This window comes from Phoca vitulina, unplaced genomic scaffold (genome assembly GCF_004348235.1).
Source record: "Phoca vitulina isolate PV1807 unplaced genomic scaffold, GSC_HSeal_1.0 scaffold1, whole genome shotgun sequence".
Taxonomy (NCBI): domain Eukaryota; kingdom Metazoa; phylum Chordata; class Mammalia; order Carnivora; family Phocidae; genus Phoca; species Phoca vitulina.
Window position 1 is genome coordinate 80,434,044 of NW_022589704.1, and position 224,352 is coordinate 80,658,395.

Sequence of the window (224,352 nt, forward strand, 5' to 3'; positions counted from 1 at the left end):
ACTTTCTTCTCTTTCAGCTTCCTGTTTTAATCCAAGTGGCAAATATAAACAGACCAGGAGGCACCTCAGTCCTAGATATACCACTTGCTATATGATCTTGGATAAACTATTTACCTTTTCTGGCATGGATCTCTATTTCTTCATCAATAAAACCTCTTAAGAGGTTGAAAATTATATGATTTTATTATCATCTAGAAATATCTGTCACACAAGTCAAGTCATATATCCATTCTCTAAGTACCTGAAAGACCTGTTTACTCTTTGTAATGTTGATCACTCTTAAGTGCCATGGTCCCCGCCTGTCTTATTTATTGCTGAATAACTGATGTATAGCAAATATTATCTGTAGAACAAGTAACTGAATGAATGAATATTTATGCTTCTCTATACCACTATGAAAATCCTAAGATTGTTTCTTGAGTCCTAGGTCTCTCTTTACCTAACTACATATATAATAAGTATAAGCACAACAATGTATGCTTTCTTTCAGAAAAATTCCTGCTTTTGAAAATATTACTGCTCCCTTGAGTCAGGATTTGATGTCCCTTAGCAGCTGATGTTAGCCTCAATAACCTAAAAGGTCCACAACAATCTCATTTAAAGAGAATAATTCTTTTCACAAGCCAGAACTTAAAAAAAGACTTTAAACATAACTTGATATTTTTTTTTTAGCAGAAACTTAAAAGTGTCACATCAGGATTTACAAAATAATTTGAGTTTTCAGACTAGGTTATCAGGTGACAGGATCCCTGAGTCTATGCCCCCAATCAGCAGAATGAACATATCAAAATACCAGAGAGAGAGAGAGAATGAGAGAGAGAAACATTTTGTAGAACTTGTTTACAACATTTGAACATTATTTCATGTGGAAGGTAGCAAGGCCATTATGCCTCTGAGTTAATATCTTGCTATTTTAGACACATATGGAATTATCTTTGTTTAATTTTCTATAATGTAAGTGGCATTTAGGTAAAAATGCCCATAAATGTTTGCAAATTATTAGACTGGAATACTAAATTTTAAGTTTTGCTATTTTTAAAAAGAAAATTCATAATAAATTATTTTACATAATAATCCTACCTCCTAAGCAACTATGAACCGTAAGTACAAATTTGAAATTCCTCTTCTATTACTTATTTGTCTACAAATCATTTACAATTCTCTCTCAAAGAGATAGTTCTGAGTCTTTTTGGTCATCATCAGTTATTTTTTGGATCCCAACCAAACTATTTATTACTTTCTTAAATTGATGAATTGTAGACACTACAAAAGATTTTAAACAAGAAAAAACTTTTTAATGTTCCTCTAATGTATCTTTATAGAAATATGCTGTTCTTATAATCCTAGTGCTTTTTAAAAGTTAACTGTAAAATAATAATTTATTCTCTGAAACTTGGAATTGTTTTTCATAGAAACTAAATATGAACAATGATGGTTATGTTTCTAGGATGGCTTGGAAAAGCACATTGAACCTGTAATATATAGTACGAGAACACTGATAATACGAGAAATAGGGAAGGAGTTCTTGAACTAGTTCATGGGGGTGGGGTGAGAAGCCACTGATAACTTAAAAAAAAAATAGTCAATCCTTAAATATCCAAAGAGATAGCTTTAATTAATCTAATCCCATTTAAAACAATTTTTCAGTGAATCAAACTTAAGAGGACACATCCAAAGGAAACACAAGCCAATAAAATTTTTGAAAAACAGAATAACATAACTTTAACATTTATTTTATTCATTTTGCCAACTAATAGGTTTGCTGTTTGACTACTTAACAAGGAGCAGCATAGCTTAGCTCAACATACTGGCACATGAAATATTCTGAATTCTAATTTAGTCTTTATACTGACTTTTCTACTGCCATGCTTTAAAAGGTCTGATCTTTCTGTATTTCTGTTTCTTTATGGGAAAGAATGGGGATTTTTTCCCATATCTTTCAATAATAAGATCAAAAATCTAAAAGTAATGTAAAGAATTTGGAAAATACAAAATAAAAGTCTGACATAATTTTCAAGGAACCACAAATTAAACTGAATGTTTTATTCTGCCGAGAAACTACTAAGTTAGACACTCACCACAACATTTAAGACACCAATTTTTGAATATTACAACTAATTACAGACAATACATATAATCACTAGAACAGTTAATACTTTTGAAAGCATGTGTCAGGCAATCTTAAAGGAGCATATACACATACATATGTACACACACACACATATATATGTGTATATATATCTCTCTTATCAAATAGCCCTGAGGTGAACACAATTATTACACCTATTTTACTAAGGGGGAAATTAATGTCATACAGATAGGCAATGGTAGAATAAGGATTTGAATCCAGACAGCCAGGCTCTACAGCCCAGACTCTTAACTTTTTTTTAATACTGCCTATTTAATGTGGGGAAACTAGACAAAGAAAATTAACTTATTTACATTTTATTTCACTCAATAAGAATTACCAAAAGCACTGCTGTAAGGTAGGAGTAGAATATTTAAATTAACAAAGTGTGACCATTTATTCAAATTTCTCTAATATCTGAGTTCCACAATATTTATAGGTGCCCATTTTATTAGCTAAATGCAGGAAAGCAAAAAGGTAAGAGTAGATCAGGTCCATGTGTAAAATTTCAGAGAAAGTGTTAAAATATTTTTAGGAGTAATGGATAATTTTATTTTTTAAAAAAGGGGAAAAATTTAAATTTAATTCATACAAAGATTCTGAAACATGGTTATTACTAATAATAGAAGCAGAGAAAGGAAAGGAAATTAAATTTTAGTGAATGTCCACAACATGCTAGGAATTCATATGCACTCTTTAATAGTCTCAACTCTTTGAGAAATGAGTCACTACACAAATTTTACAGATAATCCCAAATTCAGAACCTTAACAGCTCACCAAAGGTTGCATACTATACACTCAGAGCCAGTATTCAAATTCAGGACTGTCTCTGAACCTCTAAAAGTTGTTCCCTATTAATAAAAAAAGTATGGTTATCATTGATCATCTGTGAATACTCTAGTTATACTACAGCTTTGTAGTATATCTTAAATTCTGGAATTGTGATACCTCCAGCTTTGTTTTTCTTTCTCAAGATTGCTTTCACTATTTAGGTGGTTTATTTTTGTGAAACCATATAAATTTTAGTAATATTTGTTCTAGTTCTGGAAAAATGCTGTTGGTATTTTGACAGAGATTGACCTGAATCTGTAAATTGCTTTGGGTAGTATGGACACTTTAACAATATTAATTCTCCAATCCATGAGCATGGGTTATCTTTCCATTTGTTTGTGTCATCTTCAATTTCTTTCATCAGTGTTTTATAGTTCTCAGAGTACAGGTGTTTCACCTACTTGGTTAAGTGTATCCCTAGGTATTTTATTCTTTCTGGTGCAATTGTAAATGAAATTGTTTTCTTAATTTCTCTTTCTGCTACTTCATTATTAGTATACAGAAATCCAACCAATTTCCAGTTATGGGATGAGTAAGTCACGGAATGACAGGTAAAGCAGAGGGAATATAGTCGATGGTATTGTAATAGCACTGCATGGTGACAGATGGTAGCTACACTTGCAGTGAGCATAACATATAGAGTTGTTGAATCAATACATTACATACCTGAAACTAACATAATGTGTGTCAACTACACTCAGATAAAAAATTAAATAGTTCACTCCAAATATAAAAAATATATAGAAATATACTATTAAATTCAATATTTAATTTTAAGCATAAATTTCATAATCTTTCTTTTCCAACGTTATAAGGTCATAACAGTTTAAAATGGTATTTGTCTCACTTTTGCATTCTTAACAGAATTTTTTGCATTGGTGCTTATAAGCAATGACATTATATGAAGAATATACTTCTGAATTTTTTTTTGGTTGTTAAGAGGATTAAATAAGATAATGTATGTAAAACGCTTAGCAAAGTGAGTGGCAAAAAGTAAGCACTCAATACATGTTAGTGATTACTACTGCAGTAAAAAATCCTATCTAGCATTCTTTAATCATAATTGTTATCTTCCAAACTTTATTTGATAAAGGAACTTTAGTGGGGTATGTCTCATACCTATTAGCTTATCACAGAACTAGGGATCTCTGGAATACACTTCGACAGAAAGACAAGTTAGGAAGGTGTAAAACAAGGAACACATCAATCCCTAAACAATTCCTAAGTGATTTTTCATTTCTGTTTAAAAGGTATCCTGACCCCTTAGAGTTATTAAATAAATTTAGTAAACCATCTTTTCAACACTAACAAGCTTCCCAAACACTTACGTTCTATGAATGAAATCATAAGTGTTCTGCTAGACACTGTATGAAAAATAAACCAATGCTAGTGATACTGTTTCATTAAGAATGTTCTATAAATTAGTAAAAAAGCAAGTGAATAAAGAAGCACTAAACTCAATTCTGTAGTTTTTAATTTTAGATGTTAACCTCTTTAGAAGCATGGTCTGCCATTTCTGAGAATGCCAGAAAGTTCAATTCAAGATCAACTGATGGATGACGCACTGGCAGAATTCATCAACCAACAGTAATGTGATGCAATCTTGTCTATTCAATGAATGCTTGCATATATATTTACGTCATCCTTGGTTGTCTTTGCGACATTTTGGTCTTAATAAAATTCAAGTGACTTAATCCACTTTTTGTAATGCTCTTTGTATTTGGGGCGTTTCTTGAACTTTTGGTTATTAATTAGATTATTACTTAACACAGAAACTGGTGTTCAAAGAGGCTTAAAACTTAAAAGATTAACATGAATATATTTTATCAACAATATACGTTTAATGGAAAATAACAATTAAAATTAAATTTCTTCAACTTTGTCTTTAAAACTACTATTCCAATTGAGATACATCATATTTTCAAGGCTAATATTGAGGGCTGAAATAGTTAATGCAACTTAACAATTTATAATTAATTCTGACTATATAAATTAATCTAAAAATAACCAAAATAAAGTTGGCATTGTATTGTGATTAGTTTGTAATTCTGCTTTTCTTAAAGGAATTAAAAAAAAATTTATATTCTAATAACATCAACACAAATATGCTCTAGATTCAGAACATTCAATTTGTGAATATTGTCTTCTACTCTGTCTGTCTTGATTTGCTCTAGATATCACAATGTGATATATCCAGGTGCCAGTTAAAGGTCTTTTCAAGTTGTCCCACTGAATGTATCCCTTAAGATCATTTGCTATGATATCCTACACCAGCCTAGCACACTTGCAGGCTTTTTCTTTTTCTTCATTATTTACAACTCAATCACACCCAGGATATTCTCTTGAATACATACATTCATTTTAATTCCCTTTCTTGCTTTTCTTTCCTAACCTCTACCTACTTATGTTTAAGGCACAATGTTATGGTCACTACTTTCCACTGTTTTCTGTGTTAAAGGGGTTTCATACGACCTGACCACCATAACCATGATTCCATGGGATAAAGTACTATGAGTTTTAAAGTGAAATAAAAATGAACTCTTATAGCACAACCCTTTTATAAGTAGTAGTAAGTTTTTGCACTGAGTATAAAGAATATTAGTCTAAGTATAAATATTAATCATAAGGATAAAGAAAGCATTGGCCTACAACATATTGTAGCTTGATTCCTACATAAATCTCTAGCATTACCTTTTACCATGCACTTTCTAGTTCTTAAAATTTCTGTCATTCTGTCATTTAATGTTAGGTACTATGCTCTCTCCTCCTTAGTACCTTTGTACATACTATTCCTTCCTTCTAGAAAACTTTTCTCCCTTTTGATTAAGTTAACTAATATCAAGATTTCAGCTAACTAAACACTTCCCCCCCAAAAAAAACAAAAACAAACTTCCCTTGATCCCACTGATTGGTTAAATTATTCTTCTTAAAGCCCTTATAGTAAGTACCATGTACCTCTCTACAGCAATTGGAATAGTTCCAACTTTGCATGTATTTATATGATTATTTAATTAATATCCATATCTCTAGGATAAGTCCAGAACAGCAAGATCCATGTCTATTTTTGGTCACTATTCCAGTGAGCACATAATAGGTTTCATCACATATTTGTTGGAAAAAAGACATTGGCAATCCCACTGGTAAAAAAAAGAGAGAGAGAGCGAGAGATAATGAATACGGAGTCAATGACCCCTACATAAGAGAAAAATCACTGATTTTTCAAGTGGAAACAACACAGAGCCATATTTGATAAACTCTTTAAAACTGACATTTTTCCGGAAAAAAAAAAGTTCAATTTGTGATGGTAGGAATAGGTAGAATGGTAATTGACATGATGGGGCCAGGTGGAAATAAATTATGCCAGATGCAAATAAAACTTGATAAGTAAATGGAGAAAACATAAGCTATTCCTTTGTTATTTTTAGAATTTCTATATAAGATTCATAGTTTTAACTGTATACTATTTCCTATTGATCCTAGGGACCAACTTGGGTATTAATTTTAATTATAAAAGGAAAAAGAACCTCAGTTAGTATCCTTGGATAAAATTTTCCTGTTTTAACTACATAGTGTTTCATTTCCAACTCATTCAGAATATACTTGCTTTAGACTCTTGACAATTTTCCAGTTACAATTGCAAAGAACTATCCACTTCCCTATGTTTTATGCAAGCTATTTTTTCCCTATTTCTTTTCTGACCTGCATTCTTGGAAATAAAGTGTTAAAAACATAAATGCAAGGTATATTTTTTCTAACCCCTTTCTTAATTTACCAGGTTATTTTGAATTTTAATCGTAGCTTCAAACTATTAAAAATAAGCTCCCCCATCCTCTCTCTGCATTGGAAGCTTTGTCTTAACTTGAATTACTCTCTCCTGAGCCAACCTACGATTTCTCCTCTACCTAAACTCTGATTAACTCATGTCCTCCCAAGAAGCCCATTGTGATTAACTCTACAGAATTCTAATTGCTTCTTTACTCTGCATATTTTCATACTCAGTTTGATGTTATTTTACAAAAGCTCCTGAAGTGTTTTTCAAGTACATGTTTGAGACAATTTTAAAAAAAGACTTAATCTTAAAAACTTGCTTTATCTTTGTCTTCTATTCAAACCACTACCTGAATACAGAAAAATTATAAAAATGTTAAGTGACTATGCCATCTGTATTTTGAGTGAGCATATAATCTGGAACACTGATTAAAATAATAAAAGTCTATCTTAGGTCCAACATATATCTTATCTCAGACTAAAACTCTTTTTGTCACCACTTTATGACTGACATTCTTCACCACCAGTTCCCTAGTCAATATTTTCCCAGGTAAGTGACAAATGCATTTTGCAATAAGAAGCAAAGTATTTCAAAGTCAGGATAGATTATATCCATTGTTCCTCCCTCAATTGACTATGTTTTCACCCTGTTAGATAAGATTAGATCAGTCTAACAGACTTTATTCTGTATCAAGCTATGATGATTGTTAGCCAATACTCAATTCTCTTCAAGGTATTCAAGGGATATATTCATGTGACAATTAGGGGATAGGACTGCAATTTTCCTGGATCATTCGTTTTCTCATTCTTTTAATACATAAGTATATTTTTCCATTATAAAATTACTACATGAATATAAACTTATTGTTAAAAATAAATCCAAGTAATGCTAAAGCATAAAAACCATAAGAGTTCTTAATCTTCCAGCATCCCACTTACACACTTTCTATAAACCAAGGATATAATTTGCTACATATTTTCCAGACTTTTTCTTAATGTATTTACATAAACATAAGGCATATATCTTATACAACTTTTTATTTTATAAATATATGTGCACATGGTATAACATATGTATTATATGTACATAAGTATATATTCTTATATAGTACATGCATATTATTCTCTGTGTGCATTTTTTTACATAAATGGGATCATAGTGTACATATTTTTTGTGACATGTTTTCAGTTTAGCTTATCTTAGAGATCTTTCCATGTTTTTTAACTTACAAATCCAAATTTTGCATGGTTGTGATTAGTTCTTATTCTCAGAGACCATAGGTAGAATTCTCTTTCTTACAAAATTTCAAAATAAATGAATCATTTCTTTCAGTGTCCAGGAAAATGAGTAGTGTAGATTTTTCCATTATAATATATTTTAATTAAAAGCACTTTAGCAAGTAATCATTGAATTTAATATGATTTTTCATCTTTCCCTAAATGTTTAAACCTCCTATAAACTTGTATTTTAATAAAAAGTATATGTATGTAAAGAATGTACACATTTAGTAATCAAGGTCCAAAATTAGTAAAAAGTAAAATTTAGTTTTATAAAAAGAGAAAGCAATATAATATAGCAAATTTGCCTACTCATTAGAAAAATTAAACACATACACATATAACTCATTTTCTAAATCAATGAGGTAGATTGCACAAAAACAGTGAAGCTGCTGAAGAAATGTTTTTAAAGAATTCTTAACAGCTACAAAAAGAAAAAAAACTTTTAAAATAGTTTACCAACATACTTAGAACATAGAAACCACAAACAGCAGGAGCAGAAGACCAGAAAAGCAACATAAGATTAAATTAAAATCTGTATTATGTAGGTCTAGTCTCCTCCCATTCATGTAACACTGGAGTAATGTGATTGTTACTTTTGTTTTCTAATAGGCAACATATTGCTATGCTCTTCAAACTGGAAACTGGAGTTGAATCAATTAGCTAACAAACAAATCTACTATAGAATTTACTAATTAAAAAAAAACTAAAGTGGGCCATTTAAATAAGATATGTAATAATATAAGCTGTTAGGTTTTATTATCAAAAGAAACTGCTGAAGGAAATGCTATACTACTTCTGGTAGAAAATAAGCTTCATTTTTAGACTTCTATGAAAGAATTAATGTTAATACCGCCTAAATGAAAAAAGTATTCATAAGGAATGGCATGATTTAGGAAAGCCTATGGCTACACAAAATCATTGCCATCATTACTGCTGATATTTGTAGCTGGTATAAAGCTTTCTGATATATAGTGAACTGAACACTGCAGCTTTAATTGAAGTTTGAATGTTATAAACAGTTAGATGTCTGGCTCTGGCTTGCATTCTAATACCATCAGCAGAACAGAGATGGGAAGTATAAACAAACCTTTTAACTAGATTACAGTCTCTAAAATGGCCAAGAAATCCTTCAGCACAAACTCCTGTGCGACAAATGTGGGAGAAGGAAAATGATTTTGGAATAATGCTAAAAAATAGCCTCTACATTTCTGTCATCACTGGAACATGTATTTGACTTTCTAAATATCGGCTTAATATTCGTTAATGATAAACTTTACATTTAACTTTCCAAATAAGTAAAAATCCTTTTGATCTTATACAGCAGCTGTTTTTTTATATCAGTATATCCCAAGTAAAGAAGCTTTTTAAAAATCAATACTTTTCTTTTGTTGAATGTGGAATACTTGCCTCCAACATTAGTGACTGTATGTATACAGCCAAGATTATTTTTAGATAGTAGTAATATTAAGAATGTATGTATGGATTAAGTTAATCATTGGCCAACAGATCAGTAGACATTTCTGGACTCAAGGTATATAGAAAACAAGAGCTTTGGATACAATGATGAATGTTAATATAATTTAGTATTCAATCAACCTTAAGAAACATTTTAGTTTTAGGTTTACTTCCAACTTTCAAGATATAGACTTGAAATTTAAAAAAGGGGAGCACAATAATGTAAATTTTAACACTAGCACCATACAGAAATTTTTCCTCTAATTGCCTGAATCTTGGTTGGTTGGCAAAGAACTCAGTGAAGCGTGGATGTGCAAAAATTTTCACCATTGCAAGGTGGGTGACTGATTTATAGAATTCATTTTCATCTTTTAAAACAATATGTTCTAATAAATTACTCAATAACACAGATTTTAATTACAAGTTCTCTAAGAAAAGGTTATATAGGTCAACTGAAACAGGACTCAAATTAGAATGTCACATACAACTCTGAATGAAGTATATGCTTTTCACCAGGTATGATTATCATTAGTGATTTTCTTTTCCATCATGTACAGCTACATTAGAAGATATACCTTAATATATGTTAAGCCTAGTTCTCACCTTGGCTCTCTGAAAAATTATACTGAGTCATTCCAACTTCTGAAATCTTACCTGATATTACAGAAATACTTCAAACAGAAACAATGATGAGTTAGAATCTTTACTTTCAACCTTTATCTTTAGGTATTGCCTTTGCCTATTAGGAATTACCTTCAGGTTATCTAAGGAAGTTGTTTGAGACCATAGACTTATTCTATCCCACCGATTACTGAGATTATTCGTTAAAGCAATAAAACCAATTTGTTATAAAGTTTCCTCTCTGAAATATAATAATTACAGAGAATAGTTCTTTACATTTAAAAATATATCCAAATTCTACAGGTCATAATGCATCGGCATATTATTTATAGAATAACGTAGTCAATTTATGCATATAGGATGAATGTGTATTTACTTAGGATGCATATGAAAATTACTTAACAACATAGAATTTAAAAAAAATTACTCTTTTCTCCTAGAAGCAAATAATGTAAAAGCAAATCTGGTTAGCTGGGTCAAAATGTATTTTAATTCAGTAGCTGCTTTAAAGAATAACTATATAATAAATCAGTGCCCGGCTAGCTCACTCGGTAGAGCATGAGACTCTTAACTACATAATAATTTAGGCATCTAGAGAATCCAACGTGTTGTCCATTCTCATACTAAAAATATTTCTGACTTTAAGTAGTACTAAAGAGTACACTAAACCTAATTCTATATGTGTAATGTAGTAATTATGAAAATTTTGTAAGATACAGGGTCTAGAAGATATGTATATATACATACCCAACCACTAGGCAATATATGTCCCCTCTGTGTAAAGGTTTTCCATTAAAACATTTACATTAAAATGTTTACAGTAAATATTCATTGGGTTACAAATTGTTAGAACCTTCAAACTTCACCTAACAAAATGCTAAATGTAACCCATGCAAGAGAAAGGAAGTTCAATATGTAGAAAGCCTAAATGTAATTTTTGCCATACAGAGAGAAGACTGACTTTATGTATACAGCTGACCCTTGAACAATGAGAGTGCTGACCTCTGGGCAGTTGAAAATCCCATATAACTTCTGACTCCCCTAAAACTTCATTACTAAAAGCCTAGTGTTGGCCAGAAGCCTTACTGATAACGTAAGTCAATTTACATGTATTTTGTATGTTACGTGTATTAAATATTGTATTCTTACAATAAGCTAGAGGAAAAAAAAGTGTTAAGAAAATCCTAAAGAAGAAAAAGTATACTTACAGTACCGTAACAATTCTGCATATAAGTGGACCTGCAGTTCAAACCTGTGTTGTTCAAGGGTCAAGTGTATTTTATTTCAAGTTGCACACTGGTCTGGATCTATGTTCCTTATAAAGAACTGGGTTTGTTGATTGTTTTTCTGTCCTTATAAACTTTTAGAAATTTTCCAACACTCTATTAATAAGCCACTAGAGCCATGATTTTACTAATGTTTACGACTACTTACTGACTGGTAAAAGCTATAGTGACCATGTTTTAAATTTAAAAAGTGTTATGAATTTACTGTGATTATTTTGCTGCTATATGTAAAATGCTGTTTTGTCACAATAGGTTTCCCCATTTGTAACATGGGAACAATGTTCAAAGTTCACAGGACCAGTAAATATATATATTTATCACAGTGTTAAGCACTTATAATAAATGGTAACTATAATTATTACTAGAATAAAAAGTTAAGAATGAGTTTGAAAGAGATCAGAATTGACCTTCAGAAGTCTATGTACCTTCACAAGATACTGTACCAGCAAGAGAGTCCCTCCTTTCAAATTGTAAATCAATATTATTCTAAAAAGTACAGTTTAAGGGGGACAAAGAAAATCCAGGAAATTTCTCTCTAATATTTTTAAATTATATATGAAGGCCATGATAGGAACCAAGATAGTATCCTTTGGTTTTGAAACATCCATACCTAAGAAATTTCCAAATCATTTTACTGAAGTTGTATCACATAATCAAGATTAAAAATTGCAACTAACCAGTTTAGAGCTAGAACTGGAAAGTTTCTAATGAGGATCTTGGAGGAATTTATCTAGTGCATACTGAAAATTCCAAAACTCCTAAGTAGTATATACTGTAATTATTCCATGATAATTAAATTATTCTGTTAACTTAAACTATAGAAATTAACTAAATGATCAAAATGATGTTCCATGTCTTCCAAAGAACCATGAAAGATAGCCTGTTATATGAAATGTAAAAAGAAAAGTTACGTTTGAGAAAAAAAAAAACAACTTTAAGTTTGGAGAGTTTGGGTTTGGTTTTTTGGGGGGAATAATTTAATGAGATACTTCAATGAACAATGTTGATAATCTTCAAATAAAAGTATATATCAATAAAATACTAGCAATGATAGCCACATAGACTAATTTTATGGTCTAAAATTAATGAATTATATATAGAATAGAAATCCCCAGAATACAGTATTAAGTGGAAAATTTTTCTTTATATTTTTCTATTTTAATAAAATACAACAAAATCCTTCTTAAACATGCATTTTTCCACCTAACAGTATCCATTTAGTTAATATAAAATTTATTTAGGAAAAAACATCAAAATAAAGTTATAACCAATATACTTGTGGAATACAATTAAAATATCTCTTCACATTAAACTGTAGGGACCATCCTTGTTTCTCAGATGCCTAGCACAATGCCTGAAAGACAGTAGATGCTCAGTAGATGTTTAATGAATACCTAAGTACAATCTGTTTTGCACATACATTCAAAATCCAGACAAGTCTGCAAAGGTACATAAGTTGGACATAGGCTTTCTGGCTGACTTCATGGGGTCCCAGTGATGACTAGGAGTAAATCTTCATATCCATAGAAAACTGGAAAGTTGATAAGTGTCTGGGTAAGGACCAAAAAAACAAAGTCAGGGAAACATGTCACCTAAGTAAAGTTGCTTTATAGAGCTGGTAAAAGTGGCCTAATCATTCCAATAACCTATTGTACTAGTCACTCAATGAAATGAAATTTAAGTGTATCTTGAACATTTGCTAGTATATTTTAATTGGAATTTTTTTGAAATCTCTTATTAAAAATAAATTACTTTTGTTAAATTGCATCCTGTACAAGGATTAAAGGGAATATGTTTTTACTTTCTATAAGTACTATATTGTTAATGGGATTTAATTTGGCTAACAGAAAAAGTGAGAGCTACAGTAAAAATAAATTTAAAAATTCACGGTAGTGGAGAAATTGTAGCAGGGAGGCAAGGAAAGGAAAAAGGAAGAAAGGAAAAGAATCCTACATATGGGAGTAAAGAAATTCAAATATGCCTAACTCTATTATCAATTATGACAAGCAACCAGTAGGGCCTCCTATGCACCAGACACTGCTATGAGGGACACTGACACTGCTATGAGGGATATAAATTGTTAACAAGACAAAAATCCTTAGTCTTAAGTGGTTCACAGAACAAGACTAATAGGTAAACATTTATAATACAATATGCATCATATATATATATATATATATCTTTAATCAAAGAGTAAGAAGTATATTTACTGATTAATTAGAAGTACAGAGAAAAAATAAGCATCCGGGAAAGCTGAAATAATTCTCAAAATAGTAACTATCCAGAATGAGAGAAATCAGTACCTCTTAAAATAACAACAAATAACTGAATTATAAATAGACAAAATTTTGGCTTAAAGCGATTTACCTAAATATTCTTAAAACAATATGCCTCCATATAAAATCCCTAAGTGCTATACACAAAACTGTGAATGACAGTTTCATTTCTGACAAAAGAAAATGAGGTGGTATAGCATAGAGAATGTTAAGAGAGCTAAGTTCTCTGGTCCACGCTCTGCTCACTTAGAGGCCTTGGAAACTAGGCAAGTTCCTCAAGCTCTCTGAAATTCACCATTATGTTAAATGAAGAGCTGGATAAAGTGACCTCCAAGATATCACACAGATGAAAATTACAATCCTAAAATGTATTAATATTTAAAAAATAAGCCATAATAAAAAAGGTTTTCTAAATATAAATCATTATCCAACTTAGAAGAAGTCTGGAATTCTCAAACCATACAGAGTTACCCTAGGAGTGGTGGGATAAAGGAATGTTTTCAAAAGAAAAGCAGACATAAATTGAGTAAAGGTATTATACTCAAGGCTGTAAATTTTCACTCAGCTGCCGACGGGCAACTACCATGCAATTATATACACAATTTGCTTTCCTTAAAATTGATTTCTTCACTAAGTTCTACTTTCTCCCTCTTATGTTAATGTTGCTGAGGAATTAGGGTGAGGACAAGAAATCCTAGGTAGACCTGAAATAGTAGTATTGATGTTGGGAGAAAAACTTGAACTTGACACAGATTTCTGCTGAAGTGCACCAATTACACCTCAGAGAAAGGTAAGGAACTGTTCAAACTGATGACAGAAAGGAGGGAAACAAGACCATATTGTTTACTGCTACACAGCTTTTTCCCCGTGTCTAAATGTCTACTTTTGCACACATTAACGAAAATTTTACAGAACAAGTTTCTACATTTGCAGTGCGTTTCTGCCACTAAAATAGAAGCATATTATGTTTTGGCTTTACCATCAAGAAAATAAAAAATTAAAAGTATTACCATGTTTTAATATTTATGTCAATTATCCATCTAGATTTATGTTTCTTCAATCCTTTCTATTTGATCAAATTGCTGTTTTCATACTACCAGTCTGATCATAAAATTGCTGCTTTACAGAAGAATATTTTTTGCTGACATAAATTATGGGATCAGAGATACCAATGCAGTTACAAAAAAGGGTGTGTGTGTGTGTGAGAGAGAGAGAGAGAGAGAGAGAGAGAGTGTGGTGTGTGTGAGAGAGTGTATATATGAATGTGTGCATCCATCTTCAAGGAAAGGATAAAGAAATGTATGTATGAAACAAAATGCCACTTTCCAATGTAAGCCCTAGTAAAAGGCCTACATTGGAAACATACTTTCTAGCATTTGTGAAATAAAATACAGCACTGAATTTGAAAGCCATAGTGATTTTTATGAAGACTGTTATTCTATAAACCTAAACCTGGATTTATCTTTCAATTTATGTCTAACTACAATGAATGTACTAACTACGACTTCATGATTTGACTCATGAAAATATATTTTAGAAATCTGTCTCCTTTTACGTACAGTGAGCAATTTGGTTCAGTACCCCAAGAGATGAAAAACTCATCTCAATTTACAACACTAAATAAATAATTCAGTTAAAACTGAAAGTGGTACCAATCCAGCAAACTATTGATGGAGAGGTTTGGCCTTCCATGAAGCCAGAACAACATAAAGTTTTCAATGGGGATTACTTGTTCAGACAAGTTACAAAGGTTAGAAAAATACCCAGATTAATTAGAAAATAGCTAATATTCTCGTCTTATGGAAAATAAATATCAAGAACGTATGTAGGAAGAGATAATACCGGTGGTATTTAAACTTTGAGCATTTTAAGCTTTGAACTTTACATGCTGATATATGAAACAAACATTTAACAAAACAAGCAGTAATACAAGTCAAAACCTAACCAAAGGCCTCTATCAACTAAAAATTTGAAATCTCCCATGCAAGTTAGACACAACAACAACAACAAAAAAGGAAAATTAAACCCAGAAAGCAAAAACCAATCAAGTCTGTTCCAACACTGAAGTCAATTTCCAAATCACATACAGAACCAAAAAGGGGAAAACACTCAGGTCTACAAATGGATAAGCAGTTCCAATACAATCCAGATCCCGACATTTTCCCACTCAGAAACAAATGCAGTGGAGCTTTTCCTGGGGAAAAAGGAAAAAAGCTCTCCAAACGAATTTTTTCAAGTGACATCTAGAAAGTGTGCCTCTCTCTGTCTCTTTCCCTGGCGCCTCATTGGAGGAAGGAGGGGGTTGTTTTTGTATTCTCCCCCACTGGAGCAAGACACAATCAGATGTTAGCTGGAGAAGAGAAACCACTTTTGACAACAGCAAATAAAAATAAAAGTGCCCTTCCTCCTCTGACAGGATGGGCACCCACCTCACACACCCCTCCCCACTCCAACCCCCCCTTCCCCCCCCCCCCCCCACCCCAGCACCACCCCCTCCTCACCCCGGAGCTCCACTGCGTATGTGGTTTGGTGCTACTGCTGCCCCGGAGTTAAAGTCAGAGCCAGAGGAAGGCAATGAAGCCCCCACAGACACACTTACCTTTCCTGCCCCCCACTTTTGAGTGCCTTCCCTGGAGCTGTGGAGGATGACACAAAGGGTAATAAAGGGGGGGGAGTGGAGGAGGAGGAGGCGAAGGAGGAGGAGAGCTGGGGAAGTGGCTGCTCCTGGGTGTAGTGAGATGTCTCCAGCCAGGGCCAAGCAGCAGCAGCAGCAGTAGCAGCGGCAGCAGCAGCAGCAGAGAAGGGTCTGTGTTGCTAAGAGGCTTTTGGTCTCTTTCTCTCCTCCTCTCACGGCCAAAGAGGAGGAGGGTGGAGGGGGCTCGGGAGGGAGGCTAGTGGAGGGGTGAGGGGGTAGGAGTCGTGGATGGGGGTTTTCGAAGAAGAAGAAACTCCTTCTTCTTCTCTCTCAGGCTCAATCCCCCTCTCAGGTCTCAGGGCTGGAGGGTGGGGGAAGGAACTCAGCCGCCTTCCCCCCACCCCCCTCAATTCAAGGTTGAAGTGGGGTAAAATTAGTGTCCTGTCCCTTTAAAAATAGAAATAAAAGGTGCCCCCCCTCTGCCACTGCCTCTCTCTTCATCATCAGCTGCTGCTGCTGCTGGGGTCTCTCTGCTGGGGGGGGGGAGGGGGGGTTCGGGTAGAAGAGACGGGAGGCACTCACTGCGCATGCCCCTCCCTGACGGGAGGCTGGTTGGTTGAAGGCAGGAGGAGGGGGAGGGGAGGAAATGATACGGTTTCCCAGAAGGCTCCGAGGCACTTGCGACCCGGAAGACATTGTGGCAGGGGGTAGAGGGGCGGGGGCGGGGAGTAGGAGGAAGTCGCTACTCTTTAACACCCCCTGCCCCCGCCTCTTTCCTAAGGGAAAGTGGATGAACGGAAGTGGGCGGGGACGGAGACGCAAGTAGGTCACGTGTTGGGGCGGGAGTGGGGCGGGGTGGGAGACGCGGTGCGTGCGCGGGGAATGTCGGGAGTAGTGGTGTACCGTTGGCAGTAGCAGGTGAAGCTGAGCAGACTACGCGGCGAGCGGCGCCTGTGAAGCGATTCCTGTGGTCGCCAAATTCCTGTTCTGCCCTGGTAAGGGCAGACTTTTCTGTGAGAGGTAACATGGGGTAGGCTGGCCTCAAAACGAAGGCCAAGGTCGCCAGGGCGAAAGGCGAATCGAAAAGAATGAGGACGGAAGGTTGCGGAGACTGGGAATGCGGGAAGAGGGCAGGCTTGTCTAGGCCAGGCAGGCCCCTTATGTCTCGTGGTCTTCCTGTGAGGCTGCCAACAAATCCCTGAAGTCTGCAGGGATTCCTCAAGAGAGTAGATCTCTGGTGGGGTGTTGACTGCACCCGGTGGTGGTGAGGAATTTGATGATCCTGCTTCTAAAGAGAAATGGGATCAGAGATGACTCTGTTGACTGTTCAGCTCAGAGCAGGGGGAGAGAAAAGCTCCATGTGTGAATTTTGACAACTTCTGGCATTGGATGCATTACTTGCATTGGGTATTATGACCATCATGCCTTACTTTGCTATGCTCCCTGGAATTCTGGAGTGGTTTTGGGGAGGAGGGAGCAAGCTGAGAAGTCTTGAATGGAATTTGCCTCCCATATCTTGGCGTTGTTGATGCAACACAACGCCTAGGCTTGTTCTCAGAAAGGGATATGGGATTGTGTAGTCCTTGATGTTGTACGGTTTATAGAGAAGGGACATAAAATTTTCCTTTTCTGTAGTGTAGATTAGAGATTTTTAAATGGATATTTTGTTTTAAGTTTCTTTGGTTACTAGTCTCGGATTTAGAGCCTTTGGTTTCTCAATTAAATACCAACTATGTTTGCTGGAAATGTTTCCCTCGTAAGGTAATAATTCAAACTATTGAAGAATTCATGAATTTACATTAGTAAGGCTTTTTTAGTAAAATATCACCATTTCTTTTTCATATTCATTTCATACAATCTTAACTAGAACCATTGCGATCTTTCAGCTACCTTCTTTGGTAAAAGTACTTTGAAAGATTATCACCCTTTATGGTTTCTTTTAAGACCAATAATCTAAAATTCCTCATGTTTGTTGTATTGGTATTATTTAATTCTGTAATGAGTTCTTTAGGATACACTATCAGAGTTGCTACTTTTCTACATTTTACTTCTTATGTTTTGGCAATGGACCCTATTTATACATCATTGCCTAGTGCTGCTTTCTCTGTGTGTAATAGTCTTTTGTCAAACGGAATAAAAACTAGACTCCTGTACCTTAAAATTTTGTTCGTATTGCAGCTAAACATTTACCACTTTATAAAAGAAAAAAAGTTATAGCAAAGCAATTTAAGTGCCTTCGGTAACAAATTTTTTTATGTTAAGATACTAAATATGTAAAAAATGCACAAATCATAGGTATGCAGTATAATGAATAATTACTAAGTGAACCCTCTGGTGATCGCTACCAAAGTCAAGAACTAAAACACTCTTGGCACTGGAGACCTACTCCTCCCCCCATCCATTCCTGAATATTCTCCTGCTCACCACTTCCAGAGGTTAACACTAACTGAATTTTTAGGTAATTATTTCCTATTTTTATTTCAAGTATTTTCTTAACCACCAATGTTGGCATGCCTACACGATGTAGATGAATTTTGCCTGTGTTTTACCTATACGAAAAGAATTACAGGGGCGCTTGGGTGGCTCAGTCGTTAAGCGTCTGCCTTTGGCTTAGGTCATGATCCCAGGGTCCTGGGATGGAGCCCCGCATCCAGGGCTCTCTACTCCTCAGGAAGCCTGCTTCTCCCTCTCCCACTCCCCCTGCTTGTGTTCCCTCTCTTGCTGTCTCTCTGTCAAATAAATAAAATCTTTAAAAAAAAATTAGAAAAGAATTACACATTATGTGTTAGTTTCCTCTGTGGTCACAATATTTTTTTTAACCCTGTTAGTAGATTTAGCTGTAGTACATGTTTTTTCATTTTTGTATAGTAATGTCAATAGTAAATGGTGTAGTAAGTTCTTTTATGAATAAACCAACCACAATTAATTTAATTTACTCTAAGATTAATGGACATTTGGATTGTGCCCAGTTTTTAGCAGTTAAAAGCAATGCTACTATGAATGTTCTTATGCATGTATTTTATGCACATAGCATGCATTTTTGGAGAGTGTAGATTATGCCAAACTTTTCCAAAATAGGTATATCAATTTATACTCCTACCAGCAGTGTATGATACATAACTTTTTTCTAATGTCTCACCAAAAACAATGATGGTTTTCATTTTTGCCAACGTGATGAATGTGGCTTTATGTTAATGTTTTAATTTACAGTGCTCTGGTTATTAATGACTTGGAGCATTTTGTAAAAAATTTATTGGCTATTTCAATTTCTTGTTTGAAATGTCTTTTCCTATTCACAATGTTTCTGTTGGGTTGTCTGTGTTTTACTTAAAGATTAGACCAGTGTGGCAAATATTTTCTCTGTGCTTGGAGCATTTCTTGCATCCTCAATGATTTTATCTTCATTTCATTCCTTACTGGCTTATATGCTATTAGTATTATTTTAAATCTATTTGTAATTTTAACTCAAAGGAAGAGGTTCTGTACTTGTGCTACCCACTACTGTTAGCCCGCTTGTGGCTGGCCATGGACCACTTGAAATGTGCTTAGTGTTGCTGAGGAACTGAATTTTTAGTTTTATGTAGTGTTAATTTAAATTTGAAAATTGATACTTGATTCAGTTGTTGAAAAACCCTTAAGTATGTCTGGAACAACTTGGGTATGTAAATGTACTTTTCAGCTTGAAACTAAAAATAAAGATCAAGTATTTCTGATGACGATTTAGCATCTGAATTGTCATGTTCTGTAAATGTCAAATACCAGATTTCTAAGACTTAGTATGAAACCAATGTGAAGTAATTCAGCTTTTTATTATGATTGCATGTTGAAATTATAATAAATTAATTTTACCTTTTTTTAATGTGGGTACTAGAAAATTTTAAATTATATGTATATATGAGTGGTATTGTATTTCACTTGAACAGTACTGTTCTTACCATCAATGTTCAGTTACATATTCCTATATTTTTACCATTTGCAGTGTTCATTAATTTTTGCATCTCTGAATTTTCTTTAAAGATCTTTTTATAGAATTTTTTTAAAGATCTTTTAATATACTGTTTAGAATATCTTTAATACAGATGTACTGACGATCAGTTTCTTAATTTTTTGCTTACCTTACAGTGTCTTGTTTCATCTTCAATCTTGAAGAATGTTTTGGGTCTTTTAAATTGTAGATTGTGATTGTTTTTCGGAATCTTAAAGATAATGTTCCACTGTGGGTTTTTTGCTTTTAGATTTTTTTGGCTTCCGTTAGTGATTTTGAGAAGTCAGCTGTCAATCTAATACTTGCTGCTTTGAAAGCAATCTCTAAAAAAATGTTTTCTTTGTCTTAAGTTTTCTGCTACTTCTTTATGATGTTTTGTATAGAATTCTTTTTCCTGTTTTGGGTAAATTGAGATGCTTGAATCTCTGGATCAGTGTGTTTTTAAGAAGTAAATCACCCAAATTCTTACTGTTTGTAGCTACTTGGTAAAAAATTACAGTTATGGCTTTTATTTTTATTATTCATAATTTGTTTGTGACTGATCATTTCAGTCTCTTAATTTTTTAAGGGTCTGTTTCTGCTGGTTCATGATTTTTTTCTTGTGTGCCTACGTGCTAGTTATTGGATTTGAAAAATTATAGGATTATTTAAGTCTTAGGATAATGGTATATTTTTCAGAAGCCATTGTTTCCTAGGAAAGATGATTAACCATGCCAACAGTCCCAAGTCACTTAGTTCATGTTCAAGACTTCAGATTACTTGTTTTATATATATATAAATCTATAAAACATATATATTTATACTTATACACACACACACACACACACACACACACACACACACATATACACATACACATGACATTAAGCAGGGCTACAAGTCATGAGTTGTATGAGTTCTATTTTACATCCAGTTCTCCCTGACCTGATGATGTTGCCCTTAGGATCTCAACTTAATTTGGGTGATGATTTATTTGCATCCCACTTTGGGGGGATCCTGTGCTTTGATTTTTTCCCTCATAGTCCAAGAAATCTACCAGCAGCTCAGCCTTTCTTCTATTTTCTCAGCTTTTTCTTCTGGATAGGTAAAAGGCCTCAGGAAGAAGTAACTGAGTATGGGGTTTATTTTTCTGGTTTACTTTCTAGATTTTGGTTTGTAATTTCATACTGCTTTATTTATTTGATTTCTATTGTGAAGAATTTTCTGTTGGTTTCAGTGGGATTGATCTGATCCGCCATTACCATAAATAGAACCCTTATCCTCTTTTTTTCTTTTTAAAAAATTTTTGAAAATTGATTTCAAGATCTTTCTGCTTCCAACCAAACTTGTGTGTTTTAACTTAAGTCGTACATTAGTTTAAAAAATTTTAAATCACATAAGGCTCTATAGCATAATAATCCAAGTTAATTAGAATTTATTTTTTTGAAGATTTTTTATATATTTATTTTAGAGAGAGAGTGCATGTGCATGCAAATGGGGGGAGGGGCAGAGGGAGAGAGAAATTCAAGCATACTCCCTGCTTGTGGGGAGCCCTAGGCAGGGCTCGATCTAACAACCCTGAGATCATGACCTGAGCTGAAATCCAGAATCAGCCACTTAACCAGCTGAGCCACCCAGGCACCCCTGATTTTTTTTTTTTATGATACCCTCATTTTCTGCTGTGCATGGTATTCCCCAATGTAGAGTTCTTCTGTGTTACTCTGTAGAACCTTGTCTTCTGATGGAGTGGGATAGAGGCCTCCATTTAATTTTAACTATTTTAGCACTTCAGTTTTTTGAAGATGAATTTTAGCCCAAATTAAAATACTGGTTATTAAGTGACCTTGTTGTTACGTGTTTATCCTATCTGAACAGGATTGGCCGATGAGACTACATTTTACAAAATGCTTAAATTGGAAAATGAGATATAAGTTGAACATTATAAATTAGGAGGTAGATGAAACCTGGAATTGACAGTTTTTCCCCTTCTTCTATTTCAGTCTTATTCCCCCTCTTCACTCCAAATTCTTTCCTAGGTGCTTATCCTCAAAGAAGCATCTGTTGGGGTTGCTAGTTTTTCCTCTTTTTTTCCCCTTAGTATCACATTCTTTTCTCAATGGCCCTTCTCATCTTCAGTAAAAACACAATAAAATCTAAGATATTTTACTGCTTCTTTGATTAACATGGCAATAAAATTCCTATGAAGTTTTGACCAAAAGATTGAGATCAGATTTGACAATATTAAAGGTCTAAGTGTGTTAGCTTTTCTTTTGGTGCACATGTACATTTTCACTTTTCTCCCATATGCTTTCATCTTGACACCATTATAAGAATATACATTTTTTATATAGATGACCTAGAAATGTCAACTTATATTGTTTTCTTAAAATAATCACTTCTAGGTTTGTGTATGTCTTAGTTACTTTACAATGAGTAAAAACCAAAAATATTTCCTCTAAAAGCTGTGTTGGAACTAATAGCCATTAGACCTCTATTGTTTGAATCATGTCTAATGTGATATATATAGCACCATTCTGATTGTGGGCATCATGTATTAAAAATTTATATTGAAACAAATTTTGTATGTGACATATGTTTAGAAGCTAAAATACAATGTTTAGTATCACAGCACTGATAACTTTATATAGTCAAATTATATATTAGTTATGTTCCTGAATACTGCCATGATCAGTGTTGACAAGAATGAATAAAATACAAAAATTTTGCTTATTTTCATACATAAATATTCTTACTTTCATATGTAAATATTCTATTCTTCTGATTTCTTTAAGAACAAAAACAGATGAATTAGTTTTAAAATATTTTTAAAGTAGTTAATATTTTCTTTGAATTACCATTATTGTTTTGCAAACATTCTCACAGGGTCATATTCTCCCAAAGCAGATTTTGCCCATAAATTGTATTTTACAGAGATTTTTACTTCACTTTGTAGGTTGCTTGTTTTACTGACTTGAAAGTGACTGCCTTTTGTACTTAACATTTCATTTTCACAAATCTTCCATAAGTTTGTGTTCCCACCTGGATTTTTCACAAATTGTCATTAAAAAGAGTAAAGAGTTTTTGGGTCTATAATTTCCCATGTGTTTTGGGATCACCATAGTTGACGGCAGAGAAAAGTGAAGATTGTGACTTCGCACTTTGCTCCATCCTTTTTTTTTTTTCCTTTTTGGATTTTTAAGTTAATGGACTCATTTTTTAGAGCAGTTTTAGGTTTTACAGAAAAATTGATGTGATAATACAACAAATTCCCATATATTCCTACTGGCTTAGCTCCTCTACTATTAACCTAGTTTACCTTATTGTTAACATTTGCGTGGAGTGGTATATTTGTTGCAGTTGATAAACCAGTATTGATACATTATCATTAAGGAAAATTCATAGTTCTTTGTATGTTTTGGATAGCAGTCTATTATATATGTGTTTTGCAAATATTTTTTTCTGTCTGTGGCTTGTCTTCTCTTAACAGTATCTTATGCAGGGCAAAAGTTTTTAATTTAAATAAAATTCAGTTTATCAATGTTTTCTTTCCTGGATTGTGCTTTTGATGTTGTATCTAAAAATTCATTGCCAGGGACACCTGGGTGGCTCAGTCAGTTAAGCTTCTGATTCAATTTCACCTCAGGTCTTGATCTCAAGGTCATGAGTTCAAGCCCCGCATTGGAGCCCAGCCTGGAGCCTACTTAAAAAAAGAATAAAAAAATCATTGCCAAACCCAAAGTAACATAGATTTTTTTTCTATATTCCTTTTTAGAAGTTATACAGCTTTACACTTAATGTATAGGTCTATTATCCATTTAGTGTTAATTTTTGTGAAAGTTTTAAGTTCTTTGTCAACTCAGTTTTTTGCCCGCATGTGTTCACTTCTTCCACTACCATTGGACTTTATTTGTTGAATTATCATTTCTTCTTTGTCAAAGATATTTATGTGAGTCTATATCTGGCTTTCTATTATGTTCCATTTATTTATTTTTCTATTCTTTCACCATTGCCACACTATGCAGTTGACCCTTGAACAAGCCAGGTTGCAACCCCCTGTACAGTTCAAAATGAGTGTATAACCTTTAATCCACCCCCCCTCAGACTTAACTACTAATAGCCTGCTGTTGACTGGAAACCTTACCTATAACATAAGCAGTTGCTAACACATATTTTGTAATATATGCTGTATTCTTAAAGTAATCAAGAGAAAAGAAAGTGTTATTAAGAAAATCATAAGGAAGAAAAAATACATTTACAGTACTATACTGTATTTATATATATAAAAAAAGTGTGTATAAATGGACCCACACAGTTCAAACTCTTTTTGTTCAAAGGTCAGTTGTATATATTAGCCCAGCTTTATAGTAAGTCTTGTAGTGGGATAGTTTCCAACCTCAAATTTTGTTCTGGTTCAATATTGTGTTGGCTGTTGAGTGTCTTTTTCCTTTCCATGTAAACCTTAAATCAGTTTATCATATCCACAGAATAACTTTAGGATTTTGATTTGGATTTCATTGAGTTTATAGATCAAGATTGGAAGAACTGACATAACAATACTGAGTCTTCTTATGCATGTACATGGAATATTTGTGCATTTATTTAGATCCTCTTTGATTTTCTTTTATCAGAGTTTTATAGTTTTCCTTATGTAGATCTTGTATGTTGTTAGATTTATATGTAAGTTTTTTGTGGGGTTTTCTTTTTTGGTACTAATATAAATGGTACTGTGTTTTTAATTTCAAATTCCAGTTCATTATTGGTGTGTAGGAAAGCAGTTGACTTTGGTATATTAACTTTGTATCTTGCAACTTTGCTTCAATAGTTTGTGTGTATGTATTCTTTGGGATTTTCTACATACATGATCTTGTCATCTGCAAACAGTTTTGTTTCTTTCTCCCTATCTATATACCTTTTATTTCCTTTTCTTGTTTTACTGCATTAGCTAAGGGTTCAAGTAACATTTTGAATACCAGTGGTGATCCTTGTTCTTGATCTGAGTGGGAAAGTAGTTTTTCACTATTAAAAGTGGTGTTAGCTGAAAAAAAAAAAAAAAGTGGTGTTAGCTGTAGATTTTTTTTTTAGATGTTTTTTCCATTGAAGAAATTCCCTTCTATTCCTAGTGTTTTTTTGTTTTTGTTTTTGTTTTTTTGTTTTTGAGAGAGACAGATACCGTGCACAAGCGTGCACGCCATGTGTGCACGAGCAGAGGGAGGGGCAGAGGAAGAAAGAGAGAGAGAATCTTCAGCAGGCTTCACTTCCAGCGTAAAGCCAGATGCTGGGCTCAATCTCATAACCCTTAGATCATGACCTGAGCTGAAATCAAGAGTTGGATGCTTACCTGACTGAGCCATCCAGGTGCCCCAATTCCTAGTATAGTTTTGAATGGGTGTTGGATTTTGTGAAGTGTTTTTTCTGCATCTCTTGATAAAATATTATTATTCTTTTATCTTGTTGCTGTTACAGATTATATCACTTGCTTTAGGAATGGTCAATGAGCCTTGCATACCTGGAATGAATCCCACTTATTTTTTTGTGTATAATTATTTTTGTATATTGTGTGATTGAATTTGTTAATTTTTTGTTGAGAATTCTTGCATCTGTATTTATGAAAGATATTGGTATATAGTTTTCCTTTCTTGTAATGTCATTGTCTGGTTTTCTTATTAGGGTAATGCTTAGCTCATGCAATGAATTAGAATGTATTCCTTCATCCTTATTTCCTGAAAGAGACTTGGTATCATTTGTAAAGAATCGATATCATGTCTTCCTTAAATGTTTGGTAGAGTTTACCAGTGGACCTGTCTGGGCCTGATGATTTCTGTTTTGGAAGGTTATTTACTGATTCACTTTCTTTAATACTTATAAATGTATTCAGATTATCTGTTTTTTTTCTTGTATATATTTTGTTAGATTGCATCTTTCAAAGAATAGGTCCATTTAATTGTGGTATCAAATTTGTGGGCATAGTTCATAATTTTCTCTTATCATCATCTTCATGTTTATAGGGTCAGTACTGATGGTGTTGCTTTCATTTCTGATATTAGTAATTTGTGTCTTTTTAAAATCTTTTGTTCTTAGCCTGGCAAGATGTTAATAAATTTTAAATTTAAACTGGGCCAGGTACATTGTTGATTTTCCTGATTGATTTCTACTCTAATTTGTATTATTTCTTTTGCATAGTTTGGATTGAATTTGCTTTTCTTTTTCTAGTTTCCTAAGGTAGAAACTTAGATTACTGATTTTTTTAGGTGTTTTTTCTATTCTAATAACATGTGTTCAGTGCTATAAGATGTCCTCTAAGGACTGCTTTTGCTGCATCTCTTATATTTGGTTGAGTTCTGTATGCATTTTCATTTCCTTCCTAGTTTTTATTTTTCTTGATTTTTCTTCTTTGGCCCTTGTGTTATTTAGAAGTGTGTTGTTTAGTCTCTGTGTTATGGGATTTTTTGGTATCTTTCTATTATTTGTTTCTAGTTTAATTTCATCATAATGTTAGAGCATACTTTATATGATTTCTATTCTTTCAAATGTGAGGTGTATTTTATGGTTCAGAATGTGGTCTTCATTGGTGAATGTGCCATGTGAGCTTGAGAGGAATGTATATTCTGTTCTTGTTGAATGCAATATTCTATAAATATCAATTAGATCCATTAGACTGATGGTCCTGTCCAATTCAGGTGTGTCTTTCCTGATTTTCTATCGATTACCAATAGAGGGATATTGATGTCTCCAAGTATAAGAGTAATTCATCAATTTCTTCTTGCATTTCTATCACTTTTTTATTTCGTGTGTTTTAACCCTCTGTTAGGCATGCACACATTAAGTATTGTTATATCTTGTGGGAGAATTAACTCCTTTATCCTTTACCCTTTATTTTTGATATGTCTGCCTGCTTTGAAATTTGTTCTATCCAAAATTAGTGTAGCTTCTTCAGCTTTCTTTTGATTAGTGTATATCTTTATCTGTCTCTGTATTTTCATCTGTTTTGTTATATTTAAAGTAGGTTTCTTGGAGACTACATATAATTGGGTCTTGTTTTTTTTTTTTTTGCCCACTCTGACAGTCTCTTTTTTGTTGTATTTACTTTGACCAGTGATATTTAAAGTCCTTACTGACATGGTTGGATTAATAGCTACCAGATTTATTGCTGTTTTCCCTTTGTTGCCCTTATTCTTTCTTTTTTTGTCCTCCACTCTTTTTCTGCCTTCTCTTGTTTTGAGCATTTTACATTATTCAGGGCTTTTCTCTCTCTCTCTTTCTCAGGCTAAAAATTATACTTTTTTATTTCTCTCAGTGGTTGTTGTAGAGTTTGCAGTGTACATGTATGAGCAATCCAAACCCATTTTCAAAAAACACTACACCATTTAATGGTTAGTACAAGTACCATGTAACAGGGTATTTGTAATTTCTTACTCCTATTCCTTATGACATTTTTTTCCTTAGTCATTTCTATACTGTTAAGCATATCAAAACATCTTTATTTCTCTTTTAGTGTTTTTTATTTTTGGTATTTCCTTTTGATTCATTCTTAGAAATTCTACTTTGCTTAAAATGTCCATCTGTAATTGCAGGTTACCTGCTTCTTCCATTAAAGTCCTTAACAGATTAGTCATAGTTGTTTTATACTCCCAGTCTGTTAATTCCAAAATCTTTGTCACATCTGAGTCTCATTCTGTCTCTTCAAACCATGTTTGTTTTTTTTTTCTTTTAGTATGTCTTGTAACATTATGTTGAAAGCCAGAAATGATGTACTGTATATAAAGAACTGAGGTAAATGTGAGATTTTTGTGTTTATTCAGCTTAAAGGTAGGCTGTGTTTATTGTTTTCTGTACCCGTAGGTGTCAGAAGCTAAAATTTCCTCTTGTGTTTTTGTTTTTGTCTCTATCGTTTTCTTTGGAATTCCCTAGAGATTTCATAAACAGGATCTGAGAATTGTTCTTTCACTTGTAAACTGCTGCTTTAATACAGGAGCCCTATTAATGTGGTAGTAAGATGTTGGGGGAAGGGAAGCATTATAAATTCCGATAATTATGTCTCAGTTTTGTTTTATGTGTTAGAGAGTCTGTGCCCCTGGACTATGACCTTTACAGTACTTCTCAGCTCCCCCCTCACCATAAATACACATTACCCCTTTTAGGTGAGTCAGGAAGGCAAGAAGGGGCTGCAGTTGGGTATTTCCCTTCCCCAGGTCAGTTTGGCTCTGGTAAAATAGCTTGCTTTGTGGGCAAGCCTTGTTAAGGAGAACAGAATGCTCTAGATATATTTCAGTATGACTGTTTTTCCCTTATCCCTGTTGAAACAGGAGGGAATTTTTTTTTTTATCCTTGTTGCAAACCTAGTAGGGTTCCTGGAGGTAAAACTCAGAAAAATGTGGAGTCTTCCCTGAGACTGGGCCCTCCTGGAGTTTTTAACTCACTCTTAATCAACATTGAGCCTCCAGCAATTTGTCTGTTGCATTTTAAGTTTTCGTGCTTTGAAACTGCCTCCAGTGCAGTATCTGTTCCTGGGCTTCTGCTCCAATAGGCTGTGATTCTCTCTGTGTGCCTTTGTATGTCTAATATTGGAAGAAACAGTTTGCCCTATGACCTTATTCTTACAGATCTAAGAAGAGTTGTTTTTTCAGTTCATTCAGGTTTTTTCTTGCTGTGAGGACAGGAGGAGTTTCAACCTCCAAGCTCCTGAAATGCTGGACAGAAAGCCTTGATCCTTTTTGAACAAAAGTCCTGTTTTTGTTGTTGTTGTTGTTGTTATTTTAAAATCAAATTAGTCAAGATTATAGCTGAAGAGTAATTCTCTTTCATTGTGTGTGTATCGTAACATAGTTAGCCTCCTACCACTGGATATTTAATTTTCCTTTTTATAATCAAAGATACATTAAACATTTTTATAGCTAGATATTTGTGTATGTCTGTAACTATTTCTTTTGAGTAAATTCCTGGAAGTGGAATTGCAGGATTGAAGTCTGTATAAAATTGACCTTTCTAATAGTATGTGTTTGTACTGTCATTCTGTGTTGCTTCCATTATCCACAACCTCACCAATACAGACTATTGTCTTAACTCAAACATTTTAATTTTCTATGCCAAAAATGATATCATTTGATCTTTTTAAATTTAGTTTGAATGAGAAAGAATTACATTTTAAAGATTAAATTTACTTTGTTCTCTTCCTAAGGTTTTTTTCAAGTATAATTAACATATAGTTAGTACTTTCAGGTGTGTAACATGATTCAGCACTGTACCTTTCTCATTGCTCATCAAGATAAGTATAGTCTTAATCTCCTTTATTTTACCTATCCCCCAACCCACTACTCTCTGGCAACCACCAGTTTGTTCTTTGTACTTAAGAGTTTGGCTTTTTGTCTCTTTTTTTCTTTGTTTTGTTTCTTAAATTCCACATATGAGTGAGGTCTTAATGGTATTTGTCTTTTTCTGATTGACTTAATTTCACTTAGTGTTACATCTTCTAGGTTTATCCACGTTGTTGCAAATGACAAGATCTCACTTTTTCTTCATGGCTGAGTGATGTTCCATTATATATGTATATATATTCCCATTTATATGTCCACCACATCTTCTCTATCCATTCGTCTGTGGATGGACTGTTGGATTGCTTCCATATGTCAGCTATTGTAAATAATGCTGCAGTAAACATAGGGATACATGTATTAGTGGTTTTGTATTTGGGTCAATACCTAGTTGTGCAATTACTGGATCATTTGATAATTGTATTTTTAATTTTTTGAAGAATCTCCATACTGTTTCCACAGTGGCTGCTCCAGTTTGCATTCCCACCAGCAGTGCATGAGAGTTCCTTTTTCTCCATAACTTCTCCAATACTTGTTGTTTCTTGTGTTTTTGATTTAAGCCATTTTGACAGGTATAAAGTGAGAACGAATTGTGATTTTAATTTACATTTCCCTGATGATTAGTGATACTGAGCATCTTTTCAGTGTGTGTTGGCCATTTGTATGCCTTTGGAAAAATGACTACTCAGGTCCTCTGCCTACTTTTTAATTGGATTGTGTTTTTTTGGTGTTGAGTTGTGTAAGTTCTTTATATATTTTGGATATTAATCCTTTATCAGATATATCATTTGTAAATATCTTTTCCCATTTAGTAGGTTGTTGTTTAATTTTGTTGATGGTTTTCTTTGCTGTGCAAGAGCTTTTTATTTTGGTGTAGTCCCACTAGTTTAATTTTGCTTTTGTTTCCCTTGCCAGAGAAGACATGTCTAAAAAAATGTTTCTATGGCCAATGTCAAAGAAATTACTGCTGCGTTTCCTCCTAGGAATTTATGGTTTCGGGTCTCCCATTTAGATCTTTAATGCATTTTTATCTTATTTTTGTATATTGGTGTAAAAAAGTGATCCAGTTTCATTCTTTTACATGTAGCTGTCCAGTTTCCCCAGCACTATTTGTTGAAGAGACTGTCTTTTCCCCATTGTATATTCCTGCTTCCTTTGTCATAGATTAATTCGCTCTAAAAGCATAGGTTTATTTCTAGACTTTCTATTTTGTTCTCTTGATCTTTTGTCTATGTTTGTGCAGTATTGTTCTGGATTACTGCAGCTTTGTAGTATACCTTGAAATCTGGGAATGTAATATCTCCAGCTTTGTTCTTCTTTCTCAAAATTGATTTGGCTATTCAGGATCTTTTTGTGATTCCATACAAATTTTAGTATTCTAGTTTTGTGAACAATGCTATTGGTATTTTGATAGGGATTTTCAGTCTGTAGAGTGCTTTGGGTAGTACGCACACTTTAACAATATTAGTTCTTCCAGTTTGTGGGCATGAAATATCTTTTAATTGGTGTTGTTTTCAATTTCTTTCATCAGTATGTTACGGTTTTCATCATAACACACTTTAACTTATTCCCAGGTGTTTTATTTATCCTGGTGTTTGTAAATAGGATTGTTTTCCTAATTTCTCTTTCTGCTGCTTCATTATTAGTGTATAGAAATGCAACAGATTTTTGTATGTTGATTTTGTATTTTCTGACTTCACTGGATTCATTTATCAGTTCCAGTATTTTGGTGGAGTCTTTAGGGTTTTCTATATGTAATATCATGTCATCTGCAAATAGTGAAAGTTTTACTTCTTCTTTAACAATTTGGATACCTTTTATTTATTTTCCTCATCTGAAATAGTGAAAGTTTTACTTCTTCTTTAACAGTTTGGATACCTTTTTATTTATTTTCCTCATCTGATTACTGTGGCTAGGACTTCCAGCACTATGTTGAATAAGATTGGTGAGAGTGGACATCCTTGTCTTGTTCCTGACCTTAAAGGGAGGGCTCTCAGTTTTTCCCCATTGAGTATGTTAGGTGTGGGTTTTTCATATATGGCTTTTATTATGTCGAGATGTGTTTCATTAAAACCTATTTTGTTGAGAGTTTTTGTCATGACTAGATGTACTTTGTTAAGTGCTTTCTCTGCATCTACTGAGATGATCATATGGTTTATATCCTTTCTCTTGTTAATACGAAGTATTATGTTGATTGATTTGCAAATACTGAACCACCTTTGCATCCCTGAAATAAATCCCACCTGGTCATAGTGAATGATTTTTTTTTTAATGTATTGTTGGATTTGTTTTGCTATTATTTTGTTGTGGTTTTTTGTTACTGTGTCCATCAGAGAGATCAACTTGTAATTTTTTTTTTGTAGTGTCTTTATTTGGTTATCCTCCTTTTTGGAATAGTTTGAGAAAAATAGTATTAACTCTTCTTTAAATGTTTGGTATGATTCACCTCTGAAGTGGTCTCTTGGACTTTTTTTTTCTTTAAGAATTTATTTACTTTAGAGAGAGAGAGCACATGCATGCGAGCAGGAGGAGGGGCAGAGGGAGAGAGAATCCCAAGCAACTCTGCCCTTGAGTGGGGAGCCTGACACGGGACTCCATCTCATGACCCTGAGATCATGACCTGAGTCAAAAGCAAGAGTTTGATGCTCCACCGACTGAGCCATCCAGGCGTGTGTCCCTGGGTTTGGACTTTTGTTTGTTGGGATTTTTTTGGTTACTAATTCAATTTCATTGCTGGTAATTGATCTGTTTAGATTGTCTTTCTTCCTCATTCAGTTTTGGTAGATTATATGTTTCTAGGAATTTATCCATTTCTTTCAGGTTTGTTGGCATATAATTTTCCGTAATCTTTTATAATCCTTTGTATATCTGTGATGTCAGTTATTACTTCTTCATTTCTGATTTTGAGTCCTCTCCTTCTTTTTGATGAGTCTGGCTAAAGGTTTGTCAATATTATTGATCGTTTCAAAGAACCACCTCCTGGCTTCATTGATCTGTTCTGTTGTGTTTTTAGTCTCTATTTCCATTATTTAATTCTAATCCTTATTATTTCTTTCCTTCTACTGACTTTGGGCTTTGTTCATTCTTCATCTAGCTCTTTTAAGTGTAAGGTTAGATTGCTTAAGATTTTTCTTGCTTCTTGAGATAGGCCTTTATTGCCATAAACTTCCCTCTTAGAACAGTTTTTGCTGCATCCCAAAGGTATGGATGTTGTGTTTTCAATTTCATTTCTCTCCATGTATTATTTTTCTCTTTGATTTCTTGGTTTAACCATTCATTGTTTAGTAGCATGTTATTTTGCTTCCATGTATTCGTATTCTCAAGATTTTTTTCTTCTGATTGATTTCTTTTTCATATTGTTGTGGTTGGAAAAGATGCATGATATGATTTTAATCTTTGAATTGAGACTTGTCTTGTAGCCTAACATGGGATCTGTTTTGGAGAAAAGTCCATATGCACTTGAAAATAATGTGTATTCTGCTGGTTTTGATTGGAATGTTCTGTATATATCTGTGAGGTCCATCTAGTCTTAGTCCTGTTAATTTCTTCTTCATGTCTGTTATTAGTTTATGTACTTAGATTCTCCTGTATTGGGTGCATAAATATTTAAAGTTATTATATCCTCCTGTTGGATTGTTCCTTTTATCATTATCTAAGTGATTTTGTATTAACTTTAGAATATCACTTAATAATTTTTCCATTTATGGTAGTTAATAAGGCAGTGGGATGTTAAATAATGGAACTTTTTAGTTCACTGTATTAATACAGATACGGGGTGCCACAATCAGTCACTGAAATAAGCTCATTACAGATTCTTGACAAAATCATCTCTGATTAAGAAATATGTATATTTTCATCAGTAAGCATTTGTAGTTTAACAAAGTGTAGGTAGACACATTGTTTCAATGGTTAAAATGGGGTACTAAATTTTAGCATTTTGCAGGTTGAAGGAATCTTGCAGTTTAACTTTTTTTGTGTTGAAGAAAAGTAGAGTTTAAACTCCTTTAATATATAGGAACCACATAAAATTGTACTAGTGGGATTTTTGTTGTTGTTGTTACTTGATTTCTCTAGAATAATATTAGTTATTACTAGTAATAGCAGATATATTGTTCATGGTTTTATTTGTAGCGCTATTTATGGTGGGTTTTTGAGACCTATCCTATTATAAATTAAAGAACCAGATTTTTAGCTTTCTAAAAGATACTATATTTTATTTATTAGGCTTTTATCTAGTAAATATTTGATCCAGAATCCATGATTCTGTTTATGAATTCTGTGTGAGCCATATATCTCTAATGATTTTTTCCCCCCCTTTGGTTTTATTAACAAAGGTTATATCAGGTACATAGAATAAAGTCCAAAGGCTTGTATTTATTTTTTATATATATTGGAATTGTTTAAATCCCTTTCAACTTCTTTTTTGAATGTTTGGTTAAAAATTAAATTTCAAAACTCCTTGGTGCTATGGTTATTTTTTGGTATATTTTTGAGCACACTTCCCATTTCTTTTGTGATCACTATTTTTTTTTTAATGTTTTCTGCCTTTACTTTTCTTACTGTTTGTCTTATTAATAATTATTTTGTCATTTTTCTGCTTTTAGTTTTCATCATACACAATTTCATTTTAATTCTGTTTTTAGTTTTCTAAGTTACATGTTGCAAATTGCATATTTAATTTCTTTAATAATAAATTTGTAAGTCTGTTTAATACCAAGTAGTTCTGTACCCAATTCCAGCAAAAGTGTTGGAGGGAGTGTTCCCTACACCACCACCACCATGCAATTCTCAGACAGTAGCTGGATGTCCTACAGTTCACCTGAATTCTGACATTGTTTACCTGGAGATTGCATCAGATTCCATAGGTTAAGGGCTCAGTCCTACAAAACTCCCCTGCCCTCACCACTTCAGGTGCYAGTTCACAGGTTGGGGTTGTCACCTGTTCTTCTGACCAACCTGCTATAGATCAGAGGTTCCAACAATCCCCTCCTTTTGAGTGCCTCACAAAACGCAGAGAATCATTTTACTTATTAGATTACCACTTTATTATAAAAGGATGTATATAACTCAGAAGCAGCCAGATGGAAGAGATGCACAGGGCAAGGAATGTTGGAAGGGGTATAGAATTTCATGTCTTCTCTGAGCGTGCCACTCTCCCTAAATCTCCATGTATTCACCAATCCAGAAATTCTTTGAAATTCGTACTTTTGGGATTTTTGTGGAAGCTTTATCACATAAGCATGATCTATCATCATTTCCATTTCCAGTTCTTCTCCCTTCTCAAGAGAATGGGATTGGGGCTGAAAATTCCAAGCTTCTAATCATAGCTTACTCTTCTGGTAACCAGCCCTTACCCAGGACCTATCCAAGAGTCCACTAAGAGTTGCCTCATTAGAACAAAAGACACTCCTATCAACCAGGAAATTACAAGGATTTCAGGAGCCCTATGTAGCAACCAGAGTCAGAGATCAAATATTTGAACAAAAAGTGCATCTGGTGCTCTTCACACTGAGGAAATTACAAGAGTTTCAGGAGTAATATGTGCCAGGAACCAGGGCTAGAAACTAATCTCACAAATATTCCTAGATTTTCCTCTAAATTTTACCTTGGTCCCATTCTCTAGATTTTGTGATTTTTTTTCTTTATGGTAGAGAAAATTTACAATATTTATGATTAGTTCTCAACATTAATAATTGGATTATCAGTACTATTAGTGGGTTTTTTTTTTTAATATAAATTTTAAAGCAGGATTTATTGGTTATCTCTTGCCATGTAGAAAACTATTCCAGAACAATTGCAACCAGTAGGGGTTTAAAACAACAAGCATTTATTTTCTCACAGGGTTTCTGTGGGTCATGAATTCAGGAGCAGCTTAGATGAGATGGTTGTGGTTCTTCGGCTTTCATGAGGTTATAGTCAAGATGTTAGTTGGGTCCCAGTCATCTGAAAGCTTGACAGTAGCTGGAGAAGCTGCATCTAAAATAGTTCACTCAGGTGGTTGGCAAGTTACTACTGACTCTTGGTAAGAGGCCTCGGTTCCTTACCACATGAACCTCTTCATAGAGTTTCCTGACTGTCTTCATTACATGCAGGTGGCTTCCCTCAGAACAGGTGGTCTCAGTGAAATCAAGGCCTATCCTCAGAAGTCACACTCCATTACTTTCACAACATCCTCTTGTTTACACTGGCCAGCTCTGTAACGTGGTAGGGGATTACTTAAAGATATAAATACTAGAAGGTAAGAACCACTGAGGGCCATTTTGGAAGCTAGTTAAAATAGAGATTACCAAGTTTTCTTTTAGGGTGTAAGGAAAACTTTGAATTTTGAGTATGAGACCTCCTCTTATTAGTGCCAGAAAGTTACCTGGGGTACCATTTCCCCTTCTCAAGCCTCAGTGCCTATTCCAGGTGTCTTCAGAAGAAGCTGTCCCTTTATGTAGAGAACTATAGTTGTGGCCTTCAGTTGGGATAAATGGAACTGTTGCTGAGTATCCAAAATTAGAGATTGGCAAACTCCTTTACCATTCATGTTCCTCATCTCTTTTATGATTGTTGTCCTGCTTTAGATCTTATGGTTATTCTGGAGTTCTGAGAAAACTTATGTGTTACAGAAGTCTTTTGCAAATACTGGGTTATAATATCCTTTGTGTAGTCAGTGTGCTTTGTATCTTATAAAAGTTTTTCAACATTTTGGTTATCTCATCTTTTTATCTTTGCTGATGGCATAGATTTGTTCTTTTTATTGTTTTTTTCTGTAACGTCGGTGACATTTTTGAAGGAAGTCAAGGTAAACTGGTGTGTCAGCTTTCTTAAACAGGAGCCTAATGGTTTGTCTCACAGTTACGCAGTGTGGTCTGCCTCCAAAAGGAGAAAAGACTAGTCCTCCATGTGCTTTCTTGTGTGTTTACTTAGAAAAGACCATTTTTTTTTTTTTATTAAATAGATTGCACCACAGATTTAGTTTTGGACATTCTTTGTTTGTTTACCTGCTGCCTTTTCAAGGAAATAATGTGGGTATATTGAGCTAGCTTTATTTTATTTAAGAATTAGGAAAGAAAGTGGCTGGATGTATTTGAACTTTTTTCATGTAGAAGAGTGAGTGAGTTCTCCTTTACCCAGTTAATTAGACTGGTGCTTTTGTTTATTGTTGGGAGTTTTGTTTCAGTGAGGGTGGTTTTTATTGTTGTTTTCCTTACCTCAGTGATTAAAGAACAGCAGTTTTTTCAGAACAGAGAATGGTATTTACGTAAGAGGTGTATAAAGAATGACATCAGTATAGAAACAGTATATTTGAACCTGTCTGTTCACAATTGATCATCAGTTAACCTTCGTTGGATGGGGGTGGGTTGCAGAGAAGGGTAGATATATTGCACCTGAGTGCTTAATCTGACTCTGACTGTAACTGGATCTCTGAGTAAATTTGTGTCTCAATGTTTTCATATGTGAAAATGAGGGAGTTATGTTTGATGATCTTGCTAAAAATAAATGAGTCTATAACTTTTATGAAGACACTTTGGGTATTTTATTGTCTTAAAGTCATCATGATGAACAACTCTTCTGCAGTACAAGAAATAATGTAAGTTACTGAAAATTCTGGTTTGGAGTCTCAAAAAAATAGTTATCCTGTGTATTGTACAACATTGTGTAAGAAAAAATTCTAAGCTGTCTTTTTAAAGCAAAAAACGTTTTTGGTAATCTCTCCCTTTTAAAAAATCTTATTACAGTATAAATGTTTAAACTGAGATTTTTCAACTGTCATGACAAAGTTATCTAAGCATGTTGATGGAGAGGTAGGGAGTGTGTATGCATTAGTATTCATTAGTAGACAAAATGGGAGAATATAATCTCGGCCCTCGTACTCAGATTGTAGGGATTTGGTCTCCTTATGTTTCCTGTATAAGCTGAAGAGTCTCATTAGAAACAACAAACTGTTCTTAAAGTTTCTAGGGTAAATTATAAGATTTCGGGTTTACACGGGATAATTTCTAGAAATTCTCAAGTGGTTTCTATCTAAGGCAGTATTTTCAGTTTTTTCCTTCTAAAAGTAGTTTAATTAACATTTGCTAATTGATTCACTGGGGTTGTAGAATATAATATTTACATTTACATGGTTCAACTGTGAGTATGTCAAAAGGAAGAAACTAAATAGTGGGGAGGATTCTATTCATCATTCTTCTTAAATGAACATATGCCCTGGAGTAATTGCTCTTATAAGTACAATACGGTATAATATATTTTATGAGTACAAAGTATACTCATATATTTTTCAAAAACAAATCTCTATATATGTGCTCTCTTCTTACTCACTCACTTTAGTGCCCAGGTCTTAAATATTGGGTCCGACGTATGATACCTTCCTCCATCCAAAAAAATGATATTTTCATTGATTCAAATCTTTGTTGCCTTTATACTGTTTATCCATCCAAGTAAACACATTAGCTTTGAATCACAGCCTTCATTCCTCTTCCTGTTCCGCATATTTCTAGTCAAATACCATGTGCTCAGAGAATATAGAGTATTGTTGGCTAGTATGACATTTAAGATGTAGTTAAGAGATAAACCAGTGCCAGTAAAATGATGTGATACATTTCAAAAGCTGAAAGGATTTCTAGATTATTTGCAAATGTGTTGTCTCTTTCATTAGCCTATATAATTCATAAGTGAATAAATTTTAATGTGTATTTTAAAGAACTTCAATTTTTTTATTGTTTTACACTAGTACAAAATTGATAGTTATGAGATACATCATGGGATGTTCCATGGTCAATAGTCATAAATATTGTAATAACTTATAAACAAGTGCCTTTTTTACCTGAAGATTTTGTGTCATTAAACTTAACGATTTTTTTTAAGATTTTATTTATTTATTTGAGAGAGAGCGAGAGCATAAGCAGGGGGAGGGGTAGGCAGAGGGAGAGGGAGAAGCAGGCTCCCCATTGAGCAGGGAGCCCGATGTGGGGCTTGATGTGGGGCTCAATCCCAGACCCTGGGTTCATGACTGAGCTGAAGGCAGTTGCTTAAGTGACTGAGCCACCCAGGCGCCCCAAACTTAACGATTTTCCCACTGAGATTGTTTACTTATTTTGTTGACTACTGATCCACCAGTGTTATTAAAAACAACTCTGGGTGCATATTCATTAATGTCAGGACTCTACTAGGTACTTTACAAAGTAAATACATTTACTAAAAGATACGTATGTGTATATATCTCTGCACATGTGTGTATGTGCATATACATGTATATACACTTGTACATGTGTGGGTATGTCGCCATGTGTATATGTGGTTCCAGGCACATTGCTCTGTAGTATTGAAAACTAAGATGTAAGAGAGAACATGGCTCTTCTGGAGAATTACAAATTTTTCAGTGTGAATTATTTGGTCGGTTTTGAGTATTAGACATTATAAATTCTATAAAATATTAGAGATTTATAAAATAACAGTGAAGAAAATAGCATGTCATTATGTAAGTAAACTAAAGATGCTAAAACTTTGGATTCATTTGATCTGAGTAAGTTTCTAAGTAAATTGTGTTCCCTCTGTATTCACTGGGAAGAAACAGAGGAGAAAAAAAGATTTTATAAAGTTGTCAGGAGTTACTAGTTATTCCACTGTGGACAAGTTTATCTAGAAATCATATACAAAAAAGCAATTATTTGGGATTACTCTTCAGCTCTGGGGAGCTCAAGGAAACATCTCACCAGAGACTCTGCGCCAAGTTGACTTAACTAAATCCACATAATTTTATAGACAACATTTCCACCTGATCTTTCTAGAAGGTACTAAGAATATGTTTGCTTGTCTATAAACCTGGAGTTTATACCTATTTTGTCCCTTATTTGTCCCCCTTCAGCCTTTCTTTTAATACTCTTTCCCTTGCTCTAAACACTCCAGCTGACAAGAAGTAAGTGTGGAAACTAATTCTAACTGTCTGAAAAACAGCTTAAATATATTCTTACCTCAGTTTCATCTCAAAGAACAATAACGAAACATGGAAACCACCCACAGATTTCTCCTAAAATATCTTTCGTTTTACATTTTATTTGACTGTTTATCCGATCAAGATCATTTTTCTAACCGAAGAGAGGCAGAGTTCTAACGTTTTGTCCATTCTTATTGTTCTTTGAAAAATGTCAGACATACTGAGTTAGACACTAAGTAAACAGTAGTAGACTTTGTATTATCACTTTTACCTAATTTAAACAAAGGTTGATAGTATATAGCATATATTCTTTTCTTTAGTCATCATCAGAGGGAGTTTTTTATTTTTATTTTACCAGGAGTTCTTGTCACAAAGTCATACTCCTCTGTGCTGGAACTTCAGGGTTTTGTCCAAAAGAGGGCTGTTGAAAAAAATAAAGATAATTTGTATGTATGTTTTTCATTTTCAATCTCATCCACCAATTTTACACAGATTTTGTAGGAATTCTCTTAGTAAATTTCATCTTTTCTCATGTAAATTGTTTTTCCAAAATGATTGGAAAGTTGTTTTTATATTTTTAACAAATGGACATAATAAAGCCTATTCATGCTTTTTGTGGGAATATATGTTAGAAAGTCCTCTTTATAAGTGGTTTTAAGTGCCTGTGTATGAGAATTTTTTTATAGGTAATACATCATTTTCAGCCACAAAATCAGAGATAAAAACGTTTTCAAAATGCTCTCTCCCTAGCACAAGTTTCTTTCAAAAATCAGTTTCTTTCATAACTTTATTTTAAAGTTCTACATAAAGTATTTTTTTTCTTTCTTTTTTTTTTTTTATAAGCAGTATGCTTTGGACAGGCAGCCACTTTTCATTCCAGGAAAGATCCACAGGTTTTTTTGGAATGTCTGAATTATATCACTTTCATTTAAAACATCATAATACCTTTAAGTTGAAGTTAGCTGAATTCATTAATTCCACCCAACTGGGCGCATATACCTGTGTTGTATAGTAATAAGCTGAACATGAATAAACATATGGTGGTACCGCTTGTAACTCCTATCGTTTCCTTACCTTCCACTCTTTCCTTAGGGCTCCTAGATTGCTGTTAGTGAGATGACATGACTTGCTAATGAAGAGATCAAGTGAAGATATTGTCAATGTATATATTAAATATTATCTAAGTTTAATGTAATTCTAATTTTTTAGGTAAATATTTTAAGGAAAAGCCTTTAAATACTTGTTTTACCTGAGAGGATTATTTTGCACCAGCTAGTTTGGAGCTTATTCATCTGCAGGATAGGAAAAATTCTTTGTGGTATCTTTGACCTACTTGGACAACGTTAAAACTGAGTAAATAGGACATATTCTCACCTGTTTTCTCTTGTAAATGCTTTCTTTGGTTTACAGTTACAGTTTCTGTTCACGGTTACTAGTATAGGCTTCATTAATTTTTTTTCTCCTTACATTGTCACTTTGCAGACTCTATTCCCTTGAAATAGAAGTGTTGGCCCTTGAGCAACATGAGGATTAGGGGCATACTTTTTTCTTTTTTTTTTTTTTGGTATTCTTGATATTTTCTATTTAAAAACTGTCATTTGAAACTAATAATTTAGTAGCTCTGAAAGTCAGATTTCCCCATTATGCAGGGTTTGCTGCTTTTTTGTCTTTATTACTTTACTTTTTTAATTGTTGTAGTGAGTCGGTGCCAAAGATCAGCTTGAGGTATAAAATTAAGGTCTCTCAGGTGTCTGTGAGCCTGTACCTTCCCCTGGGCGTGCATCATGACTTTTTAGTTACCCTAATTTTATTCAGTTTCTTTTGAATATCCTAGTCTGTAATCTTTGGCTCCCAAAAAGAGAAAGAGTAGGGGCGCCTGGGTAGCTCAGTCGGTTAAGCGTCAAACTCTTGGTTTAGGCTCAGGTCATGATCTCAAGATTGTGAGATCAAGCCCCATGTAGGATTCAGCACTGGGCTCAGCACTAGGCATGGAACCTGCATAAGATTCTTCCTCCCTCTGACCTCTTTACCACCCAGCCCCCTGCCCCTGCACACCCAAAAGCACTCTATCTCAAAAAAAAAAAAAAAAAAAAAAAAGAGGGAAGACTGAAGGGAGGGAAAAGGGGCACTGGCCTTTTAAATCCCATGGAAGTTATGTCTCAGGAGGAAGAGGGACTTAGAACAATAAGAGGAAATGGAATAACAATGGCAATCTGTCTATGTTTCTCTGAGATGAGACGCCACCATCAGCACAAATCCCTGACATTTGGGCAACAGGATCCCTTTTATCCATTCTGTCACCACAGGCAGTGTGCAAGATCCTGTAGTAACTGGTTTATAGCTGCCTCCCATTGGGCTCAGTTGTGGGGGATGGGTAGCTGCTACTGAACAAAGAGCTGAAATTAACCAAAATTAATGGCAGTTTGCTTTCCAAGCCTTCCTCTGCATATTACAAACCTTAAATAGACTCTAGAGTTCCAAAATGGTTATATCACATTCTGTCCTGTACAGTTGCTTTCTAGTGGAGATAGATTCCTGGTGCTTCCTACTTTCCATAATCCGTCTTCCCATAATCCCCCTAGAACATTTCTTTTTAATTATTTGTTTTGTTAGATATTGCAAGGACAGGGATTCTCTGATTTCATTTTGCTTAATGATCCTTATCCACATGACTCCTTATCGGCTTTCCAGAGTTCATATGATAAACACATATTACTTTATAATGTTAAAAAAAAGTGTATTTTAAAAATACAGATATTTATTAACGTAAATTGTACAGGTACACATTTGGAAAAAAACTGGATTGTCAGTCTTCAACATCTGGGAAACTAACAATTTTCTTTCAGAATGCATTCTTCTGGTATGTTTATTCCTTTAAAGAAAAGCCCAGTGATGATTTTGATGGCTCTTTTTAATGTTTACAGAGTTTTTTTTTGTTTTATTTTTTTCATGTCACTTCAGACTAACAGAACACTGCATTGGGTGTCACTAGAGGTAACAGCTGCTGCTTATATGTAAGTTGTATGATCTTGGCAGGTTTTAAAAAGTCTTTCTGCCCAATTTCTCCTCTTATGAAAAGCAGCCTCTATGTTCTTTAAGGCCCCTTTCTTTACTAAATCCGTGAGTTTAGCTCTTGTTTTGTACTTATACTGCGTTTTCCACTTTTATATTCATTTATCTTATTCCCGATCAGACTTAGCTTTTGAGGATAGAGACCAACTTTAATACTCATCTTTCCCATAGTGATTTTCCCAGGGCCTTGTAATAAGTACTGATTAGCTAAATATTTGTTTATTGAGTTGATTGAGAATCCTTGTTATCAGCTTTGTGCTCCTTGGTTTTCTCATTAACTATCATACAGGGAGGCATTTATACATTTATTTTATATAAATAAATATTTACTTAATCTTTTTTTAGATTGCATTTGTCTTCTGTTTTATTTGTTATGTCATTCCCAGTAACAATTTGTGTTTAATGGGGTGAAAATATTCCTTTAAGCAGTGTCTGAAACTGAAGCCATAAACTCACTTATATGTATACACAGACACACACATATATGTGTCACCCATACACATAGACATACAGAAATTCACACATATACACATGGAAATTGGAAAATATTCCAAATATATATTGTATAGCTATCTTAGTAATTTATTGGGCCAAATTAGTCATGAAATGTTATCACCATATAATATCACCAAAAATTTATATTAAATTTTTACACAGCTGACAAATTGAGTGCCTAAAATTTGTGGCATGGAGGGACTTACAAGTGACTTAAAACAACAGTATTATTTTGGTAAAGCAGTATGTTTTTTACTTTAAAATATTTATTAAATTCATTAAATCAGTTCAGTAATTTATTGAGCAGCTTATTCTCAGACATAGCTGGTGGTTATCCACAGCAAATATCGGGGCACCTGGGTGGCTCAGTCAGTTAAGTGTCTGCCTTCAGCTCAGGTCATGATCCCAGGGTCCTGGGATCGAGCCCCATGTTGGGCTCCCTGTTCAGTAGGGAGCCTGCTTCTCCCTCTCCCTCTGCCCACCAGTCATGCTTGCATGCTCTCTCTCTCTAGTGCTCTCTCTCTGAAATAAAATAAAAATCTTTTTAAAATTAAAAAAAAACAAAGCTAGTGTTATAATCTGTGCCTTTGTAAGATTTGATAATTCTAGGTTTTTTAAGGTTCTTTAAGACAGTGATATTCAAAGTCAGGTTTTATCTTATAATGCAGATGTTGTATGCTATTGCTAATAAGCAAGCTGAGAGTTATTTTGTCAATTGCTAGACTTAAAAAAATATCTGACTTTTTTGTTCAGATTAGTGGTATATATACAATGGAATATTACTCAGCCATAAAAACAAATGAGATCTTGTTATTTGCAACAACATATATAGACCTACAGGGCATTATACTAAGTGAAATCCAAGAAAGACAAATACCAAATGATTTCCCTTATATGTAGAATCTAAAAAACAAAACAAATAAACCACAACAACAACAAAAACAGAAAGACTGAGAAATATGGAAAACAAACTGATGGTTGCCAAAAGGGAAGGGTGTGGGAGGATGGACAAAATGGGTGAAGGGGAGTAGGAGGTATAGGCTTCCAGTTATGGAATGTATACGTCACGGAGGTGAAAGGTACAGCATAGAGAATATTATATAGTCAGTGGTTTTGTAGTAGTTTTTTTTTTTTTTTGAAAGATTTTATTTATTTATTTGAGACAGAGAGAATGAGAGAGAGAGAGCACATGAGAGGTGGGAGGGTCAGAGGGAGAAGCAGGCTCCCTGCCGAGCAGGGAGCCCAATGCGGGACTCGATCCAGGGACTCCAGGATCATGACCTGAGCCAAAGGCAGTCGCTTAACCAACTGAGCCACCCAGGTGCCCATTTGTAGTAGTTTTGTATGGTGACAGATGTTAACTACACTTGTGGTGAGCAAAGCATAATGTATAGACTTACTGAATCACTATATTTTACACTTGGAACTAATGTAACATAAGGTACCAACTATAGTTCAATTAAAAAAAAAATCTGATTTGAGGGGCTGTCCCAGGAGTCTATTCACGTTGATTGTCCCTGGATGTAGCTTCCAATGAAAATAAAATATTTTGATAGTATAGCCAGGAAGCCTTTCAGTTTAGTGCCTTAGATCTGGACATTTAAGAACATCTAGAAGAAAGACCATTAATGAAAAAAATTATATCCATTGTATATATATGTAAGTTTAAATATTCATTGAATGATGTGCTTTACTTGGCTGTTGTATGAATGAATATATTGGCTTGGGTAGTTTCATATTTATGCATGGGTAAAATGGCATTGTTTATTTTTAGTTATTTGGTTAAGAGTGAATGTCTCCAAATGTGTAGTTTTTTTGTTTTGTTTTTTTTTTAAGATTTATTTATTTATTTTAGAGCGTGCATGTGAATGGGGTGGGGAGGGAAGGGCAGAAGGAGAGGGGGAACGAGTTAAAGAAGCCAACTCCCCAGTGAGCACAGAGCCCAACTGAACACAGAGCCCAGCGTGGAGCTAGATCTCATGACCCTGAGATCATGACCTGAGCTGAGATCAAGAGTCAGATGCTCAACCGGCTGAGCCACCCAGGCACCCCAAATGTGAAATTTTGTTTTTTTTTTTTTTTTAAATAGTCATTGCCATATTTGTATTCTGAACCATTTGGTTTGGTAATATATAGAGAAAAGGTTATATAATTCGGAGTCAACTTTAACTCTCACATAAACATACACAATAAATAAGGGCAGGTAATTTACTAGGTTAAATATGTATTCACCAAGACCAGTACATTGAAACATTAAGTAAATAAGAAGAAAAGGTATGGTTTTTGTTTTATTTTTTCCTTCTTTACTGCTCTTAACAGGATACCTATGACTGTCTACCTGGATTTTGGGTGCAGTCATCTCATTCTGGGCAGTGTTTAAAGCCCTTGGCCTTTGGCAAAGAAAAGTATCTTCTTTCTGTGGATATTAGCAATCAATTTCTCTATAATATTTTCTCTACAGTTATGATAATCTCATATGTGACACTTAACTGCTCAAGAGACCAATGTCCAGGGAAGTGGGCAAACTGACACAGACCTAAGTTGCTCAGGTTTTATAAAAAGAACCATTTTGTCATTTACCAGGAACTCTGTAGGCATGTTGTATGAGACTAATCCAATTTTTTTTCCAACTCTGCATATTAGAATAATAATTTGTAGCGGAGGGGGTTTCTACCCCTAAAGATTCAGGTCTGTTGCCCTGGGATTTATTTTTTTTTTTTTTAATGAGCATTAACCCATTTTGCTCATGTCTTCCTAAATACTACTTGTTCTTTGCCACTGACCACCCGCTTGGCATCACAGTAACTGACACAGCCTGTCCAACAGTGCCATACCATTAGTGCTTTTCTCTTATAATTGGAACTGTGAGACTGTAATCTTTGGTTAGCACTATTATTTAGCTGGCTTTATCAGAGCAAATGTTTGTCCTCATCTATTGAATCAAACACATCTTTTTTCTTTTTGTATTAGGCGCCCTTCATGTTGTTTGATACCAGTCTGAGATAACTATTTTCTAAAGTTGATAACTATTTTCTAAAGTATTTTTTAAGTACTAATTTTTGCTTTTGCTTAATTTTTTTAGTTCAGGGATTTTAATTTTTCCTAAGAAAATATTGATGAATCAAAAACTATTTGTAAAAACATTGTCTTTTATGCTGTTAAAACATGTATGTCAAAACAATTTAATAATCTTGCAGGAAAGAAGGTTTTTTGGTTTTGTTTTGTTTTTGATCAGGGGATGACATATAAATATACAACATCCAGGCAAGTGTTTCTATATTTCACTCTTTTGTTTACAGAATTTTTTTTTTATTTTTTTTTGAAGATTTTATCAGAGCGAGAGACACAAGCAGGGGGGAGCAGCAGAGGGAGAGGGAGAAGCAGGCTCCCCGCTGAGCAGGGAGCCCCATGTGGGGCTCCAACCCCAGACCCAGGATCATGACCTGAGCCGAAGGCGGATGCTTAACCAACTGAGTCAACCAAGATGCCCGTTTAAAGTTTATGTGAATATCCTCTGAAGGCTCTCTGAATCATCAGATGATAGGACAAAACGTTTATTACTTTTCAATAACTGGAGGAAAGAAAAACTTTTCTGACTTTTTTATTCCACTTGTGGCTTATGCTCTGTGAACTGTTTTTATATTAGGGAGCCTTCTAGCTTATTTTATTTACCATGATGAAAGTCCCTTGGCTTCCTGTTGTCTTTCCTATTCCAAATTCTCCTGTTCTGATGATCCTTAGGTACTGTTTACCTCAGTATGATCTCTACATACTGTTTACTTTTAGGCTTAATTTGGTTTGAAGAGATGCCATCTATACCCATGGATTTCTTTATCTTCTGTGGTATCTTATCAGTTTTATCAGGTTTGGTGTGGAATGAAAAGAAATCCTCAATTTTCTCAGTAACTCCTGAAGTATGGTTCTGGGACTGGCAATAGGAGCATCATCTGGGAACTTATCAGAAATGCAAATTCTCAAGTGCTACCCTAAGCCTACTAAATCAGAAACTCTGGGTATGCTGCCCAGCAGTCATCATCTCTTCCAGGTGTTGAATGGCTTCTTATCATTAGTGATTTGAGGTCTTTGAGATCCATGTGACTGTAGATTGATCCACCCATCATTTCTTTTTACTACCAGTATTCAAAACTGTATTTTTTTATATTGAGAAAAACTCAGTGAATGTATACCATTGAAGTATTCTCTCATAATTCTGAAGTACTTTAGTTGAACTTGCACTTGATATTTATTGCATTGTCAAAGAAGTACTGTCAAAGAAATAGTTTAGAACAAGATTCTGTGCTTTTGCTTCCCTCCCTTCCTCATCCTCCTCTTGGTTCTTCTCTCCAATGTAATGTGATAATTTAGAAAGGGTACTGTATTACTGTACATGGGATTTGACAGCATTGCATATCAGGTAAACCATTTAATTTAACCCCCACAATTCCCTGTGAATTAGATAATAGTTTTTCCTCAAATTTTGCAGAGAAGAAAACTGGGGCTTAGGAAAGTTAATTTGTGAAGGTGACACCACAAAACAACCCAAATCTAGGCCTTGCTAGTAACAAAGCTCTTAAGGACATAGTATTACCATTAATTGCATTTCTCTAGTTGTGCTTTTCCTTACTCTTTAAGAATTTGCATTTATCTTAAATTTGATATACAATTTTTTTTTTTTCTGGACTTCTCACGGTTCTGATTTGAATAATGTATTTTTTTAAATTTCATCACTTATGACTTTCTAAGAAACACTAAAAATTTCTAGAAAAAATTTGGTGTCTTCATCTTCACTTCCTTTGCTTTTACTTTTTTCTGGTTTAATTTTAAAAATGAAAACCTTTTCATATATTCAGTAGAAGATTTAGAGTCTATATTGCCAGATTTTTAGACATGCTAAAATGCATCTAGTAACTTCAAGTTTGAAATAAGTAGGAAGACTATTCCAATCATGGCAAAATTGTTAGAAGTGGAAGTGTAGATATTGACTAGTAATTTTAATCTTCATTTGAAATATTCCTCTTAAACCCCAAGTCTTAATTGAAGGCGGCAAATAAAAGATGAAATAGACCACTTTAATTCCGGAAAGGAGAATATATTACTAATCGTTTTTTTAATGTGTTACTAGCAAGCTGTCAGTCGATTATAAAAAGATACAAATGCTTGATGCTCTTTGTCTAGCAGTAATTGACTTTTTGTGAGTTCAGATGTTGATTTATAGACCTTTTTCACAGTTAGGAGTATTTTAAGCCACAGTGAAGATATCTTTTCGTGTTGATAAAAGGATTTCCCCGCCACATACAGTTCTTATTTAAGAGAAAAAAATAATAAAATAAGTAGAATAAAGTAAAAATTGTTAATGTAAAGATTCTTGAAGTGCCTTGCATAGACATTAGGCTGCTAGAAGGTGCCCTAGGGCAGCTGAGAAGACCGCTTTTCTCTTAAGAAAAAATATTCTTAAGGGATAAGACAATTGAGTACTCTGTTCTTGAGTTTCCAATTTGGGATCTAGGAGCCAGAAGCTCTTTGGACAGGCCCTGGCTACATGGCTTATACATAAGGGGGAGACAGATTTGCTTGCTATCAGTCTGTCAAAGCCTTGCCCAGATTATCCTGTTAGCATTTCCAGAGAAGAATAAAACAGCATTCCAAGGGTTGGCGTCTAATTGTCAGTATGTAAAATTAATAAATATGAGTTAATGAGTTATTAAATGAGTTAAATACAAAGTGCTTGTAACAGTTCCTGGTATATAAGAAAACACTGCTTAAGTTCTTATTACCAGACTAGTAAAAGATTGCTATTGGAAAACAGTGCTAAGAAAATTAGATCTTTTAGCCAAAGGTATTTATCTGTGACTGTGTTGCCCTGAGGAAGAATTTTTAAAAAGTTTTCTTTTTTTTATTAGTATATATATTTTCCATTCACATTATCACTGCCAATTTTATTTTGGATATTGTGCTAAAATGCTTGGAATTTTAAAACATGCTGTTTTGGGATACTGGCAGTTAAGTGGACAATCTTTTTAACTATAATTTAATTATGGATGAAGAGAAATAAAGGCAATTATCAATGTTCACAGAAGAGGCATTTTACCTACCCTCTAATGATTGTGTATGTATGATGAGTAGAGCAAGAAAGCGAAGGCATTCTGGAAGGTGATGATCCTGTGGGATGGATGGGGAGGGAAACATTCTGTATAAAGGAATCATATAGATTAAAAAAGAAAAAAAGTTAAGGAAGGGAATGCAAACAGTAGATTCAAGGGAAAGGTAGGAGTTAGTTGTCTGTAAGAACCATATACCGTGTGGTATGAGAATTGGAATAAGCCTGTACTTAGACAAAGAACTGTTGAGATTTTTTTCAGTTTATTGAAAAATAATTGACATATATTAATGTATAAGTTGAAGGTATACCGCATGACAGTTTGATTTACATATATTAAGAAATGAAACACAAGAGATTCAGCTGAGAGTTTTTAAAGTTTGAGAAATTGGGACATTTTCATGTTTTAAAACTTGTGTTTATTTTGATTCTGTAATAGTAAATTCTTAAAGAATCTCTTCAAGCCAGTAATGTTTTGTATTCATGCTTTTTTTGTTTTTAAGGATTTCAGTTTGTTAAAATGAGCAGTCGTAAATCAAAGAGTAACAACTTAATACATGCAGAGTACCTGTCACAGGTTAGTATATATTTTCATTAACCTCAAAGTTTGTTACCATGCAAAGCTGATCAGAGAAATAGTAATCTTCTTAATTTGAATTCTCCCCTTAACACTTATGAAGAATCACCCTTTCCATTCTCAAGGAGAGACTGTCTTACACTACTTTCATCCTTTGTAAGTCTTTAGATAGTTGGAATCCTAACTTTACTCCTGTCTTCCCAAATGTGTCCTAATTTCAGTTTAATTAAGAATTCTGTACTTCATTTGTTAAATTTATTCCTATTTTATTTCTTGTGATGCTGTTATAAATGGAATTGTTTTCTTAATTTTTTTATTTGTTCATTGCATGTGTATCTAAATGCAGTTGATTTTTATATGTAATCTTGTATCCTGCAGCCTTGCCACACTTACTAGTTCTAATAGTTTTTAGTTTATTCTTTAGTTTTTTAATAAGATAATGCCATCTACAAATACAGTTAACCTTTTCAATCTGATTGACTTTATTTATTTTTTTATTGTCTAATTTCCCTGGCTAGAATTTTCAGTACAATATTGAGTAAACAACAACAAAAACAGACATTCTTGTTTTGTTTTTGATTTTGAGGAAATACATTCAGTCTTTCACCATTGATGTGATGTTAGCTATAGGTTTTTATAGATGCCCTTTATCGGGTTGAAGATGTTGTCCTTTTTTCCTAGTATATTGAGTGTTTTTATCATGAACATTTAATATTATCTTAAGTACATACTGTATTCCAAGTGTTGAGCATATATCTATGTGTCTGTCTCTTAAGAAATATAGTAGGGAATAGGTATAATAACTCCGTCCTGGCATTTCTGTTTATCTCACTTGACCAGAACTATAGTTTTTTCTAATCAAAACTAAATGTATGTTATTGGCATCCCTCATGTAAGACCTTAACTTTTTTTTGGAAGGAAGATGTTTAACTCTGTTTTATGAAAAATTTTTAGCTGAAGTATAATTTACATATCCTAGTAAAGTGCACAAATCTTCCACTTACAGCTTAATTTCTATACACGTGTACACCTGTTTAACCTTCATCTCAGATCACTTTCAGATTTTTGAACCTTTCACTGTTCACTACAGCTTCACTTCACTTTATCCCTTAGATTTTATACATAGTTGTTGCCTCTCATTAGACTTTAATGAAATTTGGAAAAGCAAAGGATGAGGTTTATCTTTTGATTTCTAATGATCTTATCTAGGTAGAGGAATATACAATATGATTAGTATTATGATTATATATGCTCATTTAAGTGTTTTATAGGTATCAGCTATTACCTATACAATACTTATATTACAGACAAGACTGCCTTATTTAATCTTGAGAACAGGCCTGCCAGAAAACTATTATTGTTCCATTTTATAGACTAAAAAAATTAAGATTTAGAAAAGTGTAACTTTAAAATCCACATAATTGGCTCTTTTGGCATCACTCCTCTTATTCTTTCCCCTTCTTATATAATGATAATTAGGATTATTTTATTACCACTGAGTAATTTGCTTTGCTTAGCCTCTGGTACATATAAACAGAACTCAGATTTTATCTTTTGGTACATGAAGAATCAGTCCCATGCTGTCAGTCTGAGAGAAGCAAATAATCTTGGAAGCTTCTTGTTTCTGATGATGGGACCAAATCTGAAATAGCCTCCTAAGGTTTTTGTCTTTGAAAGATTTCTGTATTAGCAGCAGATGCAGAAAAGGAATCCTTTAATGGTCTGTCTTTTTAAAGAATGTGCTAGATTATCTGACATAATTTTTCACAACTCAGTCTAAGCCCTTTATTCTAAGGCAAACTGAAAATTTAGGTCCTTACAAGAATTTTTTTTCTTCATTCATTCTAGTGATTCCTCATTTTATAGGTATAGATGAATCTAATTTCTTCCGTGTAATTGAGCATTTCCTTATATGCTGAATTACTACTTTTTTCAGTGTGTCATTTCTTTCCAGTTTATTTGCACTGTTTCTTTAGGCATGGATCATGCTCTTTTAGTAGTAGCATGCTCTGCTTCTAATAGGTCCTATAGGTCCAGTAGCTATATGAGCCTTTAAACTTCTTTTATTTTCTCAGAATCCTGACTTTTATGACAGGTGCAAATGGATAGGGCTTGGGTTAAGCCAGTTCAGATTTGTTTGGTCTCTAAAGATTGAGGTGTGGTTCAGAAGCATTATTAGGTGAGATTACATTATTAGATTCTCTCCTGTCTTTTTTCCTTGGCTGATATGTTACATACAAAGTGAAGTATTCATTTATTCACACGCAATAAAGCAGCCCTCAAATTGCTGATGTGGCTAAAGTAAGTAATTCTTTTCTCTTGTTGAACCTCACAAGTAAATTCTCATCCTTCCTCTGGGACTTGAGATAGGTGAAAAGAACCGTTCATTTTACAACTCATGGAAATGGTACCAGAACTCTTGAAGACAAGTTCTTTGGGGAGGGTTGAATAGATTCATTAATACCTAATTCTGACTGCTGTAAATGTATATTCTCATTCATTTTTTATTTTGTGTGTAACATTTTCATTTATATTTATTCACTTTGTTTTTATAAGGTACAAAGAATTTTACGGGAAAGATTTTGTCATCAGAGCCCACATAGTAACTTATTTGGAGTACAAGTACAATACAAGTAAGTTTAGCTATCCCTTTGTCTGCTATAAACCTACTTAAAGATGCCCTTAGGTTTTGCAAAAATTATCTTACACAGATTTTATCTTGAATAAGGCTGACAGATACTTTTGTAGAGATAAAAAAATTATTCTTTTATAGAAACACTGAATATTATAAAGCAAGAGCAGATATAAAATATTTCCATAATGAGAAAGCTCCTTACCTTTCAATCTTGTGTTGCTTCTGCCATCTGGTATTACGGAGAGAATTCTGAGCTTTTTGCACCTAAATACTCGACAGCCAGTTGTGGAGTGAAAGCTCCCAAGATTTGCCACTGTCGTCCCTTGTCCCATACCATCAGAAAGCCAAGATATTTCAAACTTACTTGGTTTCCTCTTGAGGTTTCCAGAGAATCCATATTGACCTACCCTCTCTTCTGTGTTTTTCTTTGTAGGACTATATAGAGCATAAGTCCAGTGCCCAGAGAGAGAGAAAAAGGGAATGCTTATTTTCTGTGCATATTCAAATTCAACTTTTAAATAGTATTACCTAGCAAATTATTCCAGCTTCCTTTTTAAATTTTGGCTTATTTATGTCATTTCAGACACTTAATTGAGCTGCTGAAAAGAACTGCTATCCATGGAGAAAGTAACTCTGTTCTCATTATTGGACCCCGAGGATCAGGAAAGACCATGGTAAAACTATTGATTTCTGGTATTTTCTTGTTTATGTAGGCATGTGATGATTCTTATAGACAGTACTGAAAATATTTTTTATTATTTTCATTATCTTATTTCCTTTTTTTTTTTTTCTTTAAATCATAGACATACAAAGACATGCAAAGCCTTAAAAATTAGAGTGGTATATTTGAGTTGAGCGTATTGTTTTTACCTTATTTTTCTCCACAGTAACAAATTTTCAATTGATACTTTTTCCATCATGGCCTTTTGTCTGTGAAGAATTTGTGATTGCCAGTAGAAAAAACAAATTAGCATTTATTGAGCATGTTTCTTGTGCCTTTTATCTATGTTCTATACCTTATCTTATACTTTTTATCTGTGTTATCATTTATTCTTTACACCAACCCTGCAAGGTAGGTGTTTCTGTTTATAAATTAGGTAACTGTCATAACATGCATTCTTTTTTCCCCTATTGTTTATTGTTTAACCCTACCTCAAGTAATTTTTTTCATATGTACAGTCACGTCTTCTAGAATTCTTTTCTACTTTCTGTCTTTATCTTATTTGCTTTGTTACCTCAAGAAGATTCTCTTGCTTTTTCCCCTCATTTTTTCTTATCACATTTTTATTCAATGTATGAGACAAATTATGACTGTTACATTGAATATATTACTATTAAGTTTCAGTACTTGGGCTATATGAAAGCTCTTTTCTGCTATATTCCATGCAGTGAATTTAGATTTCTCAGTAACATGCTTTTTTTATTATGTATAGAAGTAAAATTATGTATTAAGTAAAGTTATATAAATTAGAAGTAAGATTGTTTTTAAAGCAATAAATGTTGACTGTATATTAGGTAAGGTGAGGAAATAAGGACTTTACAGTTTTACTGTAATCACCCATTTCCCGTGGGGATATAAATCTAGGTAATTTCTTTTCTTTTTTAATCTTTGAAGAATTTTTCACATTTATTATAATATTTACAATAATTTTTTAGTTTTGACTATAATTTGATTCAGTCCTATGCTCAGTCATTTTATACAACCATTATTTCTTTATTCTTGAGTTCTTCAGTATGATTTTCCTTTGTGTTTGACTTCAGTACTGTTTGGGTGGTTTTGACAGGAAAACCATGTGACTGGTATGCCTTTGAGCTATTAGAATATTTAAAATTTTTAACAATAATATTATTAGCAATAGAAACACTGTGCAAAGGATATGCACAGAAAGGTCACAGAAAATTAAATACAAATTTGTCTTAAACTTATAAACTTATTCAATTTTACTTTTAACTAAAAATATTAGCAATTTTTTCTACCAGGTTGACAAACCTGTAAAATTGATAACACTAAAGTTGTGAACTTAGAGGGAAATAGACAAGTGTTCTGCTGGTAGTATAAATTGACATAACTAGAATAATAGACAGCATCTGACCACATTACAAAGTCATATGCCCTTTGACTCCAACAATATTTCTAGGAATTTACACTTGTGAAATGATGTATATACAGTTACTCATTGCAACACCATTTGTTAATAGTAAAAGATGAAAAACAACATACATGTCCATCAACAGAGTACTGGTTAATAAATGCTAGTACGTCCATCCATATAATAGATTATTATGCATCAGTGAAAAGAAGCATTTGTCTGTAGTCCAGAAAAAAAGGGAAGAGAAAAAAAAAAACATTTTTATTGGTTTGTACAGGCATGCTTCGTTTTGCTTTGCTTTGTTGCACTTTGCAGATAATTGCATTTTTTACAAATTAAAGGTTTTTGGCAACCCTTTATTGAGCAAGTATGCAGGCACTGTTTTTCCAACAGCATTTGCTTGTATTATCTCTTTGTCACATTTTGGTAATTCTCACAATATTTCAAACATTTTCATTATTATATTTGTCATGGTGATCTGTGATCAGTGATCTTTGATGTTACTATTATAATTGTTTTGGGGTGCCAGGAGCCATGCCTGTATAAGATGGCAAACTTAATGGATAAATGTGTTGGTTCTGACTGCTCCACTCACTGTCCACTCTCCCATCTCTCTCCCTCTCCTTGGGCCTGCGTATTCCCTGAGTCACAACAATACTGACATTAAACCAATTAATAACACTATAATGGCCTCTACGTGTTCAAGTAAAAGGGAGAGTCACACATCTCTTACTTTAAATCAAAAGCTAGAAATGATTGAGTTTAGTGAGGAAGTCATGTCAAAAGCCAAGATAGGCTGAAAGCTAGGCCTCTTACACCAAATAGCCAAGCTGTGAATGTAAAGGAAAAGTTTTTGAAGGAAATTAAAAGTGCTACTCCAGTGAACCCACCAAAGATAAGAAAGTGAAACAACCTTATTGCTGATATGGAGAAAGTTTTAGTGGCTTACACATTCCCTTACACCAAAGCCTAATCCAGAGGAAGGTCCTAACTCTGTTCAATTCTGTGAAGACTGAGAGAGATGAGGAAGCTACAGAAGAAAAGTTTGAGCTAGCAGTAGTTGGTTCATGAAGTTTAAGGAAAGTAACCAACTCTAAAACATAAAATTGCAAGGTAAAGCTGCTGGTAATGTAGGAAAATGGAACGTGATGAATCAAGGACACACACTCTTTTTAGAGTTCCTACTCAGAGGTGATACAGAGCACATCTCCTCACAGTTAACTGGCCAAAGTGTCATATGGTCGCACCTCATTTCAAGAGAGTAAAGAAGTACATTCCGCCTAGGTGACTAGAAGGGAAGTTAACAGAAGTATTTGGTGAATATCACTGATGACCACGACAGCTTGTTTTGAGTTTGTGTGTGTGTGTGATTTTTCCCTGTCTAGATACTTAACAGAATTTCTTTATCTTAGCAGTATGAAAATTTCAGACCAATATCTAAGCTTCGGTCATAAAAGCTGATACTCTGTAAACTCCCTTAATATGAATTTAGGTCTTTTTTCAGTACAGGATAATTTTTTTTTCAGTCTTCATTGTTTTATTATATTTGGAAAATACATCATCATACAGATGTTTGAAAAACACTTTTAGATACTAGTACTTTAATTCTTCAAGAAGCTCATAGTGATACTCTGAGAAAATGAGATCTAGGGAGTCAGTACATTAGACCTATTATTCCATCCTAAACTATGCTTCTTGAAACAAAGTGGCATTACAACAGAGAAGTTGAATCTCAGTGATGTTTACATCAAAGTGTCAGGCCTAAAAATATAACTTGAGCAGCTAATGCCTGAATTTATTCTGAACTTGGAAGTTTGTCCCTAAAAGCATGGAGAAGTTTCAGAAAAAAAGGAAATAGAGTTAGTAAACACTTATAAAGGTGCTTAAATATAAATTAAAACTATACTCCATTTCATTAGTAAATTGGCTAAAATAGATCTATTTTTTACCAGGAAAATTAAGCATAAAAGAGAGTTCCCCTATTATAACCACCTCCCCATGCACATACATACAACTTCCCCTATTATTAACATCTTCCCTTAGTATGGTACGTTTGTTGAATTTGATGAACCAATATTAATATGTTATTATTAACTTAAGTCCCATAGTTTTCATTAAGGTTCACTCTTTGTAATGAACAATTCTGTGGATTTTAATAAATCCATACTGTCACGTATCCACCATTACAGTGTCGTACAAAATAATTCCACCACCCTAAAAATCCCCTGTGCATTACCTACTCATCCTCCCATCCCCAACCCTTGGCAATCCCTAATCTTTTTATTGCCCTCCATAGTTTTGCCTTCTCCAGAATGTCACATAGTTGGAATCATAAAATATATAGCCTTTTCAGATTCACTTCTTCCACTTACCAATATGAGTTTAAGATTCTTCCATGTCATTTCATGGCTTGACAGTCCATTTCTTTTATTTGCTTAATAATATTATATTGTTTGAATGTGCCACTATTTATCCATTCACCTATTAAAGGAAATCTTGGTTGGCTCCAATTTTTGGCAGTTCTGAATAAAGCTATTATAAACACTTGTATATGTAGACAGAGTCTTCAACTTAATTGGGTAAATACTTAGGAACACCAATTGCTAAGACCATGGTTAGCTTCCTAAGAAGCTACTAAGCTGTCTTCCAAAGTAACTACCATTTTGCTTTTTTTCACTAGTGGTGAATAAGAGTTTCTGTTGTTATGCATCCTCATTAGCATTTGGTATTGTCAGTGTTTTTAATTTTAGCTATTCTAGTAGATAGGTAGTGGTATCTCAATGCTGTTTTTATTTGCAATCCTCTAATTATGTATGATGTTAAGTATCTTTTCATATGCTTATTTTTCATCTATCTTTGGCAAGGTATTTTATGACCATTTTTGAACTGGGTTGATTGGTTTCTTATTGATATGTTTTAAGAGTTATTTGTATATTTTGGATATGTGTTTTGCAAGTACTTTCTCCAAATCTGTGGTTTATCTTTTAATTCTATTATTAGTTTCCTTGGCAAGCAGTTTTTTCATTTATTTTTAAGATTTTATTTATTTGAGAGAGAGAGCACACAAAAGCAGGGGGAGGGGCCGAGGGAGAGGGAAAAACAGACTCCCCACTGAGCAGGAAGCCCTACGCAGGGCTCAATCCCAGAACCCTGAGATCATGACCTGAGCCAAACACAGACGCTTATTGAATTGAGCCACCCAGGCACCCCCAGTTTTTTCATTTTAAAAAAAGTTCAATTTATCAGCTGTTTCTTTCATGAATTGTGACTTTGGTGTTATATCTAAACTTCATCACCGGGACACCTGGGTGGCTCAATTGGTTAAGCGTCTGCCTTCGGCTCAGGTCATGATCCCAGGTTCCTGGGATCGAGTCTCTCATCGGGCTCCTTGCTCAGCTGGGAGCCTGCTTCTCCCTCTGCCTCCACTTCCCCTACTTGTGCTCTCTCTCTTGCTCTCTTGCCCTCTCTGACAAGTAAATAAAATCTTTAAAAATAAATAAATAAGTAGACTTCATCACCAAACCCAAGATCTTCTAGGTTTTCTCCTATGTTTCCTTCTAGAAGTTTTATAGTTCTTAGTGTTTTACATTTGGTTTGGTGATTCATTTTGAGTTAATTTCTTTGAAACCTATAAGGTCTGTATCTAGATTCTTTTTCTTTCTTTTGGCATATAAATGTTTAAATTGTGTCAGCATTTGTTGATAAGGCTATCTTTTCCTCACTGAATTACCTTTGCTTCTTTTTCAAAGGTCAGTTAATTGTATTTGTGTCAGTCTATTTCGACCTGTCTTAATTACTGTAGCTTTAAAATAAGCCTTAAAGTTGGACAGTGTCAGTTTTCTAACTGTGTGTTTCTTCAATATTGTTTTGGCTATTCTGAGTACTTTGCCTTTTTATATTATATTAACTTTATAATTAATATTAATTTCCAACTACTGGGAATTTTAGAGTTCAGTTGTAGTTTCAACTATAGATCACATTAGAAAAATTGGTGTCTTAACTATATTGAATTTTCACATTTATGAACATGGAATATCTTTCCATTTATCTTTCTTGGGTCTTTCATTGAGTTTTGTGGTTTTCCTTATATAAGTCTTACATATATTTCATTAGGTTTATACCTAAGTTTTTAAATATTTTTGATGCTAATGCGAATAGTATTATATTTTTAATTTCAGATTCCAAGTGTTCATTGCTGATATAGCGGGAAGCAAATGACCTTTGTGTGTTATCTTGTATCCTGCAATCTTGCTAGAATTGATCATTGGTTCCAAAAATTTGTCAGTTCTTGGGGATTTTCTACAGACAATTATGTCATCTGCAAATAGAAGAAAGTTTTATTTCTTCCATTCCTGTTTCTTTTTATACCTTTCATTTTCTTCTCTTGTCTTACTGCATTTGTTATTCACAAGCTATGTTTAAGCATTGATCATAAAATTAACTGATATTATACAAACCCTCTTAATATGAATTTAGGTCTGTTTTCTCTAAAGAATAATTTTATTTCGAGTATTTCCTCTCTTTCATTTCTTCTTGTCCTTTCTTAGGATTAAAGTATCCTGTTATTAAGCCTTTATTCTCATTTCTCTGTCTTATTTCTCCATGTTTCTTTCTTTTCTTCCTCTCCCTCAGCATTCTGCCATATCATCAGTGTGATTTTCTTCACCATTTGTTCTATCTTTTGCTTCTTCTAATGTGATATACTGCATTTTAGTTTCTAACAATCCTTCCTTCTTGTCTTCCTCCTTGTCATGCACCTTCTTAGTCTGTTGTTTTGTGTTTATCTAAGTCTGGCTTAAATGGCTCAAAGTATTTATTTTCTAAAATACACATTTTCAGTAGTAATTAATCTTTTTCATCAGCTTACTGTTTCCTTTCTTTCATGTTACATCGTCTTTATATAAACTCCTATGTCAGTTTTTTCTATTTCTTCAGGACTTAAGAAGATGATAGCCATTAACAGAGAGTATTTATCAGTTAATAAAACAGATAGATTGTTCTTGGTATGCTGACAGTATGCTGCACTCCAATATTGGGAGGTCAAAGAGCTGAGGAGCACTATTTACTTTGGTCACTTTTGTAATTTGTTGTGTGTGGAGTATCTTGAGACATAAAATAGATTGTTTTAGACAAGAATTCTCATGTAAATTTTAATATAAGAAATAAGATTACAATATATTTATAACACTACCTTGTACAAGCTATTTGAAGTACAAAAATTTGGAATCCACAGTTAATTGATAAAGATAACAGTTAGTGTGGCTTATTGTATTTCAGACATTTTATTAAAAAAAATAGATGCAGTTCCAAATGACAGATTGTACCCTGGAAATTACTCTTCTATATAGAAATTATTGTAGACAAAGAAACAAGTATTTGGAAATAGTAAGAGTAGATAAACATAAAAATCCCTGATTGCTGGCAAGTCTAAATAAACTATGCCGGTATGTTTGTAAAATTGTTAGCTACAAAAACTGTGGAAATGGAGTAGCGATATTGGTTGTCTTGCTTGGTGTAACATCAAATAACCAACTAAATTTTTTTACTATATAATGTAATTTAAAATATTTGGAAAGATACTGTGTTTGTGAAAAATACTGAAATTATATAATTCACTACCTAGGTAGTTACACACAGAGTAAGTTTTAGCAATATCCACATTGGAACTAAAATTATTATTTGGAGACATATATGCTAATACATTTAAGTTATCATTTCAGACCATACAAACACATCATGAAAAAGTTGTGAGCTGATCTAGGCAAATCATAATAACTTGTTTGAAATAAAGTCAATGGAAAGAGTGCTATAAACTTGTTTCAACTCTCTTTTAAGTTTTTATTTTAATCACCCGGTGCTCATCATAACAGGTGCACTCCTTAATCCCCATCACCTGTTTCACCCGTTTCCCCCATCCACCTCCCCTCTGGTAACCATCAGTTTTTTCTCTGTAGTTAAGAGTCTGTTTCTTAGTTTGCCTCTCTCTCTCTCTCTTTCCCTTTGCTAGTTTGTTTTGTTTCCTAAATTCCCCATTAGAGTAAAATCATATGGTATTTGTCTTTCTCTGACTGACTGACTTCGCTTAGCATTATACTCTCTACCTCCATCCATGTCATTGCAAATGGCAAGATTTCATTCTTTTTTATGGCTGAATAATATTCCTGTGTGTGTGTGTGTGTGTGTGTACACATACATACTGTCTCTTCTTTAACCATTCATCTATTGATGGATACTTGGGCTGCTTCCATAATTTGGCTATTGTAAGCATGTATCCCTTTGGATTAGTGCAAGATGGTTTGTTTTTTCTTCACATCCTTGCCAACACCTGTTGTTTCGTGTGTTTTTTATTTTAGCCATTCTGACAGGTGTAACATGGTATCTCATTGTGGTTTTAATTTGCATTTCCCTGATGATGAGTGATGTTGAGTATCTTTTCATGTGTCTATTGGCCATCTGTATGTCTTCTTTGAGAAATGTCTGTTCCTGTCTTCAGCCCATTTTTAAGTCAGATTATTTGTTTTTTGGGTGTTGAGTTGTGTCAGTTTTTTTTTTTTTAGTTTTATTTTATTATGTTATGTTAGTCACCATTCATTACATCATTAGCTTTTGATGTAGTGTTCCATGATTCATTGTTTGCGTGTAACACCCAGTGCTCCATTCAAAACGTGCCCTCCTTAATACCCATCACTGGGCTAACCCATCCCCCCACTCGCCCCTCCCCTCTAAAACCCTCAGTTTGTTTCTCAGAGTCCATAGTCTCTCATGGTTCGTCTCCCCCTCCGATTCCCCCCCTACATTTTTCCTTTCCTACTATCTTTTTTTTTTTTTTTAACATATAATGTATTATTGTTTCAGAGGTACAGGTCTGTGATTCATCAGTCTTACACAATTCACAGCGCTCACCATAGCACATACCCTCCCCAGTGTCTACCACCCAGCCACCCCATCCCTCCCACCCCTCACCACTCCAGCAAACCTCAGTTTGTTTCCTGAGGTTAAGAATTCCTCATATCAGCGAGATCATATGATACTTGTCTTTCTCTGATTGGAGTTGTGTCAGTTCTTTATACATTTTTGCATACTAACCCTTTATTAGATATGTCATTTGCAAATATCTTTTCCCATTCAGTAGGTTGCCTTTTAGTTTTTTTGGTTGTTTCCTTCGCTGTGCAGAACTTTTTATTTTGGTGTAATCACAATAGTTTATTCTTGCTTTTGTTTCCCTCACTTCGGGGGCCTGTCTAAAATGAAGTTACTATGGCCTGTGTCTGAGAAATTACTGCCTATGTTCCATTGTAGGATATTTATGGTTTTAGGTCTCACATTTAGGTCTTTGATCAATTTTGAGTTTATTTTTCTGTATGGTGTAAGAAAGTGTCCCAGTTTCATTCTCTTGCATGTTGCTCTCCAGTTTTCCCAGCACCAGTTGTTTGTTTTCCTGTTGGATATTCTTTCCTGCTTTGTTGTGGGTTCGTTTCTGGGTTTTCTATTCTTTTCCATTGATCTAATGGTCTATTTTTTTACCATTATCATAATGTTTTGATTAATACAGCTTTGTAATATAACTTGAAGTCTCAAATTGTGATGCTTCCAGCTTTCCTTTTCTTTTTCAAGATTGTTTTGGCTGTCTGGGGTCTTTTGTGGTTCCATAGAAATTTTGGGGTTGTTTGTTGTAGCTCTGTGAAAAATGCTGTTGGTATTGACAGGGATTACATTAAATTTGTAGATTGCTTTGGATAGTGTAGACATTTTAGCAATATTTGTTCTTCCAGTACATCAACATGGAATTTCTTTCCATTTCTTTGTGTTGTCTTCAATTTCTTTCATTAGTTTTTTATAGTTTTCAAAGTATAGGTCTTTCACCTTCTTAGTTGTATTTATTCCTAGATATCTTATTATTTTTGGTGCAATTGTAAATTTTGGTACAAATTACAAAAAATTGTAAATTTTTCATGTATTGTTTTCTTAATTTCTCTTTCTACTGCTTCGTTATTGGTGTTTAGAAATGCAACAGATTTCTCTACATTGATTTTTGTATCCTGCAACTTTACTGACTTCATTTATTAGTTTTAGCAGTTTTTTGTTGCAGTCTTTTGGGTTTTCTATATATAGTATCATGTCATCTGCAAATAGTGAAAAGTTTTACAGCTTCCTCACCTATTTGGATGTCTTTTATTTCCTTTTGTTTTCTAATTGCTGTGGCTAAGACTTCGCAGTAGTATGTTGAATAAAAGTGGTGAGAGTGAGGGGTGGCTGTGTTAATTAAGCATCTGCCTTTGGCTCGGGTCATGATCCCAGGGTCCTGGGTTCAAGCCCCACATGGGGCTCCTTGCTTAGCAGGGAGCCTGCTTCTCCCTCTCCCTCTGCCACTCACCTTGCTTATGCTCTCTCGCTCTCTCATATCCATAAGTAAATGGGTAAAATCTTAAAAAAAAAAAAAAAAAGTGGTGAGAATGGGCATCCTTATCTTTTTCCTCACTTTGGGGAAAAGGCTCTCAGTTTTTCCCCCATTGAGGATGGTGTTAGCTGTTGGTTTTTCATATATGGCTTTTTTTATATTCAGGTATATTCCCTCTAAACCTACTTTGTTGAGAGTTTTTATATTGAATGGATGTTGTCCTTTGTCAAATGCTTTTTCTGCATCTACTGACATGATCATATAGTTCTTATCCTTTCTCTTACTATGTGTTGTATCACGTTGATTGATTTGCAAATATTGAACCACCCTTGCAACCCAGGAATAAATCCCACTTGATCATGGTGAATTTTTTTTTTTTTTTAATGTATTGTTGGATTCGGTTTGCTAGTATTTTGTTGAGGATTTTTGCATCTAGGTTCATCAGAAATCTTGGCCTGTAGTTCTTTCTCTGTGGTGTCCTTATCTGGTTTTGGTATCAGGGTAATGCTGCCCTCATAGAATGAATTTGAAGCTTTCTTTCCTTTTCTATTTTTTTTGAATATTTTGAGAAGCATAGGTATTAACTGTTCTTTAAATGTTTGGTAGAATTTGCCCAAGAAGCCATCTGGCCCTGGACTTTCGTTTGTTGGGAGTTTTTTGATTACTGATTCAGTTTTCTTGCTGGCAATCGGACTTTTCTAATTTTCTATTTCTTCCTTTTTCAGTTTTGGTAGGTTTCTAGGAATTTATCCGTATTTTCTAGGTTGTCCAGTGTTGGCATATAGTTTTTTGTAATATTCTTCTATAATTGCTTGTAGTTTTTGGTGTTTGTTATTTCTCCTCTCTCATTTGTGATTTTTGTTTATTTGGGTCTTTTCTATATTTTTCTTGAAAGTCTGGCTAGAGGTGTATCAGTTTTATTGATTTTTTTTTTTTTCCCCCAAAGAACCAGCTCCCAGTATCATTGATCTGTTCTATTGGGGTGTTTTTTTGTTTGTTTGTTTCTATTGCATTTATTTCTGCTCTAATCTTTATTATTTCCTTACTTCTGCTGGTTTTAGGGTTTTTTTGTTCTTTTTCTAATTCCATTAGGTATAAGCTTATGTTGTTTACTTGAGATTTTTCTTGCTTCTTGAGGTAGGCCGGTATTGCTATAGGCCCTCTTAAAACCGCTTTTACTGCATCCCAAAGGTTTTTAAACTCTTGTGTGTTTCATATTCATTTGTTTCCATGTACTTTTTTCTGTCTTCTTTGATTTCCTGGTAGACCCTTTCATTGTTTAGTAGCATGTTATTTAACCTCTGTGTATTTGTGGTTTTTTGAGATTTTTCCTTGTGGTTGACTTCTAGTTTCATAGTGTTGTCATCATAAAAGTTGCATGGTATGACTTTGATTTTTTTTTTAAATTTGTTGAGGCTTGTTTTATGGCCTAATATGTGATCTATTGTGGAGAATGTTCCATGTGCACTTGAGAAGAATGTGTATTCTGTTGTTTTAGGATGGAATGTTCTGACTTAATCCTTCTGGTCCAGTGTGTTATTCAAAGCCATTGTGTCCTTGTTGGTTTTCTGTTTAGATGATTTGTCCATTGATGTAAGTGGGGTGTTAAAGTCCCCTACTATTATATTATTATTGATTATTTCCTTTATATTTCTTAACTATTTTATGTATTGACATGCTCCCATGTGGGTGTATAAATATTTATTATTGTTATAACTTGCTGGATTGTCCCCTTTATTATTATATAGTGTCCTTCTTAGTCTCTTGTTACAATCTTTGTTTTAAAGTTTATTTTTTCTAATAAAAGTATTGCTACACTGGCTTTCTTTTGACATCTATTTGCATCATAAATGTTTCTCCACCCCCTCACTTTCAATTTTCAGGTATCTTTAGGTCTAAAGTGTAAGCTGCTCTTGTAAGCAGCGTATGGATGGGTCTTGTTTTTCTGTCCATCTGTTACCCTACGTCTTTTGATTGGAGCGTTTAGTCCATTTGCGTTCGGAGTAGTTATTGATAGATATGTATTTAGTCCTATTTTATTACTTACTTTGTGCTTGTTTCTGAAGATTTTCTCTTATCCTTTCTTATCTTTCTCTCTTTCATGGTTTGCTGGTTTTCTTTAGTGATAGATTTGGATTTCTTTCTCTTTATTCTTTGCATATTTATTAGTGGTTTTGATTTGTGGTTACCATTACATTTGTATGTAACATCTTCTGCATATAGCAGTCTATATTAAGTTGATGGTTCAAGTTTGAACCCATTCTTTATTCCTCTCCTCCCTGCATCTTAGGTTTATGGTGTCATATTTTACATCCTTTTATTTTGTGAATCCCTTGACTGATTTTTTACAGGAATATTCATTTTACTGGGTTTGTGATCCCTACCTTTGTCCTGTCACTTTTGGTCTCTTCTTTCCACTCAAAGAGACCCCTTTAATATCTCCTGCAGGGCTCGTTTAGTGGTCATGAGCTCCTTTAGTTTTTATTTGGGAAACTCTTTATTTCTTCTTCTATTGTGAATGATAGCCCTGCTGGAAAGAGTATTTTTGGCTGCATATTTTTCCCATTCAGCACTTTGCATATAACATGACACTCCTTTCTGGCTTGGAAAGTTTCTGCTGAAAAATTCACTGATGGCTTTATGGTATTTCCTTTGTGTGTAACTGTCTTTTTGTTTGTTTGTCGTGCTGCTTTTAATATTTTTTCTTTATCATATTTTCCCATTTTAATTGTATGTATCTTGGTGTGGATCTACTTTTGTTGATTTTTGTTGGGGGTTCTTTGTGTATCCTGGATCTGGATATTTATTTCCTTCTCCTAATTTGGGAACTTTTCAGCTGTTTTTTGAAATAAATTCTTTGCCCCCTTTCCTCTACTCTTTTTCTGGTACTCCTATAATATGAATTTACTATGTTGCATGGGGACACTGAAGTTCCCTAAGTATATTCTCATTTTGTATAATTCTTTTTTCTCTCTTTTGTTCAGTCTGATTATTTCCCATTACTTTGTCCATTAGGCTGTTAGTTTGTTCCTCTGCTTCTTCCAGCCTGCTATTCATTCCATCAAGCATGTTTCTCATTTCATTTATTGAGCCCTTTATTTCTGCTATGTTATTCCTTATCTCTGTGTTAATGGTCTCATTGATGTGCTCCACTCTTTTCTCAAGTCCAGTGATTATACATATAATCATTGCTTTAAATTCTCCATCACATATGTTACTTATATCTCTTTCATTTCGATCTCTGGCCATGGCCTTGTCCTGTTCTTTCATTTGGGACAAATTCCTCTGTCTTCTCATTTTGTCTAAGTCTCTGTATCTGTTTCTGTGTGTTAGGAAAGTCAACTACATCTCATGTTTTTGAGGGCAGTGGCTTTTATAAAAATTATTTATTTAAATTCAATTTAACTAACATATACTGTATTATTAGTTTCAGAGGTAGAATTAAGTAATTCATCAGTTGTATACAACACCCAGTGCTCATTACTTCAAGTGCCCTTCTTAATGCCCATCATGCAGTTACCCATCCCCCCCCACCTACTTCCCCTTAGTTTGTTCCCTATATTAAGAGTCTCTTGTGGTTTGCTTCCCTGTTTTTTCTCTTATTTTATTTTCCCTTCACTTTCCCTATGTTCATCTGTTTAGTTTCTTAAATTCCACATATGAATGAACTCATATGGTATTTGTCTTTGTCTGACTGACTTATTTCACATAGCATAATATCCTCCAATTCCATCCACATCATTGGAAATGGCAAGATTTCATTCTTTTTGATGGCTGAATAATATTCTGTTGTCTATATATACCACGTCTTCTTTATCCATTCATCTGTCGTTGGACATCTGGGCTCTTTCCATGCTTTGGCAACTGTAGACATTGCTGCTATAAACAGGGTACATGTACCCTGTGAATCAATATGTTTGTGTCCTTTGGATAAATACCTAGTAGTGCAGTTGCTGGGTTGTAGGGTAGCTCTCTTTTTAACTTTTTGAGGAACCTCCGTACTGTTTCCCAGAGTGGCCGTACCAGTTTGCATTCCCACCAACAGTGTAAGAGGGTTCCCCTTTCTGCACATCGTTGCCAATATCTGTTTCTGTTGTTTCCTGAGTTGTTAATTTTAACCATTCTGACTGGTGTGAGGTGGTATCTCATTGTGGTTTTGATTTGTATTTCCCTGATGGAGGGCAATGGTTTTATGAATAAGAGATTCTATAGTGCCCTGCAGTGTAGTGTCTCCTCTTCCCCAGGGCCTGGCACCTCCGGGAGTGTCTCCAGTTTGTGCTACATGTGCTCTGCTATTGTGTTGTCCTGGCTGCTTTATCCTTCATGGCAGTCATCTACTACAGATGCTCTTTGCCTCTTGTGGGCAGTGTTTGGTCCCTGACCTGAATGTGGTGCATTTTAACTAGACGTGGTGTGGTCTGCTTGTGAAATGATACCTTTCACCACCACCACCTGAACCAAGTGTGGGGAGACATCATATTGGCAGGGGGTTTGAGCCAGTATTGTGAGGGAGGGGGCCCATGTGCTGGGACTGAGGAATGAGTGACTGGAAAAGGCAATTCCACCACAGCACAGGGCATGGGGCAGGGCTTGGTATAAGCAAGTTTGGTAGCAAATGTGGGTGTGAGGCTGTTTTCTGGGCAGCTCTATTTATACTGATGAGCATTAGAGCTAAATGGTACCTGCCAGTTCATTTTTTCCCCAGAGGTCTCTCTCTGTGAATACCCTCTCTCTGGGACACTCTTGGAGATGAGCAACTAACCTCCCCGCTGTGTGTCCCAGGCACTTTTCAGATTGCTGTATGTCCACAGACTGTTTACCCTGCCTTCTCTCCAAGTGCATCCCCAGTGTCCTTCAAGCTCTCCCAGAACCACGCATACTGACCTCTACAACTCCAGGCTTTAAGCCTCCTTGGTTGCAAGAACGCAAGAAATTGAGGCCCTCTAGCTTTCCAGACCAATCCTATGAGGATTCATTTCCTGTGTACTCCCCTGTACTTTAGTCTCTCTTTCCCACTTCTCTGGGACTGTGACTTCCTCCCCACTGCATTGGCTATGATCCATTTCTCTCCCAAGCCAAGACACTCCGCACTTCCTACTGTCTTTGATGTGTCCTCTGTCCTCTTCTCTACCCTTAATTGTGGAGCTTTTTCTGCCATTCTTCAGGTTGATTTCTGGGTTATTTAGGATGATTTAATAGGTATCTTTTTGCATTCGTGGGAGCAGGTGAACCTAGGATCCTCCTACTCTGCTGCCGTCTTCCTTCCTTATTATAAGTCTCTATATGTGTATGTAAAATGAAGGTATTATTTCCCCCATTTCATTATGCGAATAATTTAAAACAGTTTTCAACAATTTACCAAACATAAAATACTTTAAAACATATAATCAGAGCCAGGGAAATAGAAATATTATTTAAGTAAGATACCAGTTGGTGGGAGGAAGAACATTGCAGATTACTAAGAAGCTATTGCAAAGGCCACATTTTGAGATACCACATTTGTATCATCTGGGAACAAAGTCTTGTGATAGATTCATACTTGCTTAAAGGCCAAGAAGTACCACTTCATTTTTGGACAGTTCTCTGTAAAGAATGTCACTTCTTAGTTGGGCTTTATTTCATAGTATGACAATTGGTATTTTGAGATTTCCCTTTTTAAGAGGACTTAGATTACCTATGATCTGAGGTAGAATTCCATTTTTTTAGGCTTATTTATTTTGAGAGAGAGCGCACATGCACATGAGAGGACGCATCGGGGGAGGGGCAGAGGCAGAGGGAGAGAGAATCTTAAGCAGGCTCTGTGCTCAGCAAGAAGCCAGACGCGGGGCTGGATCTCACCACCCTGAGATCATGACGTGAGCTGAAATCTAGAGTAAGAGGCTTAACCAGCTGAACCACCCAGGCGCCCCAAAATTCCATTTGTTTTAAAAACAATACAGATATACCGGAATAGTTAGTATGTTTGATACCCTATTGTGAAACATAGTAATTTAAAATACTTGCTTCTTCCTGTTTCACAAAAATGTTGCAATGACAAATGGAAATATGATATTGCAAATACAAATAGTATTTTGTTTTTCAAAATGGTTTACCAGTTGTTCTAGTGCCTTTTTTGAATATCATTTTTGTCCTTACTAAATTTTGATGCCATCTTTCCTAATTTTTTTTTTTTTTTTTGTATACACAGTCTATTTTGAGGGACCATTTATTTTCTAATGATAGGAGTGGTTTTAGTATTTGTAGTCCTTTATCATTGTTCTTCCTCTTAAAATCTTTTTGGCTTTTCTTAGTTCTCATTTTTAAGTTTTTAAAAATGTATGTGCCATATTAATGTGAAGAGATGTATATTATATTGCAATATAATTGTAATAAGATGTCACAAGTCAAAAAATAGAGAATAGGAAGTATTTGGCATGGGAATCTATAGTTACAAAAATCTGAAACTTTATAATTCAACAGTTTAAGGTGGTGTAACACCTTGTTCAGTGTATTCTTAGTAGTAATTATATTATTAGTAATTTTTTTTCATTGCAAGCTCTGCATTTCTTTGATAAGGTCTTTCTCTATATACAGTAGCCCCCCCCTCAGCCATGGGACATACATTCCAAGACCTCAGTGAATGCCTAAAACCATGGATAGTACCAAAACCTATATGTACTGTTTTTTCCATTCATATATACCTATGATAGAGTTTAATGTATAAATTAGGCACAGTAAGAGATTAAAAATAATAACTAATAATAAAATAGAACAGTTATAACAAATATAATAAAAGTTATGTGAGTGTGGTGTCTCTGTCTCTCAAAATGTTATATTGTACTATATTCACCCTTCTTGTGATGATGTGAAATGATAAGATGCCTACATGATGAGATGAAGTTAGGTGAATGATGTAGGCATTATTATGTAACATTAGGCTACTATCGATCTTCTGCCCATAATGTCAAAAGGAGGATTCATCTGCTTCCACACCACAGGTAATTGAAACTGTGGATAAGGAGTGGCTATTATACCTAGCAACTCATAGAGGAAACATCTCTTTTTCAACTTAACCCTTGGTATTTCTTACTTTTTCAATTTTTTATTTCATGATGACATACAGAGTAGTTAATAGTATTTCATAGAAATTGGTATATTGACTGGTGTAGACTTTTTACAGTCATTTAACATTGTTGTAGTACATGTTTTTCAATAGCTTTTAAGTGATTTCAAAAATATTTAATAGAATAAATGTTAGAGATAAATAATGAACTGACTCAGACATGAAGCTCTTAAGTGGCTGTAGTTTTATGTGACTTATAGAGAAATTTGTCTTTGAAAACTTGAGGGTTGTTTCTAAACATTTATTAGTTTGGGAAAATGATTGAGAGAACATGACATCAGTCCTGGCTTTGGCATCTTGAGTCAGACATTAGATGTTCTACTTAAACCTTTCTGTTATCTGTGAATAATGTGCAAATTTATTTGTTAGTTTAAAATGGCAATCGTTTTATTATATTCTGTTCCCGTTATTCATAGTTTAAAAAAGAATATGGGCTTATATTTTTATCTATTATTAAATATTCCATAAACTTTTTAACACCATTTAGTTAATAAACCATGCTTTGAAAGAACTAATGGAAGTAGAAGAAGTGAGTGAAAATGTATTACAAGTTCACCTAAATGGTAAGTATGTCATCATTTTGCCATTGGAAATGATATAAGCCATAGAAGCTTTTTATAATATAAAGTTTAATTTACTGGTATGTTTTAAAGGTGGGTAATAGTTGTAATTTAAGAACTTGATCCATGTTTAACAACTTTTACTTTAATGTACACAATATTTTTAGAAATTAAAAAAAAATAATAATAAATGAGGTATGTAACGACTCTTGGTTTTTTGTCTTTCTTTTCTTTTTTTAAAATAAAAGAACCCCAAGGAAGATAGTTCTTTGAGTCTACCAAATGTCTTCATTGCTGAGTTTCAAAAAGGAAGTAATGTTATAACAGACTTTTCACTTTTTTCTTTCTAGTTAAATTTAAAAACCATTAGAAAGCTTACTTGACTGCAAAATAATCTGCACTGTATCAAATATTTCATTTTAATTAAATACTTTTAAATGGGCTTTATTTCAGGACTACTGCAGATCAATGATAAAATTGCCCTAAAGGAAATCACAAGGCAGTTAAATCTGGAAAATGTAGTTGGAGATAAAGTTTTTGTAAGTATCATTTATGTTCTTCTATTAAACAGGGTTTAACGTTTATATGCTATATTTTCCTATTTTTGGAAGGCTAGGGAGGGTTCAGAGATTCTAAATTGAAATGTGAAAGATTCTTATAAAAAAGTATAATGTACTAGGATGCATTTATTCATCATATCTTTATGTTAAGACTTTTTTGAAGTAGATGATACTAACTATAAAATAGCCAAGAAATCCATGTTTATGTAGATATTATCTGAGTTTCTTTATCTGTGAGATAAATACTTTGGTTCCCTATCTTTGGAGATAATTTAATATATTTTTTAAAGTACTACACTCACCCTATTTTTAGTCTTCTGAGACTTGGGTAGCTGGGAGTAATGGAAAATGTGCTGAATTTAAAGCTGCAAAAGGTGGATTTGAGTCTTGTCTTAAAACCATTTCCTACTTGATAATCATGGCTAATGAGTATTTCAGAAGTTCAAATTTCTCATCTGTGTTAAATGTGCATTATCTTTATTATACTTCACAGATTTAGTCTAAAGACAAAAGGAAGCATTGAACATAATTTAAGTTTAAAAAATGCTGGATTGGTAATGTACTATACAAATGTCAGTTGTCTCTTATTAAAATGTTTTCAGAAACTTAATTCATGTCTCATTATTGTAACAGCTTGGAACCTTAGGATAGTGAAATCAGTAATGTAAATGAAACTGATTAGAAATGTTCTGGAACTTTCATTAAACTTTTTACCCTATCACTTGATTTAAAGGGTTGAAAAGAAATATGATTAATTTACAGCTACTTTATTTTTCATAATGAAATGACTTAACCTCATATTGCTTATTCAGTTGAAGTCAGAGTTGTGTACATCCCACGTTCATTTTCTGCTCATTGGTGGTCATACAGTGTTATCACTCTACAGTGTCTACTCCATTCTGCAATGACACAGCCATTGTCGTGTAAGCCTCTTAGCATTTAGTAATTTCATTCTTTAGTAATTACCTATAAAAAGGTAAACCAGTCATGTGTTACCCTTCCACACTGTCTGCAGGTTCAAAATGCCCCTTCTGTAAGTCTGACCTTCTTCCTCCTCTTTAGAATGTAATGTTGAATACAGTGGCTTGCTTGGTCAAGGACACTTACTATTATGTAGGCTCAGTTTGGCTTTTGGTTTGCAACTGGTGTAGACTGGGGTTTCTAACTTTCCTAATTGGACCTATTCTTATTGGATTCATAGGAAATCATAAAAGGCACAATTGTTTATTATTCTAGTCATTACTGTTATCTTAATCATCACATATAGTGATTATTAGTTTAACTTCTACATTATATAGATAAGTCACCTGAGGCTCAGAGAGCATAATTAGTTTGCCTAATTTTCTTTGAAGGTCATAAAATGGATATTAGGATATTAAGAATCTAAGTCACTTAACCCAGAGCCTTTCTCTTTTGATATACTTATAGCAAATTTGTATATTCCTATACATATATACATACATGTATTTATATATAAATATACATGTATATTAATTAAGGATATTCTTCTAATACGTGCATATGTATTTATATAATTACATACAGTAAAGGTCAGGTGTAACTGTCTTTAAAAAAAAAGCAAAAGACAAGCAACCTTTGAATAACTTTGACCACTGATTCACCCACAGATTGCCTCTGAGCTTTTGTTTATATTATGGTAAATGCCTCTTGCCCTAACTACCTTGAAAATAATGTTGATTTGACAACATACAGTTATTATAAAATATGTGGAAGTTCTTAAAAACCTATTAGGCTATTTTATATCACTTCTCTCAATTGCAAAACAAACAAGTGGGTTTCTTTTGTCCTGTACATCTTCACAAATTTAAAGTTGGCTATTTCTTTTTTTTTTTTTTTTTTTAAAGATTTTATTTATTTATTTGACAGAGAGAGACACAGCGAGAGAGGGAACACAAGCAGGGGGAGTGGGAGAGGGAGAAGCAGGCTCCCCACAGAGCAGGGAGCCCGATGCGGGACTCGATCCCAGGACCCTGGGATCATGACCTGAGCCGAAGGCAGTCGCTTAACCGACTGAGCCACCCAGGCGCCCCAAAAGTTGGCTATTTCTTTAAATTAAAAAATCTAAATGAAGTAAAAATTAATGACTTAAATGAAAAAAATATTTTAACAGAGCCCTTATCCACAAGTTGGAACATCTGGATAATGCATCTGCTACTCTGTTAATTCCCATGTAGAATATTTAAGTTGTATCCAAAAATGTTTTGGCTGTGTTCCAAGTAAACATAGCCAAATTTGATATGATATATACAAATTCTGTAGTATGCTCTTGAATAGGGAAAAACTATTGTAGTATGTAATAATTGAGGCAAATTTCTTCTCCCATTTCCTTTTGGATCTCACTTAAGTTTGTGCTCATTTTTTTTTAATAGTATGTTTTATTTTTTTGTTGTTGGTATTTAAATTTTAGTTAACATATAGTGTAATACTAGTTTCAGGAGTAGAATTTAGTGGTTCATCACTTATATATAACACCCAGTGCTCCTTAATACCCATCACCCATTTAGTCCATCCCCTGCCCACCCTCCCCTCCATTAACCCTCAGTTTGTTCCCTGTTGTTAAGAGTCTCTTATGGTTTGCCTCCCCCTCTTTTTCCCCTTTCCCTGTGTTCATTTGTTCTATTTCTTAAATGTCACTTATGAGTGAAATCATATGGTCATTTTTTTTAGTGGTACAAATTAATCTGAGACTTGAAAGAGCTTAATCTATTTGAAGATACAAAGTGCAATGATTTCTGGTTCTCTGTGTTTAGAATACAGCAAGTCTTAAAAACTACCTTTAAATTAAAGTTAACATCTTTACAGACTTTATCCAGAAAATAAAAAATTTTGAGCATGACAAGGTAATGCCATTTTCAATACTATGCCATCTCTCCTTTTATATTGAAGTTTTTAATGGTGCACATGGAAGTATCCAGCTCAGAATCTGGCCACTGACTAGGAAAAAGTAGATACATAGTGTCTATATAATGTCTAAGAATCAGATAGTCCTCTTTTATTCTTTATTTCATTAAACTTTTAGCTATGGTGTCTTTTTTGTTATTCAGGGAAGTTTTGCTGAAAACCTTTCATTTCTTCTGGAAGCTTTAAAAAAAGGTAAATATTAACATAATTAATACCACCAAAAGGTATCTTTTAGCTTTATTTTTCCCCTGATTATAAAGGTGTTACATATTTTTACAAAAAGCAAAAATGTAAAAAACCATAATAAAGTGATCACTGTAATGCCACAACTGTTACAGTGACTATCCCAATTATTATTATTTTTTAAGAAGTCTCCACGTCAAAAGTGGGGCTTGAACTCATGACCCTGAGATCAAGACTGAGCCGAGATCAAGAGTCGGACATGTGACTGAGCTGCTCACGCAGCCACCCCATGATTATCCCAGTTAACATTTGGTTTCATGTCTTTATTCACCTGCAGTGAATGTGATGCACATGGGCATAATTTTTTATAAGAATAAAATGATTTTCTATATTGTATAATGTATATCTTGTTCACTTATGTAACAGGATGTAGTGAGCACCTGTGTCAGTAAATAGTGAGCTACACCATCATTTTTATGGTTCTCATATATTCTATTTTATAAATTAGCTATACTTAAAATGTAATAAATTAGAAGTTACTAATCACCAGTTATGAATTTTGATTTCTAACTTTGTATAATTAGGAAGAAATGCTTAGGTGATTATTTAGATATTTCCTAGGGTAAATTTTAATGAGTAGAATTCTGGATTAAACAGTACCACATTTAAAAGAAAAATTATAGGGGTGCCTGGGGTGGCTTATTCTGTTAAGCTTCTGCCTTTGGCTCAAGTCATAATCCCAGGGTCCTGGATTCGAGCCCTGCATCGGGCTCCCTACTCAGCAGGGAGCCTGCTTCTCTCTCTCCCTCTGCCTGCCGCTCCATCTGCTTGTGCTCTGTCAAATAAATAAATAAAATCTTTAAATAAAAATAATTAAAAAAATAATACTTATAGGGGCACCTGGGTGGCTCAGTTGTTAAGCGTCTGCCTTCGGCTCAGGTTATGATCCCAGGAACCTGGGATTGAGTCCCGGGAAGGCTCCTTGCTCAGCGGGGAGTCTGCTTCTCCCTGTCCCTCTGCCCCTCCCCTTGCTCATGCTCTCTCTGTCTCTCTCTCTCTCAAATAAATAAATAAATCTCAGGAAGGAAGGAAGGGGACAAAGGGGGAAAGAAAGAAAGGGGGAAAGGGAAAAAAGGAAGAATAGAACCAAACTACCCTAGAAATTCAATTTTAAATCTAAACATATTTAAGAGTACCTTTTCCTTTTCAACTTTTATTCACAATTATTAATTTTCATGTCTGCCTAAGAGAAAAAAATATATCTCTTAGTTTGATATGCATTATTGTGCTGTTGATGCTCATCACTTCATATTTTTATTAAACACTGATATTTCCTGGTTTATGTATTTCTTCTTGATTCTTTGCCTTATTTTGGTGGTGTTTATCCCATACTCATTTATGGGAATTCTTTTTGGACTTCTGTGCTGAAAAGAAATTTTAAATTTTTTGTATCATCAGTATTTTTCTCCAGATTTTGAAGGCATTGACTTCTGTTTTCATCTAATACATATATTTCATAATTTGGCGGGAGTTTATTTTGATAAGGTGTGAAGTGGAGAACTAATCTTGTATAAGCCACTTTTCCCCATTGATTTATAATGGTATATTTTATCAAATACTACATTTCTTTTTTTTTAAGATTTTATTTATTTGTCAGAGGGAGAAAGACTGCACAAGCAGGGTGAGCAGCGGGCAGAGGGAGAAGCAGGCTCCCCATTGAGCAAGGAGCCCGATGCAGGACTCCAACCCTGGGCCCTGGGGTCATGACCTGAGCTGAAGGCAGACGCTTAACCAACTGAGCCACCCAGGCATCCCTCAAATGCTACATTTCTATATTATATAGTTCTGTTTATAGACTCTTTGAGTAGTCCTTGTGGTTTTCATGACATATAGGTTACTGTATGTTTTGTTATCTGTTAAGTGTTCCCTTATCAGATTTTCTTTTAACTTGTTTATGTGAATATAAAGCCTTAAACCTTAAGGTAATAGTGATTCTTCTGCCCTTGTAGTTTCTCCCGTTGTAATGAGAAAAATGAATTCACAGAGTCATGTTGAACTTTCCCCTGTTGTTGAAATATTAAAACTTTGTTGGGGTGCCTTAAAAAAAACTGTGGTTAGAAGGAGTTAAAAGTGGCTTTGGTTGAATTTCCTAGTTTAATGATTATTTATAAAAATTATAAATACTTGGGAAGATAGTTTGCATTTCTGCTAACTAAACAAGTCTCTTTTGAAGCAAAAGTTTTGTTCATAAGTTAGTGACTCCCTTTATTATTAATCCCAAAGTGTTTTGGTCTGTTTAGGTGTTAAGAGATCCTTGTCAATTTTATGATGACAGAAGATTATATTTACATACTTTTAAAAACAACAGTCTTGTCATTTAAATAATGTTCTTAATTTTTCATCAGTAAACTATAGGGTCACGTAATTAGACTGTGAACTACTTGAGGGCAGTAAGGGCTATCTTGTCCTGTGAATAATTTTTTTGTTGTTGAATAAATGTATAGGCATTGCTAAGTATCCTATGCAAAGTAGGTTTTCAATATATGTTTGTTGAATTGAGTTTTAACAACTAAAGTGTAGTAAATAATTTGGAAACTTAAGAAAGGTTGATATAGTTGCCTCTTAATATATAAAACTCTTATTTTATCTTAGGTGACCGGTCTAGTAGTTGCCCAGTGATCTTCATATTAGATGAATTTGATCTTTTTGCTCATCATAAAAACCAAACACTCCTCTATAATCTGTTTGACATTTCTCAGTCTGCACAGACTCCACTAGCAGTTATTGGTCTTACATGTAGATTGGTAAGTTTTTCTTTCTATTAAAAAATTGATTATCATATTTAGAAAATTAAAGCTTAATTACTGATATCATCACTTATGTAGGTTATTATATCAGGCATTTTTTCAAATGTGTTGCACTAGTGCCTGTTGCATTTATCCTACTTTTTTTTTTAAATTTTATTTTATTATGTTAATCACCATACATTACATTAGTTTTTGATGTAGTGTTCCATGATTCATTGTTTGCGTATAACACCCAGTGTTCCATGCAATATGTGCCCTACTTAATATCCATCACTGGGCTAACCCATCCCCCCACCTCCCTCCCCTCTAAAACCTTCAGTTTGTTTCTCAGAGTCCATAGTCACTCATGGTGCATCTCCCCCTCCAATTCCCCCCCTTCATTTTTCCTTCCTATCTTCTTTTTATATATATATAAAAAGAAGATATATATTGCATTAAATGTGTATATATATATATATATAGTGTTATTTGTTTCAGAGGTACAGGTCTTACACAATTCACAGCCCGCACCATAGCACATACTCTCCCCAGTGTCCATCACCCAGCCACCCCATTTATCCCATCCCCCACCACTCCAGCAACCCTCCGTTTGTTTCCTGAGAGTAAGAATTCCTCATATCAGTGAGATCATATGATACTTGTCTTTCTCTCTGATTGACTTATTTTCTTAGCGTAATACCCTCTAGTTCTGTCCACGTCATTGCAAATGGCAAGAGTTCGTTTTTTTTGATGGCTGCATAATATTCCATTGTATATATACACCACATCTTTATCCATTCATCTGTTGATGGACGTCTTGGCTCTTTCCATAGTTTGGCTATTGTGGACATTGCTGCTATAAACATTGGGGTGCACGTACCCCTTCAGATCTCTACATTTGTATCTTTGGGGTAAATACCCAGTAGTGCAATTGCTGGGTCGTACGGTAGCTCTATTTTCAAATTTTTGAGGAACCTCCATACTGTTTTCCAGAGTTGGTTGCACCAGCTTGCATTCCCACCAACAGTGTAGGAGGGTTCCCCTTTCTCCACATCCTCACCAACATCTGTCGTTTCCTGACTTGTTAATTTTAGCCATTCTGACTGGTGTGAGGTGGTATCTCATTGAGGTTTTGATTTGGATTTCCCTGATTCCGAGTGATGTTGAGCACATTTTCATGTGTCTGTTAGCCATTTGGATATCTTCTTTGGAAAAATGTCTGTTCATGTCCTCTGGCCATTTCTTGATTGGATTATTTGTTCTTCGGGTGTTGAGTTTGATAAGTTCTTTATAGATTTTGGATACTCGCCCTTTATCTGATATGTCATTTGCAAATATTTTCTCCCATTCTGTCAGTTGTCTTGGTTTTGTTGACTGTTTCCTTTGCTGTGCAAGAGCTTTTTATTTTGATGAAGTCCCAATAGTTCATCTTTGTCCTTGCTTCCCTTGCCTTTGGCGATGTTTCTAGGAAGAAGTTGCTGCGGCTGACGTCAAAGAGGTTGCTGCCTTTGTTCTCCTCTAGGATTTTGATGGATTCCTGTCTCACATTTAGGTCTTTCATCCATTTTGAGTCTATTTTTGTGTGTGGTATAAGGAAATGGTCCAGTTTCATTCTCCTGCATGTGGCTGTCCAATTTTCCCAACACCATTTGTGAGGAAACTGTCTTTTTTCCATTGGACATTCTTTCCTGCTTTGTTGGAGATGAGTTGAGGGTCCATTTCTGGGCTCTCTGTTCTGTTCCATTGATCTATGTGTCTGTTTTTGTGCCAGTACCATACTGTCTTGATGATTACAGCTTTGTAATAGGGCTTGAAGTCCGGAATTGTGATGCCACCAGGTTTGCTTTTCTTTTTCAACATTCCTCTGGCTATTCAGGGTCTTTTCTGGTTCCATACAAATTTTAGGATTATTTGTTCCATTTCTTTGAAAAAAGTGGATGGTATTTTGATAGGGATTGCATTAAATGTGTAGATTGCTCTAGGTAGCATTGACATCTTCACAATATTTGTTCTTGAATCCATGAGCATGGAACTTTTTTCCATTTCTTTGTGTCTTCGTCAATTTCTTTCATGAGTATTTTATAGTTTTCTGAGTACAGATTCTTTGCCTCTTTGGTTAGATTTATTCCTAGGTATCTTACGGTTTTGGGTGCAATTGTAAATGGGATCCACTCCTAAATTTCTCTTCTGTCTTATTGTTGGTGTATAGAAATGCAATTGATTTCTGTACTTGATGTTATATCCTGCCACTTTACTGAATTCCTGTATGAGTTCTAGCAGTTTTGGGGTAGAGTCTTTTGGGTTTTCCACATAAAGTATCATATCATCTGCAAGGAGTGAGAGTTTGACTTCTTTGCCGATTCGGATGCCTTTTATTTCTTTTTGTTGTCTAACTGCTGTGGTTAGGAATTCTAGTACTATGTTGAAGAGTAGTGGTGATAGTGGACATCCCTGCCGTGTTCCTGACCTTGGGGGAAAAGCTCTCAGTTTTTCCCCATTAAGAATGATACTCGCTATGGGTTTTTCATATATGGCTTTTATGATATTGAGGTATGTACCCTCTGTCCCTACACTCTGAAGAGTTTTAATCAAGAAAGGATGCTCTACTTTGTCAAATGCTTTTTCTGCATCTATTGAGAGGATCATATGGTTCTTGTTCTTTCTTTTATTAATGTATTGTATTACATTGATTGATTTGCGGATGTTGAACCAACCTTGCAGCCCAGGAATAAATCCCGCTTGGTCGTGGTGAATAATTCTTTTAATGTACTGTTGGATCCTACTGACTAGTATTTTGGTGAGAATTTTTGCATCCATGCTCATCAGGGATATTGGTCTGTAATTCTCCTTTTTGATGGGGTCTTTATCTGATTTTGGGATCAAGGTAATGCTGGCCTCATAAAATGAGTTTGGAAGTTTTTCTTCCGTTTCTATTTTTTGGAACAGTTTCAGAAGAATAGGGATTAATTCTTCTTTAAATGTTTGGTAGAATTCCCCTGGGAAGCCATCTGGCCCTGAGCTCTTGTTTGTTGGGAGATTTTTGATGACTGCTTCAATTTCCTTAGTGGTTATGGGTCTGTTCAGGTTTTCTATTTCTTCCTGGTTCAGTTTTGGTGGTTTATACATCTCTAGGAATGCATCCATTTCTTCCAGATTATCTAATTTGCTGGCCTATAGTTGCTCATAATATGATCTTATAATTGTTTTTATTTCTTTGGTGTTGGTTGTGATCTCTCCTCTTTCATTCATGATTTTATTTGGGTCTTTCTTTTGTCCTTTTGATAAGTCTGGCCAGGGGTCTATCAATCTTATTAATTCTTTCAAAGAACCAGCTCCTAGTTTCGTAGATCTCTTCTACTGTTCTTTTGGTTTCTGTTTCATTGATTTCTGCTCTGATCTTCATTATTGCTCTTCTCCTGCTGTGTTTTGGCTTTATTTGCTGTTCTTTCTCCAGCTCCTTTAGGTGTAGGGTTAGGTTGTGTATTTGAGACCTTTCTTGTTTCTTGAAGGACCGCCTTGCTGCATCCCAAAGATTTTGAACAGTTGTGTTTTCATTTTCATTTGTTTCCATGAATTTTTTAAATTCTTTAATTTCCTGGTTGACCCATTCATTCTTTAGTAGGATGCTCTTTAGACTCCATCTATTTGAGTTCTTTCCGACTTTCCTCTTGTGATTGAGTCTAGTTTCAAAGCATTGTGGTCCGAAAATAGGCAGGGAATGAGCCCAGTCAGTTGAGACCTGATTCGTGACCTAGGATGTGATCTATTCTGGAGAATGTTCCATTGGCACTAGAGAAGAATGTGTATTCTGTTGCTTTGGGATGGAATGTTCTTAATATATCTGTGAAGTCCATTTATTCCAGTGTGTCATTTAAAGCCTTTATTTCCTTGTTGATCTTTTGCTTAGATGATCTGTCCATTTCAGTGAGGGGGGTGATAAAGTCCTCTACTATTATTGTATTGTTGTCGATGTGTTTCTTTGATTTTGTTATTAATTGGCTTACATAATTGGCTGCTGCCATGTTAGGGGCATAGATATTTACAATTGTTAGATTTTCTTTTTGGATAAACCCCTTAAGTAGGATATAGTATCCTTCCTCATCTCTTATTATTGTCTTTGGTTTAAAATCTAATTTGTTGGGGGCGCCTGGGTGGCTCAGTTGTTAAGCGTCTGCCTTCTGCTCAGGTCATGGTCCCAGGGTCCTGGAATTGAGCCCCACATCGGGCTCCCTGCTTGCGCAGAAAGCCTGCTTCTCTCCCACTCCCCCTGCTTGTGTTCCCTCTTGTGCTGTGTCTCTCTCTGTCAAATAAGTAAAATCTTTAAAAAATAATAATAAAATAAAATCTAATTTGTCTGATATAAGGATTGCCACCCCAGCTTTCTTTTGATGTCTGTTAACATGGTAAATGGTTTTCCACCCCCTCACTTTCAATCTGGAGGTGTCTTTGGGTCTAAAATGAGTCTCTTGCAGACAGCATATTGAAGGGTCTTGTTTTTTTATCCAGTCTGATACCCTTTGTCTTTTGATTAGGGCATTTAGCCCATTTACATTCAGGGTAACTATTGAAAGATATGAATTTAGTGCCATTGTATTGCCTGTAAGGTGACTGTTACTGTATATTGTCTCTATTCCTTTCTGGTCTATGTTACTTTTAGGCTCTCTCTCTTTGCTTAGAGGACCCCTTTCAATATTTCTTGTAGGGCTGGTTTGGTGTTTGCAAATTCTTTTAGTTCTTGTTTGTCCTGAAAGCTTTTTATCTCTCCTTCTACTTTCAATGACAGCCTAGCTGGATATAGTATTCTTGGCTGCATATTTTACTTGTTTAGTGCTGTGAATATATCATGCTAGTCCTTTCTGGCCTGCCAGGTCTCTGTGGCTAGGTCTGCTGTCAATCTAATATTTCTGCCATTGTAGGTTACAGACCTCTTGTCCCCAGCTGCTTTCAGGATTTTCTCTTTTATTGTGAGACTTGTAAGTTTTACCATTAGATATTGAGGTGTTGACCAATTTTTATTGATTTTGAGGGGGTTCTCTGTGTCTCCTGGATTTTGATGCCTGTTTCCTTCCCCAAATTAGGGAATTTCTCTGCTATAATTTCCTCCAATATACCTTCTGCCCCTCTCTCTCTTTCTTCTTCTTCTGGGATCCCAATTATTCTAATATTGTTTCTTCTTGTGGTATCACTTATCTCTCGAATTCTGCCCTCGTGATCCAGTAGTTGTTTATCTCTCCTTTTCTCAGCTTCTTTATTCTCCATCATTGGTCTTCTATATCAGTAATTCTTTCTTCTGCCTCATTTATCCTAGCAGTTAGAACCTCCATTTTTGATTGCACCTCATTAATAGCCTTTTTGATTTTGACTTGGTTAGATTTTAGTTTTATTTCTCCAGAAAGGGATTCTGTAGTATCTTCCATGCTTTTTTCAAGCCCAGCTAGTATCTTTATAATCGTCACTCTCAACTCTAGTTCCGACATCTTACTAATGTCCGTATTGATTAGGTCCCTGGCAGTTGGTACTGCTTCTTGTTCTTTTTTTTGAGGTGAGTTTTTCCGTCTTGTCATTTTGTCCAGAGGAGAATAGATGAATGATAGAACAAAATGCTAACAGGGTAACAACAACCCCAGAAAAATATACACTAAACCAATCAGAAGAGACCCAAACCCGGGGGGGAAAGAAACGGAAAAAAAACAGTGGGGGGGAAATGTGATCAGGCTGGTGAATAGATCAGAGCCACACACTAGATTTTGGGCATATTTTGGTCTGTTAGAAGAAACTTCCTCCCAAAATTTTAAAGAAAGAAAAACATATATGTACAAAAAGAAGGGTAAATACGATGAAGGGATGGAATATGACTGTAAAGATGAAAATTATAAAAGATTTTATAAAAGGAATTGATAAGAAGTTGGTTGAAAAAAGAAAGAAGAGAAATTTTTTAAAAAATTAAAAAAAAAAAAGGGAATGTGATCAGGCAGGAGACCAGAACAAAGCCATACACTAGAGATTTGGGGTATATTTTGGTCTGTTAGAAGAAACTGTATCCCAAAATTTTAAAGGGAGAACAACTTATATATATACAAAAAATAAGGTTAACTACAGTGAAGGGTTAGAATATGATTCTAAAAATGAAAATTAAAAAAGATTTTTATAAAAGGGATTGATAAGATGTTGGTTGAAAAAGGGAAAAAGACAAATGTGAAAACAATAGAAAAAGAAAAAAATAAAGATAATTTTAAAAATTAACTTTGAAAGACTAAAGAATCATGGGGAAACAAGCCATGAATTCTGTGTTCTGTACTCCCCTAGTGCTGGAGTTCTGCTGTTCTCATTGATCAGTAAACTTGGTCTTGGCTGGCTGTTCTTGCTGATCTTCTGGGGGAGGGGCCTGTTGCAGTGATTCTCAAATGTCTTTGCCCGAGGCAGAATTGCCCTGTCCTTGCCAGGGGCAGGCCGAGTAATCTGCTCCAGTTTGCTCTCGGTAGCTTTTGTTCCCTGCAAGCTTTCCCTACAGCTCTGGAGGACGAGAGTGAAAATGGCGGCCTCCCAATCTCTGCCCAGGAGGAGCCAAGAGCTCCGGGCCCCACTCCTCAGTGAGCCCGCAGAGAAAAGCAGTCAATCACTCCTGTCTCCCCGGTCTCTGGCCACCTTCATGCTCACCCGGCCTGTGACCCAGCGCCTCTGTCTCTGGCACACGACCGCGTTTGGAGTCTCCAAACCCAGCAGATTCCTGCAGTGCGCTCCTGTGCCGCTCCTCCTGGGGGAGGAAGGGGACTCTCCCCAGATCCGCCGCTTGTCGGGTCCCTGCTGAAGGAGTAGTGGCCTGACTGTGCCGTGGGTCATGGTTAATTGTAGCCCCTAGCTGAGAGCCCACTCCTAGGCTCCGTCTCTGCAGCCGGCTTCCTGCTCCGATACCTGGGAGCTCTGCCGTGCTCAGGCACCCCCCAGTCTTTCTGGGACCCTGAGGGTCCTGAGACCACACTGTCCCAACGAAGGTTCCACCCCGTGCTTAGCTACTGGAGTGACGTCCCTCGGCGGAGCTGACTTCTAAAAGTTCTGATTTTGTGCTCCGCTGCTCTATCACTTGCCGGTAGCTGGCTGGCGGAGGCTCCCTCCCCACCCCAGATCTGTCTTCCTGAATATCGCCTCGGATTCACTTCTCCGCACGGTCTCCCTTCCAGAAAGTGGTTGCTTTTCTGTTTGGAGAGTTGCTGCTATTCTTTTCTTCAATCTTCTGTTGAGTTTGTAGGTGTTCAGAATGGTTTGATCCCTATCTAGCTGAATTCCTGGGACCAGATGAAATTTAGGTCTCCTACTCCTTTGCCATCTTGCTTCACCTCTCCGCATTTATCCCACTTTTCAACTCAGATTGAAGAAAATAAGAAAACGTTTATCATACATGCTCATAAACTAATACCTCCCTCCCTCCAGTGGAATCACTGAATAAAAAAAATGTGATGTCAGATTATGCTAGTATAATATCTACATTAGCAAGTAAAGAGAAAATTAATTGTACCACTATTTTATTAAAACTGTTAATAGTCTCTACTTTTATATTTAAGATTGTTTCTTTTTTTTGAAAATGCTTAGAATTGAGTAAAAATGATAGTATCCCATCTTTGTAAGTATTCATCTCCAGAAATGGAAGGGATTACTTCTGTCAAGCTGTCACAGTAGATAGTGGCTTATTTGCTTCTTGGGGGTGATTTTAGAATGATTTTAACCATAGTCTCAATGTCACTATCACATTACTTTATGAAGACTCTCTACATGTTGAACCTTGTATACTTCAGATGGCTACATAGGCCTTTTTTTGTTTATATTCTTTTACATCATAAACTTTCTTACTGAATTCAGGTAAAATTGGTATTTAAGAGTCATCTCTTCTCATACTGTGCCTGCCATGGGTCTATTGTTTTCATTCTTCTTTTTCCTATTTCATTCTTGGCAGGTTTGTGGTCAGACCCATTTACTTCTGTTCCTTTCCTACAGCTGTTTCCTTAGAAAAGTGAAATGCTTTACTGAGTCATCTTTCAACAGTCTTCCTTCCAGTGTTGTTTTCCTGTGGAGTGTCTTTCTCTGTCCTCTTTCCCCAGTGCTTTAGAGTTTATGATATATGCCTTCATAATAAGTCTCCCTCATAGAACCTCTGCCTGGTTCTTCACATATCTTTATTCCTCTTTGTCAAAAGCAGCAGTCGTACCACAGGAGTTCAGGAAGCATCTTCCTTCTTGCTAAAAAAAAAATCTTTGGGTAGAAGTAGCAGTGGCAGATGTTACTGACCCATTGAAGGACCAGATAAAGAATCAGCTGCTCTTTAGCAGTGTTATCATAGGCCTTTAAAAATTCTATATGTATAATTCTCCCAACTATACTGTTCAAGTCTATTGTATGTCTGTGTTTATAGGGGAAAAGCAAAAGGATAGATGGATTCGTGACTACTAGCAAACAGCCTCTTCTCTGTGGAAGTAGTTCTTTTTTTTTTTTTTTTTTTTACTATTCCTTTTATTCCCACATTGCCAAACTTCAGTCATTTCTGTCCACCACTAAAATACCTTTTACTTCCACCTTTCTTTCCATTCCCAAGTTCAAGCTCTTAATTACTGCTGGCATAGAGTGTTGTTTGCACTACCTTTCAGCCACCTACCTACATGGGTGTTCTAGAACTGCTCATTAATAGAAAATTTATAATATTGCTGTCTCTGAACATAACTTCATTCTCTTTTCATTGTGCTTGCACTGTATTTTTCTTTGAGCTATAAAAACATTCCAGGTTTTTCATTCACTTTCTCCCTACTAACCCCAAGGTATTAATCTTTCCTGTCTTCTTTTCCAGACTACCCATGATCCCATTTTGATCACTTGAATTCTTTCCTCTATATGATTGGTTTCTTAACCTAGCTATTATGAAAATCATCTGGGTAGATTTAAAAATCCATATATTAGGTCCTCACCACAGCTTTTTTTTTTTAAGTTCTTTTATAGAAAAATGACAATAAACTTGATTCCTAACTTCTGAAGGAAAAATAGCACAAACGCAAGTAGTTTCTAAAATATCACTGTAAAAAAGCCAAAAGACAGACTAACTTACCAGTGTCATGCTGTTTTCCTGCAAGTTTCCTCTCCTATTGTTTGTTCCTTCATTTCACCATGGCTTCAGCTTGAATTTATAGGTAGTTTAATGAACTGAATTTTTCTCCATTACATATGCTACTTCTTGAGTCGTCGTTACATAAAACAATGAAGATGTTTAAATTTTCAGGAATGTAATAAGTCTTACTATATTTTGCTGTTTTTTTTAATCTGAATTCTTCACATATCTTTATTCCTCTTTGTCAATGTATGAAATTCCTTATTGAAATTCTTGGTGTTATTGTGGCAGAGAACTATTCAATAATAGTTAGAATTTTTTTGCAATTATTGTTGGTCTTGGAATGTTAAAGATTAACTGAGAATAGCATAGTAGGAAAGAGGCATGACATCACCAGGCCTACACATGCTTAGAAGGGGATTATTAAAAGTGGCTTGTATAACTGTAAGGATATCAAGGGAATGATTTTAGTTTTCGGAGGCTTGCATAAAATGCTTAATTGTGTTTTATAGAGTAAGCATTGTTAATTAATAGTGGTAGTTCAAATATGTATACCTCTAATATTGGTATGTTTTTTCTTTTTAAACATGCATCTTATATGGATTTTTCTTTGTTTTTAAGGATATTTTGGAACTCTTAGAAAAAAGAGTGAAGTCACGGTTTTCTCACCGGCAGATACATTTAATGAATTCATTTGGTTTTCCACAGTATCTTAAAATATTTAAAGAACAATTATCTCTACCTGCAGAATTTCCAGACAAGATCTTCACTGAGAAGTGGAATGAGAATGTTCAGGTAACTTGGAACAGAGGCAATAATCTTTAAATAATTTTTGTGCCTTGCTATACCACTGAAAGCTTATAAAAACCTACAAATTTAAACAAATTTGTAAATTAGCACAAAGTTTCTAATGTTATTGTAGCATAAAACTGCATTAATACAAATTACACACTTTTTTGTGTTATTTTCTTTTAAAAGACATTTGAAATGTCATATCCTAAATTTTTTCTCTCAAAAGAACTTTAATGAGATTTTTGTTCTGTTTCGATCTGGCTTATATTTTAGGTTATTCTGTTAATATTTAGAATATTATAAAAATATTATTTTCATTATTTACAAGTTTAGCAGTATTTTAGCTCGGTGGTTCGTACCTAACAGTCCAGTATGGATTTTTTCCCCCTCTAATTCTCCTACAATTTCAGCTTTTATCTCATTGGGTCTTTTAAGTCAAACTAGGCTTGGCACCTCTGGTTGTATTGTCTAAATTGGTGAATCTCATCTTGTAGTCTCTGGAGCCCTCAGGGTCTTCTACCCCAGCACACTCGCATGTTGATTTAAAGGTTTACTAAACCTTGTGGACTCTGTAAATTTATCTATGCTTAAATTGAATAGCCTAACATATATAGGCTATTATCATACCAACTCAACATACTAGCATCAGTTTATCTTATGCTGTCAAGAATTTTCAGTTGGCAGGGAGAAGGGAGAGAGTATATGTGTGGGAGTGTGTTTAATAGCACAATTGAAAAACAGTGTTGTTGAATAAATCCCACATGGTAGAATCTTTCAGAAATATGGGTCTTCTGAAAGTAGAAAATAATTTAGAGTCCTTGATTTTGAAAGAATTGGGAAAAACTGGTCTATGATATTAAATACTGATGAGGATGATTAGATCTTTGGATAATTAAAGTTGCAAAGTCTATATTCACTGGCTCTAAGAATGTTGTTTTATGTCAAAGCAATAATTATTTTATTAATTTTTTTTGTAGTTTCAAGTTTTTATTTAAATTCTAGTTGGTTAATATACAATGTAATATTAATTTTAGGTGTCGTATCCAGCAGTTCATCACTAACATACAACTCATGGTGCTCATCACAAGTGCCTTCCTTAATATCCATCACCCATTTAACCCAACCCCTTCCTACCTCCCCTCCAGCAACCCTCAGTTTGTTCTCTATAGTTAAGAGTCTGGAGGCACCTGGGTGCCTGAGTTGGTTAAGTGTCCAACTTGGTTTTGGCGTAGGTCATGATCTTGCAGTCATGAGATCGATTCCTGCATCAGGTTCTGTGCTCAGCACAGAGTCTGTTTCATATTCTCTCTGCCTCTCCTCCCTCCCTCCCACTCACTCTCTCTCTCTCTTTCTCAGATAAATAAAATCTTAAAAAAAAAAAAAAAGAGTCTTTCCTGGTTTGCCTCTCTTTTTTTACCCCATGTTCATCTGTTTCATTTAAATTCCACTTAGTGAAATAGTATGGTATTTGTCTTTCTCTGACTGCCTTATTTCGCTTAGCATAATACTCTCTAGTTCCATCCACGTCATTGCAAATGGCAGTATTTCATTCTTTTTTATGGCTAATTAATATTCTGTTGTATATACATACCATGACTTCTTTATCCATTTATCTGTTGATGGACATTTGGGCTCTTTCTGTTATTTGGCTTATGTTAATAATGAATTCAAAAAATGGATAAAAGACCTAACTGTGAGACAGGAAATCATCAGAATCCTACAGGAGAACACGGGCAGCAACCTCTTTGACCTTGGCCATAGCAACTTCTTACTAGATAAATCTCCTGAGGCAAGGGAAACAAAAGCAAAAATGAACTATTGGGACTTCATCAAGATAAAAAGCTTCAGGCGCCTGGAGGGCTCAGTTGGTTAAGCGACTGCCTTCGGCTCAGGTCATGATTCTGGAGTACCAGGATCGAGTCCTGCATCGGGCTCCCTGCTTAGCAGGGAGTGTCCTTCTCCCCTCCCCCCTCTCATGCTCTCTATCTCATTCTCTCTCTCAAATAAATAAATAAAATCTTAAAAGAAAAAAATTGGTTAAAATAAAAAGCTTCTGCACAGCAAGGGGAACAGTCAACAAAACTAAAAGGCAACCTTCAGAATAGAAGAAGATATTTGCAAATGACATATCTGATAAAGGGTTAGTATCCAAAATATATTAAGAACTTACCAAACTCAACACCCAAGAAACAAATAATCCAGTTAAAAAAGGGGCAGAAGACATGAATAGACATTTTTCCAAAGAAGATACACAGATGGCTAATGGACACATGAAAAGATGCTCAACATCACTTATCATCAGGGAAATACAAATCACAACTACAATGAGATATCACATCACACCTGTCAGAATGGCTAAAATTAACACAGGAAACAGCAGATGTTGGTGAGGATGTGGAGAAAGGGGAACCCTCCTACACTGTTGGTGGGAATTGAAACTGGTACAGCCACTGTGGAAAACAGTATGGAGGTTCCTCACAAAGTTAAAAATAGAACTACCCTACAATCCAGCAACTGTACTAGTAGGTATTTACCCAAAGGATATACAAATACTGATTCGAAAAGCAGTCATGATTTTAATCTTAAATATCAATACCAAATTAAAAGTGAGAACTTTGCATTTATTTTGTTCTTAAACAATTTTTTATTTTTTCCCAGCTTTGTTGAGGTATAATTGACAAAAATTATATATGGTTCAGGTGTACAACTTGATGTTTTGATATACATGTACATCATGAAATACCACAATGAAGCTATTCAACTCATCCATCACCTCAGTAGTTACCATTTTCTTTCTTGTTTTTCTTTTTTCTTTTGTGGGAAGAGGTGAGATCTCTTGTTTTTCTCTTTTTCTTCTGTGGGAAGAGGTGAGAATACTTATGAGCTGTCTTCTGAGCAAATTTCAAGTGTACAATACTGTATTGTTAACCATAGTCACATTTTTACTGTTGTTATACTCCAAAATTTACTCATCTTGCATAACTAAAACTTGATTCTTGTTTTGATTATAAAATATAGTCTGCTCATCTAAGCACTATTAATTTTGTCACTTTTCATTTTTTTAAATTAAAAGTTCACTGAACAAGGGAACACCTGGCTGGCTTAGTCGGAAGAGCATGCAACTCTTGATCTTGGCGTTGTGGTTTCAAGCCTCACATTGAGTGTAGAGATTACTAAAAGTTCACTGATCAGAATTTAATCAGTGCATAAGAATACATGGTAAAACGTACAAGTTTCCCTTATATCCATGCCCATTCTACTTCCTTATACTACATTACAGAGTAATTATTTGATTTATAGCATTTCAAACATATATATACTGAAGTTGTTTTTACATAAAGAGTTCAAACTTTGCATAGTTCTGATTGACAATTTTGTATTATTTTTTGTAGTGTAACTATACAGAATTGAATGGAAAAATGGTTATCTTTATCCTTAAAATTCAGAGATTGTGCTCTGATACAATTAGGTGTGGGTTTTTCCTTTTCCCCTTCTCCCCAGATTAATCCTGTCTGGGACTCAGATATTTGTTAGCCCAGGGAGGTTTTTTTGATACTCCATCTTATTATAAGATTCCTTTAAGAAACCTTTATATTTGGTACTCCCACATTGTCCCTTTTCTTACCTAGGTCTGGGGTGGAACGAGCTCTGCATCTTTGGCCTCTGAATCCACTTTTCAGTGCCTTACAGACTTTTACCTTCTACAGTTCCTGAACTGATTATCTTGTTACAACAGTATTTTTTTTCTGACTTCTTTAGAGATTCAAATGCAGTCTTTCATAGTATTTAAATGTCTTTGCTTTGCCAGGACTCTTATTTCTGTCCCTGCTCCCTTTCTTTTCCTAAGATGACTACATAGCCCAGGTTGTACAGTGCTGGTACCCATCTTTCTGTCCTTCACAGAATATTGCATTCTGTGCATCCAAGTGGGTATATAAAGGAATTAGATGAAAGGGATTGCTGGTGAAGCATAATTCTGGATGACTTGGAAAATGGTAACCGTTCAGCAGGAGGGTGGCTAGCCCTTAGGTTTTTGGTCCTTTTTTGCTGATCCTGTATCACTGAATTTAGGGGCAGATGGTAGAAATGAATGTGAGCACTATCCTTTTGTTTTTTGGGGTTTTTTGTTTGTTTGTTTCTTTGTTTTACAATCTTGCAGTTCTTTTATAATGTAGAAGTAATACCACTGGAGTTTGTGTCTTAGTTCTAGTATTTTGTTCCCTGTATCATCATCCTCATTTGCCACTTCCCTTTGGTATACTAATGGATGTGCTTCACTTGGAATATATGTCAGCACCATGGCCAGAAGCCTTGCCCAGGAAAGTGGGGGTTGCATTGAGGGAGCTATCCTTTCTCTCAGTACTGACTACCCAGCAAGTTTTCTGATCCCAGGTTTAAAAAAGCAAACAAACAAAAAACAATGGTATAGATAACAGGTCGCCTATGGAATCTCATCCAAGAAGTATCTTCAGGATATGGTTGAACCTGGACATCCTGTCTAACTTGAATGTTTTAGCCATACCCCAAATGAGTCAAGTAAGTTAAGCAGAGTAAACACCATCCCAGCATGGCAGTATAAGGAGAAATCCCTGAATGAAAGAGCATTTTAAAGGATCATAACTAATTCTCCTCAAAGGAAATTCTCCCAAAGTACTATAGCTAAGTTCAAGGAACATTTACCTACTGTCATAACCTTCCCTTTAGTTAACAGAAGGTGAGAAGATTCAGCAGGAACTGACTAGGAGATTTAGTACATATACTGCTGCCACTGAGTTATCCCTGGAGCATCATGAGTTCTGAGGTACCAGTGAAACTCTGTTACATTCTGCTTAGAATCTACCTGTGAAGAGGGCACCAGCCAAGCAAACTGTACAATTAGTACAATAAGAACTTGTTTCTGCAGCTGCTACTCATGTGTTCATCAGTGAAAAGTTAATGTTTCAGCTTCCTTGAATAACAGGGGAGGTCTGCTTTGTTTCTGGGTATTTCCCCATGTTCCTATAAGGGGTGATGTCAGTCAGTGATTCTGTGTGTTTATTTCCCTTGCATCATTTCCTGAGCCAACTATAAGGGAGCTTTCAATACAGAGAAATAAGAAATTCATTAGTGTTTCAAAACCCAAGATCTAATATCTTCAATGACTTATCATAGTTAAATATAATAGACATCCAAAGAGTTGTTTTCTTTTTTTTTTTATAATAGCCTTATATCTCCAAGTAGTTTATAGTGTTGGAATCAAGGTGAAAGTGTATTAAGAGATTTTTTTTAATGGCTCACATACAGATCTTCTAGACTTCTTTTTAAAGCACATTAAGTAATTATGGAAGCAAGAAGGTGATAGCTTTCAGAAATACGGGGAGTTGGATTCAGACCTCTAAAAATACAAGAAGAAAGACAGTATAGGTTAACCCTTTGAAGCATCGTGTAGAAGAAAAGCAATTAACTAACTGTTCTTAAAAAATAATTGAATTCTGGGGCGCCTGGGTGGCTCAGTTGGTTAAGCGACTGCCTTCGGCTCAGGTCATGATCCTGGAGTCCCGGGATCGAGTCCCGCATCGGGCTCCCTGCTTGGCAGGGAGTCTGCTTCTCCCTCTGACCCTCCTCCCTCTCATGCTCTCTGTCTCTCATTCTCTCTCTCAAATAAATAAATAAAATCTTTAAAAAAAAAAAAAAATTGAATTCTTAGGGAGAAAATTTCTTTTATCAATATTTTTGTTCCAGGTGATTTTTTTTTATAGTTTTAGTTTTAACAGGACTACAGTTAACTCCCAGAAGTTTTTTATGTGTACTACTTTGCTTTATTATTTTGTGTACTCTCAATAGTAACAGCAAGCAAATTGTTAAAGTCAAAGAGAATACTGAAAATAATGACAAGGGAATAGGGACTATAACTAGGATAATGTATTTACTGAAAGCATAAAACTTTATTCCATTATACTGAACTTATTCTTGAATCTGGATCTACTTACAGTAGAGGTATGAGATATAACAGTTTTACCTCTAGAAAATAAGGTTTCCTGGGTTTTTTGTTTGTTTTAAAAAAAGAATCCTTATTCCTTACAGATGATTTTTGAAACTTTATGTCAATCTTGCCGAGGCTGTTTTTGGCTCTGCCAGCTGTGAGTTTACTCTCCTTACATCTAATTTTTTCTTTAATGCCAAATGTACCTTACTTTTCATTAATTCTAATTCACTACAGTCACAATTGCTTTTTCAAAGGACCTTATTGATCTCCACATTTCCAAAGTGATTAGTTTCTTCTCAAAATATATTTTAGTTTAATTATACTAAATAATTTACATTGTTGATCACTACTTCCTTCTTAAAGTTTTCTTCCCTTGGTTTAATTGCTCTCTCTTGGATTATTTTCCAGTCTTCAGTATCTTTCTCAGTCTCTTTGCTCTTTTTCCATTTAGTTCTTAAATACTGATAACCAAGTTTCACTTCTTGACCACATTTCACTCTTCATTCATCCTGGGATGTTCTGTCCCCAAAATATCATTTCTGATTTTTTTCTTCCCTCTCTCAAGCCCTTGCTTCTCCACACATCACCATTTGACTCTCCATCAGACCATGTCTTCTATAAATGTCTTAATTCTCTATTCACACTATTAATTCAGACCCTTTTTGTCTCTAATATGGACAATTGCAATGGCCCACAATTAGGTTTTTCTGTCCTTGTCCTTCCATGAAATCGCTTTGCCAATAACTGAAACTCAGGGTTACATGACTACTCATTTTCTGTCAGTATGCCACGATCTTCCTTCATTGCTCCTGCTGTTCCCTATAACTGAAATACTCTTTCTTTTTACCTTATTGACTCATATAGTTTAAGCATTCTTTGTATTGCTTTACCTTGTGTTCCCCGATATAGTAACTCTTACTCTCTGTTGTGTTTTGTGCTGAGTTTTGATCATCCCACTGGTATGACTGTATAGTTTCCCTTTTTAGATCAGAAAGTTTGGGGTAGCAGGTATTATGTTTTGTTTTTGTGTATTTTAATTAACATAAAGGGATAAGAAGAAAATTAATAGACTGGAAATTTCATTTTGATTTTTGTATTCTACAAAATAAAACCAACACCTATTTAATAATGAATGAATATCAGAGTTAATGAGGTACACCAACTAGTGAGGCACATTGTAGTTTTTAAACTGCCTTGTTCCTTATCTGTTTTGATTTTTTTTTTTCTCTAGTGTCTCACAGAAGATAGAAGTGTGCGCGAAGTACTACAAAAGCATTTCAATGTCAGCAAAAACCTGCGGTCATTACACATGCTATTGGTTTGTATTCGTTTTATTTTTACACTCATTTTATTTCACCAGGTAATTGTATTTTGATAGGAATTGATTAAACTTACAGATAAATTTTGGGAGAATTAACATGATTACTACATCGAATCTTCCAATCTGGAATAAGGTACATTTCTCCTTTTATTTAGTTTTTCTTTGATTTGTTTAATCATCATTTTATAATTTTTACCACACAGATTTTGTGTATGTTTAAAGTGTATACCTAAGTATTTAATTTTCTTTGGAACTGATACTTTCTAAATATCATATTTAAATGACATCTTGTTTTTAATTATGTTTTCAACATGCTCATTGTTAGTATATAGAAATTTGTTTATTTCTAATGGTAAGTTTATGTCTAATGGTATAGTAAATGTCTGCGACTATTAAAATTTATGGCTGCTAGTAGTGTAAATATGTCTAGGTACTGTGGCAAATTAGATTTCTAGAGAAACTCAGATGCACAAGAAGACATGTACAAGATTATTTGCAGCAGCCTTGTTTATAATTGCCAAAAAAGGGAAATGACAGATATCGATCAATAAGGGAAAGAATAATTAAGTTGTGAGTATACATAAAGGAATATAATACAATAGAAAAAATGAATGAACTAGAAGTGATACCTCAATATGATAAATTCTCAGAATACATGTTCAGTGAAGAGAGAGTTGTAGAAGTACGATATGGTATTTATATAAAATTTGGAAATTACTCTCTGTTGTCTAGGAATATATGCATATGTAGTAGAAGTATAACAACATGGCTTTTTGTATGAAGAAGAGTAGAGAATCCAACTAGGGGAAGAAATAGATCCTATAAGATTATATTTTGTAAGCTGAGGAAGTAGTCGTAGATATCCAGTACAGCATTATCTTGCCTTTTTATGTAAGAAGCATTTTACAGTAAAAGGAAAGAGTAAGAGAAGGAGTTACTGTGTATCAGGTCTCTCCCAGTAGGGGAATGAAGGAAAAGGATTTCCAAACTCTTCTGTTCAACTCAGGACCCTGGGCCCTGGTTTACCTGGGAGATTTATACCTAGTATAAATATTTCTTCAATTTTACATGGTACTTAATTACACCTAAGAAATTCCTCATTTTTAAGCTGGAATTCAAATTTAACCAAATATCATACATTTTCATCTGCTAACTCTGCTTACCCTATTTAATGACTAAATTTAAGTGTTACGAAAATTACACTTAAAGAAATCTTCAAATTGTTGGAAAGGCAACTAGCTACATGAGGTATAATTTGGTTTTTAATTTTTTTCTATTATGTACAGTTGAACATAAAGTAGGTAACTTCTGTCACTTAACACTAACCTGAACTGGTTAATTGTTCAGTAACAATTAGTAAAAAAGCTTATACAAGTCACAGGTCTGCCTTTTTGGTTTGGTCTAGGGCTTTGAATAATAGTGTTTTTGTTTTATTAATTGAAGTACAGTTGACATACAATATATGTTAGTTTCAGTCATACCGGCATAGTGACTTGACATTTTTATACATTACAAAATGATCACCACGATAAGTATAGTCACCATATGTCACCTTACAAAGTTATTTCAGTGTAATTGACTATATTCTCTCTGCTATACTTTACATCCCTGAGACTGACCTATTTTATAACTGGAAGTTTGTATTTCTTGATCCCCTTCACCTATTTCACCCATCTCTTTACCTCTCTCCCCTCTGGCAACCATGAGTTTGTTCTCTGTGTTTACAAATCCGTTTTTGTTTTATTTTTAGATTCCACATGTAAGTAAAATCATATGGTATTTGTCATTTTCTGTCAGACTTACTTCACTTAGCATGATACCCTCTCGGTCCATCCATGTTGTCATGGATGGCAAGATTTTCTTTTTTTTATGGCTGAGTAATACTCCATTGTGTATGTATGTGTGTATTATCTTCTTTATCCATTCACCTATTGATGGACAAGTAGATTGCTTCCATATCTTGGCTGTTGTAAATTTTACGCTGTAATGAACATAAAGGTACAAATATCTTTTTGAGTTAGTGTTTTTGTTTTCTACGAGTAAATACCCAGAAATGGAATTGCTGGGTTGTACAGTAGTTCCATTTTTAGCTTTTTGAGTAATCTCCATACTATTTTCCATACTGGCTGTACCAATTTATATTTCCAAAACAGCAGGAGGGTTCCTTTTTCTCCACATCCTCATAACACTTGTGTTTACCTTTTTTGATACTAGCCATTCTGACAGGTGTGAGGTAATCTAATTATGATTTTGATTTGCCTTACCCTGATGATGAGTGATGTTGAACATTTTTTCATGTGTCTGTTGGCCATCTGTATGTCTTTGGAAGTGCCTGTTCAGCTCCTTGCCCATTTTTTAATCCAACTGTTTCAGGTTTTGATAATGAGTTCTATGAGTTCTTTATATATTTTGGATATTAATCTCAATCAGATATATTTGCAAATATGGGAGAAGTCATTAGATTGACTTTTTGTTTTGTTGATGGTTCCCTTTACTGTGCAAAAGTATTTTAGTTTTATGTAGTCTCAATTGTTTATTTTTTGTTGTCCTCACGTGTAGAGACAGTTACAAAAAAATATTGCTGAGACAGATATCCAAGAGTTTACTGACCAGTGTTTTGTTTTTGCTTAAAGAGTTTTATGGTTTCAGGCCTTAATTTAGGTCGTTAATCCATTTGGGGTTTGTTTTTATATATGGTATAAGAAAGTGGTCCAGTGTCATTCTTCAGCATATAGCTGTCCAGTTTTCCCAACACCATTTATTGAAGACTATGTTTTCCCCATTATATATTCTTGCCTTTTTTGTCATAGATTAATTGACCATAAATGTGTGGCTTTATTTTTGGTTTCACTCTTCTATTCCATTGATCTATGTGTCTATTTCCATGCCATAACATACTGTTTTGATTGCTATAGCTTTGTAGTATAGATAATCTGGGAATGTGCTACTTCCAGCTTCGTTCTTCTTTCTGAAGATCACTTTGGCTTTTCCAGGGTCCTTTGTGGTTTCATACAAATTTTAGGATTATTTGTTCTAGTTCTGTGGAAAATGCTGCATTTAATTTATAGATTACGTGGGTAGAACAGACTTAAACAATGTTAGTTCTTCCAGTCCATAAGCATGGTATATATTTTTTTTTTTTTTAAAGATTTGATTTTATTTATTTATTCATGAGAGACAGAGAGAGAGAGAGGCAGAGGGAGAAGCAGGCTCCCCGCCGAGCAGGGAGCCCGATGCAGGACTTGATCCCAGGACCCTGGGATCATGACCTGAGCCGAAGGCAGACGCTTAACCATCTGAGCCACCCAGGCGCCCAAGCATGGTATATTTTTCCATTTATTTGTGTCACCCTCAATTTCTTTAATCAGTGTTTTAATAGGTCTTAGAGGAAAGGTTTTTCACCTCATTGGTTGGTTAAATTTATTTCTAGGGATTTTATTCTTTTTGATGCAGTTGTAAATAGGATTGTTTTCTTAATTTCTCTTTCTGCTAGTTTATTAATATACAGAAACACAGCAGGTTTCTATATATTAACTTTGTGTCCTGCAACTTTACCTGAAGTATTTGTTAGTTCTAATGATTTTTTGGTGAAGTCTTTAGGATTTCCTATCCTAATATTATGTCATCTGCAAATAGTGACAGTTTTACCTCTTCCTTAACCACTTTGGGTGCCTTTTATTTCTTGTCTGATTGCTGCAGTTAGGACTTCCAGTAGCATGCTGATTAAAAGTGTGAGAGTCGGCATCCTTGTCTTGTTCCTGATCTTTAAGGAAAAGTTTTCAGCTTTTATGATGTTGGCTGGGGGTTTTCATGTATGGATGGCCTTTATTGTATTGAGGTATGTTCCCTCTATATAACTTTGTTAAGTGCTTTTATCATGAGTGGATACTGAATTTTGCCAAGCTCTTCTGCATCTATTGTGATGATTATATGATTTTTATGCTTCAATTTGTTAATGTGGTGCATCATACTGATTGATTTGTGGATGTTGAACCATCGTTGCATCCCTGGAATAAATCCTGCTTGATCATGATGAATGATCCTTTTAATGTATTGTATTCAGTTTGATTGGGAATACTGGCCTGTAATTTTCTGTTTTTGTAGTGGTTTTGGTATCAGGCTAATGCTGGCCTCGTAGCCATTCCTTCCTCTTCAGTTTTTTGGAATTGTTTGAGAAGTATAGGTATTAACTCTTGGAATGTTTGGGAGAATTCACCTGTGAAGCCATCTGGTTCTAGAATTTTATTTCTTGGGAGTTTTTATTTTTATTATTTTTTAAAGATTTATTTGTTTGAGAGAGAGAGGGTACAAGCACGAATGGGAGGGGCAGAGGGAGAGAGGATCTCAAGCGGACTCCGTGTGGGTGGGGAGCACGACACGGGGCTTGATCTCAGGACCTTAAGATCACAACCGGAGTGGAAACCAAGAGTAGGACAGACGCTTAATCCACTACACCGCCCAGGCACCCTGTGGGAGTTTTTAAGTTATTGTTTTAATTTTGTTACTAGTATCTGGATTTTCTGTTTCTTCCTGATTCAGTCTTGGAAGATTGTATATTTCTAGGAATTTATCCATTTCTTCTAGGTTGTCCAATTTGTTGGTATATAAATTTTCATAGTAGTCTCTTATATCTTATAATCCTTTGTATTTCTGTTGTGTCAATTGTAACTTCTCTTTTATTTCTGATTTTGAGTCCTGTTTTTATCTCGATGAATCTGTCTAAAGGTTTGTCAGGTTTGTTTATCTTTTCAAACAACCAGCTCTCAGTTTCACTGATGTTTTTTCTGATTTTGTTTTTTTTTTTTAAATCTCTCTTTCATTTGTTTTCACTCTGATCTTTACTACTTCCTCCCTTGTACTGGCTTTAGGCTTTGTTCTTCTTTTTCTAGTTCTTCTGAATGTAACATTAGATTCTTACCTTGAGATTTTTCTTATGTCTTGAGGTAGGCCTGTATTACTATAAACTTCCCTCTTCAAACTGCTTTTGCTCTATCCCAGAGATTTTGGAACACTGTATTAACATTCTCATTTGCCTCCATGTAGTTTTCTATTATCTCTTTGATTTCTTTGTTGACTCATTATGTTGTTTAGTCTCCATGTGTTTGGGGTTTTTTCCAGTTTTCTTTTCTTGTGAATAATTTCCTGTTTCATACTATTGTGCTCAGAAAAGATGCTTGATACAATTTCAGTCTTACTAAATTTATTGAGACTTGTTTTCTGGCCCAACATGTAACCTGTCCTGGAGAATGTTCCACATACACTTGACAAGAATGTGTTTGGTGCTGTTTTTGAATGGAATGATCTGTATATATCTGCTGAATCCATTTGTCTAGTCTGTTAAGGCCAGTGTTTCCTTACTGATTTTCTGACTGGATGATCTGTCCATTGATGTAAGAGTTGTTAAATTATAACATGTAATTATAATTATAAAATTACGGTATTACGGTGAATTTCTCCCTTTGTGTCTGTTAATATTTGCTTTATATATTTAGGTGCTTCTGTGTTGGGTGCATTATATTTACAGTTGTTATATTCTCTTATTGGATTGATCCCTTTATCATTGTATGATCTTCTTGTGTCTTATCACAGTCCTTGTCTTTTTTTTTCTTTTCATTTTTTAAAAAATTTTATTTTATGTTATGTTAATTACCATACATTACATCATTAGTTTTTGATGTAGTGTTCCATGATTCATTGTTTGCGTATAACACCCAGTGCTCCATTCAATACATGCCCTCTTTAATACCCATCACCAGGCTAACCCGTCCCCCCCAGCCCCCTCCCCTCTAGAACCCTCAGTCCTTGTCTTTTTTAAGGTGTGTTTTGTCTATATACATTACTACCCTGGCCTTCCCCCCTCTCCATTTGCATGGAATATCTTTTTCCATCCCTTCACTTTCAGTGTGTATATATCCTTAGGTCTGAAGTGAGTCTTGTGTAGGCTGCATATAGATGGGTCTTGTTTTTTTAATCTTTTCAGTAACCCTATGCCTTTTGATTGGAGCACTTAGTCCATTGACATTAAAAGTGGTTATTGTTAGGTATGTACTTACTGCGCTTTCATTGTTTTCTGGTTGTTTTTATAGTTCTTTTCTGTTCCTTTCTTCTCTTGCTCTCTTCCCTTGTGACTTTATTTAGTATTATGTTTGGATTCCTTTCTCTTTATTTTTTGTGTATCTGTTTTAAGTTGTTGGTTTGTGATTACCGTGAGGTTTATATATATAACACTGTATGTTAGCAGTCTATTTTAAGTTGGTAGTTGCTTAAATTCAAAAGCATTTTAGGGGCGCCTGGGTGGCTCAGTCCAGGGTCCCAACTCTTGATCCTGTCTCAGGTCTCAATCTCAGGGTTGTGACTTCAGACCCCACATATGGATCCTACATAAGAAACAAACAAACAAAAAAAGCATTTTAAAAGCACTAATGTTTACTCTCCTCCCACTCTCACATTTTATGTATTAGATTGCATGTTTTACATATTTTTATTTAGTATATGCCTTAACTAATCATAGATACAGTTGATTTTATTACTCTTTAATCTTCCTACAAGCTTTATAATTGATTGCTCTCCTCCCTTTACTATATGTTTGCTTTTACCAGTGAAACTGTTTCTTTCATAATTTTTTAATTTCCTCTTAGGGCCTTTTCTTTTTTGCTTAAAGAGTTCTTTTAACATTTCTTGTAAGGCTGGTTCAGTGGTAATGAATTCCTTTATCTTAGAAACTTTTTCTCTCTCCTTCAATTCTGAATGATAATTTTGCTTTGTAGAATATTCTTGGTTGTAGGTTTTTTCCTTTCAGCACTTTGAATATTTTGTCTTGTTGTAGACCTCTTTGGATTCATCTTCTTTGGGGTTTTCTGTACTTCCTTTCCTGGACCTCGATGTCTGTTTCCTTCCCCAGGTTAGGGAAATTTTCAGCTATCATTTCTTCAAATAAGTTTTCTGCCCCTTACTCTCTTTCTTCTTCTTCTGGGACCCCTTATATAATGTGAATGTCAGTATGCTTGATGTTGTCCTAGTGGTCCCTTAACATATCCTCACTTTTTAAAATTCTTTTTCCTATTTGCTATACAGCTTGGGTCCTTTCCATTACCTTGTCTTCCAGATTGCTGATCATTCTTCTGCATCTTTTAATCTGTTCATTTCAGTTATTGTATTCTTCAGCTATGATTGATTCTTTTTTCTATTTCTTGTCTCTTTTTTGAAGTCCTTACTAAGTTCATCCACACGTCTCCCAAGTGGTGATTTGATGATTATCTTTATGACAGTTATTTTGACATCTTTATCAGGCAGATTGTTTAAATAACTCCATTGTTTAGTTCTTTTTCTGAAGTTTTGTCTTTTTTCATTTGGAACATACTCTTCTGTCTCCTTATTTTGTCTGACTTTGTGTTTGTTTATATTAGGTAGCTCCGTCTCCTGGTCTTGAAAGTAGCGGCCTTATGTAGAGGGCATCCTCTGGAGCCCAGAAGTACAATCTTTCAGGTCACTAGAACCTGGAGCTTCAGGGCTGTTTCATGTGGGCTGCTTGCACCTCTCTTTTGTCACTGGGCCACTACTGCTGAAGTTACACTTGTCAGGGCTGGTTCCTGGCCCAAATGGTGGCAATGCCTCACCACAACTACTGCAGACACCAGTATGTGGAGCTGGCCCAGCCCAGGTGGCTGAGAAGCCCAGCTGTGGCTGCTGAGGGCAGGTGGGTGGAGCAGTCCCTCTGGCTCATTGTGAGATCCCACCATGACTCTTGTGTGCTTGCTGGTGGGTGGGGTTGGCCCCCCTTTCCTTGGGTAGGACTTATTTGGAAGGGGTACCTAGGATTCGTATGGTGCAGTTCCACAGGGGAATGCCCCTGGTGTGGATAGTGGTGCTAACAAGGTAGATGGATAGTGTCACAACTGGCTCTTCCAAGCATCTAACTAGCTTGGCTGAAGGAAAACAAGAAGAATATTGCTGCCAGTACTTCCATTCCCAAAGAAATCTCCTACAGATCCCTGTCCCTCCAGCACTATGTATACCTTAAATTAGTCAGTATACTTTATGTATGGCCCAGGTGTTTTTGAAACTTCTGCCTCTGAGCAATTGAAATTTTGTGTGGGCCCATAAGAATGGAGTCTCCATTTCCTGTAGTCCCTCTGGCTCTCCCAGATTCAAGCCCCACTGATTTTCAAAGCCAGACATTATGGGGGCTCGTCTTCCTGGTGCAGATACCCAAGGCAGAGGGTTCCCAATGTAGGGTTTGAACCCCTCACTCCTCAGGAAGAACCGCCACACCTCCTGCTGTGGGTCGCTGCACTGGGTGTTTGGTTCCTACCCTAGCCACACATCTCTGTCTCTTTTTACCCTTCTCAGTGTAGCTTTTTAAAATACCTTCAGCTGTGCGTGCGTGCACGAGCAAACACACACACACACACACACAATCCTCAGCTGCTGGTTTTCAGAGCGTTCTCAGAGTTGCTTTATATGTAGTTTCAATCTTGTGTCCATGGGAGGAAGTGAGCTCAGGTACTTCCCTACTCCATTTTCCCATGAAATCAAAATAACCTTTGAATAGCATTCTTACCTATTTTGGATCTCTTCTTGCTCTACTCCTTTTTAAGTGTTTTTCTTTTGAGGAATTGCAAATAAGATGTGCAGGTGGGAAGAGGTAGAGAGAACAGCAAGAACTTTTTTTTTTTATGCTTTACATTTATAGAGTTACATAGCATATGTATTGAAATACTATATTTTAATAGAGCCAAGTATGAGAATACCTTTCCCAAGTATTAATATTAACTCTTCCATAAGAATAGACTCCAAATGAAGAAATTTTGTTCAGTAATATCTCCAGAATGCCTAAGTAAACATGTAAATGTTTTTCTAATCCGTATTTCCCTAGATGCTTGCTTTAAATCGTGTAACAACATCACACCCGTTTATGACTGCAGCAGATGTGATAGAGGCAAACCAGTTGTGTAGCATGGACTCTAAAGCAAATATTGTACATGGTGAGAAGCCTGCTTAATTAGTTTTTTATAAGTTTAAGTTAATATAATGGAATTCTTTCAAAATTATACTTAACATTGGGTATAACACAGAATACTTTTATATCCATACATCCTTTAACTAAGCCCTGCAAAAGGTATTATCACTCCCATTTAAAGTGAAAGAATCTCAATGCTCTCCCTCCCTTGCTACATTGGAAATCCAGCTAAGACTTATATTGCAGGCATTCACATTGCATCAAGTGCTACTAAAGAGCCTTGGCATTGAAGGTTCACTATCCCTTTTAAGAAGTTAATGAATTTTCTTCTCTCCAGGAAAAAAAAAAAAAAATAGATACAATTTCCAGGTGTTTAGGGTTTCTCTGAATAATCAAGGACCCTACGTGATTTAAAGTACATAATTGCAGGGGCACCTGGGTGGCTCAGTCTGAACGTCTGCTTTTGGCTCAGGTCATGATCTCAGGGTCCTGGGATCGAGCCCTGGGTCAGGCTCCCTGCTCAGTGGAGGGTCTGCACCTCTCCCCCCCTCAAATAAATAAAATTTTAATAAATAAATAAAGTACACAATTGCAGTGTCAGTTTATGTTTATTATGGGCCATGTGATAAGTGCTTGATAGTATTCTCTCTAATCCTTATAACATCTCTGTAAGCTTAAGAAGATTCTTAGTTTGCTTATATGAAAGCTAAGCCCAGGAAGGTGGAGCAGTTTGCTTAGGATTGTATAAGTAATAGTGACTGAAACACATTTGAACCTGGGGGAGGCCTTGATCTCCTGCCACCCCTCAAAACCATGGTCTTTCACTTTATTATTCTATTTGGAGGACAGTTACTTCAATCTTATGGATCAGTAAGTTAACAGACAACTCATAATTCGTTTTCCTTTTACTATAGGTCTGTCAGTCTTGGAAATCTGTCTTATAATAGCAATGAAACATTTAAATGACATCTATGAAGAGGAGCCCTTTAACTTTCAAATGGTCTATAATGGTGAGATGAGACTTTGGTTTCTTTCTGACTCTGCCTCACTGCTTATTTGAGGGTGTTAATGTTGTTATTGCTTTCTGTCCAGAGTTTCAGAAGTTTGTTCAAAGGAAGGCCCATTCTGTTTATAATTTTGAGAAACCTGTTGTCATGAAGGTAAGATTTAAGTTCACTGTTATTTTTCTGCATACAGGTATGTTTTTACATCCAGTTTGATTGTATATATCATAGTTGAACTCTAATTTTGATACATTAGGTATTTATCATAGAATTTTTTTTTGCATAACAGACAAATTATCTCAAAATGAAACGTTTGAATAATTCTAAAGCAGTCAGGTATTTCCCAGTTTGTGGAAGTATACTGCCCTCTACTGTCTGTTTCTAGCACTGCATTGTGCAAAGAACTATACATTACAGTTTATCAATAAAATTCTGTCCCTGTACAACCCAAAGGTTGGCTTTATAATCTTAGCAGTAAAAAGATAAAAATGACAATATTAGCCATTAATAAAAACTAAAGGATAAAATATGGGCTAGTGAGGACATACAAAGTTTTATTAGGGATTGGTTAAGTCATGAGTTTTAAAACTTGAAGAACTTCATTAGAGTGTACCATTGTCCTTTAGAAATATGTGAGCCACATAGTGTAATACTGGATTTTCTAGTAGCAACAAAAAGTTAAAAAGGTGAAATTAACTTTAATGATAAATTTTATTTAACCTAATACACCAAAAACATTTTAGTCTATAATCAATACAGAAAATTATTGTGATATACTTTATTTTGTTTTGTATTAAGTTTTTGAAATTTCATGTGTGTTTACACTTAAAGCGATCTTAATTCACTAAATATTCATTGGAAATACTTGTTCTTTAGATTTCATAAAATTTGTAGCTGAAGTAGATTTACATTCTGAATTATTCCAAACGAACTTAAAATTTTCTCATTGACTTGAGTATCAAATTTTACATTAAATTTAATAATTAATAAAATTAAAAATCAAGTTCCACGAATAGCAGTAGCCCTCTGTGGTCACCTTACTGGACAGCGCAGCTCTAGAGGACTTTATGGGGAAAAGCATCTCCTTCCCTCCCTCCTTCCTTCCTTTCTTTCCCTCTTTCCCTCCTTTCTTTCCTTCCCACCCTTCCTTCCTTCCCTCCTTTCTTCCCTTCCCTTCTTTTTTTCCTGCCCTCCTTCCTTTCCTTCTTTTTCTTTCTTTCTCTCTTCCTTTCTTTCTTTCTAGCAATGGATCCATAAGTCCTTTATCACCCTTTATAGGCCTTAATGGTCAGAATTCTATTTCTTGTACCAAATAAAAAAATGTGAGTACAGGGCATTACCGTTTCTTTAAAAGAACAGGGAATGTATTCAGCCTACTGGAGGTTGGTTTTTTCCCCTTCCTCATGTCCATGTCTGTCTGATAGTCATAGTTTGTGGAGGTTGTGAGTACAAAGGGTTACATGAATATTTAAATTCTTGTGAGTGATTTGTATTTTGTACCTGCTCGCTTCTGCATTTTAAATAAAGTATTTTGCTGCCTAGAAATATTTTAAATCTCCATTTTATTCAGCCCTAATAATACCTGCAGCCTCTGGTATTTTCTCATTTTCAGAAACGAATGGTGGCTGTGTTATTTCTCTTTTCATCAGAAGACTTTTTATGATACATAAAGATTATATTCCAATGATATTTTTTACAGTGTGGTTGTAAGAATAGAAAACTCCAGAATGTGTTTCACTGGGTCAATATTTAATAGTTACCATGTCATGATTTAATGGCTTCTTTTTTTTTCATACGCCAATAAAATACCTAAAACAACAATCAGGGTACAAAAGACATAATACGTGAATATTAGAGGTGAGAGGAAACAGATCGTAACCCTTTTAAGGGGGGGAAGATGGAGGAAAGGGACTTTGTGACAGGTGGTGGCATGCTCTTCAGAGGGAAAAAGGAGGCTGTCTTCTTTCCTTCATGCCCATACCACTCTGCTGAATCATTTATTTATAGGGTCAGCTGAATAGGCTTGGGTGTACTCCTAGGGGTCTTTCCTGCCTCTGGCTTTTTTTGCAGTTGTATTAAATTCTACGTAGCAAAGTCTTACAAAACTAGAAAGAGAATGTAAATGCAAATTTGAATAACCTAGGTAATTAAAATACTGGTCTTATCAGATGTTAGATTTTTATAGAGAGAACTGGAAGCCCTTAAGTACTAGCAGGTGATATGGTACAGAATGAGGTTTGGAAGAAAAACCATATTGTGCAGACTGAATTAGAGTTTGCCCTGTTCGCATTCAACAATGCAGGGACAGATAACTGTGTATTAACACTGCCTCACCTGATAGATGAAGTTTTATGAGGTTGATGAGAGTTGTTTTTGATCCCTACTGATTTCTGTTAAGTTTTGTTTCCTGGCACTCTCTTCTACAGTTAAACACAACCCTAAATGTTCTCTGGATTAACGTTATTATTTTACTTCCCCTATTCAACCTAAACTATTTCTTTCATCTTCCAGGCTTTTGAACACTTACAACAGTTAGAATTAATAAGGCCCATGGAAAGGACTTCGGTAAATACACAGAGAGAGTACCAGCTGATGAAACTACTTTTGGATAATACTCAAATTATGAATGCTTTGCAGAAATACCCCAACTGTCCTACAGATGTTAGGCAGTGGGCAACATCCTCACTCAGCTGGTTATGAATATAACCAGTGGCTTCAGTTACGGAGTTACAGGCATTCTTCTGTAAGGAACTCAAAGCTATTGTCCTTTAGCAAGATATGTTATTACATTTTCTTATATTTATAAATCTGTATTTTTGTATTTATGGGAGACTGTTACACATGTAGTGTCTTGACTGTGTCTTGCCTTTGAATCATGAGCAGTTACATGATTTATAATTCCAGTGATTTAGATTATGTTGTAAGTAGCAGTGCAAAGAAATAAATGTGACTGTTTTAGGGAGTGAACCATATGCTTATTTAACACTTGTCAAGTATTTATGCGGTATATTTGAAGAGATCATTTCAACCCAGCAGCCAAGTGTTTTTACAAATCCTAAAAGCAGTAAAGAAACAATGGTAAGAGTTGAGGTGTACTGAGGAATCTTTTGGTCCACTGGGAGGTGCCGCATTTTCTTTTCTCTATCCATGGAAATTTTGGATTCTACCCCAGACCCAGGTCTTCTAGTTCAGGAGACTGACCAGTTTGGCAGAAGATAGTTCACGTGGAAGAAAAAAGTGAGAAGTTTGAACATGAATTTCTTCCAGGCTTCTCAAAAGGTGGTACTTAATCATATCATCTACAGAAGAATCCCTTGTAGAATTTTTTAAAAGGCAAATTCTTCCCAGTTTCATTAAAGATTTCATGAAATGTTTAAAAAAAAAAAATTCTTGGGCCTCTCCTAGGCCCCAAAGGATCAGAATTTGTCTTTTTAATGGGGACTTTAGGAAATGCCTGGAAAACCATTCCCACAATTAATGGGAAGTGTTTGGCACTATTGACTAAATTTATTTGTATCAAAAAGTAAATCTCTAAAGGGAATGTAGAAATGCTAACCTTATAAAATTCAGGAGTCCAAGAACTAATTCCAGGTATCTGTTAAGAATGAAATTTAATAAGCATTTGCCAAGTGTTAGTGACTTCATTTATTCAAGAATATTTGATTGCATGTTGTTTTCAAAAGGCAGTCTCCATCCTTGTGTTCATAATCCTTTTAACTATCAAACACCCTGTGATATTCAGGGACTGTTACTTACACTTGAGAAAACTAACATCATAGTGGCAGTGTTCAAAATCACACAGGTGGAGAATGATTGACAGACCCTGGAATTCAACTCAGGTTTGACTGACACCAAAGCCCCACTATCAAGAACTAAAATTCATTAACTGGTTCTTGCCACGTATTTTTTAAAGTATGCTCTAAGAAGTGATTTATCTGGTTTTCAGGAAGTATAGGTATAGATTGGACTATAATATTTCTGTGCATAAAAAAGTAGCTCTTCAGTTCAACCTATTTTTTTGCAGACGTAGCTGTTCCTTCCCTGCCTTCTAAGTCTTCAGATCACTGTCATTTACTTTTCAGCAGTGTCTCAGTAAAGGTAAGGCTTACATACTGGTTCTATGCAATAGTCTACAGATTTTTAGGGGATATTTTGCCAAAATAGTTAGCATTGGTAGCATCACTGCTACTGGAAGCAAGGATTTTACACTTGAGCTAGAGTTTTCCCTTTAAGAAAATTTTCTGAACTATTTTAGGGAAGTATTATCTGCCTTAATGGCACTCACTGTGCAAGCATCTGAACAACTTTATTTCAAGACTGCAAATTATTAGCTTAAGATGCCACTACAAGGCTGACAGCTCTCATGTGCCTTCCTGGTTACGAAGACCTGCAGAAGATCCACCAACACCCAGTATACAGATTAGAAAACTGTAAGTCACAGGGTGGGTTTTCATTTTCAGTGAAACAATTCTTAACGCAAATTGGAAAAAAGGTTAGCAAAACAGGTGAGGAAGAGTGTTAGAGGTTTCAGTGCAGTTTTGACTCACGTGACCCTTCCAAGTACCCTATCCAAAACAGGATCTTCTTCAAAACAAAACACAACACCTCCAGTTCATGTGGTGAATGGCTCTGAGGAATTAAAACTTGCTGGTCCAAACGTACCATATCCTAATGCTATGTATGTTGAGTATATATTATGTATTAACTTCCCAAAAAATCAGTTTAGCAGAACATGCTGATGCTGTGGAAAACAATTTCAGTCTTTTGGTAGTGATTCAGTGCATATTCCATTCTAGTTTGCGTTTTCACTTGGTTTAGAAAGCAGTCTGGGTTGAGAATCCATTGGTGTGAACTATGACACAGTGCTCCCGTGGGGCTTTCCAATCCCTTCTTTTGAAAGCCACACGATAAACAAAAGCCTTGGCAACATTAAAAATGTAAATGAAAGCTAGCTTCCTTGACGATTACTCTTACTGATTACCCTAAGTGAAAATACCAGAATTCTTCCATTCCGTCAGTAAACTAGTTAATATCCTTTAGGAAGAGTGGTTTGTATATTTGATGACAATTTCCTAAGCCACATTTTTGTTGCCATATGAAAAGACAAGGTAACTAATGCCTGCTAGCCTCTGGTTTCCTAAAACTGGCAGGACTAATATACATACCTTGCGGGGAATACAATCTGCTTAGACTTATAAAGGGGGGAAACGCCACCCTTGACAAACTTCCTTTTCACCACTATCCCCATTCTTGCATATCTCAAGGTGTGAGCCTCGCCATAAATGACAAAGCTGCTGTTCCCCTTTTTAAGAAAAATGTATAGCTAAAGAAAAACCGTAAGCAAATCATACCATATTCATTTTTTTTATTTAACTCGGGGATGGAATGGGGATAGCATACATTTTATTGTACAATATTTAACAATCACTTATCCAAGGTGGGGTTTTATGGGGCTTTTTTTTTTTTAACTTTTTGTTAAATACTTGCAGAAAAAAATAGCAAGTACAATTTGACAGTAGTACAACAACCTGTGCCCAAAACACTGACAAGAAATACAGAGTAAAGCTAAAATAATTGCTTACCAATATTTTGAGAGGTAACAAATAGGATATGGATTGAGACTGCATAAAAAATGTACTGCTGGTTGAATATCTGAGGTAAATGATGTTCAATCAAGATGCTACTTGTATCATTTTGCCCATAAATCAGTAAATAATTTTATGCACATTATACCAAATGTTTCTAAAAAGTAATTTTTTAAAAAGGTAAAAAAGAGAAACTGGAAAATATTTGTGGAGAAGCATTTTTTTTTTTAATAGTTAAGTTTAATTCCACTTAAACTTATCATCTGGCCAGGGTTTTTTTTCCCCTACCCGCCTGCATTTTACTTAAATGTAGCTGTTACTTAGGATTGAGGAAAGGAGGAAGAAGAGGTTCTTTTTCAATTTCATGATAGATGATTCTATTTTTAAATTCCAAACTTCTTGGGGTTTTTTCCTGATTGCATTTTCAAAACATCACCATGAAAGGTAGTGCAAATTCATGGGACCAACAATTTTGAGGCACAGTCTCTGTTCTGGAATTCACAAGGTACCTGTAATAAACATTCAAACAAGAGTCACACTTCACATGCTAAAAACGTCCTAGCATCTAAAATACATACAAGAGCTGTGCAGGGCATAGACTTCGAATAAAGCCAAACACTGGTTAATCCATCAGTCCTATGGCAGTTGATCATAAAGCATTCCTTACATGGAGATTTGGGCAAGGTAAAGAGTGGAAGTTAGAGCAGCAGTTCTGATGGGTATCAGAAAGGCAAAATACAAGACGAATCGTAAGGAGCACCATACACATGAGGAAAAAATTATTGGGGTCTCAGTTCACCCCAAAACAAAGAAGTCATCGTTTTTCTCATTCTTTGATCTTTCTTTTTTTCAGTATCCCAGCTCAAACTTTTTGTAAGCTTGCCCACTCTGTGCTGACTGTAAACCAAACCTGAAAATGCCCTGCAAATGAAAGTTTTAACAAGACTAGGTATCAGGACAGGTAGTCACTGGAACATTCTTATTTTACTGCTTATAAAAAGTGTTTTTCTATTAATATAATTTTCAAAAGGATACAAGTCTTAAAGTTGGTTAGCTAGAGTTAAGTACAATACCCAGGATTTCTAAAAATTTTTTCTAACATGAAGAGAAAACTATCTTTTGAATAACTGATCTTATAAAATTTATCACTAGTGCTCACATAAGCCAAACATTCATCATAATATTCCTTGTTTTTGTTTTGATTTGATTTTTTCTTACTTTTAAAATTAAATGTTTAGAACAGGTAGAACTTAGTCTTCAGGAGATGGACAATTTCTGTGTGAACATTGTCACTTTCCCATCTTGATTAGTTTCAAAGTGGAAGTTAAACCAAATCAGTTGAGATGTCAAGTACTTTTTGAAATAAAGAGGTGAACTCAACATTGAAAAGGGAATTCTTTAGGAATACAGTGAAAACTTGGGTACATATGTGACCCAAGAGCACAAAGTTCTGCATGGTGTGTGGCACGCAGACAACAATGCTATTACTCTTCTTTCCCTCCCTGCTTTAGAGTCTGTTGACCTATGCATTATTTATAAATAATATAATTTATTATTCCCAGAGATTAAGTGCACATTATATGTAAAATGTAGTGTACTGTGTGGTTAAATAGCCATATGAAGGTAATACATTCACAGTGAGCTCCTGATAGTGACATGTAAAAAATTCTTTTATAAAATCAATGTATGGATTTTAAAATGACCTGACGAAAGTACGTAGCATAATACTGGCTATTTGTTGGTCAGTAATTTAGAAATTCAGGAAATTACTGTTTTACTTTGGCCTATATAAATTTGAGGAACAATCCAATTATATTCTAATCCAGTATTGTTTTGAAAAGCACTTTGGCACCTACCTACCATCGATTCCATTTTCTTATCAAGGATAAGGCATCAATCAATCAACTATCCTAAAAGTCATAGTGTGAAAGCAATTTGCAGGAGGAGGCGAGGCTATATTACCTATATCAACATCGGTTACCTCTAAATGTCATTGCATATTTTAAGTTTATAAGTATAACTTGTTATCCCTGATTTGTTTTAAAGCAGTAACATTTGAAATCTGTGCTTAAAATTTAAAACCTCTATCCTAGGATAATTCTTTACATATCACAGACATCAAAGTATTACTCTGACAAGATGGCACCAAGCAGAAATATAGTGATAAAGTTACAAGTCTCAAAGCAGAGAGAGAGGAATTCTGGGTAATGACACTTCCTGAGGTGATCCTTAAACAGTGATAAAGAATGTCCCACACACTGTTCGGTGAAAAGAAATACACTACAATTTTACATACATAAATAGGAAAAAAATCTATTTTAAAAGAATAAAAATGAAGAGCTTTCCAGTGTCACAGCTCACTTTAAAAAATTTAAATCATGCTTTAAATTTTCAAATATTCCCCAAACACAGCACACCTAAAAAAATACTTAGGTAAATATGCAATAATTTGGGAACTGGATAGAAGGTGAAGCTTTAAAACATGGGAAAAAGGGGGAAATGATACCATTTTTTCATTTCAAAAAACACTTTTTTCCCTTAAATTACAAGCTAGCACAAGAAAAGCTAAAACACTGCTTAATGAATGGCCACTTAGTGTTGGCACTGACCATAGCTTACCTTTTTTTTCTTAAATAACACAGTGAATTTGTAATACCTTGTTACAAAACATGGATCAATTTATTATTCCAATTTTGTTAGTGTTCTCAATTTTATAATTTAGCAACCGTGGAACTGAGGTATACCTTGTTGAGGGAGGTTAAAGTAATGCTTGGAAGCCTCTCTCCTGTACCCCACTCTGATGCCTCTGTTTATGTACACAGAACAGCAGCACACCAAACATTCACAAGCCGTGTCGTGTTGGCATTACAATAGTCATTCATACAAACACAACAGCAAATGCAATAAAAACAAGTTACCCTTTTTCAAATCTGAAATGAAAAGTTTTTGATTTAAAAAAAAAAGCAGTAGTTCATTTAAGGAATTAGTGTCTTCTGACAGACATTACGAAATCTGATGTCAGTTTTCAAACACTTGATTAGCCAGGTCCAAAAGATCCTTGATTTGGAGAGGGCTACGTTCTTCATGTACACTTTTTCAAAAGTTTCTTTATAGAGTCTGCAACTTCTCTTAGTCTCATGTCCTTCACGTCTCTGCTGCAGGCAATGCTGTAAGTCTCCCAGAGCCACATTTTTAAATGAGGGTCTTCTTCCTGACATGTCCAGGAGACCTCCTACTCATTTCTCACAGAAAATAAACTGTGAGCAGTTTCATCAGCTTAGCAGCTCCAGTTCAGAGTCCTGTTTCTCACTGTGGACACATGGTGCAACCATCATAGACTAGATTCTTTGGGAGGAAAGTCAACATTTGTCACCATCGTGACCACTGTTACAATGTCCTCTGTGGTAATGATATTTGTTAGTCTTTGCATCTGAGTGATTCTTTCACCTACACATCCAGCTGATAACCTGGCTTCTGCATCGTGATCCCAACATTCTTCTATCGTTTCACAGAGCATTGCCATTCCCTAAAAATGAAAAACATATTCAAACACTGTAGCAGATTTTGTTTTCTATTAGGAAACGATAAAATGTCCATAAAGAAATTGTTATTTTTGTGAGTCAAAGTTTCAAGATTAGCCAAGTTTGTTGTTATGTGTCAACATTCACTTATGAGTATCTATTGTATGCAGGAAATGGACGAAAAGCACTAAGAAAAATCAAATTTCTTATAGCATCCGAGACTATCACAGGAGGTAATTAGGTTTTTTTAATTCCAAAAATCCCTAGCCATTGCATATAAACCAGGTCAGTTCAATGCTAACCCCTGATCTAGACTCAAAACCAAGGCTAATTTTTTTTTAAACAATTTTTATTGTTTTCTTAGTTAATACCGGCATTTCTGTCTTGCAGTTAAATAGAAAAAAAGGTTAGAAAAGCATCCTTGAGATTCTCTACCTGGTTTTTAATCCATGTTTCCAGTTATATTTGGACCACAATAACCAGGGCAATAGCGTTCCATTCTTCACCTACCTAAGTCTCTAGTTTTAGACCATTCTTAAGGACCTGAACAAAGTCCAGTCCCAAATCAAAAACATAGAGAACAGAAACTGCTTTACTTTAAAAATACCATCTTAAAGGAAGCTGGTGATCATCAAGGTTACCCACCTTTCCACATGCTCAGAGTCAGGTACTCCTTTCCCTGGGAAGCTCCCCAAACAAGAGACAAACACAGGACCATAGCAATGCAAGCCCCTTAGGTTTAATGACTTCATCTTCCCTCATAGCCCTAAAATTCTGTAGTTTGTAGACTCTAGACAATATCCTGTATGAAGATAACCTCCCCAGAAAATCGTCCCAGAAGTGTGCAGAGATAGAAATCATTCCTCTGAAAAGCATTTTATTGGAATTTCAAATGAAAAGCTAACTTACAGCATGTTTCTGCCAATAATCTCTTAAAACAGGCCTCTTTTTTTTATGCACAACAACTTCCTGCATGTCTTCAAGAGATGGATGCTGGCCAATTTCCTCCTCAAATGGCAACATGTATTCATCTACAGGTCCTAAAATGAAAAAAAAAAAATCATTTTAATTCAAATCTTCCTGACTTCCAAACTGGAACAACCTTTCTGAAACATACTCTGTATCACCTTTTCCCAACTGTTAAATGCTATAATGACAGGAGATAAAAACATTCTCAACTACTTCTACCACATTATGACCCAAATGCTAGTTTAGGAGAAATCAAAAACTCTACAATTTGGCATAAGCCTGCTAAATTTGCATAAGGAGCTTTCTCATCTATTGTATGAGGAATATGCCTATCTCCATACACAGATAGGCCCACAGGGAACCAACAATATTTGCAAATCGAGGCTATAATATCCCTTTAAGTACTTCTCACAATTCAAATCAGACTGTAAACAGTGGTGCTTCCATCTAACAATTTGGGGGTCAGTCTCTTATAACCATCTTTATTCTGTGACACATCCTAACCCCCTACACGTTCTGCATGAGGAATTATGTACCTCAGAGTCACACGCCCTCCTCACAAAAGCTGCCAAAAATCGTTTTTAAAAAAATCACCAGCATACTCCAAATAGGGTTCCCAACTAGCCTTCAGAATGTGCCTTCACAGACAAAATGTATTCAACAAAATAAATTGTTCCATTTTTCTTAGGCATACTCAAATAGGATAATGTAGTTACAAGTTAATACTAATATTTAATAAGCACTTACCCTGACTAGTAACTTCATATGTTATTTCCTTCCATTTTACACCTCCACAGAGTGAAGGTGACATTACCTCTATCTTACAGATAGGAAAGCAGCTCAGAAAAGTTCCATAATTTGCACAAGGGCATACAGCTGTTAGGTGGTAGAGTGAAATTTGAATCCATCTCTGCCACTAAAGTCTGTGTTTTCAATCACTGTGCTGTCTCCCCTTGACAGAAACCGTTCACTAAAGAGCAATTGCATACAAAGGGTCTGTATATGGACCTAAACCTTGTACAGATACTCCTACTCCTGGATAGGACATAAGTTATAAACAATGAATCACAAAGGAGGACATCTAACTCCAGCCTCTCCAAATGGAAGAATCCTTGATGCCTGGATAGTCCGTCTCCGCTTAAGCACTTCCAGTGACTCAGAGTACTGACATTCTAAAATGTCTATTTAACTCTTGCTATTCAAAATGTGGTCCGCAGCTCAGCAGCACTGGCACTGACTTGTAGCCTGCAAGAAATAGAAGTATCAGGCCCCAGCCCAGACCTACTGAGTCAACATGAACTTTATCAGGAGTTTAGTACACATTAAAGTCTGAGAGTCACTGAACTGAACCATCAACAATTAGCCATCAACCAATTTTAAAGTACTCACTTGAGCAATGTTCACACTGTCCCCTCCTGCCCCAATTTCTGACTTAAGGGTCAGAAATCCCTGACTCTGCAATTGTTTCATAGCACATGCCAAGCATTTTAGAAATATCAGCATCGGGTCGCCTGGGTGGCTCAGTCGTTAAGCATCTGCCTTCGGCTCAGGTCATGATCCCAGGGTCCTGGGATCGAGCCCCACAACGGGCTCCCTGCTCCACGGGAAGCCTGCTTCTCCCTCTCCCACTCCCCCTGCTTGTGTTCCCTTTCTCGCTGTGTCTTTCTCTCTCAAATAAATAAATAAAATCTTTAAAATATATATATGTATCAGCATCTGTCCTTCTCATTTTTCATAAAATCTTCCCTGATAACCGTTCTACCCCAAAACAAAGCATTTTTCACTTCTCTAAGCTCCCATTAACACTCTCTTAACATTCCTCAGGTATTACACTCATCCAGAATAACTTACTGAATATCTATGTACTGAGCACGAAGCTAGGCAATTCACACTTACCTTACTCTAGAGTCAAATTTGTCCAGGATATATTTTATCCCCTTAATTAAACTATACATTGCTTAAGGGCAGGGCCTTGTATATCCCCTACAACACCATATCCAATGGTTGGCTTTGGAGAGTTCATATTATTAAAGTTCTTATAAAATACATTTTCCTATAACATCTGCCATCCAACCTATTTCTGCTTCCATAAATGCACATAATAAATGTACTTCCTCTTCCACTTTGAGCCAAACTACACTGAACAGCTTACTCTTCCTCTAGACTTCTAAGCTAGAATTATATCCAAACTGCTTCAAACTTTCTTAGGTCTGGATCCACCCCCATGCCAAACCCCCAATCTTAGAAGAAGGAATGGCTATCCATTCCTGAGCACTCTACTAAGTTCCCTTTAAAAGCACAGTACCCCAAATCAAATTTCATATACCAGAGGTAGTCAGTCTGTCCTACACTGAGAGACCATTACAGTACTCAGAAAACATAGTATTCTCATAAATATACGTTAAGTTGGTTTAAATACTCTACACAACTTTCTTCTATGGTCTTTTCACAATCTGTAGGAAGTTTTTACGTAATTATAAATTAAAAGAAAACGATCAAGCTAATTTACATTTGTCAAGATGTCTGCTTTATATTTTCGCGTCCAAAAAAAAGTACCGCAACACAAGTGAAGAGAATGGAGAACTTCTGAGAAGCACTAAAGATAGTATCTAGCACACTATAATTTTGTCACGCCAGGAAAATAGTATGCAAGCTTATTATCAATCGATCAGTGCAAATATTTATAGGACTTGAACAAGGACTTACATAACAAAAACAATAATTCTTTAGAACCACGGTGTGCAAGAGAATATTAACTAGTGTTCATAATAACGTCTACATCAGCTCAGACTTTCAAGGCTGTAAGGAGACAGAATTTAACCTGTGGTATATCCAAAGACATGCTCAATTTTGTGCCCTGGAGGATGGACTGTAAATTCAATCTGGTTAAGTATATATTGACATCATGGGAGTGATGAATAGATTCAGCCTTGAGTGTCCTGAAGGGAAAATCCCCCAACTCTTCCTTTATCTCCTCTTGCCAAAAGAGTTGACTTTGCAACCTGGGGGCAGGCAGGACCTGCAGGACCTACCAAAGTGGCAGCCCTATCCCTACATTTGGATCAGAGTTTCAAATCTAGGTTTCACCATTTACCACCTTGAAGCTAAAACTGGCAATCTGCTTAATTTCTCCTTAAAATTTGAGCCTCAAATTGCTCATGTATAAAACTAAGATAGTAACTACCTCCAAAGGAGTTTTAGGAAATTAGCTAAAGGTATGTGAAGGGCCTAGTGCAAAATACATGGCAATGGTAAAGGATCAATACATGCCCATACCTTCCCTCTCCAGCCTGCCCCCATCCCCTTGCCTCCTGAATTCCGTTTAAGCCACTACCTCTTGGAGTCTACTTAAAAAAAGTTTTTTGTACTTTGAAATATTACCTTTTGAGTATAATCATCCCTTTTCATATATGTGTAGTAGACAACAGGCATATCTTTTTTTTAAAAAAAATATTTTTTCCCTTACCATCTGCGGCAGTACAGCGAGAAGCCAGTTCCCACAGGACTAATCCCATGGCGTACATATCTATCCTCAAAAATGCATCCCTTTGGAAGTTTATAGCACCCTCTAATACCTCTGGAGCCATATACCTCCGGGTACCAACCTGAAAAAGATGTTGAAAGCAAACAGTACTCATTCATTAACTTTATGAACTAACATTTTATGATTTTGTAAAAAGAATCAAAACCAAATGTGGTCTGCTATCGTTATCAGGTAAGGGAACCAAATTATGACCACCAGACTACAGAGTCAAGGAGCACTGTATTCCATTTCAAGTAATAACAGCCAAGACACTAGAAATGGGAAGTTTCCATCAGCAGGGATTTCTTAAACAGAGTACTATGCAGCTCTGAAAAAACATGAAATAAATCTGGACTGATATGGAAAAGTTTCCAAAAACACTGTACAGCAAGGAACAAAGCAGTATATATACTGAGATCCTTTCTGGATACACTTTAATAAATATATCAGCAAACATTATGCTGGCGCTGGCTTAGAATTTTTTCCCCCTTCTGGAAGTAATCACAAAAACAATGGTTGTTCTGTTGGGAGACAAGGACAAGAAAACTATACTTCTCAATTGTACCTTTGCATCCTGTTTGAAATGTGTATCTTTAAAAAAAAAAGAATACTCATTTTTGAGGGTTTCTCTTTCTTTATTAACAAAAAGTAGTAATATAAAACTTAAAAAGAATTAGCCAAGTAAAGAATGGATAAACTTTTAAAAGTTCTGTTTCTACAACATGTACATATTTATTCATTCATGAATTCTGCCTTGGAATTCTTTATATCTGTCCCTAACAATTTGGTATTTCTTAGTATTGGAACTATGGTTACTAAGCTACTATAGCTAGCCTTGGTTGGTGCTTGACAATATTCACATATGAATGCTTAAAAAATTCTTATAGGATAGCTGGGTGGATCACTCTAATTGAGTTTTTGGAGATCTAGGGAGTGGCCAGATAATGGTATTCCGAAAAGCTCTATCCTCAGGTGACTGATCTCTAGATTACAAGTTAGACAATTATCTGTGAACGCACATACAATAGAAATGTCTAAAAAAGGGAATAGATCACTAAGACTCCAAAGCTCAAGTTTTTAATTCATTTAATAACAACACTTTAAAGAAAGAAAAAAACAGTAGCTCTGCTTTTTTTGCATCTTTAACTGTACCATAAGCAAGCATTTCTCAAAAGTTTACTTTTCTCTTAAAGATAAATGTATTAAGGAAGGCACATGTGGTGATGACCACTGGGTGTTATATGCAACTAATGAATCGTTGAACACAACAAAAACTAATGATGTATTATTATGTGTTAGCTAATTGAATATAAGAAAAAAAAGTTCTTAGCAGAAAAAAAAAGATGATATATGCCATCCAAAGTACTTTTCTTATAAAGTGACAACTACCTTCTTAGTGTAAAATGTCCTCTCTTTTGTAAATTAATAAGATAAAAACCTTATCTTTATATATGTAAAATGTACAATAACATGAATTTTGAAATTTTCTGGTACAAGAAGTCTAAAGTCAAGTAACCAGTGATGTAATAAGTAATTATTTTTACCTCCTCATGTAAACCAATTGAGAGGACAGTAAAAGGTAGGAGTAAGTCTCAAATTTTTTTCTTAAGAAAAGGGGGGAAGAGGGTTATGAAGTGCCAGAGGATTAAACGGTTCCCCACATTTAGTTTTATGATAATCACACAAGTCAGCTCCCTGGGCCTCTTGCACAATCTCCCTCCTCCGCAATATACTCCATAGGACTGCCTTCATTCCCAAACACATTTGGTATCAACTTTCCTAGAACTGACTGCTGACCATTGCTGTAAACTAAATTCTTGTATCATCAGTCAGTATTGCCAAAATTTGTTAAGCTGTGATTCTTTAATAACTATTCTTGGAGGTCAATAGGATATACTGGGAAAAACGAAAGCTGACAGATAACCAAGTAATTTCCATGATTTGAAAGATGAAGAAATAATCATGCCAACTTTGTAAGGAAATGTCACCTTTCAGGTCAAACTGGTTTTCTTAATAAAAAGGTGATCTTGTAGGCGTGAAAGCACCTTTCCTCGCCTCACAGTTTCTGAGAATAAAATATATGGATAATGTTTTTTTAAAAGATTCCCATTGTTCAGAGCTCTTTGTACAAATCTTAACTAGAGAGAGTTAATTAGGCTCTTTGCTCAGGGCTTTGCAAGTGCTCTGAACTCTGGAGAGAATTCAAAGAAAAGCTGTAAAATTGGCTAAAGAGTTAATGAAGCACTAAACACCAAGAAGCAAGAAACTGTAATTGTTGTGTGGAAAAATCAGGCAATAGATATTAATACATAGTAGCATGAACAGTAACTGATTGTTCTGCCATTCCTCTTAGGATGATGAAAAAATTAACAAATTAAAACTACTGTGTTATTACTAAGAACTCCCTAAGAATGAGGTCTACCTCAGTGTGTTGGAGTCTAACTTGATTAGTTTTAAAAATAGAATCCCATGACATGTGTCTAAGTTGTTTTATGAATTGATTGATCTAAACCACTTGAGTTCCTAACAGTCCTTCACCACCACATGAAAATGTCTTCCTCAGTAAATTTAACATAAGAGTCATTTTATATTAGATGCTGATTTAATAACCGTCACAGTAATTTTAGATCAATTCAATCTAGATGTGCCATTCTAAGAAAATATGGGACAAGATTATTTTTTCTTACAGTTTATAGTTACTATCCTTACCTGTCCATGGGTATCACCTGCAGACTTGCCAGCCTCAAATTTTAATGCCAACCCAAAGTCAGCAATGCAAGCTGTCAGATTGTTTTTCAACAGCACATTTTTACTCTTGATGTCCCTTGCAAATAGAAAGATAAGGTATTCAAATTAATTTTAAACAAGTTATCTTTTAAAATTTTTCATTGAAAGTGGGAAAGAAGGAGACTAAACTACAGAAGTATGATAAACAGGAAAAAGGAGGGAGAAAAAGCTTGAAGCACAAGAGTAATAAACTCCTATTCATAACATGGACAATAAGAAGGAACTCTGTCCATAAAGCAGTTTTATTAAAGAGCTGCTATTCCAAAAATACTGTCTAGCCTACATGTTATCTATGTTATTCCTACCTACCAATCATAAAATTGCTGGTTTTTTGAGGTAAAATGAATATTTCAGAGTTTATAGTTGGAAACACCCATTGCAACTGAAATTTAAGAAACCAAACTGAGTACATTAGGAGAAGGAAGGGAAAAATGAAGGGGGCGGGGAATCGGAGGGAGAGATGAACCATGAGAGACTATGGACTCAGAAACAAACAGGGTTTTAGAGGGGAGGGGGGAGGGGGGATTGGTTAGCCCGGTGATGGGTATTAAGGAGGGCACGTACTGCACGGAGCACTGGGTGTTATACGAAAACAATGGATCGTGGGTCACCACATCAAAAACTAAAAAAAAAAAAGAAAGAAACCAAACTGAAAGAATACTCAAATAATTGGGGCCTTTTGCCTACTGGTACAGGCCTACATATTAGAATGGACCCTTATTTTAGTGGTTCTTCGATTCATCAGCCTTGTAGAAAAGCATCTCTAGGAATGTATACCAGAAAATTTTCACCATAAACAAACTGCTCCAGCTAGATCCTGGTGTTCTGTAAAGAGTAACCCTTTTAAAGCAATCAGATAACTTCTTTCACACACTAGCTTCAACTGATTCATCCTAGAGATTACTATACTCTAGTTACATACATCTATGCCATGAGCAGTGGTTAAATTTATGTGCACAGACACAGAGACCAAGAGTGGGACAGAGGAGACACAGGTAGTCACCCACAAATGCTCCAAAACCAATCAATTTTAGCCTCAAAAGATTTTTAGGAATCCTACTCCTAATAACCTTTGGGGGTGCCAAAGGATTAGTTCCCTATAGGACTAGGTGAGACGAGCAAAAATCCAGGAAGAGACAGACTGTATGCAGGAAAGTGAGAAAAAAGGGGAGCTATTTCTGAGGTAGAAATCATTCAAGGTTTGCAAAATCAATCTATTTTATTAGAGTTGGATTAAAAGTAATGCCTCCAAGCAACCTAAAACACCAACTAGTGGCACTCAATTATCTGCTAAATGAATTGGTTCATACCAACTTTTAAAGCAACCGTGTTTTTTTAATTAAGTGTATAATGGACACACAATGTTACATTAGTTTCAAGTGTACAACATTGTGATTCAACAAGTCTATGTATCATGCTATGCTCACTCAAGTGTAGTTACTTTCTGTTACCATACAATACCATTGATTATATTCCCTAATGTTGTATCTTTTATCCCCATGACTTACTTATTCCATAAATGGAAGCTTGTATCCTACTCCTCTTCACCCATTTTGTCCATACTCCCACTCCCACCCCCACCCTCTCCTCTGCCAACCATCAGTTTGTTCTCTGTATTTACAGGTCTGTTTCTAAAGCAACTATCTTTAAATTGAATACACAATGGCAAACTGATCCCATGTTTAAAGGAACTAACATTTTCCCTTTTGAGGGTATGACAACTACTGGCTTCAAGCCCATTTATTCAAATGATGCCTCCCTCCACCTCAGCTCAGGTAATGATCACATGGTCATTACAAACAAGAAAAAAAGATACTCAAAGTCTCTCCTTAATTACATCTTATTATATCACTGAAGTAAATCATGTTTTAAGGCAAAACAAATTTCTTTTTCCTTTGAGATAGACAAAATACACTTTCACTCTTAACCATGCTTTCAGAAATAAGATAAATTAAAACACAGGTCAGTAATTAAACTCTGCTAATGATATTAAATATATACATTACCCAAAATACTTCCTGGCCATTCTCAAAGCTAATTTGAAAATCAACTGCCTCCTCTAGCATGATTAGGTAATTAGGGGGAAAACAAATTTTGCACAGTAGATTAAAAGTTTAAATAATAAATACTGAATTATTTGGGAAAATAATGTAAATTTAGCTCTACCTGTGAGATATGGCAGGTTTGTGGCCATCTTTTAGGCCAGGTATATCCTCATGCAAATATGCCAATCCTCTAGCCATGGTTTCTGCAATATGACACAATTCATTCCAAGAGACCACATTAGCCTTAAGAAAGTCTGACAGTGAACCCTAAAGAAAAAGGGGAAAAAAAACAACTTATGCTCTGGACAAAAGCCATTTGACATGGAGAACTTTCCTTTTTACTTTTAAGAGATTATGGAAGGCAATATATCTTTACTTTTAGTGAATAATAATATCCAAAAAAACAAAAACAAAAACAATCTTTCTGGAAGGGTTCAAGTTTCACACTAGTAAACATTTGACTAGAATGGAATACGTCTAATCTTTAAAGGTTTGCTACAAGGCACAATTTCCTCCTATTTTGAAGGCAGAAGTTAAAAACAAACAAACAAACAAAAATACTATTTGAAAATCTAGAGTTCAGGAAAATATTTAAAACGTTAAAATACACTGACTACAAGGATGTTAGTTATATCATAGGACTAGGAAAACACAAAATTAAGACATAGAAGCAACTATGTCAGAATCTTCCTCTAGAGATTACTACTATCCTTCTGGTCAAGAATTTAGAGACATTTAAGAGCCACCTAGATCTGACAATGATGAAACTAATTGCCAAGTCAACACAATTTCCTATTTCATTAACATGTACTTTCATACTAACTATGAAAGTAGAGAAACTGAGGGAAAACAGCAACTGCGTTTTGGTGATAATTACAAATTAGTGACAGATCAAAGATCAGATAAATCTCCTGACTCTAGTTTTGTCACTAGGCTACACAAAATTCAAGCTAAAAAATGGTCCACATAATCAAGATGGATCATGAATGGTAAATGAAAATGACTAAGCACCGGCTACAATGAAATAATTATTTGTAAGAGAGGTAACTGCAGCACAAGAAATAAGGGACAAAAGACTGGTTTTACGTAAGTAGAGGGTTAGGTGAAAAAGTTGCCATCTTTCCTCTTTTATTAAAATAAATTAGTTTTTAAAGGATTTTTATTTATAAATATTAACCAACTATAACAACATACTGTTCCCAGAAAAACAAGTCTGAGGGATTTGTAGCCAACATTAAGGAGGTAAACTTTCCTGAGTTAAAACGGAAAGTAGTTTTACCTTTTCATGAAATGCTGTGATTAGCCAAAGATCCACATCAACACTGGTGCCTCGTTTTTCTGCACCAATGAACTGTAATATGTTCTCATGCTTCATTCCAGGTAAACTATAAACTTCATATTCATTTTGCCATGATTGTTTGTCCTAGAGTTAAAAAGAAAGAAGAGTAAGAGTGCAAAGAACACAGGCAACTAAGCCGTATCTAAGAGATTACTCAAGTAGATTGTAAGGCAAAATTTAAAAATAAAGCTAAGTATGAAAAGATTCTTTGATTTTGTCTTATTTTTTCCTAAAAGAAATCTAAGAATAAGGTAACAACTCTCTGACAAATGCCTGCCCTGCCCCCCTCCCTGAAACATACTCTTCTGTGTTTCTAGCTTGTAAATACAGGAGTTACCATCGGAAATGGTGCGCATCTGTATCTAACAACGGCAACACATTCTGCTGACAATTCCATAATACAGTGTCATTTCATCACGGTGTGAAGTTACTTGTGTTTATTCAGAATAATCTCCCTGAAGTACGAATTTCAGGTAGAATGACTTCATCTCAATAGAAAACAATTTTTTGTTCAAAGATTAACATTATATCAAACGTTTTTAAAATGTTGAGAATACCCTGCAAAGCCAATGGGAGTACAATAGGGTATAAATAGGCAATACAATAATTTAAAACACTCTATACTCATTTGTGACTGCAAGCAACCCATGCCTACTCCTTGCCTACATGTCTGCTTATAAAGAATTAGTTTCTCTTCACAGTGGAAGAATAATGAAAGTCGGAGGCACCATAGCGTAATGGTTAGGAACCCTCTGGATCCAAACTATCTTAAGAACCTTTGCCAAGTGACAATCATTCAGTTTCCTCATTAGCAAATGGGGACTACAGTGTCTGCCCCATAGGGTTGTTGTATTATGTATATGTGTGTTGTTTTCTATATATGGGCAATATATGGACACCTATTACTGAGTACTCCTATATAAAGCACCTCTTCCTGACAGTAAGAAGCATTCAATAAAATATTAGCTACTGTTACTCTTGCTATTGTTACCCTTGTGTTAATATCCAAAGGCCTTTCTCTAACTTTTAAGCTTCTTCCCACAATGAAAGAACAACCCTGAATTTGTCAATCTTAGCAGAACAGACTAGACTCTTCCATTAAGAACTATAGTTTTAAAGTATCTGCACTGCTACCAAAAAAAGGCTTTAGAGGAGGCAACAAAGATAAAAGCTAGGTATATTAAGACAAAAGAAAAAACAGATTCTGTAACTCTGGAATGAGGAAGATCCACTGTGCAGATACAGTGGCAGAGCCTGAATCACCAAACCCAACCAGGACCAGAGCAGCACACAAGGCATTAGCTAGAGGGCTGTGAAGCAAGACAGGGATGAAGAAATCAGCATAAATCTATACCACCAATGGACTCAAACAAAACATAAGAACAGCTCAGAGGTGCATTAGACCAGGGTTTTATGAGGTCAGCCCCCTTTAAAAGAGAAACAAGTCAACAGTAAACCAATTATCTGAAATCTTGATTCACTGCCTCTGAAAATTCACCAAACAAAATCTGAAATGATTACATGGGCACTCAAAGAAAGACAAAAATGAATCAGTCTGGTAATATACCTCTAAACAAGTCTAAAACCAGTATGCTATTCCTTCATTCTTCTCTTTGTTTTCTGATAATGTCAATGGGATATTAAAAGTGAACCAACGAAATTCTATTACTGGAATCCTCCACTAATACTACATTTCTGTAGTATCTTTATTGGCAAAAGATCTCCTTTATGTTCATTCACTGGAATTCCACCCCTCCGAACAGACAGAAGGACTGCTGTACCATGAGTCCCATTCCTCAGATGAGAAGGCAGACAAAAGGACTAATCGCTTTCCTCAGTATCACGAAGAACCACCCAGAAACGTGGTTTGTGTTTTCGGACTATTTCTGAATTACAGTAATCGAGCCAGTTGCACCTTTTACAAAATATACGCAGATGAGAAAGACGCAATAACATACCTGTATTGGAAATATCTTCACAGCCACGTACTCATTGAGCAGCTGGGCTTTCCACACACAACCAAATCTTCCCCTTGCTTTCACTTCTAATAACTGCAGTGGCTTCAAACCTAGTAATGGAGAAGGTGGGGGTGGTCCTGGGTCCTACAGATAAACAATAACAGTAGTTATCAGAAAGCAGCACATGATACAGATCAATGCTAAATATGAGAAAAAAAAAGTGAGTATACTGAGGAATCAATTGACAGAAACAGGAAACACATACAAATGACACTAACTTCAATCTTACTAAAACTGAGTTCTCAAGCATTACTAGTTATTTATAGTGATCGTAAGGCAATAAGGCAAGCCACTTGAATTGAGAGTTTTCGTAATGACATTCAGCACTATTGCTATATAAGGACAGCAGTAGAAATGACCTCAAATCATTTTGAGTCAGTCTCACTAATTTTCTGGACTAAGATCTTCTGTAACCTTTAGGATATTATTAACAGTATTTCAACGGTTTCATCAAGTTGGTACTTCATTAGAAGATGCCAGCAACAGCAAATTACAGCTATTTCTCAAAGGAAAACAATCCTCAAAATCCACTACTTTCTCCAATGACTGTTTATCTTTAAATCTTTTCTTCATTAATCTCAGAAATGCACAGTCATTCTCAAATACATTGCAGATAAGTGTATAAAATACAAAGCACATAAATATGTTAATAGCCAAACTTTTCTGTTCATTCTAATTTTTCAACCTAACAATCCCTTTGCTTATAATTAATTACCTCCCCAAATTGACCTGAGATAAAAATTATTAGTCTGATTGGCAAAGAAAGCAGAAATTATAATCCAGAAAATGAGTGTTCCTCGTAATAGATGGCAAGATAAATGAAAGAAAAATGTACTGCTATAGTTAATTTTGAAAATGGAGCAAATATAGTATATAAATAGGGGTACAACATTTACAAAACACAAGAGCATCCTTCCTATACAAAGCAGAATGGCAACCCTCACTGGAAGCATTGTATCATTTCAGTATCTGCAACTAAAACAAGATGTAGGAAGCCTTTTGAAAAGCTTCCAGAGAAAAGTAATAAAAATGTATGAAGGGCTGCATAATGAGTATTACAAAGAACTAAAATTTCTGTGGCAACAGCAACAGACACTGTGACACTGGGTGGCATCTAAGTCGCTTGGAAATAGTATGTCCTCCTGTATCACGGCATCTCTCTCTTCCTTTCCTCCCCTTTTAAGAAAAAATCCCCTCTTCTAATGCCCCAAGACTGGCAGTGCTCCCTTTGGGTGCTATTCAGCCCACTGGTGTCACTCAAGATTTTAAACAGTTGACACCTGCACTAGAAAGACCCTCAAAAATAGAAATACTGCAAGGTATTAAAGAGGACAAAGGTGCAATTTCTTTGTAGGCAATCCTTTACAAAATGGCTTGAGAATTCCTACTTCAAAATAGTATGATAAACTAGAAAACTTCCTGTGACTCATTTCAACCTCAGATATTTATTTTTAAAATGTCTACAAAAAGTTGCTTTGCCTTCACACATTCAAAAGACAAAAGGTTATAGTAGAGCTAAAGAGTGTTGTATAGTTTAACAGAGTGACGAGTCCAGAAAGTCAGATACAAATCTTAAAGAAGTATGGCCCCTAAAGTTATGATTCTCACTGGAAAGGGACACAAGACTCTAGGGAGAGGTTTTATCAAACTTAAACCCACCCTACCTCATTGCTCGACTGGTCATTTATAACTGTAATAAGAGATGCTACTGACAGGAGCAGGCTGCGGATGTGGATGTGGAGACAGGAGGGAAAAAGGTGGGAAACTAGTCTTGTAGAGGCAGAGGAAAGCACTCATGCTCAAAGTCCAAGAATTATTAGATAACTGCATAAAATAATTATGCTAACAGGAAAAAGTTCAATCTGAAAAAATTTAAATAACTACGAAGTTAAAAATCAATGATTCCCCTTCTTTAGAACTAAGTCAGAAATGTCGAGTTTTCAAAGCAGGCAGGGATACCAAAAATTTAAGTATGCAGATAAGAGCTGAAAGCTCAAGAAGCAAAATAACCACGTAAAGAAGAAAACGGCTCTTAACTTAAACATTAAGATGTTTAATAACTTTTAATATAAACTGATAATGTCTCTCGATAACATATGACATTACCCATTCTCTGTTCTAAGGCGTACCAACCACATGGATATGATTCAGTCTATAAAACAGGATTCAGAGGACTTAATCCACATCTCAAATTAAGACTATGCCACCAGTTCAAAATACAATTTTAATATAATACTAACCTTAATTTTAGGAAACATACAATAACTTTCAATGTCTATATTTAGAGGGAAAAAGATCACCGAATATTTTCCAAAAGCACAAATAAACTCCAAGGTTCCCATAAGTTTCCAAGTCTTTGTTGGGCAAGTTTCTAAGATACCATTATCAGTAAAAAATCTTAGCTCACTCTCCTAATGATACTACCATTCTATTCAGCCTTCTATCATAACAGCCTGAAACAGACTGTTGTTAAAAGTAAGAAGAATACTGGCGAATTTTTAAAAGGTGAGGAAAATGTCTACAAAGGCACATTCCTACAGAATGTCAAACTTTTAGAAATGGTACGTGTTTTTAAGTAATACTCTATAATACTTAAAAGGTGAGACTCAAAAACAAGTAACTAAAATACAGACCATAACTCTACAAAATATATAATGCCAATATGGCTTTTTGCTTTTTTAATGAAAAATTACTAGAATATTCTCTTCCATACTTTTCAGCTCTTCATTAAATTTACAGGAAGCTTTAACTGCATCTCTAATATCTGGCTTTTACTTATCCTATCATCTGAGACTATCAAATTATTTGTAGTTTATAAGCATCATTATACTAATTTACCCACAAAAAACTCAATGCAGTTTACCCTTGAACAACATGGGTTTGAACTTTAGGGGTCCACTTCTATGTGGATTTTTTTCTAATAAATACAGTACAGTCAGTACGGTAAATGTATCTTCTCTTCGTTAGATTTTAATAACATTTTCTTCTCTCTCGTTTACTTTATTGTAAGAATATACTATATCATACATATAACATACAAAATATATGTTAATCGACCATTTGTGTTATTAGTCACAAAACTCAGTAGTTAAGTTTTGGGGGGAGTAAAAAGTTATACACAGGTTTGTGCACGGCATTGGCACCCCTAAGCCCTGCATTGTTCAAGGGTCAACTGTACCTGATTCTAGGAATAAAGATTTATACCTTTAAAATGTATCAACACCTGGCGAGACAAATTTGGGCTTGAACTTCATAATGACAGCAACATTCTGATATTATCATAAAACATGACTTTGCCCCGCTACACAGAAAACCAGCTTTGGGGGATCAACTGCGAGGACTGGGGAATTCCTGAAAACTTTTCCTAAGTCTCCAGTTCTCTTGCAATCCCCACGCTATTTTGCACAGTTAAGAAGACATGCAGTAGAACATGCCTCCACTTAGATCTCTTCTTTACCCATTTGTATATGAAAATTACGGCATCAGGAGACATCATGTTGAGAAACAACAAATGGCAATCACTGAAAATCGTGCCCCCATCCCAATACTGCTACCCAGTAGGATTACTATACTCAAGACTGGAATACATTAGCAGAAGTGAAGAGCTGCTAAGTAGTCTATGATCATTGTACTTCTTCTGAGTTCTCAAGTGAGAAGGGTAAATTCTAATCTAAAAGCCTTCAAACTCTAGAGAGCAAAAGATCAACTTATACTTCTCTAGCCAGCCCATTTGCTAAGGAGGCTAAAGATGAAAGAAACTATCTGAAAATATAGATTTCACATTAAAGGATAATGGGTTTCACCAGAAAGTCAGCTCCTGGTAAAAATGAGCATATGCTGACATTAAGCTAGTGACATACTAGCCATTAGGTGTTAACATCTAATCAACTAAGTTTCTACATTCCAACTCAGATAAGTATAAATGTGGTTAACAACTCTTTGAAAACCAAAAACTATTACTGTGGCAAATCAATCATGTTTTTAATACTAAAAGTGGTAAAAAAAAAAAAAAAAAAAAAAATCCGTAACACAAATTTATAAAGGATGCACAATAAAGCAACAACAACAAAAATCTAAGAAAAAAATGTTTAATATGCATCCACAAAAAGTTCCACAACCATAAAACAAACATCAATGCATCTTACCTCTATCATTATATGAAAGGCGTGCTTGTGAAGAAAAAACACAGGCAAAAGAAATTACGATTTATATCCAGAATGAAATGAAAAATGACACATCAGTTACAAAAGTGAAGGAAGGAGAATAATGATTTAGCTTTTTAAAAGTTGGCAATGATCCAATGTATCATATTTTTAAAATAAGAACTGGGAACACTTTCCTTATAAAGGGAGGAAAGTAATATCAAACAAACAAAAAACTTGGATATCACCTTTCAGATGAGGGGCATTATTGTATAGACAACTCTAGTATGACCCCAAATTACCTGATCCAATGAACTTCAAGCTAGCAAACTACACCGAGTCTTAAATAATTGTTACTTGTTTTCTAAGAAGTTCTAGAGTCTAAACTGGATGAGTAAAACAAGCAATTTAATTGAGAAAATACGCGCTGGAATTGGCTTCTGGACACGAGAGGGCAGTATTGCCTTTAACAAAAACTAGAAGCAGCACAGAAGAAATTTTTACGTAACCAGAATAAGTTCCTCAGCCCACACTTTGGCAGTTGTTTTAAGAGTCTCTGAAATCTCCCATTTCCTGAACTGCTTCACTCCCTTTTCATGGAAGATATCATAAATAATAAATTAGAAAAATGTTTCTAGTGTCTTTGTGTGTGCAACATAAACAATATACTAGGGTAAGAAAATAAAGACGGGGAAGAATAAAAAAATGAGAATTAAGTAGAACATAGTGACAGGCCAGGCCCATTGTTGACTTACTAGCCACATCGAGAGTGAAGAAGTCAAGCAGTGGTGGCCCTGGGAACAAGTATCCATACATACTTTTCAGTCTGAGGACACTCAGATACTGATAGAGAACAAGATTTTCATTTTCCCAGTCATCCTAAAATAGTTAGGGGCCTAAATTTAAAATTAAGAGAAATACTGTCACCAGTGTAAAAGGAGGCTTCAAATCCCTCCAATCACTGAGTATATCTGCCGTTTCCAGTATTTCTACAATATTTATATAGAGAATAGCACTGACAAAAAAAGATTTGATAATTCATTTATCTGTACCCGTAGTTTAACTAGTTTTGCTTCCTTCTTGATTTTCTCCTGTGATAATGATTCAGGATTATTTATAATTCATTGAAAAGGCTTAGCTAATCCTACTATCAAAACATCTTATCAGTACTGCAGAGTAAAATTCATCCCTTGAAAGAAATACATGCCAAATGAATAGCTAGACTTTAGCTTCCCAAGGCCTAGGTATCTCTCAGGTTTTGTTTTCATTACAGGTACTACAGAGATAACCCTGCCACTATAATAACACTATGCAAGTAGGTCCATGTATCTTCCCAAAAAGGGTATCTTTGCTCAATATACTTCTCAATAAATGAACATTAGAGTAAGTCAGAGAATGATCAAGCTAAACAAGGGACACCAAGAACAGGCCTCAATGCGTAAACTATGTTATAAAACAAAAGGGTCAAAACAGAATCCAAAAAAATTAAATCACTGAAATACACGGATAACAAGTAACCAAATAAAACCATCTGAATTCACAACATGGAAAATGAAACTTGAGTATCATGCACTATAACTGGAGAGAACAGTGAAAACCAAATCAGCACATTAATGTCAAGTAATTAGGCTGCTGGATGAGAAAGAGACTTGCTGCTTATTCCTTAAGGGGTAAAGAAATTTAACTGTGTTGCCAAACATCAGAGAAGAATGAATAGGACTTCTCCATTCACTCAACAAATCCTTATTGAGTGCCTAGTTGTGCTAGGTTCTCATAGTGCTTACTATAGTGTGGGGGAAGGAAGACTAGTCAAAGACACCACACTGATGGATGCATAATTATAAAATAAGAGCAGTAAAAAGGAATTCAGTACCCTGAGCACCTGTAAGGTGAAAGCATACTTCCAAGGGTATGTTAAGTAAGAGAAGATCTTCCTGAGGAGAGGATCCTTGAAAAATGGAGTAAGTACTCAAGGGAGACAGATTAGGTGGGAAAATGGTACTGGGATGCATCCTAAATTTCTGACTTGTGCCACTGAATGGTTACTGGTTCTATTTACTGAGAACCAGGTTTGGAGAGATCATTACCATGGAATGTTAAGTGCCTGGAGACATCTAAGTGCTGACAGTTAGTAGGCAGTTAGATGTACAGAACAGGAACACAAAGAAATCTTTCTAGAAATATGGATTTTGGTTCATTTATATACTATAAACACACATATATGACATATACTATAAATTTTCTCTTATTTACTATTTAAACCATTCTAAAACTTATATATACATATATATTTTTCAATAACTCACTAAATATCTTCTTAGGACTACCAAGATTTAAGGACCCCCACCCCAAAGTATTTGAAAACTGACAAACTCTGAATTTGTTTCATCTTAGTCATCTAATTATCTCATGCTCTAAGAAATTTTACAATTGCTAATTTTAAAAAAGACTATTGCCAAGCAGACTGAAATAGAATCTATAAAGAAATAATATAGTGTGTATATCAGAACAAATGCTTCTAAGCTAGGGAAAGCAAGATATTATACATTAACATATGCAATAATAATATTGATACTGCCAAATGCACAGCCATCATTCTATCCAATTAGATCTTCAAAATTCCATTGTGATGTACCAACTCCTACTTCCTCCGTTTTCCTCATCTAACTCCTGAAAGCAAGGCAAAGACAGACCGAGATGGACGAAATAGGATTCTGAATAAGTTCCCTAAGAAGAAAGTAGCTCCTCAGGGTAGCTAGCAATGGGGTCTAAAAGTCTGAACAAGATGTAAGGGATATCCATTCTCCTTCTGGCCACTGCTCAGAAGCATCAGGTTTATTAGTGAGGATAGAAGAAATTTTATTTATTTTAGCATTTGTATTCTGCAAGTAAAGCTGAAAAAAAAGGAAAAGGATCATGCTATACATTATAGAAATTGATGTGATAAAATGATTACGTTTATCTACAAGGCTTTATGTACTTACAATAAAAACTATTTTAAATTTACATACTCTGATTCCTCCCTTTATCCTACTTTAGGTTTTTATGCCCCCCCCCCCCATTATTTACTGAAATAAGCCATTCTATTAAAATTACTTCAATGAATAATAATCCTTGGGTCTAAATGGCCAGACTTCACCACTCAGCAGACTGACACTAGGCCGACACTTCACCTATCTGTGCCATGATTTTCTTATCTATGAAATGGACTTAATAAAACAAAACCTATATCATGGGGTGTTGAAAGATTAATCAGTGTGAAATGCCCCGTGTAGTCCTTGACAGAGTACTCAAAAAGAAATCTTTCACTGCACTAATTTCAAAGTATTGACATATAAATATGTATTTACAATGGCTTTAATAAATAGGATACCTTTTGAGTACAATTTTGAAGTTGCAACTCTGTTAGCAATAACAGCTAACATGTTTTGAGCACTTAACATTAGACAGGCACCCCCGGTGGGGCTCCCAGTCACCACAGAACTGGGGTCAGACCTTTCTCCTCTTCTCCTCCACCTTTGACCAAAATTGCTAATGCAATTCATTTCCAAGCTGCACAAACGACCAACCAACCTATTTTTTGTTCACCTACATATTTATTAACTGTGGGCTTCAAAAGGGCCAGCCAGAACTGTCCCTCTGGGGCTGGCCAATACCCAGCAGCACGATGCCTGGCACACAGCACGCACTCAGGCATCAGGTGAGTAGGTCAGCTGAAACCAAACCGACAAACGCCAACACCCGCCAGCCTACGTGATACAAGCAGCTTTCACTAACAAATGGGCTCAGAAGATGTGACAGTGATGAAGTAGCTAGGAATGAAGGAAGAAATCTACAGTGAGGTCCAGGAAATAAAGAATTGAGAGAAAAGCACACTTTTTCCTATCGTCCATCTCCTCGCCAGACAAGAAAAAGGAGAAATTATGTATTCTGTTCTATATGCATCAGTCCCATTTGTAAACTGGAAGATGGGGCCATCCACAGTCCAAAGGAAAACTGAACTCAAGATTTTAAAAATTAAATGGAAGTCATCTTTAGAAATAAAGTGCTTTCATTATTAACTTTAATATATAGCTTTAACTTGTTTTAAGCTTTGGATAAAGCTTTTAATTTTTTTTTTTTTTTCCCTTCTCCCCTTCCTTTCCTTTTTGCTTTTGGACACGGAATTTCAGCAAATCTCCAAGTGGGCCTGTCCATGCATTTGCTAAGTAAAACAGCTCATGTACGCCTAAGAGAGTAATTTTTTGTCAAGCTGCAAGTCTACAAATAATTTATGACACTTCTCCCCATAATTAGTTTAGAAATATACATAAAACTAAGTCATAATTTAAGTTGTAACAAAAATAATCACACACAAAGGTGGAACACAGAAGAAAAGAGACTTTTGTAGGAGCCCTGCACTACTTCTTAGGCATATACAAAAAAACAAAAACAAAAACAAAACAGAAGAATGCTCAACTGCAAGACAAGACCATTATATCACCATACTTTAAACATGCTAAAATAAAGTAAGACAGTTAAAAATATTTGTGAAATGTAGATTCCAGGTCTTAGCAGAAACCTAACACCAACTCTAAGCTAATAAAACATAAAGTTTTGATATTTCATGAGCATACATTAAAGCTCCACTAAATTTCACTTAAGAACACATCATTTAATCAGAATGAGATTGAAAAGTATTGAGCTGAAAAGCTGTCCTCAGTATACTGTTAAATTAAAAGAAAGCAATTGTGAAATAACATTCTGTAGTTTATAAAAGGGGGGAAAAAAAAGCATATACTCAAACAAATGAGATTAGAAATAGGTGCCAAAGGATACATACCAACCTGTTAAAATTGATTATCTCAGGAAAGTGATAAAGGAAAAAAAAGAAAGAACAAATGGTTCTATCTCCTTTCTTTTGCACACACTTCCTTCTGTATAATTTGTCTTATTATAACAGGCAAGTATTTGAAATTAATTCTTAAAAAGAAAAAAATTTAAAAGGAAAGAAAAAGTGAGTCAACCTATTTCAAGATGTGCTTCGATAGATGTGATACTCATTTTGCAAGTATAACTTAATATTAGCATATTAATACTCATTTAATTTCAGTAAATTTCTCCTGCATCCTCCACAAATAGGTAAGCAGTACCCTTTCCTAAACTGACTTGGCTGAATGATGCTATGCTACCCTTTCAGTATCTTATTAATTTTAAATGGGTACATATATAGACTCATGTTCAACAGGAAATCCTACACAGCATTTTCACAGATGGCTTGGTTTCTCAGTGGATAGTAATTTGACATAGCATGAAATGACAACCTATTATTACTTTAATATTAAGATCAGCAGGATTATTTTGTGTGCCCAAATAAGCATCCCAAACATCTGAAAGTCTTCACTCTTCCTCAGACCAAAATCAAGACAAAATGTCATGATGTAGAGAACTGAAGAGACTGATGTCATTTAAGTAGGCATTACTGTTGCAATACTATAGTGCTACTTAAATAGCCTTTAAAAATGAACAAGAAGTTAACTTTATACCTTGTTAAAGGTAGGTAATTTCTAGCCCCTAAAATCCGCTTTCTTATCAAGTGTTTTTTATCAGCATAAATATAGATCTTATTAACAGGAAACTTCAGCTCACATATGGTTTTGAGAGCGATGCAAACACTTTTATTGAAACCACATTAACTCTAACCACAGTAAGACTTCTTAATCACAGAGTCAATGCATCCATTCCCTCCTATTCTTGACTCACCAGCACTAGAAAAACCAGTTTGTGTTCAGTTTACTCACTGCAGGTTACAAGAGCAAATTCCTATATGTGGAAAAACAATTTCAGCACAGGTAAAAGAAAAGGACCTAGGGGATGCAAATTAAAAAGATGCTTCAAGCTTGTGATTCCAAAAAGAACTGAATACTGGCACTGTCTTACGAAAGCCTGGAATACTTCAATTTATTTTACCCTAAAGAAATATGGCCTCTAGATTTATCTTAAAACTAAGCTCTAAAGCTCTTTATTAAATGAATGCCTGGGCATGCTGCATTATCATCTCAGTATAACTCTGAATGCAACAAAGTCAAATTTGGCAATTCATCACTTACAGAATGGTTATACGCACAAACACTGCGTGAATACAGCAGTGATTTACAACACACAGCTGGTCTTCAAGGAGCTTACAGTCAAGTGGGAGATTGGAACATGTACACAAATGACTAGAGCCTCTCTCAACTGTTATTCGTCTGAATCACACAAGACAGAAACTGACTTCAACACTATTTTCTCAATTCTTTTAAGGACAGTACATAACTAATACCATTCTAGATGCATACGATGGATGGCTTAGGGTGTAATGGGAGGAAAGAATAAAAAGGTAAATGTATGGAGGTATGGAAGCCCCCGTGTCATACTCCCGACTTTGTATTCTTTGCTGTGGATCACTGAGAGCCCTCAAACAGTTTTAAAAACAGAAGCAACATAATCAGACATGTAAAATGCCCTTCTACAGCAATAGTATAGATGGAGAGAGAGAGAGAAGACCAGCTATGAGATTACAGAAATAATCTCAGCCTCAGATGTAATAATGTCCTGAACTACAACAGGATCAAGAAGGATGAAAAGGTGAATGAATAGGACTTGGTAAATGACAGGGCCAAAAAAAGTAGTAGTTGTCTCCCAGGCTTTCATCCAGGGTGACGGGGAAGACAATGTTAGAAACATAACAGTTATAGGTTATAATGTTAGAAATGTTAACAGTTAGAAACATATGCTAGAAACATAATAGTTATAGGTTATAAAGAAAGAAGAATGGCTTCAATTAAAAAAAAAAAAGAGCAAAATTACTTTTTCCATTCCTCTTACTATGCTAGATTTGAGAATTAGTATTTTTTACTGGTTACTAAGAGCCGTAAGACCAGATTTTAAAGCATGTATATCCTTAGATCATTTCTTCACAATGAAATACTAACACCAGAAGAAATTCTAACTTGGTGTCTTAGAAATAAAGAACCCCATAATTTTGCTGTCAGAACCAGCTCAGTAAGAAGATATATGTGGATATCTCTTGTCTTCCAGGATGCCACAAACTGATCTTTTACCCCCCAATGAGAATAAAAGACTGAGATCAGACCAACGAATGGTCACAGTATACATAACTTCAGCTTGTTCTGCGAGATCCACTATAAATTCTCTTCAAGTATAGTGCTTATTGTAGGAATGACCTGTCAATAAGATATTACCACATGATAAGACTAATGTCATAAAACAGACCAGTTAATTCACAAACCAGCCTTTAGCCAAAGCTTTAAGGAAAAGTTTCCCTAAGAAAAGGAATGAAAAATTTCATGTCACTGTCTAAGTGTTTGAAGATATGGAGGAAAAATGTTTCAGAAATCCATAAGAATATAAGATCTTTTCCTAACTAGTCTTGGGAATTAATGGGGACATGAATATGGAGTGAAATACAGAAATCACCTTAAGACTTCAAATGTATGTCTCCCTTACTTACTACTCCTGTCCCTCGTGAAAGTCTTGAATAACTAGTAGGCATTGGCACTATCAGCTCAGCGGCACAGGAATCCTTACCTACAACCCAATCATGCTGATAAACCTTATTCTAAAATGTGCTAAAAAATTTTGTTAATGGAAAACACATGAATATGCCCTTGGATATATCCATGACTTCTTTTTTGTCCTATGTGAGAGACAATGTGATATTACTGCTCATTTTAGTAGTCAAACTTTTCGACATCCAAAGTAGAAAAATAAATTAGCCTACAGAATGATTTTGAAATGGCAGGAATGTTTACTGAATTATCTAAAACACCAGAGACATTGGCTTTCTGGGGGAAAAAAAAAAAAAAAAAAGAGGCAGAACAGGATAAGCAGCAAGAAAAGAAAAGCTTTAGTTCAGATTCCAGCTCTGACACTTGTAAGCTTTGCTATGTCTCAATTTCTTTATCTATAAAATGGAAATTAAAACTACATAAACAACCCTGTGAGGTAAAGTGAAATCAGTGCTTTTCACACCTGGCTGGTCACCACAATCACCCTGAAAACTTATTAGAAACATAGTATCTCAGGCCCCACTCCATACTTACAGGGTTGTGGCCCACGAGTTCGTATTATTTAATAAATTCCAAAGATGAGCCTTATATACCGGTCACAATTTAGAAATCATGGGAAAAAATTATGTATTTTATGTTTTTACATATTCTTATATAAAACTTATGTATTTATACATATGTGCAACCTACCAGTACCAGAGTACACTGTAAGTGTTCAAATAAATGCTTGCTGTTATTATCAATTATTTTGAAGTTGGAGATAAAACTGGGCATTTTGTAGTAAGATAGGCACTAAGCAGTTGCAGAACTACTTTGTATAAACCTCTCACCAAAAATGAAACTTAAAGCATGACACTATACTGTTTGAGACACAGTGAGAGATGACATAAATGAAGTTCCAAATTGATGACAACCCCTCTTCTACAACACAGTTTATGACAGGAAAAAAACCAGTTAGGCATGTTTTATATTTTTCCTAACAAAGCTTGACGATTCCAGATCATTCCATCACAAAACCTTAAATCTAGTTCTCATTTTTTCAGTAATTCATACAATGTATGCAAATTTACCACAGAGCAATTCAAGTGCTAAATAAATGTGTACAATAACTTTAACATGGCAACAAATATCTAAAATCCACAGAAATGGACTGTATCTTTCCATTTTAAAAGTCTAAATGCTTGAATTAATTAGCATTTCTAAATAAAGTAGCCTCATATATAGGATACTGAGCCCTCTAAAAAAAAGTCCAACCATACCTTTGTGCCAATATTCTATGAATATCAAAATTATCTATAAGAATACATTATTTTTAAAGTTCTATTAAAAAAACAACAAATTTGTTTTTAAATTTAGTTTCCAGTTTTTTTCTTTCTTAACACAAATCTAGGGTAAATTCAGACACTACTCTAAGTACTAAACATTCTCTCTTCTAAATATAGAAATAAAATAAAAACTAGTTACCACCTAAAGAAGACAAAGTAGATCCTATGGCCATTTGGAATAAGCTACATATATTTATTAGGCACTAAAATTTTTATTTTTATAATACTTTCAGAGATAATTTTTAATAAATCCACAACTTAGTTACTAATGTTTAAAAGTTAAAATATTTCAGCTGCACAAAACAGTGTTTACCTAATTTACCAAATAAGGTATTTTACCTTTGGGTTTATTTCTCCATATACACCATCTTACAAAGATTATGTGGATCAATAATCTAATGCTAACAAATTGCTGCAAGTACTGAGAAAGAAGTATGTTATGTAAATAAAGCTTACAGGGAAGAGTTGTTTTGGTCATTAAATTATAGGACTTTACCATTCTTCTATCACGTTTTAACCATTAATCCTAGTGGTATTAGAGAAACAAAGTTAAACCAAGAGATCCAGAAGGCCAAGGTAATCTGATCTTAAGAGTTAAAAGAAACACAGTAAAAACTAGAGTTTAAAGATGTCTCCCACAACTATAGTTTTCACCTTTCCACAGCCTGCAATATATTAACTACTTATATTAAAAGAGCTTGTAAACCACTGTGCCAGTGCCAACTGTCTACATGACAGAGAACGAGGAAAATTTCATTAATTTAATCTGATTACCCACCATATCTACATTTTCAGGTATATTCAGGGTCAGGAGAGGGAGAATCAAGGGCATTAAAAAAGTTTTTGGTCTTTAAAAAAAAAAAAAGCTTTTAGTCTTCAGTACACACTTGATATGCTGCAAAAAAACCAAACCAAAACAAAACAAAAACCCAAACTAACAAAACAAAAACAACACTTGGAACTACCAATACTAACTGAAGAGAAGCACTGCTCATCTGCTCCTCTTCCCAAAAACATTTTTTTGGATATACCTTCCTGATGCCTTTGTGAAACCTCTCTTTTCCACACTTTCCTGATTACCTTACTAAATCCCTCCCTATGGTTAAAAGGATATTTTGGCAAGTAGACTTGAAAAAGGCACAAAAATTTAGGAATGGGAGAAAGAACAGGAGGGAAAGAATGGGTTATGGTATCACTTCTCCACCATCAATTACTTCTCAAGAAACAAAGCAGGGTGAATCTCACACTTGAAAGCCCTACAATGACAGTAAAACTGTCCAAAGAACAGAATACCCCTTGTCTACTTTACCTTAACTCCTAAGTGAGAAAAGTTTAGGACACAGCAAGTCAATAAGTTCAGAAAATTAGCCATGGCTGCCATAACAATAAACATTCAAAAAGTAACACCAAAAGAAAATGATTTACAGCAACCCAGTGGGTTTCACCACAGTAATATTTCTTTAAAATATATAACTTAAAACAGCACAAAGTACAAGACAATAACTTACTTGAGTTGGAACAAGTACAGGAGGGTAGGCCATCTTATGATGCCTATACACCCAAAATGCACAAATAACAATCCCCGCAATCAACATAAGTGGCACCAAGGAATAGAGCAATATGTTGTAATAGGGTGGCTTAGGTGTAACTGGGTTCGAAGTTGCTGTGGAAAACGGAAGGAAAAAAACAATTCAGATTTGGTCTACAAAATTCCACAATAAATATTTATTATAGTATCAAATTTTAGGAGAAAAATAAGAGTAGGAGAAAGTAGGAGTAAATTATTCCATCAACACAAATATGCTTTGTTTTCAGGGTACTAGTCAAACAGACCTATGTATTTTCCCTGTGAACTTACGCTGTGTGACTTCCATCTCCGGAAAATAAGAAAACCTTTCGTTACACATATTGCCCTCACAGCAACAAAAATACACTTCAGGGCTGTCTTTTTTTTCTATACAATCAGTCCTATAAACAAACAAAGGAGAAATAATTAAAATCAACATTAAACTGAATCTACGATGGGTGTTTTTCTAAAATTCTTCTCAGAGATAAAATAATGAAAAAGTCATTCATAGTCAGCTTCAAGATTCTTATTAATATCCAATGATCAATTCTTAAAAGCCAAAAACATTCCAGTAATCCTGTTACTAAATCTCATCAAAACAAAAACAAAACAGCTGCTTTTATAGTAATCACACTAGCTCCATGAGAACATTGCTTAAATTTGGTTTTTTTTTTTTTTTTTTTTTTTTTTTTTTTTTTAAAGATTTTTTTTTTTTTTTTGAGAGAGAGAATGAGAGACAGAGAGCATGAGAGGGGGGAGGGTCAGAGGGAGAAGCAGACTCCCTGCTGAGCAGGGAGCCCGATGCGGGACTCGATCCCAGGACTCCAGGATCATGACCTGAGCCGAAGGCAGTCGCTTAACCAACTGAGCCACCCAGGCGCCCTTAAATTTGGTTTTTAATGATTAATCTAAGGCAACCATCTTTTTTTTTTTTTTTTTTAATTATTAGAAAAGCTTGAAAAGGAACATAAAGCCAATGAAGAAATTTGGTTTAGGAGTGCTTTCTCTTACAGGAAATACAGCTTTCCCATTGCATAAGTACAAAACTGAACACTATAAATAAAACTAGGTGTGTGTGTACACACCAATACATCCATATATACATATATATACATATAAATACACATACACAAAATAATGCAAGTTCCTCTCATGGCAGAACCTATCTCAACATCAGAGACCCAAGCTTAATTCCCAAGCTAGGTTTGGGAATTAAGAGTGTCATTTTTTGGAGTAGATTTAAATTCCCTAAACAAAATGAACAGGGTTGGAATAACCAACAAATGGAGAACAGTATGTAACAACGTACAGAGCCTAGTAACTCAAAAACTGATACAAGTTAGGTTGACTGAGGAGGTGAGGAGATAGGGATTTAGTTGCTAGAACAAACCCTAATCAGCTGCTAATAAACTGCTATACCTGTTTAAAAAAAAAAAAGAAAAATCAAAACCGCAAATATTGCTAATAAACATGAGGTGAATTTAAAGACATATCTTAGAAATAAACTGCAAACTTTTGTGATGGCTGTTAGAATAATAAGGTTGAATTTAAAATGGAAAGCTTAAGGGCGCCTGGGTGGCTCAATTGGTTGGGCGACTGACTGCCTTTGGCTCAGGTTATGATCCTGGAGTCCCAGGATCATCCCTGTTACTCCCTCTGACCCTCCCCCCTCTCATGCTCTCTCTCTCTCAAATAAATAAATAAATCTTAAAAAAAAAAAATAAACTGGAAAGCTTAAGAAATTTCAGGAAGAAAGCTGTTTTAACAAAATCAAACATTAAAATTAAATCTACACCAATACCTATTTAGTAGAAAGTAAAAGACAACTGAAAGCTAAATTTTAACAAGTTATAAAAAATATATGAATTTAAAATTTTAATATTTAGAATCATGTCTCAAATTATAGGAGGTGAAAATGACTAAGTATCTAGCCTAATTAACTCAAAAAAGTACTTTTCATTATCCAATTTCATTCTTCTTTTTATCATTGTCTTTTCCTCCATACTTTGACATTTCTTGAATCCTTTTTTTTTCTCTTAACTATCCTTCAGGTGAGACTGTTAAACAGTAGTTTTTACCACAAAAAGAACAAGAATCTCTGGTTTCAACTAACTAATAAAAGATAATTTGAGTAAAGATTTTCCCCCAAAATTCTTCCTATGTTTTTTTTTTTTTTAAATAAAACTGACATAACACTACATTAGTTTCAGGTATACAACATAATATCTTCATATCTGTACATACTGTGAAATGACCACAATAATCTAGTTAATGTCCAACATCACACATAGTTACAAATTTTTTTTCTTGTGATGAGGATTGTTAAGATCTACTTTCTTATCAGGGCACCTGGGTGGCTCAGTCAGTTAAGCATATAACTCTGGATTTCAGCTCAGGTCATGATCTCAGGGTCATGAGATCAAGCCCCACTCTCTCCCTCTCTCTGCCCCTCCCCAACCCCCTTTCTTAAAAAAAATAAAGAAGAAGAAGAAGAAGAAAAAAATCTCTCTTATCAAAACTTTCAAATATACGATAGAGCTTTATTAACTATAGTTGCCATACTATACATTACAACCCCAGGACTTGTTTTATAACTGGAAGTTTGTACCTTTTGACCACCTTCAACCATTTCACCTTACCCCCCCCAACCCCCAGCCTCTAATCTAGGAGTTCATTTTATTTTTTGTTTTTGTTTTTTAAGACTACACATACAAGTAAAATCACATGGTATTTGTCTTTCTCTATATGACTAATTTCACTTAGCATAATACCCTCAAGGTCTATCTGTGTTGTCTCAAATGGCAAGATTTCTTTCTTTAAATGGCTGAGTAATATTCCTGAGTGTGTGTGTGTGTGTGTAAACACCACATTTTCTTTATCCATCAATGGACACACAGGTTGCTTCCATATCTTGGCTATTGTAAATAATGCTGCAATAAACATAGGGGTGCATGTATCTTTTACAAGTTAGCATTTTCATTTCCTCAATAAATACCCCGAAGTAGAATTGCTGGATCACAGGGTAGTTTTATTTTTAATTTTTTGAGTAACCTCCATCCTGTTTTCCTAGTGGCCCTACTTACCTTTCATAATAGCAGATATCACTTGATGATCACCTCTATTTATAGAGAGGCTAAGAATCGGAAACGCAGCTAAAATGTGTAATTACAGAGAAATAATCTCTGGAAAATTCAGAGATTTAGAAGTAAACCCTAAATACTAAATATATACCTAAGATTTTAACTTCTCATGAAAAATTGAGATAATTCAATTTTCATGGATTTATTCAACACATTTTGCTATTAATTACATATGGCTAATCAACCACAGGTTCATGGTAATCAATTGAGGCTCCTGAAAGGGATAGGCAAGTACCCAGTGTTCCATGAGTGTATCAGTATTTTCTGGCTCCAAAATGTCTATTTATCTAGGACTTTGCAGCCTCTGCCAGCCATCAGCACCCACCCACAGTGGAAATCCTGTGGCCCAGGCAGTTTAAGTAATCAACCAAACATCTATGGGTCTCCTTACAGAAAGATCACAGGCAGTCAATAACATGTCTACTGTATTTTATTTCCAATACAGAATAAAACAATTTAAGCAAAATCTTTTAAATAAAATGTAGCTTTCTATGAGGACTCTCTTAGTACTGTTGTAATTCTGAACATCAAGTTAAAATGTCTCTCAGGGGTAAAGAACAAAGGCCTACTTTGCAAGAAAAAAAAAAAAAGAAAAAAAATGCAGTAAGATCAATTTCTTCCAGATACATAAATAGGGAAACTAAAAGGAAATTAAATACTATGATTAAGCTTTACTTTCTTTGAGGATACAGGATAGATTTTCAACAGATATACTGTCTTTTAAAGCAATTTAAAAAATCCCTTTTCCTTAAAATTGACCTTAAAAAAAGTTTATCATACTAATAACATAGGGGGAAAAAAGGTTCTTATCTATAGTTTTCACTACATGGTAGATTATTCAAAGTGTACCAAAGATAAAACATACACATACCATATTTATCTTATTACTTTAAAACATGTATATGGTCATTAAAGCATGTTATAATTGTATTCATAATCCCATCTTAAAAAAGAAACATTTAAGTGAAAATACATGCATTGAGCTTTCCCCCTGTAAAAATGAGTGTGGAGAAAATGTTTCCTTACCTGTCATAACAGTTGATATCATCCAGCCAACAACCTTGCTTCACTATTTCAATGGAACCAGAAATATTCTTCCAGGTAGCAAAACAATGTCGCCTTTTATCTTTGTCACCATAACAGGGTTCAACACCAGTTCGATTGGTTCTATCTCTTTCCCAATTAGCATTATAGAAAATACACTCCTGAGTTTCTGATCTACCAAGTATAGCACCTATAAGATAATAAAACAACAACTTAATATAACTGTATTAGCTCTTAAGAGATTGTCTCACCATATACCAAACTCAAACTCAGATGTGCCTAAAACGTCAGTAACTTACTGTCTTCCTAGTGTTGTAACACTGAGTTTAAGTTTCCACATCAATCTCCATACTTGAAGTATAATAAACATAGTAATAGAAAGTGACCAAATATATCTCAAGATTTCTCTGAAAAAGGACAGTTTCACTTCATTTAAGAATGTCCCGGATGAAAAGCAGTAAAATTGTTAATTTAATTAAATCTTGACCCTGGATAGATTTCTTTCCAATATCCTGTGTGACAAAATGGGAACTAAGCAAAAGCAGTTCTGCTGCATAATGAAGTACAACGGTTTGCCTCAAGATAAAGCCTTTGCATGACTGAGTGGGGAATTAAACCAACCATGGTTATTCAGACTTGGGTATCTGACAGACACGTTCTCAAAAATGAACCAACTAAACCTATTACTTCAAGAAAAACAAGTGACAGTATGCAATGCCAATGATAAAATTTGATCTTTCAAGCAAAAAAGAAGGATTTTGGAAAATTTGTATCACCACCATTAGCCTGACACTTTCCCAACACTTAAAGAATTCTCTCATGAGGGGCGCCTGGGTGGCTCAGTCAGTTAGGCATCTGACTCTTGATTTCGGGTCCGGTCATGATCTCAGGGTCATGAGATCAAGCCCTGCTTCGGGCTCTGCCCAGGCCATGGAGTCTGATTAAGATTCTTTCTCCCCCTGTCCCTCTGCCCCTCCCCATCCCACTCCCACTGGCACGTGCCTGCATGAGCAGCACTCTCTCTCTTAAAAAAGAAAAAAAAAGAATTCTCTCAGGAGATCAGTGGAGATATTAATACATGTAACTTTTAAATATTGAATAATGAAATGTGCCAATAATTAGTAGGTCTATATAATTCAGAGAACCAATATTCTCTAAATGAATTACGTGTGATGTTATAAAAGCATTCGTGGGTTAAAAAAATCCATTCAATGTTCAAGATAGTCCCATAGATTTCAATGTTACAGAGGACAAAAAGTTCATTAATGGTTTCAGATTCTGCACTGTAAAACTAACTTTTAAAAAACTACCTCTTGTCTTATGCGGAAAAACAAGGTGCTGGAATACCCAAAATAATTCTGAAAAAGATGTACAAAGGAGAATTCATACTACCTGTTTTTAAGATTCACTATAAAGCTTCAGCAATCAAGCTAGTGTGGTCTCAGTGAGAAGACAGACACACACTTCAATGGGACAGAACAGAGAATCCGGAAATAGACCCACATAATGTTCAGTTGACACACAGCAAAGGTGCCAACACATTTCAATAGAGAAAATACAGTCTTTTCAACAACTATGCTGGAACAATTGGACATCTTATGAACAAACAACAACAAGACAAACTTCAACTTGTATCTTACACCATTTACAAAAATTAACTCTAAACATATCAAAGACCTAAAAAATCTAAAAGTATAAAACTTGTATAAGAAAACATGAAAAATCTTTGTGACCCTAAATTATGAAAGACTTCTTAGAACATGAAAGACATGAACTACAAAAGAAAGAACTGGTAAGTTACGTTTCACTAAAATTAAAACTCTTTGAAAGTTCAAGGGGGAAAAAAAGTCACAGACTCGGAGAAAATACCTGCAAATTATGTATCTAAAAAAAAATGCTGACATTCAATATACAGACAAACCTGTCACAACTCAATAATAGTAATTTTTTAAAGCCACCAAATTTCTAAAAAAAATGGGCAAAAGATTCAAAATAACATGCTTTGCTGAAGATATATGAATGGAAAACACTAACATGAAATGATTCTCAGTATCATTAATCATCAGAGAAATGCAAACTGAAATTCTAATATCGATTAAAATGGCTAAACAAAAACAATCTCAAATGTTGATAAATATGTAGAGCAACTGGGACTTTCACACATTGGTGGCTGTAATGCAAAATGGTCCACCCACTTTGGAAAGCCAGTTTGACAGCTTCTTTTAGTAAACATACACCTACAATACTACCTACCCAGCAATACCATGCCTAGGCATTTACCTAAGAAATAAAAACATATGCTCATGCAAAAATCTGTACATGAATGCTTGGAATGGTTTTATTTATAATCAACCCAAAACTGGAAACAACTCAATATCCAGTACTGCTAAATGGATGAACAAACATCCATACAATAAGAAGAAATGAACTAGTGATAACTATAACAACATGGATGAATCGCAAATATATTATGCTATATGTGATTCCATTTATATGATATTCTGGAAAAGGTGAAACTATGGGGACAAAAATGAGATCAGACGTTGCCAGAAGCTGGGAGTGAGGGGAGAGGGCTGATTACAAAAGGGCTTGAGAAAATTTTTCAGAGTGACCAAAATATTCTACATTGTAACTATGGTCGGAGGTTATATGTCTTATGGGTTAATCACAAAGAATTGTTTTATCAAAAAAATACATTTTATTCTATGGAAATTATACTTCAATAAACCTGACTTTAAAAAAAAAGCAAAAAATCTACCATGTGTTGAGTTTTGGTATAATATCAGAGAAAAACATCCACAATTATCTAAAAATACTCATTTTTTTCTAAAACTATATCTGTGTATGACCACATTTCCTTCATATCAAAAGAACATATCACAGCAGACTTAATGGAGGAAGAGATACAAGAATCCAGTTGTCTTCCACGAAAACAATCATTAAAGAGATCTGCAAAAATTTCATTAATTTTTTTTGTTTTGGAAAACATTTTTCATAAAAATGTTCTTTTGTGAACATGTAATGGATTACTGTTACTGTTAAATAAATATTTTAAAATTTTGTCAATTTCTAATGTGAAAAGAATGATAGATAAAATCCCTATTTAAAAAAAAAAAAACTTTCTGGGGTTCTACATTTTTAAATGTCTTAAAGTTGAAACCAAAAAGCATGAGAACTTGCTGCAGCTCTGCAGTGTCCTAGGACACAGATGGGATTATAAGCTGCTAAAATCTGTGGCAGTATTAGTGCTCTGGACTTCCTCTCAACGACAGAAGAAATAATAGGAGCAGACCTATTATAAACTAAGGCTGGTAACTCCATGTTTTTTGTAGTCTATAAAAAAAAAAAAAAGGGTTGCTTCTACTATTTACCTGTATAAAAAAATACCTATTTTCTAAGTTATTCCTTTTCAGAAACTTGTTACTGAACATAATAAAAAAATTAAAAAAAAAAGAAACCTGTTGAAAATACCAGCAAAATAAGTTTCCTCCTTTACTAAATAACCCAAAAACAATCATGCACTGTCACATTATTATCTGAAAACAAGGTATGGCAAACTTTTTCTGTAAAGGGCCAGACAGTAAATATTTTCGGCTTTGCAGACCACGTGGTCTCTGTCACAACTACTCCATTCCGCCATTATAGCACAAAAGCATCCACAGGACAGTATATGAATGAGCATGGCTATGTTCCAAAAAAACTTTATTTATAGACACTAAAAATGAAATTTCAGGTAATTGTTACATGTCACAAAATACTGTTATTTTTTCAACCATTTAAAAATATAAAAATCATTCTTAGTTTACAGGCTATAAATTTGGCTCATGGGATGTGTGGTCAGCTATCTCTTAAAACAATGTCCTAATTTCAATAGTCTAGCTAACCTGCCTTTTGTTTGATTTGTTTTGTTGGGGATGGGTCCTCTGTAAATTACCATTCATGTAATTTGTGTTAAAAGCCACTATTTATTATTTTTAATTTCCAAAGAAAATGCCACTGAAGCACAGGAACACTATAACACCATTTAAACTAAAAAAACTGACAAAAATAAAATAAAATACTGCCTAGAGCAGAAATGCCAAATAGGTTTCATCTTCGTGTCAATTCCAATAAATTAACAGTAGCTGCCTGGAGTAGCATACTGAGAAGGATTTTGAAGTAAAAGAGTCTTGAAATTAGTATTTGCCACGTCTGTTCTAGAGAAAAGATGAACAAATGACCATTTCTTCATTTAAAAAAATACTTTCTTCACTTAAAATTTAAAGGCAAACAAGATTTCAGCATGGCTTTCCAGATCTAGACTATCACTTGATTGATACTTTCCAGAGATAGAAAGAATCCTGCTTATATGGAAAATTGTGACAATCTCATCACCCCCTCTCAAGCTGATCCTGTAATCGGTCTCTATCCCATCATATCTCTAACTGAACACGAAATAACATGATAATTATAAAAATAAAATCAAATTACACATTTTATGTTCTTAAGCTTGCATTGTGACTTTAAAGATGCAATTAAAAAAAAATTGGCAAAAGTTGCTTATATGTATGAATTTTTAACAGCAACTTCCAATTTAAAATTTTCTGAAACTTAAAACTTCTACCAAAGTAATTCCAAATAGTTCATACTATTTTCAAAAGAAATAAACAGACATAAAAGGTATGTGTTCATGGTTTAGTATAGTGGTTCTTAACTAATTATGTACAACAGAATCCCCTATGTTTTCTCAAATTCCTGTCTGAGTGCCATTTGGAGCTCTGGGGATGAGTAACTGAAAAGTCTATGATGTAAGGTATATATCCAGAGAAAGTGTGTGTGTGTGCGTGCACGCACATGTGTGTATGTGTGTTCTTTCCCTTTTTGACAAAGACCCACTGGTGATCTAATGTTCCTCTCTAGTTAAGTACCACTGGCTTAACAGATTGTGACCTGAATTTGGAATTTAGTTCACAAACTGTGGCCTTGAAAAAATTACCAAAACTTTCATTACCCTGTTTCCACAACTGATTCAATTTCCATAATAATTTTGTAATTATTATGGATAATTCCATCATTTCATAATTCACATTTAGCCTATACTAAATCAATAAGTCTAATCACAGAATCCAGTATCAGAGTTAATTTAGATAACAGTTCTATTTCCAAAGTACTACTTATTTTAATGACTAGTACCATTTTTTCTACCATTAAAAAAAAAAAAAAGCAACACACTTGATCTGAAATTTGGTAGAACATCTGACCATAAAATAGCCCTGCAAAAGTCATATTTAAATCTAAAATACCCCTCCTATGATGAAAAAGCAAATTTCACCTAAAGTGACAACATCTGAGGACAATCAGGCTTTTATTTTTTAAAAGCAGTAAATATTAATATAATACACCCACACTAATTTTACACAAACTCTTCCAGAAACAGAAAAAGAAGGGACTACTTCAACTGATTTTTTGAGGCCACTATTACCTTGATAACAAAAACAAATACAGCACAAAAAGAGAAATACAGACCGATATCTCTTATTAACTTAGATGTTAAAGTCCTCAGCAAAATTTTGGCAAACGGGGCGCCTGGGTGGCTCAGTCGTTAAGCATCTGCCTTCGGCTCAGGTCATGAAACCAGGGTCCTGGGATCAAGCCCTGCATCGGGCTCCCTGCTCCGCAGGAGGCCTGCTTCTCCCTCTCCCACTCCCCCTGCTTGTGTTCCCTCTCTCGCTGTCTCTCTCGGTCAAATAAATAAAATCTTTAAAAAAAAAAAAATTTGGCAAACAGAATCCAACAGTATATTTAAAAATAAATAATAATCCACACCAAGTAGGATTTATTTCAGGTATGTAAGGTTAGTTCAATATTCAAAAATCAATCAATGCAATCTGCCAAATCAAGAAACTAAAAGACAAAAATCACACCATCTATCAGTACACCAGGAATAGAGGGGAACTTCCTCAAACTCACAAAGAGCACCTATAAAAAGACCAACAACTAACCTCATACTTAATGGCAAAAGACTAAATGCTTCCCCTCTAAGATCAAAAATGAGATAATGATGTCTATTCCCATTACTCTTAACACTGTACTGAAAATTCTAGCTATTGCAATAAGACAAGAGAAAGGAATTAAAGGCATACCAATTGAAAAAGAATATATAACTATTTCTATTTGCAGATGAGATGACTGTCTTTGGAGAGAATCCCAAGGAATCTTCAAACAAAACATTAGAATGAGTTCAATAAGGTCACAGGATATAAGATCAATACACAAAAACTGCATTTCTATATACTAACAATGAAGTGGTAGAAATGAAATTTAAAATGTAATACCAGTGTGGTGCCTGGGTGGCTCAGTCAGTCAAGCATCCAGCTCTTGATTTTGGCTCAGGTCGTGGTCTTGGGCTCCCGAGATTGAGCCCAGCATCGGACTCCCCAATCAGCACAGAATCTGCTTGGGATTCTTTCCCTTTATTTCCCCTTCCCCCTCCGCCCCTCCCTCCTCTTGCGCACATCTGTGTGCACTCAAGTGCACTCTCTCTCTCAAATAAATAAAACCTTTTTAAAAAATTTTTTTTAAAAATTGTAACTGTAAAACCAGTTACAATTGCTCCTGAGTATTAAAATACCTAAGATATAATCTGACAAAATGTATAAATCTATGTGATAAAAATTGTAAAATGTTGATAAAAGAAATAAAAAGAAGACTTGAACACTTGGAGAGACATACCATGATAATGTATAGGTTTAATCCAATTCATATCAAAATCACATCAAATTTCCTTGTGGACATAAATGAACTTATTCCAAACATTTTTGAAAAGAATAAAGTGGGAGAATTCATGCTTACTGATGTTAAAGCTTACCAAAGTATGACCATGTGGTAATACAGGCAGGACAGACACAGATCAATGGAACACAGAGAACACGCAGGAAGAGATCTACACAAATATGCCTGATTAATTTCGGACATATAAACAAAAGCAATTCTACAGAGGAGGGAAAGCCTTTTCAATAAATAGCGCTAGACCAATGGGGACATGGTTCAAGCAAATATTTCTTAAATGCCCTCCCCTTTGCTATCTATCATCATTTTAATAGTTCCTGAAAGCGGGGTGCCTGGGTGGCTCAGTTGTTAAGCGTCTGCCTTCAGCTCAGGTCATGATCTCAGGGTCCTGGGATCGAGCCCCACATCGAACCCCACATCGGGCTCCCTGCTCCGCGGGAGGCCTGCTTCTCCCTCTCCCACTCCCCCTGCTTGTGTTCCCTCTCTCGTTGTGTCTCTCTGTCAAATAAATAAATAAAATCTTTAAAAAAAAAAAAAAATAGTTCCTGAAAGCCGAGCTCTTCCAAAAAAAAACCTCCTAGGCTAAATCTCACATGTGACAATTTTCATGTTTTTTCAAGGTAGATAAAATCCTAGAAGTCCTTTAATCAGAATTACTCCTTCCCCCAAAATGTACACCACTTGCAATCCAACATAAAATGTATTCTTTTACATTTATTTAGTGTTTTTGATCAATTGCCTATATACATTCATTTACATGTCAGAATGCCAGTGAGTCTGAAACTATCCATCTTACTTGCCCTCCAAATACAAACAGTATTTAATGGATGATAAAATGTAAAAAAGCAATGTAACAACTGAATAAAAAACCCACCAACTACTACTGCTTCCCAGCTTCAAACAGGTAGCTGGAATTGAAATATCTTTAACAATTACATTAATTTCTTTTCTGATTAAGATGACAATGTTTTTCACAGTCCTGTGACCTGCATCACCCTATCACAATTTTCCTATGTACTCAACCAACGTTAAACAGAAAGGAAAGAATTGTTTTGACATCTTACAAATATGAGGCTCACTTCCTTTTTTTAAAAAAAAGATTTATTTGAAAGAGAGAGAGCACGAGAGGGTGAGGGTCAGAGGGAGAAGCAGACTCCCCGCTGAGCAGGGAGCCCTGCAGGGGCTCCATCCTGGAACTCCGGGATCATGATCTGAGCCTCCTGAGCTGAAGGCAGACACTTAACCAATTGAGCCACCCACATGCCCTGGGGCTCACTTCTGAAAAAGTTTTCTAATGGTGTCTGAAACTATCAATAAGTCATTGAGAATACAGTATAAACGGCATGCAACTGAACGCCTTCCCCCAACCTGTTCCTCCTACAGGCAAATTAGTCCTCTAGGAAGGGTTAATGAAGTTTCAAAAATAATAAACAAAACTTGATAAGCAATTCTTGTTTCCCTTTCACATATTATTGCTTCCTGCCACTCTAAGGGTAGAACACGCGTCCAAAGAGAATTAGCAACAGCAGGCAGATTAAACTGAATGATGCTTTTAATCCAAAACATTTTGTAGTATAAATTAAAAAGACAGAATAGTATCAAAAACATTATACAAAAGAATTTTAGATAAGTAATTGGGAAATTCTAGTATAGTACAACCCTTTATGGCACCAAGAAACCCTAAAATAAATAAATATATGCAGCATTTTATTAGTTCAACAGGGATTATTTAACAGTCTTTCACTAGGCTAAGTAATCATCCACCTACCCAGAAACTTGCAACTTGAATGAATATCATAAAATCCTCAATTTGAAGGATTTCCCAATTTCCCCCATAAGGTATTTTTTAAATTTTGACCAACCTGAAATACACAAACCTTTGTATATTTATATGAAACAGTCCAATGTATACTTATTTTAATGAATTTAGTTTTACAAATATTTTAAAATCATACAGCACAAAAATTTTACAAAACAATTTTGTTCAAATTTCACATGCATCTTCCAACAAGTGTCCTCTCATTCTTTTTGAGTCATCGAAAACTATCAAAACATGGATCATCTTCACTTCCATTTAAGTTGCTTGAGAAGCAATACGCTTTAAAGTCATATAGAATATTGTCACTGGAAATGTTTTTCCAAACCAATAATATCTGTTCATATAATACTAAGTGATTTTTTTCACTGTTCTATAGGTGTATTTTGTGATCTTCATAAAGTAACTACTTACAATATTGCTTTTTAAAACGAGCTTTTAAAGTTTTTTTTTTTTTTACAGCCTCTGTAAATAGTTTACAACAAATGATAGTAACACTATCAACACTACGACCACCCCCAAGAATAATTTATTTGTTTAAACTCTTTATCCCCTTCTACCTAGTCCCTTAGGAAACTGACATAAACATTCACTCTAGCACTGACTGGCATCATTTCAAGCTTGTCTGCCTTTTCCAAACATATTTTCATTCAAAATAAAATTGAGAGAGCCTCAAAATACGAAAAACTCTGTAAGGATTCAAATATAAAACTACTCTTCTTCTGAGGAATAATCCTTTAGAGAAAACTATGCTTTATATTGAGCATTTACAGATGAAAAAAAAATTGACCATATGCTTGTACTATAAATTAACACACCAAGATAAGGGCTACAGATAAATGCTGTAGGAATTAGGGATGATAACCCAGGACCTCCACTAGACTATGAGCTTTCTAGAGTAAGCCCTGTTACCCCTTCTGTATCACCAGTGCCCAACACAATATAGGAACTCAATAAATGTACTCAAAATCAATTCACACAGAAAAGAAAAAAGGAAGCCTTTACGGAGGAAGTGGGACTAAAGCAAACTATTGAGAGACAAAACTATGAAAAACAAAGGCAGGGAAGATAATGACCAAATAAGCGGGGATGTGAATAATCACAGTGTTTGACAAGACTGCTCTTAATAGACATGTGCATTCCATATTGTTTAGTATTAGGTATAATCAAGGCAGGTTTGCAAGACATCAGAAGTTAAGAAAAAGAACAGAAGTGATATTTCTAAGATTAATCTGAACACAGTGAGTATTAAAGTGTGTTGGAATGGAAAGAAACTCAGTAAGCCACACCAACTACCCAATAAAAACCAAGGATCTACAGTATCACATGCTGACCCGACAGCCACAAGTATCAAAAGGAATGGCAAATTAGAAGACATAGATAAGTTTTTGCTTTCCAGAGTCCCTTATTTGGTCCCTCTCAGTGTAAGAAAGTAAGGGATAAAAGTGATTTGGTTTATAAAAGTGATTTGGGTTTAGATGGTTGGCTGTTTCTAAATGCTTATCTTGTATCATCTGACAAAACAAAGCTGGCTTCCATACTATCTATCCTTTGTTTCTCTTTGTTGCTAACTCTCATCCTGATATTTATTCCTACTGTCATGAAAGATACGTATTTTCAGGGATAAGATATCTTCAAAGATGAAGCACAACAGCAAAGTGTTTTTGCCTACAGCCACAAAATGTGTGGGATATCTATAAATGCCCAGGATGCAAGATTAAAATAGTTCTACCCAGTTCTCTGGCACTCATTCGAAATATGAATTACATCAAAACAAATACAAGTAGATACAAGTATTACCTAGACTGTGTAAAATAGATTTCTGTTATTAGATGTTCATCTTGTGAGGGCAGGGAGATCATGGTGACTGCAGCTAGAGGCCAGTACACCCATCAGAATTAATGGGCCATTTTAGAAATTGTACAAAAGCCAAAACTGGGCATAAATTTAGAATAATAAGAGATAAAAGGTAAATTCTCAAAATCAGAACAGAGCTCTTAATATAGATTAAGGAAACACACACACAGTAGTTCCTACTAAAAACAATCTACACGTCTCAATTACAGTGAGAAGACATTATGTATATTAAGGTTTTTGTAGTGCTTTATTTACTTGGAAGATGCAGCCTTTTTTTTAGTAAATCATTAAACTCTGTCTGATGCAAAAAGACTAAAAATGGATCATTTCAGCCGCTATGAAAGTAATGTGAAATATCACCCTTGAGGAGCCAGTAGTACCAAGAGTGAGAAACTGAAAAAACAAAACAAAACAAAACAAAAACACCTCATCACAAAAGTTTTCATCAAAGTAATTGGCAGTTTAAAACCAGCAACTGAAGAAAATTAGCAATACTTATTTTAACTAGCAATACAATTCTATTAAAGGAAAAGAAGGAAGACTGAAAACGAACTATGACATTAAATAACAATGGATATAGAATCAACCTAACTAGCCTTAAATCACCAACAGTTTTTTTTCATATTTATAACCAAGATTCCTAGTATTAGAAAAAAATCTAAAATTCTTGTTTATTACTTTTGTGTTATGTAATTTCTGTCCCACTTCAAAACTCATTTTAATAATATTTCTATGCAACTATAAACACATCATAGGTCGTCCAGCATCCTTTCTTTTCTATATTAACACACATCATAGAAGACAAGTCACCTTCCCTATTTGGTTGCCCTGGGCTGTTTTTAAGTATTAGGAAGAAAAATCCACAATGCGCCAAAAGCCTTCTGATAAACATGTTAGAAATATGAGGAAGGAGAATAAATTTTCAAATAAAATTTCTGCATGATAATAAAAACATTTTAGGCCCTGTCAATCTTTTTTTTTTTAAACTAAGCACCTCCTTACTACCAATCACCTCTAAAGGAAAACACACTTTCCGACATTCTTCCCAGATTTTTTTTTTTTTTTTGCCTTACCTGTTATACTCTGTACTTAGTACTATCAGTCTGACAAAATATTACAAGATTCTGTCCATCTAGCTCAAGTAATATAAACTAGAAACACAACTCCTATGGAATAAACTAAAAATCCAAACGTTGTAATGTTGTGATACCAGACACAGTGTATGCATGTGTGTGTAATAAGGAGTAAAAGTACTTATAAGTCAACATTTAACCACTGGTTATTTAAGGACTCCTAATGTTAATTCCTGACAAATTACTAAGATAACCACCTAAAATGTATTACAACATTGTTAACTCATAAGTGACTAATTTTTCCCATATAGATAGTTCCAAAATAAGTATATATCTACTATGTAAGGACCAAGATTTTCTTATTATTTTTTTCTTTTTTTATGTTATGTTAATCACCATACATTACATCATTAGTTTTTGATGTAGTGTTCCATGATTCATTATTTGCGTATAACACCCAATGCTCCATGCAGAACGTGCCCTCCTTAATACCCATCACCAGGCTAACCCATCCCCTCACCCCCCTCTCCTCTAGAACCGTCAGTTTGTTTTTCAGAGTCCATCGTCTCTCATGGTTCATCCCCCCCTCCGATTTCCCCCCCTTCATTCTTCCCCTCCTGCTATCTTCTTCTTCTTCTTTTTTTTTAACATATAATGTATTATTTGTTTCAGGGGTATAGATTTTAATTCCATACAATTGTTATATTAGTTTCAGGTGTACCATGTAGTGATTCAACAATTTCATACATCACTTGCTGCTCACAAGTGCATTCCTTAAACCCCATCATCTATTTGACCCATGACCCCACCCACCTCCCCTCTGGTAACCATCAGTTTTTTCTCCAGATTTAATAAAGACCAAGGGGCACCTGAGTGGCTCAGTTAGTTAAGCATCCGACTCTTTATTTTGGCTCAGGTTGTGATCTCAGGGTCCTGAGACTGAGCCCCGGGTCAGGCTCCATGGTGAACATGGAGCCTGCTTAAGATTCTCTCTCTCCCTCTTCCTCTGCCCCTCCCCCTGCTTGCACATATGTGCACGCACGCGCGCACTCTCTCTAAATAAAATCTTGTTTTAAAGAAGACCAAGATTTGAAGAAAAACATCAATTTATCAATTTCTCAAGCCTCTTTCTTAAAAAGCCTCTACATAAATAAAGTTTTAGAGGCCCAAAGAGATCACCAAATTTGTAATAGTAGAATTTCCTTTTATGAAAGAGGCAAACAGCTCTCTTTAATTCCTAACAATTTCTCATTTTTTGATTCACTTAATTATACAAAAAGGTGCATTTCTTTATTAGCAAAACTTTTAGAGGAACTCATTTCTTAAACTCTTCTCTAAATACAGAAGATACGCTACAAAGGGATTGTTCAATAAAAGACACTAACCTGCACTCGATTACTAAACTAACTAACTAAAGCCACCCATTATGTTTTCTCCCAAAAGAAAAATACTTCGCATTGGTATATTTGGTTGGTCGCCAAGAATAAAACATTGATTTTATCATTCACTACCAAAGAACTTCACTTTCCTGAATACATAAAGTACATATAGAGTAACAGGAACCAAGAAAAGAGCAAATCACAAAACTCCAAATTTCTGATTCAACTGACCAGCACTTGGGACCACATTTAAGACTACTTTTCTAAGACACTCCAAGAAAACCTGGCAAACTTCCAAACCTCAACCTCCTAATTAAAAGGGGAGGAGGGGTAATGGTTATAAGAAAAGACCTGCTTTCTTCTCATTTTAAACAATATAAGTAGGTTTCTTATTACATTCTTGGGAAGAGAGTTCCATCAAAAAAGAACAGGAAAGGGTGGCTGGGTGATGGACATTGGGGAGGGTATGTGCTATGGTGAGAGCTGTGAATTCTGTAAGACTGTTGAATCACAGACCTGTACCTCTGAAACAAATAATACATTATACGTTAACAAAACAAAAAAGAAGAAGATAGCAGAAGGGGAAGAATGAAGAGGGGGAAATCGGAGAAATCGGAGGGGGAGACGAACCATGAGAGACTATGGACTCTGAAAAACAAACTGAGGGTTCTAGAGGGGTGGGGGTGGGGGGATGGGTTAGCCTGGTGATGGGTATTAAGGAGGGCACGTTCTGCATGGAGCACTGGGTGTTATACGCAAACAATGAATCATGGAACACTACATCAAAAACTAATGATGTAATGTATGGTGGTTAACATAACATTAAAAAAAAAAACAGGAAAAATAACAGCCCAATGTTTTCCCCTTCACCAATGAGTAAATTCTACCCTTCTACCCCTTCTGTCCCTGGCAGGGACACTGTAAAGTCTATTTTGGTGGCATGCTACATGAAATCTTAGAGGATATTATGTCTTTCACAGAGGTAGAGTATCTTCTACATCCAACAAATATATATACTGCGGGCATACTATGTGCCAGGCACTTTGACATTTGGGTACTAAGCAGAAATAGTGAAAAATAAAGTATTTTCAAAATTTGAGAAATCTTTAACCTCAATCTGGGAAGAAGAGAAAAAAATGAGAGGCTGAATTTTCAAAACAAGACACTACAGTAGAAAGTAAGAAAGAAACACACATTACCTTTAGATATTTCTGAACTTCAATTGAAGCTTATTCTAATTTCTCCAGTAAGGTTAAGTGGAAAGGCAGCATTGATTAATAATCAGAACATCACAAAGACTAGGGAATTTCAAGTATGCTTCTTTATCAATGTACTTTATTTAAAGGAAAAAATCATGTTAATGCCTCTAAAAATGTAGACTTTGTCTTGAAACTGAATTTACAAAACAAAATGATGAATAAAGAAATATAAGGGTGCCTGGGTGGCTCAGTAGGTTAAGCCTCCAACTCTTGATTTTGCCTCAGGTCATGATCTCAGGGTTCTGAGATCTAGCCCTGTGTTGGGCTCCCTGCTCAGTGGCGAGTCTGCTTCTTTCCCTCTCGCCCTGCCCCTCCCCACCTCTCTCTCTAAAATAAATAAATAAATCTTTAAAAAAGAAAAAAAAAGGAAATATAAAAATCAAGTGAGATATCCTGACTTGCATACAAAAGTGCTCCCTACTAATCACTGCTTGATATTAAAGCAGCCACATCAACTCCTTATTGCGTAGTAAGGACATTTTAAACCCCCTACAAATGCATTCATACTAACTATAAAGAAACCATCCATTCATATTAGCACCCCTAACTGAATAAAACAATAAAATAATGTCACCCAGCTTGTTAAAAGAATATTTATAGATAACTAAAATTTTTAAAGAAAAGAACAAAATCAGGTCAGAGATTTAAGTTATAAGCAATAGAATTTGAGAAAATCTAAGCTAGTTTTTGAAGGAGGTGTCAGTGGAATAAGAAGGTTATTACTTCAAGTTACCAATATATCTTCCTAGGCTAGAGCAATGGCTTCCCTAACTGATCTCCCAGCTTCCACTTCTACCTCATTTAAGCAGTTCATCCAGATGTTAGATCCTTTTTTAAAGCAAACAAAATCAAGTCACTCCTCCAACTTAACGCCATTCAGTGGCCTCCCACTGCCCTGGGCCTTAAAATAAAACTTGAACAAATCTTCTAAGGCCTTCCACAATCTGGCTCCTCTTCAGCCTCAATTCACACCAGATAAAGAACAAATTCTTTCAGACCTTGATACATTCCTTCTACCACTCCCTCCCTATTTCAGACCCCTTTTAATGTTTTAGCTAATGGAGTGGAGTAAAACATTAAGAAAATGCTTGAAAAAGTTGAAGAAAAGTTACCAGATCAGGGCAAAATATCAACTCTAATTTGGAGATAGTTCTCAAACCCTGAGAACACAGTTTGATTACATTTAGTATGTTTTTAAAAAATATATATTTACCATCAAATTTTCCATTCCCAAGAAACTACTGATCTCTAAGCTCTCAAAAATAATCAATTATTTTTCTATGATATTTCCAATAGCCATTCTCCATCCCTCTAAAAAAGAAAACTTACTTGCTACTTGATTCATAAGAGACAAAGGAAAGCCCTTAAATCTAATAACCTTTCTCTAAAAATCCCTAGTCACAATAATACAAAGTATGCACTCTTCCTCCTAAACCCAGAGAAAGCTAAGCAAAAATTTCAGATAAACATTCCAAATCAAATAAGTATCTGAATCTAGTTTAGTTACTGGCCTCTTGGTTATTAGTAAAAATATATAAGTTCTATTTATAAAAGTCACATTTGTCCCCTTTAAAGATAAACACACCTATCCAGTATCTTTCAATAATTATCAAAGTTGTTTTAAGATATTGGCTTGTCTGATGCTATAAAAGAGTAGCAGGAATAATAAAATTAGATTAACAAACACGTTTTTATTTAATAGTACAAAATATATTTAATCTAAATCCTTCAAGTTTACAGTTTTAAAACATTTCTTCCAAATGTAGCTTAAATCTTTACCTTCTAAACCGGAAGAAAAATCTTTTTCTTCAACATTTTAATAGTCTTGCTATATTAATACTGCTCAAAATACAACAATTTTGTTCTATGTTAATTACCACAAAAGAATTATTTTAATAGTATCTCAATAAGAGTTTTCCCTCCATAACTTAATGCAATAAAATACATATACTACAGGCATCAATTTTTACTGTAAGTATTCATATTTCTCTGTATAACCAGAAATAGGGTTTTCAAAGAATAAAAAAAGGAACATGATAAATGTAACACCAACAGTTTTAATCAAGGATCAAAGTTACAGCAAAACACAGTCTACAATGAGCCTCCTTCAGAAAGCTCTCACATAAACATCTGTAAAGCCTATTACTTACATTTAGTACACAAATTTTATCACCCTCACTAATGTTCACTTGAAATGTCATGTTTACACTGAAAATAAGCCATGATTACTTCAACAACAATCCGTAATCGGTTTTGCTATGTGCATGATTATTTTCTAATATGCCACCACCTATATCTCATTAATGAAACCAGAAAAACTACTGTTCACTTAAGCTAATAGTAAAAGGAACTTTTTGTGTTCAGGAGTATGACAGACAACCTTGGAAAAGTAAAACTGAAGAACACTAAATAAACTATTTACTTTTAAATCCAATAGTGGAAGAGAGTTAACACCTTGATGAATCTGTGCTTATGTCCTAATAAGTTAAATATCTTGAAAAGAATTCTGTTAGCCCACCTTGAACTTGAACGGTGTTTCACTACTTCTTCAACGTCCTCCCTCCTAGAGATGTTTATACCCATCATAAGCATGTTAAAGAACAAAGATCTACAGAAGCCTAACAATTATTGGGGCTGTTTGCAGTCCTCTATTTGTGAAACATTTAAACACAAGGCAAAAATTCTTACTAATGAGCGACTGAACGATACCTATAAAGTAAGATTCAAAGACGTTCAAATATAGGGCACTTTTCTCCCAAGTCAAAAGCTACTTTCCCAGTGCCAGAAACTAAGGTCACAGCTGGCCAGTGTTTAGGTTCAGATCAACCTTTCGGAATTGGAAGTCTGGGATCAAGATGTGTAGCAGAAAGCAAAGGAATTCAGAGACACAGAAACTTTAATAATAATGCTACTATTGTTACCCCTCTTCATACTCACTGATGTATTTGTGCACTGAGAAGACTGAGAAAGGGACAGGAGCAACCGGACAGAAGAAAAGGATGGAGACAAGAAGCAGTTGAAAGGACATGGGCAACAACTGCACCCATCAGAGTTGTTCTCAGTTAAGCAGCTGGCCGGCTGCTGACTCAGGGGCCAACAATTCTAATCCCTGGCCTTCCACTAAGTCTGAAGACCAATTCCTGGTGGAATTCACACACCCTCCTCCCGTTTAGCACTTAAACCCACCTGCCCCAATTTTCAGTGAAGAACAATTTTGCTTTTTAAAAACAAATTAAGAATGGGAACAACTGCAATGAAACTTTGAACCCAACAGGAACTTACATATCTTTAGGTATCAAAAGCCTCATAAGTCTAACGAAGAGAACGACAGCAACAGGCTAATGAGAATTATGTCCTAGGTGCCACACAATCCAAGATACATCTTTAATATTAGCATTTTCAAATATAAGTAAGCATTTATGGCATATTCCTAACACCTGAGGAAACATCTGGGTTAAATACCTAAGAGACATAGCAGTAGCACCGGTGTAAGGAAAGAAAATTTCAAATTTTAGTTTTTTGCTTACTTTGGTACTTAGAAATTTTAAATTTTTTATAAACTGTTTCACTCATTTTTATCACTATTTCATTCAGTAAAAAGGGAAACCAGTAAAGGAGAAGAGAGACAAAAAGTGACACAAGAGAAACAGAAACAATGAGTGAACAGACTGCTCAAATGAAAAATAGGGGAAAAAGGACCAAAACCAGGATTGTTCATGGGAGTGAAGGTATTTAACCCTTTTAAGAGGTGAGACCTAGTGCTGCAGATGATACTTACAGGAGCAACCAGAACTAGACATACAATAACGCTCAATCATTTTTCTTAATAGAAGTACTAGACACTGCCTATCTTATATTCTGCTTTCCTATTTATTTTGCCACATAATCTTAACAGTTTTCACCAGTGGACTGTAACACTTTTGGATCCCTGAAACTAACTTAAAAAGGAAGGCTGAGAAGTACAGACTCGTTTTAGATTTTCTTTTTTAAAAAATGCATTCTGTGATACTAATGTTTTCTGTGCCTTAACCAGCAGGTGATGGGTTTGTCCCCTAATTTGACATCTATGTTAGTATCATTTTGAGTCTCTAGGGAACACACACACACACACACACACACACACACACACACACACACAGGCAGTTCTGATGCGCAACATTTTTATGTTCATTTTCAAGCTGGAAACATACTATTCCTAATTTATGCCATGCAGCCAGTGCCTACAATTTATGCCTCTGGAGGTAACCAAAAACTCAGCAGTGTTTCTAAAGTGTGGGCCCTGTACCAAAATGCTGATTTTTGGACCCCAATCCAGACCCACTAAATCAAATTAAAAGTGTGTTGTCTTATCTGTTATGCTGCATTTTTAATAAGCATTTCTATATATTATGTGTAGGGACGAGATATAAAAATAACAATTTTTAAAGCCTGAAACACTGTATCTAACACAGAATAGATGTTCAATAATAATGTGCTCCCTCTGGAAATGGAGAAAATGTGGAATTATATTTTATTATCCCCAGAGGGTACCCTAGCAGTAGGGGTGGGCTTTTTGTTCTAGGTTGGTATTTTTTGTTTGTTGATGGTAAAGAGTATTAAAGGTAGACTTCAAATAATCCCTAAACAAGATTTCTATCTAAACAATAGTCACAGAAATTACTTCTTAGTAATTATTATTCCTAATATTAATATTCCTAACATTAAACACTTTAAGCCTCTATATTTAAAATTTAGAATGGACATTAGTCTTTCTTTCGAATTATATATTCACTTGGTTTGAGTATCTGTAATCCTGCTTAGCCTCTATGCAATTTATAAAAGCAAAAAATTAAATGGAAATGGGGGAGATTAAAAAAACTCATTATTTTGTACATTAAGAAATCTGGTATCATATACTTAATAAGACCTGTGATCCACCAAGACTCACCTAATACAGAAATCATGATTGATTTACAGCTAAGAGTCACTGTCTATATACACATATAAGATACACATGTTATATATTATAATGTATTCATAGGTACTGTGTATTATATGTTATGACCTACAGAGGTCTAAAATGTAATTATCTTTTTACTTAAACTGATTTTTACAAGGATATCTTACTTGATCCTCACAACAATCCTACCAACTCCTACTGTAGACTTATAATACAATCAGAAGATTCATACTTGAGCCAAAGCAGATCTTAGAATCATCCAGTACATCATTTCCAGTGCTTCTCAAACTGGATGTGATGTGGATCAGTTATACTTGAGTGCTACATAAAACTTCCTTAGCTCTACCCTCAGAGATTGATTCAGTGGGTCTACGGTAGAGCTCAAGAATCTGCATTTTTATCCAAGTACTCAAGGTGATTCTAATGCTGGAAGTCCCAAAGAGATGAAGTGATTAGGTCATTGGTGGAGTTGGTACTCAATCCTAGACATCTATTCTCATTTTCACTATGTACACCATTCAGAAAACAAGACTTAGAAAGTCTTTCTTCACTTAATAGGAATTCTGTGTAAAGAAATTTTCACCAACTATTAATCAAGGCGTTTCACCAAGCTGAACTCTGAAAACTGCTTTAAGGAGTGACAGTTTAGAAGATGTGGTATGAACATGTAGTCCAAGAAAACACTATGGTAACTCTTCTTCCTCCATATGGATATTCCAAACTAAGAGAAATAACAGAAAGATCATACCAGTCAAGATCACTACATGCATACTCATTTAACCCATATATGTCAATGAAATAGATACTATTTCTGCCCATCCTGTGGATGAAGAAACTGACACTTGGGTGGTTTGTAATTTGCCAAGGAATATAAAATTCAGTGGTCAGGCCAGGACTGACTAAAGTTAAAAGTATGAGCCCTTAACATCACTTATATACTGTGACCAATGTCCTTATCACTAGGTCCTCTTAATTCACTGCCTAAGCAATAAATTTTGATCTAGTATTTTGCATAATCTTTCACTTGCTCTTAAGTCACCAAGAACTTTGTCCAGTTATTTCATTAAAATCAATCCTTTACCTCAGACCCTTCCTCTCTACTATATTAGTGTAAATCATCTTCCCCTGCCTCACTGCTACCCACATTATTTCTCTGCAATCAATTTTATCTGCTGATCTCAATGGTTTCTCTTGGATGTGATTATGAATAACTATTGCTCTCCAGTAGTGACACAGCCTAGGCTAAAAAGTCCCTGGTTGGAAAAGATGTTTTCCTTAAAATGATAATTATTTTATTCTTCTTATAGAATACTGTCCACTGTCAAGTCCTGCCATTTCCTATTTTCATCTTCTTTTGAATCTTTTTTTTTCTCATCTCGTAGATGTTTTCCCCACCATCTACCAAAAAGTTCTGTTTCACACTAGTTTCTCAGTATCTCTCCTGAAATTACACACCATTTCATACAGATTTCCCTGCACTAAGTCTGTCTTAAAAGATTCATGTTCGTTCATCTTATGCCTTCACCAATTTCCTGGTATTACCATAATTTCACCAAACACTCTAGACCTGAGCTATCTGATACAGTAGCCACTAGCTATGTGTGGTTACTGAGCACTAGAAATATGGCTAATCTGAACTGACATGTGCCATAACTATAAAACATACACCAGATTTCAAAGACTTAGTACTGGGTTAAATAAAGTATTTTATTAAAATTAATTTCATTTGGGGGGTTTTGCTTTGTTTTTGTACCTTTTTTAATGTGGCCACTAGAAAATCTAAGATTATATTTTGTGGTTCACAGCTCTGTCTTGCATTATATTTTCTTTGCAGTACTGCTTTATACACTCCACAATCCTGAGCCTGACTGGCCCAATGCCCTCATTATAACACATCATATGAGACCTTTTTAAAATATACCCACTCTCTCTGTTCAACCATCTTCTCAAAGATATTATCAATTAGTTCATCCCATTAAAAAAAATCTAAAACAATATTTCATCACAAATTGTATACATGTGCATTTCAAGGAACACCATCTAGAAATGAAGCTACCATGAATGTCTTCAAAGTGGGAACTACAAGTTAGGTGTCAAGTAAACGAGCTATTCAAAGGCAAATAAACTACCCTCCCTATTCTAAAAACTGTCCTCTCCTATACTTGGAACTTGTCTTATTGCCTTCTCTCCTGTGTACTTAAAACCTACGCCAAGAAGGTAAGGCAATGCTACCTCTAACAAACGAGCAAGGAAAACCCTAGAAACTATAGAAAGACAAGTATAACTTCTATCACTAAGATATCCATATGTAAAACAAAATGTATGTAAAATTATAAGAGTTAGAAGATATGTTATTAGGAAAGAAAATCACTGTAACTTTCAGAAGAGATGCACAAATCCCGCTCAACCAGATAACCTGGAGACAAAGGCAGGTGACTAAGACTCCTACCACGATCGTCGTCTAGTAGCATTTCTGCCAAAGGAAGAAGTCACACTAATATTCCTCTAATGTATGAGCGAGGAAATGCATCAATGACAACCTCCCTGAATTTGCAGAAGTGGCAGTGATAAACCAAAACATCATATAAAAACCATGGCAGTCTGTTGATGTCAGACTGGAAAAGGAGCAAAAGAGGTTTCTGTTGAGAAATACTCTGCAAATATAAAGTACAACAAAATGAAAGCCATTGATGCTTTAAATCAACTACTCAATGTGTTGATTATCCATGGAACCCAACTTTCCATTAAGACAGAAGAAGCAGCTCTTTTGCATCAAGGCACATTTTATTTTTAATTGGGCTTTACATATTATGTTCTATGTGGAAAAAATAACGTATGACTCCTTTTTGGATAAAAACATAGGTGAGACACATTTAAGAAGTGAGCTATTTATTAATCCTTAAAATTTTACTGTGGTGCAGTACAGACGTACGAAAACATGGGCTTCATGTTTTCAATGTGAATTCAGAAGAGTTGGAATGGAAAGTATGCGATCGTGTTTGCCACTATATGGGGTAAAAAAAACCTTGCATCAGAGAACAAGCAAGCTCTACCAATAAGAACCCCTAATACAGTAGGCACTCAACAAATTGTTTTTCTCCTACTTATGCCAAAGACCAACAAACAAAATCAAGTCACAAGATATGTAAACAGGAGGAAGTGACAAGAGAAAGAGCAGAAAAATTAACAAGATGTGAACTTGAAGAAGAACAAGAAAGCAATGTGAGCAGCAATTTAAGATGTCCCAAAAAGCAGGAGGCAAGTTTTTCTTTAAAATGAAATCTTAACAGATGGTTAAGTAGGGGACTTAGTCCTCAGAATATTTATGAGTTCTTCAGTATATATCTACTCAATTCCACTGACACTAAAGGCTTAAAAGCAGCTATTCCATGCTTTTGCTTGTTAGGACTTACCTGAAGCAGACAGCACAGCTTTTTACTTTTTATTTCCTCCACAAAATATTGATACATTATCTGTCAAAATTTATTTATAATTAGATATATCATATATACTTAAACACACAAGCACTAGGCTAGATATTTGCAAATTTTCCTATGAGGGATAACATACAAAATTTTTATTTAAGTAAAACCCTGATTTAAAAAGCTGACCAAATTAGATTATTTATTGATGTTCCTTAAGGTCCTTAGAATTTAAGTATTAGAATTCAAAAGTGATTAGCAGAAGATAAGTGTAAGAAAAAGCTTATTTATTAATTTAATTTAATTAGTAATAATGTATTAAACTTGGCATTTACTCAGTATTGACCAAAAGCAAGGAAAAAATGTCTTAACAAATTTTTATTATCATAAAAAAACCACAAGTATAAGAACCAGAACTTGTGACATAGCAGGGGAAACACCTTCCAACACATGGGCTTTGGGCACTAGAGAGGAGTACCAACCATCAGACAATAACCATATCTAAGTACTCAGAACACTCAAAACATTAGAGAAATACACCACAATTTTTTTTTTTTTGCCCTTGGGGAATCTGCAATCCATTCTGCATTATCAAACATATCAAAAATTTAGAAGTTATTTAAAGTAATTTATGTGCTTATTTGCAAGCCAAGCACATGAGAAATGTGAGGATTTCATGAGGAATGTGAAGATTTAAAGGGATACATAGAATATAAAGGATTAATTAGAAAAGATTTCATAGAAAAAGTTTATGGAAAAGATTCTTGCTATACCTGGAAAAGTAAAGATACCTGATCATCTAAAGAAAGAAGAGGGTAGTCAGGGAAAAGAAGGGCCTATATGCAGAAAGCAGTCTGTACCGAGAAGTAATAAAAAAGGAAGCTTGTTCTTTAAAAGGGAAGAAGGAAGAAGGGAGTCAGTGGAGAAAGAAATGAGAAAAATCAGGGTAAACAGTTCTTGCAACTAAAAGACTTACAATTACCTATGATATTCAGAGTCACTGCATATTGACTTTATAAATTAGGCCAGAGGGTGTAAAGGGTAAAAACTCCATCCTAGGTAGCCTACAAGGTACTAGAAATGCCAAAGAACTGAATAAACTGTGCCACCTGTCAAGTTGCAAACAAGAAAAATCAGATGTGGCTTATTAAATTCGGCATTCTGGCAAGGTATAGAGACATTCAGAAGAAGCACAGATAGAGTTATTTGAAATGAAAGGTACGTTTTTGATTAAAGAAGTAGCAGACATGACCAAGTAGAATATTAAAGGGAGGAAGAAATAGGCCAACACTGAATTTGATGCTATGCTATATAAGAGTACCACAATGACTAACAGACATGTCTAAATATTAAAGGTTTGCTTATACCTGAGACATTTTTCACTCTACAACTTTTTTTTGCCTTGAAGAGTACACTCTTATACCCTCCACCCACACCCTCACCCTCCCACACATACCCCAACCCAACCTTTTCTCACAGAGCCCACAATACCCTCAACACCCCTACACATACCTTCCTCTTACAGACCCCTACACACCTTCATAACTCATACACCCTCACATCCCCTCCTCTCACACAAACCCACAACCTCCACACCCCCAGAGAGCTCTCACATCCCCCACACTCACCCTCTCTTACACCCCCAAGCACATTCATACCTCATTCAATACAAATTATGTCCAATATCTATCTTAGTTCATGTCCCTACACTCACCTCTCAACCGCCCCCCACCAACACACACACACACACACCCCACTTTCCCAACTATCTAAATTTTAATTCATCTTTCAAGGTCCACTGAAGTCCCATTTCCTTTATGAAGCTTTCCAGGCTATTTTGCCTCTTGATGAGTTTTCTTGGTCCTGAATTTCTTAGTTACTCAGCTAGTATTCAGCTGGTTTCTCAAGCAATTCAGCATTTAAATATAAACTACATTGTAACATTTACTGTTGATTTATATATAGAATTCTCTCCAACTAGAGCATAAGCATAGACCACAGCTTTCTGTTTTCTCTACAGAAACACAATACAGGGCACACACACGCACACACACAACCCCCGTTTGAATGGCTGTTACTCTATGCTATTCCCCATTTTGATCTAATAGTGTCTAATAGTTCCCCAAATACATTCAATCCCTGGATTTCCTTCTGCAATCTCCCAATATCATATTTAAACAGGTAACTAAGAGGGTCGTGCAGTCATAAATTGGACATCGGCTTAGGGAATACACAAAAGGCAAGAATGAATAGTCAGTCTCCCTTATGAATGAAGCAAAATCAATTTTAACATTTTTACAAATAATCTGCAAAAGTATGTGTACAGCAGAACCTTCAGACTTAGAGATTTCAAGAAGCAATTCTAGGAAGCAAGTTACCATGCCAAAAGGGAGAAATTTTACAAAATTCTTTAAAGGGTATAAAAATGTAATATTAGAATATTTTCTAATATTAAGAGAAGAATACAAGCTATCCTTTTAATTTACCCATTTAATAACAGATTATCCCTGAGGGAAAAACATCTAGAAGTCATCAAGAATTGCTTTTAAAAGGTATTAAAAGACAATGACAGAAAGTACTGATCTAAGTACAAAGGGCAATATAATCTTTAGGAAAGGAATTAAAAAAATAAAAACAAAAAAACAAAAAACAGAAATCACTAAAACCTTGAACAAAAAATACAGGTTCTCTACATCTAATATTTCAAGAAGATATAGAGTCTTTCCTCAAAATTCAAGAGTTGGTGTTACTTCCCAGTTTAACAATCCACAAGGGTTGCTACAGGGGAAAAAATAAAATAAAATCTTAAAGCAAAGACCCAAGACTTGATTTCATCTTTACCCAACTTATTTTTCTAACCCTACCTCCCACTACATTTTCTACCTCTTCTCTCCTGTCTAAAAGGGGTATTCAGCATATCTATAAATATTATCATATTTACTGCCTCAATGCTCTTGCATATGCTGGCCACTCTGTATAGAATCTTTTTCCCCATCAAAGGCCAATGGGATTACACTTGGTGGAAATCCTACCATTCTTCCCAGGTCAGGTCAAATGCCACTACTTCTACATGTAATTCTTTTTATGTCTAATCATTGAGCATGAGCTGAGCAACTACCTACCTACTCCAGCAGCACTGAGCTAGGCACCAAGAATTCAGAGATGAATTAGACAAACCCCTCACAGGTCTAATGTGAAAAGAGAAAATACCATTAATATAGGAAGTATAACAATCACTAAATCAATAAGATGGTATGGAAACACAGAAAGGAGTACCTAACAACTTCCTAGGGGAGGTCCCACAGGAACTGCAGGAAGTACAAAATGAGCGGAGTTTGGAGGCAAAATCAAAGTATATGGGGGGGAAGGGACAGATGAGAAGTTTTTTTAGTGTCACAGGATCAAAGTAGGAGACAGTAAGTGGCAGGAAATGAAGTTGGAAAGAAACAGTCCCAGGGGGTACTGTATGTCATGTTAAAAAGCTTGGCCTTCATCCTGTGTAGGTGATAAGTCAGTGCAGGGGATTTAAGCAGGTGAGTGTCAGGGTTAGATCTGCACATTCATGACAGATCTCTTAGTTTCTGTAGTCTCCATGGTTTCCAGCAAATTGTGTGGAAGACAGGTTTTCTTTTTCCCTGGTGCTTTTTTGTTTGCTTTGTTTGGTGGGGGGCAGTCCATTTAAGAGTCCAGGGAAGGGATGGTAAGGGTAGAACACTCCGGTAATGGGAATGGGCAAGCAAGAATAGATTCAAGAAATATTCAGAAAGTAAAATTTACAGGATTTAGTAATTTCATGGATTTGGCAAAACACTAAGAAGTGTTGAAGATGGCACCCAAGTTTCTGGTTCCAAAAGGTTTAAATTTTAGTCTTCCCCTTTCTATAATCTCTCTCCTGAACCAACTCCTTAAGCACATATACATCTCAATTTTAGCTTTCTTTCCATCTCTTTCCATCCCTTCTCAGCTTACATTTCTTAAGAAGTTATGGACCACAGCTGAACCCACTTCCTCATCTACATTTCACTCCTCATTTTCTTCAATGGTTCTTGTCCTCACCATTACACTGAAATGTCTCTTGCTAAAGTTACAAATAATCTCCAAACTGACAAATCTACTATTGACTTTTCACGTTCTACCTTATTTGGTCTCTCTGGCACTGCTGAATATTCCCTCATCTAGATTTCTTACAAGGACACTGTATTTGTTTCCTTCTACCTTCCTGACCACATCTTGGTCTCCTCTATAAGCTCTTCCTTATCTTCTCTCCCTACCCAGAAAATGTTAGTGTTCCCCAGTTTGATCTTTAGAACTCTTTATTCTTCCTTCTGCTAACTGATTTCCTGCCTATATGTCTATTAGCTGATGACTCAAATCTCTCTCCAGCTAAGATCTATACCACCAACTACTTATTTGATATCCCTATCAGGATAAGCTACAAGTACTTTTTGACCTCAACTTGATGAAAACTTAACAGATCTTTTTATGCTAAAGTTCTAATCTGATAAAGCACTCTCCAGCTCAAAATGGCCCTTCACAGCCTTCAGCATGAAGTTAACATTCCGGCACAAAACAAGCCCTTCATGATCTGATCCCTGTCCATCTCTGCAGACTCATCACTGAGCCCATCACTGCTTCATGCCCCATGTCTCATGATCTAGGTCTCATGAACTAATTCCAGTTCCTCAAAGATGTAATAATGATCTATGTCCGTGTATAAGTTGTTTCCTCTGCAGGTCTCTGGCCACTCTTGGCTCTTTTTGTCCCTTTCTACTCCAAGTACAGGGACAGACAGCATAGATTCACTAGGAATTTGTTAGAAATGTAGAACCTCAGGCCCCATTCCAAACATATTGAATCAAAAATCTGCATTTTTTAATATTAATATGTATACTGATTTATATGCATATTAAAGCCTGAGAAATACTGCTTTATCAAAACCACTACTACAATATGCAACAGGTAACACAGAAAAGGATAAATCTAACACGTTACTTCCACAGTCTTAATCGAAATTATTCCTTTACACACACTGCTTTTGACTGAGTACTAATGGACTTTGTTATTAACTCTCCACTTCTTACCGTCTCTTCTCTCCCTCTGGATTTAGTGCTTGATGCCATTTTGCTGGCCATGACACTGACTCCCCTGAAGATGCTCACTCTCTGCCCTGAGGCTGTTTGTTCTTAGAGACTTCCATAATGGGATGTCTCAACACCAGGAAGCATATCCACCAGACCCGACAAAGACAACATAAAATATTCTTCCCACTCTGTTCTCCTGGTGAACTCCTAATCATCCTTCAAAAACACTGTAAGCATCATTGAGGGAAAACATTACCTGACTCCCTCCAAACTGAATTTAGGCCTCCTTTTTCGGTAGTCCCAAGGCACTCTAATATAGATACAATGTGCTGCATAATTGCTACTTTACTAATCATTCCCCAACAAAACTGTGAGTCCTCTAGAGTAAAGGCTGTGTCTTATTCATCCCCATATTCCCAGTTCTGACATATACTTAATGTTTACTGGATGACTAATAAGTAAGTCTGGAACTCAAGAAGGAGATCAAAGTGAGAGATATAATTCTGGACCTCTACATTTAGTTAAAAATGAGAAATGGGATTACTTCAGCAGGAAAGGATATGTAGATTAAGAATTCCATAAGGGGGCGCCTGGGTGGCTCAGTTGGTTAAGCGACTGCCTTCGGCTCAGGTCATGATCCTGGAGTCCAGGGATCGAGTCCCACATCAGGCTCCCTGCTGAGCAGGGAGTCTGCTTCTCCCTCTGACCCTCCCCCCTCTCATGTGCTCTCTCTCATTCTCTCTCTCAAATAAATAAATAAAATCTTTAAAAAAAATTAAAAAAAAATTAAAAAAAAGAATTCCATAAGGACTTAACTCTTAAGAAACACAACACTAAAAGGATGGGCAGACTGAGTATTGAGGTACTGAGGGGGCTATTGTCAGAAAAACTGGGAGAATAAAAAAACAAAAGAATTTCAAGAACAGGTAAGACAATAGCATCAAAGTTATAGGAAAGTCAAGTAGTAACCGACTATAGGTAAGAATCCTTTAGATTAGGCAATTAGAAAATCATTAATCTTTAAGGGAATTATTTCACTTACTCCAGGATGACAACGGGTTAAAGAGAAAACAAAAGGTACAGATATGAAGCCAAAGTAGGACAGAAACCTTTCAAGAACTCCGACAGTGAGAGGAAAAAGGGAGACCCTTTCACATTTATTTACTCAAAAAATACTGAGCATTGGACAGTAGGAATGCAACGATAAACACGAAGGCCATAATCCCTATCCTCATGGTGCTTTTATTGAAGCAGCACTAAATTCTGGAAGAAACAAAGCAAAGAAGGACCCAAAAAGATTAGACCAAGGAGAATCTGAAAGGCATCCCTTACCTAGTAAAGTCCTAAAAGATAGCCAAAGCCTCCAAAAAAAAAAAAAAGAGAGAGAAAGAGAAATGCCCCTTAGTGCCTAAACATCATTAATTTTAGTAATTGTCAAATGTTTTTGTACTACATGTTAAGTTTCAAAATGTGTATTATGTTTTAGTGTATAAGGTTTATCATTCCAAAGTGACTATTTCATAAACAAAGACTTCATATTTCTTTGCAACCTCCATAGTACCTGGCATACTGAGAAGCACACAGCAGGTACCCTCTAAGTGTTGGCCAATTTCAATTATAGCAAAATAGATAAAGGATAGGACAATATTCGTTTTTCTATAAATTCAGTCACCAAATTCAAACCAAATCCCTATGGATTTATTAGTTTTGACTACTCATTTGTCACCTTTTACTCATTCTTCCTAATCTAAGAAACCCAGAATAAATAAGGGATTTCCTTTTCTTCCTATTCTCTTCATCATTATTCAGTTTTCTGCAGGCTAAACTATAAAAGTTATAGTAACAGAAAAATTAAGTCCTTGGATTTTGCAAAACAAAGTATGTGTTTTATCTTTTTATCAATCTGTCTTAATATGAATGCGGGCAAGGGAACCACAAATCCAAATGCCAGAACCATTCATACTTATCTAGTATGTTCTTTCCCACTCTCCCAGCATAGGTAACAGGCACCAAGTGAGCAATTAACTGCTACTACCATTAAATTATTTTCCAAATATCAGTCAAAAAGAATCTGGATTTGTTTTCTTCTACAGAAGCAAATTTCAATTAATTCATCCTCTCTGAATCAAAATATAATCATTTTTAAAAGATGCATTTACTTTGATCCTTTCATTCACTAATTACGCAAGTAGTGATCAGAGCAAATGAATTCTGACCTAGTTCTGATTCTGGCTCATTGTATAGCCAAAAAGAACTTCTGTTCCTCACTCTTTAAACAGCTGTGGACTTTTACTGACGAGGTGGAGAAAGCTCTGCTTTATCAGCTACAGGAACCATGGTAGACCATCAAAAACTCAATCTGATAACTTGGCCCTGTTTACGACACCGGAGGTTGTAAGGGGTAACAGCAACAGCAGCTATGTCAGGGTGGGAACATGGGGCAGGAACCCTGGCAGAACAGGTCCAAAGAAAATCACACTGCCCCGGAATTGGTAACTTCTGTTTTAACATACATTTCAAAATATTTTTTGATTCAATAGAAGGAACAGATTTAAGCCCTGCAGACCAATTTAACATACCCTGGATCTGCAATCTGTTTAGTTATGTAGCCTTAGGCAAGTCTCAGTCTCGGGTTCTTCATCTATAAAATGGGAATAATATCTATCTTATAAGGTGAGTCACACACATTATCACTAAAACTTAAAAGCACTTAGCCCAGGGCATACAGTAAGTGGTGGCTATTAATAATGGCAGCTTTAACAAATGTTAATCATTAATAACATTATCGTTTTACATAATGACTGAGCTGTGACATAACTTGCCAGTTCCAATTTGACCAAAGAATGTAATACTGCAAAATTCTGGCATATGTGTAATGGGACTCATCTATTAATGACCCACTAGGAACAAAATTCCTCATCAAAAGTAAAAGTGATTGAGAAAAGCACATCTGCAGCAATCAAAGGCAGCATTTACCCACAGCAACAATCAACATGTGTGCATTTGTGGTTGCCATCTAGCAAGCTATCAAGCAAAGAGCCAAACCACCTCAGCCCTGGAATTAGCACTCACTTTGCTGTTTCTTACTGCTGTATTGCTACTTCTGGCTCCCCACTTCCCCACCAAGCAGGGGTTTCTCAAAGGGTAGTACAAGGATTATTTACAAAACAACTACCTCTATAAAGGACTATAAAGATTTCCCCCCAGTAAGGGTGGGAAATGGCAGAGGAGGATGAGAAAAAATTTAGTAAGCATTCTTTGCTTTTACAAAAGAACACTGAACTTAAAAATGAGGGTTTAAGCTCTAGCTCCACTGATTAGTGAATTCAAGCAAATTCTGTTATCTCAGGGTCTGACTTAAACTAAAAAACAAAAAACATGAAGCATATCTCAAACAGGTTCAAATAGGATCAAAGAGGAACATACATGAAATCACTTAGAAAATTAGAAAACTTTTAAATAGAAGTTATCTTCCCAGAAATGTTGATACTCAAATACTGAAAAAAATCAAGTAAGATACACTTTGGGAAATTTCATTTATTTCCCCTACCACACTAACTTCCCTTTTGTCTTCATCTCATTTTGGAAAGATTCTGAGGTGCTCCCCTTTGAGAATGTACTATTGAATGACACACTACTCCATTCTATAGTTTTCTGAAAAGATCCCCCCAAATCTCTAAATAAAATACAACCAAATTACATAATTGAAAATGTTAGTGCTCTTCCCTGAAAAACAAATTATTTTCTAGAATTAAACCAGAGTCCAATAAATATATAACTATTTTAAGTAAAACAAACACTATTGTATCCTGAACAGCATGACCATCTGCAAAAGTAGTTTCTCACTAAATATACCGGAATTCCCTCAATTTTAGATTTACTACACTGTACTTGTTCATGTTCAATAAATAATTCAAGCTAGACACTATGCTAGACAAAAACAATAAGCAGCAGCAACTTTTTGAGACTTAATTTTACAGCAGTTTTAGGTTCACAACAAAATGAAAGTAGAGAGATCTCTCATATACTCCCTGACCCCACACATGAATAGCTTCCTGCATTATCAACATCACTCACTAGAATGCTGTATTTGTTACAAAGGATGAACCTTGACACATCAGAATCACCCAAAGCCCATAGTTTACCTTAGGGGTTCACTCTTGGTGTTGCATATTCTATGGGTTTGGACACATGTATAATAACACATATCCATCATTAGAATATCATACAGAGTATTTTCACCACCCCCAAAATCCTCTGTGCTTTGCCTATTCATCCCTTCCACCCTGTGGCAACCACTGATCTTTTTACTAGTCTCCAGAATTTTGCCTTTTCCAAATGTCATATAGTTGGAATCATACAGTATGCGGCCTTTCTAGATGGGCCTCTTTCACTTAGTAACATGCATTTAAGCTTCTTGTGTGTCTTTTCATGACTTGATGGCTCATTTCTTTTTAGTGCTGAATGATATTCCATTGTTTAGATGTATCACAGTTTATGTATCCATTCACCTACTAAAGGACATCTTGGTTGTTTTTGTTTGGACTTAAGTTTTCAATTCCTTGGGTAAATACCAACCAGCATGATTGCTGAATCCTATGGTAAGAGTATGTAAGAAGTGACCAAATTATCTTCCAAAGTAGCTATGCCACTTTACATTCCCAATAAATGAGAGTTCATATTGCTCTACCTCCCTCCCAGAATTTGGTGTCAGTGTTCCAGAATTTGACCTTTGCAATAGGTATGTAGTATCTCACTGTTTTAATTTGTATTTGCCTGATGACTTATGATGTAAAAGCACCATTTCACATGCTTCTTTACCATCTGTACATCTTCTTTGCTGAGGTGTCTATAAAGGTCTTTGGCTCATTTCTAAATCTGGTTGTTTGTTTTCTTCTTATTGAGTTCTAAGAGTTCTTTGTTTATTTTGGACAATAGTCCTTCATCAGATATTATCAAATATTGCAAATATTTTCTCCCCATCTTACCTTTTTTTTTTTATAGATTTTATTTATTTATTTGGCAGAGAGAGAGACAGCAAGAGAGGGAACACAAGCAGGGGGAGTGGGAGAGGGAGAAGCAGGCCCCCCACCGAGCAGGGAGCCCAATGCAGGGCTCAATCGCAGGACCCCGGAGACCATGACCCAAGCGGAAGGCAGTCACTTAACTAAGTCATCCAGGCGCCCCTCCAATCTTGTCTTTCAACTAAGGTTTCTGAGTTATTTAGAACGCTTACTACGTGCCAGATAATCATTCAAAGCACTCATCTACACTTTATAACAACTGTATAAAGTACTATTATCTCCATTTTCCAGAGGAGAAAAATAACTTGATCACAGAGCTAGAAAATAATGGAACCAAGATACAAAACCAGGAGCTCTGGCTCCAGTGCTCTTAAACCTACATGGAATACCAAGCACTACACTGAAATAATCTAAAAGAACTCAGGGTCAGATGATATAGATGGGCACATTAACAAGCAATTCTAATACAGAATATGGTAAGCAGTACCATAGGGGTAACCGAGAGGGCTAAAAATATGAAGTCCAAGTTTTCAGATATTACCAGTTGAAACTAATTCTATATAAATTAGTAATTCCCATTGTAAAATCAAGACCCCCAACTCAGCCTGAGAAAGATTAACATGTTTTACAAGGGTTTGTCATCTTTCCATTCAATTAACCAGGTATCTATTTATCTGCTAGGTTTCGTTACTTTTCTAGTTAAGAACGATAGCCTTCCTATCAATTTTTTTCTTCCCAAGACAATTCCAAATCAGGTTAGAGATCAGAATTAGCATAAATTAGTTTTCACCATACTTGCTAAAAAAAATATGTAAGAGAAACAGAGATGTCTTAAACATTTAATATAATTTTAAAGTATGTAAAATGGGTAACTAAATCTGGACTGAGTATTGTTTAAGAAAAGCTTCTCCTTAATAACTAGAAAAGAACTATTTTCAATTAGCATATCAAAGCTACCAGTCTCCAATGCCAAGACTTCTGCTTGTAACATGATTAACAGCAGTCTCTGTTTTACCTATACCCACTTATAAATCGCCACCTGGGAATAGCCAACCCATTCAGGTGGCCAGGTGGCCCTGCTACTTGAGTTTCCCTCCTTATTCTCCTTTCAACTAAAGACAAGATTATATTACTCTTCCTCATTAAACCTCATCCTCAAGCCCTTGTTGTTTCTGGTATGAGTTAAGAGCCCACACTGGTGGTGAGGTATGAAGGAGCAGGGCAGGCAGTACAGAGGGGGAAGAAGAAAAAAATAAATGCAAAATGACAGAGCCTCCTCCTTTCTTACACATCGCATCATTCTTCACACAGAGTTCCTAACCATTTTCTTCCAGTGGCCCTGTCCTAATACTTAAGCCAATGCCTTGTCTCAAGAAATCTGGTGAGTTGCCACCTATTAAGATGTTTTTTGTCCTCTGAAACGCAATGGAAGTCCTACATAGCTTCTTTCCCTAAAGTAAAAACAACATAGTATAATGGAAGAAGTGCATATTCTAAAATAAGTTAAGTGTCTGTATGAATCTCACTTGTGAAGCTGATTAGTTTAAGACCCTGTCTTCTCATCTATAAAACAGGTTAACTACCTCATAAAGTAACCTGGTACCCAAAACACACTATAGCAAGCAGTAAAGACTTCCTTTCAATTTTCCATTTGGGTCTCATATATATATATAATAAGGCGGGGGAGATCTCAGGATCAGCACCTCAAACCCTTAAAGTACAGGCTTTCAAACTTTCTGACCACAAACCACAGTAAGAAATACATTTTTCGGGGCGCCTGGGTGGCTCAGTCGTTAAGCGTCTGCCTTTGACTCGGGTCATGATCCCAGGGTCCTAGGATCAAACCCTGCATCCAGCTCCCTGCTCCCTGGGAAGCCTGCTTCTCCCTGTCCCACTCCCCCTGCTTATGTTCCCTCTCTCGCTGTCTCTTTCTCTGTCAAATAAATAAATAAAATCTTTTAAAAAAAATACATTTTTCATTGTGATCCAGTACATATATACATATAATCAAACACATAACTGAAGTTTCACAAAATACTACCCTTACTACGTATGTTCACTCTAACATTTTCTATTATCTTTCTTCTCTCTGCTCCCCCTCTAACCCCTTTCCCTCCATGCCCTCCTCCCTAATCATTGAAAGAATCTAAAAGAATCTCAGTCTTGTCATCATACCACCCTACTGGAGCCCCAGAAAGCCAGATTCTTTCCAGGATGCAAAGCCCAGCAGGTAGAAAAAGAGGGACCCTGGAAGAAGGAAATTCTGATAGGTGCTAAGGAGAGTCTGTCTTTCTTCTGGTCCAAAAAAGAATACTGTATCCATTTTCTCTCAGAGACAGTATTATTGCTGGGGGGCAAAGTTGTACTGCTGGAATAAAGAACACAGGAGGTAAAAAAAAAAAAAAAAAAAAAAAGTCTGCGAACTTACCCAACATATATGACAATGATCCTATAAGAAAATTCTTCCTAGGTTCCAAAGTTTTTAAAACATAAAATAGTTCTATGTCGGGAGGAGGGGTGCTATTTATACCATGTCTTCTGTTCGAGGCCGCTAAACCACTGCCTCTGGGTCAAATCCAGCCTGCAGCCACCAAACAATAGTTTTTACATTTTTAAATTGTTGAAAAAAGTCAAAAGAATATTTTATGGCACATGAAAAGTACATAAAATTCAAATTCCAGTATCTATAAAGTTTTATTAGAACACAGTCACACTGATTCATTTATGTACTGTTTATAATGCTTTTGTGTTAAAACTGGCAGAGCTGACACTTGCAAAAGAGATTGCCTAAAATATTTACTATCTAGCCCTTTACAAAAAAACTTTGTGAACTCCTTAGTATTTGAAAGCATTCAACATTCATTCACAAATATTGGTTAAACACCTTTTATGTGTCAGATGCTGGGGAAACTACAGTGAATAAGTCAGATATGGTTCCCAACTCATAAGTATTCACAGAAGGCAAGTGAAAACAAAAGCTCCTAGGAATAAAAAGCATTTGGTTTGTTGGAGGAACCAATATGGCAAAAGATGAGACTGGAGAAAGGCTATATCAAGCAATGCCTTTAAGGTCACTGTAAGGGTCAGACATTCTTCTAATACTTTACTGTATATTCAGTTGTTTATAGAATTAACCCCTTTTTCACAATGTAGAGATAAATGTCTACTGATGAAGAATCACAAAGTCTGAATTAGAACTATTATTACAGTTCACTTGAACCTAGCATTCTACTGATCTCCTTAAAAAAAAATCACTGCATTGATTAAAAATATATGGAATAATAATTCAAAGTTTAAAAAGTTTCAAGTGAATATGTGAATGGGCTTGTGTTTATGTATGTAGCCTTTGATCCTCACTGTACTTTTGTCAGGTAGATATTATAAACTCCACTTTACAGATGAAGAAATTAAGGTTATGGAATTTTCCCAAGTTCAAATGGTTTATCACACCATGGTTAAAAAAAAAAAGGCCCAACACCCAAGTTTTCTCCCTACAGAATGTCTGCTCTTTCTACTATACCAGTCCAAGAGCTGCATAATTAATTACTTTCACTGAATTTGAGATGAAGGACTTTCTTACCACTATTTGTTTGTTTTTGAGAAAATCATTCTTTCTAACCAACAGCTACATTTGTACCAACAAGATTAGCTTTTATTTCTGTTAACTAGCCCTTACTGGCCAACAACAGACAATGGTAGAAAATTCTATAATCCGTAACAGACAAGGCTCTTCTGATTTCTTCTCCTCTCTGGCTTAGTGAGCTGTTATCTTTCCCTATCATAGAAACAAGACTAGATATTAATTTAAAAATACTGTTTAATCAAAGCTGCTAAATACATGTTGCTAATTAGGAATTACAATTCTTAGTGTGGGGCTATTCTCCAGCTACAATAGTGAAAGATCTGTGGATAAAAGATCAAAACCACCCTTCACTGATTCAAAAAGAAAAAAGTATAACCAATACTCTTCCTCTCTGACCCTAATCTTTTAATTTTACTCCATCTTTCTGAAGTGAGGATCAGTTTGAGTGGCTTATTCCTCATAAAAATCATTCTGATAGAGGTAGTTACTCGAAAAAAACAGTACCTGACCGTCTGTTAGGCCCTCTCAGCAGTTAAAGCCTCCTAATTTAATCGTTTCTATTATTTCTAGCCTTGTCAGCTAATAGATAATCTCCATTTACATTTCAACAAACAATTAGCAATGAATTTCTTAATTCAACACCCAAACCAGGTTTATGTATCTCTAAAGAAATAAGAGAGGGCACGCCTGGGTGGCTCAGTCGGTTAAGCATCTGCCTTTGGCTCAGGTCAGGATCCCAGGGTCCTAGGTTCGAGCCCCACATCGGGCTCCCTGCTCAGCTGGGAGTCTGCTTCTCCCCCTCCCTCTGCCTGCTGCTCCTCCTGCCTGTGCTCTACCTCCCCCCGCCCCGTCAAATAAATAAAATCTTAAAAAAAAAAAAATAAGATAATAAAAAAAGAAAAACTTAAGAATTTTAAAAAGAAAATAAAAAAATACCAGTCAGCTGGTCAGATCTGTTATGTAACATTTATGCAGAATAAAAGGATGATCAGTAGCTATTTAATCATTTTCCCACTCACAAAGAAAGGTGTTTTATTCTACTTCGAAATGCCTACTAACCAAATTGCTTTACTATTGCCCTGCCCATCTTGTATAAGTTAATATCTCACAACTGCCCTTATTATTTATCATTCTCTTTTAACTTTGACTTTTCATTTCTCCCCATATCATTTTAAAGTGTACTTGCACAAGTAATTTCAAGTCTTAGCTTAAATAAAAACAATTAGCAAATTCTATTCACAAATAATGCAGTATGAAACTCCAGTACCAATGAACACAAAACCTAGCAAGCGTTATTTTTCTAGAACTACTTTACTTAAGGTAATAATAAATAAAATGGCCTATAATATTTACAGGGTGAAACTCACTTCTTTATGGAAAGTGGCTTACCAAAGATAGCTTTACCTGTTTCCATAATGAGAGAACCCAAATGAAAAGAGGCAGCCACCATTATATTTTTAAATTCAGTAAAGTTTAATGTCTCTTCTGGTTTTATCTCTATGTAATAATACAGTTTTTCCTAGTCAGAGATGATTCTGCTGAACTTCTGCCAATATAGAGTTGATTTCCCTGTGCCAAGCACCACCTCCCCCTCCTACCAACAGTACAGGCTTGAAATCTTTCACAGATAAAAATATTCAAGCTGACTACTTAGAGTTAGAGGCCATAGCCCTGAGTAAAAATAAGAACCCATAGTATTAACTATCCTTTCAGCCTTTAAGACCTTGATAACCTGTAAAGATATCAAATTCCTAAGAATTAAGATACAAAATATGCTGTTTCTACTTCTGAATTTTCAACCGTACCAGCAATACATTACATGTTTAAAATAAAGAGATGATCTTGTGAAAAAAATAGGCATATGAAAAGGAGTAAAGTTTCACAGAGAAATAGGAATGCTTAGTAAATAAGAATATAAATTAGCAAATGCACAAAATCTAAATATAGGAACTTGCCACAAAAATTCAATAAACTCTGGTCTGCATTTTATTATCTCTTTATCTCTTTTTTTTTTGAGATGTTGTATTCAAAGTTTTCAGGTGCACAATAAGCCTATCCATTTCTTTTTAAGAAATAATAAGTAGGATAAATATGGGGTGACTAAGAAAATCTGAGAGGAAGACTGGTTAAGTGTAGGCAAGCTTTAGAATACTGAGAATGTTCAAAGCTAGAAGGGGTCTTGGAGAGTCTCTCTAATTTAGGTTGACGTAACAGCCTCCTACTCTCACCTCTTCACTCCTACATACCTCCAATATATTCTCCAGATAGCTGCCCAAGTGATTTTAACATATAACCCAGATTTAGCTCCTCCTTAAAACTCTTCGCTTTCCCACTGCCCTTTGGATTTTATTCTAACTCCTTCCCACATTAGATCAAAGCCCTGCATGATCTGGTCCCTGTCTATCTCTCCAGTCCCAAGTCTGCATTCACTTCTTCAAGCAGGCAGGCAGGCATTTATTGAGCTTCTACTTTGTGCCAGAAACTGCTATCCCCAGAGGATACTGTGATAAAGGTGACACACCCCTCTTAGAGCTTACACTCCCGTAGTGGAAAGTGCACACAATAAATAGGTAGATAAGCTAAGTAACTAGAGATTTGTGGTATGGATGTGAAGCCAATAGCTATCCTGTGAGTACCCTGTTTGCTTCTGTCAGAACTCATATGACGATCTGTAATTATTTTATTCACTTGGCTACTGACTTTAAGACTGTAAGCTCCATAAGTGCATAATCATATCTGTCTTGTTCACGGCTGCATCCCAAGCACTTAGCAGTGTCTAGCATGTAGTTCAACATTTGTTAATAAATGAATACTTATTTCATCCTCTGTAATTTAAAGATGAGTAAAGTGAGGTCTTAGTGATTGCCGAGGTCAAAGAAGAGTAAGTAGCAAAGTAGGACTTTGAATGAGACTCTTAAGTTTTAGTCCAAGACATTATTATATCACATTTAAAATACTGATCACGAAACTTGAATGATTATGTTTTCAAAGCTTTTAGCTGTTAACCAAAAACAGACCTGAGAATCTTTCAAGACTTTACTTTTACATGAACAATTTTATTTTTATTTTTTTAAAGATTTTATTTATTTATTTGACAGAAAGACAGCGAGAGAGGGAACACAAACAGGGGGAGTGGGAGAGGGAGAAGCAGGCTTCCCGCCGAACAGGGAGCCCGATGCGGGGCTCAATCCCAGGACCCTGAGATCATGACCTGAGCCGAAGGCAGACGCTTAACAACTGAGCCACCCAGGCGCCCCTACATGAAAAATTTTAAAACACTTAAGTTTTAAGTGAAATTGTCTAAGAAAACATTTTAAATTCCAATAAATAGAAATGAAAATTTACTCCAATGTTTCCTTTTAATGCATGCTACAACAACGAGACCTTAAAGAACTCTGTAAAAAAAAAAATCTTATCTGAATGTTCTAGATATTTCCTGGCTCCTTTTTGGCACTCTATATTGATATTTTCTTTGGCTAAATCATTTAGTCAGAATATTATTTCACATAAACTGATATGTAATTTACCAGCAAATTTAAAAATATCTCCCAAGAACTGAATCTATATTTTTAAATGTTTTATACACTACATTCTTAATAACGAGACTTAAAGATAGGTTACAAATGAGTATGTGTATGCAATATCTACTATGAACCAGCTACTGTGTTATATGGCATATTACTTCATTAAATACATCTTGGTTTACAAATCTAAAAAATTAAGAGTTTTAGAAACTTGCCAAGATCTCATAATTTACCCATGCCCCCTCCTCTTAAAATAATGCTTTGGAAGAAGCTTGATATATCACGTATAATCATAAAGAAGTGAAGATCATGTATAATCATAAAGATGAGAAGATCATGTATAATCATAAAGATGTGAAGACCAACAGATTTTTCCTAATAAAGGTTTCTTTCTGTAAAATATATATTGTAAAGTTACTAATCATAAGTAGGAAAACTCCTTCTTCAAAGTTTTATATATGGATAGGCTTACTTTTATTACAATATGTAAAGATGGTTCATTTTTTTAAATGTTTTAAAAAGCAACCACTCCCTAATGGGAACTTCTAATAATTATTTGATTGCTTTACATTTATTTCCTTCAGCAAATTCGAGAATAAAATGATGCCCAATGTGACTACAGCTACTAAGAAAATAGTCAACCAAAGAAAAAAGTGCTTATATCTAGTCCAAAAGAACGGTATTGAAAAGGTTTAGGATTCAGACATGAATAACATCTACCAAGTCAAAAAAGTTTCTAAATCTACTTCTATACAACAGTATAATTAATTTACTATGAGGAAAATGCCTTATGTAGATTTCAGAGAATGTAATCTGGATGGCCAGTATGAGCAATAATTGCGATTACTGTAATCTGACCATTATTTAAACACAAACAACATAATGAGCCACAAGTGCTCAGAATTCTTTAACTTCACAATGAAGTCATATTCATCATAGTGTCTCTGCCCCCATAAAAGAATACTACATGTGCTCATCTTTTCTATGTACTCTTATTTTTCCAAATCTGTGTCTTTATTTTCATTCATGCTTATAGCCTACATCTATATCTGTCTGTAGAATTTCTTTAGTTATGAAAATGCTTCTTATTTTCTTCTGGTTTGATATTTCTTTACCAATTTTATTTAGTAGCGCTACCATCCTACTTTAATCTTCAAACTGCTCTTCTATCCTATATTCTACATATATATACATTTGGGACATCCACCAATATCTGCATCTCTCTTAGTTTTAATTACTTTTCCTCCGATTTAACCCCCTCAAATGAGATTGTTTTACTTCTTTTTTTTTTTTTTTTCTTTCTAGAATATATTTTTTTTTATTGTTATGTTAATCCCCATACATTACATCATTAGTTTTAGATATAGTGTTCCATGATTCATTGTTTGTGCATAACACCCAGTGCTCCATGCAGAACGTGCCCTCCTCAATACCCATCACCAGGCTAACCCATCCTCCCAACCCCCTCCCCTCTAGAACCCCCAGTTTGTTTTTCTTCTTCAAGCAATTATAAACATCTTCTCATCACATAAACCTCTTCCCCAGATTTAGTCAAAATTCCTTCATCTCCACTTGCCTTCCATCCATGGTCAAGTTTACTGGCGAATGCTCTCTGTGTTCCTGGATCCTATTTTGTGCCTTTTCTTTATTAAGATGAAAATCCCTCTCAACCACTGCCAAGACATTTTTTTCCCCTATTATTAGGATCTATGTCCTCCAGCAAGCCTTTCCTAAATCATGAAAAATCTGAACTCTTCAAAATTACAATCTAATTTTCTTTAGCACCTTTGTGTATACTTAATTTATCCACAGAATCCAGAAGAGAGAAGAGCTCGGCCAGGGCAGGTCCATGTTCTTTCAGGACCAGTTTTCCCTACATTCTGTACCTAAGTACACATTCTCTATTATAGATTAAATAATGAGCACATTTTTCAGTACACATATTTTTCACTGCACAGGTTTACTTTGCAGCTTCCATCTCAGAGAACTGGGTAGAGAGAATAAGGGATTGCTGAACTAGGTCACTATTTCTTAGGAGTTTAGAACCCATCAGTTGATCACTGAATTAATTAATGGATCACAATAAAAAATTCTTTTAGTGAAACAGAATATAAAAATAAAAGTCTTACACACAGTAAGAGTTCACAAAACTTCTATTTCTGATATATATACATATTTATGTATATGGGAACTGAGTTATGATGCAATGTGTATTTCTTACTATGGGTTACAATCAAAAAAGCTGAAAGCCACAGAACTTAAAGATCTCTAAAATGCCTTCTAAACCTGTGTGATTCAAGTTATATTAAAAGATTTAATCTACGGATCAGAAACACAGCATTTAAAAAAAAATGAACAGAACTTAAGGATACACTAAACTCTAACCTTAAGATTATAAAATCAAAAAGCTTTTAGAGGAGGAAGAAAGTTCAGAAATAATCTAATCCAAGTTTATTGCTTTAATACATAAAAGAAAAACCCACAGTCCAGAAATGAAAAAAATTCACTTCATTCATTCACTAAACATTTCCTCAGCACCTATTGTGTGCCAGGTTCTATGACTGGGTCTGTAGATAAAGAGAAGATGTCTTCTAAGAGCTCATAGTCTAACATGTATAGAGGTAAATAAACATTTGCAGTAATACTAGAATCAAGGTCATTTAGAAGAATAGAAAGCAACTAACTCAATCTGGGTTGTGTGGCAGAAAAACTGTTTCTAAAAAGGTGATACTTCCCAGTCTTAAAAATAAGGAGTGAGCCAGGTAAAGGAGGAAGAACTAACCTATACAAAGGTACCATACTGATATACAATAAAGGACAACACATTCAAAAAACTGCAAGTCAGGTTTGTATAGCTGGAATATAGGACTCACGCTAAGGAGAAGCCCAGCAGAATACCTAGTATTTATGTGATATTTAATCTTCAAAGCACTCTCTGAGGTAGTCACTATTAATATCCCCATTTTATAGATGATAAAACTGAAGCACAAAAGGTGAAGTGATTTGCCCAAGGTTAAACCATGAAGCCAGGATGTAAACCAGGGAAGTCTAACTCCAGAGCCCATCTTCTTAGCCACTATACCAAGAGGTTAGAGAACACAAGCAGGAACCAAATGATAAAGCACCATTCTAAGGACATGCCTTTCTAAGACTTTAGATTTTATGCTCTAAAGGTGACTCACAGTGAAATGTTTAAAGCAGAAGTGACATGTTTAGATTTATTTTTTAATGAGGTCAATCTGGAAGTCATAATGTGGACAGACTGGAAGAGGAAGTAGTGTCAGGGACCTAATCTTAACTAGAAAAGTACTATAATAATTCAGGTAAGAAAAATGATAGATGAGCTAGACAGTGGCAGTGATGACACCAGAACCAAAGTCTACTGACCACTGTGATCACATTCTTGTCCAGTATCCATAAGAACCTCCAAATTTTTTCCTTTAAGTCCCCCATTCTAACAGTTTTTAAAAATCCAACCTCAGAAACAATGCATTCCCTTTAGACCCTTCATTAAACAAAATGTGACTACTAGATGCATTTGGGTATATGAAAGTGACTAACAGAAATCCAGTTGGAGGACAGAAAGTCAATTGCTATCTATTTTCTTACCTTCTTGACTTCTCCTTCTTCTTTCTCTATACATTATTCCTGGAACTTTCATGTTCAGTAGTCAATTTGAAATCAGTGTTCTGCCTAGACATGACTATTATAACCTACCAAAATTAAATCTACCACAGAGGAAGTCTGATATGGTCCCAGCTGTGTGGCAATAAATATATTTCCTGGTCTGGTCAAATTTTGGCTTAAACAGAGATGATGAATGAATAATAACAAAAGATATACTTTTTGAAAACAGCAAAGAGTTCAAGAAAACTAGAATATTAAAAAGGGAGTAAGAGTGGGGTGCTGGGTGGCTCAGTGGGTTAAGTGATAGACTCTTGATTTCTGCTCAGGTCATGAGATGGAGCCCAGTGTTGGGCGCCACATAAGATTCTCTCTCTGCCCTCCCTCTGCCCCTCCCCGCATCAAAAAAAGTTGGGGGGGGGGGTAGTGTAAGAGCAATCTACAGTTGAAGCCATTTGATTCCAAAAGAATAACGCTACTCCCAAGTGTATGTGTGGTATTCCAGAAACCAACAAATGAAAGAACAATGGAAAAGACTATCTGGTCAATTCTCAAACGTTCTAAATTTAATCTGTTTTCATTTAAACCATGTGTGAGCCCTCTTGAGCTACCTCTGATGCTAAGCAACAAGTAGGTTCCACAAGCAAGCTACAATACAGGGAAGTACAGAAGGAAAAAAGAATAAACAAAGAAGGCAGAAAGTGGAAAGGGAAACATAATTAAAGACAATGGAAGAAATTATAAGTTATAGAATATGGAATAAAAAGTGAAAGAGTACTAGTGACTCTAGTATCATTCACTGCTAACCTTACCTAACTTACTATCTAAGAGGAACCATGCAGGTCATGCAGGTCAAGTGGCAACATAAGAGAGCATGAAAAGACAAATATAACCACAGATTTTTGAGACACCAAAGATGAGAAATAAGAGTACACTACTTACAAAAGTAAAAGAGCAACAAAATAGTTTTAGAATCTAAAGAACTTTAGAGATTATTAAAATCTCATTTGGTTTAGTTATGCTTTATTTCTCATGAAACAGTAGAACCCAAAAGGTGAAGATGTCAGTAGTACCAGAGATGTATATGTATGGAGAGGGTTGTTACAAAGACAGTATGAGGCTTATTTGCATACTTTCTGTGGGAGTGATTTCAGAATTTTTCCTTTCAATGGTGTAATGCTACTTACACTTTTTCACTTTAATTCTTATCCTGGCTGAGTTCACTTCCTTAAAACCAGAGTTCAAAACAAGGTAAGCACGTATTAATTATGGTCAAATTTTAACCTTAAAAAGGACAAGGGTCTGTGATAGATCACAGAATATTAATTAGTATAGCCTAAACGAGCCTAATGATAACCAAAAACCAGCCAATGATTCTCCAGAAAATTATGTAATTAGGAAACCACTTTAAAACTTTCTTCAAATTAAAATTATCTAAAAGAAAAGAAAAAGAAATAATATCCTTTAAAAAAACCTGATTTTATACTTTGAAACCTTTCAGGGACATGTAATAGTGCACATAGTTCTTCCACATGAAACTTAGAAAACTTTCCTGTACCATGTTAATCTGTCTCTCCCTCTTTCTCTCTCTCACACACACAACCCTGCTGCCACCACACAGTCCAGACAATGATTTTAATAAGGATAAAAGGAAATATCCTTAAAGATGATTATCACAGCAAAGAGACTACTGGATCAAAAGCAAATATAATTAAACCTGATACTCTGACCAATTATTCATCCTATTCAGGAATATACAGTCTTCATGGGCTCTCCATCATAGCAAAGCAATGGGTTTGGAGAGTTTATTCATAACTCAGCAAAATATTTTTATTAAAGTACATTAAGATGAAATAATGTGTACACCTACAGTCTGTTTTTCTAATATAATCATTCGAATTTTAAAAGATAATGAAAAGATGAAAGCTCTCAATACAAAGTCACCTGAAGATCACTAGCATATCCTTGTAAAATTTGGATGATTGACTGTGGGAGTGGGAAGCAGGACCTTTTTACTAATATACTAATACTTTTAAAAATGAAGAGTTTAAAATAAGGCTTCTCAACCTCAACACTATTGACCTTTTGAGCCAGATAACTCTTTACTGTGTAAGGCTGTCCTGTGCATTACGGGATGATTAGCAGCAGCCATACCGTCCTCCAGAGTTGTGAAAACCAAAAATGTCTTCAAATGTTCCCTGGGGGAGAGGTGCAGGGGCAGGGAGCAAAAGACACGCAAGCTTGAGAACTACTGGCTTATAAATAGAAAAAAATTCAACAAGAATTGGTGGGGGAGAAGTTTGATGTTCCAATATATTGTATTTGAATTTGCTCACGGACTACATTTAAGAAATTCTGCCTGTAGAAAACAAAGCATTTAATAACTATCACTTATTAGCCAAAGTTCAGCCGAGTCCCAGAAGATTCACTGCACTGCCAATTCTCCCTCCAACCGCACATATACTCACTCACAGAAACATACACAGGAGCACATGAACACATGCACGCGCTGCGCGCGCGCACACACACACACACACACACACACACACACAATTGCCTAGCTGAAGTAAAGGAAATGCACATAATTACTTTATTTCCATTTCTTATTTCATCAAATATATGGACCAAACTGCTCCAGTTCCCACAGAAATCCAAACAAATTCTCAACTTATTCAGTGCAACTCAAATACCACAATAGCTGCATCATTCTAGGTAGGATAAACCTAAGTACTACAGCAAGTATCAAACTCACAGTTTAACAAATGGTGAAGAAAGATACAAATTAGCCACAATGCTTTAAAAACAAACAAAAATAATCTAAGAAATACATTTGTGTTTTAAAACAAAATTTGAGGAAGGATAAGAAGAATGAAAAAATTCAAATACAAAAGAAATCTGTAGGCATTTGAGGATGAGGGCAAAACTCAAAAATGTTTCCCCTGGAATTACATTAAGAAATTACATACTTGGCCATATCCTACAGGAATAGTCTGCAAAAAGAGTCTCCAGTATACATACCATGGGATGGAAACTGAAAAATCAAAGTCTGCAAAATACTAAAGAAAACAGTAAACATCCATCCTAAAAACCTGAAATACAACAGCTCTTTACTACCATTTTTCATTCGCTTAAAAAAAAAGAAATCAAGTATCCAGGAACAAAAACCGACAACTTGAGAAATTTTTAAATTCTCATAAAAATAGCCATTCTCATGCTTCCAGCATGCCAGATTACATATTACATAGAAAAATCAATTAGGAAAAGAAATATAATAATCTTTTAGAGTGCATTTGATTCATAACAAAAGCCTTTTAAAAAATCAGATATTTTAAGTACTAAAAATCTTCATACATAAATATGGATTAAAGTCTTTAAGATGATTTCAATTATCTTCAACAGAATTATATTTTAGTTCAACTAGGATTTGAAAAAAAAACTATGCAACAATATTTATTATCAGTTTTATGTAATTCTGCGTGCTATATATGTATATGCTCTATAGCAAGAAAATTACTGTATTTCAAAATTTTAGCCATTAATCTCCTGGCCCACGGAAAATAATCCTACAAAAAACTAATGCTCGATTCTCTTTACTTCTAAACCAAGCAGAGAAAGCTGTAAGATCTGTAGCGACAGCCTGCTTTTCCAGAAGTAATACCTTGAGACTGCTCAAGAATAACCTCCTTCACCAATTAGTGTGACTCAGGTGGGTTTGGGAGGGAATAATGTCCACAATTCCTTGGTCAGTAGCCATGATGCCCCTCCTCCTCAAGGGCAGGAGATCAGAGAAAGGGATATGAAAAAGAGGAGTTCACCAACCAGAACATACAGGAACACAGGAGAGAGAGTACTACCGGAAAAATAAAAACTACACAGTTAAGTCATGTCACAAAAGCAAGAGGTTTAATGTTATCAAGGTATTCATTCATTTCACAGACACCATTGTTTATCTTCCTCCCCAAACCGTGCACAAAAAGAACTGTCAGCATGCCTTAAGCATGTTCCTTCTTCCATTTAAACAGACATGATTCTTTGGTTAATCTCTGGCAATGATCGCCATTTCACAACACATTTAGCCCACCCGGAACTGATCAATACCACCACAGACATAAGACTAGACTTTATCCATTTATTAACCACAAGGAAATGTACCATTCAGCAAAATTCTATACATTACAAAAGATTCTATTAAAAGAGGGGGTTGGGAGGATGGACACACACACACACACACACACACACACACACACCACAGAGGTACACAAAGAAAAGACTAACACCCTCTAATTTCCCTGTAGCAAACGAGATAAAGACATGGCCATGAAACCTGTCAATTCGTTCCCCCCCCCTATAATTCTCTCTCACAACCTAGTAATTGAATATTTAATTTTATGATAAACAGATCCATTGCGACTTTAAAATTGTTTCATCTATCATACTAACTCTCCTGTTATGTACATTTGCACACCTTTGAGCTAGATTGTATTCATTTACAGAATTTCAAATACAAAAGACTAGACAGTTTTCCAACCACTGGTTGCAAGCATAGAACGTTCTCACAAAAATCAAAATTTCCAATATAAAAGGACCAAATTATTCTTCCAACGTTGGGCCAAAACCTATTTTATGACTATAATGTATTTGACAGTATGAACAATCTCAAATGGCTGCTCTAAACCAAAAACAATGCTTCAATACAACGCGTTTAAAATAAGTATTCCGTAGGTAAGCAAAATCTATGCCAGAAAAGAGCACATAAATGGTGGTTGAAAGCCAGCACATTACCAACACACAGCGGCATACCTCTTCTGCACTGGGTTATTGTTAATACTCCAACAACAACAACTACAACTATTTTTAACACTGCTGGACAGTAAAGTTGAAGAAAACGTAAGGGGAGACCCAGATGAAATTGCTGATATGATGCATTGTTTCTCACGGTCAAAATTAAGTAATAACTGGCTAGATCTCTGTCGTGATAGTCACTGGTGAAGCACTAATTAAAAGACGATTAAAATAAAACACCCTTATTTTGGAGAATGCTACACTAAATGACATTTTGGAAAACGCCTTTCGGGTCTCAAACCTTTGCATAGATTGTCACTTGTGGTATTTGTGGCTTAACTGCAACCCGACCAGCGCTGTCATCCAATGTTACGGCCACAAACCATGACTTTCTCACTTCCACAACAGAGCAGTCACTCTTATCAGTTCGCCAACCTAACTCAAAACGAGAAAAATTCATGGAGATTTCCAGATCACAATCAGACCTGGGGGGTCGCAGCCGAGGGGCTCCGGGTCGGGGAAAACGTCCCCCGGCTCCACTGGAGCTCGCCGACCCAACAACAACCGCGGCCAACAACAACCGCGGCCGCCAGCAGCAGCGGCGGCGGCAGCAGCGGCAAGCAGCAGCCCCGCCGCGCCGCTCTCCATGCACCTACCTGAAGAACAAGAGATAAGAAAGACGGCAAACGCCAACTTTGCAGCAGCTCCCATTTTCCCGAGGCGCCGGGGAATCCGTAGGAAGTTCTCGCTAGATATCCAGTTCCCTGGGTCTTCCTCGGAGACAAACCTCCTGGTGTAAAATCAACCGTCATAAAACATATTCGGAAGCCCCGACCAAAAAAACGTTCACGGGGTTAAGAAAAAGAAAAAAAAAGGGGGGGGGGCGGAAAGAGAGCACAACAATAAAAAAAAAAAAAAAAGGCACCACGGGGGAAAAACCGCCACACACACGCACAACACACAAAACCAAACAACGAAAAGCCAACAACAACAAAAGCGGGTTTAAATCACTGTCAAAATCACTGTCAGCTCCGCTCGCCTCTCGGGTCTCTCGGAACAAAACGCCAGGCTGAGGCGACGAGGAGGCGGCGGCGGTGGCGTCCGCTGCCGCCCGGACAGTCCGGGAACCGAGCTGGGTCCGACGTCCGGACCGACCTTCAACCCGGACACCCAAAGTCCACGGACCAGTGGCGGCCGAGCTCGGGGCCGTGCCGGCCGAGGCAGCTGTGGCGCAGGGAAGGAGCAGCGGGCGGCGGCGGCGGCAGCGGTGCAAGCGGCGGCCAAGTTCTGGTCCAGGCTCTGGCTCCGGCTCCGGGCTCCGGGCTCGGCCGCGTTTTCGGTCCCCTGGCCTCCGCCGGCCCCGCCCCCCAGACTTCCGGTTCCGGCCCGAAGCTGGAAGCCAGGCACCGCGGAGAAACGCTCCGCCGCGGCGGCCGCGGCGGCGGCGGCGGTGGCGGCGGCGGCGGCGGCGGCAGCGGCGGCCGGGCGCAGCGCGCGTGCCGGGCCGGGAGCGCGAGGAGATTGCCGGGGAAGTGAGGCGGGAGCGGGGGAGGGGTGAGTGCGAGGGCGGGGCCGGCTGGAGGGCGAGGAGGCGGGGCGGACGGAGGCTCGTTACCGCGAGGCCTCGGCGTCCGGCCTGCTTGGCCTGCTGGGCTGTGGGGTGGAGTGGGTGGGTGACTAGATGCGGTCGGGGACGTGGAGCGCTTGGTTTTCTAATCGCGCCCCACTGGCCTCTCTGGAACGTACACCCGCCTGATCAATGGGAACCCAAGAGGAACAGGAGCCTGAGGCGGGGCGGGTGGCCGGTGACTCGGAGGGGCGTCTGCGGCGCCCTGTCTTTCCTCTGGGGGGACGCCTTGTCCGCACGGAGACTCCGGGCGCCGGGAAGCCGGGGGTGTGAGCCGGTCCGCCGCTCCCGCGGAGCTGCCCTAGCGACCTCGGTGCGCGCGAGCTGGTGTCTGTGCCCCCAGTCTAAGCTCCGCGTCCCACCCCTGTAGCTACAGCTTAAGGGTTTTGTCTTTCGACTAAAAGAGAAAAGAAGGGAAAAAACTCGCGGAGGATGGGCTGTCAACCCGGTCAGGAGGATGTCCATGGCAATTATCACGGTGTGCAATTTGAGTCCATTGCTACCATCCCTTTTATACACAAAGCATTGTGTTGAGAACTGTTCTGCACGTAATAGGTTCGCAAACATTACGTGCCAAAGAGATTTGATGGTCAGACAAGCGTTTATTTTTTCAAATTTTAGTTTTTGGGGGGCTTATTTTTACCCCTTAATCCAAGTTGATTGTTTACAAGATGCTGTGCTAGGCACGGAATGGGATCCCAAATGTAAAAATAGGACCCCTACCTCAAGGAACTCCCAGTATTTGCTGTACTTGAAGTTGGCTACAGAATACAAACTAAAGACAGTATTAAACTAGCTTTCTCATTTACCACACTTTAGCGAGCTCCGTGAAGGTAGGGATCCTATGTGTTCTCCATTTTATGCTAGCACTCTAAGTGTCTAGCATGTGATAGGTGGTTACTAAATAATTGTATAGATGACTAGGGGATTACTGCCTTTTTCTTAGATACAATAATTCTTGCATGTACTCTACAAATTTTTTATTTTTATTAATAAAAAATAATAAAGCAACTGTACCGTATGGCTAACTCATGTTTTACTGGTGGTTTACTGAATCCCACATTTTTCCCACAAAGCCAAGCCTTCTCCCTTGTATTTATAGTGTTTTATTTTTCTCTTCCTCTAAATTACTCTATATTTCTGTCTATTAAGTTCATCCTGTAATTATCTGCCCATTTCTACAACTTGTCAAGGTTATTAGTAATTACTATGACTCTTTAAACTCTCTCCAAGATTTCCAGTTCTCAAGTTGTGCTCAGAATTTGACTGCTATTGTGCAACAGTTAAGAAAAGTCCCAAGTTGGTCTTCAAGGTGTCTAAATGATCTCATATTATGTAATTCTCTGGACTTTATGAGCTGGTTAGAGGAATAGATATAAACCTTCTTTCCATTCTCTACTTGCACTAGAAGTTGCCACTAATGTTTCTGGAATGGAAGAGTGTATTTAGTTCATTCAGGAATTTGATGTCGATTACACCCTGGATCAGGCCTCACTGTTGTCTTTTCTCTGCATCACTTCCATATTTCTTGAATTGTGAAACCAGAGCAAGTGGAATAACTGGAATAACCAGTAGTAGGACTAAAACTCGAAAATGTGTTCCTTATTTACCACCAAAATTTGCCAGTAAAAGAATGTAAGAGAAGAAGGAAATCATTTTTCTGTAGTATGAAAAGGGAGCAACAAGTTGAAGTCCTCACTATTCTTATAAAGAGTTTAACCCCATGGGAGAAGTTATTAATATCCAGTAACAGTAGTTACCTATTTTGTTCCTAAAATCCCCCATCCTCTGTATATTTTTAAAAATTCAAAAATAATTTAACCTCATAAGACATGAGAGTATGTGACTAATTCCCACTGGAATTCCAAAGCTTAAAAAGAAGACAGAGGTAGCTGCAGGTAACCCTACTGCCCCTCTTTCTTTCCTATTTCTAGAATCACTTTCTCTTAATCTACAAATCCAACATCTCTCTAACAGCGCAAGCTGTACAAGCTGAGTTTAGGAAGGAAGGAGAAGAAAGGGAAAGGAAATGTGAAAGGAACTCTGATCTGCCAGAGCATTAGACAATTATGTGTCAAACATCTTTAGCTAACATCACTCAATCCCCATACCTGAAACCCAGTCTTATAGCCACTCAAATGCTAGAATTTCAGGTCCAGAGTTCTGACAAGAAATTCAATTGAACTGCAAGTCTTTCCCAGCTGGAAGAATCTTGAGAGGCCAATTTAATCTAGAAATTCAAGTGTGTGTTGGCTAGATGAGGAGACCGAGGTAAACAAGTGTTACAGACTGCTTCCAAAGTAAAGGATGATTTGCTAGGAACTTGTATGGCTCAAAAAGGTATAGATTAAATCTTCAGCTCTGAAATAGGGCTGGAATTGAATTAGGCCAGATTTGAACTTGCCTTTGAGATTGGATGGTATGCCATATATTGTGAAGAAATTCACTGTAAGGTATTCACCTGCCTTTGGACATACCAACAGCCACATATAAGCATAGACATGCCAAATCTCTCTTCCTTCATCTTCAGAAAGATGACTAAATTCCTTTGGAGTATGAAGGATGTTGGATTTCCCTTAGATGAAGGATTTAAAAGTATTTCTGTTGCTTTCTATACACTATAAAAGTATACATTTGTATAAGTATATAAAAGTATACTATAAAGGTACTATAAAAATCTACTCCTGTGTTCAAATTTCAAGTAACATTTCCTGAAGTGGCATAAGTAATGAATTTCTCATATACCAATGCTGTAAGGCATAATACATGGGGAAAAACTTGGTAACGTGGTAAGTCAAAGGAAGGCAAATAATAGCATATCTCCCATGAACATTCTCCTCTCCCTAAATGCTCAAGGTGGGAATTAAATTCCCTATACCCTAGCTTTTGCTACTGTTATTCCTCCCTTTTTACTTAGGTCTAGTCATAGCATCGCACTATGCCAGTGGTGGAGTGGGAGGGGAGACAGGTAATGAGAAGAATAAGGATGTGGGAATGGATGAGGGACAAAACATTAAGGCAGAATATTTTAGGGCAGGAAAATGAGAAGAGTTAGGAGAAACTAATTGTGGTAGAAATAATGTGCCTAGCACTTTGATAAAAAGGCTGTATTAATCCAAATTAATAATAGAAATAACAACCAATTGTTTCCTGTGGAACATCCCAAGGGTAATATTTGACTTTTCTTCCACTCTCACCTCCTTCAAACTCCAGTCAAGGTTTCTGAGGAAGGTATTTTCCCACCCTGAAATTTATATTCATGACCACAGAGACTTAGTTTTCTGTTTAATTTCTGCAATATTAGAACTTTAATTTCTAATAATTTTCTATTTTACTTCTAAATTCTTCAACTGTTTTATAAATTTTATAACTTATTTCTTAGCTTTGTTTATTTTTAATACTTTTCAACTCTTCTTTCTATAACAGAGGATAGACTGAGCTTTGACATACAGTACATAAATCAATCCCAATGACCTCAGTCATTCATTCAAGTTGGAGTAAAACAACACTACTCAAAAGTGCAGTTCTCAAACCAACGTTGGTCTCAAACTTTGTTAATGATCTTTAATGAGATTAGCATAGACATTGACAACTGATTAAAAAGTTCTATAGAGGGGCACCTGGGTGGCTCACCCGGTTAAGTGGCTGACTCTTGATTTTGGCTCAGGTCAGGATCTCAGGGTCATGATCTCAGGGTCAGGAGGTAGAGCCCAGGATCGGACTCCACACTGGGCATGGAGCCTGCTTAAGATTCTCTCTCTTCGTCTCCCCTTCCCCTCTCTCCCTTCCTCTCAAAAAAAAAAAAAAAAAATATTGTAGAAACTTAACAGAATAATGTTAAAGTTAATAAAAACAATTGGGCTTATATTTTGTTTTTGTTTTTATTTCATGTTTTTGATAATTCAGTTTTATTGCATTTTATAAAAGTCTCATAGATTGGGAATTCACCATAGATAACTTGAGAGGCACTGGAGTAGAAAAGGGACTGTATACCTAAGACTCTCCCTCAAAAATAGTGCTTTCCATCCATTTTGACAAATGCTTGAAATCTTGAATAAAACTTTGATGCTATAGTCCTAAAATTTTCTATGATGCAAGACTGCATAAGAATCAGTCATTTTTGGGTACATGGGTGGCTCAGTTGTTAAGCATCTGCCTTCGGCTCAGGTCATGATCCCAGGGTCCTGGGATCGAGCCCCGCATCGGGCTCCCTGTTCAGCGGGAAGCCTACTTCTCCCTCTGCCACTCCCCCTGCTTGTGTTCCCTCTCTCGCTGTGTCTCTCTCTGTCAAACAAATAAAATCTTTAAAAAAAAAAAAAGAATCAGTCATTTTCATCACATTATCCATCTTTATCTGTGGTATTCATTTATTCAACAAGTTTATTTATTCATCTAGCTACAGGATTGTCCTAGGTATTGGTTGTGTAGTGATAAAGGAAATGGATATCGTCTCTGCCGTCATTGAGCTTATAGTATCATAAGGAAGACAGAAAAATAGCAATTAAACAAGTAATTGTGAAATGGGAAGGATTATTTATAAAAGCAGACAGGGTGCTGAGATAAAGAAGAGTGGTGGAATTGGTGAGGAAAAGGACACTATTCAGAGAGAATGACTCAGGAAGGACTTACTAAGGAAGTGGCATTAAGCTGAACCCACAAGATGAAAAGGAGATAGCCATGAATGGAGCTAGTTAAGGAGGAACAGTATGTACAAAGCCTATGATGTGTTCCAGAAATTGAAAGGAAATTCTCGTGGCTATGAATACAGTGGTATGAATAAGGAGAGAGAGGAATACAAGCCCCAGACAACAATATCTTATAGGCCAAAGTAAGGTTGTTGGATTTTATTCAAAGTGAAGCATCAAGCCATTGGAGGTTTTTAAGTAAGGAAGTTATGTGTTCTAACTTAGGTCCTTAAAGATTATTATTGTTCTTATATTGAGAACAGGTTGCAGGAAATTACCAAAGAAAGCAGAGAAACTAGTGAGAAAGGTGTTGTAGTAAGTCAGGCAAGAGATTATGGTACTGCGAACTAACATGGAAAGAAGTGGACAGACTCAAGATATACTTTGGAAGAAGAATTTGCTGATGAATTGGATGACTCCTACTTTTTTCTTAAGCAAATATGCAGAGGTAGTGTCATTTGTTCAGATGGGGAAGATTTGGAGGGAATATAAAGAAGGGAGTAGAGAGACAAATAATGAAAAAACTCTATTTTGAAAACGTTAAATTTCAGATGCCTGCAAGACATCTAAATGGAGATATAGGGTAAGCAATTGGATGTGACCGAAGTTTGGAGGAATAGGCAATGCTGTGGATATAAATTATCAGCACATAAATGGGATTTAAGGCCATGGAAATGAATGAAAGCATCCAAATAGAGAGTGGACAGAGAGAAGAAATTTAGCAAGTGGAGGAGTAAGAGCCAGGAAAGGGGATAAAAAAGTAGCAGCCAGAGAGATGAGATAAAAACTGAGAAAGATGTCATAAATGAGAGTGTCCTACAAAAGGGAGATAGGAACAATAGTGAGTCCTATGGAGACATCAATAAATTGAAGAGCAAAAAATTAAGGAGCTATTGGATGTGGCATCATGGAGAGAGAATCCATCTCCTTGATAGTCATTTCAGCAGAAGCCAGACTGAGGCAGGCAGGAGGAAGAAAGTGCAAGCAGAAGCAGGTGAGTTTGTAGAACTAGACACTGGAGGGTGATGGTATTTCCAGTGAGAGCTCTAATTTCCACAAATTATAAAGCAAGTTTTTAGCTTAAAGTGGAAGAGGCGTGATGAAAAGTTGTGAAATAGTCCCAACTGAGGTTGGAGAGCAAAGCATTATAGTAGAATTCTCAGGGTTGATTACGTATTTGAGGTTGGAGATCATGTTTGTCATTACTCCAGTCTATCCAGCTGTGTGCGTGGTTATTTCCTGAAATGCACAGGGGGCTTTCAGGCACAGAGTTGTCAGGCAGATGACTGAGTTCTACCATGGTTGGGTTTGTTAAGTAAGTGATTTTGAGGAAAAGAAAAACAAGAAAGGTATGGGAATTGAACTGAAACACTGAATAATGGAATTTGAGTTGGGCAGGACGGAAGTGTAGTCTAGAAGAGGCTGTTGTGGGTAAAGGAGTGATACGAGCAATGGATTAGAAGGCTGGCTGGCACAATTAAGAGGATTTGTTACTTCCTGGTCAATATTTAAGCAACTTGAAGGATAGGAGCTAAGATCTAAGAATAAGAATTCAAGATTTTGGAGGGGAGTTGTGTCTGTCCAGGGAGTTACCATTGCTGTGATAGAAGAAAATGGTCACTGGCAATGAGGAGATCCAAAAATGGGATGTCAAAGCATCCAGTGATCAGGAGGTTGAAACTACCTAGAATGGTGACAAATATTTACAAGTGAGTAAAAACATTAAGACTTCAAAAACACGGAGATGTTTCTTGGAGTCTGTTGGATGACAGTATTCCTCAATGTTATCTTCAACAAGACAAATGGTTTTCAAAGTTTTGTTATGCATACTTAATTGATTTTCATTACAACTTTGTTAAATAAGTAGCTTTGATAATATAATTAGCATTTTGTAGATTAAAAAAAATGAGTCTCAGAGAAACTGCAAGTGTACTAGAAGTAGCTATAAGGAGGGGTGCTGGGATGGCTCAGTAAGTTAAGTGTTTGCCTTTGGCTCAGGTCATGATCCCAGGGTTCTAAGATCGAACACCGCATCGGGCTCCCTGCTCAGTGGAGAGCCTGTTTCTCCCCCTCCCTCTGCCCTACTCCCTCCCTCCCCCCAGCTCATGCTCTCTCTCTCTCTCTGGCTTGCTCTCTATCTCAAATAAATAATATCTTTAAAAAAATAGTTATAAGGAGACACGTGGTAAAGAGAGTCAATTTATTGTCCTCTATTTTAAATTAAACTTAAATTTATGAAATAAATTGAGGATGATTTATTATATTTTTAAAGGCATTCTTTTTAAGGCTTCCTTTCAATGGAAACCTTCCTAAGTACAAGCATATTTTAAATTTCTCTGTATTAAAAAAAGTCAATCTTTACATTTTTCAGAAGCATGTATTATGCAAAGTACCAGGCAAAGGAATTATCTGAATATATGCTCTCTTTTATGATATGGTGAGGGCATTTAAAAAAAAATCTGTGTTGAGATAAAATTATAAAATTTAACAATAACTATTATTACAACTCCATTTCTAAAGAATTATAAATAAGGAAAGAGTAGATGTGAGTTTATTGTTATTATTGTGTGTAAATGTGAATTTTTGCACTTAGACAATAGAGAATAATACATGTGTATAACATATAATACTTTTTATAATTAAAAAACAATGGGGAAAGAATAATTATTTTTCTCTTTATTTCTAAAAAATTTTTGTTTTCTCTGGCTAAACTACACTGGATTTTCCCATCTGTTTAAGCATGCAAATTAAAACACTTAACTGCACTTTATTGTGCTTCATTTTAACTTAGATCAGAAGAATTTTAATCAAAGCCATACTGAGGCTTTAGGGGAAACTGAATTGTAGGAATGTTTGTAGTAATTTTAACTAGTCACAATATATTGTATGCATTTCTTTATATTCAAAATCAGTTATTACTTGCTCCTCGTGCAAATAAGTGATAATTTTATCCCATTTTTTAGGTGAACAAATGCAAAGGTTAAGTGGTTTGCCCAGGGACATAAATTGAATCAGTAGCAGAAGTAGGATTATAACTCGAAACTACTGAGTCAAAGCTTAGTCCAATGAGCCATGCTGTTTCTCAAGTAGTAAGCATATTAATTGCCCCTCCAAGCAGGAAACAGAGCTCTAAATGGAGCATGTCCCATCCAGAAGACCTGCACAACATAGTAAGGAGACCTATTTCTTTCACTTAAAAAAAACTTACATGCCAAACTGTCAAACTTACCTTTCTATAAAGAGGCAATATATGTTAGAAATTCAAAAAGTAATACAAAATATATGCTACAGAAAGGTACTAAATTTTATACTTATAAAACCAAAAGGGTGTTTTAATTTTGTTGTTCAATACTGACATTAGACCTGGGATATACAGAATGTGAATTTGCAGTATTAGACTAATACCTACATAATTTAGGAATCCATTTCCCTTTGTTATTTAGGCTAACCATAGATAAACAGCAATTGTATAAATTTTATTTAATATTTGAATAAATGCTTTCCTGACTCATTTTTCTTATTCCAAGTTCATCCAGGTACATACTTTTTCTGACTCAGTTTTAACTCTCCAGTTTTAAAACCACAAATGAAAGACTATATTGAAAGTAGAGATTACGGAAATTGCAAATTAAAAGTGAATGATTTGACTTCCACTTCTAGCTACGATAGAATAGCCTGTAATATTTTAACTCCTGTTGAGAACAACTATTTAAAAATAATATATACAACTATTTGAAGTCACTAGAGAAGAACTAAGGAAGCCAGTACTGGAGGATCCAAGATCCCAGAGAAGAGAAAACTGTAATGAGTTGAGCCCCACATTCACTTCAGCTTTTCACTTGTATTGGCAGATTCCTGGCATGGGTAATAGAAGCCAATAAGAAAGTGTCAGCCCGGGCTTATGGCAGTCTCACTGGGTTAGGGAGAAAGATGCTATAATTTGAGGCTACCGAGGTGATTGGGACTTGAGAGACTAATATCCAGGAGTTGAGAAAACCACAGAGGAGTGAGCTCAAACTTATGAATAATGTCCCCTTAAGGCATGTGCTGACTCCTAAACTGTGCAGGGTAAAATGCAGAGAAACTAAGTGTAAAGGAATAGCTTGGATGTTAAATAGCTAAGCAGAGATTTTGGCAGCCTCATAGAACTTGGGAGACAGAGATGAAAATTTAGAAACCACCAAGGTGCTAGAGCCTAAGTAAACAATTCAGGATTTTAGAGGAGAATCTAAGAATGCTACTCCTTAATAATTAAAGGCTATATTTTAAGAGTTAGAACAAACTGGAAATCAATAAGACTAACAAAGTCTGAAACCCAGCATTGACTTGAGTAATGTGATCAATCCATACATTGTATAACTGGAGCATATTAAATCCTTTCTGGAAAAAAGGATAACTTCATGTAGTGTCTGCAAATTTTCACACATGACATTTAGCATCCAATTTAAAAATTACCAAGTGTGTAAAAAACAGGACCAAATGGAAATGCTAGAAGGAAAAGTTACAAGAACTAAAACAAATTATGAGATGGGTTGATAACAGATTAGGCACATCAGAGAGAAGAATCGTGAACTAAGGGAGAAGTAGAAAATATTCAAATTTAAGTATAAAGATTAAAAGGGATGGAAAATACAGAAGAGAAAATAAGAGCTATGTGGAACAGCATTTAAAAGTTTGATACACCAATAATTGGAGTCCTAGAAGAACAGGAAAGCATGAATTGAAAAAAAAGCAACATTTCAAATCTATTGGCAACTAATTTACAAAACTGATGAAAGACAGCAAGTCATGAATTCAAAAAGCTCCACAAACCACATGCAGGATAAATACAAGGAAGCTACATCCAGAGTATCATAGTCAAACATCTAAAAAACAATGATAAAAAAAATATATATATATATATATAACTTTCAAAGGAGCAAAGACTTCAGCTGACTTTTTAATGGAAACCATGGAATACAGAAGACAATGGAATGACATTTTAAAGTTCTGAAAGACCAAAACTGCCAACCAAGAATTCTATGCCTACAAACATATTCATCAGAAAGGAATGTGAAATACATTTTCAAACAAAAGCAGAGAAAATTTGTTTCTAGTAGACGTACACTACAAAAGTCTAAACGGATTTCTTTTTTTCAGATTTAAACATGGAACTGCAGGAAAAATATTAACACAGGGAATGGTAAATGAGTAAATCTAAATACAAATAATATAAGTAATGCACTATGGGGTTTAAAATAGCTATGGGGTTAACATACATAACACACAAAAATATTATCCAAGAAATTGTAAATGTACAAACTTAAAGTAGACTGCAGTGAACAAAGAATGAATCTTGGAGTCTCTTGTTTTAGGGTAACCAATAAAATAATAAATATATCACTAAAATATAATGGACAGGGCAAGTGGAATAAAAAACACTTGATTAATCTAAAAGAAGATGGTACAATATGAAATATATAGTAGGAAGTTACATTTAAATACAAATACATCAATAATTACACTTAAGTAGTTGGATTAATACTCTAATTAAATGACAAAGATGGTCAAAGTAGACAGACAATAACCAATCATATGCTGCTCATAAAAGATATACCTTAAATATAAGAACTATTAAAGGTTGAAAGTAATAGTATGAAAAATATAACAGGAAACGATAACCAAAGGAAAATGGTGTAGCTACACTGATATCAGGCAAAGCGAACTCTAAGGCAAAAGGTATTACTACAGAAAAACATAGTGTTTCATAATAATAAAGGAATCAATAAGAATATAAACTTAAATTTAAATGTACATAATAACATAGTCTTAAAATATGTAAATTACTATAAGATATATTCTAATTTTCCCTGTGATTTTTTTTTGACCCTTTGGTATTCAGAAGTGTTTTGCTTAATTTCCACACATTTGTAAATTCCTTAAATTTTTTTCCAGTTATTGATTTTTTGGTATTTATTTATTGAAGTACTTGACATACAGTGTTACCTTTTGTTATTGATTTTTTTAAAATATGTGTTTATTTATTTTAGAGAGAGAATCCTAGAGCAGACTCCCTGCTGAGTGCAGAGTCTGGTATGGGGCTAGATCCAAGACCTGAGATCATGACCTGAACTGAAATCAAGAGTCAGCTGCTTAACCAACTGAGCCACCCGGGTGCCCCTGTTATTGATTTTTAATATCAATCCATTGATTATATTGTATGACTTCAGTTATTTTACATTCATTGTAGTTTTATGGCCTAACATATGGTCAAATCCTGGAGAATTATTCCATGTGCACTTGAGAAGAATGTGAATTCTTCTGTTTTTGGGTAGAGTGTTCTATAGATGTTTGTTAGGTCTGGTTGGCTTGTAGTGTTAGTTACACTTTTCTATTTTCTTCTTGGTCTTCTCTTTTTGTTATATCCATTATTAAAAGTGGGGTATGGAGGTCTCAAACTATTATTTTTTAATTGTCCATTTCTTCAATTCTGTAAGTTTTTACTTTGCCTACTTTGGAGTCTGCTGCTAGGTGCATATTTATTTATAATTGATAGCCATCCTGATGAATTGACTCACTTTTTATTATAAATGTGATAGGTGTTTTCTAGTGTACTATTTTAATTCCCTTGTTGGTTCTTCTATTATATTATTGGGATTAATTTTCTTAGTGATTTCCATGAGAATTACAATTAGCATGCTAACTTAAAACAATCTACTTCAGGGCGCCTGGGTGGCTCAGTCGTTAAGCATCTGGCTTCTGCTCGGGTCGTGGTCCCAGGGTCCTGGGATCGAGTCCCACCCATATCAAGCTTCCTGCTCGGCAGGAAGCCTGCTTCTCCCTCTCCCACTCCCCCTGCTTGTGTTCCCTCTCTCGCTGTGTCTCTGTCAAATAAATAAAATCTTTAAAAATTAAAAAAAAAACCTACTTCAGATTAATACCAACTTAATTACAATAATGTACAAAATTATTAGTTCCTTTATTCTACAATAATGTACAAAATTATTTATTTAGTTAGTTCCTTTCTGCTCCCCATCTTTGGTGCTATTATTGTCAAACAAGTTATATTTTTATATATTAAAACCCATTAACAAAGTTTCATCACTTATGCACATATCTTTTAATTCATATAAAAGAGAAAATGTTATAAACAAAACTGCATTTTTACTCTTTGTCTTTTGACAGTGTGACTATCATTTATCCATGTGACAGAATAGATCTCAGGGTCCCTGGGTGGCTCAGTCGGTTAAGTGACCAACTCTTGATTTCAGCTCAGGTCATGATCTCAGGGTTGTGAGGTTGAGCCCTAGGTCAGGCTCTGTGCTCAGCGCAGAGTCTGCTTATCCCTCTCCTTCTGCTCCTCCCCGCCCCCAACTCACACTCTCTCTCTCAAATAAATAAATAAAATCTTTAAAAAAATAAAAGAATAGATCACTTTATGTTCACCATACTTTGGGTTTGTTGAGCTTCCTGGATCTATAGATGAATGTTTTACATCAAATTTGGGAAATGTCTGTCCATTGTTTCTCCAAATATTCTTTCTGTCTTCTCTTGCTTTCCTTCTGAGATTCCCATCATGCATATATTGGTACTTTTCATGGTGTTCTGTGGATCTCTGAGGCTGTGTTCATTGTTTTTTTCTTTTTTTAATTTTTCATTTAAAAAAATTTCTGTTTCTCAGACTGGACAGTCTATATTGGCCTATCTTCATGTTTGCCAATTCTACTTTGCAAGCTCAAAAATGGTCTTGAGCTCCTCTAGTGAATTTTTTTTTTGGTTACTGTACTTTTCAATTCCAAATTTATATTTGGATATCTATATCTATATAGATATAGATATATCCCCCAATCTTTTGTTGATATTCTCTATTTGATGAATCATCTTGCTCTTTAATTCCTTAGCTATGATTTCCTTTAATCATTTAAACATGTTTATAGTAGATGATTTTAATTCTTTGTCTAGTAAGTTTAACATCTAAGAATCCTCAGGGGTAGGATCTATTAACGGCTGTTTACTCCTGTGTATGGGCCATACTTCCTGTGTCTTAGAAAATCTTGTAATTATTTTTGTTGTTGAAAACTAGGATTTTATGCAATACAATGTGTACCTTCATACCCCAGGATTTATTATAGTTGCTATTTGTTTTTGCTACTTTTTTTTGTGTAGTGACTTTCCTGGACTAATTCTATAAAATTTGTTTTTTTTTGTTATATGTAGCTATTGAAGTCTCTGCTTGGTGAACTTAGTGGTCAGCTAACAATTGCAGGATGATTTTTTTTTAAAAGCCTTGAAACAGTAAGTGTCCAAGATTTTGCCAAGAGATTCTCTGTGTGTTTGTGTTGGGGTATGCCTTCAGTGCTCTGGCATTTTATAAGTCTGCCTTAACCTTCATTTCCCGTTTGCACAGGGCCTCAGGTTGTGTTAGAAGTGAGAAAATAGGGCCTTGTGCCTTTTGTGAGGTATGCACACAACCCTCCACAAGCATGTGTCCTTCTAGATCCCCAGAAATATTTTGAAGCTTTTCAAAACCCACTATGCACATCTCATTTCCAGATTTCCCTTTTAACTTTTGGCAAGCCTCTTAATTTTTGTCAAGCGGTATTTCTTTCTTTCTTTCTTTCTTTCTTTCTTTTTCTTTCCTTTGTCAAGTGATATTTCTGTTTTAGATAACTGCGATGTTAAAAAATTGCTACTGAATGTTTTTGACAATGCCTTGGGGATAGAAACCTCTTCTTTGAACAAACTCTGGTTCAGGTAAGATAAAGGCAAGTCTTATGAATGGGGCTCTTCCAGGGAGTTGCTGGATTGGTCAAATAGTGACAATTGGCTGGGGATTTGGGGGGATCTCCAAACTCATTCTGCCCCCTTCAGTGTCTACTGGGTGGTTTTCATAGCTACTATAGTGTTAGGCTACTGATTTTCAGGGCTACCATCAATCTGAGGAGAGGGTAACCAGATAGGGCAAGTTAAAATGCCACAAAGCTCACTGTTTTTACCAAAATTCAGTAGTTTTTCTTGAATAAATGCTCTTTAGATTGCTGCAAGTCTTGGGTTTATTTCTAGAGGTCTGAAAAAGTTAATTTTGACAATTTTTATGAGTGTTCTCATTGGTTTTATAGAAGAGAATCAGAGATCCTTCCTCTGCCATTCCAGAAGTGCTTTGGTTTTGAGATTTTGTTGAAGTGCAGTAGTTATACAGAAATAAAAATAATGAATAATGTTTCATGTAACCACATCGATGAATGTCCCAGAAATGACATTGAGCCAAAGAAAACAGGCACAAAAAGTACATATTGTTTGATTTTATTTATGTGGCATTCCAAAATAAGTTAAAATGAGTCTGTAGTGATGAAAGTGAGAATATTAGTTATCTTTGGGATGGTTAACTGGAATAGGACATGAAAGAACATTGTAGGATGTTGGTAATGTTCTATATCTTGACCTGGGTAGTGGTTACACAGGTGTATTCATTTACTAAAATTCTTTGAGCAATACATGATGTGAATTTTATTGTATGAATGTATTCTCTTGTAAAAAAGAAGCTTTAAAAGCAAATAAAAGTAAATGGTTAACCTCAGGCCCTTCTTTAATTCTTGGATAGAGATTCCCTTTCAGAGTGTTATGCAAAGAGTGAAAGTTCTCATATTTGTGGTTAAGAGAGTTGTATATGTACCACTGAAACATAGGAATGATTTGTTTCTAATATTGTTGTTAGTGCTAATTACAGAAGCATATATGTCTGCACAGCTCTGATTCTTAAATTGCTTTCACATACATTATCTTGTCATCTGTACAGCTATTGAAGTTTGGAGGTCAAGTGCTATATTTTCCAAATGAGGAGACTCAGATGTAGAATCAGAATTTGTGAATAATAGAGTCAGGATTGATACTTTATGTGTCTAACTACTAGATTATTATGCTTCTTTATGACACAGTCTTCAGAATATTGCTAGCCACCAACTTATCAAAATTAGATGTGTGCCCATGGCTTTAGAATTCTCTAAAATTCTCTTGAAGCATTCTTAAGGGATGATATTAATTCTTGAATCTATAGGTAATCCCAAAATTCTAAAAATAGACAGAATTTTGAACTTCCTCTTTTAAGTTTCTCTCTGAGATGCAAGAGTATTTAATATACAACTTAAACATATTTTTTAAAAGATTTATTTATTTGAGAGAGAGAGAGAGAGCAAGTGGTGGGGAGGAGGGACAGAGGGAGAGAATCTTCAAGCAGACTCCCCGCTGAGTGCAGAGCCTGATGTGAGGCTTGATCCCATGATCCATGAGATCACCACCTGAGCCAAAACCAAGAGTCTGACACTCAACTGACTGAGCCACCCAGGCACCCCAAACATATTTTTTGATGAGATTTCACAATGCTCACTTACTATATATCACATACTTTTTATGATAAGGATCTCATCCCATTGTCATACTAAGTTTCTGTTTCTGCAGCCTGCTTTTTCCCTGACTTCTACTCAAATACAGAATAATTGATCACAATCTATGATTCCTTTCTAAATATCTGAGGAATATTAAAAGCTATCCTCATATTAGCAATCTTTTCCTTACTTCATTTAGGCTTTCCTCCTATCATTTACTAAACACTTGCATATTGGTTGAATTTCTCCCTATCAGGAAAGATCCTTATCTTGTCATTTCCTCTATGCTATGAAGCTTTATCCTAGAAAACGGTGCTCTGATTAAGTCCTGGTCAATGTTAATGTAAAGGTTTTATTGTTTTTATTGTTTCTGAAATATCATGATTACTATATAATATTCTGCCATGTTTATGTAAATTTCTAACAGCTATTTCTTTTATTTAGGTGTTTTAATCTGCATTTGTTCCTTGAATTAAAGGTCATTAGATTTGTGAAGATGACTTTGAATTCAATTGTTTTTTTAAGAAATAGGCATGACAGCTAACTTTGCATCTTTCATTAGTTTAATAAGTATATTCTCAATGTAAATCCTGGGATCACAAATGAGAATAATAAATAAAACAGGACCCACAAAGCTGCTATGTATTTGTGAATAGCTACTAGAAAGCTTTAATTTGCTTTTCAGGAAAATGAAGAATACCATATAAGTGAGAAAGTGCTATTTACAAAGAGAATAAGGGGCTTGGAGAATTTATTTATGCTTTTGCAATTAAGTTCTAAATGGCTGATGAAATGCCACTCCAGATCCCAAACAGAAAATGACTGGCTGGATTTTCTCCGCCCCACATCTTGAGCAAAAAACTTAACTTCTCAACCACTTAAAGACTTAAGGGGGTGGTGGCAATTTTTCCTACAAATATCTCTCTGCAGCAGTACCCTTCCCCACCCCCCACCCCCACTAGAGCACACCTTTCCCATGATATCCACCAAAATACAGTACAAAATCTGTTTGGTCCCACAACTAATACTACTATCCTCTTGGGCAATTTTAGGAAAAGCTATGGATAGATGAGGTGAGTTACTGGGGTACATTGCTTCATCAGCTCAGTATAGCCTGAAAACAGTAACCCTTCTCTCCCAAGCTAGCTCACTTCTTTCGTTTGCTGCTCTCTCCTTGAGTCCAAACCCTTAAAGTCACTGCCTTTCTTCCTAGTTCAGTCTGCTTCCATTCTCAAACTGAGGACAGATAAATCTTTCTTTTTTTCTTTTTTCTATCTTTCTTATTTTTTTAAGAAAACTTTATCCTTGAAGGCAGGGTTCTTTTCTGCCTGGATCAGTTTAGGTTTAAAACTGCTGTTCTTCAGGGCGCCTGGGTGGCTCAGTCATTAAGCGTCTGCCTTCGGCTCAGGTCATGATCCCAGGGTCCTGGGATCGAGCCCCGCATCGGGCTCCCTGCTCCATAGGAAGCCTGCTTCTCCCTGTCCCACTCCCCCTGCTTGTGTTCCCTCTCTTGCTGTCTCTCTGTCAAATAAAATCGTTTAAAAAAAAAAACAAAACCTGCTGTTCTTGTAGGCATTGAGTATTCAACCTGCGCGGGGACATTAGGATTGAACCCACAGAAATCCCATGATCAACCTTCTTCCCTTTATTCTGGACATGTGATAATATGCAGAGATTGCCTGAGTTCAGCTTTTCATTATCAGTCCTTCCTGGTTTTGTTTTTTTCTCTTCTTTTCTCATGTTCTTTACCATCTGGACCCAGAGTTTCTTTAAAACCTTATTTCTTTGTAGCACCCATGTGCAGTCCATACCCTGTTTCTCTTCCCCTCCTCTATACATATAAACAAGATCATCGACATACCTCAGTAGCCCCCAGTTTCCAGCATTCAGGGATACCGCCACTTTGCTAATATCTCTCTACTTTTCTAATCATATTATTAAATACAGAAAAATAATAACACATTTTACTTCAATTATGCTTTCATCTCTGTCTCTGGACATAGATCGCATTTGGGGGATGAAGCCAAGGATAATTTAGAGGTTATCTGAAAAGATGCACCACAGCAAAAGAGATTGAGAATATACTTTAATGTTTACTTATTTCAATTTTTTGTTGTGGAAAATGTTAAAAATATACCAAAGTAGAGGCATTTTATATTGAACACAGTAAAAAAAAAAAATAAATAAATAAAAATAATAAAATAAAGGGTTAGAAAAAGGAACAAATTGAATACAGTTCTTTTAATTCCAGGAGTATCTCTTCCATATTATCTTTACAATATAAGACAAGTTGCAACATAAAATGTCTTATAAATTCTCAATGGCTGAAGGGAATTCTAGCTTATTGGAGTTACTTTGCTTTCATCACACTAGTGTTGTCATGGGTACCCTACCTTGTATTCTTCAGTGAAACCTCTGGACAAAGAATGCATCAGTTTCAATCTAGGCAGGTTATACCTAGGCTGGGGATATCTGCAGCGTCTGCAGGAAGAGAAGAAGCCTTTGAAGAACTAAAGTAATGAGGTCTAGTTTATACCACTTCCAGGCAACTGAACAATTTGACAAAGTTACAAGAAAGAGTAGTTAGCCATGCTTGTGTTTCTAGATGAGGTGAATCAAATCGCAATTAGTAGAAACATGCTATGAGGATAGTTTTCTTCGTATCTTTATTGATATCATGGATAAAAGATTCAGAGCATATTGTGAGACTCACGGGAACTGAATTAGGTGGTTCGCTCATATCCTAGAACAGAGAGAGAAATGACTTGAAAGTTGATAAAATGTTAGTCTGAAAACAAAGTGTGAAATCAGAGGTGACAAATATAAGGTGAGGTTAAACTTCAAAGAAACTCCCATGAATTCAAGTTGAAAGATAATCCTTCCACTGTACTTTTCATCTGACAGACTTGTACTAAAACAATGCATACATCTGGATCAGAAAACTTTAAGATTTTGTAGACAAAATAAAGAAGTTTCAAAGATCAGTGGCAAAGTCAACAAAAGTTGAGAAAAATTTGGCTTACAAAATAAAATTTAAAATGCATAAAGTACACAATGACGAATGCTATGGTCTGAATGTATGTATCCCCCCCAAATTCATGTGTTGAAATCCTACCCCCCCACAAGGTGGGGGTATTAGGAGGTGGGGCCTTTGGGAGGTGATTAGGTCATGAGGGTGGAACCCTCGTGAATGAAATTACTGCCCTTATAAAAGGCCCCAGAGATATCCCTAGTTTCTTCCACCATGTGAGGATACAATGAAAAGTCTGAGACCTGGAAGAGGGTCCTCACCCAACCATCTTGGCACTCTGATCGCAGACTTCCAGTCTCCAGAACTGTGAGAAATAAATAAGCCAGTCTGTAGTATTTTGCTAAAGCAGCCGAAATGTACTAAGACAAGTAAAACACTGAATGGTTTATGTGTGTGTGTGTGTGTGTGTGTGCACTTAAAAAGGATTAAAAAGAAGAGACATAGAGGAGGACACACTGTATTGGGGCCTAATTCCCTTTATCTTTCAATAAAGCAGCAAAAATAAGTGAAAAATGTGTTTTCTTGGTTCTCCTTCCAAAGTGTGGTTTTCATGGTGTACTTTTTAATAGAAAGAATCCTCTGGTAATGAAAGAGTCTTAATTGACTTCCCACTCTCCCCAGCAGCAAATGATTTGCTGGTGACTAGGGCTGTAGAGTAGCTCCTCCAGGCAAGCACCAGCTTCCCACCTCCCTCACCCTAAAATGGCATATATTCACATAGAGCAAACTTTTCAAAAATGTAAAAAGACTACAGTGAAAAGTTGTGTTCTCATCCTGTCCACTGTTTACACAGCTCTCTTTTACATGTGCACGTGCACACACACACACACACACAGAGCCATAATTAATTCTTACATATTCTTGGCAGATTTCTTTATGCATTGACCAGAAAATATGAATATATAGTCTTCTTCTTCTTCTTTTTATAAAAAGTAGCACACAATATGCACCGTTTTATACATTATTTTTTTTTTTTTGCATTTAACAATACATCTTGGTGATCAATACTGGAGAGCTTCCTCATTTTTTTAAAACCACTGCGTAGTACTTCACTCTGTAAATGTTCAATGACTTTTTAACTAGTCTCCTAATGATGAGTATGTGAGTTGTTTCCAGTTCTTTAGGCAATACTGGCCTAGATAACATTACACATAATGTCATTTCACATGTGGGCAAGTGTATCTGCAGGATAAATTCCTAAAAGTGCAATGTATACGCAGTTTTGATAAACCTTGCAAAATGTCTTCCCATCAGAGCTGTACCAATTTCAATTCTCCCTAATGTATGAGAAAGCCTGTCTTCCTACAAACAATAAAATGTGTTGTCAAGCTCTTAGACCATTACCAAACTGGAAAGTGATAGATCGGTGTAGCTTTAACAATGTATTCCTCTTATTACAAGTGGACTTGATCATCTATTTATATTTACAAGCCATTTCAATTTTTTCCTATGACTTCAATATATATATATTTCTGCCTATTTTTCTAGTATGTGGTCAGTCTTTTATTGGTTTCTAGTAGCTTTTCATATGTTAGGGAGGTTAGTATTTGTCTATGACATAAATTTCTCAGTTTGCCATTTATCTTTTGACTTTGTTTATAGTTTTATATGTTGTTAAATTTTTTTTATTTTATGGATTCTAGATTTTGAGTTATAAAGACCTTCTTCACTGAGATGTTAAAAAGGAACTTCCTGTGCTTTCTTCTAATACTTATATACTCTCATTATTTTGTATGAACATCTTCGATTCAAATGAAATTTATCCTAGTTTTACTAGATCACTAGAATATGATATGGGGTATGAGTCCAACATCTTTTACCCACACATTCTATCACCATTTATTGAAGTGTTTGTATTTTCCCCATTGATTTAAAATGCTATCTTTTTCATCTGGTGAATTGCAGTATGCATTTGGAATTATTTCTGGACTTTGTATAATATTCTATTGGTCAGTCTGTCTAATGATGAGCCAGTCCCATGCTGTTTGAAGTGTTCAGGTTCTTATGTTTATGTTTTTATAAGACATATAGTGAAAATTCCCCCTCATTGCCCTTCCCCTCTCCCAGTTTTCCTTTTCATTTTTGATAATTTTTCCATATAAACTTTACGATCACTTTGCTTAGCTTCAAAAACCCACCATCAACATTTTTCTTTTAGGGCTCCTGTTGAAATTATAAATTAACTCAGAAAGAATTGACATCTTTTTGTTATTAACTCTACCAACTAGATATATCTTCACTTGGTACAAAATTTCTGTGTGTCCTCCACTAGGGTTTTAAGACTTCTTAGTAAGTTGATGCCCCTGCCTTTTATCTTCTTTTCTTTCTTAGATGAGTATTTTTTTCCATTATATATTCATACGGTTTGTTGTGTTTCTTTTGTATATTAATTTTGTGCCCCACTACTTTGCTAAATAGCTTTTCAGTTGAGTCTCTTGAGTTTTCCAGGTATATAATTATAATACCTGGCAGGAAGTTTCCTAATGGATGCTGTGGAGGAGAAGAAATTGTGCTTTTCAGTTTAGTGGATGGAAGTTCCTTCTGATAAATCTCAGGAAAGACAAATATAGATACATTCTGGACTCTTGGGTGTTCTAGACCAGACCAGGTAATGAATACCCAGTGTTCAAAAACTGTAGTGTCATTTTACAAGGGATATACTGGAATGAGGATTGTTTCAAAACAAATAATTCATTATTATCTTAATCTTAGTCATCATAATTGCCATCACATCTTAAATTTATAGAGAGCAGTTTATTTTTAAAAATCACTAATACAAAGCTACCTATTTGTTATCACTTTTGTTATTACAAAGTATTTCAAAAAATACTTTTAAGATATCCATGTATAGCTCATGGAGTTTAATACAGTATGGTAAAGAAAAAAATCCAGTGGTATGCAAGCAACCACCCATCAGTCTTGAAGTGGGATTTGTATTTAAGTAGCTTAAATGAGTTGATTTGTGTTTATGATGGGCACAGCAAATCCTCCTTGCTGATTGCTAAACCCTCCTCAACTAACAATGATCTTCTTTGTTGATCTTCAGGGCATGGTGTCTCATTTGTTTAGTTTGGCCTTTTATTTGACTTTCATTGACTTTGCGGCCAAGCCTGTTTTCTTTGTTTGATATGTTAGCTCAAATATGTAGGTGAACTCAGCCGTTTAGTGATAGGCATATAATTTTAAAAAATAACACGTACTGGATTTGATGAGAGAATATAATTTTCCCATGCAAATGGAGAAGCAAATGTTTGACTTTTGAGCAATATCTTGTTGTCTTTTAGAGGAGTTGTCCAGCTGTCTTTTGCTAGGAGACATAGACTTCTGATTGCTGAATTTCAGCCAGCCTTTTTTCTATATGCAGTGCTCAACCTTAGATTAGGTAGAGACACTTTTAAATCTTCTTTAAGTGCTTCCTAAGACATTAGCACCTTTCAGTGCTGGTTTCTGAAGTGCTGCAGCTGTCACCCAAGTCTTAGTATAGAGCTAGCCACTAGAACAGGAAATTTGGTGTGTTGAAATATCTTCTCATCTGAGGTACATCACAGGCTGTGCCATGTTTTTAACTATTAGAAAAAATGTAAATACACATACTGGGCTGTATGTCAATGAACATAAAAGATGTACAATAGAGGAACCAAAGATTGTGAATATGTACCTTTGTACCTGTTGGTACCGAAACCCTGATTTTGCTTGGTAAATTCAACTTTATTGCTTTCCCTCTGGTGTGGTTGAATCGCAGTATTTTACTTGTTTTCTACTAAATTCTCTTCTAAAAAGCCAAGATACAAAATGCTTTTAAAATCCTAAAGTTTTATATAAATTTCAGTTTTCTCTGAGGTGTTAATTCTGATATAAAACCAGTGAAACTTCAGACCGAATAACACGAGGTATTGAAATCTTAAGGGACTTAATTCTGTGTGTTTTGAGAGATACTGGCAAATGGAATAGTCTCATCAACAGGAGGTTTCTGTTGGTTCCAAACGTGAATTACTTATGTAAATGTCCCTTTAGAACCTCTGTTTATATGATAGAGATCTTAGGGGATATTAGAAAGAATGTTGTCTTGTCTTATAGACTTTCTGATTTGCTAACACACTTGAAGTTTCAATATTCGAAAGTCATTCACTTAAACTTTTTTTTTTTTTAATTGATGTTGTTTTGAAAAGTTTCAGATACTTACTTACATTTCCCAAGAACATTTCCTTGTGTTTGGGGTATAGTATGACATTTACCCTCTTTCTTTTTCTTTTCTGGAATATTTTTTGAACGTAGTGCATCTTTCAAAGAAAGAAGACAAAGAAGAAGAGATAAAACCAATCCCCTGGCCAGCAGAAGAGCAAAGGAAAGCCCCCTCTACTATTTTCTAATTGACCAAGATAGAAGAATTCTTTAATAAAAAGGGCCCTAATTTTATTTCTGGAATTATTTGATTATCTTGGTTTTCTGATGCAAATTGATATCAAATCAATTAGCAAGAATTTGGAACCATCTCCCATCTTTTTGTGCAGTGGGGGTACGGGGCAGCTGGTAGATCACAGGGATAGGGTTGGGGAGAGGGTTTTGTTTTGTTCTTTTTTCCATTTTAGCAATCTGTATAATGAAGGTTGTATATAAGGTTACTTTATTCCTGCATCTTCTCAGTTGTTGCTTCTTTATATTTGCACTTTCCCATTTCCACCTGACAAGATTTGGCTTTACATTCAAAGATCTTCTTGCTGTGTTTGTCCAGTTTTAGCCTAGTGATAACCACCTTGCAGGGCCGAGCGCCCACGTGGACAGTCGGGTCATTGGCTTCTCCTGTCGCACATGTTCGATGTAGATGACACATTTCGTTCTGTAAGCTTGGACTACTTTGCCGATTTGCTGACCTTTGTAGTGTCCTCATACAACCTGAACTTTATCATCCTTCCATATGAACACGGATGGAACATTGTACTTCTGTCTCAGCTCTTTGGAAAGAGGGAAAGACACAATCTTCCTGCAAATGTGGGAAGGTGCATTGAAATTGCCTTTTGTGGTTCTTGCCCTGGTCAGAAGTCACAAACGGACTGAACCTCATTTCAGCTACTGCTGCTTCAGCAATGGCCATAAAAGAAAAGAAAACAAAAGAAAACAAAACAAAACAAAAGATGGGGTTTCCAGAGCAGTTCTTTAACTACAATCTCATGGTCTGCTTGAGTGTGCGATTCTGCCTTTCTAATCTCCGTTCAGCATTTTGCCTGGCCTATTCAGTGTTTTTTCTTTTAAAGCTAGGATTTATAATTTTCATACACTTGGAATCCTAGTCAGGCACTTAGTTGCCCCCCTCTTTTCTCTTAAGATTTTATTTATTTGACAGAGAGAGACATAGCAAGAGAGGGAACACAAGCAGGGGGAGTGGGAGAGGGAGAAGCAGGCTTCCCGCAGAGCAGGGAGCCCGATGCGGGGCTCGATCCCAGGACCCTGGGATCATGACCTGAGCCAAAGGCAGACGCTTAACGACTGAACCACCCAGGTGCCCCTAGTTGCCCCCCTTTTAAATGAAGTTTTGATTTCATCTTTTTTATTGCTGTTGTTGATATTTTTAAGTTTAAAGAGGCATGTTTTAGTCATATCAGAAAGAAAATGGACTCTGCCGTCAGACATGTCAGTATCTGAACCCATATTCCCCATGTTCTGACTTTCTCACTTCTTAAACTAGTTATATAACATTTTGTTTGCAAGTTGCTTATAATAAGACCAACCATGTAAGATCTGCTATGAAAATTCCTTGAGCTCATGCTTATAAAGTGCTACCCAGAACTTAACACGCGGTTAGCACTCTATACATATGGGTTTCTTTTAAATTTATTTGAGGTATTCTAATGCCTATTTATTTTTTGTGAAAGGCTTTATGTTTAAAAAAATAAGAGAATATATACTTTCATTCATTTATCAAATATTTGTTGTGTACTTTTTAAATGCCGGGCATAGATTTAAGAGCTGGGAATATGTAGTGAGTAAAACAGAATATTTAAGAAATACTAAGTTTATACAAGACTTACATTCTTATGGGGAAGACAGATAATGAACAAAATAAACATGTGAAATATATAATATGTTGAATGATGATAATTACTATGGTTGTACCCTGAGCAGGTAATGCTTGAGCAGAGACTTGAAGGAGGTGAGAGAGTGAGCCATGTGGATACCTAAGGCAAGAGTGGATGGTAGGTATGTTATCCTGAAACAAGGAGGCCAGTGTGTCTGCAAGGAGTAGGACATGTGCCCAGACAGACAGCAGAGGCTGTCCTTTAGGACCTTATAGGCCATGTATCATGTATCATGTAGGACCTTGTAGGCTATGTGTAAGAAATTTGTGTGTCCCTCTGAATGAAAGTGGAGCTAGGAGAAGAGTTTGAACAGAGAAATGACATCATCTGACTAAGATTTAAAAAGGAAGCACTCAGGCTGCTCTATTAAGAAAAGGAGCACTGGATGTTATACGCAAACAATGAATCATGGAACGCTACATCAAAAAAAAAATTAATTAATTAATATAAAAAAGAAAAGACTATCAGAAGGATGAGGGCAGAGGCGGGGAGACCAATGAGGAGGCTACCGTAGTGAACTGTAGTGGCCTGGACTAGAACAGTAGGTAGCAGAGGGAGTGGTGAGAAGTGATTGGAATCTGGATATATTTAGTATATAGGGCTGACATGACTTTTTGAAGGATTTTTGTAGTGTGTGGGAAAAAAAGAGGTGAGTAAAAGATGTCTCCAAAGTTTTGGGCCCAAGAAACTGGAGCTTCTGAGAGAGCACGACTGGAACATGAACATATTTGGAGTGGGGGTGAAGAGGGAGATCCAAAGTTTGGATTTGGTTATGTTAATTTTGAGATTACAATGTCTATTATACTTAAAAGTAGAAAGGTTTCCTTAGGCCTATACAGTCATGAGACTAGGGGTGCCTGGGTGTCTCAGTTGGTTAAACATCTGCCTTGGGCTCTCATCATGATCTCAGGTCCTGGGATTGAGCCCTGCATCCACCCAGCTCAATGGGGAGTCTGGTTCTTCTTCTCCCTCTGCCCCTTCCCCCTCTCGTGCTCTCTCTCTTTCTCTCTCTCTCTGTCTCTCTGTCCTCAAATAAATAAAAAGATTAATTAATTTTTAAGAAAGTCATGAAACTAGATGAGAACTACCAGGGAAAGAGTATACATAGACAAGAGACTAAGTCCTGGGTCCCACTTGCATCAAGAGATGCTGGAGATGAGAGGAACTATCTGATTTGTTTCTCACAGTGTAAGTATAGAGGAATACATTTTGAGGAAATTTATCTATATTCACTTTACACTTGTTTCCATAAAAAAGTTTATAATAAGGTTTTGTGAAAAGTCAAAGTATTGTGACAATTTCAGCACCAGAAGACCTTTGAACAATTGTAAATTGAATAGTATACTCCCAATCTCCAATGCTAATTCTTTTTTAAAAAAAAAAAATCATTCACCTTTTTCCCCTTTCCTTTTTTTTTTTTTTTGGCCTTATTGTTTTGTTTGTTTGTTTTGTTTTGGCAAAGTTCTGCCCGAATTTGTTGTTCAACATTTATAAAGACCTTGACTTGCCTCTTCCCATTCAAAAAGAATCTGCTAAACTGGGTACCAGGTTTTAAGCAATACCAAGTCTTGGTTGGCTGCAGCACTGTGCACATAGTTATGTCCTCAATATTGATACCCTAGCTTAACTTTTCTTCCTGTTAGTTGTAATTGGATAACTTGTCACGAGAGATAGGGAGTTAAAAGTCTCATGGTAGCAAAATAGTCATTCTCCAAATTGTAATTTCTCCCCTTCCATACACTGTTTCTTGTTGACTCCAATATCTGCAACCATTCTCCTTATGACTCTAAAACCTTCTTACCATAGACATCTAATGAACATATTCAGGCCAACTTTGTAAGTAGAATTAGTAAGATGGCTAAAGAAAACATATCACAAAATTACAACATTAAGGATGTGTAGTTATCCTGAAAATTATCTTAGAACAAACTTCTTAATCTATTAAGAATATGCAAATCATTTGCAAAGATCCATTATTTTCTCCTATGTGCATGGAGGGACTGCTTAAGGATGGTTAAGGACTGCTAACTCTCCCCTAATACTGATTCACTCCTTGTTTCTTTAGTATTAGAACCCTCAACATTTAGCTGAGCATCTGGCCACCCAGATAAAGACTACATTTCCAGGCTACTCTTGCTGCCATGTTTGGCCATATATTTTAGGATCTGGCCAATGGTATGTGAGTAGAATCCAGCCACACTGGTGAGAGCTGCAAAAGCCATCTTAGCCCAGGGGATGAAAGCCATATCTTGAGAATGGTACAACAACAAAGTAGAAAGTGCCTAAGTCCTCAAGACTGAGGAGCTGCCATACGACCCCTGGACTATTTGTGCTCCAGCTCTTATGTGAGAAACAAATCAATGTCTATTTGTTTGAGCTATTATTTTTTTGGCCTTTGTGACAGCAGGCAGACTTGTATTCCAGTTTACTCATGGCGCTTCTACTAGAGGCCAGTGTGCTGAAGCACAATAGTGGTTGTCCTTTATTATCTGTTGATAGAGAATAGACATAATGACAAAGAGCTATTATAAATACAGGAAGACTTTAAATGGATTTTTATTTCATTAATCCCAGCTATGTACATTTGAAAAACAGTAGTCCTTACCTAGGTGAAATATATTGCTTAGTCACTCTCTTGATAATGCTTGGACTGGTATGTGGATTTAAGGACTCTTTGTCAGGGCCCTTCCCCAAACTACTTTTTGAAGTCCATGGACTTATGCATTAGAGTTAAAAATGAGGTTAGACAGAATAGGATCCAGCTCAGAAGATGTGAAGAAAATCTGAAATGCCAGGTCAACTGTTCAACTGTTGCCTAGAACAGGTAAAAAGAGAGCTGAGGACTAGAGCGTCCAGCATCTGGTGGACATTGTGGGAACTTCCCCAACATCACTTTGCCACTTTCCCATCACATAGCAGTCATCCCCATTGGAGGGGTATACTGTGTTGAAAATGTCCCTCCCAAATTCATGTTCACTTGGAACCTGTGAATATGACCTTATTCGGAAATAGGGTCTTTGTAAATAAAATCAAGTTAAGATGAGGTCGTGCTGGATTAAGGTGGGACTTAATCCAGTGACTGGTGTCCTTATAAGAAGAGGGAAATTTAGGCATGAACACATAGACAATCATCGTGTGATGATAGAGGCCAAGACTGGAGTTATGTTACTATAAACCAAATAATACCAAGGACTGCCGGCAACTACCGGAAGCTAGAAGAGGCAAAGAGAGATTCTTCCCTCGAGCCTCTGGAGGGAACATGGCTCAGCCAACACCTGGATTCTGAATTTCTCCAGAATTATAAGAGAATAAATTGTTGTTGTTTTAAGCCACCCAGTTTGTGGTACTTTGTTATGGCAGCCCTAGGAAACTAATACAGAGGGGTCGGCAACGCCCTCAGGTGTAGGCTGAGATTATATTCAATATGTTTCACAACCAGGATATGATCCATGCAAACAGGAGAGATGCCTGCTGCGTTGCCGGAGCAGGGACCAAATGGATCCTCGCTTTGCAGATGTTAACTTTGTCTTTGCTGGATAGAGGTAAGTCAGGAGGACTCCAGAATGGATTGCTGATGCAGTGAGGAACATGTAGGGGGTCACAGAACCTTGGCTACTTATCATCTGGTTTAGAAGCATTTCAGTATTTAAAAAACCTATGGAATTATGTCAGTGTGTGCCAAGCACATGCCTTGGTTGGTCTAAACCAATACATCTTTCCTTCTTGCCATTACAGATGATTCAAGAGGGGTCCAAATTGGGTCAGTCAGAATGAAGGTCAGGACGTTCTTTCTCTGGGTGGGTAACAACATGCCCTATCTTGGGAAATGTGAATGGGAAAGAAGGTGATCCTGGTTGCTGTGAGCTAAAATTTTATAATCTGCCCTTGTAAGCCCAGGACACAACCCATAACCAAAGGAGGGAAGAACTGAGACAACTGCAGCCAAATCATCTGGAACTCTGGTCATTTGCACCTGAGTCTCTCCCATGCTCTGGACTATTAGTTACATGAGCCAACAAATGCTCTTTATCGTTCATGCAAGTTTGGGTAGGGTTTCTGTTGCTTATAACTAGAAGCATCCTAACTGATATGGTCCCTGTGACTTTCTTAGCAGATATTTAAGTCTTTTCCTCTGAAACATTTTATTTTGATATCTCCTAGTGTAATTATTTTGTAATTACCTTTTACATTTGTGTTCTGTTAGTAAATGAAACACCAGCCAAGTTTCAAGGAAATAGGATTTTGCTGAAAGACTATTATCATCAATTTTATACTGAATCCTTATTTTAGAATACAACCTAAAATCAAACAGACACACAAGCACATGCATGTGTGTCTGTGCGCATACATGTGCACACACACACATCTGCAATTTCCCTCACTGCATTGCTTGCCATACATAATAAAAACTAACTTGTATTACAGGTGCTATTGATGGGCGAAATGGTACAAGCAAACGGGAGAGGATCTGTAATCTGTGGGGGATAGTGGAAAAATAAAGTATTAACTCAAAGAAATATGGCTTTGTGAATGAAATTCTCTTCTATAAGAATAACTCCAGAATAAATCCAATGGTAGTGCAAGGGCCAATTTAAATACAGAGGCTAGCAAAGGAATGGAGCTGGAGAGAGATGAATAGATGCACCCAGGGAAAAATCATGAAGTTTAAACTCCTTTTCCTCTGTCTCAGCCTTCAAAATAAATCTTTCTTTTGCAGTTATAGGGGCCATTTCAAACACAGGGCTAAGGAGGGGCAGAAACAAAGCACTAGTGTCCTCAGTGGCCCCCTAAAAATGAAAAATTCGAGGTGACTCAATTGATTTGGGTTACCTCGGATTACTGTTCATCTGTTTGCATACTGAATTTGACGCTTCTGCTTTATACTCCCCATGGTGGTTGTTGTCTATACATCGTTAACAATAAATATTAGAAAATGCAATTCCAGATTTAGCCAACATTTCAGTTACCTTTGATTGATTTTGAAATTAGGATATTGCTTTCAATAATAAGGGGGAATAAGTTTAGAAAGGAGACTGTAAAAATGCTAAAGTAGCTTTTCTTAGTATGCAATTCATGTTAAATCGCTGGTGTCTGAAGAATACAGAACTGAGATTTTATCAATACATGCAGTACCACACATTTCCTATTTTAGTTGCTAATTAGTATTCAGGTGTGCAGTGGAATACATGAAATTAAATGTTAATGCTGTTTCATTTGTGATTTAACATGTACAAGTTGTTACTATGTGCACATTACCCTGTCAATGCACATGTATAATTGTTGCTTTTTTCTTTTTTCTTTGTAATCATCACATCTTCATGTATTCATTTGATTCAATCTTCTAAGGGCATGATATGAATAAATCTTGTTACAAATAAATGATTACTTTCTGTAGTTTAGAAATGAAAATAAGAGATACCTGGGAGTTGTTTTTAAAAGGCTTCAGTTGAGGCCTTACTTTAATTGACCGACTAGTAGAGAAATTGTAGTTTTTCCCTTTATTTTGTTTCACTTCGTTTGTGATTAACAGCTGCATAAAATTGTGAACCGTCTAATGGAAGTAGTTTTATAAATATTGCATGCTTTTTATGTTCTTCAATTTGTACTTCCCTTATCAAGTATTTTTATGTTAAAAAATTTCAAAGTTAATGTATGAGGAAGTAACTAGCTACTTTAGTTAGTTAGATTTCTCTTCCTTGAAGAAAATTACTATAATGGTTACTTTTGCTAAAATGCAATTACTGTCACTGTAAAAATCAATCATATTTTTATATAAGAAACTTTAACAACTTTTGAATGCATTAAGA

The 224,352-nt window shown here is 35.5% G+C and overlaps 2 protein-coding genes and 1 pseudogene across 8 annotated transcripts; 1 reads left to right on the forward strand and 2 right to left on the reverse strand.

Moving 5' to 3' along the window:
• The first annotated feature begins 16,130 nt into the window (after positions 1 to 16,130).
• ORC4 (origin recognition complex subunit 4) lies at positions 16,131 to 112,420 on the forward strand. 5 transcript variants are annotated; one of them, XM_032410915.1, is made up of 14 exons: positions 16,131 to 16,303; positions 49,643 to 49,716; positions 52,273 to 52,349; positions 52,935 to 53,025; positions 70,429 to 70,504; positions 70,955 to 71,040; positions 74,127 to 74,175; positions 76,819 to 76,970; positions 86,662 to 86,835; positions 94,029 to 94,115; positions 102,994 to 103,102; positions 103,992 to 104,087; positions 104,170 to 104,237; positions 106,593 to 112,420. In XM_032410915.1, the coding sequence occupies exons 2-14, from the start codon at positions 49,660 to 49,662 to the stop codon at positions 106,779 to 106,781; spliced, it is 1,311 nt and encodes a 436-aa protein (XP_032266806.1). In that variant the 5' UTR covers positions 16,131 to 16,303; positions 49,643 to 49,659; the 3' UTR covers positions 106,782 to 112,420. The 5 variants fall into 5 exon arrangements, with proteins under 5 accessions (XP_032266806.1, XP_032266797.1, XP_032266789.1 ...); XM_032410906.1 differs by lacking the exon at positions 16,131 to 16,303 and adding an exon at positions 17,156 to 17,301; XM_032410898.1 differs by lacking the exon at positions 16,131 to 16,303 and adding an exon at positions 17,156 to 17,276.
• A 227-nt stretch (positions 112,421 to 112,647) lies between these two features.
• Positions 112,648 to 193,973, reverse strand: ACVR2A (activin A receptor type 2A). 3 transcript variants are annotated; one of them, XM_032410871.1, is made up of 13 exons: positions 193,923 to 193,973; positions 193,424 to 193,557; positions 144,619 to 144,826; positions 140,744 to 140,853; positions 140,394 to 140,548; positions 130,014 to 130,037; positions 125,809 to 125,952; positions 123,791 to 123,934; positions 122,633 to 122,778; positions 120,389 to 120,503; positions 117,623 to 117,761; positions 114,097 to 114,227; positions 112,648 to 113,192 (listed from the first exon to the last, which is right to left on the reverse strand). In XM_032410871.1, exons 2-13 carry the CDS (start codon positions 193,476 to 193,478, stop codon positions 112,998 to 113,000), a joined length of 1,566 nt encoding a protein of 521 aa, XP_032266762.1. In that variant the 5' UTR covers positions 193,479 to 193,557; positions 193,923 to 193,973; the 3' UTR covers positions 112,648 to 112,997. The 3 variants fall into 3 exon arrangements, with proteins under 3 accessions (XP_032266762.1, XP_032266780.1, XP_032266773.1); XM_032410889.1 differs by lacking the exon at positions 193,923 to 193,973 and adding an exon at positions 193,807 to 193,885; XM_032410882.1 differs by lacking the exons at positions 130,014 to 130,037; positions 193,923 to 193,973 and having other exon boundaries at positions 193,424 to 193,664.
• Positions 193,974 to 217,095: 23,122 nt separating this feature from the next.
• Positions 217,096 to 217,533, reverse strand: LOC116645085 (annotated as a pseudogene).
• Between the last annotated feature and the right edge of the window lie 6,819 nt (positions 217,534 to 224,352).

Excerpts from the sequence above, each read along its gene's own strand:
- ACVR2A (XM_032410871.1), bottom strand. The coding sequence starts at position 193,478 with ATGGGAGCTGCTGCAAAGTTGGCGTTTGCCGTCTTTCTTATCTCTTGT. Across the intron at positions 140,549-140,743 it reads GGAGATGGAAGTCACACAGC|CAACTTCGAACCCAGTTACA; the intron begins GTAAGTTCACAG and ends CGTTTTCCACAG. Across the intron at positions 113,193-114,096 it reads ATTATTGGCAGAAACATGCT|GGAATGGCAATGCTCTGTGA; the intron begins GTAAGTTAGCTT and ends TTTCATTTTTAG.
- ORC4 (XM_032410915.1), top strand. The coding sequence starts at position 49,660 with ATGAGCAGTCGTAAATCAAAGAGTAACAACTTAATACATGCAGAGTAC. Across the intron at positions 49,717-52,272 it reads ATGCAGAGTACCTGTCACAG|GTACAAAGAATTTTACGGGA; the intron begins GTTAGTATATAT and ends TGTTTTTATAAG. Across the intron at positions 104,238-106,592 it reads AGAAACCTGTTGTCATGAAG|GCTTTTGAACACTTACAACA; the intron begins GTAAGATTTAAG and ends TTCATCTTCCAG.